The sequence below is a fragment of the Pinus tabuliformis genome, chromosome 8 (assembly GCF_031772625.1).
Source record: "Pinus tabuliformis cultivar Carrire ecotype Pingquan chromosome 8, CPIR1, whole genome shotgun sequence".
NCBI lineage: Eukaryota > Viridiplantae > Streptophyta > Pinopsida > Pinales > Pinaceae > Pinus > Pinus tabuliformis.
Genome location: NC_142294.1, coordinates 1,628,677,314 through 1,628,965,671, shown reverse-complemented (window position 1 = coordinate 1,628,965,671; position 288,358 = coordinate 1,628,677,314). Strand labels below are relative to the sequence as shown.

Below are 288,358 nucleotides of genomic sequence, written 5' to 3'. Positions count from 1 at the left end.
CAAATTTGAGTCAAATGTTGAGTGGTTTCTTAAAAGAAAATGATATTTAGGGGCCAACAATTATTTCAATGAAGAAATGGTTTGTTCATTTTTCCTCAAGGTGGGAGACTCTACTCACATAGTATGGGATAAATTATTAGGTCTACACCTATAATTGTAATATGGCCACCCTAGATCCATCTTAACTTTGGATCTATCAAGCGCCAAGAGGGATTAAATGTCTCGAGGTGCGAACTTCTTTTTTGAGTGCAAAACTGTAGGAAAGGTTTGCACCTCGAGGGATTTGATCCCTCTCGAATTTTGATAGATCCAGATTTAAGAGGGATCTAGGTTGGGATTTTTTTTTTGTAAGTTGAGTTCTTCTATTAACTAAAAAGGTTAAATTTTTCAAATTACATCTCCAAAATTATTCCAGCCTCACTTGGATTAGATTTATTTTCCAACAGATAAAGACCCATATACTTAGACAAAATAAAATAAAAAAACATAAGAGGACCAAAGACTTATAGGCCAAAATACATGCAAAGTAAGAAAAACTCCCACAATCATCACTAATCGAATAAGTTAACTAGAGCAAGGCTATCCAGACCTACCCCCAGAGATGGGGGTGGTTTAAAATCACAGTGAACATGGCCCTCCATGTGATCCAACCTTGCTTCTAGTCTCTCTATTTTTTCTAGAGTGCAACACTGTTCACATTAGAAACTCACCATCTAGTAATGTAATTGCCGTTGGTTATGCTAGATATGACTAAGGACCTTCATGAATTCTACACGATCCTCCTGGCGAGTTCAATTCAATCTATCCAATTTTGGAAGTAGGGATTGAACCAACATATCCGAAGTAATATGAGATTGGGAATCACCCAAAACACTTGACGCTAGTTGAGGTGAGGATGGGACAGAAGGTCCCCTTCGTCTCCTGGAACCCTGATGAGAGGATACCCTTCTCCCTCCTTGTCCTCTTGATTCGTGTCATCCACCACGTCTAGGAGGCATGGTATCACAAGAGCCACAATTGAAACAAAAGACACTCCTGACACCACATAAAACAATGCGTCAAACCACTGCACCACCCCAAGGCAAAAATAGAAGGGCAGAGAATACATTTCCCATAGAGCCACAAACTTCCAAGTCCTACATACAAACCACCCATGACAATCTAGGCTCAAGGATCCAACAGGAGCAAAAACTGAGAAGTGAGCCAACCGCCCAGAAACACAACAAAGCTAATAAAAGGATTCCCCGACAACACACAAACCAGAGTGACCAAAACAACATACCACAAGAAGCCAGAGCACAAACACAAGAAGCATGGGGCCTCCCACACACCAATTAAGCCACGGGAAAAGAGGAGCCACTACAATTAAGAGCGAAGACCCACTCTTGACCTCGAAATTCCAAAGAAGCAAAATTATGCATACATGAGAGACCCAAGCACCACCAGGGAGCCACCCAAGCTTAAATTTAACATGAATAACCCATAAAAGAAGCCAAATAACACTAGGAGGCAAAATGAAAATAGAAATACCTTTCAACATGCTTTGAAATGACTCAGCCTATTGAAACAATGCATAGGAGAATCCACAAGGCGTCACATTCACAGAGACCCCCCACATATAGATGTTAGAGACCAATGGACCTACTACCAAGCATATCTCAAACAATTATCCCAGGGTCACCTCTTCCCCTTATTTGCACACCAAACATACCTCCATTTCTCATTGAGCAGAGCATGAGGCTCCAAATCCAAAAATAAAGAGAACAAACCTCGTCAACCTCCATATCATTAACCATAGAAACAACTTGAATGGAGTGCAGTAAATGCTACCTGATGTAAACCATTCGACTCCCACGCTCTGCATGGGTAACCATCACCATAGCATTAAGCTCATGGATAATCCGTATGATCATAAGGGCGACGTACCACCCCACTGTACCCAAGTTCTGGAGGAATTGGCACCCCCATCGAGGAGAATCTAGGCTGGTTTAATTATTAATAATTAATAATTATAATTAATAATTTAATTTTTATTTTTATGTAATTCACAAAGTCAAAATGTTTAGACAACATAACATAAAAAGACATTACAACATCTCTTTCATACTGGGCTAGAGTGTAATAAAATTAAATTAAAAAATATATATTTATAAAATAATTTGATTCTGAAATGAGAGATGGTTTTTGGGCATGTGGTATTGATCAGTCATTGTATTGGCCCATGGTATTGTAACAAGGCCTTTATATGGTAAAATGGATCTTAATTTATAGCTACTATTTATATCTTATAAATTTTAATGTAGTAGAAGGTTGTAACAAGGCCTGTTTACAAGCTAATAATATCCATGGTAATTTTTTTTCTTCTTAGTTTTGAATCCATATATGCAGTAAAAAAACTAGTTTAAACAACTAAAATCTAGATTTGACGAAAAATTATTATTTTAATTTATATGGTAAAATGGATCTTAATTTATAGCTACTATTTATATCTTATATATTTTAATGTAGTAGAAGGTTTATACATATCTCAAAAGTAATTATTTTCAGGCCAAGAGAAATTATTATTTTAATTTATATGGTAAAATGGATCTTAATTTATAGCTACTATTTATATCTTATATATTTTAATGTAGTAGAAGGTTTATATATATCTCAAAAGTAATTATTGTTGGGCGGAGAGGTTCTTTACAACCAGTATATGAGGGAGATGTTGTCACATAAAGTTACATTAAAAAAAAATTTAAAAATATGTCGGTAAATTAATAAAAAGTAAAGAATAATATTGAATGTGTGGACTCAATTAAACTTTTTAACAAAAAACACACACATAGACACATATAATAATACTATTCATCACAAAAGAAAATTAAGCCTGGACAAAATTAAGTAAAATAGAAAGAGTAGAGTATAAGAAGTATTGGTGCAGAAAACTTCAGTTAGGGTATGATTGTTCTTCAAAAATTAAACTGTATAATCTCTAACCTATAACAATGAAATATGTTTATTTTTGTGTAAATTTTGTTTGGCTTCACATTCGAACAACAAACTCACTGGGCTATAGGACTTACCAACACCACGTTCCTCATTCCACTTTTCTTTGATCCCTCACGAGTCAGTATATAGAAAATATTGGATTAGGTTTTATTTGTAATGTAAAAAATCATATAAAATTATTTGCCAAATCTTGAACTGATTAAATATAGGTCAACTCTTATTACGTGTAAAATGTTGCATGAAATTGGAATACTTTTTTCTTCAAGATTAAAAAAATGTTGGTTTATATTAGATATAAAATTAAGTACATTTTTCCAGAAATACCCTGAACTCCATGCAAAATGGAGGGGATCTCATACATCTAAAAATTCATGCACATCTTAGGAAAAGTGTTGGGTCCCTATAATACTAGTGATTACCCCATTACTATTGTAGTTATACCCCTTATTTATATTGTTGTGCCCCTATTACCCCCATATTGTTATTTCTGTGCCCCATAGAATCCCTCTATTGTTATTTTTGTGGCTTTATATTATTATTGTTAGGTCGGCTGGATTATATTGTGACTCCTTAGACTCCTATATATAGAAAGGAGGTTTTGTCATTTGAATCATCCAAGAATTGTTCATTTATGTAATGTAAAGGAGGTTTCCCCCTCGAAGAGGCTGAATTCTAAGGCGTTGATCTATCTTTTCTATCTTTTCTTGAGCTGGTTTCATAACATTTGGTATCAGAGCTTTGGATTCTAGGGTTTCGCTGCTCCAAACAGGTCATCGTGGCATTTTCGCTATAACTTTTTTTTCTGTGACGTTTCAGAAGTCGCAAAAAAAACCCATTTGAGAAGAAATCGCGCTGAACCTTGGGTCTAAATTTCAGAGCTTTTCACGAGATATTTTTGGAGATATGATCTGAGGAAGTTGGTCTTTTTGCAGACTCCTGAATTACATTCAAAACAGGTGACCTGGGGAAAATCGTCATAACTTTCTCTCTGGGAATCAGATTGAAATTTCGTAAGAAGGTACAGAAAGAGGACGGACTTTAGTTTCTTGTATATCTTTTTCAGAACCAAAGGTCGAAAAGTGTACACGTGGCACTTCATACAAGTTCGCTCTACTGAAAGTCTATAATCAGGTCACTTGGGAGATTGTGCATAACTCTTTCTTGGAGAATCCAATTTGGATCAGACTAGTGGCATTGGAAAGAGGACACAAAGAGCTACTACAGGTCACAAATTCAGAACTAGATGATTGGAAAGTACAGAGATACATCAGAGGCAATATCGAGCTCCTACAAAGTGAAAAAAGGTGTGTAGATTTTTTTAAATTTTTGCTTAAGCTTGGTTTGAAAATTTATTTTGAAGGAATTCAAAGGGCATAGTAGAGCATTATTATCGGTAACTGATGCCCCGAGGAAAGAAAATGCAAACACCTAGTAAGGAACCTGAAAGCTCTAGCATGACTCATGAAGAAGAGGAAGAAATGCTACATGATATATCAAAATTACAAGAACAAGTGCAACAAATGTCACGCTCACAAAAGTTAACAGAAGCTAAGATAAATGGCGTGGAAGCTAAGATAAATGGCGTGGAAGCTAAGATGAATGGCATGGAAGCTAAGATGGACAATTTGAAGATAGATTTGAACACAAATTTGAAGACAGGCATGGTAGATTTGAAGACAGATTTGACAAATTTTCTACAAGAAATACTTACTAATGGTGAAAAGGTAGTAAAGGAAACTCATGATGAGAACAAAAGAAATGTTAATCATGATTCCATAGATGCTAATGTTGGATCGAAGAATCACCATATTCCAAAAATCGATATGAGGAAGTTTGATGGCAAGGATCCCGCCACATGGATATTACAGATGGAGCAATTCTTCGATCTCAATAATGTGCAAAACACACAAAAGGTACGTATGGCAACTGTATATTTGGAACCAAATCAGTTTGTATGGTATCAATGGCTTTGTTCTCGTAAACAATTTATCACTTGGGCAATTTTTACGGAAGAATTGATAGCACATTATGAGGATACAAAAAGCAACACTTTTTTTAGCCAATTGATAAGTCTCAAACAAAAGGGTTCAATAATGGAGCACATTGAGGAGTTCCAAAAATTGAACATAAGGGTAAAAGATATTCCAGAGGAGCATAGGATTGATGTGTTCATAGGGTCTTTAAAGGATAATATCCAACATGATGTTCGCCTTTGGGAACCTGATTCATTAGAGAAGGCATTCAGGTTAGCAAGAAAAATGGAAAGCAAAATTATGGCAACTAGGAAGCATACCACTCACAACTATAAAGACGGAAGTGTTGTTGCCCCTAGTCTTCCACAACCTACAAGGTTGACACCACAACAATTGGAAGAAAAAAGAGCAAAAGGGCTTTGTTACAGTTGTGATAGCAAATACACAAAAGGTCATAAGTGTGCTGAGAAGAAATTATTCTACATAGATTGTGAAGAGGAAGAAGAAAAGGAGCAAGAAAGGTCAAAAGAAGAGGATATACTCCAGGAACAAAGCCTAGATGAAGAACAAATAAATCCGACCATATCTTGTAATGCATTGGCGGGAATTACCACTCCTCAAACCATCAAGATAGAAGGACAAATCAAGAAGAAAAAGGTAATAGTGTTGATTGATTCAGGAAGCACCCACAATTTTATTCATTGTAGGGTAGCAAAAGAATTGAATTGCTTCCTATATCCAGCACCAGAGTGTCAAGTGATGATTGCAAATGGAGGAACAATAAATTGCTCTGGAAAGTGCCATAATATCAAGCTATCCATGGGAGAATATGTATTGACTAGCCCAATGCTTTCCATTCCAATGGGAGGTGCTGATGTTGTACTAGGAGTCCAATGGCTACAATCCTTGGGTACAATAGCTTTTAATTTTCAAGAACTTTTCATCAAATTTTCTATGGAAGGAAAGGAAGTTGAATTAAGGGGTATTGCAGGGAAACCAGGAAAGATAATCAGCTCTAATGGCATGACAAAGCTTCTAAAAAAGGAGCAAAGAGGTGTAATTGCACAATTATGTTCGCTAGATGTTTCCACATTGGAATCATCTATTTCTCCAGATCTCCAAAAAGTCCTGGACAATCATTCCAAGGTATTTGAGACTCCCAAAGGTCTCCCACCTATGCGTGATCATGATCATGCTATTCATCTGATTCCAGGAAGTGTTCCTCCAAACATCAGGCCGTACAGATATCCCTATGTCCAAAAAAGTGAAATTGAACGTATGGTTGCAGAAATGCTAGAGGCTGGTATAATTCAACCGAGTCAAAGTTCTTTCTCAGCTCCAGTAGTATTGGTGCACAAGAAGGATGGATCATGGCGCATGTGTCCGGATTATAGGGAGCTCAACAAGCTCACTATTAAAGATAAGTTCCCCATTCCTGTCATTGATGAATTACTGGATGAATTGCATGGATCAATTTACTTCACCAAGTTGGATCTTCGTTCGGGATATCATCAAATCAGAATGAAGATTGAAGACATTCCGAAAACGGCATTTAGAACTCATGAGGGTCATTATGAATTTTTGGTCATGCCTTTTGGCCTTACCAATGCACCTTCAACATTTCAAGGTTTGATGAATTCAATTTTCAAACCATTCCTTAGAAAATTTGTGTTAGTATTTTTTGATGATATACTAATCTACAGCAAGTCTTGGAAGGATCATGTTGAACATGTTGACAGGGTGCTACAACTATTGGAGGAGAAACAATTATATGCAAAAAGATCCAAATGTTTCTTTGGAGTCCAGGAGGTGGAATATTTGGGTCATATTGTATCTCATGAAGGAGTTAAGGTAGACCCTAGCAAAATTAAAGCCATTAAGGAATGGAAAATCCCCACATCCATAAAGCATCTGCGAGGATTTCTTGGGTTGACAGGGTATTATCGCAAGTTTGTTAAGAATTATGGGAGAATAGCAGCACCTCTAACAACATTATTGAAGAAAGATTCATTTTCATGGACTCCGGAAGCAACAAAGGCCTTTGAACATCTTAAAGAGGCAATGTGCCAAGCACCGGTCTTAGCTACACCGGACTTCACAAAAACCTTTATTGTGGAATGTGATGCTTCAGGAAATGGAATTGGTGCTGTTCTAATGCAAGATGAAAGACCCATTGCTTTTGAAAGTCGTCCAATCAAGGGAAAGTTTTTAAGCAAAGCTATTTATGAGAAGGAAATGTTGGCAATACTCCATGCACTTAAGAAATGGCGACCCTACCTAATGGGAAGACACTTCAAGGTAAAAACGGATCATGATAGCCTTAAATACTTTTTAGAACAAAGATTATCCTCTGAAGAGCAACAAAAGTGGGTCACAAAGATGTTGGGTTATGACTTTGAAATCATCTACAAAAAAGGGAAGCAAAATGTGGTGGCAGATGCACTCTCAAGAAAGGATGAGGATGTGGAAGCATTGTTGTGTGCCATTTCTATTATCCAACCAGATTGGATAAACGAAGCAAGGGAGGAATGGAAGAATGACGAAGAAGTGTGGGCACTTATTCGAAAGCTACAACAAGATTCCAGTACTTCTGATACATTTAGCTGGCAAAATGATTCGTTATGGTACAAAGATCGCTTATACCTCTGTAAGAATTCCCAGCTAAAACAAAAGATTCTTATGGAATTGCACACTTCTCCCTTAGGAGGGCACTCAGGATTTTTAAAAACTTACCACAGGGTTAAGAAGGAATTTTTTTGGGATGGCCTTAAATCAGATATTCAAAAGTTTGTGGCGGAATGTTTGGTTTGCCAACAAAATAAAGTTGAAACAATTAAGACACCGGGTCTATTACAACCTTTATCCATTCCAAGCCAACGTTGGGAGGAGGTTTCAATGGATTTTATCACAGGTTTACCCAAGTCTGAGGGAAAGAGTGTCATCATGGTGGTAGTTGACAGACTTACCAAGTATGCACACTTTTGTGCATTATCACATCCATTTAAAGCCAGTACAGTTTCTACTGCATTTATGGAAACAATTCAAAAGCTACATGGAAACCCAAAGATTATTGTAAGTGACAGAGATCCCATTTTCACTGGAAATTTTTGGACAGAATTATTTTCTTGTCTTGGTACTCAGTTAGCTCATAGCTCATCTTATCATCCTCAATCTGATGGGCAAACTGAGATAGTAAACAAATGTTTGGAAGGATATCTTCGTTGCTTTGTATCTGATAAACAGACACAATGGGTCAAATGGTTGCCTCTGGCTGAATGGTGGTATAACACTTCCTTCCATACAGCAACAAAAATGACCCCATTTATGGCACTTTATGGGTATCAACCACCATCCATCACATCATATTTAAGAGAAAATTCTAAGGTTCAGGCAGTGGAACATCACATCGAACATCAACAACAAGTCCTCCAACTCTTAAAGGATAACCTCGTGTTGGCACAAAATAGAATGAAACAACAGGCAGATCAACATCGCAGTGAAAGAAGTTTTGATGTAGGTGATTGGGTATTCCTACGGCTACAACCATATAAGCAAATGTCCCTAAAGCAAGCTAAGAAGGATAATAAATTATCACCAAAGTATTATGGTCCGTACAAGGTGTTGCAAAAGATTGGTACTATGGCATACAAATTGGAGCTTCCTGCAGCTTCTCGATTGCACCCAGTTTTCCATGTTTCATGTTTAAAGAAGGTTATAGGCGACAAGCTCCCAATTCAAACAATATTGCCAGAACTTGACGAGGAAGGAAAAATTATATTGGAACCGGAAGCAGTCACAGAAACAAGAACTCGACAGCTACGAAATCGATCAATTTCAGAGTATCTTATCAAGTGGAAGAACTTATCCGCTGAAGATTCCACATGGGAGGATGAGAATTTTATGCAGAAGTATCCAGAACTACTCAAGCGTTGAGGACAACACTTTTTTGAAGGAGAGGGGCATGTTGGGTCCCTATAATACTAGTGATTACCCCATTACTATTGTAGTTATACCCCTTATTTATATTGTTGTGCCCCTATTACCCCCATATTGTTATTTCTGTGCCCCATAGAATCCCTCTATTGTTATTTTTGTGGCTTTATATTATTATTGTTAGGTCGGCTGGATTATATTGTGACTCCTTAGACTCCTATATATAGAAAGGAGGTTTTGTCATTTGAATCATCCAAGAATTGTTCATTTATGTAATGTAAAGGAGGTTTCCCCCTCGAAGAGGCTGAATTCTAAGGCGTTGATCTATCTTTTCTATCTTTTCTTGAGCTGGTTTCATAACAAAAAGAGTTCCCATCCCCGTAAAAACAAAAACATATATAACTTTATAGTCCCTTAAGTTCAACAAACCATAAAAACTTCATGTATTGGAGATTCAACTAAGATAAAATACAGTCTCAAGAGACAAATGAACAAAAAATGAAAAATATGGTTATAAGTGAGGCAACATACCTTCCTCCTTAGAAGTACCATCCACAATATAGCTATAGCATAGGATGCCTAGAGCAGGATGAATTCTTTATTTCGATAAATCATCTGCTATAGTGTCTGATTCTTGGTATATATGATGAAAGGAAATGGACTCGCACACTAGAGCTCCCAAAATATGTTTAAGGGGACAAACTTATACTTCCCACGACTGGATACCCACCATTTGAGACATAGTTCCAATGTGGTGAACTGTCGGAAAGTGGGAAGTTTTAACACCAACAAAACATGATTCCATAGCTGCAAGGTCAATGAGCACTACAAAAAAATATGAAGGTTTGATTCTAGTGATTTCCTACAAAATGGACACCATCCCGGTCCTTGGAAACCCATTTTGCACAAGTTGTCCCAGGTAAGGACCTTATTATGCCAGACTAACAAGACAAAAATGATGATCTTCAAAGGCACTTTCCATTTCCAAACTTTCTAAAACCAACATGAGTTAGTCAAGGAGTAGTATGAGGATAGGATATACCTGTAGACTTCTAAGACCACCATAAAGCCATGTTGTAATTTCCCATACCATGTAAGTGAATCCCCATTCTCGTTTTGACACATACTAGCTGGCCGTATATTCTGAATGTATTGTTGCCATGTTGTTGTATATTCACCACACAGGCCAATTTCCATCGCATCCTTCCAAATTGGATAATAGCCTCTCCATTGATTGATAACTTGGTCCAGAAAGACAAAAAATATGGCATGAAGAATATCAATTAATCCCTTTGGGAGGTAGTTAGAGGAGCAAAATCCTATCATAGAATCTATACCAATCAGTATTTGGTTCCCTTTTCCAAAGGACAACTGGAGCATATGTAAAAACCATCTTTTGACTTTGTGGAAGCTCAACCAAATGTAAGAGCCTGATCTAACACCAATCCCTCCCCTTCTGAACCATTCCATAATAGTCTTTCGCTTCATGTATTTCACCTTAATAATATTCTTCCATAGTCCCTTGCCATAAAGTGCCCACCAGAGGGATTTAATGAGAAGAGCCCAACCAAAAACCCACAATTCCAATAAACCCCAACCAAAACTCTCCTTATCCTTTGTAATCACTTCCTAATTTACCAGATGAAATTTTTGTATATCACCAGTACCAGACCAAAGGAAGTGCATCACAATAGACTGAATCTTCTTTATAATAAACACCAAAAGCGAAAACAAATGTGTCCAATATACTGATAATTGTTGTAGAACTAACTGAATAAGAGTATATATACCACCCAATGTGATCCACCTGTGAGTCCATCTATTCAATATGTTATGGAATTTATCCAGAAGCCAAGTCCACTAGCAAACTCTGTATTTATTCAACTTCAATCTAAATCCCAGGTAGGTTAACCCATCCTCCAGTTTTTTTTATCTCAACTCCAAGAAGCCCAGATATAAATTCAATATCCTTTATATCGCCATTAGAGTAAAGAAGGGGCAATTTACCACCATTTTTTACCAGACTAGATGATGCTCCATATCTCATTAGTATAGAATGTAATACATTCCATTGTGTTTGTGATACCCGTCCAAAAGTGAGAACATCATCAATGAAGAACATATGTGATATCGAAACTCTATGAGCCAACCTGAGTCCTATAAAGGTATCTAGTGATCTAGCCTCTCCAATATTCAAGCTTAAACCATCCATGACTAGTATGAAGAGAAGTGGCGATAAGGAGAAACTTTGTTGCAGTCCCCTGCCAGCCTTGAAGAAGTTCGACAGAAAACCATTAATCAAAACAACAAAACTTACCGAGGTAACGCAAGCCATGATCCATTCCACATTGTGCACCGAGAGTCCAATTTTAGTAAGAATTAGACGAAGAAAGGTCTAGTCAACATAGTCATAGGCCTTCTGAAGATCTAATTTCATATCCAGGGCCTCCAACTTTTTAGTATAAATCGAATGTATGCACTCCTAGGCAGTGGCAATAACATCATGAATTAGTCAATTTGAAAGGAAACCAAATTGTTCCTGAGAAATATGCTCAGAAAGAGTGGCCTTGATATGACCAACAATGATCTTGGATATCAATTTATAGGTAATATCATAGAGGGAAATCGACTTGTAGTATGTGAGGATGTTGCGCCTTTGGAATGAAAGCTAAAAAAGTGGATTTTATAGCCCCTATTATGCATCCAGTAGTGTGATATTCCTCAACCATATCTAGGAGATCCTGTCCAGTCAACTCAAAGAAATGTAAAAATAACTCCACCATCTAGCCATCTGGACCAGATTTTTTTCATTCACAAAATACTTGAGGACCAGAAAAATTTCATCCATAGTGACAAGGAAAAAAAGGGTAACATTTGTAGAGTCTGTAAACAGTGGGATAATTATCGATCCCCCATAATTATTTCTCAATATTGACACCCTCATGGGCCGAGAACATGCCCCCAAAATATATGACTGCCTCCCTTTGTATCTTTGAACTGGAATGCACTTTGACCCCCGAGGTTGATTCAATATCCCATATATAATTATAGTTCCTTATGCAATTAGCATATTCATGAAAAAAGATTGTGTTTCGATCGCCTTCTTTGATCTAGATTTCCCTACTTTTGAGTTGCCAAGAGGTCTCATGTATGAATAAAATAGTCCTCTTATTTTCGTCCAATTCCTTCAACATCAACAGGTCCAACTATGAGGGAGTCGCAAGGTGCATAGACAATTTTTTTTTTTTTGGTGGTGTTACCAAATTCTGGCAATGCTCTTGAATTTATTGAGTTTCAATGTAATCTGATGCATAGTCAAGGCCTCAGTTGGGATGGTCGTAGTGCTCCATGATGAATACACTATCCTGATAAAGTCTTCATCCTCCAAGAAACTGTATTAAATTTGAAAGGAATCCCCTTTCTCAAATCCTCTTTCCTCCATCGTAAAAACATAAAGAGATGATCCAATAAGTATGTTTGAGCCACCCAATATCTCAAATTTCCCACGATCTCCACTAAATTATGATGCGCTAAAAAAGGGTCAATTCATTTACCAATATGACCACCCACCACCCTAACATTGCTCCAAGTAGGTGTCAGAGGAAACGAGCGTATGTCCACAAGATGATATTCCACAAAGAGGTCATGAAGGTGCATAACCAGTGGATCTTTGTGGATTTGAGCACCCAAACACTCTTCCATTGATATTGTTGCATTAAAATCACCCGCGATGAGTAAAGAACTAATCTTCATAATCTCATAGACCTTCATTCGGTCCCAAAATATATGCTTGTCCTTGCATGGGCATATATATTGAGAAAATGGAGGCAACATGAGATACCTCGAATGTACCCAAACAAAATGATACTTGCAAAAATTTTGTAAGCTCTCAATTTAGCCTATATAAGGTCTCATAGGGCCACCAATCCACTTAATAAACCACATGAATCAACAACCACTAGGTGCCAATTTTGAAAAATTGACAGGAAATACTCAATGGCCTTTGTCTTAGTCGACATCATCTCTTGTATGAAAATTATGAAAGGATGAACAAAAAGGATAAGGTTTTTAACGGAGATTCTTTTGATGTTGTCCTTTAGGCCACAATGATTGAGTGAAAGAATAACCATCGATTAACCCAGTGGTGGACACACCATCTCGAAGGGCCCGTGAATAAGAAGTAGAGATAATAGGAACGTCTCTGAGATCCAAATCTTTGCCATAAGTTAAGGCCTTGGCAGACAAATTTTCCCAAAAATATCAACTTCCCTTCCCTGCCCTATGACGAACAATAATAGTCAAGGCCGAGTCAAGGTTGATGCTCGAAATTGTGTGGGAGCCCCCAACCTTGTGAATGGAGAGAGGCGATAAGTCCATGGTTGGGTTCTACATCAAAAAATCGATGTCACTTCTCACAGAGTATTGGGTAATTTAATTGATGGTTAAATTACTTCATTAATTGTCAACCAAGGTTCGTGTACTTATGAAGTGCATGTGCATAATATATGCTAGGAGTTCTATTTTTTATTTTAAAAAAATGAAATTGAGATAAATGTAAATGGAACTAGATTAAATAACATTCCTACACACATATTATTTCCATCAAAATTACTCTTTCAAAAGCAAACTAAACTTCAAGGTGAAATCAATTGAAAATTCTAACTATCAAACTGAATTGAAACTTAATCTACTGCAAAAGGAATTAAAATTTACTCTATTTGAACCGAATTGAAATATCTATTCTAATGGGCAGATTTGAAATTTAATTCTACTTGCAAAAAATTGAAATATTATTTTAAATTTTCTTGGAAATCAAAATATCTATTCTATTCAACATAAGAGAAAATTTTAATCTAATTACTTCTGGAAAATGACAATCCAAAATATAACTCTGAAGGATTACAGATGTGTGCAGTTGTGATTATAATTGCTCTGTCCATTACTCATGAAATCGAAACAAAAATAACTGAATGAAGTAAACTATAAAAGGGAAATATTTTTGTCTTTTATGAGCACTCAGCCTATTCAAACTACTGAATGTTAAAATAGAGATTGATGAACAAAATACCAATCGAGAACATTAACTAATTGCAATGAGAAAGAGACTATTCATGAAATAAGTTAACAACTAACATAACCAAATACTAAACTAACTTACAACTCTTCAGGGGGGCCTCCTGTTGAGCGTAAGCATGAGATCAATTATCAAACTATTCACCCACACATTGATCACCAAAGGAACATAGTAACTTGTATTAAATGTTGAAGTCTTCAATAGCAAATGATTACAAACTTAAAAAGAGTAATGATGTCTATTGCTTCTCTCTAGGGCTTTTTATAATCCTCTATTAAATAACAACCTTAAGAGTTATAAGTTGAGAAACAAGTTTTCACTTGAAAACTAAGAGATTAAATTGAAATCAGAATCCTTCTTCTCATGATTTTCTACTGGAAGAGAAAATCATGAGAATATTTTGATTTGACATATTGTAACTTTGATTCCAAATTCTTCTCATCCAATTCCATGCTTGCTTGATGATTCCACAATCTATAGCTAGAGCTGACTTCTTATTTGACCTTCAGATCTCTCAAACCGTGTGAGTTGTCAAATCAATGTGATAGGTGGATGTGCACATGTTGAACATTTTCCATCTACCTATATCTTATATTCCTCCTCAAGTGCGCTAGAACCTATCTAACCATGGATGTAGCTGTAAAATCTTTGGTTAGCTGCAGAATGAGTGCAATTTGGTAGTTATAGGAATGTTTTGATTAAATTTCACAAAGAAACAATAGATTATAAACCATGAATGAATGATACCTTTTATGATGTTTGAGCATATTTGAAGTGAACTTTCAACTTGAAAATGTAGCAAAACTATCATGAAAAGGATGGAAAGGAAAGTAAAAGGGTTATAAAAAAGAAGACAATTCAGGACTTCAATATTCCCCCACACGGAGGGTTTTGCATGTCCTCATGCATCAAAACTTCAAACTTTGACTAGTCTTTTATTTACTATACTATCTCTGAAGCTTGGATTAGGACATCCAAACTAGTGCCTCCTTTTTTATTCTTAACATTGAATACTAGTCTTGTTTTATTCATTAAATTCTTGCTCGACAACCCTTTGAATTTGTTCTAAAAGAATCTATTATTGGCCTTGAATTTCTCGTTTTTCTTATACCAATGGAACAAATGCAAAAGTATATTATGTCCTCAAAATTTCATTTTGTACTTTTATTGCCCCATGTTCTTGTTTGAGATGCTTTTTCAATATCTCTAACTCATAAATATCTTGTTTTAAAGCATCTCCAATCTTATATTCTTTTTGAGGAATGTCATTAGTCAAAGGGACCTCTTCATCAAAAGCATCTTCATGTTCACTTGTAGAGGGGAATTTACCTTTTGGTGTGCTCTTTCCTCCAGTGATTCCACATAATCATAGATCTATTGTTGGAATAGATCAATTTCAGGTGTCTTCCTGGTTGGACTTGGAGTCCAATAAAATGGTGATGCTCTGGCATCTTCATTCATGCTATGATCCTCCTCCTCGAGGTTGACTATCTTAGGTGAATATATGCTTAAATGCTTAGAAACGTGTTTTCTCCTTCTCAACTTTACTTCTGGTTCCTCTATCTTTTGGATGCTTTATTCTCTTGCTCCTTTTCCTCTATCCCTTGTCCACTAGTTTTGCTTCTTTTGTTTCTTCAGGCTGCTTGACACTTATGTTGGCTTTCTTCCTTGTAACATCTTATTTTTCATATCTTTTGTTTAATCTTCTCCAAGAACTAAAGAATAGGGGTGTCGTCTTCAGGGACTTCTCATGAAGTGTCCATTTGTTCCACTTCGTTGATATTCAAACCCTCTACTTCATTAATGGACTCAGGGTTAGGGTTTGAAACTGTTATGCACTGACTCCTAGTTTTTGTAAACCTTTATTCCTCCTGAGCTTCTATGAAATGATTGTAGACCAAAAATATTTACCAGTTATCTCCCTTGGCCTTCAAATGTGCTTCAATGAGAATTTTAATTAACCCATGGTGATACAAGGAACTGTCGAGGGTTTTTGACTCTTGTTGTATATTACAAGCCATTTTTTTGAGACTACAGAGTAGGAAGTACAATAAATTCAATTAATTTCCATCAATGAAGTGCATTAAGAGTTGAACATGGTAGAAAAACATGGTGCCATATCTTCCCTCACAAGTTAAAATTATCATAATTTAGGTTTTTATGATCCATATCTTACTTGCAATAAATTTTTTGAATAAGATCACATCATATTTTTTGAATGACTAGCAACAAATTTCTCCACTTAGTTTTCAATGGAGTCATTGGTATCCCCTATTTGAAAATAAAAGTATCCATACCTGGGTCTCGGAGGAAGACTTCCCATTCTTTTTCTTTAATTTTCCTATTTTTGAACAAGCTCTCTCTGTTTTTGGGTAAGCTTGTTGCCTCTGCCGATATGGATTATGTAATTATGATAATGTGGCCAATATCTGCTTCTACTCCATCAAATGCCTATGAAAATGCTTTTGTAATCTATGTCTCGTGCCCATAAAAATTCTCAAAGAAATTGAGCTAGCCCACCTTCTACAACTAATCCTTAACCTATGGATATGCTGGAAGGAATTATACTTCATTGGGTTCTGATTTGACAATGACACCCATGGTGAGGGAGGAGTTTCGATCTTGAATTGTTTCTCTCGACAAGGGTGGTGGAGGTGATGGAAGGATGGTCGATAAGGTTGGATGGTTTGATGGTGTCAAGCGAAGGTGAAATAGGTCACTTATGGTGATGTTCAATTCATAGTTTAATTTCTCCTTTTATGTCAATGATTGCCACAATCCTTAGATCCAATTTTATAGGATCATTAGAATTTAGGCAATTTTGAAGAGATTTTGATGTGACAACTCGAGATATGATGACAATGTAAGGTTACAACGGATATGATTGTAGAGATATAATGGTAAGAGGTGTTACAAGGTCTAGGATTTGCTCAATTTTAGAGTTTATGTATCATGATAATTAAATGAGTTTAAAAATCTAATTTTCTTGAATGAAATATAATCTAACATCATACTTACATACCTATTGATGCCTCTAAAATCGTAGCACCAACATTGGGGGATAAGCACCCGGTCCGGACCTTAGTGCAGCTCCTTATCCGTTTAGTATGGTGGCTCCGACTGGTTATTATGGGACCAGTTTCCCAATAAAGTGTGATTTGATGAATGGGTTTTTAAATGTATAAAAATATGGTAGGTGGTTTAATCTATAATGTAGGTTTTAACCCTGTACAAAATTACCTGCATACGAATTCTAAAACACAGAAAATAAACAATGCGAGAACATAACACATAAAACACATATACACAGAGATTTCCCCTAGATCCCAAAACCATGACTACTAGCTTGATTTTTTATTATGTTCCTTTCAATGTTATAATACATATTTATACATGCTGAAGCATCCACTACCATGGACCGAAAACCATCGCGTCCAAAAAACATGTGCGAAAATCATGCACAAAACCATAGGTGGGTCTGCCCAACTTAACATAGGGTCCAAAACCAAAATTTTTAGGGGCGCTGCCCCGGACCCCATAAAGTGGGGTTACGAGTACACCTTAAAACCCCCCCCCCCCCCCCCCCCCCCCCCCCCTCCCCCCCCCTCTAATCCCCTCTAACCCCCCAGTTAACTACGTGGGCTAGTCGTGGAAAGAATATAACACAACCCAACATTCTCCCACTTGTTGTTTTCTTTCCACAGGGGGCCACAAGAGAGCTTAGCCATTGTTTTAGCCCTGAAACGCCCATTGTCTCTCTACACCAAGAGAAATTCTAAGAGCTCACAGATTTTGTCAATGCATCTGCAGTATTCTTCAAAGTGTCCACCTTTACCAGCAACACCTTTTTGTCTTCTATCACATCCCTCACAAAGTGATACTGAACATCAATGTGCTTTGTATTTAAATGATATGCGGGGTTCTTTGCCAAGAAAATTGCACTTTGGCTGTCACAGTCTATCCTTATAGCTCCCTGTACTAACCCCATACTTGAACACAATCTCTACAACCAAACTGATTCCTTGCTTGCATGAGTGGCTGCCATGTATTCTGCCTCTGTAGTTGATAGTGCCACAACAAATTGTTTCCTACTCATTCAACTGTCTACACCTACAAATTGGTTAAACACATACCCACTTGTAGATCTTCTCTAATCCAGATCTCCAGCCTACTCTGCATCAACAAAGCCATGATTATCCAACATTCTGTCCAATCCCGGTCTTCCTTGGTAGCACAAACCATAATCACTAGTGCCACGCAAATACCTGAAAACTCGCTTCACTGCTGTCCAATGCTCCTTCCTTGGTTTTGACATAAACTTGCTCAATACTCCCATTGCATGTGCAATGTTTAGTCTAGTACAGACCATTGCATACATCAGGCTACCAACTACACTTGCATATGGAACACACGACATGTCCTCTTCCTCTTCTTGTGTCTTGGGACACTGTTCAGCAGATAACCTCACATCTACAGGAATAGGAACCTTCACCAGTTTATTATCCTTCATATTAAACCTCTGCAATATTGTCTCGACATACTTCCTCTGGTTTAACCAGAGCTTCCTCTTTGTCCTATCTCTTTTAATTTCCATGCCCAAAATATAGTTTGCAGCACCAAGATCTTTCATGTCGAATTTGGAGGACAATTGGGTCTTCAAATCCTGGATAATTTCTTTGTCATTTCCAACCAGCAACATATCATCCACATACAAGACCAGATAAATAACACGGTCACCAATTAATTTAAAATACACACAATGATCTGCTTTGCTTCTGGTGAAGCCAAGTCCCCGTATAAATGTATCAAATTTCTGATACCACATCCTTGGTGACTGTTTTAACCCATACAGAGACTTCTTTAACTTACATACCAGTTCTTTATTACCCTTCACCGCAAAGCCTTCAGGTTGCTTCATGTAGATCTCCTCTTCCAGATCCCCGTGAAGAAATGTTATCTTCACATCCATCTATTCTACCTCAAAATAAAAAGCAGCAACGACAGATAAAAGTAATCTAATAGAAGTTACCTTGGCAACAGGAGAAAAAATATCACCAAAACCAATTCCCGGCACCTGGGAGTAACCTTTTCATACCAACCGAGCTTTGTATTTCTCCACCTTTCCTTCTACATTTGTCTTCTTCTTGAACACCCATTTGCTGCCAATGGGTTTCCTTCCAGCCGGCAACTCCACCAGATCCCAAGCCTCATTTTTGTGCAAAGATGCCATTTCATCAACCATGGCCTCTTTCCAGAGTTTTCCATCCTCTAAATCCACTGCTTCCTTCATAGTTATGGGATCATCATCATTAACAGACAAAGAAAAATTTGAACAGAAAGAAGATGGACTATACCTTTCTGGCTGCCTTCTTTCTTGAACTGATCTTCTCACAGCCAGAGTTTGTGGCTCTTCATCTTCTAATTCCTCCTCTGCTATAGAGTCTGATTCTTCCTCCTTTAGCTCAAACTCTATCTTCTCAGGTTCCTTTGGTTGGACTTCATGTTTAATAACATCTTTCACCTCTCTAAACACCACATCTCGACTGTACACAACCTTCCTTGTTATTGGGTTCCAAAGCTTATAACCCTTTAAACCATCCTTATACCCAATAAATATGCACTTTTCAGATTTACTATCCAACTTGGTTCGTTTCTCCTTTGGAACATGTACATATGCATCACATCCAAATACCCTCAAATGTGAAAGAGAGGGTTTCTTACCAGTCCATACCTCTTGTGGAGTTTTATCCTCCAATTCTGATGAAGGTGAGCTGTTGACCAGGTAACATGTTGTCTCCACCGCCTCTGCCCAGAATTCCTGTCCTAACCCGGCACCACTGAGCATGCTTCTTGCCCTTTCCATCAACGTCTTGTTCATTCTTTCTACAAATCCATTTTGCTGAGGTGTATATGGAGTAGTTTTCTATCGTGCTATACCACACTTCTTGCAGAATTCTTCAAATTCCTTACTACAAAACTCTCCACCGTTATCTGGCCTCAGCACCTTTATCTTCTTCTCTGTCTAGTTTTCCACCAGAGCCTTAAATTCTTTAAACCTGTCAAAGACTTCAAATTTCTTATTAAGGAAATATATCCATGTATTCCTTAAGAAGTCATCTATAAATGATACATAGTACACAAACTTACCCAGTGATGGAAGCTTCATAGGTCCAAACACATCACTGTGCACAAGTTCTAATATCTGTTTCACCCTCTTACTACCAGAGGGGAAACTCACCCGATTCTGCTTCCCATATACACAATTTTCACAGAATTCAAAATCCAGAGAGCTATTACTCATACCTTCTACCATACCTTTACCATGAAGTATTTGAAGGCCCTTCTTTCCAATATCTCCAAGCCTTTGATGCCATAGCATGGTCTTCTCTCCAGAGACCACTAGATTTTCTGCTCCACTTTCAGGAACCACGAGATTGTTGCACCCATCAACAACCGTGCTACCTTGTGGCTTGTACAGAGTTCCAATCCGAACTCCTCGCATCAATACCAGTGCTCCCTAAACCATCTTGCAGGTATCCTTCTCGAACACTATTTTTGTACCTGCATCATCCAGCTTGCTAAAAGAAATTAGATTTCTGGCTAATGCAGGAATATGCAGAACACCCGGAAGTGTTCTAACCCTTCCACCTTGCAGCTTCAACTTTACTTTTCCACGACCAATGATTCTAGCCTTCTTGTCATCCCCCAGGAAGACATCACCACCATCATATTTCTCATACTCACAAAACCACTCTCTATGGGGAGTGAACTGAAAGGATGCACCTGAGTCAATCAACCACGCCTCATGATCTAGATGTGTACTTGAAGAAGCCAAGTACACATCCCCACCTTCATTTGAGGTGGTTTTCACCTCTGTAGAAGGATCATCATCAGATCCCTTTCCTTTATCACGAGCTTTAGATTTGCAGTCCCTTTTGTAGTGCCCTTCCTTTGTGCATTTCCAACACACCACCTTTACATGTTTTCCTAGAGATTTAGATCTCCCTCTAGATTTAGATCTCCCACTCGATGAATTATTTTTGTTTCTATTATGGGACCGTCCTCCTACAGACAAGGCATCACCATTCTAGCTCTCCATATTTTTCCGTCTCATCACCTCCATCAGCAAGGATGAGACTATTCCATCAAACTGCAAGGCAGTTGCATTACTAGCTATTGAAATAACCAGACTATCCCACGAATCTGGTAGAGAACACAACAAACTGATGCACTTATCTTCATCTGAAATTTTAATATCAACAGATGCTAACTGACTTACCACAGTATTAAATGCATTCAGATGCTCTGTCACCGAGTCTCCATCTTTCATCCTCAGGTCATATATCTTTTTCCACAGGAACAGTTTATTCACCAGAGACTTAGATTGGTACAAAGTCCCTAACTTGTCCCACAAAGCCTTCGCTGTAGCTTCACTTAATACATTTAGCAATACTGAATCTGAGACACACAATCGTATTGTGCTCTTTTCCTTCCAATCCAACTTCTTCCATTCTTCATCAGACACTCCTATTGGTTTCGTACTTGGATCTACCACGATCCATTGATCTTTATCCACCAACAGATCCTCCATCTTGAGTTTCCACAACTCAAAACTCTGACCATTAAATTTCTCGATCTCTATCTTTCCACTACTCGCCATCTTCTTTCACCACCAGAATCGATCTCGCAGATCTCCCATTGAACAAGGTCTACCACAGGCCCGAGCGAAACCCCTCAGCAACAAAGGCGTCCTCTTGAAGCCAAAATTGCTCTGATATCAAATGTAGGTTTTAACCCCATACAGAAATTACCTGCATACGAATTCTAAAACATAGAAAATAAACAATGCGAGAGCATAACACATAAAACACATATACACAGAGATTTCCCCTTGATCCCAAAACTAGGACTACCAACTTGATTTTTTATTATGTTCCTTTCAATGTTATAATACATATTTATACATGCCGAAGCATCCAATACCATGGACCGAAAACCATCACGTCCAATACCATGGACCGAAAACCATGGCGTCCAAAAAACATGTGCGAAAATCATGCATAAAACCATAAGTGGGTCTGCCCAACCTAACATAAGGTTCAAAACCAAAATTTTCAGGGGTGCTACCCCGGAGCCCATAAAGTAGGGTTATGGGTACACCTCAAACCCCTTGTGACCCGCCCCGCTACACAATCGATACGACGAAGGGGGGCTCCATCCCCCCTCTAACCCCCCGGTTAACTACGTGGGCTAGTCGTGGAAAGAATATAACACAACCCAACATATAAGCTCTAAAATATCTATATATCTATATATATATATATATATATATATAACTCAGGTGATCTCATAATAATGCGATTCTTGATGATTCCTAGCAGACAAATAATAATATAGATTATTTACTTATCCACAGAAATATGCATTTAAATAATGATTACTTTGTTTAAGAAATTAAACAAAGTAATGTGAAAACATATCGCATAACATACTAATATTTATCGCTGACATATATATACAATATAACAATTCTAAATCATTCAGAAGTGAAATAATACAGAGTTGTTTGAAACATGTGAATACATCAACAATAACAAATCAATGGAATGCTAATTACATAAAACAAGACAAAAGAACAGTGATAGAAGTACCAAATGCATTTGAGTCTCGTTATGCAAGTAACACTCTGGTTCAATCTTCTTATTCTGGAAACTCCAAGGAGATACAAAAATGCAAGTCTTTATGAAGCTCTTTCACAACAAGTCTGAACCTTGATCCACGACTTATAAAAAAATAAATTAAGAAGTGCAGAAGTGCAAACTTCTCAAGTCTAGTTTTATACAAATTGAGGACCCCTTCTAAAATCACATGAAAGGGTCTTTATAGTAAACTTAAAACAAACTGTCCATAAAAATTGTTGAGAGTTGTTGGAACTGCCTTCATAAAAATATGGGATTTAAATTTCATAAATAGAATTATGATAATCTTTGAAGAGATTCATCGCATCTAGGCTTTCTCTTGCATCTTCAAACAACAAATTGAGAGCATGTTTTGGATCTCTGGAGGATAACTCATCTTGGAGTGTAACTATCTTGCGTATGTGGCATTTAAGATCTTGGGCATCATGCGGTCAATGACATCAACAAGGCACTTGATAGTCATCTGTTGGTTGTGTGGCTCGACCAAAAAGGACCAATGCAAATCCCAGTTAAGACTTTGTACTCTGTTGAGTTGTTCCTCCTTGGTGTCCAAGTCTTGCTTCCGTTGCTTCTCTAAAACTTTCGCCTTTGGAAGTTTTCCTGGGGAACAATCAAAAATTAAATTGGCACCATATAAGTTATCATTCACCAACTCAATAACAATATTCATTATAGCCCTGACCCTGGAGGTAGCTCTTTCTGTTTTATGAACCGTGTTTCCCATTCTGAAAACAATATCTCTTTATGAGACTCTTCAATTTTAGGTAAGTTAGAAGCTCTTCCATCTTCTGTGCTTTGCCAGGAGAGATAATTTGTGACTTTATCATCCGCATCTTCAAATTCTAACCTGGTATTAACTACTTGGTCAATCAGTGATGTCGTTATGATGCATAATGGATCAATAAAAGATATTTTCTGGCAGAGTAGATTCAGCTGTTGAGATAAAGCCTTATTTGCCTCTAAGGCTTCCTTTTTGAACTCTTCAACCTTGGGATAATCTTTGAATTGTCCCAAGGAGAATTGTAGCTGTGTGATTTTCTCTTCTTTAGATTAATCTCTTGCTGATGCGTAAATTTAAGCTGCTCGAGCTCTTGAGACAACTGTTGTTGTCTCTAAATGGCCTACTGGTCAATTTTCTGCTTTTCTAGGTTTAATTGTTCTTCGAGCTGCTCATTCTTCTGTTTCTCTATTGTTAACTGTTCCTCAAGTCGATTAACCTTTTGCTGCTCTGCTACCAACTGTTCTTCAAGATGATTAATCTTTTGATCCTTTTATTTGATCAATTGATTCACTTCAGTTGCTTGATCAATTGTAGCAGCTGTATATGCACCTGCAAATTGAGATAACTTAGTCAAATCCTCAGAAGGATTGACCTCTAAATATTTCCATATGACATTCATAAATTCAGATTAAGGAGTTGTGTATGATGTTTGATCTATTTTCCTCTTTTTCCTCTACTTCTTGACTAGAACCTTGTGTTTTGGGCTGTAAAACACATCCAAGGGCGGAATATCCTCAATATTCAATAGAATCTTCCTGAAGGATTTTCAGGGATTATTTATATCTCTTTTCTAGTTGTTTCTTTGCTGGGTGTCTCTTTAATCACAATATCAGGAATAATGGGCCGTTGTATTTTAGGAGGCGTAGATGTGATTATGTTTTGAGGATCATTCTAACTTTTGATTTGTTGATCAAATTGCTCCCATTCTTTAATTAATATGGGATCAATGTGAACAACAGTGTTTAGTTGTTCACTGGCCTTATCACTTGTCTCAACTTCTCCAGAAACCTTCTCAATTACCTACTCTCCACTATGTTCTGCCTGCTGAATGATTGGTGTAGTACTTAACAAATCCAGAGGTACTGTCAGTAACCTCTGTGTCTTGTATTCAATGAATTTTCCCATTTTCTCAGCACTCAATTTATTTTTTTCCAGATGACTTACTGTTGAGAATAATTCTGCTGAAGCAAATAAGTCATCAAACTCATCTTCCTCATGTAAGAATTTATTAACTTTCATCTAAGTGGTGAAATTGAAAGCAACTTTCTTTGGGTCATATTGTCTTTTAGGGATAACGACTAGACTCAGATCCTTTGTCTTGTTTGCTTCTTTCTCGACATGTTTAAAATCATGTAATAAGTAAGTGCCGCAGCGAAGAGGAAAGGCAGGCCACATCTGTTTCTTGGAGTCTTTAAGATTTCTAGCCATCCCTTTTTCTACTATTTGGTAGGCTACCTCCCTGGCTAAAAGCTTATATGGAATGTAAAGTGGAAAGACATGAGAATCTGTAATAATGCCAAAAACCCTAACATAGGTAAACGTCTCTTCGTCGAACCAACTGCCGATTGAGATTAAATCAATGCTAACCTAGTTAGATAGCCGAGGAGCAGGTTTATTAAAGATAGCTTGATGGACGGGTAAGATGAAACCATGGCAAATCCTATATTAATGATTCTTGTATTCAAACTTCCATAAATATTTGTGGTAAATATGAATGGGGTTTGGGTCTTGAACAGTCCATTTCCAACCTAGTATAGGAAAGTCAGAGTTAAAACAAATTGTGTCAACTATGTAAGCACTCATATGGAATGGGGGCATAACTCGGGTAGTGACAAATCTGTTCTTTCTGTAATCCAATATTTGACTAGCCATTTTGTTCGATAGGATAGTGGTCCACTCCATGAAAAATGAGTTTATCGTTGCTTCTATCAATGGAACCATCTCAATAGAAAATCTAGCAGAATCAGGGCTTCCAAAGAGTCTACACATCATAGCAGCAACATAACAATATGGAGATGCCAAGGAGTCCATGGAATACATACCAGATGATTCATGTTTGTGCTTGTTAGGAAAGTGTCTCCATTGCTTGATAGGGTCTGATTCAATGTCATTCTCCTTGGCGAAAGCTTCCAGGAATGCTTTGTTGTAGTGTCATTGGGGATCTGGCAGGTGATACATTCTCTTGACATCTTCCGGTTTGAAGGATCCAAACATCCTTCCATCAGTTGTGAAGAAAGCTTTATCCGCTATGTTAATGCTCTTGATTACCCATCTTACCATATCATTATATGGTAAAATATTTGCACGGGCCGCTATTCGATGGATGAAAGAGCTGGCTAAATCATTGAGCGCGTTTTCTGATTTACTAGTTCCATCAACTGTTGCTTCTTCCTTTATCTCCTTTAGATCTTCATTTTCAAGCAAAGTATATATGCCTTCCCACGAGGTCTTTCCAAAGCCTAGACAGGTGGTATCTGAGATTAACACCAATTTTCCTTGTCCTTCTTCCACTGTAAGGGGAGCCTTTGCCTTTCAAGTTCTCTTAGACATCTTAACTGCCTGCGTGATTTTGGATTTACACTGCAAAATGAGAAAGAGGAGCGTGATAAGCGAAAAACTCTAAGAGGAGCCAATACAACTAATTACAGACTAAAAGCAATTATGCACATCAAAAGATCTCATATAGTACATAGTCACAAAGGATGAAATCCTTAAAGGATTGTAACCATAACTGCCTCTAAATGCATTACCGTATCCTCATAGTGTGAACTTTAATGCTGAATTAATATATGTTGCATCGCAAGTTTTCCAATGGTCCTTTTAGAACATGTGTCAAAACTCTGCGATTTTGCGATTAGTGATTGTATTATTTTAATACGTGTAGAGCCATCGCATATTGCAAATCAGGAGTTACAAGGGCTATGTCTGAAAGAGTTCCTTGTATTATTGCGATTGCGATGAGTAATGAGCTGGCATGTAGAGTTGGCGGGTTAGTTTCAAACTTGGAAAATCATGTTTTTCTTTATACTTGATTTAGCATTATATCGCGAGTGCTCATAGTATATGGTACTTATTTCTATTGGGAGCACGGTATGCGATATGCGATTGCGATAGTCACATTGCATCACAAAGTTGCAACAGAATCATTTCAACATTTTCCTATCGATTGGCACAATGCGATATGCGATAGCCTTATCGCATCACAAGGTTTCAATGGAATGCCCTAACTTATTCCTCAGAATTACAGATATGCGATATGCGATAGTTATATCACATCACATGTTTATAAATGGATTTTTCAATTTAAAACTTTGCGATGAGGCATTTGTGATGACTTTGATCGCATCGAAACTTTTCAAACGGATGTTCATTGGTCTTAAGCAATTGTGATTTGCGATGAGCGATTCCAAAGACTCATAAAGCAACTTTTATATGAAAAGTATGGAAAATCTATTTCACTCAAAAGGTTTTATTTCTTTTTATATCCTAAAGGGGACCTATTTCTTATTTAGCATCTTTATACTAAGATTAAAAATTTGAAATTGGGGGGGTTGTTATATAATACAACAATTGGCGATTCACTGGAAGAACCAGTTATCTCTGAATAAAATAATGAAATCTCTCACACTTTCTTAAGTAGAATCAATTGTGGAAAAGGGAACTATCTTGGAATTGTTTAGATAAAATTTTTACTCTGAATAAAACAAAGAGATCAATTTTGCAATTTCTTTTACAAACCCTTATCATAAATAAAAACATTTTTTGGTTTCTTCAAGCTTTGATTGGTTGTTAAAGATAAAGTAGGGGGCTCCTCCAACTTAGCTTTTAAATTTACTCTTTTGTCACAGGTAGTGCCACTGCTACCAACAAACATCTATAGTCTCGACAGGGTTACCTTTTAACCATTAATTATTCATTGTCCCATCCATCTAAGAGTATAATCTTTTAAGGATAAATTCAGAAAGATATATCTACATATATATATATATATATATATTTTTTTTTTTTTTTTTTTTTTTTTTTTTCATATTTTGTTTTATTATTTTATTTGATTGAAAGCCATTGCCCTGGTTTGGTAGCTAGAAGATGACATTGCCATTCACTGGTTGTTACTAAACTGAACAAGTTGGCTCGTGATGAGACCCCTTGTATTTTGATTTAAGCCATTAGCCTGTTTTGGTATGCAATATTGGTAATGTCAGTTTAAATAACTCCCTATGATCATGGTAAGCAGGCTCGTAATGAGACCTCTTATCATTTAAATCGGATATATTTTAGAATTACACTCTAAGAAATCATAAACCTAGCGGATGGGGTGAATGTTTGACTCCTTAAGAGTTTATGGATGACAATTAAAGAGTTGTAGATGCTTAGTTGGAGAAAGTCTTTACCTTTTTATAAGTAACCTTTCTCGACTGATAAAACTCAAAATGATTTACTGTGTTTTTAAGGTTTGAAAGATTTCACAAATTTTAAGAGGATTTTAGAGTTTTCTGTTTTTTAATCTAATTTCCAAAACTGTAATCATTTCCTTGAAAGTTTCTATTCTTAAAAGCAAGTAGTCACAATATTCTTTCAAAGAGCTTTTCAATAGTAGAAAGCCAATGGTAGACTATTTACAACCTTATTTCTAAAAGAAACCAAGATTTGCATAAAGAATATGTACAGGTAAGAAGGGGTTACCTCCTTAGGATAAGGATTTCTTTAAGATAAGCCCATTCACAAGAAGAGAATCTTTATTTCATGATTGTTCTTGCAGTAGAAATGTTGATGAGCCTATCTTTTCAACGATCTGAAATGGTCCAAGCCACTTCTTCTGAAATTTGGTATGCTTACCTTTGTCTTCATGTGCTTTGTCCCATTTCAAAACGAGATCACCAATTTGTAACGTTTTTGAGCCGGCTGAACTTGCATCAAAAGAATATTTAACGACTTGCTGATGTTTAGCATGAGTAATTTTGGCCTTTTCTCTTTCCTCATCCAATTTAATAATTTGATCAAACCTTAATTGAATAGAGGAAGAAGGAGTTTCTTCAATGAATTGTACTAGGGCTAGAGATGGGAGGGCTAAATTTGGTGGAATTACAACTTCTTTCCCATACACTAAGTTAAAAGGAGAAGTACCTATTGAGGCCTTCTGAGTTATACGATCTTCCCATAATGCAAATATTAAATATTTATGCCAATTCTTTTGGTTTTGATCAATAGTTCTTTTAATAATCCTAATGAGATTTTTGTTAGTTGACTCTGCTAAGCCATTTCCTTGAGGATAGTAATTTGCAGAGTATTTTAACTTAAAACCTCTCTTAAGAGCAAATTCAACTATATTATTTCTAGAAAAATAAGATGCATTATCAAAGATAAGCGCGTTAGGTAAACCAAACCTTGTAATGATGAACTGATCAATAAATTCGATAATCGCATCAGAATTGGCTACCTTTAGTGGAATTGCTTCTACCCACTTTGTGAAGTAGTCCATGGCTATGAGGATGTATTTGTGTTGCTTGGAAGAATGTGGAATGATCTCTCCTATAATATCAAGCCCCCACTGTTCAAATGGTTGCTCAATGTTAAGTGGTTGTAAAGGAAAGGCTGGTTTCCTTTGTCTCCCGCTAGCATTTTGTCATATCTTACATTTCCTCATGTAGTCATGGGAATTTTTGAACAAAGTCGGCCAATAATATCCAGCATGTAGTATTTTGTGGGATGTAGTGTCTCCTCCAAAATGTCCACATGTTGGGCCATCATGTTGTTCTTGCAAAACCTTTTGCGCTTCAAATTTTTCAAGGCATCTTAATAGAACATAATCATAATTTTTCCTAAATAGCACATCATCAATGATTTCATAGTGTTTGGATTTTAACCTTAAGGCACATTTGTTTTTGTAGTTGAATTCAAGGGGAGCATATCCATTTTTTAAGTAAAAGATTAGATCAACATATTGAGATTCAGAGTCAATGATACTTATCTCGTTTACTTGTGCGGTACTATCTGAATCTTCATGATCTGGTATATTGGAAGCTCCTACTAATAACCTACAAAAACCTTGCCCTCTAACAATTTTTGCTGGTTTAATATCAATATCATACTCTTGTAAGGCTGTTACCTAGTTAGCTCTTTTCTCTCCTACTTCTCTTTGAACTAGCAATTGTCTCACTACAGAGAATGGGACTATTACTTTAGTGTGTGTTTTTAGGAGGAATGGTCTAAAATGTTTAACAGACTTAAACACAACGAATGCTTGTTTTTCAACTTCGGAATAATTAAGCTCAGCACCCTGCAAATTAGAACTAAAGAAGGATATGGGTGCTTCTACTTGTTGATCATTGATTTGTGTTAAAACAACAGCATAAGATGTTTCAGTGGCCATAGTATACAAAATAAAATGACTAGAAAAATTTGGAGTACTCAATGCAGGAGCATTAATGATTGCTTGTTTGATCGAGTCAAAAGCCTCTTTTTCATTATGTCCCCATTTGAAGACTGAATTTTTCTTAATCATGGATTGCAAGGGTAAAACAATATGAGAAAAATCAGGAACAAACCTTTTTACAAAATTTATCTATCCCAAGAATGATTGTATATATTTCTTATTATGTGGCAAAGGGATATCATAAATTTCTTTTATTCTGTCAGGATCAATGTATATGCCATTTTTGGATACAATAAACCCTAAAAGTTTACCTTCATTAAGAGCAAAGAATGATTTCTTGGGATTTAAGGAAATCCCATATTTTTTGCAAAGTTCAAATATCTGCTTTAAATCATGCATATGATTGCTCTTTTACTTAGAATAGACAGTTATGTCATCTAAGTAAACGATGATAGTCCTATTGATTAAACCTTTGAAAGCTATGTCCATAGCTCTTTGGAAAGTAGCTCCAACATTTATTAAACCAAAAGGAATTTTCTGATTAGCATGTGTTCCTCATTTGGTTCTGAATGTTGTCTTTAATCTATCATCTAGATGTACCAAGATCTGATTGTATCCTGAAAAACCATCAAGAAAAGACATTAACTATGAGCCAGCTACTGATTTAAGTATCTGCTCCATTGTTGGTAATGGGAAATTATCTTTCTGACATGCTTTGTTGAAATTCCTAAAATCTATGCAAATCCTAATATCACCATTCTTTTTCCTCACAGGTACTAATTTTGAGGCCCATTTAGGATGTCTGACAGGAAATATTATTTTGGCTTTAAGGAGTTTATTCAACTCTGCTTTGATTTGGCTTTCAAGATTTGGGTGAATTTTCCTTAGTTTCTGTTGTACAGGTTTCTCATCAGAGATCATTGGAATTGTGTGTTGAATGATAGAGGTATCATAAGTTTTCAGATCTTCATAATTCCAAGAAAAAACATTTTTGTATTTCTTCAATAAACTGATGAAAGCAAATCTTTCAGGTGATGAAAGTCCAAGTCCAAGATTGACATTTTGTGGTTTGGCATCAGTGCCAAGATTTACTAATTCAAACCTTAAAGTTGAACTTTGAAGTTTTGCATTAGTGACCTTTTTGAATCTATCCTTAATATCATAAATATCTTTTAGCTTGACCACAGATTTAGGAATAGGATTTTCATTGAGTCTCTGCTTTAATTGAAGATCATGATCGCTTTCATCGATAATTTGATCGTCATAAGATCCTTCAGATGTCAAGAAATTTAAGATATCCTCATCATGATTGAACACACGACAATTGGTAACATTATTTGGGACAAATGGTCGAAAAATTAATTCAATAGAAAATCTATCTGGACTATAATCCTCGGATGGAAGGAGTTTAGAAGCAACATTAGCCAGGAGATCTGCTGTTGCATTCTGTGATCTAGGAATAGGAGAAATGTCAAATGCCAGAAAATGAGTTATGAGATCTTGAACAAGCGACTGATAATGTTTAAGATGCCCCGAAATAAAATGGATAGTATTTCTCACTTGTTTAATGACAATTTAAGAATCATCAAATACTTTTAGATATTGGATATTCAGGCCTATTTCTTTATAGAGACCTTGAATCAATGCTTCATATTTTGCAGTATTGTTGGTACATTCAAATTCTAATCTACATGATAGCATTGTTTTTCTCCTTTACCACTGACTAAAATACATCCTGCTCCTACACCGTCATTAGATTTAGATCCATTAAAATACAAAGACAAAAAAAGGCTTATTTACAGGATTATCTACAAGTTCATTTGCAACAATAACACACTTCGAAGTATCGGTACTGGAGAAATTTTTGACTTGTGATATGACACTATTAACAGGAAACAAAGATTGCTGAGCATTGAAATTCCCAAAAAATGATTCAGCTGAATAGTTTCCAAGAATGTTATTATTGAAGGCTATAGGTTGATTTTCTTCTTCAAACTCAGTTACTGTGTGAGTCAAATGTTTTTCGCAATCAATTCTAATTTGATTTGGTTTCCAATTATAGGGAAGCCACATGTGAGACCAATCAGTTGAAATATAACCATGAAGTTTTCCAAATCAATCTCTGCTAAGGATCAAACCATAAAACTCAGGGATGTCAGCAATTAATATAGCAATTCTTTGGACAACCCTGGGATCAACAGATAATCTGATAGTAACTGAATTTATTTCTCCTAAAACTTGAACCTTAATTCGATCTAATTGGACAATATGAAATGTAGACTTCAAGGGTTCAATATTTAACTTGGAGCAAACTGATGCTGGCATTATGTTTGATGAAGCCCCTGAATCAATCAAGAAGTTATGAAAATTTCTATTATAAATCTCATAAGTCAAGAGAAAGGAGGAGTATGAGAATTTGACCTATCCCCAATCAAATGACATCGGTGGCATCCACCTTATCAGATGGTGGCTTACTTGATCCTCTAGCAGCCTTTGATAATACACTAGTTGGAAGAGGAGAAGAAGGTACTGCATTTAATTCTTTAATCATCAACTTTAATTGATGTTTGAGCTTGCTAAGTTCATGCAAAGAAATATTTTCTCGAGTCTTCTTCATATCTTCCACAATGTTATAATCCATGGAATCTTAAACTACTAGCGTTTTAGATGATGAGGGAGGATTGGAGGATGATGGTTGATTGTGGAGAGACACAACTGGAGCTTTTTTTGTGGGAACTTTCTCTTTAGTAACAAGATTTGAGTTTTTCTTCTTTTGATTTGCTTGATTAGGCTCTACTATACTTTTGCTTCTGGTATTTACTGGGAGAGCTTCTTGTTCACTTTGATTATCAAATTTGGGTAAGATAAAGTCCCACATTGCATGACATTCAACTATTTCATCTTCTGCCATTTCTTTAGCTGATAAAACCGTATCTTCTTCTTCATCATCATCCAAGTCAGATTCTGCATTAGATATAGCATTGGGTGGTTTAGGATCAGTAGGCTGATTTCTTTTAAAGTTCCTAAATGGTCTTTTCGTAGAAGTTTCAGCTACCTGCTTTTTTATTTCAACCATTTCATTAGACATATTTTTAAGAAATTTTTGTAAGCCTTCCATATCATATGGATCCTTGGTTTCCTTCTTCTTTGAATCATCTCTAAAGGTAACTTTCTTGGATTTCCTTTCTTCTAGAGTGTTTTTCTTTTCCAAAGCAAGGATGCGTTTTTCAACAGCTATTGCTTCCTTCATATTTTCTACTAATGTTGGTTTGGCAGCCCTATCAACGAAGATGGCTATGTTTGAAGGAAGAGCAGAAATGTACCATTCATTTTGGACCTCTTCACTAGGCTTGGATGCTGCATGTATTTTATTCAACAACTTATTGAAGCATGAGTTGAAGTCCTTAATGGGCTCTTTTGATTCGACTTTTAGGTTGGAGAGGTCATTAATCAAAGTTGCTGTAGACCTATCATCTCCAAACTTAGTTAGAAATTTCTCTTGGAAAGCATCCCAACTATTGATAGAACTTGGTGGTAATGAAAAGTACCATGATCCTGCTGCTCCTTGTAGAGTGTATGGAAATAGTCTAACAACAACATCTTCTTCCATTACTCCATTCAAGTTAATTGATAACATGAAATTTTTTATGTGTTCTTTCGCTAATAGGCCATTGTCAGGATTAAATTTAGGTAGCCATTTTTCAGGATGTGTTGGCAATTGGGTCAAAGGTGCAGACATTCTGACAGCTCCTGGGTTGGTCCATGGCCTTGGTTGAGGTTGATTATGTGCCACTGTTGAGCTAAGGGTGACAAAGCAGTTGAAGGTGATTGGGTAGAGGATGTTGAAGCTCCTGTACCTATTTGGACTATGATATGAAGTTGGGAAATAGATGGATGAACTTGCAATGGTATGGATGGAATGGACGATGAGGAGGACAAAGTCTCACTGTGAGATTCTGATGGTATCTTTCTAGCACTTTTTCGACTTGGTAAAGAGAATTCAACTGGTGGAATGCTAAGATTTTCACTCTTTGCCCTAGTTAGCGGCTGTAATGGGATATATTGGGAAGTAACACTACGTTGGGATAACTCAGATTATTATTTGGATATTGAAATCCCCTGGAGTTTATGAATCAAAGATTGTACTTCAGGAGGTTCAGGAGAAGAGTTGTCTGGCGTGTTTAGGATTTCAGTAGTGGGTTTTGTATTTTTCTTTTCAACTTCTCGCTTAGGAATAGGAGATTTAGAATGCGAAGGAGAAGTTGGAGGTGATGGTGAGGGGGAATTACTCTTAGAATGGCCTGTAGATTTAGATTTACTTGCCATTCACAGTCTGACCCTCCTTCTAGTGCCAAAAATGTTGATGCCTCTAAAATCGTAGCACCAACATTGGGGGATAACCACCCGGTCTGGACCTTAGTGCAACTCCTTATCCGTTTGGTATGGTGGCTCCGACTAGATATTATGGGACCAATTTCCCAATAAAGTATGATTTGATGAATGGGTGTTTTAAATGTATAAAAAGATGATAGGTGGTTTAATCTATAAGCTCTAAAATATACAGATATATCTATATAACCCGGGTGATCTCATAATAATGCGATTCTTGATGATTCCTAGCAGACAAATAATAATATAGATTATTTACTTATCCACAAAAATATGCATTTAAATAATGATTACTTTGTTTAAGAAATTAAACAAAGTAATGTGAAAACATATCGCATAACATACTAATATTTATCGCTAACATATGTATACAATATAACAATTCTAAATCATTCAGAAGTGAAATAATATAGAGTTATTTGAAACATGTGAATACGTCAACAATAACAAATCAATGGAATGCTAATTACATAAAACAAGACAAAAGAACAGTTATAGAAGTACCAAATTCATTTGAGTCTCATTATGCAAGTAACACTTTGGTTCAATCTTCTTATTCTAGAAACTCCAAGGAGATACAAAAATGCAAGTCTTTATGAAGCTCTTTCACAACAAGTCTGAACTTTGATCCACGACTTATAAAAAAATAAACTAAGAAGTGCAGAAGTGCAAACTTCTTAAGTCTAGTTTTATACAAATTGAGGACCCCTTCTAAAATCACATGAAAGGGTCTTTATAGTAAACTTAAAACAAATTGTCCATAAAAATTGCTGTGAGTTGTTGGAACTTCCTTCATCAAAATATGGGATTTGAATTTCAAAAATAGAATTGCGATAAGCTTTGAAGAGATTCATCTCATCTAGGATTTCTCTTGCATCTTCAAACGACAAATTTAGAGCATGTTTTGGATCTCTGGAGGGTGACTCATCCTAGAGTGTAACTATCCTGCATATGTGGCATCTGAGAGCTCAGGCATCATGCAGTCAATGGCATTCAACAAGGCGCTTGTTAGTCATCTGTTGGTTGTGTGGCTTGACCAAAAAGGACCAATGCACATCCCAGTTAAGACTTTGTACTCTGTTGAGTTGTTCCTCCTTAGTGTCCAAATCTTGCTTCCATTGCTTCTCTAAAACTTTCACCTTTGGAAGTTTTCATGGGGAACAATCAGAAATTAAATTGGCACCATATAAGTTATCATTCACCAACTCAATAGCATTATTCATTATAGCCCTGGCCCTGGAGGTAGCTCTTTCTGATTTTATCAATTGTGTTTCCCATTCCGAAAACAATATCTCTTTATGGGACTCTTCAATTTTAGGTTAGTTAGCAACTCTTCCATCTTCTGTGCTTTACGAGGAGAGATAATTTGTGACTTTATCATCTGCATCTTCAAATTCTAACCTGGTATTAACTGCTTGGTCAATCAGTGATGTCATTATGATACATAATGGATCAATAAAAAAATATTTTCTGGGAAAGCAGATTCAGCTGTTGAGATAAAGCCTTATTTTCCTCTAAGGCTTCCTTTTTGAACTCTTCAACCTTGGGATAATCTTTGAATTGTCCCAAGGAGAATTGTAGCTGTGTGGTTTGCTCTTCTTTAGATTTAATCTCTTGATGATGCATAGGTTTAAGTTGCTCAAGCTCTTGAGACAGTTGTTGTTGTCTCTGAATGGCCTGCTGGTCAATTTCATGCTTTTCTAGGTTTAATTGTTCTTCGAGCTACTCATTCTTCTCTTTCTCTACTGTTAAATGTTCCTCAAGTTGATTAACCTTTTGCTGCTCTGCTGCCAACCATTCTTCAAGCTGATTAATCTTTTGATCCTTTTCTTTGATCAATTGATTCACTTCAGTTTCCTTATCAATTGTAACGGTTGTGTATGCGCCTGCAAATTGAGATAACTTAGTCAAATGCTCAGAAGGATTGACTTTTGAATCTTTCCATATGACATTCATAAATTTAGGTTGAGGAGATGTGGATGATGTTTTTCTATTTTTCTCTTTTTCCTTTGCCTCTTGACTACAACCCTGTGTTTTGGGTTGTAAAACACATCCAAGGGTGGAATCTCCTCAATATTCAATATAATCTCCCTTGAAGGATTTTCAGGGATTATTTCTATCTCTTTTCTAGTTGTTTCTTTGCTGGGTGTCTCTTTAATCATAATATCAGGAATAATGGGCCGTTGTATTTCAGGAGGCGCAGATGTGATAATGTATTGAGGATCATTCTAACTTTTTTATTTGTTGATCAAATTTCTCCCATTCGTTAATCAATATGGGATCAATGTGAACATTAGTGTTTAGTTGTTCACTGGCCTTATCGCTTGTCTCAACTTCTCCAACAACCTTCTCAATTACCTGCCCTCCGCTATGTTCTGCTTGCTGAATTATTGGTGTAGTACTTAACAAATCCAGAGGTACTGTCAGTAATCTCTGTGTCCTATATTCAGTGAATTTGCCCATTTTCTTAGCACTCAATTTAAATTTTTCCAGATGACTTACTGTTGAGAATAATTCTGCTGAAGAAAATAAGTCATCAAAGTCATCTTCCTCATGCAATAATTTATTAACTTTCATCTAAGTAGTGAAATTGAAAGCAACCTTCTTTGGGTCATATTGTCTTTTAGGGATAACAGCTAGACTTAGATCCTTTGTCTTGTTTGCTTCTTTATCGACATGTTTAAAATCATGTAACGAGTAAGTGTCGTAGTGAAGAGGAAAGGCAAGCCACAACTGTTTCTTGGAGTCTTTAATATTTCTGGTCATCCCTTTTTCTAATATCTAGTAGGCTACCTCCCTGGCTAAAATCTTATCTGGAATGTAAAGTGGAAGGACATGAGGACTGTAATACTATAGGTAAATGTCTCTTCCTCGAACCAACTGTCGATTAAGGTTAAATCAATGCTAGCCTCGTTAAACAACCAAGGAGCACATTTATTAAAGATAGCTTGATGGATGGGTAAGATGAAACCATGGAAAATCCTATATAAATGATTCTTGTATTCAGAATTCCATAAATATTTGTGGTAAATATGAATGGGGTTTGGGTCCTGAACAATCCATTTCCAACCTAGTATAGGAAAGTCAGAATTAAAAGAAATTGTGTCAACTATGTAAGCACTCATATGGAATGGGGGCACAACTCGGGTAGTGACAAATATGTTCTTTCTGTAATCCAATATTTGACTAGCCATTTTGTCCGATAGGATAGTGGCCCAGTCCATGACAAAGGATTTTATCGCTGCTTCTATCAATGAAACCATCTCAATAAAAAATATAGCAGAATCGGGGCTTCGAAAGAGTCTACACATCATAACAACAACATAACAGTATGGAGATGCCAAGGAGTCCACAGAATACATACCAGATGATTCATGTTTGTGTTTGTTAGGAAAGTGTCTCCATTGCTTGATAGGGTCTGATTCAATGTCATTCTCCTTGGCGAAATCTTCCAGGAATGATTTGTTGTAGTGTCGCTGGGGATCTGGCAGGTGATACATTCTCTTGACATCTTCTGGTTTGAAGGATCCAAACATCCTTCCATCAGTTGTGAAGAAAGCTCTATCTGTTATGTTAATGCTCTCAATTACCCATCTTACCATATCATTATATGGTAAAATCTTTGCACAGGCCGCTATTCGATGGAGGAAAGAGCTGGCTAAATCATTGAGCGTGTTTTCTGATTTATCAGTTCCATCAGTTGTTGCTTCTTCCTCTATCTCCTTTAGATCTTCATTTTCAAGCAAAGTATATATGCCTTCCCACGAGGTCTTGCCAAAGCCTAGACAGGTGGTATCTGAGATTAACGCCAATTTTCCTTGTCCTTCTTCCACTGTAAGGGGAGCCTTTGCCTTTCGAGTTCTCTTAGACATCTTAACTACCTGCATGATTTTGGATTTACACTGCAAAATGAGAAAGAAGAGTGTGATAGGCGAAAAACTCTGAGAGGAGCCAATACAACTAATTACAACGTAAAAGTAGTTATGCGCATCAAAGATCTCATATAGTACATAGTCACAAAGGATGAAATCCTTAAAGGATTGTAACCATAACTGCCTCTAAATGCATTACCATATCCTCATAGCGTGAACTTTAATGCCGAATTAATATATGTCGCATCATATGTTTTCCAATGGTCCTTTTAGAACAGTTGTCAAAACTCTGCGATTTTGTGATTAACGATTGTATTATTTTAATACGTTTAGAGCCATCGCATATCGCAAATCAGGAGTTACAAGGGCTATGTCTAAAAGAGTTCCTTGTATTGTTACGATTGCGATGAGTAATGAGCTGGCATGTAGAGTTGGCGGGTTAGTTTCAAACTTGGCAAATCATGTTTTTCTTTATACTTGATTTAGCATTATATCGCTTGTGCTCATAGTATATGGTACTTATTTCTATTGGGAGCGCGGTATGCGATATGCAATTGCAATAGTCACATCACATCGCAAAGTTTCAACGGAATCATTTCAATGTTTTCCTATGGATTGGCGTGATGTAATATGCGATAGCCTTATCACATCGCAAGGTTTCAACGAAATGCCCTAACTTATTCCTCAGAATTATCGATATGCGAAATGCGATAGTTATATCACATCACATGTTTATAAATGGATTTTTCAATTTAAAACTTTGCGATGACTTTGATTGCATCACAACTTTTCAAATGGATGTTCATTGGTCTTAAGCAATTGCGATTTGTGATGATCGATTCCAAACATTCATAAAGCAACTTTTATATGAAAAGTATGGAAATTGTATTTTACTCAAAAGGTTTTATTGCTTTTTATATCCTAAAGGGGACCTATTTCTTATTTAACATCTTTATACTAAGATTAAAAATTTTAAATGGGGGAGGGTTGTTGTATAGCACAACAATACCTTAGCACATACCTCTTTGAAATTTGATATATTTTCCTTTACTGCAGATCTAGAGTATGCTAACGCTTCTTTTAATGTTGGTTGATCTAGGTTGCAAAATTTGAAGTTGGCTGCAGAATGCCACTGATTCAATAGTTATTCTTTTTTACAATTTTATGTTGTTGATGAAGTGGGATTTTATTGTTGTTGCTTCTTGATGAAACTTTGAAGAAAAATATGCCTCAAAAGTGTTGCTTTAGACCTGTAAATTTATTAGAAGAAAATAGGGGTAACAAAAAAGTGGGAAAAAGAAAAGGAATGTGAAAATATAAATTGCCAAGAATTTTTGGTTTTCAGTTAAGATTTTTTGTATAGACATGCCAACAATGTTGTTTTTCATGTCTATACTTATTATTTTTTTTGTTTTTGTTTTGCTTTGACTTTGTTTTTTTGTTTATTTGTTTGTTGTTATTTTTTTTGGGAAAAAAAAAATTACAATTGGGTTGGAGAATGAGGAGAAAAATCTCCTTTCTCAACCAACTTGAAATCAGAATTATCTTGCAAATATTTGACAAATTCTTCTTTTGTTAATGGTTTATGATATAACCTTAATCTATGACCATTAACAAGGAAGGTGATTTTTTCTTCATCAATAGTTTTGATTCTAACTGCTCCATTATCAAAGACAATATCTATTTCATAAGGACCAAGCTAGCAAGTCTAAAATTTTCCTTGAAAATCTTTGAATTTAGAGTAAAAAATAAGAGTCCAATACCTTGCCTTGAATTTCTTAGCTTTGATGAATTTGTCATGCCATCTATATCTTTGCTACTAGACTATGCTAGTTCTTTCCATAACATCTTATTGAATTTCATCTAACTCATTCAATTGTGCTAACCTTTGTTTTTTATCTTCAGATAGATCAAGGCCCAATTTTGTTGTTATTCTGGAGGTGTCCACTTGTAACTCAATTGGAAGAAAAACTTGCTTCCCATAGACAAGCTCATAGGGAATATGTCGAGTTGTATTTCTCAATGTGGTACGGTACGCCCAAAGTACCTCTAGAAGCCTTCCTTCCCAATCCCTCCCATGCAAGTGTATAGTCTTGGTCAGGATTGCTTCAAGTACCTTATTGGTATATTCCACTTTCCTAATGGCTTGTGGATGATACGGAGTAGACTTCCGATGTTTGATTTTGTATTGCTCCATTATTTCCTACACAAACTTGGATGTGAATTGAGTACCTTGATCTAACACAATTTCCCTTGGGACACCAAAACAAGTAAAACTATCCTTGAAAAAAAATGTAACTACAACACTTTCAGTAGCAAAAGGAAGTGGTTTAGCTTCTACCCATTTTGTAACATAATTTGTACAAACAAGTATATACCTTTTCTATTTATATGGAGGATTAATTGGACCAACGAAATCTAGAGCCCATTTTTCAAAAGGCTCTACAAGTACCTGAGGTTGCAGAAGCATCTCATCTCATGGAATGGGTTTTCCAATTCTTTGGCAGCTATCACATCTCTTGACATATTCCTTGGCATCTTTAAAAAGAGAATCCAAATAAAACCCCAAAAGGAGGACTTTGTAAGAAGTTCTTCTATCAACAAAGTGTCATCCACATGGTTCATCATGAAATACTTTCAATATTTATGGTACTTCATCTTCTTGAACACATTCGAATGATTGAATCAGGTTCAATTTGATATAATTATCCCTCTATCCAGAGTAAGGTGCACTGGATTTGATAAATTTATGTTTCTCTTTGGCTGATAATTGTGGGGGTAACTTTCTTGTAGCCAAACAGTTAGCAATATCCATAAACCAAGGAGTTTCAATAGATGCTGCAAAAAGATACTCGTCAGGAAAATTATATTTTACAAGAACATCATTATTATCATTCTGCATTCTAGAAAGGAAATTGACAACTGTGTTTTCTTTTCTTGGTATGTCAAGAATATTAATATTGAGTTCTTGTAACAATAACAACCATCTAGTAATTCTACCATTAGTGATTTGTTTGCTCATTAAATATCTAATAGAAAAATGATATTTATGAATGAAAGTTTCATATCCAATGATATAACATTGAAACTTATTAATGGCATGCACAACAACTAAAAACTCATTTTCCGTTACAGAATAATTTAAGTCCGCAAGAGTAAAATTTTGGCTTGTGTAATAAATAACATAGGAGTTAGATATTTATATCCCAACACAACTCCTAGATTTGTATCTAAAGCATCAGTTGAAATATGAAAACTAAGAGACTAATTAGGTCTTCTTAAAATTGGTGCTTCAATGATTTTCTACTTCAATAATTCGAATGCTTTCTGGCAGTACGAATTCCAAACAAAATCACAATCTTTTGTAAGAAGTTTAAAAAGTGGAGAGACTATTTTTGTAAAATTTTCTATGAATCTTCTATAATATCCAGTAAAACCAAGAAAACTTCTAACATCTCTTTGACAAGTAGGAATTGAAATTTTAGAAATTACTTCTACCTTAGATGTATCCACCTTAATTCCATCACTTGAAATATGGTGGCCTAAAACAATTCCCTCATTAAACATCATAAAACATTTCTCATGAATTAATGAAAGATTTTCTTCTTTACACCTAATGAGAACTTTTTCTATTTTTTCAAGAGCTTCTTCAAAAGTATTTCCATAGACAGTAAAATCATCCATGTAAACTTCCACACAATCATGAATTAGATCAAAAAAGATACCCAAAATTGCTCTTTGAAATGTTGCAGGTGCATTACATAACCCAAAAGGAAGTACTCTATAGGCATATGTACCCCATGGGCATGTAAAGGTTGTTTTGTCTTGATCTTCTGGTGCCAATTGGATTTGGTTATATCCACTGAAACCATCGAGAAATGAAAAATATTTCTTCCTTACTAAGGTATCTAGCACTTGATCTATAAAACCTAATGGAAAATGATCTTTCAAAGTAGCTTTATTCAATTCCCTATAATCAATGCACACTCTCCATTTTCCATTCTTCTTTGGAACAATTACCAAAGGTGAGACCCATTGACTATCTGATATCGTATAAATGAAATACACATTAAGTAGCTTTTGTAATTCCTCCTTAACAATTTCTCTCAGAGGGGTTCATCCATCTCTGAGGTTGTCTAACTGGTTTGGAATTTTATTGACTATAAATATGATGCATACATGTTTTAAGATCAATCCCCTTCATATTAGTGTATTCCCATGCATATGTAGAAGAATGTTTTTGTACCATCTTGATCAATTTTCTCTTTTGAAATTCTTCCAGGTTATTATTAATGTTTAATGTTTTACCCATAAATATTTCTACTAAAGAATTGCCAAGATTTTCAATAGAATGTAAATCCATTTGACGAGATGATAAATATTCAATATTACATTGTCCTTGAAAACTTTGATCTTGTTCACAATATGAAGAAAAATCATTATTGTTGATCTTCCTCATCTATTTGTGAAAGAGTAAATACTAGTTGAATATCATCAAAGTCTTCATTATCATCATGTATCAAAATTCACTTTCTACTTCAAATATTGTTTTTGTAGGTGGGTACAATGTGAATTTATTAATAGAGATACCATTAGAGATAGACATATCACCATATTTACAACTTATGAATGCATCAACTGTAGCTAACCAAGGTCTACCAAGGATCAATGGATGGCCTCCTAAATTATTCTTGGGAGTTAAAATCATAAAATCAATAGGATACTCCCATGAATCCCATCATAACTTATTTTTATCTTGTCACATTTTCCAATTTATTTTTATGTTGAAAAAATAGAAAAATATAAAAAATATTGAAAATAAAAGAAATGCAAAAGAAAAATAAATAAGAAAAAAAAATAGAAAAATTAATTGGGATTTAAAATATATATATATGTGTGTGTGTGTGTGTGTGTGAAAAACTGAAAAAATACCAAAAATCCCAAAGAAATTGACGCACTCGTTCAAATGTTGTCATAAGTTAGATTAATTAAGTTAATCCTTTACATAAGTGAAGGATTAATTAATTAAATTTACTGTAATAAATCGTTATTGATATGACGTGCATTTGTTAATGGTCGAGATCACCCCACCTCGATCAACGGCGGGGGATGCATTTCAGACCCCCCCTCACTTTCGATGTTTAACTGGGGGGTAGGTGTGGGTGTCTGAAAAGAGGTCTAAATAAATACAGTTAGGGAGTATGTGTCTACATCAAGGCATTTCAGAACCGCACCCCCCCTCCCTTCGAAACTACTTACTGCCTACCCCCCGAAAACCACCTTTCCACTACTCCGTTCCTGCCATCACTTCCACACACCTCGCCACATGTACCTCACTCATTCGCCCACCTATGATATCGCTATCCCTCCATCCAATGACCAATTAACCATCGTATTTTCCTACCAACGTCTAATTGCATTAATTAGATGCATTGAAACAATAATCTTGCTCAAATAAGCTATAAATCGTTCCACCACCATTCAAATTCTTTTCCTCTCGTCCTTTTGAACAACGTAGCTAATTTGTTTTTCATCGAGCTCTAGTCAGTCACCATATTAGCAAATGATAAATTTCCTAGTAATTCAGTACACCCGTCCTCAATTCAACATGTCTTCTTCAAAGGGAAAGTCTAAAATAGTAATTGAGAGTCCAGTATTGCCCCTTGTAATGAATTTAGATGATCTTCCTTTAGTAGACAAGCAATACAAAATCTGTGAAACCTAGTGTGAGTTTGATCTCTATGAACTCCACAATTGGGCGAAGTAGAAATATCTTGATGTCAATGATGAATTGAGTATGTGGGACTCCTTCCTGCCTCAATTCATTTTTCCTCAAACCCATTTCTTTCCAGAGTTTGTTACCTGGTGTAATTTCAGGTACCTCCCAAGTCAAAGGGATGTTATTGCCCAAAATAATGAATTTTTGTTCACTGTCACCCCTGAGTCGATTTCCCAAATCCTTCAGGTCAATCCTACAGTCCCCTTGCACCCATTTTCTGTAGATTCTCTTATGGAGATCTATCAGAAACTCACATTCCCTCAGAGAGCTAAAATATTTGAAACCTTTTTACCTAAAAATTCTGAATTACCAAAAACGAATCCACCTTACTCCTCTTCCATATTTCTAGAGATGTCTAGGTAGGTTATCTCCATGGTTTCGTGTCTGTTAGGCTATCCAAGTGACCAGTGGGTCGATGAAGTAATTTTAGGGTTTTTATCAGTATTTTCAACAGGAGAAAAACCATCTTATATTTTCAATTACAGTGAGTTTCTGGCAGAATGTATTCATGATCAATTTCTCAAGTTTTCTACTGAAAATGCCTTCAAGCATCAGTTTGTCCTTGTATATTTTCTCATGTTCTTCGTTGGAATTCCTTGGTAAGGAAGAATACAAATAGTTCTCTTTCTCAAACTATGTAAATCAGTTTCTACACATGGCCCTATGTATTTTGAGTAGTGATGTAATTCCAAGGATTTCACCTGAAATTAAAAGAATTCTTCACCTCAACAAGCAAACAAAAATTGGAGACTAGTATCTTTACCATAATTACACAAAGATCAGAGTTTATGGATGTGAGTTACCTCCTTACAGGTTGCCTAAATTTGTACCAGTCAGGATTTTTGCACTAGAATATATAAGACAAATGATGAATATGGATGATCTACACTTTGTTTCTAGTAAGAAGAAGTCTCAGTTCAAATTGAAAGCACAGATAGGACCATTCATTGTCAACACTAGAGAAACAACAAAGGAGGCAGATTCTATGTTAAAGCAAATGAAATTCAAATTGAGTTTCACCTGGTCTTATGACCCCTTGGGAATTATTTCTAAATTAAGAGTTGAACAAAAGACAACTCCTTATGCACATACACCAAGGCCAGAAATAGAACAATATGTCAATCAAGAAGAGTGGCAGGAGAATACATTGCAAGAGGAAGAGGAACAAGTTGTTACTTCAACAGCTTCACAAACTCTAGTTCCATAGGAGAAAGAAACCAAGAGGCCAAGAGAAATTTTATCTCCTTCAGTTTCAGAAATTCAAGAGACAAACTTTCAGGTGTTTAAAAGAAGAAAGAAAAATAATACTCAGGGAGAGCCTTTTCAAGTAACAAGTTCACAAGAGCAGCAAACAATGGTACTAACAGGTTTACATACTGCAACATTTCCAAGGATTGAGGAGATATCCACAGATTCTCCTATGTCATCAATTTCCTAGGGTACAGAGCAACAAAATATTTTTGCTAGGTATAAAGAAATCAAAAGAAAGAATGAGGCACTCAAGGCCACTACATACTCTGAGTTTTGGAAACAAACCTCATCCACTCAGCACATATTTCTTTTTGTGTTAGACACAGAGAAGGGACAATTTCAGCTAACTTTCTTGGAACCCAAAATTCTGTAGAAATTTTGAATAATTTAACACATATTCACAGAGATTATCCTGATCATACAATTATAAGTGGAACATGTATAATACATAATCTCCTCTACGTTGATCATCAATTTACAGAAGCAGAAACATTCATAGGCACACATAGAAGCATCAATCAAACTCATTAACACAGTATGTATCCCGGGGAAAGCATCTCGCTAAAAACCCCACACTATCTGTATATTATATTGATTGAATCATGTAACATTACAAAGTACAATGCTTATCACAAGCAATCCAGTACCAGCTCCACCTGTTACACACAATACAACTAAGATCTGATCTCCAAATCTATTCCACTGCTTGCCTGCCTCCATAGCTCAATACCTGCTCGAGAACTGATGAGAATGGCTTACCAAACTCGTATTTGACCTGCAAATAATCACTCACGCTCTGTTGGACGTGAGCACAGGCTACAATTCTTGATATTGGCCAATTCATTGGCATACTCAATCCCTCTGATTGTGCAAATCATCATGCACAACTATAGTCACAACTGATAGCAATCTGATCCTCTAACACTTGTCCCTGCTGAACTGAACATGCACTGACATGCAACTGAGTTAACTAATGTATTCTATAGTTGCATTATGAGTTAATAACTTGTGAATTAATTAATAACTAATTCACCCAACTCATCTCTAGTCTATTGATCAGTTAGACTAAATACAACTAGTTTAACAAAGCTAAACTGAACACAACTCCATCAACTGCACCTCCAGTCCACTAAACTCAACTCACTTGAGTTCTAACTGAAGTCCTGCATGCAAATATTAGTCATCCCATAGGTAACCACGTATTTCCCTCTGGGATCTGCATGTACCACATCCGTAGCTCATCCTGAAGTGCTCCAAGAGAATAAGATCAAGTTTATAGTCCAAATATTATTATGAGACAATAATATTTGACTTTTCTATTTTTGACAGCCAGTCTAAAAATATACTTTGATCACTCACACTGTGATCACTCACACTGTGGTCACCCACACTGTGATCACTCATACTGTGATCACCCACACTGTGATCATCCACACTGTGATCATCCACACTGTGATCAAAAATAGAACTTGCGCCATAATTTTCCTGTGGGCCCACTTAGTGAAGGCGACTCTTTTCACTAAGCTCCATCATCTTGTTGCATTCTCAACAAGCATTTCTTGTTGCACACTTTTCAACACTCCCTCTCAACAAAAAAGGCTTCCTCTCAAACCCGATCCTGTAACTCTGGAATGTTCTCCATGCAACACATCTGGCCGGTCCACTTGCTCTGTCATCAAAGTCTATGACTGCTATTGCCTCTGTCGACTGAAACTCTGCATCTCTGTGCTCTTCAGTATCTGACTGCTCTAGCCTCTGTCACTTTGATCTCTGACTGCATCCGTGCTGTTGCTGGTTGTATCTCCCAACATTGCATCCGCACTGCACCTCCCAACTGACCTCCCTGTTGGGATAGAAACACCCTCTGATGCTGAAGCTCTACCTGCTGCTGACAAGTGCTCCCTCTCTGACATCTGCGCTACTGCAACATCTCCATGCATCTCGCACCATTGCACACCTCTCTGTGCCACCTAGCACTGTGCAAAACACTTGTGCCTCTCGCATTGCTGCAGCCTGCTAGCTATGCGCTGTCCTGGGATTCCCTGCACTGTCGCTCTCTCTGCCGCTCCATCCGCATCTGTCTCTACCCAATCAGTCAGTTCCTGCTACTACACATCTGGGGCTCCCGTAGCAAGGTCTCATCCAAGAGGTTGGGTACCTCAAGGATCTTGCCCCTCCTCCTTGGGACGATCAATCCACATCACCCCACCTCCTACCTGGAGGTATGGCTGCATGCGATCCCTCAGCCCACCTGGCTCGAAGTTTCCCCCTACTGGAGGTCTCTGCATGAGTAGATGTCTCTACTCGATCTCCTCTCAGCTTCCCTTATTGTGGCTACTCCACAACCTCCTGAAGCTGCTGCACCAATCGTGGCTCCTCCACAATCGTCTGAGACTTCTTCTGGCTCTGCATGTTGAGAGGTAATATGCACTCCCTCTCAACCACCAAGTCTCCATCAGTTGCCTTGCTTCTCAAGGCTTCGCATGCATCTTGAACCTCAAGAGCATACAGGTTCCTGACCCATGAACCAATCTCATGACAACAAAAGCATTGCACCTTCGACTTGTCAACTTTCTTCCCATCACTGGAAGAACAAGATTCGAAAAGAGAAACCTTCTCCTTCCCCTTCTTCGCCTTACTCGCTAAGGCACAGTTCTCCTCATCATGCATAGATGAAGAACTGTCTCTGGTGCTCCATCTAATCTCCTCCTGCATCAAATCCGACCATAGTCATTCCCAATTTGGTAGTTTCTCCCTTCCATTCATCGAGTCTTGGTAGCTATGCCAACTCTTAGGAAGGTCAAGGAGTGCTAGACTCACCATGTCCTCATCCGACAATCACCCCCACACTTCCCAGCTCATCCCGGCATTGGGTGAACTTCGTGAGATACTGGGGCATACTGTCTCCATTCTCAAACTTAATGTTTCTGAGTTTTATCTCTTGCTTTGGAATTAAATTCGAATTCCACCAGCACAAAAACTCAACCGCTTTCGATCTAGAATTCGTGAGAACAAAGTATTTCTTGTACAGAGATCTACTGTATGGGCATTCACCGGATATCTCACCTTCCAAAAGAAGGATGAATCCAGAGGCTACCTGGCCCGATTACAGACTCTGCCTGAAGAAATAAATTGTAAACACTTTCTGAATAGTAGATCTGATGATCAATCCCCGCTTCGATATCCTGTAGAACTTTTCCTACAAATCAAAGGGCTCCGATACCATGTAGAAATTTTGAATAATTTAACACATATTCATAGAGATTATACTAATCATACAATTATAAGCGGAACATGTATAATACATAATCTCCTCTACGTTGATCATCAATTTACAGAAGCAGAAACATTCACAGGCACACATAGAAGCATCAATCAAACTCATTAACACAGTATGTATCCCGGGGAAAGCATCTCGCTAAAAACCCCACACTATCTGTATATTATATTGATTGAATCATGTAACATTACAAAGTAAAATGCTTATCACAAGCAATCCAGTACCAGCTCCACCTGTTACACACAATACAGCTAAAATCTGATCTCCAAATCTATTCCACTGCTTGCCTGCCTCCACAGCTCAATACCTGCTCGAGAACTGATGAGAATGGCTTACCAAACTCGTATTTGACCTGCAAATAATCACTCACACTCTGTTGGATGTGAGCACAGGCTACAATACTTGATATTGGCCAATTCATTGGCATACTCAATCCCTATGATTGTGCAAATCATCATGCACAACTATAGTCACAACTGATAGCAATCTGATCCTCTAACACCTGTCCCTGCTGAACTGAACATGCACTGACATGCAACTGAGTTAACTAATGTATTCTATAGTTGCATTATGAGTTAATAACTTGTGAATTAATTAATAACTAATTCACCCAACTCATCTCTAGTCTATTGATCAGTTAGACTAAATACAACTAGTTTAACAAAGCTAAACTGAACACAACTCCATCAACTGCACCTCCAGTCCACTAAACTCAACTCACTTGAGTTCTAACTGAAGTCTTGCATGCAAATATTAGTCATCCCATAGGTAACCACGTATTTCCCTCTGGGATCTGTATGTACCACATTCGTAGCTCATCCTGAAGTGCTCCAAGAGAATAAGATCAAGTTTATAGTCCAAATATTATTATGAGACAATAATATTTGACTTTTCTATTTTTGACAGCCAGTCTAAAAATAGACTTTGATCACTCACACTGTGATCACTCACACTATGGTCACCCACACTGTGATCACTCATACTGTGATCACCCACACTGTGATCATCCACACTGTGATCATCCACACTGTGATAAAAAATAGAACTTGCGCCATAATTTGCCTGCAGGCCCACTTAGTGAAGGCGACTCTTTTCACTAAGCTCCATCATCTTGTTGCATTCTCAACAAGCATTTCTTGTTGCACACTTTTCAATAAATTCCATCCCCTAGAAGTGCAGAGGGTTATAAGACATCAATTTTTTCTTTTGATATCAAACATATTCGTGCTATTAACCAAATTGATTTGCACAAACAGGCAGGTGAAATGATTTATTCCACTTTAACCAGTTCAACCATGGCAGCATCAAAACTACAAACCTCACTGAACAATATTCATTCATAGTTAAAGATGGAGAAGATGTCTTCTCTGGCCAAATATACCAGGATAAAATCATTGGAGGATCTTGTAGTAAAATCAGGATATAATCTTGTGATGTCAAAGTAGCATAGGAAATGATAAAAAGTAAGAACTATGATATCCATGTTGGGTTGTGTTATATTCTTTCCACGACTAGCCTACCTAGTTAATTGGGGGGTTAAAGGGGGGAGAGAGCCCCCCCTTCGTTGCGTTGATTGCACAACGGGGGGGTCAGAGGGGGTTTGAGGGGGGCGGGTAGCCCCCCTCTACGGGGTCTGGGGTAGCGCCCCGGGAAAAAATATTTTTGGACCCTATATTAGGTTGGGCAGACCTACATATGGTTTTGTGCATGGTTTTCGCACATGGTTTTGGACACGATGGTTTTCAATCCATGGTTTTGGACACGATGGTTTTCAATCCATGGTTTTGGACACGATGGTTTTCGGTCCATGGTATTGGATGCTTCAACATGTATAAATATGTATTGTAACATTGAAAGGAACATAATGAAAAATCAATCTCGTAGTCCCGGTTTTGGGATCCAGGGGAAAATCTCTGTGTATTTGTGTTTTATGTGTTATGCTCTCACATTATTTATTTTTGTGTTTTAGAATTCTTAGGAAGGTAATTTCTGTATGGGATTAAAAACTACATTTGGTATCAAATCTATTTTGGCTTCAAGGGGACACCTTTGTTGCTGTTGTTATAGACATTTTTGTGCCTCGCAGCATGGAGCATGAAATGTCGATAATTACAGGGATCCTCAGTCCCTAAACATGTTGTTCTTACCCCTAGAAGAACAAGGTCAGCAAACCACAGCACTTCCTATCAGTTCTCCACCTGAAAACACTCAAAAACAGGCTATTTTTGGATCATGTCAGCTGCTCCACTGAGCATCTGCGCTGAATGTCAACTGCTCCTCCTTGTACCTGCACTGAAAGTCAAAACCAATGAAGGCTACCTGCGCTGGGCGAGATTGGCCAAGTGGCACAGTCATTCTGCAAGGTGTCAACTGCCCAGGAAGCTTCCAAACTGACACTTGGTTCAAGGAATTCGCCCTATGATGAGTAAGAGGTACTTGATCTCCATGTGGAAGCAAGGATCTCCAAGTGGACTCAAGAACTGAAGTTTAACTGAAGAGGGAGAGGACACAAGGCAGCTTTATGTCAGTCTCAAGCTGACTCATCTTTTCTCCTTCTACCCTATATATAGAGCTCTTCTATGAGGTCTAGGGAGGCTGGAATTTTGTGCAAAGTAAGGAAGTGCTGTTGGTTTATAGTTAGAGTTATTGGGTGATTGCTTTTATAGAGGAGAAGAGGAGATTTCTTGCTGCTGGGGAGGTGCTGCTGGATTGGAGCCATTTATGGTTGTAACCTTCTCAGAACCTTTTTCTTCTATCAATAAAGCTTTTGATGTTCTCCTATATACTTGTATTGCAATGATGTATTGTTTTTATCTGTATATTTGATCCATTCTAATCCATGCATCAGTTATGAGTACATGTTTCTTGTAGTTTCCTTCTCTTGTTTTTGCAGGATCTTTGTGTAGCTGGGCCGGCAAAGGGAGCAAGGAGCTGGGAACAAGAGGCAAAGAGAGAAGACAGGATCGACAAAAGCGAAAGACATCGGTTGGTCAATCTTTTCTTCCTTCTCTGTACTTTCATAAAAGAAAAATATCAAAGCTTTACTTTCAGTTGTTGCTAAGGAACTATCACCCTTAGAGTAGGGATAGGGTCATTCCGAGTCGGATACTTTTCCCCACAACAGCTGTGGGGTTTCGCTCGAGCCTGTGGTAGACCCTGTTTAGTGGGAGATCTGCGGGATTGATTTTGGTGGTGAAAGAAGATGGAAAACAGTGGAAAGATAGAGATTGAGAAATTTAATGGTCAGAGTTTTGAGTTATGGAAACTCAATATGGAGGATCTATTGGTGGATAAAGATCAATGGATCGCGGTAGATCCAGGTACTAAACCAATGGGAGTGTTCGATGAAGAATGGAAGAAGTTGGATTGGAAGGCTAAGAGCACAATACGATTATGTGTCTCAAATTCAGTATTGCTGAATGTATCAGGGGAAGCTATATCAAAGGCTTTGTGGAACAAGTTAGGGACTTTGTACTAATCTAAGTCTTTGGTGAATAAACTGTTCCTATGGAAAAAGCTGTATAACATGAGGATAAAAGATGGAGACTCAGTGACAGAGCATCTGAATGCATTTAATATTGTGGTTAGTTAGTTATTATTTGTTAATATTAAAATTTCAGATGAAGATAAGTGCATCAGTTTGTTGTGTTCTCTAACAGATTCATGGGATAGTTTGGTTATTGCAATAGGTAGCAATGCAACTGCCTTATAGTTTGATGAAATAGTCTCATCCTTGCTGACGAAGGAGATGAGACATAAAAATATGGAGAGCCAGAATGGTGATGCCTTGTCTGTACGAGGACGGTCCCAGAACATAAACAAAAATAAGTCATCGAGTGGGAGATCTAAATCTAGAGGGAGATCTAAATCTCCACGAAAACCTGTAAAGGTGGTTTGTTGGAAATGCGGAAAGGAAGGGCACTACAAAAGGGACTGTAAATCTAAAGCTCCTGAAAAAGGAAATGGATCTGATGATGCTCCTTCTGAAGAGGTGAAAACCACCTCAGATGAAGGTGGGGATGTGTACTTGGCTTCTTCAAGTACACATGTAGATCATGAGGCATGGTTGATTGACTCAGGTGCATCCTTTCACTTCACTCCCCATAGAGAATGGTTCTGTGAGTATGAGAAATATGATGGTGGTGATTTCTTCTTGGGGGATCACAGGAAGGATAGAATCATTGGTCACGGAAAAGTAAAGTTGAAGTTGCAAGGTGGAAGGGTTAGAACACTTCTATGTATTCTGCATATTCCTACATTAGCCAGAAATCCGATTTCTGTAAGCAATTTATATGATGTAGATGTAAAAACAATGTTCGAGAAGGATACTTGCAAGATGGTTCATGAGCATTGGTCTTGATGCGGGGAATTCAAATTGGAACACTGTACAAGCTTCAAGGTAGCACTGTTGTTGATGGGTTCAACAATTCTGTGGTTCTTGAAAGTGGAGCAGAAAACCTAGTGGTCTCTGGAGAGAAGACCATGCTATGGCATCAAAGGCTTGGACATATTGGAGAGAAGGGCCTTCGAATACTTCATGGTAAAGGTATGGTAGAAGGTATGAGTAACAACTCTATGGATTTTGATTTCTGTGAAAATTGTGTATATGGGAAGTAGAATCGGGTGAGTTTCCCTTTTAGACCTTCCATCATTGGGTAAGTTTATGTACTATGTTTCATTTATAGATGACTTCTCAAGGAATACATGGATATATTTACTTAAGAAGAAACTTGAAGTCTTTGACATGTTTAAAGAATTTAAGGCTCTGGTGGAAAACCAGACAGAGAAAAAGATAAAGGTGTTGAGGTTAGATAACGATGGAGAGTTTTGCAGCATGGAATTTGAAGAATTATGTAAGAAGTGTGCTATAGCACGACAAAAGACTACTCCATACACACTTGAGCAAAATGAAGTTGCAGAAAGAATGAACAAGACGTTGATGGAAAGGGCAAGAAGCATGCTCAGTGGTGCTGGGTTAGGACAGGAATTCTAGGCAGAGGCGGTGGAGACAACATGTTACCTGGTCAACAAATCACCTTCATTAGCGTTGGCGAATAAGACTCCACAAGAGGTATGGACTGGTAAGAAACCCTCTCTTTCACATCTGATGATATTTAGATGTGATGCATACGTACATGTTCCAAAGGATAAAAGAACCAAGTTGGATAGTAAATTTGAAAAGTGCATCTTTATTGGGTATAAGGATGGTTTAAAGGGTTATAAGCTTTGGAACCCAATAACAAGGAAGGTTGTGTACAACCGAGATGTGGTGTTCAAAGAGGTGAAAGATGTTATTAAACATGAAGTCCCATCAAAGGAACCTAAGAAGATAGAGTTTGAGCTAAAGGAGGAAGAATCAAACTCTACAACAGAGAAGGAATCAGAAGATGAAGAGCCACAAACTCTGGGTGTGAGAATATCAGTTCGAGAAAGAAGGCAGCTAGAAAGGTATAGTCCATCTGCTTTCTGTTCAAATTTTGCTTTATCTATTACTGATGATGATCCAAGAACTATGAAGGAAGCAATAGATTTAGAGGATGGAAAACTCTAGAAAGAGGCCATGGTTGATGAAATGGAATCTTTGCACAAAAATGAGGCTTGGGATCTGGAAGAATTGCCGGCTGGAAGGAAACCCATTGGCAGCAAATGGGTGTTCAAGAAGAAGACAAATGCAGAAGGAAAGGTGGAGAAATACAAAGCTTGGTTGGTAGCAAAAAGTTATTCCTAGGTGTCGGGAATTGATTTTGGTGATATTTTTTCTCCTGTTGCCAAGGTAGCTTCTATTAGATTACTTCTATCTATTGTTGCTGCTTTTGATTTTGAGGTAGAACAAATGGATGTGAAGACAACATTTCTTCATGGGGATCTAGAAGAGGAGATCTACATGAAGCAAACTGAAGGCTTTGTGGTGAAGGGTAAGAAAGAACTGGTATGAAAGTTAAAGAAGTCTATGTATGGGTTAAAATAGTCACCAAGGATGCAGTATTAGAAATTTGATACATTTATACGGGGACTTGGCTTCACCATAAGAAAAGCAGATCACTGTGTGCATTTTTAATTAATTGGTGACCATGTTATTTGTCTGGTCTTGTATGTGGATGATATGTTGCTGGTTGGAAATGACAAAGAAATTATCCAATATTTGAAGATCCAATTGTCCTCCAAATTTGACATGAAAGATCTTGGTGCTGAAAACTATATTTTGGGCATGGAAATTAAAAGAGATTGGGAAAAGATGAAGCTCTGGTTAAACCAGAGGAAGTATGTCAAGACAGTATTGCAGAGGTTTAATATGCATGATAGTAAACCGGTGAAGGTTCCTTTTTCTGTAGGTGTAAAGTTATCTGTTGAACAGTGTCCCAAGACACAAGAAGAGGAAGAGGACATGTCCTTTGTTCCATATGCAAGTGAAGTCAATAGCCTGATGTACGCGATGGTCTGTGCTAGACTAGACATTGCACGTGCAATGGGAGTATTGAGTAGGTGTTATGCTCTTAACCTGCAAAATAATACCCAGATACAGAATATGCGAAGAAAAGATACCCAGAACACAGAATATGCGAAGAAAAGATACCCAGAACACGGAATAGCAATGATTTTATTATTCAAAGAGCAATGTTCACATGCCTCTTCGAGGGGGCAACCTCCAATAGAGCAGAGCTCGATTACAAAATAAGACACGATGCTCCTCGCAGGGAGTCTCTATCCTTTATATATGACTCATACATGCAATACCACGGGCCAATACCGTGGGTTTTATTAATACCATTTATCTAATACTACGGCCCATTTGCAACTAACTGTGGTCTCGCCATTAATTGCGGGTTAACCAATTACAAATATTAATATGGGCTTTATTGACTCTTGACTATGACGTGATCCCATGACATAAATAAGGGGGTTAGGCTGGGACCCTAACATGCCCTCCCCCTTAAGACTAGCCTTGTCCTCAAGGCTGAAGCTGCGGAAACTGCTGAAGAATAGTGGCTGGTTCCCAAGTTGCATCTTCCGGAGAGGTGTCTTTCCATTTGACGAGGACTTCCTTAATCATGCGGCCGCGCAGGTGCTTGTCTCGTGTGTCTAGAACCTGTTCGAGTTGAAGCCAGATTGACCCTTCTTCGTCCAATTCAGGTAGACTGGTTTGAACTCGGCAATTGTTCCCAATCACTTTCTTGAGGCACGATACATGGAAAACGGGATGGATTTTTTCCGTAGGTGGCAAAGCCAACTTGTAAGCCACTTCTCCAATGCGCTGAAGTACTTGGTATGGTACGCAGAATTTTGGAGAGAGCTTTTGACAACCCTTGTCTTTGAGTGATGTTTGCTTATATGGTTGCAGCCTCAAAAAGACCTGATCCCCTTCTTGAAATTGGCGCTCTGAGCGATGTTGGTCAGCCTGTTGCTTCATGCGGTTCTGAGCTTGATGAAGATTCTCGCGAAGATGGGCGAGCATGGTTGCGCGGTGTTGTAGGAGTTGATCCACTGCTTGTACTTTGGAGCACCCCTTGAGATAAGAAGTAGGGGAAGGCGGAAGTTGACCATAGACTGCTTCATAGGGAGTCATTTTGGTGGTGGCATGATAGTTGGTGTTATACCACCATTCAGCTAGAGGTAACCACTGTGCCCAAAGGTGTTGCTTTTCTGAAGTGAAACACCTAAGGTAGGTTTCTAGACATTTGTTGACGGCTTCGGTTTGACCATCTGTTTGCGGATGATATGAAGTACTGAGTTTGAGTTGAGTGCCTTGTATTCTGAAAAGTTCCTGTCAAAAATTGCTGGTGAAGAACGGGTCGCGGTCGGACACTATAGAAGTGGGCATGCCATGTAATTTGAAGATCTGATCCATGAAAGATTGAGCAACCAAAGTTGGCGTAAACGGGTGGGGTAGGGCGCAGAAATGAGCATACTTCGACAGTCGGTCCACAACCACCATGATGACTGACTTGTTCCCTGACTTTGGAAGACCTGTAATGAAATCCATAGAAACCTCCGTCCAAATTGATGCCGGAATGGGCAATGGTTGTAATGTGCCTGGTGTGTTGACGGTTTCCCCTTTGTGGCGTTGACAAACCTCACATTCTGCTACGAAAGTAAGGATGTCCTTTTTCATGCCTGTCCAAAAGAATGATCTTCTGGTGCAAGCATACGTCTTCTAAAAGCCCGAATGTCCTGCAATGGGAGATGAGTGCAATTCTGCCAAAATGCGACTTTTGAGGGTGGATGTTGGTGATATTACGACTCTGTCCTTGTAGCGAAGAATATCATTCTGCCACGAGTAGCCCTTGCTGGAATTAGGATCTACCTGCAATTGAGAAATGAGTTGGGAGATCCCTGGGTGTGAAAACCATTCCCTGCGAGCCTCTTCAATCCAGTCTGGAATGGGAAGGGAAATTGCGAGCAGAGTACTTTCCTCCTCAAATTGGTGCGATAATGCATCTGCTACACTGTTGTCTTTCCCTTTCTTGTAAATGATCTCATAATCATATCCCAACATTTTGGCTAACCATTTATTTTGTTGTGGGGAGGATAGGCGTTGCTCCAAAAAATATTTAAGACTGTGATGATCTGTGCGGATTTGGAAATGTCGCCCCAATAAGTAAGGTCGCCAGGTCTCGACTACATGTAAGATGACCATCATTTCCTTCTCGTAGGTAGATTGGCCCAGATTCCTCCCACTGAGTTGTTGGCTTGTGAAGGCCAATGGTCGCCCTTCCTGCATTAAGACCGCCCCAATACCTGTACCCGAAGCATCACATTCAATGACAAAGGATTTGGTGAAGTCAGGTAGTGCTAAGACTGGAGTGGAACACATGGCGTTTTTGAGAGCGGTAAATGCCTGTTGTGCTTCCTCGTTCTAGAAGAAGGAATTTTTCTTTAGGAGTTGAGTGAGGGGCTTCGCTATGCGGCCATAGTTGCGGAAAAATTTACGATAATAGCCTGTGAGACCCAAAAATTCTCTCAAGCTCTTCAAGGTTTTAGGTTGAGGCCATGCTTGCATTGCCTGGATCTTTTTGGGGTCCACCTTGACACCTTCACGCCCCACAATGTGGCCCAAATACTCAACTTCTTCCATGCCAAATGAACACTTAGACATCTTGACAAATAATTTATGCTTGCGGAGCAGTTGCAAGAGTAGATCTACATGCTGAAGATGTGCCGCCCAAGTGCCACTATAGATGAGAATGTCATCGAAGAAGACAAGGACAAATTTTCTGAGATATGGTTTGAGGATGTGATTCATAAGACTCTGAAAAGTAGAAGGGGCATTACAGAGACCAAATGGCATGACCAGGAACTCATAATGGCCTTCATGAGTTCTGAAAGCCGTCTTGGGAATGTCGACTTCCTTCATGCGAATTTGGTGGTAGCCGGAGTGAAGATCCAACTTAGTGAAGAATTGAGCCCCATTGAGTTCGTCCAGCAAATCGTCAACCACCGGGATAGGAAATTTATCTTTGACTGTCAACTTGCTGAGGGCCCTGAAGTTGGGACACATCCGCCACTCCCCATCTTTCTTGAGGACCATGACCACTGGGGATGAATAAGGACTAATGCTGGGACGAATGACACCTGCTTCCAACAATTCCTTGATGATTTTTTCTATTTCATTCTTTTGGGTGAACGGATATCTGTATGGCCGCACATTTGGGGGTTGGGCCCCTGGAACCAAGGTGATGCTATGATCATGTTCCCCTCGCGAGGGTGGAAGCTCATGAGGCTTGTCAAAGACCGTCTGATGGTTATTTAAAAACTGCTGCATCTCAGGATGAATTGGCAGAGACATGGTTTCGATTACCTGGATGGCATTAAATTGAGCTACCACTCCATGATGGCCCTTTTTTAACAATTTTTCCATCCTATGCAAGCTGATGATAGAGGGGGCTCCCGCCTGGAGTCCACGGAGGGTATGTGTGGAGTTGTTCTGCTTAAAACTCATATATAACTCCTGGAAATCCATTGTGATTGGCCCAAGAGTGCGGAGCCATTCAGCGCCTAGGACAATGTCGCAACCCCCCATGTGTATGGCAAACATGTGGGTTTTCAACTGATAATCCCCCATTTGAAGTTTGACATTTTCACAACGGCCTTCACATTTCATTGTGCCCCCATCTGCAATTTGGACTTGGAAGTTAGAAACTGCCCGTACAAAACAATGCGCTGCTTCGGCGATTTTTTGATGGATGAAATTATGGGTACTTCCACTATCAATCAAGACTACTACTGGGCGATGTTTAAGAAAACCCCTGATTTTGAGAGTTTGAGGGGAAGAAATTCCTGCCAACGTATTTAGCGAAAAAACTGGTTCGTCAAATACAATCTCCTTTTGGTTGTCTTCTTCGATCGCCTCTGTTTCCTCAAGTGTGGATCTTCCTTGGTGGAGCTGTAGTCAGTGGCATCTATTTGAAAAAACTTGGGCTCCTTGCATTTATGACCCTGGGAATATTTTTCATCACAGTAGTAACATAGTCCTTGCTTCCTTCTTTCGGCCATTTCCGCTGGTGACACCTTTTGAACCTTAAGTGTCTGAGTCGTGTTGGGAGCCTGTGGGGGACGACCTTTAGCAGGGAAGTTGGGGCGGCTGGATTGGGCTGTTAATGCACGTTCCACCTTACGAGCTACCTGGCAAGCCTCTGTCCACGTGGGAGGGTGGTGGAGTAGAACTTGAGCTTTGATGGCTTCTTTAAGACCGCTGATAAAACATTCCATGTAGAACTCATCTGTGAGACCCTTAGTGCGGAAGGCTAAGGCTTCAAAAGCGGTAATATATTCATCCACTGTACCCGTCTGTCGGAGCTTAGTGAGACGCCCCAAAAAAGAGTCTTCCTGTTCAAAGCGATTTCGAAGAGCTTTGGTAAATTGGGCCCAATTCTGAAAAGCTCCATTGCAACGCTGATGCCATTCCCCCCATTGCCATCGTTCATTGTCCAAGTACATGGTCCCCACCATAAGCTTAGTCCCCTCATCTAGGATATGATTCAATTGGAAATACTGCTCCATTTGTGCTAGCCATGCGGACGCGTGAGAACCGTCAAATTTATGCATATCCAACTTGGGAGGTCGCTGACTGGGTGGTGGATGGGTGTGCCAGACGTGAGGAGAGTGGCTAGACTCACCCTCATGGTATTCATGGCCCTTATACGTCGCCTCGTGGGCGGGCTCCTTGCCCTTCGAGAGTGCTAGCTGTACCTGGAGACTTATTCCGCGAATCTCAGCTTCAATGTTGTCCATCTTAGTTTGGATGGAGGTCACAGTGTCTTCAATTTTGTCCATCCTTTCATTGGCCATCTCTTGAGCGCGAGTTTCTACCATACACCAACCTGATGAAAAATTGGGACCGCCTAAAATTTTTTTTACTAATAAATTGAATGGTACCACCTTGCTCAGCTCGTCGTCCTGATTCTGATGGGCTAGATCAAAAATAAGCGCCCCGGAAGATCTCAGACTTTTTTTTTTTTTTTTGGAAAACTCCTATTGGAGTTTTACTCCTTCTTGATCAATACTGCAGCCGCCAAATCCTCAAAATGTCAATGCTGCCAAAAGTCCTGCGAAAAGTATTCCCCAGTATAGGAACCCTGCACAACAACTCCGATCTGGTGGATCTGAGAGATCTCAATGGTGGAATTACTGCTGCTACGGATCTGATGGAGCTGCGGGACTGATGTCTACTGCTGCAACACGTCTTTGCACACACGGATCTGATGTGTGATCCCTGATAGAAAAAGGAACTATGGTCTAGAGGAGTGTCAGGTGCTACAGATCGCAATATACATAAGGGTCTGACAGTAGTACTCGGCCCAATGTTTCAGGGCTCTAACTAAGGAGGATCGACCATACCCTTAGCCGTACAACCCGACTACCCTATCGTACGGGCGAGTAATCTCTCCGAGTGCTGTTCTCGGTGTACTGTAGCCACAAGACGGCCGAACGTTTATCTATGGCAAGGTTTCAAGGGAGCCTAGGGGCCTTCCTATATACCCAGAGGGTACGTGGAAGACAGTCCATGCGCGGTTCTGTCTAATGCGCTACTACTCGAAGGGGTACCCAAAGGGGTTACAAGGGAGTCCAATAGACGTACCACCTCTTGTATTTCCTGCATGCATGCCTCCCCAAATCCGCAGGTTTATGCGCTTAACGACAGATCCCGTGGTTTAAAGACGCCGAAACACGTCTCTAGCCAAATTTTTTTTTTGCTAAAAATTGGAGATCCCACCGAGCCCTGGAAAGTGCTCTGATACCACTTGTTATGCTCTTAACCTGCAAAATAATACCCAGATACAGAATATGCGAAGAAAAGGTACCCAGAACACAGAATATGCGAAGAAAAGATACCCAGAACACGGAATAGCAATGATTTTATTATTCAAAGAGCAATGTTCACATGCCTCTTCGAGGGGGCAACCTCCAATAGAGCAGAGCTCGATTACAAAATAAGACACGATGCTCCTCGCAGGGAGTCTCTATCCTTTATATATGAGTCATACATGCAATACCACGGGCCAATACCGTGGGTTTTATTAATACCATCTATCTAATACTACGACCCATTTGCAACTAACTGTGGTCCCGTCATTAATTGCGGGTTAACCACTTACAAATATTAATATGGGCTTTATTGACTCTTGACTATTACGTGATCCCATGACATAAATAAGGGGGTTAGGGTGGGACCCTAACAGTAGGTTTATGTCAAAACCACGGAAGGAGCACTGGACAACAATGAAGCGGGTTTTCAAGTATTTATGTGGCACTAGTGATTATGGCTTGTGCTACCAAGGAAGACCAGGATTGGACAGAGTGTTGGATATTCGTGGATTTGTTGATGTAGAATGGGCTGGAGATCTGGATCAGAGAAGATCTACAAGTGGGTATGTGTTTGACCTATTTGGAGGTGCAGTCAGTTGGATGAGTAAGAAACAATCTATAGTGGCACTATCAACTATAGAGGCAGAATACATGGCAGCCACTCATGCAAGCAAGGAAGCAGTTTGGTTGCAGAGATTGTGTTCAAGTATGGGGTTAGTAGAGGGATCTATAAGGATAGACTGTGACAGCCAAAGTGCAATTTTCTTGGCAAAGAACTCTGCCTATCATTCAAAGACAAAGCACATTGATGTTCAATATCACTTTGTGAGGGATATGATAGAAGACAAAAAGGTGTTGCTAGTAAAGGTGGAAACTTTGAAGAATACTGCAGATGCATTGACAAAATCTATGTGCTTTGAGAAGTTCTCTTGGTGTAGAGAAACAATGGGTGTTGTAGGGCTGGATAAATGACTAAGCTCTCCTGTAGCCCCTTGTGGAAAGAAAACAACAAGGGGGAGAATGTTAGGTTGTGTTATATTCTTTCCACGACTAGCCTACGTAGTTAACCGGGGGGTGTGATATAGGCAATGTTCCCTCTATGGACAGAGGCAACCCCTCTAGCCCTAGAGTGGGTCTAGTCACAACAAGACAAAACAATAGCTAATTTCCTTAAGCAACCATTGTTGAAAGATCCTACCTCAAACGGTGTTTGATGGAGCTTTCGTTGCACTGCTTCAGCTATCGTTTCATTTTCCTCGATGAGCTATTCACCTGAAACAACACAATAGAACAACAGAACACATAATAGAGTAAAACAATGAACTATTTGTTATCAGGAAAACTAGTGTCCATTCAGAGCTGCTAGTCCCACTAAGACGGGTAGCTATCTTAGAAACAAACAGATTAAAGTTACTTGGGTTTTCCTTTATGAGAGATAGATGAGAGAGAAGCAGAGAGTACCAACCTCAGTCTTTCGCTAGTCTCCTTGCTCGTTTCCTCTCTCCTTTGATAGAGCTTTTGCCACTCCCTTCTCACTTGTCCCGCTTCAAAGAACACCTGTAGAGTCAAGGCAGCAAAATACCATCAAAGCATAGAGATCTATAACCATAAACAATGTAGGATCAGATGTACATTAACCATATAAATGCATATATAAACACAAGATTCAAAGATATACAAGCATATGGAGGAAAACTCAAATAGCTTTATTGATAGAAGTGGTAGAAGAGAGGATTACAGAGAGGATTACAACCAAGCTGTTTGATCCAGCATCATCCTCCCAGCATGAAAGCCCTCTTCACCTCATACAAAGCAAGATCACCCAACAATGTCTTCAAAGAGAAACCAACAACACTTCCTTGCAAATTACAAAATTCCAGCCCTTGGATCTCTAGGATGAGGGATCCATATATAGATGTTTGCAGGAGAGTGAGTCAGCTTCTGGGATTTTGATTAGTGTCATTTCACTGATAGTTCTTGGTTCCACTTGGATATTTCTTTGATCTCTTACTCATCCTTGGGTGAATTCAGAGAGGCAAGTGTCATATGAGAAGTTTCTGGAAGATTCCATAATCATCCACTTAGCAAATTGTCTCTGCCACTTGTCCTTTCTCACTCATTGCACCCTATAGAAGGCCTTTTCAGTATGCATCGCCCGTGTGTACAAGGTGAGATGCATCACACCCTGGCCATGGAGCAAGTGATATGGTCCAGTTTTGACCAGTTCTGAGCAGTTTTTAAGGGAGAACTTCTGGGAAATGATGTAATCAGTTGACCTTGATCCTTTAGGGTATGAAACAACACTTTTAGGGGTTTGATAGCCCTTGGTTTATTGACATATGTGATTGGGGTTACAGTGCCCATATATGTCTATAACACTATTCACTTACAGAGTCAAGGAACCATAAGCTATCAAATATATTCTACACATGACATAGGAAATCGCCATTGATTGTATTAAAATGAATAAAAGCAAAGCTTACAATTAAGCCTTGATGTCGCAAGCTTCCTCGAAGGGTCCAACCAGTATGTTTCTTCAAGCATTCACTCTCAAAAGGGTCTCCCAAGAGGTTGATAACTCTCTCTCTCATTCAAAAGCACTAGTACAAGGCTAAGGAAATCCACAACCAATTGCTAGACTATCAATTATTCACACTGGAAACTATCAATCTCACACCAAAACTAGCTAATTTGCTCCAAACCAAAAACTAGCTGATCATAGCAATGGGGAATGCTTTTAAAAGAGGAGGAGCCTCCATAAATGAGAGAGAGGGATCTTATCCTCAAGGGAGGTTTCTCAAAAGGCAGAACCACCATCCTAGAGGAGGAAAGGCGAACTTCCTTGACCCAAAAACCAGTTCCAGAACCACCCAGAAGCATTCTATTTGAACTAATTCGCCATATCTGGATCGTCGTGAGTCAAACACTGGGACTCAGAGATGACATTGTGGGGAAACAATGTATTTAGAGCTATCGTCGCAAGAAAGATATTGAGGACTTGCGACGAGCCCTAAAATCCAACTGTCGCAGAGAACAGATGTACCCCTGCGACGACGTTGCGACGTTCTAGTTCATTACAACGAAGAATGAGGTTTACTTGTGACAATCTTGAAACATGGGTAAAAAAGGTCAATCTCTAGGATTAAAGAGCATTTGTTAATCTTCTTTGAATGATTGGGAAGATGTGGACACATTTGTTTGAGGTACGACATAGAGAAGATGTCGCTCAGGGACTGAATTTATCCGAGATTAGGGGATACAAGGTCAATGACAAATTATTGTGTAACAGATGCCCCCTAAATCATGAAGGCTGAGAGAGTGGGAGGGGTGAAATGCTTTATGAAACCATAACCGAACCGGAACACCATCACTAAGAACCTGCAGACGCAAGTACAACTGATATCTCCGATAGTGAAAGAAATACATGTAGTCTAGGCATGGGCGCAGCCATCCAAAAGATAGATAGAATTGGTCAGTGGTATGGACGCAACCATCTAGTCGATAAGACCATATAAAAATAGAGGCATGGTTGCAGCCATCCAGAAAGACTCAGGCATGGTCGCAACCATCCAATCAAAGAGTCATGTATGCAATCACGAACCAATCCATGCAACCCGAACTTATGTAATGTTAGTCCGAGGTCTTGAATCCCAACCGATCATAGTACAATTTCTAATATGCGAATAGATGTGCTGAAGTTGAGCATCCTAGAAAATCACTTGATTGCCGGCCAATGATGTAAACCATTAAAAAGCGCGAGAGAGACCACTAGTAATGTCAATGGTTCTCAAGGTACTGTCAGTACAATCCACAAAGTGTGAAAAATGATCTAAAGTCGAACACTTATGGAATCACCCGATCGAAGACCAATAATGCAAGCGTATCGTCGAGTGCAAAAAACTTGCCATTGAGACATGCAAGCTCCAAGGTACCTGAAAGGAATCTCTAGATCAACTTCCTGGATAATGAGTTGATGTTGACAGGAAGTGACCTATCGCAGGAGGGCCATAATGTTTCCCACATCAATGACACGAGACAAGGAACAAGAGGAAGATGGATGAGACAGAGAATCAGAGGAGGGTGTAAGGGTGCAAACTGCAGAAGGATTAAACTCTTGAACATATCGGCAACACGACTCTAGAACGTGCTAGATTTTGGTACCAAGGGATCGAAGGTCTAGTGGAGATGACAAGGATCAAGTGGAATGAGGCAAAATGACAAACCCAAACCCCGGAAGGCCAATGATGATGTGAGGATATCCCAAACCCGGCGAGAGGCAAAAGTGTCGATGTTCAAGAGTGACTAGCTACCGTAGGTAACCAATTGAATATTTCCAAATTTCCCCCCCACAATGTTGGCAAGTACCATAATTATTTTTGAAAAACAAGCTTGAAGGGGATAGCATATTCTTGCGATATAAGTCATCCTTTGGACAAATCCAACATAGTGAAATTTTAACGAGCACTAGGGAGGAGAAGCTCGAGTCTCATTATGGTGACGAGTCTAATGTCGTCAGGGTTTAATGAGTCTGACATAGGAAAAACTAGGAGTATTTTTCATGTTTAGAGAGTTTGAAAAAGACATGGAAAAGAAAACTCCAGGGGGGCCCTTTTCGTATGTTTGTGTCCCTCAAGCCCGAAAAGGTAGAAAACAATACTCGAGAGAATCGCTTGACCATTTCGGTCAAGGAGTACTTTTTGTAAATAATGTTTCCAGTCCAAAAAAGTAGAAAACTTACTGGAGACATGTTGTTTTGTAACCAAGAATGAACTCGAAACAAGAAGGGCTCGATCGTCTTTCATTTTTAAACGGTCGGAAAAGAGCTGAAAGCAGACCTCCATTTTTATTCTCTTTAACGAGTCAAAAAGGGAAAAATACTCAACAATCTTTTCATCTTTTACGAGTTAAAAAAGAGCTTAAAGAGGACTCGTGAGAAATTTTCATGGTTTTTACCAAGCTTATATTGACTAGTACCCACATTTGACACACCTGTTCCTGCACAGAGAAACCCAAGCATAAGACCCATTCCACAAGGATACACGATTAATGTTCGAAAACCTAAGTCAAAAACCCTAAAACCATAGCCAAAACCCTAAAAACTATAGTAAAAACCCATAAACTATAGTAAAAGCCCTAAATTTAAAAAAAAGGCTATAACAAGGCATATGGTAAAAACATAATTCACTTTGTTTTATTTTTAACTGTGGTAAAACTCCAAACAACACGTACCTTGCGAAATTGGGTGTCGATTTCCAAAGCTATGGTGGTTCATTGCATTCCAAACTTTCTCCAAGTAAGTATTCTGCCTTTCCCTTTGTGTTTTGAGTGCATTGTAACCGTAATTTCAATGTCTTGGCTAAGTTTGGGAAGAATTTTTGTTTCGAAAAATTCATTTCGGTCGTCACAGATTTTTCCCTCAGGGTTGCGACGACAGCGAATTCCAAACCGGCCAAAATCAACATCGTCGTAGGAAAGTGATGTACCCTACGATGATCCGTGAAATTGTAAACTATTCAAATCAGAGTGTCGCAACTGTTTTATAAACAGCGGCGACGAGCATGGAAAACACAAAAAAAATATTTTTACACCATTGTGGCATATGAAAATGGATCAAACAGTTCTAATAAGAGAATGTTTGTATGTGCAGGGTGCAAAATGACATTTTCGTGGCAAGAACACACACATGATGTAGATGACGAGAGAGGGGCAATTGATCTTCAATGCTTGCAGGTCCTCCGGAACTCCGGATTGCTAAAATTATTCCTAACGTTGCTATTGAGAGTGCAATTAGACCTCCTAGAATTCTTAATTCTATCATGGAACCCAACAGAAGCTAAATTCATCATCTGATGGCAGGAGGATGAATTTGACACCATAGATATATATTTTCTTACTATTTTATCACAACGAGGGGAGAGACCCCACATGGGCAACATGCAGATCATCGGAGATTCCTTAGACATGCTGATTGCACGAGCGTGCCCAAGCGCATGAAAATCATCCACCAGCGGTAAGTTACCGATTCTAATCGTGAATGATCTGTCACTATGTGTGTTGTTGTTCACGATCACGAGAGCAGCTGGTTCTCAGGCTCAACATGAGGCAACTAAAACATAATTGCGGTTGGCTTTAGATTGCTTCAATCCTACTATGTTTGACTGGGCAGAGGCAGTGTCTTTGAACATGAAGAGGCAACTGACCAAATGCCAGAGAGGTGAGACAAAGAAGTTCGGGTACGGTTTGATTCTGATACCACTCATGCTAGAGCGGGTACCCATACTTCAGCTACAGGACATGCGAGTAGGGTGGCCCAGACCACGAGAGACCCGAATCACTCGGTGGGCGCATGTGATGCTGCGAAGAGGCAGCGGCCAGCCAGTATCATGGGGTCCTGACTTCATGGACTGGCTACATCGTCAGCAAGTGGTGGTTGAGGATTGGCCTTACGCAGGGACAAATTTCAGGGAGACCCGAACATGCTACTTCCGCCTGGAGAGCAGTGGGACGAGAGAGCTAACATGCTTGGGTTGACCGCCAAAATTTTATATTTTAGTTTTTTATTGTTTTTTTATTTTAAACGTATATTCCCTAATAATTATACTTAACTTTTGCAGATATCGGACCTGAGAGACTGGTGAGTCTCGCTCCTATGGCTCGAAGGGAGAACAGAAAGCTCACCTTGCTACCTCCAGGTGGAGATGCGGAGGAGGAGATAGCCCGAAACTTGGAGGGCTTGACTGAGGGGATCCCTGATTACAGAGGGTTCGAGGAGATCCCAATATAGTACCAACGACACACCGCGGGTGTGTTGAACATGATTCATTGATTGCTCAGACGAGTAGTTCGAGTACTGGTCTGCTATAGAGAGCAGCACCCACAGTAGTCTCCTAGGTTTCCTTTTTTAGAGTTTTGAGAGACATGTGTTTCGAATTGTAACCTGAACATGTACATTATTTTTTGGACATATACATTATTTTTTGAGTGCCTTGGTGCACAACACATGAGATACATCTATTTATGTTTTATGGTCTCTGCTTGTTATGTCTGAATGTTTGTCTATGATTTATAATTTGTGCAAATATCCACTTAATACATAATTTACTAATGCATCAACTAATATTCATAACATCTGCATAAAAAACAAAAGACACAATAAGCAAGAAATCACTTGACGCACCAAACCAGCAAGGGTACATCGGCGCACGGGTTCATTTTTACACAAGCTTGAACCATAGGGAACTATGCTTGGATTCGGTTTCATTGTTTACACAAGCTTGAAATGAGAAACTATGCTTAAATAAGTTTCACATACCCCCAACATGATAAGCCAATCGAGGAGCATGCCCCTCAAGCTTCATTGCATTCAACGAGGTGGATGTAATGAAGGTTCAAATTACGAGATCTAAGAAAGACTCGATTGACAAAAGGGAATTGTTTCATTTTTTAACGAGGTTGACACAGTGGAAGAACTATCCTCGAACCCTTGTTTCATTTTTTAAACAAGGTTGACACATGACTAAGAAGTCTCCTCAAGACCCTTGTTTCATTTTTTAAAGAGCTTGACACAAGACAAAAACTATGCTCACCACCCCTTGCTTCATTTTTTAGTGAGGTTGACATAGGAACAAACTATCCTCGGACTCCTTTTCATGGGCCATACGAGAACATGACTCCCAAGAGGTCTTCACTGGAAGGAAGAACCATGCTCTGGGAGGAACGCATGTCATTGGGCGCCAACGACAGATCGGGTTCCAATGCCCCCAGTACATGATGTACAAGGCCATCTGCATGAATTGACCTGTGGCAGGGAAGGTACTGCTTGCAAACAAGAACCGAGAGGGGATGATGGTTGTACAAGAGGTATCTGGTGACCAAAGAACGACAATTGATCTATAGTCACAATTATTCTGTCATGAGGAAAACAAACCACACAGAAAAGTGAAGAAACAAGAGCCCCCATGAAATAAATATAGTCACGGCCAAGGAGAAGACTGAAATCCAAGGCACCTTGGATGACCATCATGTCTATGCAGATGGTTTTGCCTCCCAAAGTAACCGGGAACTTTGGAAGGATCCCCAAAGGTTGACTAGTTCCTCCATCGAAAGCCAACAGATTCTGGGTGACAGGCACAAGCTATGGGGAGCCCAAAGCTTGCCAAGTAGTGGAAGGCATGAGGCTAACCGACGCACCTTCATCCAAGAGAGTGCCAGGTACTACCTTATTATAGGCAAAAGATGGAAGGCAGAAAGCAGTCAAGTGACTCCAGTCAAAGGAAATGACTGAACTACTTGGTGGGGGTATCATATGATTGCCCCCATGCTCTACAGGAACCGAAGAAGGACTCTCTTGATCAGCAGGGACAGGAGGGTCGTTCTTTGACTCAAGAGAATCTGACAAGATGAGAAGAACATGAGCAATATGATCATAATGCTCTTATGGAATAGAGTGAACAACTGGTGGTGAAACCGAGTTGACACTCTTTCCGACCAATGGTTGGTCAGAAACGGACACAACATAGCTAAGCTCGGGAAGAGCAGGATGGACAAGAGATGAATCCAAGTCAATCTCTTTGTCAACTTGGAGAGGGTCTGAAGAGAGCCTTTGATAACCAACTGAAGTTGGGGTGAAGAAGCTGTAAGACTTTCCAAACGACGAAAGCTTTATCCATGAGTGGACAAAGGTGAAGGAGATGGTTGCCTTCACATAACCCACAGGGGAATCTAATCTTCCTTTTTCTCTTACCAGTGCCAGTTGAGGGTGAAGGATCAACATGAGCATCAAAAGGCGATGAGGGACGAGGCAGATCGTGAGACCATACTTCCAAGATCCTAGAAATACTAGGACAATCACAAACAAGATGGTCACCCTTGCACAATTTACAAGGAAATTTAACCTTTTGTTGAGGATTAGAAGGTGGTTCCACTGGAGGCGTACTTGGAGTAATAGTTGCACAGGTGGCCTGTCGCTTATCTAACTTCTTCTTCTTCGTCTTCTTCTTCTTCTTCTTAGCCTCCTGGTTACTGGAGTTGGAACTTTCACCAGGCGAAGTAGGAGAGGAGGATGAAGAAACAGGGGAAGATGGTGAAGGCTCTTAGAATCATCAGGTCGTGATTCAAACAAAGGAGATGGTGGAACAAGAGTCATGACGCTCGGGACCACTGAGGTTGAAAACAACCAAACGGGCAAACCGATGGTTAACCCAGGCAAAGACAACATTGCCATATATGGAGCACTAGCATTTCCAAAAGAAGGAAAAGGACCAGGACTCCCATTTGGGGGAAGACCTTGGCTGGTGGACTCTGGAAATGTTGCCATCAGGATCAACCTTGAAAGGAACTCTAACTGTAACCAAGAATATTTCGTGGGCAGTTAATTTTATGACATTGAAACAAAACCGTGTCTTTTCATATTTTAAGAGTCGAGAAAAGGACGAAAAGGTGACTCTATCTCTTTCGAGGTTTAATGAGCCTGAAAGGACAAGTGCTCAGATGATCCTTTTACTTTTAAGGAGTCGAAAAGGAACGAAAGTGACTGCTCTGGAGTACTAGACAAGAGGTTTACCAAACAAATCACAAAACTGCATATACACCTTGGTGATCAAATGAAAGAGAAATGACCAAGGACTTTCCGTACGGAAATCAATCTTCCCGAATGCTGTGTTCAATGCATTACGATTTGTAAGGCGGCAGACTCAGCTTCCTATGCATAATAGGCTGATAACCTAGTGGGGTCTCCTAATATATACTCGACGGTATGGGGAGCACAAATCTGTGCTAGTACCTATTGGATCACAGAAGGAGGAATCACCCAACCTTAGTGAAAACAATAGTAACTAGGTTTAACGACGCCGGAGCATGTCTCTAGCCTAGACCTCTAGATAAGTGTGTGTTAGGTTCCAATGCGTTTTTAGGTTCATTCAATAGATTTTAAGAGTTAATCTTGGATTAAGTTTCGGTTTTCAGGCCCTATAGAATGTATTTCAACAATTTCTAGGATGCAACTACAATGAGTAAAACACCATTTCTTTCGATGAACAACTACCTAAATGAGGGTAAGGAGTTCATTTCCAAGCGAACGCAAACCAAGACAAGAAAATGCAAGAACAATAGTGCATGCAAGCAATCCAATCACTAAGAAACACAATGCATCAATGCACTTATCCCGTAACTACTAATGAAAGATTTGAAATTTGCTTCTAATTTCTCAATCATGAAAATTCAGTAATGCAAATGCGCTTTCACTTTCGTATGCTGTATGAATGCAATATTTTTTATTTTTGGAATTTTAATGACAAACAAGCAAGTGCAAGCCTGACTGATCCAAACAAATGTAATCTATGTTTGATAGTGTGGAAATCAAATCAATATGAGAAACTGGTTCAACAATTAAACACTAGAGACCAATCAGAAAGAAGACAAGCAGTAGAAAAACCTCAAACAAATCAATTAGAATGGTTGTGGACAAATCTTGGACAGATGAGTAACCTAAAAAAATGACTTCTTGACGAAACCTTGAAAAGATTTAGGTCACACAGTCTTAAAGCACAAGACTCAGATAAATGAAACCAAGGAGAAAGTGCCTTAACCAATACAGTCAACACAAGGGTGATAAGAGACAAGAGACAATAGGGGACAAGCAGTGCTGGCTAATCTAGGAGGTAAGGCTGTGAAAAACAACCTTACAGGAATCATTGTAGGGGTTGAACTAGCAACCTGAGATGAGAACCAAATCGTGGCAAGCACAAAGCTAGCAACTGAGCGACATTGTCGCAAGTGTACACTTGTCTTTGATGATGGTCCGATTTTAGGAATCGTCGCAGTTGTATGATGGGATATCCGCGACATACAACCTGACCAAAGAGGACAGGCGCAACTCGTCGCAGTTGTATGACGGGATATCCGCGACGTACAACTTGACCAAAGAGGATAGGCGCAACTCGTCGCACTTGTTAAGATATAAACAATGACAATCTCAATTAAGAGAAAAAAACAAAGCAAAAACACCTGAAGGACACCAAACTTATCTCTCAGACAGTGAGAGGGACTACCAGATTGACTCAAGTAACCTATAACACTGATGGCTTAACCCCAAAACCAAGAGACACTATGTAATTCAATCAAAAACAAATCAAGAGAAAAACAAGAGACAACACACAAAGGACTCCCTAGTGGAGTCACCAACTTGTGATGTAGGTAATGTTCCCTCTGCGGACAGAGGCAACCCCTCTAACCCTAGAGTGGGTCTAGTCATAGCAAGAAAAAATAATAGCTAATTTCATTAAACAGTCATTGTTGAAAGAGCCTACCTCAAACTGGTGTTCGATGGAGCTTTTGTTGCACTGCTTCAGCTATCATTTCCTTTTCCTCGATGAGCGATTCACCAGAAACAACACAAGAGAACGACATAACACATAATACAGTACAACAATGAAATATTCACTTACAGAGTCAAGGAATCATAAGCTGTCAAATATATTCTACACATGATATAGGAAATCCCCATTGATTGTATTAAAATGAATAAAAGCAAAGCTCACAGCCAAGCCTTGACGTCGCAAGCTTCCTCGAAGGGTCCAGCCAATATGTTTCTTCTAGCATTCACTCTCAAAAGGGTCTCCCAAGAGGTTGATAACTCTCTCTCTCACTCAAAAGCACTAGTACAAGGCTAAGGCAATCCACAACCAATTGCTAGACTATCAATAATTCACACTGCAAACTATCAATCTCACACCAAAACTAGGTAATTTTCTCCAAACCAAAAACTAGCTAATCATAGCAATGGAGAATGCTTTTATAAGAGGAGGAGCCTCCATAAATGAGGGAGAGGGAGCTTATCCTCAAGGGAGGTTTCTCAAAAGGCGGAACCACCATCCCAGAGGAGGAAGGCAAACTTCCTTGACCCAACAACCAGTTCCAGAACCACCCAGAAGCATTCTATTTGAACTAATTAGCCATATTTGGATCATTGCGAGTCAAACACTAGGACTCAAAGACGACGTTGCGGGGCAACAGTGTATTCAGAGCTATCGTCGCAAGAAATATATTGAAGACTTGCGACAAGCCCTAAAATCCGACCGTCGCAGAGAACAGATGTACCCCTGCGACGACGTCGCGACATTCTAGTTCATTTGTTAATCTTCTTTGAATGCTTGGGAAGATGTGGACACATTTGTTTGAGGTATGATAGAGAGAAGATGTCGCTCAGGGACTAACTTTATCCGATATTAGGGGATACAGGGTCAGTGACAAATTACTGTGTAACAGGGGGTTAGAGTGGGGGAAAGAGCCCCCCCTTCATTGTGTGGTGGGGGGGTCACAGGGGATTTAAAGGGACAGGAAGCCCCCCTCTGCTGGGTCCGAGGCAGCGCCCCAGGAAATTTTCTTTTTGGACCCTATATTAGGTTGGGCGGACCTACCTATGTTTTTGTGCATGGTTTTGGACGCGTTGGTTTTCAGTCCATGGTTTTGGACGCGATGGTTTTTGGTCCATGGTATTGGATGCTTCGGCATGTATAAATATGTATTGTAACATTGAAAGGAACGTAATGAAAATTCAATCTGGTAACCCCGGTTTTGGGATCCAGGGGAAAATCTCTGTGTATGTGAGTTTTATGTGTTATGCTCTCGCATTGTTTATTTTTTGTGTTTTAGAATTCGTATGCAGGTGTACGGGGTTAAAACCTACAATCCAAGCACTAAGGAAGCAGTTGAAGCTTCCAACTACAGAACACCCACAGGCCAAAGAAGTTGGACAGTTGGAGCTCGATAAGGAAAACATGTTCAAAATGATAATTAAACAAAATATATAGATATAAAAGATGGAGGCTAAGATGGAGACACTGTTAAAGGAAAAAGAACAACAACTAGAAGTTTCAATAGTTATCCCCATAGCAACACCTATTGCAGGGACATCAACAACAGGTACTTCTACAACAACAACTGTTACAGTGGACACACAATCCACTGATGCAACAATGGATTTGTCTAAAGCCATGGGAGATTTGACACTGAAAGATCGGGAGATTAAGAATTTGAAAACCCAACTTCAGAAGCATCAAGAACAAAAGGTTAAAATTGATAATGCATACTTGGCCGAGTTGCAAAGTTGACTCAACAAATAGAAATTGATGAAAATTAAGTTGTAATTGCTCAGACTATTGGTAAGGCGAAAGAAAATATTTGGTTGAATATTAATGAATCAGTTACTGAACTATGGCCTTCAATTGAGATTATTTTTTAGCAGGAAGAGTTGTTTCAAAAATCACAGAAAGCAGTGGCAAAAGTAGAGGAAAACCTGGAACACAAACTAGGGGAGGCTACAATAATAATCAAGGTTCTCAAATCCAAAACAAAAGAAGAAATCGAAGAATATGGTATTGAAGACAGAACTGAAGTTGTCTTGGAAGTGAGAAGGGTACATGCTAAGAGAAATCTGATGTTGCAGTTGGAAAATAAATGCCACAATTTAGATGCCCAAATAAAAAAGTTCCACAGAAAATTTAATTAATTGCATATGAAAGGACTTCCAGGCTTGCATGGTACAAGCAATAAGTTAATTCCACAGGAAGAATATTAGTGATGATTGCATGATATAGTAGTAGATAAAGTTAAATTTGCTAAAATCAAAGGAACCATCACTGGAAAGGCTTTCATGGAAGGTCTTAGTTATGATTTATTAATTCAGCATGAGATCAAGATTTGTTCATAACTAAGTCTACTTTTGAAAAATACCCTGAAGTAGATGAATCAAACAAAAAATTATTAAAGTTTTCTATTCATGATGAGAAAAGATGGGACAAATTGTGTGAACTCATCGAATGATAGACAACAAATTTTCAACAACAGGATGCGGGTTTTCAGTAGTAGAGAACAAATTTCCAGGAAATAACAAACAAAACATCAACTTTATAGCTCCAAGTCACCAACATTAGTCCTCGAATTCTGTGCCAAATGTTAAAACAATTCAAATTCCCTCTTTTTCAGTTTTATTTTTGTAATAAATCCAAATCAATTTGGAAAATATATTTTGTAATAAATTTTGTCTTTAAGTCTAGATATTTTTAGAAGAGACTCTATAAATCTCTTGTAATTCGAAGTATGAAGGGTTGAACCCTTGTGATAAGCTATTGAGCATGATTGTAATTCTCTGAACTATTTCTGAAATTAATAGAAGGATTCTGGACTCATTTTGAAGCAACTTGTGTTCTACTGTGAGTTTTTCTAAGTTTCTTATTATGTTTCCATCTTTATTTGTTTCTACACATGCTTAAAGTTGATAGGAAATCTGGGTAAGATAAGATTGAATATCAATCTTTCTGAAATCCCCTGCAAATTTATAATCAATTACAAAGATTAATTAACTCAAACTATTTGTTTAAGTTGATTCCTCTACATAATTTAATTGTTGCTTCATGTTATCTTTAGATATGTTATGTTTGGTTGTAAAAGGTTTTTACACGCATCATCTATATATGACAAGTTAAATATTCTATTTGAATGTTTAAGGAATCATATATATCATCTTAAATTCTACCTTTCATAAATAATTTAAAGCTTAATTATGTTAAAGGTGAAGAATCAACCCTTTTATTATAAAATAAATAATTAGGATCTACATATGTTTAACAATTTAAAACATTGGTCATCCAAATAGAATTAGAGCTACAAGTATAAATATTCATGAAGTGAAAGGGAAAAAGAGCTCTTATTAACATATGCAAAATCCAACCAAGTTAGGGACTTCCACATGCCACCCGTCCATAAATTGGGCTGAACCAAATCTTTCTTTCAACCAATCACCCCTGTCCCATATTCCAAGCATGAATGTGGCACTCACAACAAAATAACCAAGGCTTCCGCAAGATTTATAATGTATCTCATCATTACCGGCCAAAGGATTTCAGGGCTCGAAACCCTCACCTATACAAACAGGCCTCACCATAATCCTACCATTGTCCGTCAAAGGATTCCTAGGCCAAGCAAAGAAACATACATTACCACGCTTACCATAATCCCGCCAAAACCAGTCAAAGGATCACTAGGCCTTAAACAAGCTTGGATGCCTCTGGATTTATTCACCAATACCTTGAGGATTTTTCTCATCTCCACCCTCAGGCTTTACCTTGTATCTCACCATTAATAGTCAAGGGATTTATAGGCCCTTGGGAATTTTCCTAAGACCACCTCACCTAGTTCCAAAACCATCTAGTAATCCAACTCAACCAAATGAAAGAACCCAATCACACCATGGCTATCTGGAAATGGAAAGGAAAAGTTGAAACCATTGTCAAACTTGGAAAATCCCCTGCCAATGACAACAAGAGAACCAAATACACACGTGCATATACCATGCATGCCAAAACTAGCAAGGAAATCATACATGCAACTCGGTACCCACAAGTAATCCCATTGTAGCCACTTGATCCAACTCTTCCTTGCTTGATCTTTGCTTCCCTTTGATTTCTTTTCCTTCATTTTCCTTCCTTTCTCCAATGCTAGAGGGCTCCAAGAATTCTCTAAGTGTGCAAGAGTATGAGAGAATAGATAGAAAAGAGAGAGAGCTCCAAAACTGAACTGACAAAAGTCTAATTGACAAAAGTTGTGAATTGATCCTTAGAAGCCATTTTATCATTAAGGCCTTTATTTTCTTCAATTTCCATTTTTTTCCTTCATTTTCTCCCTCGCATGCAACCTGTGACCTTTGACCTTCCTTGTCTCCTATTTTCCATTATTTTTCCTTCATTTTCCTCCTCACATGCAACATGTGACCTTTGACCTTCCTTTTCTCCTATTTTCCATTATTTTCATAAATAAAATGCTAAATAATGCCTCTTTGCCTTTTCAATGCCTTTGCCAATTTCCTCTTAGCCATAATAAACCAAATGAACACCCACTAGGATGTTTTGCCCAACATTCAGCTTGGAATAAGTGTCCCATGACCTTGGTCTTATTTTTTCCTTTATTAAATTTATTACATGAACTTTTAACCTTGGGTTGTTACATAAGCTGTCAAAATCACCCGTGGATCGCACTAGGCCTAGACCACACTAGCCCTTAACATGGATGGATTTTTTCCCATGTAATTTTGAACCAGTGACCTTCACATCACAGAGTGATTGTTATTAAGCCTTCTTGTTGATTCTCTGATGAAACTAAGGATATAGTGAACATATATGAATTCACGACTTGTAGGTGTTTTGTTTACCAAGTGTTTGTAGAAATGATCATCATGTATTTTCCAAGTTTGGAGTAAGAGTAGAGCCTGAAATTAAGTATACAGACACACAGACCTTGTTGACAGATTTCTGGAAGGTTTTGGGAGATTTGGGTAGTTGGCCTAAAGACTAGCCCAAAATCCGAAACAAGGCTTATGATCACACTCTCTTAACTGGAGAATTTCAGCTATAGCCGCATGGAGGGAATCTTATGAGTGTGGTTGGAGCCTTCTGGCCACATGCACTAGCTTGCATTAGTGTGACTAGAAAGCAAAGTGGGTGAAAAAGATGGTTTTAGCTCAGGGAATGGTCACTAGTGAAATTTGTCTGATGTTTGGGTGATCATGTGTCCCTGGAAGGTTGCAATAAGTTTCAGGATAGTAGACTCCACTTCCATAAATGTAACTTGGATGTTAGGTCACATATAGTAACTCTCAACTCATGTTTACCCTGGTGAGTTTGTAAAAGCAGGTAAATGTAGGGTGGGGTGTTATAGATAACAACATTTCCATTAAGCACCTGAGCTACATCTAATTAATACTTTACCTTAAATATTATCTCTCCTTTCCAGAATACATAATGGGATAACTACATATTAATTTTTGCTCCTTTGTCTGGCTGCTTTGTAAATCAATATTATATTTAGTTAAAATTCAAATCATTTTTTATTCAGACTTCTATTTAAGTTTACCACTATCTCAAAATTGTCCCAACCTTGTCATATTTACAATAGTTATGTAGGCCTTAATCTTTCGACTTACTTTTTGGGGCTTTCCCATGTAATTTGACAATGTTGATGGCTAAGACATCTATTATGGATAGGAAATCCAAACACATAAATATTAAAATAATATTTGTAAACGTCTAGAGAATGCCCAAAACAAAGTTTATATGTCTAGTTATGGCCTCAATAGGTTGGCGTACAATTTAGGCTCCTAAGTGTGCACATTCCTTTTTCCACTTTAGTTTCTAGGGTAAGGGATTTTCGAAATTTAAGGTTTTTGACACTATGATAAAATGTAGTTGTAGTTCCTTGTTATGGTAATTTTGCAAATAGGCATAACAATTACATTTCTTCTCAAAATAAGTTACCACCACTGTAGCCACTTTGTATTGTTATGTACATTGCAATGTTTTTCACCATTTGATTCATTAATGGATTTTGGATTTTGTTGTAATATCATGCTTTCAATAATATATCTTTTGTTCTCTCTACAATAATGTGCTCTTTCATTTCATTCTCAATCCAATACAAATCACCAGTATCATAGTGATATGTTCTTTATTTTTATTTATTTTTATGTATGCCCCTTATGAGGTCTAGGTATATGGATATGGGGCTTTAACTAACTAATCATAGTGAACACTTTCCTTGTCAACTCAAGTAACCAACCCTAGGGGACAAATTTAAAAAGGTGATGGAGTAGGAGATACTAGCACATTGTTGCTACACCAAGCCATGAAGTGATAAGGAAATGAGATGATGGACCCATTCACCTAGATTCTTTGACAACACCTAATAATGGACTTTTGGGACATCAAGTTTAAGAAAAAAAATTCAACAAAATTGTAAAAGAGGTTTGTGGTTGGAAATCAACCACAAAAAAAGGTAAAGGCTACACTAATTATCAAATGATTGTTAGAGTAAGTATAAATGTAGGGTTGATAGGTATTGGGTTGAGGGGGGTTTTGTGGGGGGGGGGGGGGGGGGGGTGTGTTCTCTTTAGCCTTGAAGGAAAACTAGAATTGAAATACTCATGGATCCTAGGCATAACCTATAAAGACTAGTCTAAATTTTATGCTCTCTTCTAAGGTATCATCCTATTTCAATCTTTACCAATTAGATCTTTAATTAGAATAGGTGATTCTAATAACTACATTCACTTGGATTCCTCGCATTCAAATCAAGCATGTTTTAAAAGACTTGAACAAGAGAGCAGACAATTTGAAAAATTAATCCTTATCATACCCTCTTGCAACTTTTAGGGTCAACGGAACCTTGTAGGAAGAAATTCTACCTTAAAAATATGATGATGAATTTAAATATATATATATATATATATATATGCAACAAGAAGACACTCAAGGAAATGAGCACAAAATATCTTCTGCAAAATCAGCCCAATTTTCCCCAGTTGAACTGCCTGATCTTAATTGGGTAGTTGTTGATCAAAATTTGATCATTATAGATGACTAGGAGTTAATCCTTATTATATTTTGATACTAGTCAAATGTTACTATTCTAATGGAATTTTCTATAGATTGTATCCATATTGATTTTTTTGGAAATTAGTATTAAGATCGAGGTGCAACTAGTTTGACTATACATGTGTAGTCTTAACACCCTTTGCAATATTTTCTCTCGGGAGCTTATGGATGTATCTCATATGTGCTTCAACACATTTTTTGTTAATATAATCTACCATATTATTGTTAAAAAAATAGGATAAATTTCCCCAAAACAACCACTCAAATTCACACACAAATAAGAAGGACAAGATGTTTAAGGACTTGAAAATGTTGTGTGGCCACCACAAAATTCCTTAGCACAACAATAATGAATGTCATGCTAAAGATTGGACAAGCCAAAATCCTCAACCTCGACTTCAACATTGATCCCACAAGATTCCATTGATATGGGAAAACCAACCATTGATGAAAAATCTAATGTTATTATCATCATTGCAAAGGTGCAACCAAATGAGATCAAGGAAGGTGGGCACCTCTTCCACTCATATATATGGGTGAAAGGGACATCATTCATTTCATTGTTGAAATAAACAAACAAAATAACTTGATCTTAACAGAGGTCACCAAGAAGATGATGCTACTAACAAAACCACACCCCCAACCATATACCATCAATTATCTACTTTGGGAATGATACATTTACATTTGCCAAAAGTCACGTACAATACAACATCAAATTTGTTAAATTTTAGGTACTAAGTGACATTGCCTTACTTGAAGTTTGTGATGTTCTTTGACGATGACCATATGATGTCTGTATGTGTGTGTGCATGTGCATGCACCCTTGTGCACGTGGAAGTGTCATGTTATTTACGATTTATACCTTGTAGTGTCATTATCGCCCTGTGATCTGGATCTTGGAGGGCCAAGATAAAAGAGATTTGATAATCAAGAGGTAGAAGTGAAAACAAACAATATGCATTAAAAAGAAACCATTTATTAAATAAGAAACAATGTTACAACAACGTTTTGTTAACCAATCTATCATTTTACAAAGTGAGGCTCATTATTTAATCCTTCTTGAGTTACAATACCATGGGTGTGTTAGTTACAGTCTTCGCAACCTGTCACCAGGGATCAACATGAGCTCTTACTAGGTTTGGTTTGGTTAGATGTTTTGCACATAATATTCAGCACAATTCATGTCACAAGTGTTTCCACCAGGAGAAGCTTGGAAAGAGCTTTCCAACGGTATATCACACTCCCATAACCGGCTCCCAGATTAGAAGATATGATCGAAATGAATGATTGATTCTTGGTTATGCATGTTTTGAGGTCAGTTGCTGCACAGAAGGAAAAGTTTACAACAAAATCAGTTTGGACAGGAATTTTACAAAAGTGGAAGAGGTTTTTGTCCATCACATACCAAATAACAAAAACCTTCTTCAGTTTATGCACAGGCATTACTATGTGGGAGATATGCAGTGATATTTGGAGCCTACATTAAAACAAAGAAAATTTTTCATTTATTTTACTGTTTTAGTCATTTTAGTGCGGTGCCATTTTACAACATATGGAAAGTAATTTTGAAAAACCCAAGGAGGTTTTTGTTAAACACAAGCCATATAACAAAAATCTCTTTCAGTTTATTCACAGGTGTCGTGAATTGGCATACGTGACTAGATATTTATAGCTCATTTTCACATATTTAAATTTTTAATGATTTTCTGTTTTGGAGATGATTTTGTGGCACATATTTCGAGCAACTGGAAACGAATTTCCAAAATTTGGGAGAGGTTTTTCTCCAACATGATCTTATCTACAAAAAAATCTTTCATTTTTGTAACGGGTGCTATGGTTTAGGAGATACGAGTTCATCTTCAACACCTATTTTCAGAAATTCGGTCCAAGTTTAATGTAACTGATTCTATTTTGAAGAAGATGGTTGAGCTCAATTCCCTTAATACAGGGATGAGAAAATGTATATATTTTATGAATTTCATAGTGTAGAGGTTCGATTTTGGCAGCAGAGAGGTTGCTTGGCATTCTGTAAAATTTTATTGAATATCATTTTAATAAAAGCAATTTTTGCCCTTTAGGCCTAGGATTCATCACGGTGCTTAAATGTTCAGTATGTTTTTTCTCATAGATTCATTTACACATTATGTTTTTTCTGCCTTGTTACAACATTATCTAAGTGATATGTTAGGAATTCATCCGTAATGATGCTCCTTTCATGATGATTTTTCTATTAGTTGTAATGGTTGTCTTAGTAGAATTCATCCTTGGCTAGATGCTCTGTTGAGCAATCTCGTGATTCTCTTTCATCTAAATTTGATGTTGCAGATTCATCCTTTGTCTGATGCTTGTAGGGCAGCAGGCTTTCTCCCTTATACTTCTCACATTTACAATCTTCACTTGGCTGAACATGGAACTTAATTTGCCCCAGATTTTCCGGCAGAAACTGACATCGATTCCATAGTCCAAATCATCCTTTCGCTTGCTGTTTAGACCCAAAACAAATCCAATCAAATCCTCTTAGCTACTATACCTAGCCTAAAATCCATATTTGATTCAGTCGTCTTGACTGAAATTCACAAGGAGAGAGTCCTCTCCTGACCTGGTAGGGCTAGCAACCAGGTTAAGCTTGGTTTGTGGTTATCCTAGGATTGCCTCCCTTCAGCCTAAGGTCGATCTAGGCTCTAACATAGTATCTCTGGTTTTGCAGACCAGTGAATGGTCGGCTTCTGAAATGGTACTATTTCTAAGGAAATTTCTGTTATCATATTCATCATTGTACATACCATTTTATTCATTTTATTGCAAAAGTTCGTACTGTCACCATTCATTTAGCTTGGGGCCCGAAGTGAAGGCTATAAGGCTGAATGTCTAGTTTCATTGTTTGAGTGTCTAGTGTCAGTTGTTTGAGTTAGTTTCAATCATTAGTCAGTTCAGCTATGAGTCTTGAGTCACAGTTTCATAGTGTCGGTTTTTGGGTGTTTTGAAGTTATTGACTCCATATTGCCCAATGGATGAGGCACTGGTCTGCTTTTCCAAAGATCTGTGGTTCTTGGCACCTCCAAGGAGCTACCATCCCCATTGGAGCCAATGTTAGTGTCAGTATCTTCACACTGCCATCAGCGATCAAAATTGCTCTTTCTCGCATGCATGTTAGGTGTCTCATTCAATCAGCTGCATTCCATTAGGTCATGGATCAACTGATGGTAGTGGTTTCATTTCAGTTTCCCTCATGTCATATACTTGCTGGCTTGTTCAAACCTCTTTTCAATCATTTATAGTCATTTCAGTTCATTTCATTTATAAAAACCAATTTTAGGGTTTAGTTTCACTAGGTCTTAGGGTTTGTCATCATGGTCATCCAAGATTGAATAAAAGGGTCAGCAGACACATGAGGAGAGCCCTACTGAAGGGCAAGACAGAGAGTTTACTTTGATTGAGGAGGATGTCACTGACTTGGGCTCTCAAGGCTCAAGAATCAAGGACATGATTATCAAAGAGAAGGAGGCTGAAATACAAGCCTTATCACTTAACCTTGAGAGGGCCAAATGGATCATTAACTATCTTGAGCAGGAAAACAAACAATTGACAGATAAGCAAGCTATTATGGAGCTGCAGATGATTAGGGAAGATAAGCAAGAGGCAAAGAAAACAAAGATCGAGATGACCTCCCTTGAGCAAGAAACTGAGAATGACAGAGAGACATGGTTAGAAAGGGTGAAAATTCACCTTGAGAAGTTTCTTGAGAAAGCCAACAAAGAGAAGAAAATGCTGCGCCATATGGCCTATCATTACTTAACTCGGAACAAGATTTGCAAAACAAGGGTAAAGAGGCTAAAAGCCAAGCTAAGAAGAGTTTTGAGGAACAAGAAAGAGCATGATAAACTCAAGATCTTGGTTGAAGCATCATTGGCCCAGCAAAGCACCTAACAAGGATCACTCATGCCAAATTTCAAGAAATTTGGAGCAATTTTTGTCATTTTTGAAATTTTTAATGTAAAAAGCAGGTTTTTCCAATAGGTGCGTAGCACCACTGGCGCTACACTTTTGATGGAGGCATCTTCTTGCAAAATGGCTTACATATCTGGAATCAGCATGGAAAAATATGTAAACCCAGAAATAGTGAGAAATTTTGGACAAGGTCTTGGTCACCAAAAGGGAAAAAAACACCCAAAAAGTGCCCTCTCTGCCACTTTTTTGCTACACAGGAAGCAGTCTTGGGAGAATCAAATTTTGGAGGGGAAAATGAGCTCCAAATCAGAAAAATCAAATTGTTCCAGAAACTAGACAGGCAAGGATTTCTAACAAGCCAACTTGCACCTGATTTGGACACCGGGAAGGCCTCCAAAACTGGCCTTGAAATGGCACTACACATTAAAATTTTGGCGCTGCACATTAAACTAATTTTGCCAGTTTTGCCTTAATTTCCAATTTTTTCCTAGTTTTCTTGGAAAACGACTTTTTCTTCATTCCTTGGTAAAATTTATGCATGGTAAATGATGAATTTTATGTAAATATGGATGAAAAATACCTCATAGGGTAGATACATCAAGTCAAAGGTGGTTTTGAATTGAATGAATTGGTTTCCTAAGTTTTAGAGGCAAGCTGTTCCACTGCATACTTTTGTGTTCCTAGTTTAGATATGGTTGAAACTACTCCTCTTCTCATGGTTTCGACCCCTGATAGCTAGCTTGAGTAGTTTCCTTGCCTATATCATGTACTTTTTTATTCATTTGTAAAGGTTGGACTTTGGTGGAAGTGGTGGCACTCATTGAACATTTGTATTAGCAGTTTGGCAAGGAATAAAACCAGGTTTCATAGCTATTTTTGTGGGATTCTTGTGATAGTGAGTTTATGTATTGTTTCTTCTTTGTAATGAGTTTTTCTTATGTTTTATATGTATCCAAATCTATCTTTCTCTTCTAAAACTAAATGAATCAAGGTGAATGGACAAAATACACTGTTGTGCTTTGTCTTGGGAATGCATTTGGTTTTCAATGTTTTCAACTGTTTGAAGAGGATTCATAGTTTCTTTATGCCCTCCTCAACTCCTCAGTTGTCTTAATCTACCATCTCAATCCATTTCGAGTACATAAACCCTTGTCTACCTCGCCCCACAGAACATGACTGTATCCCTGAGTTGATTTCCCAGACCCATCTGCCTTCTCCAATTGATCCAGCAACCAAAACCTAAAAATCAAATCAGAAACCCTAATCTACTATACCTAGCCTAAAATCAGCATTCATTTCAGTCATCTCAAGACATAATTGCAACCATCCTCACTGAGATTGACAAGGAGAGAGCCCTCTCCCGACCTGGTAGGGCTAGCTACCAGGTTAAGCGTGGTTTGTAGTTACCCTAGGATTGGCTCCCATCAGCCTAAGGTCGATCTAGGCTCTAACAGCTGGAAAACCCTTTATCAAAACTTTTTCTTTTCTTTTACAATGTAATCTATCTAAGTATAACCTTATTACATCCAAGGGCTCAGATTAAATAGTTGAGCTTTTTTTATTTACTCTATCTGTCTACTTATCTGTCAAGATTAAATAGTTTGGTAAAATTTTACTTTTTATCTCTAAGCATAAAATTGAAAACATGAAATAGCCAAGTTTAAACATTTTGACCATCCATGGATTGTGGCAAAGGTAACAAGCTGCACACAATCTTTTATTCTACATCAAAAGTAAATAGTAGTGGCATTTTGACTTGCATACTTTCATGGTCTTTTTTCTTTCTTGGGGTTCATTTTTTAATCTTTTTTTTACCTTTTTTATTCTTTTTGTCCTTTGATTTTTCTTTTAGGACATACCCTCTTTACATTTTTTAATTTTTATAATATGGAAAACATTTGCAGAAAGAAAGGTATGTACATATTACAGGTTTAATCTCAGTCATTCAAAAATTATGACTCCTATTGGTATAGGAACCTAACAGAAGGAAAACACCATTACTACATTCCATAATTTCATCTACTCTTGTCTTGACCCATGTGCTATTTGTTAGAGAATCTAGGGAAAATTAGTGTTGAGATGATTCTCGAAGACTTGATAACAATTTGTGAAGTCTTTTTACTTTTATTAGTTAGCTTATACTTCTTCTTCTTCTTAGTAGTGCATATGTGTGTGCTTCATCAAACTACTACCAAAACAAAATAACAAGAACACAAAATTTGGCTTTCTGTCAGGGACAAATCCTCTCCACTCTTGAGAGGAAAACCCTTTGTAATTTTTCTATTATTGAAGCTTCTTATTTGAACAACTACCAAACCCTAGACCCTTGACTAATTTCTCTTCCAAGCATGAGTCAAATCCTTCCTATTTATGGACTATCACTTCTGGCACTTTGTCTTCCATCACTTTGTCCTCTAGGTTAGGAAACCCTAGAATATTAGGGCTTCTTCTACTTTGCTATAAGGAGGACCTTCTTGCTGATCTTGGGGACCTTGTAGACCTTTTCCTACATCCAAATGATATCCCTCAATATGTTTCCTTTAGACTGTTGTCAATCTACAACTATACCTCGCACATGTGATTGTTTCTAGCCCTAGAAACAATCCCTTTCTTTCTCGGCTTCCTTCGTTTGTGAGTGTTTCTCCTTCGCTCTAGAGGGAGGTCTTATAGACCTTAAATTTAACCCCAACTAATGATCATACTTGACCTGAAGTATCACTGCAGTTAGGGTTGTAGAGTGACCTTCTTACTTTGCACGTGTGGTTGTGTTAGCTTCAGAAAAGTCTTCCTTCACTTCATTTGTGAGGATCTCTTCAATGTTAGAGTGGAGGGTATTTGTAGGCCTAATTACTAGCCCAAACAATGATAAATTTGAGACTGATATATTGTTGTTGTTGTGACCGCAAAGATGGCCCTGTTCTTCGCACGTGTGACTAGTTTTTCACCTTAGAGACAATCCTTTGACTACGGCTGCAACTTCTCCTTGCTTCGCAGCCCTAACAGACCCTTTTTCTCCTCTTTTCTTTGTCTTACTTCTTCCTCCTTGCTTGCAGATTTTAGAGATGAGTTAGTGTGTCCAAATGAGGAGTGGACAACCTCAATTTATAAAGGTCTTTCCCTCCTCCTTGAAGCTGACATGATTGTCCCTAAAGCTGACTTGCAATTTGTGCGAAAATTTAACTTTTATTCATCATTTTTGCTGCTTGTAGTCTTCATTGCTACCAGGAGAGGATTTGACATGCCTTGGAGGTGTTCACATGAACTTGTATGACATCATAGATGATGTAACATTCCCTCAAAGCGTCTCATTAGATGTACATTTTTGACTTTGACTCCCTAGAAGCACTTCAAAATGTGCTTGACCTATTTTCAATGAGCAAGAAACTTATTGACAAATAATATCAAAATAAATTCTCTTTTCTTGAATAAGTACAAATATCAATATTACATATATGAAGACCGGACCTAGTTACATCTTCTCCAACACTCCCTCTTAATGGGGGAGGTATTCATACAACATTACAAGGTGTTTGGAAATTGTCAATCTTGAATAATTCACATAAGAGAAACCGGATTAGCAATCCATTTGTTATAACATCATATCCATCAGCATTGTCATAGTGCAAGGCCTTGACTAACAACTCCATCTCTTCACGAGACCAATGATTTATAGACACCTTCATCATTGTCTCTCAAGGTACATACCCACCCAGTTGTTCTCAATTATGACCTCCTAAGACTATTCTTATCGAGGGTTCCCAACACTCAAATAATATCTATCCTCTTGCCTACTCTTTTCTTGGATTCCCTACACATCCTAAAAGAGCATCGAATGCCAGAAGATTACCTAATCCTCCCATTCTTTCTTCCCAAGTGAAGACAAGAATGTTGTGTATATCTTGTGTTCACATTTCCATTAATGACCTTCATCTAGACTTACGACTGCAAGGCCCATGAAAAGGAAAACACAGTTGTCACTCCCTTGTAATCAGGGGTGATTCAAAACTCCCTCTTTATCAGGGACCTGGGGACTCTTTCCTTCATCAACATCTTCTTCTTCGTGCGTTCTTCAGCTGCATGATCTCCTTCCTTTCTTGATGTCATGAAGTCTTCAATTGAACTTCTTCTTGGTAGGGCACCATCCATCAATCGCTTTTCTTCTTGGTTTGTCATGTCATTGCTTCGTGGAAAGTGACTATTAGGTTCTTCTTGTCATCTTGGCTACTCCTTTGACATCTTGTCCATAGGTTCAGAATGCTCTCCTCATGGATGCTCCATCGTACTTGCTAGGTTATATGCTTCGACCTAGTAGCCCATCATAACTTCATCCTGATATTTCTTCAACATTTCTTTTCCTTATATTGGATGGCTTCTTCATCACGACACCTTCATAGAGTATAATTAGTTATCCACACTTTTTATATCTCCAAGGCCTTCATAGGTGTCAAGGGTCATTTCTTCCTTCATCAGAGCTATCCTGCCTTATTTCAGGAGATATATTTTAAGGCATTTTTTCAAATAGTGATTCTCGATGATCATGGTGTTCTTTACATGTTTGATCTCTTTCTTCATTTGCTTCTTCTCAGATGGATCGGTCAACCACCTAATGCTTCTTGTGGATTCATTCCTTCATCCCTTTATTTAAGTTCTTGTCAGCATTTCTTCATGCTTCTTAGTCAGCAACCTTATGCTCCTTATGTGAGAATGTTCCTTTTCTTGACCTTCATTGCATCATGGTACATGCCTTCAAGCATGTTCTTGGTGAAAGAGATCCTTTCATGCTTGGTCATGTTATAGAACTATACCCATGACTCAATAATATACAAATGATGACCTGACTTAAATTTTGATGCATAAATACCTCTTCTTGATCCTCCTTGATCATTCTTTGGTGTAGCCCTTCTTGCTTCATCTTAGCCTGCCTGCATATCATCCCTTTTCTTGAATCCCGTGAGTGGGATTCCCAATGAGACATTTGCTTTAGTTCACGAACCTTCTCTTGAAGATTCCATCATAGAATCTTAATGATCCTCGCCTTGCAAATGTTTCCTACCTTTGATGATTTAGGTTTTATAATATTCTTAGCATGATTAATTTTTCTTCCATCATATATGAGGTCCTATTCTAGGTATGCTCCTTCTACATGAATATCTTCGAGCTATATTTTTCATGCTCCTATATTCTAGAAGATATTCCTACTTATGCATTCTTGTTCTTCTCATAAATGCTACATCGACATGAGTATCTAGAACTCCATGTGCATCATGCTGCTAGAACCTAGAGGGTGATTCTAGCCATGCAATTTAGTTTATTCCTACATGCTCCTATTCTACTCAAAACTTTGAAAGAAGTCTAGAAGGAAACAGTTTGACTTAGTCATAGTAGAGATCTCGTGGATCTTCCTTCTTTTGCTTCATTCCTTCCTCTTCCACTTCTTGAGTTATGATCTTATTCTCTCTTTCTCTTGTTGTTGCTGTCCTTATTAATCTTGGGACAATTCCTTTTGTAGTTTCCATATTCTCGGCATCCAAAACATTGGATCTTGGACATGTATTTATTTTTTGTTCTTCGTGGACCAATCTTGCCAAATTTACCCTTTCTTTTGGCCATGGTAGCAAATCCTTGCTCCTTTGATCCCATGTCTTCTTTCACCTTAAGTCTAGTCTCCTTTGTTCTGCATAGAGACCACATATCATTGAGAGTGGTTGATTCCTTATTGGCATAAATGCTTGATGTGAAGTTTCCCCACTCCTCAGGTAGAGCATTGAGTACAACAATTGTCATCTCTCTGTCAAACATGACTTTCCCAAGCTCTTGAAGTTTATCTCTCATCTCAGAGATTTTCATGAAGTAGGGAGTTATTCCTTTATTTGTTATCTTCATCTTGTATAATCCATTCCTCATAGATAATACTTCTTGGTGGTGGATACTGTGAATAGATCTACTAGCTTATCATAAATTTATTTCGATGTCTCAAACTTGGAGACATAGGGAATGAGAGAATCCTTGATTGATTCTATTAGAATCCTTTGAACTCTTGTCTCATACTTATTGTACTTGGATAAGGCTTGAGTTTGTTCCTTAGCAGGGACAGTGATGTTCCTCTTGACATATTCTAGGATCTCATTCTCCTTGAGAAGTAGATCAATCCTCTTCTTCCATGCAAGAAAGTTATTGGTGCCTACCAATTTATTTCTTTCCTTGTAAAAAGATATTGATGTATATTCAAAAGGGGACATGCACTTACTTGATAGATTTTGAGATTTCATGGATTTGCTTCCTCCTTGAAATCTTGATGGCTTGTCTTCCCTAGATCTTGATGTCCTTAAAGTTGTCTTCTCCAAGTGGATTTTCTTGGTGATGAGGTGTGCTTTAAGACTTGTACCTTGATGTTACATTCTCTTCTTTGTAGGTGCCTTTATATAAGGCTCTCCTTCTAGCGTTGTAGCCCTCCTTGATGAATGATGGATTGTAGACCCTTCTTTTCCTTGAGGTGGTTGAGACTTCTAGGCTTGATGCTTCAACTTTGTACGTGCTTGAGTGTTCTTGAGTTGCCCTTTCCTTGATGTGTCAACCCCATCTGATACCATGTTAAAGTATCCTATCGACTACCACTAGTTTCAAACCTTAGCCACCTTAGAAAATGAAACCCTTAAAATCCAATTGCACTAGCATGATTTAACTTGATTTTACATATATTATATAACTAGAAATTACCAATATATTATATATCTTATTTTTTCCAATTAATAACAAAAAACACACTCTACAAATCTTCATAGTGCATTACAAAAAAGTGGGACTAATATCCTCAAGATAATATACCATGTCATAGTCACCAAGGTCACCAAAAATATAGGGTTGTGCATTCTCATTATCAACTAAAACCATCAATATTCTACATACAAAGATAAGTTCATAAATTGACATATGATAGCTTCCAAGAATTAAACCAACACATCTATTATAAATTTTTAAATATATTATCAAATATAAACTCAAAGGTCTACCATCTAGATATTCTTCTAGAATTAACTAACCAACATGTGTAAGTTTCCCTACCAACAATGGTGCTTCAGCCAATGAATTTAACTATTAGTACACATGAGTAAAAGTAATGTGATCAAAATAATATTTTTTTTCTTTGAGCTGTATAGAAAATGGAAGTAAAAGGTCCTAGGTCTAGAGCCCGAGAGATAACCAATTTCGAATCCCCAAAAACCTCCAACTAAGTCGAACCCTTTTTCAAAGCTATCTTTAGCAAAATTTTGATTGCCATAAATTTTCCAAAGTTGGTAGTACCCTTGCAAAGATTAGCTTTGAACTAGAAATTGTTATAATATGAAAGAAATAAAATACCACCTAGACTACATGTTACCTCAGGACCCTGATAAGCCCCATCAAAAAGGCCCCAACCTTTTGTTCTATTAATAAATGCTTCACCCACATGTCAGTGGGTCACAATTCTTTGAGGAACTAACAAAGTTGAAATATAGCAGCGACTTGTGCCAATATTTGGAAGGTAAGTATTGTTTTGTCCTACAAAAGAAGTGAATTTATCGCAATCCATAAGCCCTATAACATTTAAAAACGAATGGTCTCAGAATTTTGAGCTCATTTATACTATACCAAATATTCATATAATCTTTTATAGTTTCAACATTCCAAAGATCATGGTTCCCCAACCAAACTTCCATGTCCTTCTAGACTTGTTTAGCAAAATTACACTCAATAAAGAGATAAATACATGTTTATGCTCCCTTTATGCACATTAATCATATATTTGGACTAGCATTGCTTTTTTCTATAACATTTCCCAAATGAGGACTTTGTTATGCAAAAGTAGATACATTAAAAAAAAAAATTGTATAGAGATTTATTATTTCATATTCTAGAGCACCTCCATTTTATTTCTTGGTTTTCATCTCCCTAAAGAATAATATAACCCAATTTTGTTGAATAAGTACCTCCTGCCTTGTTTTTGACCCATACTAGTTCATTGTCAACCTCTCTAAACCTATTATATACTATGAATAATTCCAGTAAATAACTTTCACGGGCAAGGGTAAAATCCATAGCTAATGTTAATCTTGTGTTGACTTCCACTTTTGATTCCAAGTAGTAGTAGTGAGGGGATTCCCAATTTGATTCATACTACACCTACCAGTGTCTTATAAATACTAAATTAATCTTCTTAGAAGGAAAACACCATTACCACATTCCATAATTTCATCTACTCTTGTCTTGACCCATGTGCTATTTGTTAGAGAATCTAGGGAAAATTAGTGTTGAGATGATTCTCTGAGACTTGATAACAATTTGTGAAGTCTTTTTACTTTTCTTAGTTAGCTTATACTTCTTCTTCTTCTTATTAGTGCATATGCGTGTGCTTCATCAAACTACTACCAAAAAAAAAACAAGAACACAAAATTTGGCTCTCTGCTAGGGACAAACCCTCTCCACTCTTGAGAGGGAAACCCTTTGAAATTTATCTCTTATTTAAGCTTCTCATTTATAAAACTGCCAAACGCTAGACCCTTGACTAAGATCTCCTCCAAGCATGAGTCAAATCCTTCCTCTTTTTGTACTGTCACTTCCGGCACTTTTTCTTCCAACACTTTGTCCTCTAGGTTAGGAAACCCTAGAATATTAGGGCTTATTCTACTTCTCTATAAGGAGGTGTTACACATTAATTTGTCACCATTTGTCACCGTCCCTGTTACCCCTTTCTCGCACTTTGGAGGACTCATTCTGGGACCTGTGAGAAGTGACATAACTTGAAAACACTTGCATTATGTTCCCCTAAGTATGGACTTCATATGCCTTGAAGACATCTCCTGTAGAATATCCTTAAAAAGTCCCATTTTTCCATTAGCGCGGATCCACAGTGTATCACCCGCTCCAATGGGGGAAATTCTCCAAAGAGGGCGCGCCCGTTGACGCTCTGTCTCAGAGTCTTACCCGCGCCAACCAAGTTTGGGAAAGCTTTTTAACAAACGCACACCCGAAAGTTTTTTCCTTTTGACTCATGAGGCTTTTCAAGGATAATGCCAATCTCATGGATGTCGAGATTCATCGTATCTCTATCCATAATAGCTTTTCGAGGATAATGCTAATCACATGGATTTCTGGATTCATTGTATCTCTTCCTCCTCCTCCATCTATAAAAGCTTGTTCTGTTGCATTTGACAAGCTAGTTTTGAGCATAGGGAGAATTATACTGTCAGAAGTCTGAGAGATTGCTATAAGAGTCTTCTTTGCATTCATAATCAACGAGAGAGAGGCTTGTTCCCAATCCCGGCAAGCTTTGCAAGACATATGTAGCTGATCACCCAGCCAAAGGAGGATTTGACGTCAGAACTATGGTTTTATACTCTGTTGATTATCAATAATAGATGACTATCATTATGGTTCCATTCTTGTTGTTCATTGTGATGATGTTCGAGTTATATCTTTTCTGATTGATATATAATTGCATCTATTGGATTTTATGCTTGTATTCGTGTCGCTCTTTGCATGTGCAGGTGTCCATTCACGGAGATCGTGAGGATCGTGACCGGCCGGAGCAAAGGAACGGGAGTGTCAACTCTTCTACAACACTAACGTTGGAATCCAAGTAGGTTCTCATAATCCACCTTTAATTTGCAATTAGGAACTTGCGTGATAGAATTGTTTGATTGTTGCTAGACCCATTTTGGGCTAGTAGGGATCGCCTCTGTCCGCAGAGGGGATTTACCTCTCCAACAATTTGGTGACTTCACTGGGGAAGCTATTTGTTGTTTGATTCGTAAACTTTGGACGGAGCCTGAAGTACAGCCAGGTAGCCTTCGAAACGCTATTGCTCTGCATTAGCGAAGTAGATCAATGCCACTTCAGTCAATCTCCAGTTTGGTTTACGAACCGAACAGCTTGGAGTTTGTCTTGCACTTTGGTTTTCTCTTGTTTTTCTTGCTTAGATAAGCTTTCTGGGTTGAATTTTTAAGTTGTCTCTTGCTGCCTGGTCTGTCTGGATACTGTTGATCAAGCCGTAGACTGCTTGTTTTTATTTTTAAGCTAGCAAACTTGATTAGCGCGACTTTTTCCCTGACAGTCGCGCCAGTGGGCGCATGTTGCACAAAAGAAACTCGCGCTAATCCCTTAAAAGCGCGAGTTACAGCCTGACAGTCGCGCCAGGCCTGTGAACTTTTCCAGTTTGCTTGTTTGGAAGGCTTTTGAGCTTGGATTTCTGTCTTGTCACATTTTTTTCAACTACTGGAGTGTGTCAGAGCTTTGTTTGACTGGCTTTTGACCTTCATCCTTCGGGTGTTTGCCTCTTTCCATCGATTTCATATTCCAGCCCTAGAGCATCTAGTGGCTTTGTATATCGAGCCTTCCGTGGGAGTTTTTGGTTCTTTGATTGTCCAGTCGACTTTTTTCATTTGTCTAGTGGTTGTCAAAACTTTTATTGTGTTCTTCGAACAATCTACCTCTTTTTCGTTTGGATTTCACTTGGCTTCGTTTGGGCTTAGATCACCTAGCTCATTGGGGTCTTTGTGATTTTTCTTGATTTGAAAGATTGTCTTGGTGTTTCAGACTTGATTGTGTTTTCATTGAGTGAAATTTGCCTTTTTACTCTTTGTTATTATCTCTCAAAATTTGTTTAGTGCATTTTGCCATCGAAAAGAAAACAAACAATCTCTTTTGAATTGCATTAGTTAATGGAAATTAGAGTTCTTCGTTGTTATTAGCGATTAGTCACTTAAAAAAAAAAAAAATCGTTTATTGCCATTAGCTGCATTAGAGTCATTGTTGATTGTTTTATGATCATTTTGTTTGATTGAAAGATCTCAACTCTCCCGTAGTTAGCATTCATCGAATGAAATGATATATTTTGGCATATAGCTTTCATTTAGGAAATTGTGAGAGATTACATACGGTAGGACCTAGAAACTGAAACCTAATCAAAGATCAACTGTAAAATGAACTGAATGAATCTAAAAACGCATTGGAACTTAACGCATACATCTAGAGGTCTAGGCTAGAGACGTGTTCCGACGTCGTTAAACCTAGTCACTGTTGTTTCACATTATGGTTGGGTGATTCCTCCTTTTGTGACTCGATAGTGGTCTAGCACGGATTTGTGCTCCCACGTACCGTCGAGTATATGTGGAGACCCCACTAGGTTATCATCCTTTATCCACAGGAATCCGTGTCTGCCGCCTTACAAGCCGTAATGCACTGAACACAACATTCGGGAAGATTGACTTCCGTATGGGAAGTCCTTGGTTTTCATATGATTGCCAAGGTATATATGCAGTTTTACGAATTGTTTGGTAAACCCTTTGCCCAGTTCTCCAGAGTAGTCACTTTTGATCCTTTTCAGACTCCCTAAAAGAAAAGGCTCACCTGAGCATTTGTCACTTCAAGCTCACTAAACATTCGAAGGAGACTAGAGTCATCTTTTTGTCCTTTTCTCGACTCTTAAAACATGAAAAGGTCAAGTTCAGTTCCTTTGTCTTAAAATTTATTCGGTCGCGATTCACATTTACCCAGTTAGATCTTGTTTGCGTTAGTTTGAGTAGGGTCATTTCTCGTTAGCTCCCCTAGGATTTTGTGATTCATCCTGGCGGAATTACCAATTTCGTCTTCATCCTTTGCCGAGATACCGGTTGTGAGTGATACTCTTCCTGTTATTCCGAGTATACAACCGATTAATTCTCGTGCTCCAGGCGACGAGACTTACGAATTTCATTGGAACCCCGTTTGGGAACCTTCTGAGGACGGTATCCCTTTTTGGGAATACACTTCCCCTCGTGTTTCAGCCCCACTATTTTCTTCCGATATGGAGGAAGTATCCCCTACTTCGACTGAAGAATCCGTTGCGACGAGCGGTGAAATTCCCACCGCAACGGAACCTATACTTGTTAGTAGCACCCCTACTACTAGGAGACTACCTCCAGGATATAAAGCATTAAAGGATGTTATGTCTTCTAGGACTCCCTCCACGAGTTCTATTTGGTCACAACTCGTTTTTCCCACCACGAAGCCTTTTACTCCACAAAGTCACAGTACGTCTGTTACCTCAATCCCAACCATTCCAACAGTATGTGTAGCTTCTTCGACTCCTGTTTTCAGTGGTCCTTCGGCCTCTATATTCGGAGTCTTTGACCCTACGTCAAATGTCCCAGCAGAGGGGCCATACGACCAGTATTTACGAAATCTTGGTAGGCCTTTGTCGTCTCAACCGACTGTTGAGATTTCAAGCTCGTTGTCAATTGATTGGGGCCCCACCTCTTATCATGGTGGCCAAGTATCGTCTGCACAATCCCAAGGACCACCTAATCAAGACCAACAGTCTTACACAGGGCATCCTGGGAACCAACAAGGACAACCCTTCCAGGGACAACCTTTGGCCTCTGGTGGTCCGTCTTTCACCTCTTATACTCAACCTTCTGGTAACTCAGGTCAATCTTCTATTCAACAAGGCCAACCTGGTATCCAGCAAGGTTATCCTACTGGACAAATTGGTCAATCGTATGTTCACCCAAACCAACCTAATGTCCAGTATGGTCCAGCATCTGGACAAGCTGGTCAACCCACCGTCCAGTATAGTCAAGCACCTGGGCAAGTCGGCCAGCCTCAAATCCAATTAGGCCAACCAACTGCCCAGCCCACTCGGCCATCTGGTCCGTCAGGACAACCCTCAGTTGTGCAACAACAACTCCACCCCCAGCAAATACAACCTTCTGGGCAGGTGGGCCAACCTCAATATCAACTAGGTCATCCTTCCGGCCAGATAGCCCAACCTACAGGACATCCTTCTGGCACTGCTCAACCCGGTTTTTTGCCCCAGGCTGGACCCCAGGCCCCATCCAATCTTCAAATGCAAGTTGGAATTCAATCCCAACCAGTCTATCAAACTCAGCCTGTTTCTCAAACTCAGTTTGGAGTCCAGCCACCTTATGGTTACCAGCAACCCCAAGGGCAATCTTCATTTGCCCCATATCAAAATTATCAACAACTGCAGGAAAATCCTTATCAGAATTATCTGCAACCGTATGGTGCTCCTGCAGGACAGTTTGGTAATCCATGGAACGCTGGGGGGCAGAACCAAAATCCCTACGGACAAAACCCTATGGGGCCAAATCCGTCCGGACAAAGCCCATGGGGGCAACCGCCAGTTGGTTGGAACCCTGGTGCTCCATCCTACCCGCAGCCCCAGATGTCCTTCAATCCTCAGTTACCTTTCTTAGCAACCTTAGAATTACCGGATGTGTCCAAACTGACCAATGATCCCATTCTCCATAATCCGTATTGGCCTCCGGTTCCGACGAAAATTCCCGGTGATTGTCCCAAATTCGATGGTAAAGCTAATGAAGATCCTCAAGCTCATGTCATGACCTATCACTTGTGGTGTTCATCCAATTCGTGGCTTGATGATTCGATTCGGCTTCGCCTTTTTCAAAGGACTCTCACTGGCTCTGCAGCTAAGTGGTATATTGAGCTCACTCGCGGATCCTTTCAGGATTTTAACTCGTTGGCTATGGCATTTCTCACTCATTTTCAGTTGCCTATTCGATACAAAACAGGTACACACCTCCTGACATCCTTAAGACAGACAACGACTACGCATATCTCTGATCATATCCATGAATGGAGACGACATCGATGTATGATCAAGTTTTGGATTCCTGACTAACTTCTTACCGACTGGTTTACGACTTCGTTCGTTCCTCCACTAGCACGGGACATTGCCATGGGGGCATGTGTCACTAAAGAGCAAGCTATCGCGCGCGCTCAGTACCGTGACTTGGTTTATTCTCAGTCTGGTACATTGTATGATTATTTGCCTGATGCCCCGATACCAGGAACATCCAAAGCCCCGTCAACACCAACTGTTGACAGTATTATTGGTTCCCTTAACTCATCCTCGAAGAAAAATTCCGCGAACCCTGGGAAGCAAAAATCAAATGCTTCGAATGAACACACTTCTCAGGCTACACCCAATTCGAATATTACTTCCGAGGTCAATGCCGTCCAGTCCACCACGGCAGACAAAGCCTCGAAAGGAAAAAAGAAAGGAAAAGGGAAGAATAAGCCAGATCAACCTAAACAGGACTCCCCTAAACCTCCGCCCAAGGAAGGTGCCAAGCGCAAACCCAAGTATCCTTGTCTTATCTGTGATGAAGATCACTATACCAAAGACTGCCCTAGGTGGTCCGAAATTAGTCGTTTGTTGAAAGGCGCCCCTGGGACTCCTGCGGTGCTCAAAGAACCCTTTCCCTCGCAACAAACTCAAATGGTGGCTGACCCCTCTCAACCTCCATCTTCCTTTGGTTCTCAAGTATTTATGGCTGGAACGATACCTATCCACATCAGTACTCGAACAAAAGAATATCCGTTATCTGCCGGGAAAGAGCCTGAGGTCCCCTCTAGTGCTCCTCCGTCTAGTTCAGGCCCGCTCCACATCGAGAGACCTAGCACTGAGACGCCTATTCGACCCCCTCCAAAAGGAGTACTCCGAAAATCTTCTTACAACCCAAATGCTCGTGCTACACAACACTACAATATTGTTGAGGACTTAGCTCAGACTCCGTCGGTTGTGTCCGCTTTAGAAGTTCTCCAGCGCTACCCTTCTCAGAGGAAGTCCTTACTATCGGCTATTGGTGGCATAGACCCGACTGACTCAGATCTAATTACTTTTGACTTGGAAAGCCATACGCTGAGACTGCCTCACCAAATCACATTCCTCACACAGGTTATTATTAATTCCAAAACGATTCATCATACAATCATTGATGAAGGTGCTTCAACTTGCATCATGTCTGTTGCCTGTTGGAAAGCTATTGGTTCTCCGACGCTGAGCCAGTCTCCCACAACCTTGGAAGCTTTTGATGGAAGAGCATCCCGTCCCTATGGTATACTCCAACGTTTGCCCATCTCTTTGGAAGGGAAGATGGTCGAGATGGAAGTTGAAGTTGTTGATGCTAATCTTACCTACAACCTCCTTCTCGGACGTAGCTGGACATACGCGATGCAAGCTGTAGCTTCATCTTTGTTTCGTATCATCTGTTTCCCTCATCAAGGGAAGATTGTTACCGTAGACCAGCTGTCATTCTTCGCTTCCTCTTCTGAAGGCAACATCCCTTTTGTGGAGCATACCTCCAAATCATATGAGAGTCTAGGAGCCAGGCTTTTTAAAGATCCCGCCCTCATGGGTGTTTTTCCGCTCCCACCTCCTAACGTCGCTTCCGTCAATATGATTACTGTTCGTTCTGATCCGTGGATCCTCCCTCCCACTGATCAAGTAGAATCTTGGGGCGATGAGATGCCGTTGAGTCCTGCCGAGCTCAACTATGTCGAAATCATTGCTACATCGGCTCCCTCTCCTGAACCTACTCCTTCGAGCAAGGTTCCCGACTCGTTCGCTCCATCCTCATGGCTTGGAGATGAGACTTCTTCGGACCCTTTAAAAGAAATATTCCCTTCTGACGAAGCCATTATCGAGACTATGTCTCCCGAGGAACCTCCTTGGCATGATTCTCACCATCGTTCCTCGTTTCTCCCTGCCCATCAGGATATGCTTACTTGTCTCGAGCGGTTTGCTCCTTGTCTCCCATTTCAAACCCTTCAAACACCTATCCAAGTTTATCAAGTGTCCTCTGAAGGAAATATGGAAAACATCACGCAAACCCAGCCTATCGACATCTCTGCAAAACCAGGGATTGTTGAACATCTTCACATCGGAGTCACTTGTACTCCGGAGGAGATTCAACTCTATACCAATCTTTTTCGTGAATTTCGTGATGTCTTTGCATGGTCCTACGAAGAAATGCCCGGCATTGATCCTAGCATAGTGGTGCATGAGATACTCACGTATCCAGGTGCTAAGCCTGTTCGTCAACGTTTACGCCCCGTACACCCCCGCAAGGCTGCAGCTATTAAGGTGGAAGTGGAAAAGCTTCTTAAAGCTGGTTTTATTTACCCTATCCCACTCACATATTGGGTCTCCAACATCGCGCCTGTGAATAAAAAACAGGGTACCATCCGTGTTTGTGTCGATTATCGTGATATTAATCGGGCCTATCCTAAAGATAATTTCCCCACACCATTCATTGATCAAATTATTGACGAGTGTGCCGGAAGCGAAATGTACTCTTTTATGGATGGTTTTTCTGGTTATAACCAGATCAATATTGCTCCCGCTGATCAACACAAGACCGCTTTTATCTGTCCATGGGGCACTTTTGCCTATAAGAAGCTCCCTTTCGGTCTCAAAAATGCCGGTGCTACCTTCCAATGTGCAATGTCTTACGCTTTTCATGACATTCGCCACATTGTACAGCCACACCTGGATGATCTACCAGCTCATTCAACCAAACGTCAGGACCACCCTACTCACCTTCGCAATATCTTTCTTCGCTGTCGACACTACCGTATCAGACTTAATCCTCACAAATGTGTCTTCTGCGTTGAATCCGGCCGACTTCTCGGGTTCATCGTCTCCCGAGAGGGCATCCGTTTGGATCCCCTTAAAGTCGAGGCTATTGTGAATCTTCCTCCCCCTGCTTCTTTACAACAATTGCAAAGCTTGCAGGGTAAAGCAAACTTTCTGAGACGATTCGTTCCAAACTATGCCGAGGTGGCTAAAGGTTTCACACGGTTGCTAAAGCGAGACATCCCTTTCCATTGGGATACCGTCACTCAGGAATCTTTTGAGCGTCTCAAGGGTCTCCTTGTTTCCGCTCCACTGTTGCGTCCTCCGAACTATCATCGCGACTACACTTTGTATTTGGTCGCCGCCGACACCACTATCGGCATGGTTCTCGTTCAAACTGACGATGATGACACTGAGCATGTTGTATATTATCTCAGCCACAACCTTTTAGACACGGAAACTCGATATGCTTAGGTCGAGAAGTTAGCCTTCGCCGTCGTTTGTGCTGTCCAACGCTTCTGTCACTACATTTTGCTGCGCACTACCACCGTGATTTCTGATTACAACCCCATGACGTACATTTTGTCACACCAGTTGCTGGGGGGAAAGTACTCAAAGTGGATTGTTATCCTCCAAGAATTCGACTTGGAATTTACCACTACCAAGTCCAAGAAATACCTTGTATTCGTTGAGTTACTTTGCTCTTTGCCATCTTCTTCCCCGCCCTCTCACACAGAGGATCATATTCCGGATGAGACTTTGTTTCTCATTAGCACCCTCGATCCCTGGTACGGGGATATCATCATATATCTGCAAACATCCTCCTTTCGCACCGGCGTGTCCAAAGACGCTCGACGAAGGATTCGTCACCAGTCTCAACCATACTGTATCATTGGGGATACACTATACCGCCTCGGCGCCGACTCTGTTCTCTACCGATGTCTAACTCTCGAGGAAGCTGAGTGTGTTTTGAATGACTGCCACTCTGGCATGGTGGTCACATGTCCGGATATGCCACTGCCCAAAAAATCCTCCGTGCTGGCTACTTTTGGCCCTCTATCTTTAAGGATTGCATTCTTGCCGTCCGCTCTTGTCATGAGTGCCAGATATACCAGCGGAAGATGCGAGTGCCTCCCGCTCCATTGCACCCTGTTGTCACTGTCGGACCTTTTGCAAAATGGGGCGTTGATTATACGACCTGTAACCCTCGCTCGGCCGGGGGGCATGGGTTTATTATCGTTGTCGTCGATTACTTCACTAAATGGGCCGAGGCGATGCCCACATTAACTGAAGACGGTCACACAGCGGCGCAATTCTTGTTCAACCATGTTATCTCGCGATTCGGTGTCCCTCAAGCCATCGTCACTGATCACAGGAAGCATTTCCGTAATCATATGATGACAGAACTAACAACCCAGCTGGGCTTACAACACGATAGTTCGACTCCTTACTACCCTCAGGCTAATGGCCAAGTTGAAGCTATCAACAAGATTTTGGTTACAATGCTTCAGCGTACCGTTGGCATGCATAAGTCTAACTGGAATTTGATGTTGTTCCCTGCCTTGTGGGCCTACCGAACCTCCATGAAGGATGCCACCGGTTTCACTCCATTTCAACTAGTTTATGGACTGGAGGCTATGTTGTGGGGGGAAAGTATCCAACTCGGAATGACCCTAACCCACTCTAAGGGTGACAGTTCCTTAGCAACAGCTGAAAGCAAAGCTATCTAAAGTTACTTCTTTATGACATGCAAGAGATAGAAGGAAGATATCCACTTACCGATGTCTTGCGTAAATGGTCGATCCAATCTCCTCTATTCGCCGCTTGCTCCCAGCTCCAAGTCTTTTCACGGGCCCAGCTACACGAGATCCTGCAAACAAGACAAAGAAAGGAAACTACAAGAAGCATGCATTCATAACTGATTCAAGGATTAGCATAAATCAAATACGCAAGTAAGACAATACATCATTGAAACACATGCGAATAGAAGAACCTCAAATGCTTTATTAATATATGGAAGTAAGGTTCAGGCGGTGATACAACCATGAGAGGTCCAATCCAGCATCACCTTCCCGACGGAGAGAAATCTCTTCTTCACCTCCCTCAAGCAATCAATGCTCACAACTGTAAACCAACAACAATTCTTTGCACTAAATTCCACCCTCCAGATCCCATGGGATGAGATCCTTATATAGAGTTTTGGAGTGAAGATAAGTCAGCTTGATGTGTGACTTGTTGTCCTCTTCAATTCCAGTTGTTCTTCAGTTCTTCACTCGGAGTTTCTACCTTCCACTTGGAGTTTTAGAAGCTCTTAACTCATCATTAGGCGAATCTTATGATCAAGTGTCTTTTTGGAAGCTTCCTGGGCACTGGCACATTGGGAAAAAGATTCCTCCACATGTCAAAGTACGCCCAGCGCAGGTAGCCTTTGTTGCACTTGCTATGCAGCGCAGGTACACCATAGAGCTTTTGACATTCAGCGCAAATGCTTAGTGGAGCAGCTGCTTTGATCCAAAACTGACCTGTTTTTGAGTGTTTTTCAGTGGAGAACTGATTTGCAGTGCTGTGGTTTGCTGACCTTGTTCCTCTAAGGGTAAGAACAACATGTTTAGGGACTTTGGATCCCTTAGATTATTGACATTTCATGCTCTATGCTGTAAGGCACAAAAATGTCTATAACAGTTGCCCCCTAAAGTATGAGGTCGTTTATCGGGTGAAATGCTTTATTAGGAGGATCCGAAGTTCATTCAATCGTCGGGAGGTGACCTGTAACAAAATACAATACAATACATTATCTTTTCATACTTTCTTTTCATGATCTAGCTGATGCGGGCATTTCCCATGCTCAGCTTTATAAATACATTTGCTGTACATAAACAGACGATCGTCTGATAATAGACTGATAATTCTCTGCTTTTAATTATCATCCTTTTTAGTAGGATGATCATCTGCTGCACATGTCTATGTTTTTATCTCCTGAATATATATCGCAGCCCGGATGGATGAAACTAGATCCGGGGTCTTCAAACTTGTCCGATCTTCACTCTAGTACAAGTCGATCCATGTGAGAATTTCTTGAAGTCGAACATGGAAAGACATCGCTTGATTACCAGTCAATAATGAAAACTGTTAACAAGCGCGAGAGGAATCACCGATAATGATGATGACCCTCAAGGTACTGCAGCACAATTCACGTGGTGTGAATATAGGATCTGACGTCAAACACCACGCAAAGTCTCCTGGTCGAAGGTCATTAATGTATACCTATCGCCGGGAGTGAGAAACTTGCCATTGAGGCATGCAAGCTTCAAAGTACTGAGGGGGTGTTCCTAGATCAACTTCTTGGATAATGAGCTGATGTCGACAAGAAGTGATCCGTCAAAGGAGGGCCTTAATGAATCCCACATCAGTGACACGGAACGGAGCTAGTGATGATGGCGAAAACGATCTGTGAAATATGATTCAGGGTGGCGGTCATGGAAGGATGAAAGATGATGTACGGTAGTGGATGGGACCCGGTTGACACTTTCTGAATGACATCTCTTGAACATATAACGACACTGATGTGATGGATCGGTAGCATTACCCCATGTATGGATGGTATGGCGAGACCATGGTGAAGGGACCGGTGAATGATAATAACCCAACCCGATATTTATGGAGGCAAAAGTGTCATGTTCAAGTGCGACTTGCTACCATTAAGCCTTGAGGTTCTCCCAATTTTTCCCCAGTCATTTCTGACCAGTACCTCTTTATTTTTGTCAAGCTTGAGGAGGATAACATATGCTTGTTCTATAACCTGCCCTTCGGGCAAGCCCATCGCTATGTTTTAACGAGCCTAGCAATAGGGAAACTCGTTCTCGTCTAAAGACAAGTTTGTCGCTATCTAATATTTTTAACGAGCCCAGCGACAAAGACAACTCGGTCCTTTTCATTTTTAGAGAGTCTGAAAAGTGTACATAAAGTAGACTCCAGGGGTCCTTTTTCGTCATCTAATCCCTTAAGTCCGAAAAAGTATAAAACAATACAGAAGGGATGAATGTTCGATATCTTTATCGAGCCGAACTAGACAAGCGCTCGATCTTTTTGTGCAATAATCCCTCAGGTCCAAAAAGATTAAAATCTAGAGGAGGGATAGCTCTTCCAGTCCTTTTAACGAGCTGGAAGGCCAAAACTCGGCAAACTTTTCATTTTTTACGAGTCAGTGAAAAGAGCTCAAAGAAGACTCGTATTTTGAGGAACGAGTGATAAACAGGGATAGCAGCAGATTCCAGGTACAGGTTGGAATTTTCCAATCACGGCAGTATTACAAGGATGGCTAGGTGGGATCACTCTTCGCAGCTGTTCCTCAAAAAAGGTAAACAATCAAGTGGATGTGAATGATCGGCCAAATGAAAAGTGGAGGTGATGGTACACAAACACGACCAAGGCTTTTATGGCTGATGAATTTACGGTCTCAAATGGTTATTTACCGGTTCATTTTTTCTGAATGAGCTTGAACTCTGGGGGAAGCTTGCTCACTAGCTTATGTTTATTTTTTAACGAGCATGAATTTCCGCATCAAAACTGCTCGGATCTTGCGTTTATTTTTTAACGAGCATGAACTTTGCCAAAACTGCTCGTTTTTACCAGTCATAAAGTAGGAAGGTCTCCTGGAAGATTCCTATTTTTTAAGGAGCTTCATCTCCCTACGCTTTGCTCCATATCCTCTCTTTATGCAAGCTGGGTATCGGCCTATCCTACGGGTTAGAGGGGTTAGTCCTACCTAAAACTAAAAAGCCGCCCGTGCTTGCATTCCAAGAGGTTTGCATGCCCCCAGGTGTAAGTCTAATTTCAAGGCTGCCCCTACTTTTCCGTCAAAACCTTTGTTTTCAACAGGTGAGGCTTACCTCTTTCAGGTTACCCAAAGATTGTTCTGCTAATTCTTTCAAACAGAAACTTTCTTCGGCGATATCTATCATTAGGTTACACAAAGATGGTTACAATTTGTTGCAGCAATTGAATCCCTTTCTTTGGAGGCTGCCCCTACTTATCCTCTAAAACATTTGTTTTAATGGGTGAGGCTTGCCTCTTATCCAAAGATGGTTACTACTTGCTGCCGCAAACGGATCCCCTTCTTTGGCAGAGCCCACTTTTCTAGACAAAGGTGAATGACGACGCTCCGCCACACACTTAACTTTAACAAAAGAATCTTTTTCCAGAACAACCCCATTCCTAACAGCCCCTTCTTCCGCATGAGAGCTCTTGCCGGCTCTTCTGTTTTACGAAGAAGAAGGAGGGGACGGGGTACGGACTAGTCATATTCTCCCGCGGAAATTCTACTTTACACCCAAGGTTTTTTCTGCCTCCAGAGCAGACCAGGATGCATGCCCCCTGGGTTCCGGCCTTCCTTTCCCGAATTACTCGCATTCATCAGGAAGAAGAACCGGAGGTAGAGACCTTTCTTGATCAAATAGACCATTCAGGATAGGTATGTGACTATTTGCGATGCGTGATCCCGGAAGTGAAAGTTGGTCTACAAGCTTGAACATTCTTCCTTCGTATGGAAAACACATTATTCGAAAGAGTGAGGACACTATTGCTTCCATGCAATATATGTAGTCTCGTCCAAGGAGTAGGTTATAATCCAAGGGTCCTTGGACGACCATCAAGTTCATCTTGACGGCCTTCCCTTTCAAGGTAATAGGCACATTAGGTAGAATCCCTAATGGTCGACTGGTTCCTTTGTCAAAACCCGAGAGATTTCTTGTCTCAGGCAAAAGCGCCGGGCAACCCAGTGCTTTCCAAGCAATAGAGGACAGGATACTCACAGACGCCCCCTCATCAATGATAGTTCCAGCCATCACCATTTTGTATATTTGGACTATAATTCTAAATGGTATACTGGCTGGTAACCGGGGTCTGCCTAGTTGGTTCCAATCAAAGGACACAACTAGGTTGCTTGGTGGTGGGACCGAATATATGGCCGGATATGATCCTGACGACGCTCCTTCCTACGATAAAGGAGTGGGCACATTGCCCTGATGTTCATCAGAATCGGTGTTGATGAAAAGAATCTGGACGGTGTCATCCTTACTCTCTTCGGTAGGGGTGTCAGCTGAAGATGAATCTTCAGTGACTGTGGTATTTGAAGATGAAACTTCTGAAGGGAGAACCGGGTCAACTGCCGTTTCGACCTTTGGACTTTCGTCCGGTCCGGATTCAGTAGGTTCACTTTCAGTGACTGACACTTCAGCTGGCCCTATGCACAGGGCAGCTGTATTTTCAACCAACGAAGGACTTGGCGCGAGTTTTTGATATCCAGGAGGAAGTAGCAACGGTGCAATCGGTTGATCTTCCAAAACTCTCTTTGCTTCGTCTAAAAAGGGACAACGGCGAAGGGTGTGATTTCCTTCACACAGTTCGCAGGGGAATCTCATTCCCCTTCGTCGTCTAGAACCTTCACTTTCGCTGGTCGACGGTAAGCATTCAACCTGGTTGTCAGAGGTTGACGCTTCCGAACTGTGCAAACGAGGGGACCAGTCCCTTAGTATCCGGGGAATACTGGGACAATCACGGTGGAGGTGGTCTCCTCTACATATGACACATGGCGATTTGGGCCCGGTCCGTGCTGTGTGTGGGTTTTCGTTAGATACCTTTTGCTTGCCCCCAGGCGCCTTTGGCTCCTTCTGCTTCTTTTATTTCTTCTTCTTTTCCTTCTTCTTTTCTATGGGAGCTCCTCTTTCGGCGGCTTGACCTTTCGAAGAAGAAGGATCGGAGGAAGGTTTATAAGAAGTGGAAGGCTGGAGGGTAGCTCTAGATTGGTCTAACTGTTGACTCGACTATTCAGGAACCGTGGTGGTCTGAACTACAGCGGTTGAGAATAGCCAAACTGGCAAGCCAATTGTCAGTCCTGGAAGCGACAGTGTGGCCATGTGGGGCGCACCAAATTCTCCCCAAGAGGAGAAAGGGCTAGGGGTCCCATCATGTGGAATCCCTTGGTTGGTGCGTTCCATGTTCTCAACCTAAAGATCAACGTAGGAATAAGAGGTGATTATGTTCCGCTTAGAATGAATTTTATATGACGACGCTTTTAGACACAACTTGCTTTTTCACTTTTTAAGAGTCGAGAAAAAGCTAAAGATGACTCTAGTCTCCTTCGATGTATTAACGAGCCCGAAGTGACAAATGCTCGGATGGACTTTTTCAGTTATAGAGTTTGAAAAAGGCCAAAAGAAACTACTCTGGAGTTCTAGGCAGAGGGTGTGCCAAACCTTTCGCGAAACCACAGAATACGTTTTACGGTACGAGTGGTCGATCTTCGTGAATGCTGTGTTCACTGCATCGCGATCAGTAGGGCGGCCGACACGGCTTCCTATGGATAAAGGCTTTGTTCCTATAGGGGTCCCCCAATATACGCGACGGTACGCGGGGGCACAAGTCCGTATTAGTGCTATCGTCCCTCAGGAGGAATCACCCACCTTCGTAGAGATCGACAGTCACTATGTTTAAAGACGCCGGTTCACGTCTCTACCTAGACCTCTACTGTGTTTCGTTATGTTTCAAAGCGTTGTTAGATAAATTCAGTTCTTTTTAGGTTGATCTTGCTTAGCAGTTTGCCTTTATGGATCACCACGTGATGTATGATACAACTCCTAAATGCAGTCTAAGAATGATAAGCAAGCTTTTTCAATTCTTTCAACTTATGAAAACCTTAACTACTGAAGGAAAAGAAAGACATCATCTTTTCAAACAAATCATAGAGCACACACTGATGCACTTTTCCTAAATCGACATGCAAACTGTCAAAATGCACATGCACAATGCAAGTATTTCTTTTCTTCTTCCTTAATGTTGATGTATTACAAAAAGAAAGCTGTTGTATAATTTCGAATTCAATTTCAAGCGAAAGCAAACAAGTGTTTGTCCAATAATCAAAAGAACACCTTAAGATTCACTCGTTTCAACACAAGAAATACTAAAATTCGAACCATATAACGAAAGCAAATACTCAAGCAGCTATGAACAACAATAAACTAGCTCTTAGAATCACAACGACACTTTCTCATAGGTCTAGATCCAAGAGGTCATAGCAAGACTAGTTCACTTTCGCTATGGGAAACTGTGAATGACAGCAAGAAATACAATAAGAACAATCACGGTTTCTTCATACAACTGAGGCGGAATGAAGGCAAAGAGAAGTGGTTTCAGCTGGGTATACAGGTTGACAACAGGCTGCAAAACAATACTGAAAACTGGGCAACAGACAGTGGGGAACCCCAGTTGCACAAGGAAAAACTGGATCAGCGCAGGTGCTACACTGTCAATCTGAGATGCAGCGCAGGTAGCCCCTTCGGGACCTGTGTTGCAGTGCAGGTAGCCTTTGTTGCAGCTGCACTGATGAGACAACTCTCGTCTCTCTCAGATTCCGGGTCACGATTTGCTCAAAAATCAATGGTTTTTGGCCAAATCAGAGGCTATCAGTCAAGTATACACTAGAGGATGATTAAAGGAAGATGAACACTATCACAAAGAGCTAAAAAGTGTCCTTGTGGATCAGCTCTTCAGATCATAAACATGCCCAGCACTGGGCTAGAGTAGCTGCCCTCTACTTTGCATTCGAAGGACTCGAATGCAATTCGATTCGGTACTCCCTTTGTTTAAGAAATGAATAGCAAGAAAACACAAGCTACCAACAAGACACGATCCCCAGTGGAGTCGCCAGTCTGTTGTGGGGGGAAAGTATCCAACTCGGAATGACCCTAACCCACTCTAAGGGTGACAGTTCCTTAGCAACAGCTGAAAGCAAAGCTATCTAAAGTTACTTCTTTATGACATGCAAGAGATAGAAGGAAGAGATCCACTTATCGATGTCTTGCGTAAATGGTCGATCCAATCTCCTCTATTCGCCGCTTGCTCCCAGCTCCAAGTCTTTTCACGGGCCCAGCTACACGAGATCCTGCAAACAAGACAAAGAAAGGAAACTACAAGAAGCATGCATTCATAACTGATTCAAGGATTAGCATAAATCAAATACGCAAGTAAGACAATACATCATTGAAACACATGCGAATAGAAGAACCTCAAATGCTTTATTAATATATGGAAGTAAGGTTCAGGCGGTGATACAACCATGAGAGGTCCAATCCAGCATCACCTTCCCGACGGAGAGAAATCTCTTCTTCACCTCCCTCAAGCAATCACCCAATGCTCACAACTGTAAACCAACAGCAATTCTTTGCACTAAATTCCGCCCTCCAGATCCCATGGGATGAGATCCTTATATAGAGTTTTGGAGTGAAGATAAGTCAGCTTGATGTGTGACTTGTTGTCCTCTTCAATTCCAGTTGTTCTTCAGTTCTTCACTCGGAGTTTCTACCTTCCACTTGGAGTTTTAGAAGCTCTTAACTCATCATTAGGCGAATCTTATGATCAAGTGTCTTTTTGGAAGCTTCATGGGCACTGGCACATTGGGAAAAAGATTCCTCCACATGTCAAAGTACGCCCAGCGCAGGTAGCCTTTGTTGCACTTGCTATGCAGCGCAGGTACACCATAGAGCTTTTGACATTCAGCGCAGATGCTTAGTGGAGCAGCTGCTTTGATCCAAAACTGACCTGTTTTTGAGTGTTTTTCAGTGGAGAACTGATTTGCAGTGCTGTGGTTTGCTGACCTTGTTCCTCTAAGGGTAAGAACAACATGTTTAGGGACTTTGGATCCCTTAGATTATTGACATTTCATGCTCTATGCTGTAAGGCACAAAAATGTCTATAACAGGCTACCCTTCCAATCGAGTGCGAAATCCCTTCATTAAAATTGGTCGTCGAACTACTTCCCAACACTACTCCGCTAGAAGAACACCTTCTTTACCTGGAACGGCTAGATGAGACTCGTCGCCTAGCCTCTTTGGCCATTGAAGCACAAAAGAAGTGAGTCAAGACTCACTTCGATCAGACTGTCCATCCACGTTCGTTTGTTGAGGGAGATTTAGTCTTGCTATATGATCAGGCAAACGATAAGCTGGGAGCAGGAAAACTCGAGCCTATGTGGCTAGGTCCTTACATTGTCAAGAAAGTTTTGCAAAAAGGGGCCTACGAGCTAATTGACTATGAAGGGAACCCTCTCGGGAAGCCCCGAAACGGGTTGTACTTGAAAAAGTACTATGCGTGATGCCTGTAAACTTTGTTTTGTACATACATGTACTTTAGCAGGTGTGTTGTGTGTGTGTGTTTTAGTTTTGAAGGCGTGACTGCCGCTTATTGTGTCTTTCGCTTCTTGTGCAGATGTCTGATGCACCTTATGTTGGTTTCGCTGATGGTGCCTGCCGCAGTACTCGCAACTTGTCCTCTGCGGCGTGGGTGATCTATGATCCTCATGGCAAGTTTAAAGATCTTCAAGGTGTGTGTTTGGGCCGTACCACTAACAATGTCACCGAATATTGTGCTGTAATTGAACTACTTGCTGAAGCAATTAATCTCGGCATTCATACATTGGTAGTGAACCTAGACTCTCAACTTGTCGTCCACCAGCTCAACGGGCGATATTCCATCAGAGACCATCGTATTCTAAGGTTGTATTTACGTGTGAGATTGTTAGAAAGGAACTTTGATTTCATCACATATCAGCATATTCCAAGACAATTAAACACGTTAACTGATGCATTGGCTAACCATGTATTAGATAGACATTTGCGTAATATGTAAAACATCATACAAGAAAGCATATAAAGCGCAATAATAAAACCATAGAAATAGGCATATGTATATATATATGTGTGTCGCAATGTTTGCACCACGTGCATCATATAGTTCAAAAAATAATACATGTTCCTCTCAAATACATCCGGAGACGACATGTCTCTCAAAAAATATGCAGGAAAAGGAAACCTAAGAGTCTAGTCCTGGTGGTGCTCATGATAGCACAACACCGCACGCACCAAGCGTCTCAACAGACGATGGACACGATTAGGCACCCCCACTGTGTGCCTCTGATATGCTAGTGGCATATCTCCCAGTCTAGCGTAATCAGGAATCCCTCGGGCAAGTCCCTCGAGATTCTGAATCAGTTCATCCCCCTCGGCACCCTCTTCCTGAGGGTCGGCTGCGGGCTAGTTCCTCCGAGCGATGGGAGACATGCCAGCTGGTCACTCTAGGCCAACATCTGCATGTATATACAATTGTTGTTAGGACAAACATGTATTAACAAAAAAAAAACATATAAAACATCAAAAACAAAAAGAGATCTTACCCAGCTCTTCGTCCCACTCCTCTCCCTCGGGCAATGGGAGATCTGGGTCTCTGGTGAAGTCAGTCCCTGCATAGGGCCAATCCTCCACCACAATCAGCTGACGGCGGAGCCATATGAAGAACTCGGGCCTCCAGGACATCTGCTGGCCCCCTCCTCCCCTGGGCATCAGTGCTGCCCAGCGAGCCATCCTAGGCTCTCGTGGCAAAGGATCAACCACTATAGCTCCCTGTCCCTGAAAAATTGGTAATCGTTCCAAGAAGAATGATACCACGATCGAGCCATACCCAAACTGCTTTACCTTTCCTCGCTTGCACTTTGTAAGCTGCCTCTTGATGTTAGTAGTCACTGCGGTGGCCCAGTCAAAGATGGTAGGATTTAGGCATTCTGTGGCCAACAGAAGATGGTTCTTGCTTGCCTCATGGGGCACCTGCACTCCTGCAGCTCGAGTAATGGTGAACAGTATCACCCTGAGAATCAAGTCCGGAACGGTGGGAATATCCACCTTTGCACTGTTCTTTCCAAATTGCGCCCCTGGGCACACTCGGTCTCGAACTTCAGTCATCTTCTCCCCGGAAGGTCTACTCCCGGTCAAAATAGGCCTCACCCCTCTCCGTGATAACCCCGTGATGAAGTAGACATCGGACACATCGAGCCCCAGCACTTGGTCCCGTAAACGGAACACTTGGTCATCAACATCCCACAGATCAATTATGAATTGTAGTAGCTCGGGCTGAGCGCGCAAGTAAGGCATAAGAAAGAATTTCTTAAGCCCGCAGTCCCTTAGGGCATTCATGCACCCTTCATCCTCAAGGGCCAAAGCATCCTCGGCATCATGTTCTCGTTCCTTCCATTCTACTACCATTTTGCCTGCTTCTCTGCATCCACAAGAACATATAAATCACGATTAGATCACTGGTAAGCTTACAATCCAATCAGATTTAAAATGCGTTGAGAAATCTTAAGCGGAAAATTGAGTTGCGCGGTTGGCGCGACTGTTTCTAAAACAGTTGCGCGGTTGGCGCGACTGTTTCTAAAACAGTCGCGCCAATGAGCGCGACCCTTTTAGAAAAATCGCCCCATTAGCGCGGGTCCGTGCCGGATACCCGCGCTAATGGGCGAAGCCCTAAATTTTTTAATTCCCCCTTGCAGAGGTCAATCAGGAAGCAAAATGCATAAAAAATGTATGGAAATGGAGCTAAGGGAAGCGCCTCTTACCTGGAACCGACGAAATCCCGAATGGTTGCACGGATTGGCTGTAATCACCGTCTGAAGTTCACTCCCCAAACAGACCACAGCTAGTATTCAGAGAGGTAAAAAGTAAAAGTGATTATATTTTTACCATTTTCACCATATTTATAATTTTTTGACTTATACTTAGGTTTAAAAAGTTACCTTTTGAATATTTTAATATATTTTTGGTCAAAAATGGATTTTACGCTTGCTTTTTGTGCAGCGACAGGTCTTTTACGCAACTTCGATGGTGAAACGAGTTGTATTTTATACTTTTTCGAACCCGGTAAATACACGAAAAAGTCACTATGGAGTCATATTTCAGCGCTTTTTTGACTCGCTAAACATGAAAAGATCACCGAGTTATCCCTCTTGACTCGTTAAACGTAAATAAGAGGCGGTCATCTTTAAACTCTTTTCCGACCGTGTAAAAATGAAAAGATCGTCGGACCCTTGTCGTTTCAAGTTCGTTAACGGTTACGAAGCGACATGGTTTCGATCACTTTTTTACTTTTTCAGGTCGAAATCACTACTCATGAAAAGTACTCCTCAATCGTAATGGTCGGGCGGTTCTTTCGAGCATTGTTTTATACTTTTTCGGGCTCGAGAGACACAACTTTACGAAAAAGGACACCCTTGGAGTTTTCTTTTCTGCTGTCTTTTCAAACTCTCTAAACATGAAAAGACGCTGAGTTCTTCCTCTGTCAGACTCGTTAAAACTTGATGACATTGGAGTCCGTCGAGATGACATTACAAGCATATGCTATCCCCGTCAAGCTTGTTAATAAAAATAACTGGGGTACTCGCCAGAAATGGTGGGGGAAAATGGAACCATAATTATTGTCGTGTCGGCAGTATGTCGCTCTTGAACATGGCACTTGTCTGCTTTTGTGTCTGGGTGGGGACTTCTCATCTCGTTTTTCACTTGCCTCCGTGGATTTGGGTGATCCTGTTTGACCTCTCATCTGCTCATTACCTCGTCACCATGACCTTTGATCCATTGATGTCAAATATTTCCAAGTCCACTGTCGTGTCGCCGATATGTTCAAGAGAAGTTGACCTCTGTAGAATAACAACCTCCCTCTGATAGCTCACATAATTCTGATCCACCACAACATTCTTTCTCTGTCTCATGTCGATGATGTGGGAAACACTATGGCCCACCTTCGATCAAGATCACTTCATGTCAACTTCAGCTCATTATCCAGGAAGCTGATCTAGAGACTCCCTTCCAGTGCCTTGGAGCCTGCATGCTTCAATGGCAGGTTCTTCGTGTTCGATGTGAGGTTTTCATCATTGGCCTCCGATCGAATGATTCTATGGGTGTTCAACGCTAGCTCACTAATTCACACGCCGTAGATTGTACCTGTAGTACCTTGAGGGACATTGTCATTATTGGTGGTACCTCTCGCGTCTGTTAACAATTTTCATTATTGACTGGTAATCAGACGATGTTCATGCATGTTCGACTTCAACTCATATATTCGCATGCTTGAACTTGTACTTTTGTTCGGGTCGAGATGGAGCGCAAGACACTGGATTTTGTCTGTTGGAATCCAAGCTGCGATTTTGTGGATTATTGTTACATGACTCATTCACTGGATGGCTGCGACCATGCCTAAGTCTATTCATCGATCCTCACCGGATGGCTGCGCCCATACCATGGATCTAGATTATTATGTACTCTGTTATGGATGGTTGCGCCCATACCACATATATCATGTACTTGAGCTATCAGTTGTATCTCTCTATGCAGATTCTCCGGCGGCAGCTGCATGTGTTCTTGTAAAGCATTTCACCCCTCTCTCTCTCGGGCCTTGTTATAGACATTTTTTTGCCTAACAGCATGAAGCATGAAATGTCAATAATCTGAGGGATCCAAAGTCCCTAAACATGTTGTTCCTACCCCTAGAGGAACAAGGTCAGCAAACCACAGCACTGAAAATCAGTTCTCCACCTGAAAACACTCAAAAACAAGCTATTTCTGGATCATGTCAGCTGCTCCACTGAGCATCTGCGCTGAATGTCAACTGCTCCACTCTGTACCTGCGCTGAATGTCAAAAGCAATGAAGGCTACCTGCGCTGGGCAAGATTGGCCAAGTGGCACAGTCATTCTGCAAGGTGTCAAATGCCCAGGAAGCTTCCAAAATGACACTTGGATCAAGGAATTCGCCTTGTGATGAGTAAGAGGATCTAGATCTCCAAGTGGAAGCAAGAGACTCCAAGTGGACTCAAGAACTAAAGAATAACTGAAGTGGGAGAGGACACTAGTCAGCTTCATGTCAGTCTCAAGCTGACTCATCTTTTCTCCAAAACTTCTATATATAGAGCTCTCTCATGAGGTCTATGGAGGCTGGAATTTTGTGCAAGTAAGGAAGTGCTGTTGGTTTGAGTATAGAACTATTGGGTGATTTGCTTGAAGGAGGTGAAGAGGAGATTTCTTTCTGCTGGGAGGTGTTGCTGGATTGGGCCTATTATGGTTGTAACACTCTCAGAACTTTACTTCTTCCATTAATAAAGTATTTGAGGTTCTTCTATATGCATGTGTCTCAATGGTGAATTGATGCTTGTATATTTGATTTATTCTAATCCCTGAATCGATTATGGATGTATGCTTCTTGTAGTTTCCTTTTCTTGTGCTTTTATAGGATCTTTGTGTAGCTGGGCCGGTGAAAGAACAAGGAGCTAGGAGCAAGGAGAAAAGAGGGAAGAATTGGATCAACCATTAGCGGAAGATAACGGTTAGTGGATCCCCTTTCTCTTCTCTCTCTCATCTCATAAAGAAGTAATCTTGAATAGCTTTGCATTCAGTTGTTGCTGAGATACTATGACCCTTAGAGTGGGATAGGGTCATTCCGTATTGGATACTTTTCCCAACAACAAATTGGCGACTCCACTGGGGATCGTATCTTGTTGGTTGTTTGTGTTTTTTGCTATTCATTTCATAAACAAAGGGAGTACCGAATCGAACTGTATTTGGATCTTTCAAATACAAAGTAGAGGGCAGCTACTCTAGCTCAGTTTCTGGGCAAGTTTATGATTTGAAGAGCTGATCCACAAGGACTCTAATAAGCTCTTAGTGATAGCTTTTCATCCTCCTTTTCATCCCTTAGTGTGTCCTTGACTGATAGCTTCTGATTTGAGCAAAAACTGTGAATTTTTGAGCAATCTGTGACCCGGAAACCAAGAGAAACGAAAGTTTCGTTCTTCAGTGCAACTGCTGTGAAGGCTGTCTGCATTTCAGCGCAGTTCCCGAAGGGGCTACCTGCGCTGAAGGTCAAACTACCTGTGTACCACCTGCGCTGGACCAGTTTTGCCTAGTGCTACTGGGGTTTCCTGCTGTTTCTTGCCCTGTTTTCACTCTTGTTTTTCTGCCTGTTACCAGTCAATGTGCCTATCAGAAACCAACTTTCCTTGTCACTATTCCGCCTCGGTTGTATAAAGAAACTGTGTTTGTTCTTTGTGTATTTCTTGTGCATTTACAGTTTCCCATAACGAAAAGTGAACTAGTCTTGCTGTGGCCTCTTAGATCTAGACCTGTGATAAAGTGTCGTTTTGATCTTAAGAGTTAGTTTGTTTGCTGTTCATAGCTGATTGAGCTTTCGCTTTCGTCATATGGTTTGAATTTATATATTTCTAGTGTCGAAACAAGTAAATCTTAAGGTATCTTTCGATTTTGGACAAGCTTGTTTGCTTTCACTTGAAATTGAATTCGAAATTATACAACAACTTTCTTTTTGTATCGCATAAACATTAAGAAAGAGAAAAGAAATACCTGCATTTTTGCATTTTGCATATAAGTTTGTATGTTGATTTAGGGAAAAAGTGCATTAGCGAGTGCTCTTTGATCTGTGCGAAAATATTTTGTCTCTCTTTTCCCTCAGTAGTTAAGATTTTCATAAGTCTAAAAGATTGAAAAAGCTTGCTTCTCATCTTAGACCTCATTTAGGAATTTGTATCAATACATCTCGTGGTGAACCTTTAAAGGCAAACTTTAAAAAGATCAACTTAAAATATATTGAATGAACCTAACAACGCTTTGAAACATAACGCAAACATCTAGAGGTCTAAGCTAGAGACGTGTTCCGGCGTCGTTAAACGTAGTGACTGTCGATCTCGACGAAGGTGGGTGATTCCTCCTGAGAGTCGGTGGCACTAATACGGACTTGTGCTCCCACGTACCATCACGTATATATTGGGAGACCCATATAGGAACAAAGCCTTTATCCATAGGAAGCCGTGTCGGCCACCCTACTGATCGCAATGCAGTGAACACAGCATTCACGAAGATCGACCACTCGTACCGTAAAACGTATTCTGTGGTTTTGTGAAAGGTTTGGCACACCCTCTGCCTAGATCTCCAGAGCAGTTTCTTTTGGCCTTTTTCAAACTCTATAACTGAAAAAGTCCAACCGAGCATTTGTCACTTCGGGCTCGTTAATACATCGAAGGAGACTAGAGTCATCTTTAGCTTTTTCTCGACTCTTAAAAAGTGAAAAAGCAAGTTATGTCTAAAAGCGTCTAATAAAATTCATTCAATTCGGAAACACATTCCCTTTTAAATATTTTAGTTGATCGAGTAATCTGCAATCGTGGAAGAAAGTCAATTGAAACCCCGTCGTTCGCGGAGACTTACGAGTCAACCGTCTTTGTCCCCGGAATCAAAAACAATACGGGCAAAGCGAACTCGTTTAACCGGTTCAAAATCTCCTTTGAAAGTTAGAACAAGTGTTCCAACTACATCTGAGGTTCCGGTTACTCCTAACATTTCTGGGAACCCTGCCTCTATAGAAGAAGTTCAATGGCCACAGAAGGACAGTAATACTGATCCTAGTTTGGGGGCAAATACTAGTGTAACTGAACCAGTTCCATCTGTAACCGGTCCAGAAAGCTTTGTTCCCCAAACAACTGTCACTGTCGAAGCAACCACTTCTTCGGCACCAGAAATATTTTATGGACCTGACGGTCTTCCTCTTCCACCGGGTTTGATTGCGATAGAGGAAATTGCAGAGGATCCGCAAGCAAGTACTCCAACTCATTTTGGAGTCGGGGTCACTCTTTTTCCCTCATCAGAAGTTAATCCACCACGAGTGGAAGTCCCTGTAGAATCGCTAGGCAATCTATTGGATAGACTTAAAATGTCTGAACAACCGTCATCATCTAGGACTGTGTCAAATGACACAGCGACAGCAGAAGCCCCTGCCGTCACTCCGACGATGTTTGCCGGCATACCAGCTGTCCCAACTAGCTCTCAACCGCTAGAAGGAGTCCACCAAGGGACTATTTCGACAGTATGGTCTGTTCCAGTTTGTTCATCCGGAGTAATGCCCGGTAACTCTTATGTTGAAACTCGCCAAATTGATCCATTTGGAGGTCAATCTGGGCCATCAATCCCTTTTAGTTCCGGATTGCTACCGTATGGGGGGCAATATGCCCTTTCATTACCCCCTCCGGGAGGGTACCCATACGTGAGTTCACAACAATGTTCAGGTTATACTGGAATTGCATCAAGTAGTTGGGTACCTATGCTACCCCAACAACCAAGGATTGTATATTCTATGCAACAGTGTGTACCTGTGACGAATATCCCAACCACACCGGCTATTGTAACTGTGTCGCAAGTTCAAGCGATACCTGTTACATGTCAACCTCAGATCTCTCAGGTTGTAATGCAACAGTCACTTGACCATGGGTCACAACCACAATCGCCAACTGGTGGGACGACACAAGTGCAAACGGGTACAATTACCCCACACCTTGGTCCAATGGTTAGCATGGCGCAACAGAACATGGCGTCACAACCATGGCTTGTACAATACCAACAACCGCAATTCCAGCAAGTATACCAAGGTTCTGAGCAGCAGATCTTTGCGAATAGTGGACAACCGTATATCCAAAACGGTCAAAACCAACCACTTTACAGTGGTCAAGTCCACCAACCATATCAGTCATACCAACATCAATTACATTATGCTGGTATGCAAAGACCCACTGCTCAAGCGATTCCATCGTACCCTGGTTACGCTTCGCCTAACCTGAATCAACGGTTACCATTCGTGGCAACTTTAGAGTTACCTGATTTACATCGGTTAATGAACGATCCGATTGCTTATGCCCCTTGGTGGCCAGCGATTCCTCATAAACTTCCATCTGACATTCCTAAATTCAATGGAAATCCAGGTGAAGACCCGTCGAATCACGTGATGACTTTTCATCTGTGGTGTTCGTCGAACACCCTTAACGACGATTCGATAAGACTTCACCTTTTTCAGAGGACATTGACAGGTCCAGCGGCTAAATGGTATATTGAATTGCCAAGAGCCTCTTTTGACAATTTTAGTTCCCTAGCCACGACCTTTTTAACCCATTTTCAATTACCAATAAGGTATGAAACGGGAACAGAAATATTAACCAACTTCAAACAGACAACTGCTACCCATATATCTGATCATATACATGAGTGGCGTCGTCGTCGTAGGATGGTGAAAACATATGTTCCCGATCAGCTATTAGCTGAATGGTTTATAAAGTCGTTACTTCCGGCAATTACGGAAGATGTGGCCAAGGGGGGAGTCGTAACAGAGGAGCAAGTCATTGCTCGTGCGCAATATTTGGACTTAGTTTATACCCAGTCCGGCACGCTCTATGACAAAATACCTGACGCCCCTAGACCGGAATTTTCAATTCCTCCCCCTCCTAAATCAAATAGTGACTCTCATGCCGGTGATGGCGTGATTGGCACCGCAAACACGAAATCGATAAAGGCTTCCGCAAAGAAAGCCCGTAAGAATTCGGATCAAAATGCAAAAGAAGAAATTCTTGCTTCGGAAGTAAATGCCGTATCGGAAGATAAGGGCAAAGAAACCAATCAACCAGGAAGCAAGAAGAAGCAAAACAAAGGGAAGAAGAAGAAACAGGGTGAATCATCCCCTGGAAAAAATTCTTCAAACCCTCCTGGAAAAGGGAAACCAAACAATCCATGTATGATATGTGACGAAGATCACTGGACAAGGGATTGTCCCTACAAAGCTGAGCTTAAAAGGTTCTTTAAAAGTTCCCAAACCTCTACTGTGTTGACTGATCCGTTTTCCAACCCAGGTCAAAATCTGGTTGATAGTGGAAATGCTTCCCCGTCACAAGTACTTATGTTGTCGGTTTCGAAACAGCAGAATGATGCTTTGATTTGGACAAGGAACAAAGATTACGGGAATCCTCAGCTGTCGAACGAAAAAGGTAAAGATCAACCAAGTAGTTCGACAACAACTTCGACAGAAGTTGTAACACCCACCATCCCTGAATTAACAATAAAACCGCCAAAGGGTGTAGTACACAAGTCGACATTTAATCCTCGCGCCAGAGCGGCGCAGCATTATAACATAGTGGAAGATTTGGCCCAATCGTCATCCGCTATGTCGACTATTGAAGTGCTACAAAATTGTCCAACCCAAAGGCAGGCGTTGTTATCGGCAATTGGTGGGGTTGATCCTAAGGATTCCAATCTTGTATCCTTCGATCACAAGGGATATGATCCTCAGTTACCAGCTCAGCTAGCTTTCCTTGTTCAAGTGAAAGCACTCAACAAAACTGTTCACAGAACAATAATTGATGAGGGAGCCTCGACATGTATTATGTCAATGAGTTGCTGGAAAACTTTAGGATCTCCAACCTTGTCGCGATCTTCGACGACATTAAAAGCTTTCGACGGAAGGACTTATACCCCTTACGGTATCCTTAATAACTTGAAAGTTGAACTAGGAGGAAAGACAGTAGAAATTGATGTAGAGGTCATTGATGGAAATCTTGACTATAACATCCTACTGGGTAGACCATGGATTTATGCCATGGCAGCTGTCGTGTCGACTTATTTTAGGAAGATCGCATTCCCGTTTGAAGGAGGGATTACGATCGTCGACCAACAGAATTTCCTCCCTAATGGTTCGCAAGTTATAGGAAGCATTCCCATGATCCATGAAAGTAACCATTCAATTCAAGATATCGGAGTAGGATTATTGAAAGACCCCACATTGATGGGAACTTTCGCGCTACCACCTCCTATTTATACAGGAAATGTACCGTTTGTAGCAACCTGCAACATGATATCTTCCGCGAAGGTCAAAATGGATCATGCAATGGTGTTGTCCCCAAGCCCTTTGGAAGTATTGTAGCAATCAATGTTTCAGGCATGGGAGGCGAGCCCAAATCAATGCTCATCAAGCGTTTGGGTAGATAGGTCTAGAGAATATGGAACCCCATTAGATCCTTGGTCGAAAGTACATGGGACTGACGAAGGAATCTTACAATCAATGATGATTGAGGGGGAACCATGGAATGATCACCACCATCGTTCCCTTCTTCCGAAATATGAAGAAAATACTCAAAGTGACCTTTATCACCCTTCAGTATTTGAATTCCTAACGAATACTGTAAATACGGTGGATTCCGAGCGAAACCTATCCAATATTGAAGAAACTACAGCCATAAATATCTTGACCAAGATAGGTGTTGTAGAAAATATTTATGTCGGCAAAGGTTGTTCCCCTTCAAAACTGGAAATATATAATGCTCTTTTTCGTGAATTTAGAGATGTCTTTGCTTGGTCATATGATGAAATGCCAGGCATTGACTCGAGTATCGTTGAACATGAAATTAAAATGTATCCTGATGTCAAACCAGTAAGACAACGGCTTCGGAAAGTGCACCCGAAGAAAGCCGCTGCCATTAAGGCAGAAGTTGAAAAACTTCTCCATGCTGGGTTCATCTACCCGGTTCCTCTAACCAATTGGGTATCGAATATTGTCCCTGTTATGAAAAAACAAGGGACGATTAGAGTGTGTGTTGATTATAGGGATGTAAACCAAGCTTGTCCGAAGGACAACTACCCTACACCCTTCATCGACCAGATAATTGATGAATGCGCCGGATGTGAAATCTTTTCATTTATGGATGGATTTTCCAGGTATAATCAAATAAATATCCGCCCACAGGACCAGTCAAAGACTGCATTCATTTGTCCGTGGGGCACATTCGCTTATCGAAAATTACCCTTTGGTTTAAAGAACGCAGGGGCGACGTTTCAGAGGGCGATGAATTATGCCTTCCATGACATCAAGAACATTGTTCAACCTTATCTCGACGATCTTCCGGCTCATTCGCGAAAGCGGACTGATCATCCGCAGCATTTAAGAGCGATATTTCTACATTGCCGACACTAGAAGATAAGACTCAATCCGCACAAATGTGTGTTTTGCGTCGGTTCTGGTCGTTTACTTGGCTTTGTAGTCTCTAAGGATGGGATTCGTCTCGATCCCTGCAAGGTTCAGGCAATCATTAATTTGCCTCCACCTTCAAATTTGCTTCAGATTCAGAAACTCCAAGGGAAAGCAAACTTTCTGAGGAGGTTCATTCCAAATTACGCAGAACTTGCTAAGGGTTATACTCGTCTTTTGAAAAAGGATGTACCTTTTGTCTGGGACCAGGTGGCGCAAGCTTCCTTTAATGCTCTGAAAGATTGCCTAGTAAAAGCATCATTAATATACGCCCCAGACTATCAAAGAGATTTTAACCTGTATCTAGCTGCAGCAGATACAACCATTGCGATGGATTTAGTTCAAGAAGTCGATGGAATTGAACATCCTATCTATTATTTAAGTAAAAACTTAAACGATACAGAAAGTAAATATTCTTATGTGGAAAAACTAGCGCTTGCAGCTGTTCAGGCGATTCAAAGGTTTCGACATTATGTCCTCTTTCGGAAAACTACCATCTTGTCAGATTGCAACCCCATGACTTATATACTGTCGCGACAGTTGCTGGGGGGCAAGTATTCAAAATGGATAGCGATCCTTCAAGAGTTTGATCTGGAATTTGTGAAATCCAAATCAAAGAAAGCTCTAGTTTTCGCAGAATTATTATGCGATCTCCCATCATCGTCCAACGATGAAACATCGGAAGAGTCAATCGTGGATGAAAGTTTGTTTCTGATATCTGTAAGTGATGAGTGGTATGGAGATATCATAGTTTATCTCCAAACCCAAAAATTCAGGTCTAATACCTCTCGCTCCGAACAAAAACGTATACGATACCAAGCAAAAGACTACATGATCGTCGGTGATACACTTTACCGTCGTGGTGTCGATACAGTTCTGAGGAGGTACCTTACCCATGAGGAGGCCGAAAAAGCCTTGAACGATTGTCATTCAGGCGCGTGTGGGGGGCATCAGTCTGGATATGCAACAGCACAAAGAATCTTACGAGCAGGATACTTCTGGCCAACAATGTTCAAAGATTGCATAACAGCAGTCAGAAGTTGCCATGCTTGTCAAATCTTTGATAGCAAAACCAGACGACCACCCGCACCTTTACAGCCAATAGTTGCTGTTGGGCCCTTCGCCAAGTGGGGCATCGATTTCATGCAATGTAACCCCACCTCAACCGGGGGGCATGGGTATATTATAGTCGTTGTTGACTATTTTACCAAATGGGCCGAGGCGATGCCTACATTGGATAACACTGGTGAAACAGTTGCCCTTTTCTTTTTCAATCATGTAGTCGCCAGGTTCGGCGTACCACAGGCTGTAGTTACAGATCATGGATCGCATTTTCGCAATCACATGATGGTCGAATTAGCCACCAACCTAGGGCTATCTCACGACAGCTCTACCCCATATTATCCGCAAGCCAACGGACAAGTTGAGGCAATCAACAAGGTCCTGAAGCGTATGTTGCAAAGGATGATCGGGGTTCATAAAAGAAGATGGCACCTAATCCTGTACTCAGCTTTGTGGGCTTACCGAACCTCGGTAAAGAACGCAACCGGGTTCACACCTTTTCAACTGGTGTATGGCCTGGAAGTAGTCTTGCCAATCCAGTGCGAAATTTCGTCGCTTAAACTCGCAATCGACCTCCTCCCCGGAACTTCAGAGGAAGAGGCTCGTTTCTTGGAATTAATCCAGTTGGATGAAACCCGTCGTGACGCCGCTTTGGCTAACGAGGCCCATAAGAAACGAGTCAAGGCTCAGTTCGACAAAAATGTCAAACCCCGTGTCTTCTCAGAAGGTGATTTGGTCTTGCTTTATGACCAAGAATCCGATAAATTGGGAGCAGGAAAATTCAAGTCCTTATGGATGGGCCCCTATATTGTTAAAAGGGTGTTAGCAAAAGGAGCCTACGAGTTAATGGATTACGATGGAATTCCACTGGCGCAGCCCCGCAAAGGGTTGTATCTCAAGCGTTACTATGCTTAAATAGTAACCTGCATGCTGTTGTTGTATTTTGTTTTCGCTAAAGTGTTTGTTCTGGTCGAGTGATCCACCTTTTTCCGTTGCAGATGTCGAACCTTCTGGAGACATGTGTTGGATATGCCGACGAAGCGAGTCGTAGTTCGCGGAACCTGTCCTCCGCAGCCTGGGCCATTTTTTATCGAAGCGGCGAGTTAGTAAGTTTCAGAGGTGTATGTATTGGGCAATCAACGAATAACATCGCTGAGTATAGCGCGTTGATAGAACTACTCTCTGATGCCATCACACGTGGCATACGCCGACTAATTGTCAGGCTAGACTCACAGCTCGTAATACTACAACTCAATGGTATATATTCTGTTCGCAATCCAGCTATTTATCGCATGTTCCTAAGGGTTAAGATCTTGGAAAGACGATTTGATTCAATTCAATATCAACATATTTCAAGAAACTTAAACACATTAACTGACTCATTAGCAAGCTATGTGTTAGATAGACATTTGCAACATTTATAAAAAGGACACATCATCAAAGATTGTACATATGGATCACATAAATCAACCAGAATAAAACCCGAAAATCAAAATATATAAGCTGTTTATATAAGTTCATACATAATGTTCTGTAACCAAGACAAAATTGGTCATATGACCTAAAAACTCGAAAAGAGGCTAGGGGGGCACCCTAGCCTAGTGGTGCTCATGATAGTACGTCACGGCCTGTGCGATCATGCGCAAGAGACGAGTCCATCGTCTAGGCACACCAATGGTATGCCGCTGCAGCTGTAAAGGTAACTCGTCAATCTGTACATCCGGATGGCCACGAGTAAGGCTCTCAACCTGCTCCTGCACAGCTGTAAGGGTCTCAGTGTCGTCAAGACCGCGAATAACAACTCTCCTAGCAGGCTCCCCTGCCGGGGCAGCAGCTGGCGATCTCGGACGAACTGCTGGACGAACAGGACCAATATCTCCATGCACCCAAGAGTACAATTAAAAGTCTTGATAGAATAAAGCACAACAACATCATGAGTAAGAACAATAAACAGTAATATGGTCAAAGAGTTTACCAATGGCACCCCAATGCTCGCCATCCGGTAGCACCAAATTCGGATCACCTCGGAAATCCATACCCACATATGGATACTCAGAAAACGCCATCTCCTGGCGCTCGAACCACCTAAAGAATGCCTCAGTAAAAGTAATCTGAGGTTGACCTGCATGCCTAGACATGTGGTCAACCCACCTCTGCATGTGTGGCTCGGTCGGAGAAGGCAAGTCAAGTATGATGTACTGAGGCTGCATCAGTGGGATTTTCTCCAAGGCGAAGGCAGTCAGAATAGAACCAAATCCAAAGTTCTTCAGCTTCCCGTCCTTTACCTTGGTCAATTGACTTTTCATCTGAACAAGTACTGCATCACACCAGTTGAATACTTTCGGTTGGAGACACTCCAAGGCGTGCTGCATATAAGACCTGTTGGCAACATGTAGAGCTGCGCTGCTGGCCATCCTACCAATAGTGAACAGAATGGACCTGAGAGCCCGATCAGTAATCTCACGGATAACAATCTTGCCGTCTCTGCTCGGCTGAGAACCTTCCCTGCAATACTGGCGGACATAATCTCTGGTGGAATCAGTCCCCCGGGCCGTACCTGATAAGGAAACGGGGGCACCTCGTCTTGACAATCCAGTCAAGAAGTACATGTCCTCTATGGTCAAGGGGATGGTCTTCCCCCTAATCTGGAATACTTGGTTAACAGGATCCCAAGCATCAAGCATATACTGCAGTAAAGAAATCTGTGCTCTCATGCTAGAGATACGGAAGAACTTCAGCAGGCCACAGTTCCGCAGCGCGTTCACCGTGACCGGGTCATGGAGGGCAATCATGTCCTCCTCTTCATGTTCTCGTTCTCGCCATGTAAGGGACATTTTGTTCAAGGTTCCCTGCAAAGCAAACAAGAGAAAGAGTGAATTCCTATTTTGATGAAAAACTGGCGAAAAAATCATCAAAAATGACCTTGAAACTCAGTCCTTTTGAGCCCAGCGCAGGCAGAAGGTCCCCCACCTGCGCTGAGGGTCAGACTGCCTTAAGGCAGATTGACCTTCAGCGCAGGTTTCGAATGGGGAACCTGCGCTGAACCTAGGGCGCCCTGGCAAAACCCCAGGGGCTCAGAAAGACCGGAAAATAGGCAAAAAACAGGGAAATGAAACCATGAAAAGAAAGAGCTAGGGTTTAGCTCCTACCTGGTCCAGACGGCGCCGAAAATCGTCCGCAGAATCTCCCGGAATCAGCTGGTGAAAATCAAGGAGGAAGAGGCACCTCCAGAGCTCCAACAAACCAAATGCAAATGAAATGGTAAATGAGAGGTAAAAACTCCTTTTAATGGCTTTTTACGTAGTACAAAGTGAAATATTAGGGTTATAATCTCATTTTCATGCAAATATTATTCATTTCTAACAAAGTTTGTTGCAGCAATTGAAAATGCAGTACTATATTTGAAAAGAGAAAAGCTAGTAATGGTAAAAAATCAAAATTTGACCATATAATCGAGCAGTTTTAGCATAAAGTTCATGCTCGTTAAAAAATAAACGCAAGATCCGAGCAGTTTTAACGCGGAATTCATGCTCGTTAAAAAATAAACATAAGCATTGAGCAGTGTTTTGGCGCATTCAAGCTCATTAAAAAATGAACCCATCTCAGTAAATAACCACTGTGATCGTAAATTTATTAGCCATAAAAAGCCTTGGTCGTGTTTACACCCGCCACCTCCATTTCATTTGGCCAATCGTTCACCTCCATATGATTGTTTAGCCATTTTGAGGAACAGCTGCGAAGAGTGATTTCACTTAGCCATCCTTGTGACACTGCCGTGATTGGAAAAGTCCAACCTGTACCTGGAATCTGCTGCTATCCCTGTTTATCACTCGTTCCTCAAAAGACGAGTCTTCTTTGAGCTCTTTTCATCTGACTCGTAAAATATGAAAAGTTTGCCGATTTTTGGCCTTCCAGCTCGTTAAAAGGACCGGAAGAGCTATCCCTCCTCTAGATTTTAATCTTTTTGTACCTGAGGGATTATTGCACAAAAAGGTCGAGCGCTTGTTTTATTCGGCTCGTTAACGTTATCGAAAACTCATCCCTTCTGTATTGTTTTATACTTTTTCGGACTTAAGGGATTAGATGACGAAAAAGGAATTTTGGAGTTAACTTTCTGTACCTTTTCAGACTCTCTAAAAATGAAAAGGACCGAGTTGTCTTTGTCGCGAGACTCGTTAAAATGATTAAATAGCGACAAACTTGTCTTTAGACGAGAACGAGTTTCCCTATCGCTAGGCTCGTTAAAACATAGCGATGGGCTTGCCCGAAGGGCAGGTTATAGAACAAGCATATGTTATCCTCCTCAAGCTTGACAAAAATAAAGAGGTACTGGTCAGAAATGACTGGGGAAAAATTGGGAGAACCTCAAAGCTTTAATGGTAGCAAGTCGCTCTTGAACATGACACTTTGTCCTCCGTATCACATCGGGTTGGGTTGTTTCATTCACCGGTCTCATCACCATGGTCTTCGCCAAACCATCCGTATTTGGGGTAATGCTACCGATCCATCACATCAGTGTCGTTATATGTTCAAGAGATGTTGTTCAGAAAGAGTCAACCGTGTCCCATCCACTGCCATACATTATCCTTCATCCACCCATGATCGCCACCCTGAATCATATCTCACAGATTGTTTTCACCTCCACTAAAATCATTAGCTCTGTTCCGTGTCACTGATGTGGGATTCATTAAGGCCCTCCTTTGACGGATCGCTTCTTGTCGACTTCAGCTCATTATCCAAGAAGTTGATCTAGGAACACCCCCCCCAGTACTTTGAAGCTTGCATGCCTCAATGGCAAGTTTCTCACTTCCGGCGACAGGTATACATCAATGACCTTCGACCAGAAGACTTTGCGTGGTGTTCGACGCCAAGTCCTTTATTCACACCACGTGAATTGTACTGCAGTACCTTGAGGGTCATTGTCATTATTGGTGATTCCTCTCGCGCTTGTTAACGGTTTACATTATTGACCGGTAATCAAGCGATGTCTTTCCATGTTCGACTTCAGTGCAATTCTCACATGGATCGACTTGTACTTAGAGTGAAGATCGAACGAGTTTGAAGACCCCGGATCTAGTTTCATCCATCCGGGCTGCGATATATATTCAGAAAATATAAAAACATTTGATATGTACATTATTGCAGCAGATGATCATCCTACTCAAAGGATGATAATTTCAGCAGAGAATTATTAGTCTATCATCAGACGATCGTCTATTATATGTACCAAAATGAATTTATAAAGCTGAGCATGGGAATGCCCACCTCAGCTAGATCATGAAAGCAGAATGAAAAATAATGTATTGTATTGTATTTTATTACAGGGCACCTCTCAGCGATTGAATGAACTTCGGATCCTCCTGATAAAGCATTTCACCCGATAAACGACCTCATACTTTAGGGGGCAACTGTTATAGACATTTTTGTGCCTAACAGCATGAAGCATGAAATGTCAATAATCTGAGGGATCCAAAGTCCCTAAATATGTTGTTCCTACCCCTAGAGGAACAAGGTCAGCAAACCACAGCACTGAAAATCAGTTCTCCACCTGAAAACACTCAAAAACAAGCTATTTCTGGATCATGTCAGCTGCTCCACTGAGCATCTGCGCTGAATGTCAACTGCTCCACTCTGTACCTGCGCTGAATGTCAAAAGCAATGAAGGCTACCTGCGCTGGGCAAGATTGGCCAAGTGGCACGGTCATTCTGCAAGGTGTCAAATGCCCAGGAAGCTTCCAAAATGACACTTGGATCAAGGAATTCGCCTTGTGATGAGTAAGAGGATCTAGATCTCCAAGTGGAAGCAAGAGACTCCAAGTGGACTCAAGAGCTGAAGAATAACTGAAGTGGGAGAGGACACTAGTCAACTTCATGTCAGTCTCAAGCTGACTCATCTTTTCTCCAAAACTTCTATATATAGAGCTCTCTCATGAGGTCTATGGAGACTGGAATTTTGTGCAAGTAAGGAAGTGCTGTTGGTTTGAGTATAGAACTATTGGGTGATTTGCTTGAAGGAGGTGAAGAGGAGATTTCTTTCTGCTGGGAGGTGTTGCTGGATTGGGCCTATTATGGTTGTAACACTCTCAGAACTTTACTTCTTCCATTAATAAAGTATTTGAGGTTCTTCTATATGCATGTGTCTCAATGGTGAATTGATGCTTGTATATTTGATTTATTCTAATCCCTGAATCGATTATGGATGTATGCTTCTTGTAGTTTCCTTTTCTTGTGCTTTTACAGGATCTTTGTGTAGCTGGGCCGGTGAAAGAACAAGGAGCTAGGAGCAAGGAGCAAAGAGGGAAGAATTGGATCAACCATTAGCGGAAGATAACAGTTAGTGGATCCCCTTTCTCTTCTCTCTCTCATCTCATAAAGAAGTAATCTTGAATAGCTTTGCATTCAGTTGTTGCTGAGGTACTATCACCCTTAGAGTGGGATAGGGTCATTCCGTATTGGATACTTTTCCCAACAACAGGCCTCATGCTTTAGGGGGCATCTGTTACACAGTAATTTGTCACCATTTATCACCGTCCCTGTTACCCCTTTCCCGCACGTTGGAGGACTCATTCCGGGACCTGTGAGAAGTGACATAACTTGAAAACACTTGCATTATGTTCCCCTAAGTATGGACTTCATATGCCTTGAAGACATCTCCTGGAGAATATCCTTTAAAAGTCCCCTTTTTCCATTAGCACAGATCCACAGTGTATCACCCACGCCAATGGGGGAAATTCTCCAAAGAGGGCACACCCGTTGGCACTCTGTCTCAGAGTCTTACCCGCGCCAACCAAGTTTGGGAAAGCTTTTTAACAAACGCACACCCGAAAGTTTTTTCCTTTCGACTCATGAGGCTTTTCAAGGATAATGCCAATCTCATGGATGTCGAGATTCATCGTATCTCTATCCATAATAGCTTTTCGAGGATAATGCTAATCACATGGATTTCTGGATTCATTGTATCTCTTCCTCCTCCTCCATCTATAAAAGCTTGTTCTGTTGCATTTGACAAGCTAGTTTTGAGCATAGGGAGAATTATATTGTCAGAAGTCTGAGAGATTGCTGTAAGAGTCTTCTTTGCATTCATAATCAAAGAGAGAGAGGCTTGTTCCCAATCCCGGAAAGCTTTGCAAGACATATGTAGCTGATCACCCAGCCAAAGGAGGATTTGACGTCAGAACTATCGTTGTATACTCCTTTGTTGATTATCAATAATAGATGACTATCATTATGGTTCCATTCTTGTTGTTCATTGTGATGATGTTCAAGTTATATCTTTTCTGACTGATATATAATTGCATCTATTGGATTTTATGCTTGTATTCGTGTCGCTCTTTGCATGTGCAGGTGTCCATTCACGGAAATCGTGAGGATCGTGACTGGCCGGAGCAAAGGAACGGGAGTGTCAACTCTTCTACAACACTAGCGTTGGAATCCAAGTAGGTTCTCATAATCCACCTTTAATTTGCAATTAGGAACTTGTGTGATAGCATTGTTTGATTGTTGCTAGACCCATTTTGGGCTAGTAGGGATCGCCTCTGTCCGCAGAGGGGATTTACCTCTCCAACAGGAGGACCTTCTTTTTTATCTTGAGGACCTTGTAGACATTTTCCTACATCCAAATGATGTCCCTCAGTATGCTTCCTTTAGACCATTATCAATCTGCAACTGTACCTTACACGTGTGACTGTTTCTAGCCCTAGAAACAGTCCCTTTCTTCCTCAACTTCCTTCGTTTGTGAGTATTTCTCCTTCGCTCTAGAGGGAGGTCTTATAGACCTTAAATTTCACCCCAACCAATGATTATACCTGACCTGAATATTAGGGCTACAGACTGGCCTTCTTACTTCGCACATGTGGTTGTGTTAGCTTCAGAAAAGTCTTCATTCACTTTGTTTGTGAGGCTCTCTTCAATGCTAGAGTGGAGGGTCTTTTTAGGCCTAATTACTAGCCCAAACAATGATAAATTTGAGACTGGTACATGGTTGTTGTTGTGACCACAAAGATGGCCCTGTTCTTCACACGTGTGACTATTTTTTCACCTTAGAGACAGTCCTTTGACTGTGGAGACAAATTCTCCTTGCTTCACTACCCTAACAGACCCTTTTTCTCCTCTTTTTTTCATCTTACTTCGTCCTCCATTCTTGCGGATTTCAGAGATGAGTTAGTGTGTCCAAATGAGGAATGGACAACCTCTATTTATAGAGGTTTGTCCCTCCTCCTTGAAGCTGACTTGTAGTTTGTGCTAAAATTTAACGTTTCTTCATCATTTTGGTTGCTTGTAGTATTCGTTGCTGCTAGGAGAGGATTTGACTTGCATTGGAGGTGTTCCCATGACCTTGTATGACATCATACATGATGTAACATGCCCTCAAAGGGTCTCATCATAATTACATTTTTGACTTTGACTCCCTAGAAGCCCTTCAAAATATGCTTGACCTTTTTTTAATGAGCAAGAAACTCATTGACAAATAATATCAAAATAAATTCTGTTTTCTTGAATAAGTACAAATATCAAAATTACATATATGAAGATAAAACCTAGTTACATCTTCTCCAATACTATTACAAATCTTCCAATTAAAGGAAAAGCCAAAGCCAACACTTCCCAATGCTTTGAAACATTGTGTATGCTTTTTATTTCACACCTAATCCAATCTTGAAGTTTCTCTAGAGCTATATATATTTTTGCTTAACAATTCTCTTGCACAAGATTTCTTCGAAGATCAAATTCCAAAGTGATATTGTTGTAGTGAAAGACCAAAAGTCTAGAAGTTATTTAGTACCAACCTCCTTTATCCTTACACTTAGTAATAGACTTCCTCTTGTATAGTTTAGTACAAAATTTATCATTATTGCCCCTCTAGAGGAAATTTTGAATAGGTCCTATTTTTTTGCAAGATGCCTTTAGGGATGTGGGTCAATTTGTGTGAATACATAGGTATGGCCTCCAATTGTGATTTCATCAAATCCATAATGATCCATCTAGAAAGCCACATATTACACCAAAATGAAATTTTCTTTTCCATCTTTGCTAATGGCCACAACCAATACTATTTACCATAACCAGTAGGTTTGATTTTGAACCTTAGATATTTTATTTTTCCATGAAAACTTGAATACATGTAAGGAAACAACTCCTTCAAAGTATTGATCAGCTCCTCATCAAGTTCATTAGTAATCAATGCAGGCTTTTGATCTCCTTTTCTATATTATAATTATATAGAAATAAGATCTGCTTGAAGCACATACCTTCTTCAAAATTATTATAATAGAATAATAAAAAACCATCCACATGTTGTAAATGTTATAGGGTTTCAACCATACTTTTAATCATTTTTCCCATCAAAGGAAAATAACCAACATTGAGAGAAAATTTTGCAGGGAACAAGAAAGACTCTCCTCATGTTTATAGAGGTGGTACCCATCTCTTGATCGATGGAAGATTCTTCTTCTATCTTGACATAAATGTAATGGTAGAGTACTAAAGCGCAAACCCCAATAAATATTCCAATAAATATCTCATGTAGTAGATTTACTTGTAAAGTACACCATCTCATTCATAGAAAGAAAAGGGAGTGATATGATTGCAAAAGATTTTATCTACAAGATTTGCATGTAAAAACTAAAAGGATTCTTCTCATGGAAATGTATTCACAATGATATTCATATCATAATGTTCACATCATAAGACTTTTAAAGAGTAAGGTAAATATTGTGAGAGGATTGGCTTCCATCATAGCAGTAAGGAAAACACACCATGTTAATGAGCAAGGAAAAAAGAAATAGACCATATTTACAATGAACTTAACATGATATTTCCACTAAACTCATAGAGATGAAAGGAGTTACACACCTACAATCTTAAGTTTAAAACTCAAAGTCAAAATATAACAACTAGCTATGAACTCCCGAGAATTCTCTATGGAACCTCAAATACAAATATTTAAAAGGAGTTCAAAGTATAGAAAATTAAAATGCAATTTGTCCAAAATGGATTACAATTGGCTCCCATGGACCATGTAAATGAAAAGAACTGGAAGAGAAAAAAGAGAACAATAAAAAAATTTATCTTGTTATTCAAAATGAATTTGAAATGAAAAGCTAGATGATTACCAACCAAGAAGAATATATCAGAAAACTTAACTAGTAGGTTTTTTTACTTACTATGCTAGAAGGAGGCTATGATCTCTTGTTTTGAATGTTCTTCTAATGTTTTATAATAATAATGTCTTTATCTTATTGGAATTGTTTCAACTTTAGGTTTTGTCCTCCTTTTTGCTAACTGAATTAAGTTCCTTTGGTAAATATAAACTTTAATATCCATTCCCTAAGGAAAATTCTACTTTAAACATCTGAATCTTCATTTTAATCAATCATTTTTTAAAAATTAAAATGTTGGCAAGTCATAAATAGTCATGATTGTAATTTAATTTTTTTAGGAATGCTAGATGATATTTAAACCATGGAAAACATCTTCCGTCGTTCATCACATCATTATCTTTCCAATGAACTCTCGTTGTCTCAATTTAGACATTGGGAACTCAAGTTATGGATTTTGGAAGTTAGTGACTCAATAGCCATTGATCTGCTCCACATAAATCTCAACCTTTGATTTATAAATCTGCCCTATTTTTCCCACATGCATTTTAGGAGGAATTTATAACAATTTATAAGGAAATAAAATCCCCATATTATTTGTTTATGAAGTAGAAAGAGCCATGGATCCTTGCATAGCTTGTATGTACTATAAACTAGAGTAAATTATCATGCCAAGTCATTTGTGTCCAACCAGTACCTTCCAAGTGTCACCTATAGATATTTCCATGTGTCATTGGGAGGTATCCCAAAGAAAAAATGGGGAAAACATAGGATATGATAATGCATGAAACTAAACTAAGTCTCGAGCATAATAAAGAGAGGGTAACATTAAAAAGTAAAAATAAGAAAAATGGTTATCATGCCAAGTTACTTGTGTCCAACCAATACCTTCCAAGTGTCACCTATAGATATTTCCATGTGTCATTGGGAGGTATCCCAAAGAAAAAATGGGGAAAACTTAGGATATGATAGTGCATGAAAATAAACTAAGTCTCGAGCATAAAAAAGAGAGGGTAACATTGAAAAGTAAAAATAAGAAAAATGGTTAACTATAGGTAGGATTTGTCGGCTTGCGGGGAGCTAAAGTGAAGTGATGGAGTGGAGTGAGGTAAAAATGATAGTATAAAATGGAGTGAGGTGAGGTATGTAGGCTTGTGGGTGCGTAAGGTAAACTGATGAAATGAACCTGGAACTCGCATTCAATGAAGGAATCGATAGTGAAGGTCAAAATCAAAGTGAAAAATGACTAAGTAAATAAAAACAATCTAGGAGGAAATCGTCCAAGAGGAATTCAACCCACATAGAAGTAAAATGGATAAGTATAAAGAAGTAATGTAGGTGTGGGATGAACCGAGTGAAGAGAGCAACCCACAACCCACAACTTGCATCTAAGTGTAGGGATGTAGGAAACAAGTGGGTGAAACTATTCACATGATTAATAAAAATTGGGCAAGTTATCTTCATGTGTTCTTGGACCAAATTGACAATATCTCAAGAATATGACAATTTTTTATTTTTGTAACGTGTTGGGTGAAGCTCACACATAAGGGTACCCAATGGTGGGAAGATTACAACAAATTTCCTTCTTTTTTAGTATCCTTTTAAAAGGAGAAATCATCCCCATTCACCTTGTGTGAGGAAACATTGTGACATTGAAAATAACTTTGAATTATTAAGGACTTGTTGGGTCTTCATTATCAACAAGTGAAGGTCATTTGTCACTTTCAATATTTCAAAATTAAGTCTCCATCTAGAAGGATATGTGTTCAAGTATGAACTGAAATAACTCTAGCTTATGTATGAATGAAAACACATCGACACTTACCAAACTAAATTACTTAACATCTTTCTCTCTTTTCTAGGTATTCTCTTACTTAGACCCTCAGCTACACACAGGCAAAAATAAGGAGACGAAGGACATCCCTATCTTAGGCCTCTAGAAATATTAATAATCTAAAAATAAACCATTAATTAACCCAACAAAGTTTGCAATAGTCACACATTCCATAATCCAAATAACATTAGAGAAAGTAAATTCAATATGAATAAGAAATAATATCAAGTGCAACTAACAAAACCTATCATAACTGTTGCATAGGCCTAATTTTTTACTTTTTACAGTTTGCAATAGACACACATTCCATAATCCAAACAAGAGGAGTTGCGAGGCAGCTAGTCCCTACCTAGGGCTTGACCAAAACTATCAGACTAGTGTCACCATAATCCAAAGCGGGTTTTGAAAAAACCTAGAGACCAATATCATGATTTTCCTAGCAGGACAATTAGGAGCTTCTTAGTGAAATTGTAACTTTGCATGGCACTTGGCAAGTAGGAAGGAAAATCTGTAGGTAATGTAGCTAGTGCTATTTTTCCTTTCTTTTTTTTCTATTACCTCCTGGACCAATCTCTAGTCTCTAGATGGACCGCTCCATGTGCTTAGGTGTCAATGTGAATTCTAGTGTCTCGACATCTACCCTCTTGATTCACTGTCATCCAGTTACCATTGTCTCATGATGCAAAAATGTCTACTCACCGAAAACTTAGACTGTTAACCATGTGCATCAATAATGGCTGATAGAAACTTGGTGGTCTGCATGATTATATAAAACATGGCCTATTAAGAAATTTGAAACACATTTTTTATCTCAACCTACATCACATGTCTATTGAACAGGATAGTGTGTAATGATTGGCCACCACAAACTTGACCTCATGATCCCATTGCCAAAGTTCAACACCTGCCAGCTATGCCCTGTGTGAGAACACAAACCACAATAAGACAATATCATAGTGAAAGACTTGACTTGTCACATGCAGCTTACATGTGTTTCACGTGTCCCTCGAGTTCTCCATTAGTCACCACACTGTACCAACCTTACCTTTCCTTCAGGTACCCTGCTTTATTTGATCGATTGAACTTGTTGCTTGCTGAATAAGTAGTTCTCTTGCTGGATTTTGCTAGCCTTGGAGATGAAGAACTTGGTTTGCTTGCTTGCTCATTTCCCGCCAATACTATGCACGAACCAGTACAATCAAACAGGCAGAGTTGCCAGAGCGGGAGGTGGGAAGCTTTGATTATGAAACAGGATGGATGGGCAGGAATAAAGCACAGGCGAGCGATACCTGAAAAAGCAAAGCTTTTGCACCAGCAGCCCGCAGTCTATCCATGCAGGAAGCACGCACGTAAGTAAGCCCTTTTTTTCGCCCGTCGTTGTGTTTGTTTATTGTCCCACCAGCCTATGTCATCGTTGTTTCTCGGACCAGCCTAGTCGGGTTCGACCAACTCTCTCCGTCAAGCCTGGGGTGATAGTGTTTACCTTCCTGGGGTTCTCTCTCTTGTGGATATAAGAGTCATTGCTACTTCTTGTGTAATATCTGGTGTGATTCGATATAGGTCCCAATTCTGATAGTGACCGATTTTTAATATTATTTTGTTCAATCGCACAATCTGCTTGATTATGTTCTTAATCTGTTTCAATATGCATTGGGCCTCTAAGAGCCCAACTGGCACATGCGAATCAAACCAGTGATCAATGTAAGGTAAACAACAAATCCAGCCTACTATAGTTAGGGATTTAAATGGATTTTAAGATATTCTTACCATGGGAGGCTAGTGAAATGATGGAATCCTTCAATGAAAGCAATGGCACCGTCTACAGGAGTATACCATCCTGTTACGTTGATTTCTCCTCCTCCTCCTTCTCTTGTAACCTCTGCACTGTAAAACGAGGACCCTCAGTCTTTCACGTTTGTTGGATATTATGAAACACTCCCACAATCAGACTGCTCTATCTGTTCTTCGTTCGAATGAGGTTTTCTGCCATTCCCCCACCAGGAGAAGCTCCACTTTGAAATTGAAAAAGGTGCCTGTGTTCTCCCACTGAAAAATGCGAAAGCGAGAGCAGGAATGTAAGGCAGTATTTCATATTTTTGTTTGCGTTCATCTGGATGTGTGTGTTGAATAGGAGAAAATGTATATAAATGATGTGGTAGATCAACATAAGCATAAGTAGAAGAAGCAGATCCAGTCGTTGATCGATTTTCTTATCCACCGGCAGCAAAGCAAGCAAGGGCATATACAACAGTTTACGAGGTTGATCTAGCAACACTGGTAATTGAAGCACTACCAACATCAATAGATCCAACCGAATAAGCAACTTAAGATCCAGCAGCATGGGCATCAGAGGCATCATAAGCAGAGGTAGCAGCAGATAATCATCTGCATAAGCTGGTAGCTATTTGCATAAGATGGTAGCTATTGCTAGTAGCTTGGTAGTTGTTGCATGCTGGCCACTCCTGCCACGATAGTCTCGCCACGCGCAGGCAACCTGTCTGAAATAAGACAACAATATATCATTTGTCTCCACAAAATGATATGAGATATCAATGAACATTATCCCAAACATTAAATGTCTGGGAATTAATGTTAGCATTAAGCTAACATTGTGCTTGTCGCATTTGTCTAACTGTGATAAAAAAAAAACTAATAAATAATTATAACGTAATGTTTTTGCCTCCCCGCCTCGGGAAGAGGCCAAATAAGACGGTAAATGACTATATGCCTGAAAACTTTGATTATACCAAATTAACCGACCCTAATAAACAACTCAACTAATAGTAACCACCTCGTTTCCGATTACTATAGTCCCATGTCATTGCTAGATGGCACAGACTAATAACAATAAGGAAAGTCAAGTTAATATGAATACTATAGTCCCATGTCATTGCTAGATGGCACGGACTAATAACAATAAGGAAAGTCAAGTTAATATGAATAAGCAATAATCTCAAGTACAACCAACAAAACCTATCATAATTATTGTTGCATAGGCCTAATTTTTTACTTTTTACATTACTTCATTACGTATATTATTAAAGTTTAAAACGACATTAGTGTTAAACCACCATTGTCATATTTAAGTTTTAATTATAGTAATTTTAAAATTTATTTGGATTAAACTAAAATGAAAAATAAAAACTATTCATATATTTTAGTTTAAAAATATTTAAAATATTATTTTAATTTTTTTATAAATATCTCTTACATAAAATAATAATATTTCATAAAAATAAATAAAAACTCTTAAAATAAATATAATTTTTATTATTACAATATGTACAATGTCAAATGGGTTTATCTTAAGTTGTTGGGAGGAATGTTATCATCTTCCCAACCCAAGTTTATTTCTTACAAAATGATATGTTGAACTCATAATAAGTATATTGTTGTCATGGTTGTGAGCTTTTAAGTAAGTTGGGTTTAGCTTGGGTGGTTGGGAGAAATGTTATTGGCGCTCTCTAGCCCCGTATGGTAGAGATATTGTAATGTTTAAAATTTTGATTAGCTTAAAATAAAATAAAATGGTTTTTCTCATGGTATTTTTAACTCATGATTTTTCATATGGTATTATTCTTTAATGTAGTCTATTTTTCCCATGGTATTCTTCTCTAATGTAACCTATTTAAAGGCTAATAATTAAACTGAACTAGATCCATCTTAACTCTATATCTACAAGTGTGGAGAGGGATCAAATCTCTTTTGAGTCTAAAAGAAGTTTGCACCTCACGAGATTTGATTCCTCTCTACGCTTGGTATATCTAGAGTTGAGATGGATCTAAGTTGGTTATCCTCCCCATTTGGGTTCAAATCTTATATGTAACATGTACAGCTCATAATTAAAATTTCTTGTAATGGCTTTGAGCCTTGTTTTCTTGTTTTCTTAGTAGTCCCTCCAGGACTAAATGCATTCCTCATATGAAATATGAATCTATTTCTCACAAAATGAATATATGTGTGTTCATAATTTGCCATGTATATATATATATATAAATTACAAGATTTATCTCTTCATTATTTCTTCAATCTAAGTCAATATGATTTTATAATATTAAAAAATAAATTCCAACACGTGGGAAAGTTTAAAATGCCATACTTCCAAGAATAGAAAATACAAGTAGGGAGTACATACGTTACAATGATTTCATGAAGTGATTTTTATTACTAGTCAATCACAAAAGTCACCTACTTAAAATGGTAAAAAATAATCTTTACTTAAAATGGTAAATATAAAACATTTGATCAAATCCGAAGATGTTTAACCAATGAGTTGGAGATATTTTACAGCATATGTCAATTTAGAGGCACCAACCCTTTTCCTTCACCACGGTGTTAAAAGGGCATTTGCATTACGACTCAGGTTATTTTTCAGCACGAAAAAAACTATATAATTGTATTCATTAGGAGGAAACAAAATACAAGTGCATTATCTCAGATATATTGTCGGAGAAATATGACTGATGGGGATTTGGCACATTCTATACAGATGACTAAAAATATGGACCATATGCAACCTATATTGGGATAGTTACATTGGGTATGGAATCAATAGGACTAGCAAAATAACAAAAACTTGATGAGCGCATACCTTAACAGAGAGTTAACCTGTTGTGTGAAATTAAGAAAAAACATACCAGAAATTGACTGTATTGAGAATCATATATCCTGAAAACAAAAATCTTGAACCTGGAAGCAATGGCTGTCTATTCTAATCTGCATCCGCCATATGCCTTGGGGAGCTGAAAGACCCCTTTTCGATAGTGAATCGGCTTCATTATTTTGGTCCTTGTCAATGTGGGAGATGGAATAGTCCCGCCTGCTATTCCACATCATTGCAATCCGTCCAAACCAAGGGAGTTGTAAAGAGATATAATTGAAGCGACCACCGAATCATTTCTATCCTTCTTTGACCTGAATATTCTACCGTTGCGCCACTTCCAAATAGCCCAAATGACCGATAAGGGAATGGCTCTTCGTTCCTTATTCATATTGCTCCATTTCTTGAAAGCTTCAGAAACCAAAGAGAAGGAATATAGGGCAAAACCGTATTGAGTTGTGATGTTCTGCCATATGGGAAGCACCTGGGGGCAGGTGAGGAAAATATGTAGGTTATATTCCGAGTTTTCCATGCACAGAGGGCAGATTGCAGGCCCATGCCAATTCTGTTTTTGCAGATTATCCCATGTGAGGTTCCTGTTGTTGAAAACCAACCATGCAAAGATGATGATCTTTGTGGGGCATCCGGATTTCCAAAAAATAGGGGGGAATATCTCTCGAGAATTGTCCTCCTCGGAATTCTTGAACTGCAGATATATATGTTTTACCTTCGCCATCGCAGATCCGTCCATACCCTTCCATATAAGATAATCTTTAACCGCAGAGCGATAAATACCATGACCTCGCAGCTCTGTTATGATGTTATTCCATTGTTCCGCCATTTCCTGTTGGAGCTGGAGTTCGTATGCAGTTTTCCATACGGGGATGGCTCCATCCCAGGTTTTTATGGCGCTGGCCCAGAAAAAGATGCCCCGGCTATGTAACGCTCTCATCAGGTCTGGGGAGATCTGTATTTTACCTGCCCCACTAGCAAATTCATCCCTGCCGATCATAATTTTAGCTCCCGTTTGAAATCTCCAAATAAGGTTCTATCTAAAGAATGGCTCTAGTTTCCTAAATCCTCTCCAAATGGAAGAACCATATGGGGACCCAATGGTGTTTTCCCTGATCCAAAACGATATATCCATGTTGCTCATATATTTTTCACGGATGGCCGAACTCCATAATGAATCCCCCATAATTTCCCTCCACATAGATTTGCATAGAAGTGCTTTACTGAATTGGGCAATGTCAAGAATGCCCCATCCTCCCATTTGCTTAGGCCGCGTCAGCGCTGATATTTTTGTTAGATGGAATTTGTGTTGATCCTTGTCACATCCCCATATAAAATTAGCGATCATCCTGTTCAGGTTCTTTATAATAGTGGATGGAATGATGAACAGGTGTGCCCAATAAACCATTGTCTGGACAAGAACTGATTGTGTCAGGGTCATGCGTCCACCTTTTGTTAAACACAGATGCTCCCATGCTGTTATTTTCTTGTAGAATCGGTCATCAATCCAGGTCCAATCCATAACCCAGTACCCCACAGCTTTCAAATTGAAACCTAAATACTTTATACCGTGCCTGAGAGGGATGGCTTGGATGTTAAACATACGAGAGAGGAATTGGATCAAATTTCCATTTATATCCTCCACATGGAAGGAGGATTTCCCTTCATTAACTGTCATACCAGAAGCAGCTTGAAATCTGACCAGGATATAATGTAAGCACAACCAAGTTGCTCTGCACAGGATAGCCGCAATAAGGATGTCGTCGACAAAAAAATTGTGGGATATGTTTATCCCTTTGCATATAGGAAGAGGCCGACAGGTATTTGTATGAACCGCCTTCTTGATATGTAGGCTAAGAGAATCCATAATTAGAATGAAAAGGAGAGGAGACAAGGAGCAGCCTTGTCTAAGGCCCCTTGCAGCTTTAAAAAAAGTGGTGGGGAAGCCATTAATCAAAACAACATAATTTACCTCCTCCACACACGCCATAATCCACCTTTAACACCTGTGGTTGAGTCCAATCTTGGCAAGAAGACAATAACCCCAGTCCACGTTATCCTACGCCCTTTTTAAATCTATTTTTAATAAGGCAGCTTCCAGATTCTTTGAATGCATTGAGTGCAAAGCTTCTTGGGTAAGGGCCACAGCGTCCATGATGTTCTGGTCCTTTAGAAAGCCATGTTTTTTAGGGGAGAGATGCATGGATAACACATTCCTAATCTGAATGACAATAATTTTAGAGATTGTCTTGTATAGAACATTGCATAAAGATATAGGTCGGTATTCAGAGAAGCATGCCGAGTGAGATTTTTTGGAATCAGAGCAATGCAAGTGGATGTGATGCGGTGGTTAATGTATCCATTAAGTCTGGATTCTTCAACCATATTTAGGATGTCGTCCTTGAACAAGTCGAAGAAATGGATGAAGAAATCCACAGTCCACCTGTTCGGCCCTGGGCATTTATCCTTCTGAAAGGATTTCAATGTCGCCAGCAATTCCTCCTCCGTGACTTCTGAAAAGAGGGCTTCATTTTGACTTTCTTCGAACATGGTGGGGTACAACTCAATGCCCCATTGAATGTCTTCAATATGACTACCCATCTCTCTGTTGTATGCCCTGCAAAAAATTAACTGCTTCTCGCGATATGTCCTCTTGAGAGAAAAAAGATCTTCCGGCTTCATCTTTAATTTCCCAGATCATGTTTTTTTGTCTCCTCTTATTGGCGAACCTGTTGAAAAACTTGGTGTTTTTATCACCCTCCTTGACCCAAATGGCTCGGCTCTTCAGTCGCCACGTAGATTCCTCCTCTATCAGAATTTTCTGTTTCCTTTTTTTAAGATCCCAAATCTGTCTACGAGTTTGTGAGGGAAAGGCATCCCTTTTAAAACGGGAGGACAAGAGTTGCAGATATTTATCAATATCTTTCAGGTCCTTTCTGTTGCGTTCTATTTTTTCCCGTTGCCACAATTTAACCTTGTTACGCAGTTTAGCCATGCGGGAAACAAAATATGATGAATTTCGCCGAATCGATCCAGCTTGTGGCTGCCACGACTCTTTTACAAAGTGATTAAAATGCTCATCAGATAACCACGTTCGGTTGAATTTGAATGGGTATCCCAGTTTTATTACCTCATTGTTCCATTGAATATATATCGGGCGGTGATCAGAGATGTGTGAAGGGATGATTTTCATTTGCGGCAGACCGAATCTATCAATCAATTTTTCATGGAGGATATATCTGTCCAGTATTTTAGCCAAGTAATCATCATTGGACCGCCCATTATCCCAAGTGGGCCCTTTACAATCCAGTTGTATGTCTACAAAATTGTTTTGGATCATGGCATTACGAATCATCCTTCCAATCGGATCCATTCTCCTTCCATTTCCCCAAATCTCATCGCTGCATAAGGTACTGTTAAAATCACCACCAATCAGCAGGGAGTCCATATCAAAATGTTCAGATGCTAGAAGTTTTTCCCATAATGGAAAGCGTTGTCTATGTGGAGCATATATATTTAAAATGTGCACAAGATCTAAACAATTACGGAAATAGGCTAATATAAGAGTGCCTGCAAAACATTGGAACGCAACTGCTTTGACCCAAGTGGGATCCCATAGAACAACCAGCCCCCCAGACAAACCTACAACATCAGTGGCCACCATATTCCAAGTAGGGAACATTCTTCTAAAATAAGAAATGGTCTGGGAACAATCATGCATTGTTTCCTGAATCAAAAGCAATCTGGACTTTGTAGATCTAAAGAGGTCCTTTAAAGCCAAAAAATTTAGGGTCTGCTCCTAGGCCCGGATATTCATAGACAAGATGTTATTCATTTCGTCCTTTAGATGGCCGACTAGCTCTAAGAGGCCCTTTTGTAGTGAAATCATCTGAAGCAATTTTTGACACCGGAATATCAATGAGATTGAGGTCCCTGGAAGTCAAATCCTTTTTCCCCATTCTCCCTCCAAAGTGTCTACTTCCCCGCTTATCTTTGCGACGAATAGTAATGTTACCGGAGGATTTTGGACTAATGACCAGGGAAGGAGAACGATCAGGTTTATGTATGATGAGGGGCTTTAAGTTTAATGAGGCCCGTTTCATGAGCAGATCAATATCACAATCGATAGAGTTTTTTTCAGAGGAAGATGGCAGGTAAAAAGGAGAATTAGATTCCAGAATAGCCTTTCCTTTAGGATCTTCTTGATGAACAAGAGAAGGTTCCTTTACGTGGAGGGAAGGGGATGCAGTAGGGGACAAAGGAGAGGAAGAGACATATAGAACGGAATGTGATGGTCACGCCAAGGAAGATTTTTCAATCGGGGGAGGGAGGGGAATGGCTATGTCCAGAGAGGGTTTAGGAGGATGATGGGGCAAAGAGAAGCATTGATGAGACGTGAGCGGATCAAGGAGAGGCCGCAGAGGGAGCTTGGGCGAGGAAGCATCTCGTGGACAACAAGCATCGGACCCACTATCCCGACCATGTGGTCCAACTGATAATGAGCGGGGGCGCAAGGGACCAGAGGGTCTATCCCTAGGCGAGCCTTTACTTGGAGAGGACCGGGATTTTAGATTGAGCAAGCCCCGAAAAGGATCGACACTAAGAGGCAGAGTTGGATGTGCACTTATTGTTGAAATATCAGCATTCCTCTTCGACATATTCTTATGACTGTGTTTATGAGGATGTCTACGCGGACATAGTGAATGAAGGTGGCCGGTCCTATGACACATAAAGCACCTAAATGGAACTCCCCAATAATCTAGCTGCTGATGGACTTTTAACGAATCCCAGTTAAGTTCAATCGATTCAGGGAAGCCACCTCTAAAACCCCTCTCAATGAGGACCCATGCAACACATTTGTCCTTTACGCCTATGCATCTGGGATCCACATATATGAATCTTCCAACAGCGTTGCCAATTTTTTCAATCGATTCTTTGTTCCATAGCTCTATGGGAAGACCAGGTATTTTGATCCAGATGTAATTGTTGAGAGGGGTGCTCCTGAGCGGATTAATCCTAAGTACCACCTGTAGAGAACCAGAAAGCTTCGGTCCCGGACCCAAGGCTTAGTGAAGATAATCTCAAGATCCCACTCCTGGAGGAAATGGAAGTTGAACCAGTCATTCGTGAGCCTGACAATGGTGGGGGAGTAGCCAAGCAGAGGAGCCCATTTTTCCACTATCCAGGTTCGAAATTGTGACTCATCCATCACCGGGAAATGCCATCGTCCCACTAAGGCTCGCTTCTGCAAACTAGAAATCCTGTCAAGTAGCAGTGTCCCATCCAAGTTGATGGCTTCAGGTGGAGGGGAAGATTTAATCGGCCGATTATGTTTACGTTTCGGGAGAGAAGCAGAGTCATCGCCTTTGGGAGACAGGTCCTTCTGAGAAGCAGGAAAAATATCCGAGTACAGCGAGGTAGCCCATTCAGCGTTGGAATTTTGGCTGACGTGGGTTTTCTCTGCCTCCAGGGTGGCGCACCAGTGTAGAAGCCACAGAGTTGTCAGACGAAAAATCCATTTCAAAGGACTGCAACTGAGATACCAAGGACCAAAACAAGATTTCCCAGGATAGACCAATTAGACAAAGTACAACAAGGCTTATTCAATAAGTGGGAAAAAGCCAGATAAATCAATGGAGAGAGTACTTCCGCATCTAGAAAAGGATGGAATTGGATAGAGCATTTAAGAATATAGACGTCGGTGATGGATTCACATACCCCTAGGTGTACCCCTTCTAACAGAGAGATATAAATGAGTCGACTATGTTCTATAGGAAAATGAGGAATGACGGTGAACATAATCCACAAAAAGATCGAGAAGAGGATCCCTAAATAAATGCAGACATCCGGGCATCAGCAACCGGAAAATTCAAATTATCCGGCACCGGAAAAGACAGGGGGATGAAACCAGTGTAGAAGAGAACCTCAGGAGTTTGGACAGGCGATGCAGCAACAGTAAATCTCATATATGCACCAGCAAGGACCAATCCTTAGACGAAAATCCGAGCAAGGTTTGGAGATGATGAAAAATTTCTTAATGAACTTTAAAATGGTCCCCCACCACCCAAGAAATTCAGACCCCGACATGTAGGAGAACCAAATTGTTGTTAAAATGGAAGAGTCTGACCCTCAAGCGTTACCAAGCAGACAACACCATGGCCGGAAGAGTCCACATACCATCTTCACAGAAAAACCGCAGAAAGAGTCCCCTCTCTCGTCCAAGAGTAGATAGCAGAGCCTCGTTTGGATATTGGCAAAAGCCAAACGACGACTGAATAATGGCTGGAATAGCCACGTCCAGGGAGAGCATGCAAGTGTTTGTCACCAGAAGTTCCTAGAGGAGAGTCGAAATAGGATGAGGCGCAGCCTTCCATCCACCAATGGAAGTGCAATGGCTCCCCATGCCTCCATCTGTCGAGAGAAAAGGAGCTATACCATATCGCGAGGGGAAAATGACACAGGGAAACAGAAAAAATTACCTGGGGATGTTCAACCAAGACCCACTATGCTGCCTCTTCAATGCTTGACCCTACGTCCAAGCTACTTCAACTTTGCTGACAGATGTTTCTGATCTTGGTTATTTGTAAAATCTCATGAGCTTATTCTTAACAAATCTGATGTTTGTGACTACTCCCAATACTTATGGTCCTGCAAAGAGTCCCATCCAGGAAGGTTTTGCGCCCAAGTTCCAGACTCGAAAGCATTCAACGTTACTTATTATTTCACATTGAGAGCCAGAGTTATCTTTAATCTAATTTTTTAGAAAAAAAATTGCTGAGTTTTTCCAAACTCTTTGAAAATATGACTAGGTCACATCACAATAACACCACCATAAATTACTGATCTCATTCGTTCAGTTACTGCACTGCACTGCACTAGATGGACAAAACTTGGGGCAGAAGCTTAGTGGAAGCAACCTCTACGTTAATGGTAGTGACTAGTATCAAATCCTCATGCTATGACTCTCAATGTGGTTTTTCAATTTGCTTTAGTTTGCAATGGCGTAATTAAGGTCATCACTGATATGTGTTACTTTTCAATTCGTTTTAGTTTAAAGTTTGATATGGCGTAATTGAGGTCATGAATGTTTGTGTCGCTTTTCAATCAATTTGTTTTAGTTAAAATTTCATTGAGGCAGAATTAATGTCAGTGTCAATTATTTTAATTAATTACGATGTAATCAGTAGCAACATCCATTAAATCAGTGTATTTTTTCAATTAGTTTTAATTAAAGTTATTTAAAGGATAATTAATGTCAGTGTAGCTTTCCAATTTCCTTTTAATTAAAATTATCGTTTCTCTTTTTATTTCAATTGTTTTAGGAAAAGCTAGTTATGGTGTAATGTTAGTGTGATTTTTAATTTTGATTTAGCTAAAGTTAATTATGCATGATTAGCAATATTGTTAGGTCCCTATAATACTAGTGTATCCCCTTTATTGTTATTGTCAGTGTATCCCCCTATTATTAATGTTGTGCCCATGTATCCCCCATGTTGTTATTATTATGCCCCATAGAAGCCCACTATTGTTATTATTGTGCCCTTATATTATTACTTTTATGCAAGGTTTAATTATATTGTGACCCCTTAGACTCCTATATATACCAAGGAGGTCTTATCATTTGTACCATCCAAGAATTGTTGATTTATGTGATGTAAAGGAGGTTTCCCCCTCGAAAATGCTATTTCTCAAGTCGTTGATCTATCTTTTCTTCTATTTTGTGAGCTGTTTGCATAACATTTGGTATCAGAGCTTAAGATTATAGGGTTTCACTACTACAAACAGGCCATATTGGCATTTTCGCTATAACTTTTTTCCTATGAAAGTTTAAAAGCTAAAGTTGAGACCACGTGGATATGAAATCTTGATGAACTTCCTATAAAAATTTCAGATCTTGGTTCTCTATATTTTCTAAGATATGGTCCAAAGAATTTAGGGTTTTTTCATGCTCCAGAATTCAGTCTCAAACAGTGAACCTTGGGGAAATCATCATAACTTCCTCTATGAGCATAAGAATTGATTTTCGTAAAAAGTGATTGAAATTTCATGTACTATAGTTTTTTGTGTATCATTTTTAGGGCCGAAGCTTGAAACAGTGACACGTGGCATTCCTTACAACTTCACTCTATTGAACCAATCCATAATCAAGACATTGTGGGATATTGGACATAAAATTATCTTGAAGAATATAATTTTGGTCTAACTTTTGGCGTTGGAAAGAAGACTCAGAGGGCTAACATAGGATGGAATTTCAAACCTTGGAAATCTGATATTACATAGGTATAATAGTTTCAATATATAGCTCCTAAAAAGCAAAAAAAAGTGTGTATTTTTTTTAATTTTGCATAACTTTTGTTTGGAAAATCAGTTTGAAGTAATTCAAAGGGCATAGTGAAGAATAGATATCATTGTTTGATTCAAAAATTCCTCAAAACAAAAAATGGACACACCTAGTAAGCAACCAGAAAGCTCTTCTATGATGCATGAAGAGGAAGAAATGCAACATGATATATCAAAATTACAGGACCAACTGCAACAAATTTCACTCTCACAAAGAGCAACCAAAAAAGAATTGGATGGTTTAAAAACAAACATGGAATTTTTAAAGGATGGTTTAAAATCATACATGAGAGTTTTTAAAGTACACATGGACGTGATGAATGTCAAGTTGGAAGGGTTGACAAAGTTGTTGCAAGAAAGGCTTCCCAGTGGTGACAAGATAATCCATGAAAATCATGATGAGGACAAAAGGAATATGAATTATGATTTTAGAGACTCCAACGTTGGGTTTGAAACCTACCACATTCCAAATATTGATATAAGGAAGTTTGATGGCAAGGATCTGGTAACATGGATACTACAGATGGAGCAATATTTGATCTCCATGATGTGTAACACACACAAAAGGTAATTGAATATTTATATTTAGAACCCAATTAGTTTGTGTGGTATCGATGGCTTTGTTCTTGTAAACCACTTGTCACTTGGTCAATTTTTACAGAGGAAATAATAGCACATTATGAGGATACAAAGAGAAACACCTTCTTTAGCCAATCGATAAATCTCAAACAGAAGTGATCCAGGATGTTTTTGCTTATATATGTATAGAAAAGAATTACATGTAAAATTGAAGCTTAACACACCAATGTGCACATGATGAAAGAAGAAGTAAACACATACATTGCACAAAAAGAAGACACCAAGGCTTGATAACGGAGTTCATCCAATTCGGACTACGTCTCCGGGCCCAGCTCAACAATGGGGAGGCCTTTCTTATTAAATGGCATGAAAAAAGAGAATTACAATCATCAACTGTCCACAAGAGGATTTTACCTACATTCTGAATGATATCTGTGAAATGGAGACCTCAGATGGAGAAGTGGGCAGCATCAAAGTGTCCATGGCACTAAAAGGGGCTAAAAACATCTGAAGCTTGTCCCAAACAGACAAATGCACTATCGGCCTCCTGCAAAACGAGACAGCGTGCTGCCAAATCTTCCCTCCCTACTTTTCCCAACTATCGGGCTTTTATAATGGGTTTTCGGACAGAATTCCCTTTTAAGTCGGGGCTGCCTAGTTAACAATGGAGGCTAGTGTCGTGGAAGGATTGGCGAGTGCAACCACCTCTTAAAATGGCCTTTTTATTTTTGAGGTGATAAAACCTTAAAATCCAGAAAATACACTAAAATCCCATAAAAAACCGTTTACCCGGACTTCAAAAACATTAAAATCGGGCGTATTTTCTTATCGGGTCTGAGCCCGATATCGCAATCGGCCTATTGGGGAGTGCATGTACTATTAATCGAGGATGCCCGCCCACCGATCACCGATATCGGCGTCGTCCGATCACGTCGGCGTTCCGCTCATATATCGCCCCGACATCCCGATAACGATCCCACTGATGGTATAATCGTCGATCTCTCTGCCTGTTCGTTGATATATATATATATATATATATATATATATATATATGACCTCCGATCGCTGATGCCAATTACTCCAAATCGTCGATAGCACTTTCGCCGACCCGATTGCCCTCTGATCACCGATCCGATTTTATCGGATATCGACAATCGGGGATTCCAATGTTTTTTCTTAAGTCTACCTTTTGAAATACTCTGATTGCTATTTTGCCTCTTAAGGTTAAAAACCCATTTTTTAAGGGAAAATGCCTCATTTCCTTAAGGAACAAAGCCACCTTCTCTTCACGATAACTTCATCATCCGAACTCGGATTAAAGTGTCGTTCACGTCATTGGAATCAAGATGAAAAGATCTACACTCTGGTCCCGAATTGACTTCATTTGGAGCACTTTGATTTCTGAGATTTTCCATGCCATAGTATCTAAAGATCCACCTGGATCAATCCTCCCCACTAAAAAGCTTTTGGACTCCAAAAGCATTAGCACGCTATCTTGATCCACACTTTTAATCACCTACCCATGAAACTGGTACATCCTTCGCACACCACACATGACTCAACAACCCCTCCTTGCCAAGAGTTCATAGCACACTCATTGGCCAAGGATTACATAAAAGTAATTAATGCCTCAAATACTAATAAGGAAAGGCCAAAATACCATTGTTGCATCTTCAAAATGATGGGAAACACATCATCATTTTTACATTTACTTGCAACGTATGATTTACAATGGTGGCCCTAACAAGTTGCTACTCTTTAAAAAACCAAGTTAATAGAGCAGACCACCATGAATGGGGTGGAGTGATATATTGAACATGTTCACCTGTGGGCTCCTCTAGCGATGTTTTCAGAGCGTGGAGTATCGAACACAAGGTTTGTTGGTGCCCCTCCTGGTTGCAATGACTACAATGGTTCTTTCTCCTCTAGACTTTTGGGACTACCTTGGGGCGTTTTCTCCTGGTGTTCCTTCGATAAGTATTCATGGAGCCTTCACTATCGCTAGACTGTGAGGGGGGAGTCTCGTTGTCTATTGTTGGCTGGTGGCTTACTATATTGGAGCTTTCCCCCAACTCCTTTGTGGTGTATCCGAGCCCTGCATGGCGCGGCAACTCCTTGACTTTAATGGGGTTTATGATGCCTTGTCCTTTGATGCCAAGGCCTTTTCCTTAATACCCCATTTTCTTCAATAGCTTGGAGCCAATCCCTGTAGTATGCTTTTCAAAAGCAGCGAACTCATCATCATGAAAATCTTGTGAATTTGGAGAAGCACCTCTTATCTCCAAATAGCTATGTTGTGGCTTTTCCAAGACCTTGTCCTTGGCCTACAACTGGCGTAATAATATTTGTTTCTCTTCCCTTGCCTCCTGTAAAAGCCTCCTTAGCTCTGCATTTTCTGCTTGGAGGCGGTGGTTGATCTCCTTAAGTTCTAGGAGTCCTGCTATGGTGAGTGCCCCTCTTGTTATGTTGGTGGAAATCTGTGATTCAGTGCCAGAATCAGACCCCAAATCCATGGGTCCTTCTGCCGCGATCCCAAGGGCTGCAAACTTCGTCTCATCGCCGGAATCAGACCCCAAGTCAATGGGCCTACTCCATGCAAATCCTGTAGCTATGACCTTCTCGTCTTCCTCTGACTCAGAATCTTGGCTTTGCTGCACGGTGGCGATGGCCTTCTGCTTTCCCTTTCTGTCATTCCTCTCAGGTCTTAGCTCAGGGTGCAGCTTCCAGCAATTCTCCTCGTCATGGCCCTCTTTCTCACAATGTGTGCAATAGGGCTTTGCTCCCCTTCTTTTGGCTGTCGCGGTTCTCTTTGAGTGGTCATCTCTCTCATTTTTGCCCCTGTTCTCAATATGGATTGCCTTTACGCTGGTCGAATCAATAGTGGTTGGTTCAAACAACAACAATGAATGTCTAATATAACTATGCAGTGAGCCAATGTACTTAGTTACAACTTCTAGTGTATCTAGTGCAATACCCAGATTCAGTGCTTGCTTTCTAAATTCTTTTGTAAAACTCTGAACATCTTGCCCTTTGCCTTGTCTTAAATATTTCCAATTCATCAAAGCTTTTTGTTTGTATCCTAAGGGATAAAACTGTTCCTTTAACGCAGAAGTAAAATCAGACCATGAGGAAAAGAGCTTACCCACATTTTTACTGCTCTGCAATTTTCTCTCCCACCAAACGAGAGTTGTGTTGCCCAGCCGTAGAGAGGCCAGCTAGATTTTCACCTCATCCTCTATGATTTGTTGAATCCTGTAGTAAACCTCAATCTGCCTGATCCAATTGTTAAGCTTTTCTGTGTTACTTTCACCATTAAACACAAGAAGATAAAATTTAACATCTAATTTAAAAAAGGTTTCTTAGATGCATCCTTTGGAACTCTCTGATTATGGTGGTGAGGGGAAGAAGAACCTTCACCACTAGAAGGAGAAGGAGGGGGTTCTTCTCCATCATTCCCATGTGCTAAACCTTGTCCTTCTGGGTTCCTCTCTTCTACTTTTTCCAGTCTTATAACCAGCTGACTGATATTCTCTGCCATTGAATAGAAAGTCTTTCTGGAATTGTGTTCCTCTTCAATACAAGCTTCCTCTCCAGCCATGTTTCTTCTCCGAGGTGCACGTCCTACCTCTGGATCGAAAGGTTCTAAATTCCCTTCTCCTCTTTGAAGCCTACCTCTTGTTAGCATACAAACATGCAATTCACATCTAAAAATCCATGCTTTGATACCACTTGATCCAAGATGTTTTCGCTTATAGATGTATAGAAAAGAATTACATGTAAAATTGCAGCTTAACACACCAATGTGCACATGATAAAGGAAGAAGTAAACACATACAAGGCACAAAAAGAAGACACCAAGGCTTGATAACGGAGTTCGTCCAATTCGAACTACGTCTCCAGGTCCAGCTCAACAATGGGGAGGCCTTTCTTATTAAATGGCATGAAAGAAGAGAATTACAATCATAAATTGTCCATAGGAGGATTATACCTCCATTCTAAATGATAGTTGTGAAATGGAGACCTTAGATGGAGAAGTGGGCAGCATCAAAACGTCTGTGGCACTGAAAGGGGCTGAAAACATCTGAAGCTTGTCCCAAGCAGACAAATGCACTATCGGCCTCCTGCCAAATGAGACAGCGTGCTGCGAAATCCTCCCTCCCTACTTTTCCCAACTATCGAGCTCTTATAATGTGTTTTCAGACAGAATCCCCTTTTAAATCGTAGCTTCCTAGTTAACAATGGAGGCTAGTGTCATGAAAGTATCGGTGGGTGCAACCACCTCTTAAAATGGCCTTTTTATCGTTGAGGTGATAAAACCTTAAAATCCAGAAAATACACTAAAATCCCGCAAAAAACCGTTTACCCGGACTTCAAAAACATTAAAATCGGGCATATTTTCTTATCGAGTCCAGGCCCGATATCGCAATCGACCTATCGAGGAGCGCATGGTACTGTTAATCGGGGATGCCCGACTGCCGATCGTCAATCTCCGATATCGGCATCAACCGATCGCGTCGGCATTCCGCTCATATATCGCCTTGACGTCCCAATAACGATCCCGCCGATGGTATAATCATCGATTACTCTGAGTGTTCGCTAATATATATATATATATATATATATATATATATATATATATATATATATATATATATATATATATATATATATATATATGAATGACCTCCGATCGCCGATGCCGTTTGCTCCAAATCGCCGATAGCACTTTCGCCTACCCGATTGCCCTCTGATCGCCAATCCGATTTTATCAAAGATCGGCAATCGGGGGTTCCAATGTTTTTTCTTAAGTCCACCTTTTGAAATCCTCTGATTGCGATATTGCTTCATAAGGCTAAAAATCCATTTTGTAAGGGAAAATGCCTCATTTCCTTAAGGAACAAAGCCACCTTCTCTTCACAATAACTTCATCATCCAAACTCGGATTGAAGTGTCATTCGCACCATTGGAATCAAGATGACGAGATCTACACTCTGGTCCTAAGTTGACTTCATTTGGATCACTTTGATTTCTGAGCTTTTCCATGCCATAGTATCTGAAGATCCACCTGGATCAAGAAGGGTTCAATGGCAGAGCATATTGAGGAATTACAAAAATTAAATATCATGGTAACTGATATTCCAGAGGAGCATAGGGTTGATGTATTCATAAGGACTTTAAAGGATAACATACAACATGAGTTTCATCTTTAGGAACTTGATTCATTGGAGAAGGCATTCAAAGTGGCAAGAAAAGTTTAAAGAAAAAGTATGGCAACAAAGAAGTCTACCACTCACAACTATAAAGATGGAAGTGTTGTTGTTCCTAGCCTTCCACAACCTACAAGGTTGACACCAAAAGAATTGGATTAAAAAGGAGAAAAAGGTATTTTTTATAGTTGTGACAGCAAGTACACTAAAGGTCATAAGTGTGTTGAGAGGAAATTATTCTACATAGATTGGGAAGAGGAGGAAGAAATGAACAAGAATCATCAAAATAGGTGGATATACACCAAGAACCAACCTCGTAAAAACAAGAAATGAATCCGACGATATCTTGTAATGCATTGGCAGGAATTTCCACTCCTCAAACTCTCAAGATAGAAGGATATATCAAGAATAAAAAGGTAATAGTGTTGATTAATTCAGGTAGTAACCTTAATTTTATTCATTGTAAGATAGCCAAGGAATTGAGTTGCTTCCTATATCCAACACCAGAGTGTCAAGTGATGGTTGCAAATGGAGGAACTATAAACTACTCTAGAAAGTGCCATAATATCAAGCTAACTATGGGGAATATGTATTGAATAGTCCAATGTTTTCCATTCCAATGGGTGGTGTTGATATTGTACTAGGAGTCCAATGGTTACAATCTTTGGGGACGATAGTTTTTAATTTTCAAGAACTTTTCTTGAATTTTTTTTGGGTAGGAAAGGAAGTTGAATTAAAGGGTATTGCAGGGAAACCAAGAAAGACAATCAACTCTAATGATATGACAAATATTTTGAAAAAATAAAAACGGGGCATAATTGCACAATTATGCTTACTAAAGGTTTAAACATCAAAATCATATATTTGTCCAGATCTCCAAAAAGTCTTGGACAATCATTCCAAGGTATTTGAGACTTCCAAAATCCTCCCACATATTTGTGATCATGATCATGTTATTCATTTGATTCCAGGAAGTTTTCCTCTAAACAAAATACCTTACATATATCCCTATGCCCAAAAGAGTGAAATTGAACATATGGTTGCATAAATTCTAGAGGCTGGTATAATTCAACATAGTCAAAGTTATTTCTCTGCTCCAGTAGTATTGGTGCACAAGAAGGATGGATCATGGCATTTTTGTTCAAATTACAGGGAGCTCAAAAAGCTCACTACTAAAGATAAATTTCCCATTCCTGTCATTGATGAATTGTTGGATGAATTACATGGAGCAATTTACTTCACCAATCTAGATCTTCGTTCGGGATAATCAAATTATAATGAAGATTCAAGACATTTCCAAAACAAAATTCAGAACTCATGAGAGTCATCATAATTTTTTTGTCGTGACTTTTGGCCTTACTAATGCACCTTCCACATTTCAAGGTTTGATTAATTCCATTTTCAAACTTTTCCTTAGAAAATTTTTGTTAGTATCTATTGATGATATAATAATCTACAGCAAGTCTTGGAAGGATCATGTTCAACATGTTGACAAGGTGCTCAAACTATTGGAGGAGAAACAATTATATGCAAAAACTTCCAAATGTTTCTTTAGATTACAAGAGGTGGAATATTTGGGTCAAACTATATCTCATGAGGGTATTAAGGTAGACCCTAACAAAATTAAATCCATTAAGGAATGGAAAATCCCCACAACCATAAAGAATCTTTGAGGATTTCTCGAGTTGACAGGGTATTATCGCAAGTTTTTTAAGAATTATGGGAGAATAGAAGCACCTCTAACAACATTACTGAAGAAAAATGTATTTTCTTGGCCTCTAAAAGCAACTAAGGCCTTTTAACATATTAAAGAGGCAATGTGCCAAGCATCAGTCTTAGCTACACTAGACTTCACAAACACCTGTATTGTGGAATGTGATGCCTCAATAAATGGAATTGGTGTTGTTTTAATGCAAATAGGAAGATCTCTTGCTTTTGAAAGTTGTCCAATCAAGGGAAAGTATTTTCACAAACCTATTTATGAGAAGGAAATGTTGGAAATTCTACATGCACTCAAGAAACCCTTACCTAATGGGAAGACACTTCAAGATAAAAATAAATCATGATAGTCTTAAATACTTTTTGGAACAGAGATTATCTTCAGAAAAGCAGAAAAAATGGGTCACAATGGTGTTGGGTTATGACTTTGAAATTATCTATAAAAAATGGAAGCAAAATGGTGTTGCATGTGTACTCTCAAGAAAGGATGAGGATGTGGAAGCATTGATTTGTGTCATTTATACTATCCAACTTGATTAGATAATCTAAGGGGTGAATAGAAGAATGACAAAGAGGTGTGGACACTCATTCAAAAGTTGCAGCAAGATCCTAGTACATATGATACATTTAGCTAGAAAATTGATTCATTTTGGTACAAAGATCGCTTATACCTTTGTAATAATTCCCAACTCAAACAAAAGATTTTTTTGGAATTGCACACCTCCCCCTTAGGAGGGCACTCATGATTTTTAAAAACTTACCACAGGGTCAAGAAGGATTTTTTTGGGATGGCCTTAAATCTGATATTCAGAAGTTTATGGCAGAATGTTTGTTTTGCCAACAAAATAAAGTTGAGACAATTAAGACCATGGGTTTGTTATAACCTTTAGCCATTCCAAGTCAGCATTGGGAGGAGGTCTCAATGGATTTTATCACAGGTTTACCCAAGTTTGAAGGAAATAGTGTCATCATGGTGGTAGTTGATAGACTTACAAAGTATGCACACTTTTGTGCATTATCTCATCCTTTTAAATCCAATACAGTCATTACTACATTTATGGAAACAATTCAAAAGCTACACAGAAACCCAAATACTATTGTAGTGAGAGAGATCCCATTTTCACTGGAAATTTTTGGACGGAATTATTTTCTTATCTTCGTAATTAATTACCTCATAGCTCATCTTATCATCCTCAATCTGATGGGCAAACTGAGATAGTGAAAAAATGTTTAGAAGGATATCTTCGTTGCTTTGTATTTGACAAACAAACACAATGGGTCAAGTGGTTTCCTCTAGCTGAATGGTGGTATAACACTTCATTCCATACGGCAGCAAAAATGACCCCATTTATGGCACTTTATGGATATCATCCACCATCCATCACATCATCTTTAAGATAAAATTTTAAGTTTCAAGTAGTGGAAAATCACATTGAGCATAAAAAAAAAGCTCTCCAACTCTTAAAGGATAACCTCACTCAGGCGCAAAATTGAATGAAACAACAGGCAGATCAGCATCGCAGTGAAAGAAGTTTTGATGTGGGGGGCTGAGTATTTTTATGGCAACAACCATGCAAACAAATGTCCCTCGATCAAGCTAAGAAGGATAATAAATTATCACCCAAGTACTATGGTCATTACAAGGTGTTGCAAAAGATTTGTATTATGGCATACAAATTGGAGTTGCATGCATCTTCCCAAGTACATCCAGTTTTCCATGTTTCATGCTTAAATAAGGTTATCAATGACAAGCTCCCAGTTCAAACAGTGTTTCCAGAACTTGGTGAAGAAGGAAAAATAATATTTGAGCCTAAATCAATCACGAAAACAAGAACCCTACAGCTACGAAATTGATTAATTTCAAAGTATCTCATTAAGTGGAAGAACTTGCCTGTTGAAGATTCCACATGGGAGGATGAGAATTTTATACAAAAGCATTTGACACTACTCAAGCGTTGAGGACAACACTTCTTTGAAGGAGAGGGGCATGTTAGGCCCCTATAATATTATTGTACCCCCCTTGTTTTTATTGTTATAATTGTTAATGTAGCCCCCTATTATTGTTGTTGTGCTCATGTATCCCTCATGTTGTTATTGTTATGCCCCATAGAAGCCCACTATTATTGTTGTAGTGCTTTCTTCTCAAAGATGTACGAAAAGAACCCACTTAAGATTGTGGATGACAAACAATCTCAACAATATAAATGGCTACTAAACATTGTAGATCTGCAGCAACTGATAGAAACAAAGCATGCCAAATTTCAGATCTATGCCACAATCATAGTTAAATAGCAAAAAGAAAGAGCAATAACTCCAATCATCCAATGGAAACCATATATGTAAAGAATAATTTTATTATAACACCTGTGGAGAGAACATATAAATGTTATTAGTCCCCCTCTATAGGATGGGTTCTTGGTTATCCTCAAACGTCTTCAGCTTCTGTAGAGTCTCTCTCCTCTATAATGCATAAACCTAGCAAAAATATGGTGTGCAACAATGAAATAATCAGAGTTACAATAGTCAGTGCAATAATGAAAATAATCAAAAGTGAATAATGAATGGAAAACCCTTCTATTTATAACAAAATATTGAGTTATCCTCGAATAATGAGCAATAATAAAACATTATTGATCCCATTCTTGGAATAACCACCTGAAATATTTTATTATATTTGGTTAGGAGGGAAAAAGTATTTAAACTTTTATTTAGAAATAATGATAAATATATGATTTATTTATCATCTCAAGGAATTAGTTAAGGAATAATAAACAAATAAGGATTTATTTAATTATTCCTAAGGGATTTAGTCAAATTTAACAAAGAATAATAATTAATTAGTGATTGATTAATTATTCTTAGAGAAAAATAAGATAAATAATGATTTATCTATTTATTTTTTATGATTGGTTCAAGTTTGACAAGGAATAATAATAAAACAATGGTTTAATTGATTATTCCTAGAAGAAAATCAAATAAATAGTGATTTATTTAATTATTCTTCGTGGGTTTAACTATAAATCACTTAACAAATGTGGTTTATTAAGTAATTTCTCACAGTGAAAGCAATTTTACTATGGTAAAATTGGCTTTACATGGTGTACTTCAATCCATCTAGTAAATTAGACTAGATGATCAATTTTTTGGTGATAACAATTTTTATTGTTGTGCCATTACATTATTATTTTTATGTAAGATCTAATTATATTTTAACCCTTTAGACTCCTATATATACCAAGGAGGTATTATCATTTGTATCATCTAAGAATTGTTCATTTATGAGAAGTAAAGGAGGTTGTCCCCTCGAAGAGGCTATTTCTCAAGTCGTTAATTTATCTTTTCTTCTATTTTGTGAGTTGGTTACATAACAAATATCCATTGTTTCCACTCGTAGTTTGAATAGAAAACATTCTTTAAATGGAATATTGATTCATGAACCTAGAGGGGAAATCAAATTTCCTTTTGAATATTTGATAATAAAAAAACTTCACTTAATAAGTTGTCTTTCGAAGAGAATGCAGTCACAAACACTTTGAGAGCTTACTCAATAAATATGAATTGTAAATAAGAATATATTTTGGATGAAGAAATGTGGCTCATAAACCTACCCGGAGAGCACTTGACCACGATACCTTATGAGGATTAAAATACGAATCGTTATAAGTTACATGTTATTTATCTCACTCACCATGACTTGCATATCACCTCAGATCTTCTCGTCCTAACCTCTCCTGATCCCAGGATTTTGCATTGATATTTTGAGATAAAGAAATGAAGAATTTCCAAAGAGTTGGTGGTAGGAGATATAATTCAGTGGGGATGGCATATGGTGCGTGTAAGAGCTTGAGATGCCAACCTTCCATGAAATTGTAACAATCAAAAGCATATTAATATTTTTTTGGAAAAGGAAATGTACCAATGATCTAGTTTTTCATTTAATTCTATAATTTTAAACAAAGAACAATACTTTTTGCAGGGTGGCCAACTATATGCATTTTGGATATATTTGATCATACATGTGCTCGTTGAAAAATTATATTTTGGAGAATGCCAACACTAACGGAAGTATTGCTTGGTTTGAGTATAGGGTGATTACTAATTCTGTCCTTGTAATACCAGTTGTGACATGGAACATCCCCTGTTCTGCAAGATTCTAGGGCCACGGAGGTAGCCTCCAGACCCACGAATTCCAACCCAATAGCAAATTAGTCAAAATCGTTGATGCATAGATGGGCCTCATGGTTATGCTAATGATTATTGGTAATGAACTAAGAAACCTGAAACATTAATACATTGTGCAGAATACGGAGGTGCGGAGGAGCCCCACTCCCCACGCCCTTGTTTCTTCCTCTACACTTTCACACTCTACAAATGTATCAACATTATGGAGATTTGTTTTGCCCCCCTCCCCCCCTTCCAATGTAAAGGACCTACAACTGCGTCATTTCTGGAAACATTGGGCAAAGGAGTAGCATAATCGTGTTAGTGCCAGAGCACTCATCGATAAAATGGCCACTCACAAAATTAGTTTTCTTTTTATTTTAAAATGAATTGTCAGGAACTGACAAATACGGAAAATAAAACGCCCTCCACTAGGGGAATTATGTTCCATCAAAGCTCACTCAGCCAATCAAAAATTAGAAATAAGATTTCCAGAAAATTAGAAAAATATTTTTGAATTTATGGAAAATAGAAATATTAAGCATTTTCCCAAAACTTTGGTTAAAATTGTAAAAACACAGCAAAATAATGCAATGTCAACGCACTTTGACCGGGAGGCAGATGTAATAGTCCCTGGCAAGATAGAGACTAATAATTCGAAAAAAATGTATGAATTTTTCTATTGTTCTTAAGAAGGCTAAGCCTCCCAAAAGAAACCTTAACAGAGATGAGCTTCTTGCCCTTAAATCCCTGAGGGAAAACCCTGACATTGTCATCCTAAAAGCTGACAAAGGTGGGGTCGTCGTCATTTTGGATAAGTCTGACTATGTCAACAAAATGATTGACCATCTCTCTAATAGTGGTTGTTACGTCAAGCTTAAAAATAATCCCATTAAGTCTGTTTCTAAGGATGTAGCAACAACCATTAAGTCAAATCTGTCTCTTAATCCTCTTTCTAGAAATCTCATTGAGAGAAATCCCCTCACCCCTAGAATTTATGGCCTTCCCAAGATTCATAAATCTAGGGCCCCCTTGAGACCTATTGTTAACACAATAGGTGGGCCTACTTATCTTCTTGCTAAATTCTTAGCTCTTAAGCTCAAACCTCTTGTGGGTCGAACTGATTCCTATGTTAAGGACTTTGCATCCTTTGTTAAGGAATGGAAAGATGTAAGGTTGGACCCAGGGGATCTGCTTGTTAGTTTCGACGTTGTTTCCTTTTATACCAAAATCCCCATTCAAGAGGCCATTGATGTCATAAGTCGGATCACTGACCAAGACACTGCCAAATTGGTTGGCCTCTGCCTCACCTCGACTTTTTTCAGTTTCCAAGGTGAATTCTATGAGAAAACCTGTGGTGTTTTGATGGGTTCCCCTCTGTCTCCTATTGTTGTTAACCTTTTTATGGAAGATTTTGAGACCAAGGCCTTAGCCTCAACTCAATTTCACCCTAAGAAGTGGAAGAGGTTTGTTGACGGCACTTGTTGTTAGGATATTTTGACGCATAGGAAATAGTTAAGTATAACTTGGTCTAGTGTAGAGTTAGGTAAAGTGTGTTTCTTTACTATGTACTTTTGTAACTTACAATCTGACAGTCACGATATGTTCTAGACATGAAGTGATATGCCGGTTCATTCTCTCCTCGGTATTACCTACACTCGATCTGTGGCTTAACACCCGATTAGTCCATGATCTCTATTTAAAGAGCGTGGAGGGTCATTTTTAAGGTGACCATTCATGAGAGAAGCTTACGTAAATTTTCTTTCTTTTATTAATAAATTGCCTAAATTGGCTGTGTTGGCTTAGGTCGTGGATTGTTTCCCTCTTTAAGGGTTTTAACCACATCAAGAATACTGGTGTATTGATCTATCATCTATTTGTGAGCAGTGTCCTTTGGTGTTCTATCTGAGGAACTTACCATGTAAATTCCTACATGGTATCAAAGCTATTTGACGGCCGCATTTGTTGGTGATCCAAATCTGAAGCTAGTACAACTGCATCCGACTGTCGTTTCCTAGATCTACTGTTTCTGACTGCTTTCGCACCGAGAGGACTGCTCTATTGTGTTAAGAGCATCTTTTACAGTGATGAACCCCTTTTGTTTCATGCGAAAAGGTTTTCGGTAGCCCTAGCTACGTCATTTTTAAGATCTGGAGGTGTAAAGTCTTTATTCGCAGTTTTAGTTATTCATCACTGTTTATTTTGATTTATTTAGCTCTCTGTTTTTATTACCATATTTATACATTTCATTTCTATGTATGCTCTTCGCCCTGCGACTCTATGCGATCTGAGAAAATCAGAAATATAAAAGGAGGATTTTTCTCATGCGTATGCTTTTTTCCACCGCGCCTTAGTGTGATCTCGGAAAATTAGAAACATTGAGTAAAATATTTAGTTTCTGGCGAAAGTTAACTTCAAGCCATAAGGTTTGGTTTTTTTTTGCATGTCCATGTTGGGTTGTGCATTTTTTATTTTGTAGGAAAAAAAGGGTTTTTTCAAGTAAGCACGCACTCCAAAGCTTCTATGACTCAAAAAAAAAAAACAAATCCTTCCTCTTTTCCAAAAATTATTAACCTTTTAATATAGCTCACTTGGTCCAAAGTTACTTTATGAGAATAGAGGTCTTGGTTTCAAGTCTTTCTTTATGTTGAATTACTTTTTCAAAAAACATATGTAATTTATGTTTTAAAGTTACTTTATGTAAAAGTTTTTTCACCCATTATAAAAAGTGAGTCACTTATAATTCTAAACTCTCTTTATCTTTTATTTAAGTTACAATTTAGTGGTTAACTCATAAAGTACCATTGTAAAAGTGACTTTCACTAATTTATAAAAGTGGGTCACATAAATTTTCTTTAAAAGTGAATTAATTAGATTGACTTTGGAAAGAGGGGGTTTTTTTTTTTAAATCTAACATTATCATTCACTTCCGCACATTCACATACTTCGTAGGCATCTTCAACAACTTTTCTTCAAAAAGCCATAACTTCTTCATCCAGAAGTCGTTTTCAGAGTCGTTTTTTTTAATCGACCTAATTTTTCAAGATATTTCCATTAGAACACTTAGTTTTAGCATCTACAGCTTTAGTTTCTATTAAAATAGAAATTCCATGCCAAGTTATTCTTGACAGCACCAACTACTTCCAATGGGTATCCTACATGGAAGATTTACTTGGAAGTAAAACTATTTATAGAATAACCTCAGGTCAAGAGTCTAAACCTAAAGATGAAGATAAGGTAGTCAAATGGGAAAATAAGAAATGTCAAGCACGTGGGTTGATAGGGATGTCTATTTCTCCATACCTTAGATTCCATATCGCAAAACTTGATACCCCTAATGAAGCAATGAAACAACTCAATAAAGTTTTTGGAATTAAAAATGAAATTAGAGCCCATCAACTCAAAAATGAATTGCTTACGTTGGACCCTAATAATTTTTCTTCCATTGAAGATTTTTGTCCAAGTTCAAGACCCTTAGAATTCTCTTGGAAGGTGTTAAGGTTAAGAAAGAAGATGGTAGCCTTATCTATTCCATTTTTACTAAGTTAGGACCAGCCTACTCTGTATTTGTTTCCACCTTCCATTCTACTAGAGAAGCATTTATTTCTCAAGGACAAGCCTATAAGTCCCCCTCTTTTGATGCCTTTGGTGATTCTTTAATAAGAGAACAAGAAAAACTCTTACATCTTGGTCCTCTTAATCTTGGAAACTCTTCTAAAAAATCCTTAGCCGCTCAGCAGCAACCAAGTTCAACGAATCCTAAGAAGCAGCATCCTAACAATAATAGTCCTAAACCAACCAAGGGTCCTAAGCACTTTCATTCTCAAAATGAAAAATCAATTCAACAAAATAATAAAGCAAATAAAAATTAAGGGAAGAATATTGATAGACATTGCAACTTTTGTAATCGAGATGGCTACTTAGAATCCAAATGTTTTAAGAATATGGAAGCCTTGGAAGTAGCAACGAAGAAGCATAACATCCATTTGGAGCACTCTTCAACTTCAACTTCATCTTCAGGAATAACACTTTCTGCATGCAGTTGTCAAGCATCTCGGTCTAGTTAAGCACTAAATGTATCTTCTTCTTCTCATTCTCATGAGTGGCTCATTGATTCTGGAGATTCTTATCACATGGCCAAAAACAAAGCCATGTTTTCTTCTTTAAATGATTGTAACACCAAAAATATATATGTTGGTGATGATAGATCTCTTAGTGTAGTAGGGACTAGAATTATTCATCTAGACAATGGTCAATTTAATGATGTATTATGTGTTCCAACCTTATCTTGCAACCTTCTATCTGTATATCAGATAACTCATTCAGGTGAAGGTAAAATCATTGAATTTTCACCTCATGATGTTGTAATTAAGGACCTAAGAGATCCTAGACAGATTTTAGCTGCTGGCATTGTTGATGATTCTACAAGGTTGTATAAGTTTAACAACTTTGGTTCATCAACTCTTCCCTCGGTATTTTTTGCTCATAATGATGAAGTGAGCAAAATTTGGTATGAGAGCTTTGGTCACTTAAATTATCGCTCCGTTCAAAATCTATGTAAAGAAAATATGGTGACAAGTCTTCCTATGGTATCTTACAGAGATGGTGTTTTTTCTAGATGTGTACTCAGAAAACATCATCGGGATAGTTTTGAAAAACATGCCTCTTAGCATGCCTCAACCTCTTTACAGCTTGTGCATAGTGATTTATGTGGTCCACTTCCAGTTGTTTCATTCTCTGGCTACAAGTATTTATTAACTTTCATTGATGATTTCTCCAGACACACTTGAGTATACTTCTTAAAACTCAAAAGTGAAGTATTTAACATGTTCTTGGACTTTAAGGCCTTTGTTGAGAAACAATCTGGACATCAAATTCTTAAGCTAAGATCTGATAATGGCGGAGAATATGTTAACAACAAATTCATCAAATTTTTCACTGAGCATGGAATTCAAATGCAAAATAATGTTCCATATACTCCACAACAAAATGGTGTAGCTGAAAGGAAGAATCGCACTTTAAAGGAAATGGCTAATTGTATGCTTCAATTTAAAGGACATAGTCTTAATTTTGGGCAGAAGCAATTAACTGTGCAAATTACATAGTAAATCGCACTCCTACTAAGGTCTTAAATAATATCACTCCAGAAGAAACATGGAGCTCAATTAAACCAGATGTAAGTCACTTTCGTGTTTTTGGAAGTGAAGCATGGGCCCATATCCCCGATAAGAAACATAAAGCCTTAGAACCTAAGAGTGAAAAATGTATTTTTGTTGGATATTCTAAAGATGTCAAAGGATATAGACTTCTTTCACCTAAATCCAAAAATTTTATTAGTAAAAGAGATGTAAAGTTTGCTGAAAATATATTGGCCTACGAGCCTAGTTCGACGGATGTGCCACCTCTCTATATCCCTTCTACTTCAGAAAATTTTTCTTCTTCAGATGATGACAACAAGGGTGACAATCCTCACCCACCTTCTTAGGATCCTCCTTCAGCTCCTCAACTTCCAAAATGGGTATGTGCTACTCAGGATGCAGCAGGTTCTCTTGCAGGTGATCCTACAGATCATTGAGGTACACGTTCTAAGTTTGATAGAGCCTCTTCTTTACTGGCTCAAGTTTCAAAAAATTATGATCCTGACACCTTTGTAGAAGCTTTAGGCCACCTTATTGGGACACAACTATGAATGAAGAATATCATTAATTATTGGCAAATGATACATGGGATCTTGTTCCTCTTCCAAAGGGAAGAAAACTTGTTAGATGTAAATGGGTTTACAGAACCAAGTTTGGACCAAATGGAAAATTTGATAAACATAAAGCCCATCTTGTTGCTAAGGGATTTTCACAAGTTGAAGGCATTAACTATACTAAAACCTTCTCCCATGTTGCCAAAATGAACTCTATACACCTTGTTCTTTCCCTTGCTGCCTCTTTCAAATGGTAAGCCCATCATATGGATGTTAAATCTACCTTCTTACATGGGGACTTGCATGAATAAATCTATATGGAACAACCTCCTAGCTTTATACTAATAGACTCCAGCCTTGTATGTCGGCTTAAGAAATCCCTTTATGGTCTTAAGCAAGCCCCTCGGGCTTGGTATGCCAAAATGCATAGCTTTCTTTTAGATATTGGCTTTTCTAGGTGTCATTCTAACAATACTATCTACACCAAGAAAGTGGGTAAGTCTCTTATCATTCTTGTTTTTTATGTTGATGATCTTATCCTTACTGGTAGTGATCCCAACCTTATAAACCATGTGAATTCCAGCCTTAAAAAGTAGTTTGAAATGACAGACTTAGGGAACTTGCATTATTTTCTTGGTCTTCAAGTCTTGCAATCCAAGGAAGGTATTTCCCTTTCCCAATCCAAGTTTGCATGTGATATTCTACGCCACTTTCACATGGAAGACTGTAAGCCGTCCCCTTCTCCCTTTGAGTCTTGAGCCAAAGTTTCAGTCACTTGTACTTCCCCTGAAGTTGATGCTACCTTATATTGTCAGCTTGCAGGAAAACTTTTGTATCTGACCCATACCCATCCTAACCTTTCCTTAGTTGTTGGCCTTATTGCTCGATTTATGAAAAACCCACATGAAATTCATTGGAAAGAAGCTAAAATAATACTTCATTATGTTAAAGGTACAATTCAATTTTGGATTCATTACAATGCAGAAGCATCTCCTATATTGGTTGGTTTCACTGATTCCGATTGGGCTGGTGACCCTGATGATCGGAAGTCTACTGCAGGTTATGTCTTCACCCTTGGTTTTGGACCTAATACATGGGCTTGCAAGAAACAAAGTGTCATTTCTCTTTCTTCAGCAGAAGCAGAGTATTGTGGCGTCATAGAAGCTAGTAAGGAAGCACTATGGCTTCATGAGATCCTGTCAGAGTTTGGCTTTCAGCAGCAACATCCAACTACACTTTGGTGTGATAATCAAAGTGCCATTCAACTATGCAAAGATTCAGTCCAACATCATCGTAAAAAACACATTGAACTACACATGAACTTCATCATAAATCTCATTCATGACCATGTTCTTGAAGTGCAATATTGTTCAACTGATGATCAAGTTGCAGACATCTTTACAAAGTCTCTCACAAAGGCGAAGTTTACTAAACTTCGATTTATGGTTGGAATTCAGGAAGTTGTCATTAAGAGGGGATAGGCTCTAATGCCTCCTTCCTTCTCCTATTGTGTCATATTTGTACATCCTTTAATTCTATCCCAATTTGTTCTTAAGGGGGGATGTTAGGATATTCCGACACATAGGAAATAGTTAAGTATAACTTGGTCTAGTGTAGAGTTAGGTAAAGTGTGTTTCTTTACTATGTACTTTTGTAACTTACAATTTGACGGTCATGATATGTTCTAGACATGAAGTGATCCAACGGTTCATTCTCTCCTCGGTATTAACGACACTTGATCCATGGCTTAACACTCGATTGGTCCATGATCTCTAAATAAAGAGCATGGAGGGTCATTTATAAGGTGACCGTTCATGAGAGAAGCTTATGTAAATTTTCTTTTTTTATTAATAAATTCCCTGAAGTGGCTGCGTTGGCTAAGGTCGTGGACTGTTTCCCTCTTTGAGGGTTTTAACCAAATCAATCATACTGGTGTATTGATTTGTGATCTATTTGTGAGCAGTGTCCTTTGGTGTTCTATCTGAGGAACTTACCCTGTAAATTCCTACACTTGCGTCATTTGGCCCCATGGTCATGAGAAGTTGGATTTGTTTCTGTACCACCTTAACCCTTAATCTAAATCCATCAAGTTCACAATGGAAGTAGAGGTGGATGGATGCCTTCCTTTCCTTGACATTCTCCTCTCTATAATGGATGATGGTTCTGTTTCTCACCAAGTTTTTTGCTAAAATACTCACACGGAACAATATCTTCATACTAGTTCTCATCATTTTCCTACTCAAAAATTTGGTGTTCTCAGCACCCTTGTTGCCCGTGCTTTGAGAATGTCTGATGAAAACCACCTAGAGCAGGAGAAATCTCATCTCCTTGAAGTTTTTAAAAATAATGGGTACAACAGAACTCAGAGCCTCAAGGCCTTTCAAAGAGCCTATAAAGAATCTAGAGTTAAAACTGCTCATGTTGATCCTATCTCCAAGGTTCATCTCCCGTTTATTCAAGGGACCACAGATAGGATTGCCCATATCCTTAGACGAAATAATGTTTCCTCTTCGTTCAAACCTCTAAGGACCATTAGAAATTCTCTTGGTTCGGTTAAAGACCCTATCGACCTGAAGGACATGAAAGGCATTTACCTGATTCCATGTTCCTGTGGTACTCCATATATTGGAGAAATGGGTCGATCGATTAACCAGAGGATCCATGAGCACGTTGCAGACATAAGGCACAATCATTGCCGCTCATCAGCTCCAGCTGAGCATTCAGAGAAATCCAAGTACCATGTCTATATTGAGGATTCTAGAGTCATTTCTAGGGTTGATCGTTTCCACCATAAGAAGCTTAGGGAGGCTATTGAGATTGAAAGGCATGCTAGGAATCTCAACAGAGATGATGGTTGTAAATTGAGTAAGAGTTGGATTCTAACCCTCTCCTTATGATCCTCTTGTCTCTTTTCCCTTTATGTTTTTTCTCTTTTTTTTTATATATGTATATCATATTATTTGTAACGTAATTATAATAAATGCTCAAGCTCCTAAATACCGATGAGAAGATTGAGATGGGAGCAACGACAAAATGTGCAAGATGAATCTTTTCAAACATTTTACCTCAATTATTGTCTGTATATTTTAAAATAGTTAAGATTTTAGTTGTATTTTATAAGTTTTACACCTATCAACATAATCTTTATAATACAAACTGAGAACTATAAAGATTTAGATAATTATGGAAATCATATGGTTTTTCTCTTGTACTTAGTTGTTGAGTCACATTTTATTTGTATTTCCTATTGTAAATTTTTCGCAATTCCTTTATGCTATATGATCATTATCCTAGTTTAAAAGGGAAAAGAAGAAAATAAAGGGAAAAAAGAACAAGGAAAAAAATGTTTAGGATTTGAAGTTAAGTTTCATTAATTTGTTTTTGTCAAATTGGTTTTAAAAAAATTAATAATTTAACAAAATTGATTTATAGAAAAGATGAGTAGAATTTAAAGATGTAAAATTAAATTAAATTTATTTATTTTGTATAAATTTTTTTCTTCGTAAATACTAATTCTATTAAAAGGGAAAAAAGATATATACAATGAGGTCAAGACCTCAGAGGAGGCCGAGGCCATTCCTCAACCAGAAACTCAGAGATATTATAGTTCAGGCTTACTGCCAAATTCACAGTACAGACTTCAAAATTTTGTATTTGGGCCCTGACACACTGAAAGATTTTACCAGGGCTAATTCCATCATGCCCCCCATTGACCAAAAAAGCACAAAAGTAACTAGCATAGCCATAGTTATAACAAAAAACAGAACCCATATTGGCAGTTGCCACGTCCTGTAGCAAGATCATGAACCAGACAGAGACACATAAACTCAGAAACAACGACACGAAATCAAAATTGCACAGCATATAGGCAAGAAGGCCACCCGGCAGTGAAGAGACAGGTTTAGTCTGCATGCTGCGGTGAATCCGGTGTGTCCCTCTCCACCTGGCTGGAAGAGGCTACCCAGGTAACGAAGCCGCTTTCATCTTGTCCCTCTGCTCCGCCTTCAGGAGTGGTCACCAGATTTAGAATGCAACCGGCACGCTGAGACGGTCCACAGGCCAAAATGTCGCTCTGAGTCGGATCGACGGGCTGCTGAGGCACTTCAGAAACAGGGGTGTCCTCCTGCATATTGTCCGCATGGAATACCATCCCTGTCATATCCCCTTGCAGAACACTGTCTTCCTGAGAGTGGGAGGAGGTGGTTGGAGCCGAGCTGACATGATTATTCTCCTCCTCCGCGAGAATGATGGTGATGCTTGCTGTCAATACAGGCCTGTTGAGCCTGCTTTGAAAAGTAAACCTGGAGGTCTGGAATGAATTATTCGGGAGAGACCTAGCTTGACCCAGGGGCGGAGAAGAAGGGGAGGCTGAGGCTATGGGGACAACATTCTGTGGAGCAGGACGAGAAGGGCGACCTCTGTTCCCGGTATGGCTACCTCTGCGCGGGATACCTCGGCGTCGAGGCATACTCAGAAGTGCTGATGGACCGAGAGAGGGATTGAGGCAAAGCAAGCCGATTACAGTAGGAGCGCAGAAGATTCCAGAGAGTTTCCAAACCCAGGCGAGCAACCAAATTCGAAAGACCAAGCAGGGGTGCGGAAGCGGTTCTGCTCCACAATAAAAAGAACCAGTAGCTGAGACATGCGCAATGAGCGGATCCATACCAATAAACCAACCTGTTTGCACATAAACCAGGCGCGCATTAATGCCTGACTGCAAGACCAACATTCGAGACTGCTCTGTATTAATTTCACCTGCCCTTAAATCAATTTGCCAGCCCAAGACGCATGTCGTAAGGACCGTCCGCCCGCCATCTGCCAGGCCAGCTGCCTGTATTGTGCGGCTCTTCATTTATAACTTTGAATGCCACCCGCATCCGGGTTTATTTTGTATAAATTTAATAATGTATTATAAATTCAATTAAAGTAATTTTTTGATAATTTATTTAATAAAAATTAGAATTTAAATTAATATATAAAAAATAAATAAACAAATAAATTATTAATTTATTTGAAATTATTTTTTTATAAAATAAATCAATAAAATCATTACCATAATTAATGAAATTGAGTTTCAAACCGTGGTAATATAGTTTTGATATTTGTTTTAGTTAAGCTATATATTTAATAAGATATTTATATTCCTTATATGGGGTGAATTTTGAGGCGAGCGTATTGGGTTGACACCACCTCAGTGGACTAATAGGTCAAGGGATGTGGCACTGCACCCTCGGCAAGTGTAACTGAAGTGCAATGTGTTAGGATAACATAGCATTGAGAAAAGTGGTGGTGTCTAAAGACACCGTTGTTTGGTCTCAATGGCCGACAAGACAAATAATCAAGGAGTTTTTTCGGCCTATAAATTGGCTACATTTCACATTAATACCATGGGAAAAACCATCGGTATCATATACCCGGAGTCCGAAAACAACTGGTAACTTGACCATGTCAAATTTACCTGATCCACCCTAACAATCACCCCCTGAAACTTGACTCTGGGAGATTGACCTGGTCCCATTCATCAACCATCTCATCTGAGTTTTCACATCCCCCCCCCACCAAGCCAGGATACCAGTACACCTACCACCTTGGTACCTCTCCAAGTGGTTCATTCCACAGCTTGATGACTCCATGCACCATTGCACTGCATGTATGCCTGAGCAAGCTCTTAAGGCCTTACAACTATGCATGCTCCCGTGCAACATGTCTATCTAAACATCAAGTCTTACAACTTCCTAGGGGAATAGAATTGCCTATGACAAGATTTCACAACTTGGACCAAAACCCTTAAGGTGTTCACTCATTATATATTGGCTCCTTCATTAACCTTCAACACTATTGACTTAATCTCCATTCCTTGCTTTCTTTATTTTATTTTCTTTTTCAAATTCCAACTACTTCTATTAGAAAATCTCCAACACTTTGATATTTGCCAGACTTTAATATTTACCACTTTGGTTCTAATATTCACCAAGCTCTAATACTTACCACTTTGGCTTTGATACGATGTTAGGATCACAAAGCACTGAGAGAAGTGGTGGTGTCTAAAGACACTGACTTTTTATCTCACTGGAGCTTTTTTGACATATAAACAAGCTACATCTAACATTAATACCATGGGAAAAACCATGTGTGTCATATACCTGGAGCCCGAAAAAAATTGGTAACTCTATCGAGTCAAGTTTACCTGATCCACCCTAACATAGTGGGTATTAACCTCTCCCTTGATTGGGAAAATGAGAAGATGTCAAGGTGGTTATATCAACAACACAAAGCGCGCAGTGAGGATGGTGGTCATAATTATATGCATGTATGTGTTAATTTGCTTGTACGGCTCAACGGTTCAGAAAGACCGAGAGAAAGTCTCATTTGTGATGTAATACCCTTAGACTGAAGTTATATATGAGGACACAAGAAGCTGGGGGGCATGTAGCCAAGAGAAAATTTGTAGAGTGAAGGGTCTCTCAACACCGTGATCTACTAAGCAATGGGAGGATTACTTGGGTTATCAACCAGGGATTGTAATTTTGGCAAGTTTTAATTCAAGCTAGCAGTTTGAATACATGAATTGTCACTTTCCATGGTTGGAGTGTAGACCTCCAAACTGTCGAATGTTGAAGATGGAATTAATACTACATTTTGCTACTCAACTGAGGCACCTAAGGTGGAACTTCTTTATTTTATCTTCAGGTAATATCTATTCCTGTGTCTGAAATCCTCCTTCTGGTTATGTTTATTTCCTATTATGTCTATAAGTAATTACGGGTACCTCGTCCCTTATCAATTGGACTCTAGTGGTGAGTGACATCTTTAATTTTTATTTTCATCTCATGTCAATTGGACGTGGAGAGGCTTGTGGAGGCTAAGGGGACCCTCGCCCTGTGTTAGTTAGGTGAGGGGTGTTTGGTCAGGGTATGATTATTGTCATATATGTCATGAAGTTTATCTAGGTTATTTATCTCTTGGTTTTCTATGCTTCCCTATTTGTATTGTTAATATAATTGAGACTCGAGGATGTCAGTTATGTTTTGTTAGTCTCCTTGGTAGATGGTGGTATCTACTCTTTCAAGGCTCACTAGACTTTGTTTGGACCATTAGCTCTCAAGATTAAATGCAGGATAGGTTGAAGTTGTATGTTTTATCTCTGATCCCCAATATGGTGGCAACCAAGATTAATTGGTGGCTTTGTGAACTCGTTGTTTCTAAGTATCGGGGAGATGGTAGGAATTGGAATATTGTAATTAAGTCAATGGTGAATGGCTAGCTAGAAAGGGTGTTATGCCAATGGAATATCAATTCGTTCATCTAGAAGTTTTTGGTCATTTTAGGGTGACGTAGCTATTGGTGGGAGAAGTTCATTTTGTCTAGCGTAGATTGTGTTTTGAAGCCCATGCTCTAGGTGTCACACCCGCCATGCCTAGACCGAGAGAAAGAGTAAGAAGAGGGGATGCTTATTATGAGGAGCATGCCCATAGAGGAAATACATGTCTACATCACCGTGTAGAAGGTTTCACATCCAAATATAAAGAGTAGACCCCGGTTCATGTGCAAGGGGAATTGGCCCAGTTTGAGGGGGAAGGCTCTTCCCACAAAACTTCCCTCTTTGCTACTGAAGTTCTAGCAGAGTGGACAGATCGGATCCATGATACGGAAAATATGTGAGGAAGAATTAATAAATATATACAAACAATAGAGTTATATTAGCAATTGAAATCCCTACTGGGACATACTTTGTTGGATCATCATCAGTCTCATATGGACCTGCTTCAATCATTGGATCACATGCATGGCAACCAGAAGGATTATGATAACAGTTTGAAGAGGATTGGCCGCCTATTGTTAAGGATATAACACCATCTTAGCATCCCACCGACAACTGATAGACATCTAGAAGATCTAACAACTCCTATCCCAGTGGCAGGCTCTGATTATGATCCCCTTACTTGACTATGTTATGGTTCCATTTGTATTTTTTTTGTTCAAGGCTAGATATGCCACTATCTAGATTTAGGCTTGGGTTATGTTGGCTCTGTTAGTTTCTAGCTATCTCACTCATCTCTACAAAGAGTCCATTTTTAGTTATTTGTCTGGTCTCCCCTGTGATAGATCGGTGTAACTTATTGCAATCCTTGATGTAATCTCTTGTTTTGATAGTTAATAGAATTCACTCAAAAAAAAATATTTGTATTTATAAAAAGTTCGTTCATAAAAATTATTTTTTCATTTAATTATATATTTTATTTTTGAAATTTAAACTTGACTTAAAAGAAAAAAAAAATGTATAATAGCTTATGGGGGTAGCTTAGTTTGTGATCATTGTGTTATGAAATATTATGTAAACAAAGAGATTCAAAGTTCAAATCCCTTATTGATCAAGTCAACAACAAAAAACAAAAACAAAAAAAATTATATATATATATATATATCTATATCTATATCTATATCTATATCTATATCTATATCTATCTATATATATATATATATATATATATATATATATATATATATATATATATATATATATATATATATATATATATATATAAATGTTTTCTTCTTCTTCTTTCCGAAGAAAAATTCATAAATTTTACTAGGAAAATAAAAATTATATTTTGTATGTGCATGGTGCACTTAAAGTAGGCATAGATTTTCCAATGTCCAAAACTACGTAATTGTTTGGCTATACCAAAAACATACCAAAAGACCAGAAACTAAAAGTCTAATAGACTTTGATCATAATAAATGTGTAACAGAATTATAGCCTTATCGTATTCATCAAAATAGAGAGCCATAAAGAGTTGAACCTACAAAAACACAAGAGTTACAAAACCATCAACCATAAATCACGACTAAGGAATGTCTATCTGAAGCCCTTCAATGAAGGGTCTATGAAAAGATTCAATGGAGAATCCATTCAGCTGCTCGTAGACCTTCCATACTCCCAAATACTTTGCAGAACCAGCCTTAGAGAGTGCATTTGTGACTTGGTTCCACTCCCTATAAATATGGTGACAAGAAACCAAGTCAAAAAAAAGTTCGAGTTGTAAACCTCCTCAAAACTAGGACTCAGTGTGTGAATGTGACAACGTTGAAGCTCATTAAACTAATTAATAATGATCATTGAATCATCAAAAATATGCAGAGAATGACAACTCTTTTCAAGTGTAAAAAGGAGAAGGAATTTGAGATTGAGTAGAACTACATAGTTTTTTGTCCCCTTCCCATGCCATGTTGTGGTTTATAAAAATGAATTTCATGGATGTATAGAACTTCCCCATAATCTCCATTTTTTTGTAGTTTCTCCATTAAAAAATGCCGAGGGTTGAGATCTGTCCACATCCTCAACAACAATGTCCCTCAAGAGCATGAGAGAGTTCATCAGCTAAGATAAGTTCATAATTCGAAACCACTTTAGTTGCCACCTAATCTAGAATAGAGGATTCATCTTTAAATATGGCTATATTCTTCATATTCCATATGCCGACATATAAATCTTTTCTTTTAAGAATACAATAATGGCAATATAATTTTTTTATAAAAATATTTTATCTTAAAAAATAAGAAGATAGATGATATCCTTTTAATTTAAAAGTATCTAAGAATTATCCATACAAAATATGGTAGTACCAATCTCACCTTTTTTATAAAGGTTAAGTTTAAAGAATATTTTTATCAATATTATTGTGAAATCTGACTATGTTTGAATAAAATGTAAAAATATTAATGATGTTGGTATGAACATGTTGATGTTTGAGGGTAAATTTAAAATAGGTTTTATTAAAAAAATAAATGATTTTTTTATTTATATATTAATAATTTGATTAATTATTATCATATTTTAAAAATAAAACAAGTTGAATTAAGAAAAAAATAAAAATAAAAGAAATGAGTAATAATTAGAAATTAAAAAGTTATTATTTGGGATACAAATCAAAACTATAATATTAAAAAGTTATTATTAGGGATACAAACCAAAATTATAATAATAAATATGAATTTGGGACATTTCTAATCTTTTGTTGGATTGTCGTGGCTTGGCACAAAGATCCTGTGTTAAATTGGATCACGAGTGAAATTGATATTATTTTTCTAGTTGAAACATAGGAGCATGATGAGTTTAAGGACCCTAACATGGGAGTATTTGTCTTGTGATCAGCATACAACATGAAATCCTATCATAGAGGATCAGAGGCATAGCTTATTCTATAAAAATTATTCTTTCTCCTCACGTTTAGCTTCATAAGATAAACCCTCTTGATTAATACATTTGGATAGAAATCTTAAACACCAATGGTAAGAGGATTTATATAACAATTTGTCATGTTGCACCTATTAATTCTACTTCTTAAAAGAAAATTAATTTAGATAAAAATTGTCCCTATAACACCCTAGAATAACATATCCATAGTTTAAGGAATGAAGGTAATATCCTACTACTAAGAGACTTTAATGCTATAAATACAACTAACTAAGCTATTCTTTTAAGCAATGATTCTAACCTTAATCCTCTATGGCTAGATGATGACCTCATTTTAGCTAGTAGAAATAAAGAAACTTTGAATACCTTATCGAGAATTTGTTTGGTATCAAGTTATTCAAGCTTTATAGTTATCAAGGCCTAATAAGTTGTGAAGATGTAATCAAGTGGTCAAACTCTAACCAAATGACTTGTATTCATTGGCTCAACAACATTGTCATGGATTATGTGATATTATATATCCTTATATCCAACCAAATAGTATATTTTGGCCTTTTAAATGAGCATGAACCTAAATCTTATCATAGATCATTAACCCTAACTATAAAGTTTTCCATGAACCAAAGTCGCATGGAAGAAAATTTTGATAATCACAAGCACCTACTTTTTGATAAATGTAAAGTTGGTGAAGGAGGATCGGTTGAGGTTGTGTGGCAAGATTGGTGTCAGCAGCCAAAACCCATAAAATTGTGGAACTTATCGTGTCTCATATGTTGGGCAATATGGATAACGAGGAACAAAATGATTTTCAAGGAGCAGGTGTACTTTCCAGAAAAGCTTGGGGCCAATTTTCTCTGTATATATGAGCTCATCCCTAATGATCTACCCTCTGCTCCAACTCAGATAATCCCAGTTGAGGTCATCGACCAATCAAACCATGGGATTTCTTTGATGGTTACGCCAATTCAAACAACAGTTGTGGCGGTGCTATTTTGTACTTTAATGCAACTCAGTTTTTCAAAATGATCTATGGATTTGGGATAGGATTTTCTGAATTAATGAGCTTGAAACTTTTCCTGTTATTTGCACTTGAGAAGGGATGTAAAAAATTGCAAGTATTTGGAGACTCAAAATTAGTCATTGATTGGTTCAATCGGACATCCCATTGTCACACACACACCCTATATAATATTCTAGAGGAGGCACATCTGCTTAGAAATCAATTTGATGATATCGTATGTTCACACATTTACAGGGAGAGGAATACCATTTCTAATCAGTTATCCAAGGAAGGGTGCAGCAGATTCCGGGCACATGGATGATTCACGAGCATAGTGGGGCAGATTACTATCAGTACTACCATCATCCTTTTGTAGATTATCTAGCACAGGCAGCACAATAGTACACAATTTGTTTTATGCTTATATGTGGATACAGGGAATCTGAACATGACTATTATGACGAACTATATTTTTTGTATATTTTTTGGTTTTTAATTTTGGACAGTATAACTCTACGTCACATCATCTAACAGAAACATTGTTTTTTTTCATATTATGACAAATATCATATTTACATCTGGTTCTCCGTAGACAAATATGCATGTTGATTCATATGCTACATGTGATTTTCATATTTACTTTAATGGAAATTACGATTTTTCCTTGGGAAAAAAGATAAATGTAAAGTTGGTGGTATCTTCTTAAAGGATTTAAATAGTGATTTAAACCTCCTAACTATCATAATTTTACAACTATCATTTCTACTTCTATTAACAAGTTATGTATCGAGGGTTCATGTAAAAAGAATAATAGAAGAACCAACCCTTAGTATGATAATGCATGTAAATTTTTTAGGAAAACCATTCATAATGCTTCTAATGAATCCTTAAAACTTGATAAGATAAATGCATACAAAACCTTATTAAAATAAAGAAATGGTATTATATAAATATAAAGAAAAAACGGCTTTTGGATCTATATAAATTGGATCCTAGGAAGTTTTGGAGGTAAATTCTAATATGTAAATCTAAATAATAAAAAATAGTATTCCCTTAAAGGATCGGAATCTTATCTTAAAAATATTATGAATCTCTTGATGCCAAGGAAACGGTTCTGAACATTCGTACAGAGGAATAATATTTTCTCTCAAAGACATAGACTTCAAGTTTAAGTGGCTCACAAATGGGAGAGTTAAGGACAATTAAGACTACCAAGCTTGAATTTTTGAAATCAAAGGGTCTATCCTTGTCCGTCACATACACAAGCTCTTCAATTTAGGATTTTTGAAAACCCTAGATGCAAAGCTTTAATGTACCTATTTTTAAAGGTGGCAATAAAATCATTCCCTCTAATTATAGGACCATTACAATTAGCTCCATTTTAGTTAAGTTGTATGGAATTGTTTTGGAAAAGAAGAATAGCCTATGGCTAGAAAGCCATAGAAAAAGAGCTAAAGGCCAAGCTTGGTTTAGGAGATGTCATTCAATTGTAGACCACTATGTTACTCTTAGGATTAGTGTAGAGGAGTACCACAATAATAAAATTGGTATCTTGTGCTATTTCATTGACTTATGGTACTCATGACAAACCTTTGCAATACGTTGGAAGAGCTAAATGTTCCTTTTGAGCTGAGGGTCACTATGACTAGGTCATATTATTTCCAAGTTTAGGAATAGTTGAATATCATAGAAAGAAATTTTTTCCCTTATCCCCTAGCCTTTTTGGCATATACATTGACAATTTACAAGATTATTTGGAAGAAGTAGATTGTGTTTTCCAAAGTCTCATTGGTATAATCATTGTTCTTCTTCTTTTCATTAATGATATTGTTCTTATGATGAGGAGTCCCTACAATCTTGGTAAGGAATGAAGAATCCTCCAGGATTATGCTCTGATATCAGTATTACTATTAAAACTCACAAAATTAAAGTCATGACAGTTAAATCCCAAAATATCAATATGATACTTTTGTGCATGACAACAACAACTTGGAGGAAGTGCCTTCGTACAAATATCTCATAATTGATATCCATCACAAGCTCAATGAAAATTATAAAATTGAGAAAAGGATCAATGGAGGGTGGGAAGCTTATTATGGGCTTGAAAAATAATTGTATTAGTGGATATTTAGATATGGGATTAAGAAAAAGAGGCTTCTCTTTGATACTCTTGTTACCCCTTTTATTTTATATGGATGTGAGGTTTGGGGATATAGTACCTTTAAAGAATCACGGAGAAATATATAACATATCCAAAAGCATTTTACAACATATAATCTTAGTATTAAAGGAAATAAACCCTATCATTTCCTCCTAATTGAAGCGAGCCTTACCGACATTAAGAGCATGGCTATGACCAAGTACCCAATGTATATGAACAAGTTAAACAATATGGAAGACAAAAGGCTTCATAAAATTGCTTCATACTCTAGCTGAAACCACATTCAGCTCAAGCGAGAATGGCGTAAGGATGCCCAAACTTGGGTAACAATTTGGGAATAAATGAATAGATCATATTATAGAATAGGGATAATAGCATAAATATAATTACATCAAAGGAGAAATTGTGGTGTGATAAAGAGTTAGAGGGAAAAAAAGAAATTAAGATATTATAAGCAAGTGATCAACCATAATCTTGGAAATCAAAAGAATTTGTCTGTTTTGACTAGTGTAAAGAAGAAAATAAGCATTGCTAAGATAAGAACAAATTCTCATGAGCTCCATGGTGAAACTAGGTATTGGTCATCTTTTAAAACATCATGAAAGGAAGAGTTTTTCACCTTTGTGACACTAAGAGGGTTGAAGATGAAAACACTATTATTTAGCATATACCTAGATTAGGTCTCAATTTCAAAATATTTGTTGCACTACAAACCTCCATAACATTTTAACTCAACAAAACATATATGGTGATATTGGAAAATTTGTCTTAATGCTTTTCAAGCACAAAAATAAAATTCTAAAGGATTGCAAGTAATCTCTTGACTTCTTAAGATCACATAGACCAAATTCAATCTTAGTAGACATTAAACAACACCATCATCATTACTATCATCATATAAATAGTGATATTTGGATCACTATATTTTTAGGTTTTTAAATCAAAATTGAATTATTTTGAGTTCATGGTAATTGTTCTTCTCATGTAGATAATTATGACTATGCTCTTTATATTTTTTATACGTGGATGAAAAGTTGTTCAAAAAATAGTGATGTTGACTATTACCACATTATAATTATCTTTTACACAGTGGGAAAACCTATCATAACTCAGTTGTCAAACCAGTAGTGAGGATAGTCATCACTAGTTGTTGTATGCAAATGCAGGTTAACTCATCGTTGTTATTCAAGGAAAACCATGCCACCTGGAATAACCCACCGGTGGTCTGTAAGGGGGCATGATTTCACTCTTGCCAAAGGTCTCTTGGTCTTGGGTCGTTAACCTATTGCCTTGCTTTCACCCTTGCCAAATGTCTCTTGGTCTTGGGTCGTTAACCTATTTCCTTACATCCAAGGAAGACAAGCTCTTAGCCAAACAGAAATAGTTTTAAAGCATACTCTAGGCCCATACTACATTAATTATACATTTAAAAAAAAACAAATAAACAAACAAACAACAAACGACAACATTGTTGTTATTGTATCAACATAATTTTTAATCTCAGAAGAAAAAAGAGTTATATTAGCACTACAAAAAAAATTGGTATTGATTTATGTAAGTTTTAAGCCAATTATGGCTTTTTAAGTTCATAGTTTCAAATTCATTATAATCTTAACCATAATAATAATAATAATAATGCCACTGGTAACACTAATTCTCTTTCTGGGACATGGTTTTAAAGTTTTTAAAGAAAATAAAAGGTATTTAATTCTAAAATTCTTATTTTGAGGTAACGTACTCATAAAGTAGATTGTTGTGTGATGAGTGATCTATGTCAAAAACATTGAATCCTCACATCATCACTTTGAATTAATCACAATATTCAAAATTTTGGTATAACTTTAGTAGTGAAAAAATATCAAATAATCAATCAAATATAAAACAAAGATATAATGGGAACTCATATCGCATAACTATTTATGAAAAAAAGTAAACCCCCTTATTTGATGAGCTTCTAAAGCCTTTTCAACCAGAGGCAATGGTAGACACAATAGAGGTGGTTGATGGGGTATGAACTAGTTATGAGTCGCAACCTTTAACATTTACAGTAATAATAATAATGCGAGAAGGAGGCTCGCTTGTTTATTTACCCCTTTTTTCTAGATATGAATCAAGTGAAATTTGATAATATTTTTTCACCTTTAGAAAACAAGAAAACTAATCTACCTGCCATCTCTCCTCACCAAACATTTGCATCCATCAAAAGGTATTTTTATTTACCTGTAAACATGGTGCATATGCCATTAGTATCACAATAAGTAGTGAGTCTAATGACAACTTTAACAACATAAGAGACTTAAAGAGGTGGCTCCTCAAATGAACTATTTTAACATGTAACAAGGTCTTTTTATTTACCTCTAAACATGGAGCATATACCATTAGTATCACAATAAGTAGTGAGTCTAATGACAACTTTAGCAACATAAGAGACTTAAAGAGGCGGCTCCTCAAATGAACTATTTTAACATGTAACATGGTCTTTTTATTTACATCTAAACATGGAGCATATGTCATTAGTATCACACTAAGTAGTGAGTCTAATAACAACTTTAACAACATAAGAGACTTAAAGAGGCGACTCCTCAAATGAACTATTTTAACATGTAACATGAGATGCATAGATGTGCTAACCACTTACCAGCTTTATTCACTTTCTTGATATATCGATACATTATTAGATGGAATTAATTGCTTATATAATATCAAGTTTCTTAAAGTACATATACATTTTATATATCTTATATATGTCATTGACAAATATTAATTTTCAAATTAATATAATTTTTATTTTTATTTTTTAATTTGGGTTTTTGTGATCCATATTATGAATGTTGAGAGATCTTTCGATAAAAATCAAGTAAAGATTTTTATTATTGTTATTATAATATAATATTGAATTATTCTTTTCTATTTTAAGTAACACATATAAAATTAAATAAATCCAGTGAGATAGCACAACTAATTTTCTATTATTAAATAAATAAATCTAACTAGACAACACAACTAAATTTAATATATATATATATATATATATATATATCACTTTTAAATAAGAAATTTTCTATTTCTTTTTAAAAAATATTTCTCTTCAGTAGTCTATTCAAACAAATATTTTTAAAATATTAGCTATTATTTAAAAATAAATAAATAATATAATATAATTTAACATACTTGAAACTAGATAACACAATTAAGTTTTCTATTTCTTTTTTAAGTTTTAATTAAGTAAAATATTTTCTATCTATTTTTTAGAATTTATTTAAACAAAAGAAAATTTCTTTAATAATATATATATATATATATATATATATATATATATATATATTAAATTATAAATGTTGACATTGTATTTAAAATAAAAATTATTCTGAGTGTCTAGCATATTATTTACATTATGATAAAAAAGAATTTTTGGAAGACTTTTTGGGTATATTTTTCCATCAAAGTTATTCAAAATCTAGTGTTGGAATCACTAGTTTGATCTGTAAACTCTACATACTTCGAGTGCACCAGGGGTTTTTTAAGGCATTAAATCTATTTATGCATTTAAAACCAAATTTTAATGACAAAACACACAATCTAACCAAAAATTGTTTCAATAGATTTTGGCCAAGAACTCCAAAACATAAAATAGTTGTTAACACTCTTACCTTTGCTTTTGTCCTTAATATTGTTTATTTTACGAGAGAAATCGATAACTAGGTCAATCTTGTACTCCCAAGAACTCCAAAACATAAAATAGTTGTTAACACTCTTACCTTTGCTTTTGTCCTTAATATTGTTTTTTTTACGAGAGAAATCGATAACTAGGTCAATCTTGTACTCGCTAACACAGGGTTGATTCCAACCACTACCACTATAAACTCTAGACACTTACATAAACTCATTTTCACATACACAAGATGAATCAAAAATATATAAACACCTAATTTTCTCACGCCAATACTTCATTTACATAACCATCACTAATAAAACTGCCCCAAAAACTTTCTTAATATATTATATTTTACTTGCTAATTTTTTTTTACAAAATTTCAATCACTCACTCCAATGAAATTTATCACATGGAAAATAAAGAATTCATGAAATTGGTTTTAACATTTTGATACTACACACTTAACTCCAACGTTTACTCTCAAAAGATTAATAGCCCAAGATCATTATAGAGTTTTCCATTATTTTATATCTTTTAATTCACACTCACTTAGCTATCTTGCACTATTGTTTTATAGTAACGTGAGATTATTAAATGTTGGTAAACAATTTTAAATATATTACATTGGTTCCTATACACTCCAAACCATTGCTTAACCATCGGAAGACTCCATGTAACATGTTCAATTTTAAATTAATAAATTTGGATATTGACAACTAAGTCACTTATATATTTATAATTAATTTTATGATTTAACCTTATTTCACTATTATGGGAAAGAAATGTGGATTAAAAAAAAGTTGTTCTTATAGGACTTTCATTTAAGTTATAATGGCATAAATTTATAATTACTAATGCATGGATATGTTTAAAATTAAAATTTGTTTTTCTTTTATTTTATTGTCATTTTGTGAATTTACAATATTGTTATTTTGTGAATTTACAATTTACTTTAAATGTATTGGTTTTATTTTCCAATTTATTATTTTTTCCTAATAATTTTAGAGGGGCTTTATCTAAATTATATATTTTTATATTATAATTCATATTATAGTTTATCTCATTTAATTGTCATGTGAAATTAATGAGTTTTAGTGGAAACACATTTAATGTGTTAAGTTTTAATTTATTAAACATTTTTGTTTAATTTTTAGAAGATTTTGTTTTTGTTTCTTTAGTGTAATAGGTAATTGAAGTAATCTTGTACTCTCGTGACACAAGGTCAATTTCTTTCACTACCACTACAACTACTAAATACCTGACACCTCCCCTCACATAAACACATATTAATTAAGAAATTAAATCAAAAACTTATAATATTTTACATAATATATTATATTATATTTATCCTCAAATAAACTACCCAATCATTTAGAAAACCTTATTCTAATTTATTACTCAATTTTAAATTGTTATACTATGTAATAATCCATAATCAATTATGGTTTGTTTCATTTTATATCCTATTAAGAGTCAATGTTTATTAATGGAGAATCCAACTCAACAAGGTATGAATTATAGATTTTTGTAAAAATGGTCTCACTAAAGCGCTACATGTCATTCCACTTAGAGAAGATTGTGCTCAAGGGTATTTGTGGAAATAATAAAAATTTCTTACTTTTCTATCCAATCAAAAGAAAATGGTCTCCTTAAAGCATTACACATCATTCCACTTGGAGAAGGGTGTAATAAGGGTTATTTGTACAAATAATAATAACTTCCAACTTTTTTAACCAATCAAAAGAAAATGGTCTCATTAAAGCATTATACATCATTCCACTTGGAGAAGGGTGTGTTCAAGGTTACTTGTGCAAATTATAAGAATTTCCTATAACCAATCAAAAGAAAATGGTCTCCCTAAAGCATTACACATCATTCCACTTAGTAGAAGGGTGTGGTTAAGGCTATTTGTGCAAATAATAAAAATTTCCTACTTTTATAACCAATTCAAAAGAAAATGGTTTCACTAAAGCATTACACATCATTCCACTTGAAAAAAGGTGTGCTTAAGGTTATTTTTGCAAATAATAAGAATTTCCTACTTTTCTAACCAATCAAAAGAAAATAGTCTTCCTAAAACATTACACATCATTCCACTTGAAGAAGGGTGTACTCAAGGTTACTTTTGCAAATAATAAAAATTTCCTACTTTTATAACTAATCAAAAGAAAATGGTCTCATTACACATCATTCCATTTAGAGAAGGGTGTGTTAAGGTTATGGGTGCAAATAATAAAAAAAGTTTTAATTTATTAAACATTTTTGTTTAATTTTTAGAAGATTTTGTTTTTGTTTCTTTAGTGTAATAGATAATTGAATCAATCTTGTACTCTCGTGACACAAGGTCAATTTCTTTCATTACCACTACAATTACTAAATACCCGACACCTCCCATCACATAAACACATATTAATTAAGAAATTAAATCAAAAACTTATAATATTTTACATAAATATTATATTATATTTATCCTCAAATAAGCTATCCAATCATTTAGAAAACCTTATTCTAATTTATTACTCAATTTTAAATTGTTATACTATGTAATAATCCATAATCAATTATTGTTTGTTTCATTTTATATCATATTAAGAATCAATGTTTATTAATGGAGAATCCAACTCAACAATGTATGAATTATAGATTTTTGTAAAAATGGTCTCACTAAAGTGCTACATGTCATTCCACTTAGAGAAGATTGTGCTCAAGGGTATTTGTGGAAATAATAAAAATTTCCTACTTTTCTATCCAATCAAAAGAAAATTGTCTCCTTAAAGCATTACACATCATTCCACTTGGAGAAGGGTGTAATAAGGGTTATTTGTACAAATAATAATAACTTCCTACTTTTTTAACCAATCAAAAGAAAATGGTCTCATTAAAACATTATACATCATTCCACTTGGAAAAGGGTGTGCTCAAGGTTACTTGTGCAAAATATAAGAATTTTCTATAACCAATCAAAAGAAAATGGTCTCCCTAAAGCATTACACATCATTCCACTTAGGAGAAGGGTGTGGTTAAGGTTATTTGTGCAAATAATAAAAATTTCCTACTTTTATAACCAATCAAATGAAAATGGTCTCACTAAAACATTACACATTATTCCATTTGGAAAAAAGTGTGCTTAAGGTTATTTGTGCAAATAATAAGAATTTCCTACTTTTCTAACCAATCAAAAGAAAATGGTCTCCCTAAAACATTACACATCATTCCACTTGAAGAAGGGTGTACTCAAGGTTATTTTTGTAAATAATAAAATTTCCTACTTTTAGTTTTTGTAAATAATAAAATTTCCTACTTTTATAACTAATCAAAAGAAAATGGTCTCATTACACATCATTCCATGTAGAGAAGGGTGTGTTAAGGTGAAAATGGTCTCATTACACATCATTCCAGGTAGAGAAGGGTGTGTTAAGGTTATGGGTGCAAATAATAAAAAAATCTTACTTTTCTAAACAATCAAAAATAAATAAAGGCTTGGAGATGAAAGCTTATACATTGCTAAATGTGTAGATACATAAATATTATTTAATTCATTTATTGGATATTTTTTTATTTGTCATATTGTGAAGTTATAAGAAAAAATTATGTAGGATTGTAAAGAGATATTTTAATTAGATCATATATTTGTTAATTTTGTTGGATATTTTTTTATTTGTCATATTGTGAAGTTATAAGAAAAAATTATGTATGATTGTAAAGAGATATTTTAATTAGATTATATATTTGTTAATTTTGTTTTCATAAATTTGATTGGTTATTACTTTTTCATATTTGGTTTTTTAATTAAGAATTTAAAGATAATAATAATAATAATAGATTTTTTATTAAAAATTTAAAAATAATAATAATAATAATAATTTTAAAACGTGTTTAGTATTTATATAGTTAATTAAATTCTAAATTATGTTTTTTTGAGTTATTATAGATGTCACGCATGTATAATGTATTAGTTTTGCCATTAATTGTACATTAATTAACGTTGACTAATTATTTTTTTATATACTTTTACCATAGTTTAACTTTAATTGTTTTTATTTTTTATTATTTAAATATATTTCTCTGGCATCTAATTGGTTGATATTATTTACTTCTTATTGCCGATGATAGTCCTGCTGCCTGCAATGAGACGGTACTGCCAGATGTATTAATGGTTTGCTAATGAAAAGTACTTACACTTATTAACAGTTTATTTCGTGAGATTTTTTAGTTTATTTACTGAGTAATCTATATTGCTTTTTATATATATGATTTTACTTATGACTTTATTTGTGAGAAAGAATCTCTATTCTCACATATTTTCCCTTTATTTTAGGTGTTTTTTTGGGTTCTTCTTGAATATATTTCCTTTCCATAAAATTTTAAAATTACTTTGACTGAAAACTACTATCTCACAAGTCAACTTTCAACTATTTCATTTTATTTTGTTTACTCTCTTTTTTTTAATTATTTAGTTTTAAAAATTAAAGTTTATTTTTTATTTATTATTCTCAACCTCGGCATAGTATTATGCATTCTATTTTTCTTTTGATTAAGTATTACTTTACTTTGTTTTTGACAACAACAAAAAATTGCTTCTCCATAATTTAACATTATGGATTAAATTCTATTATTTTTTATTAATATTTAAAATTATTTATTTGCAATATGATTGGTTGAGGTCTTATTTTGTAATCATTGTTACTGCAACCTTTGAACAAAACAATGTCATGTGGATAACTACTTTAGATTTTTTCTGCTATAATTTTTAGATGTAGTTACAATATTTATGCCATGATTCTTAGATACTTTTAGATTTTTCATTGTTAAGCTTCATAGGAAAACATCAAAAATTAAAATCCTTGAAATTAGCTCATACTCACGTTCGAGCAAGAACAACCGTCCACTCAAATATATCTATCTGTTTGTCCTTTAAAACCTTATAGAGAATAACAAAATAACTCAATTTACCAATCGATAAAACATGAATTGACTATATTCTAAACCTTAACACTAACTTGAATTCAATATTTTTACTTTAATTCAGCTATATTTAAACTAAGCGGTAGGTACTAACTACTATGTAGCACTTGTTTAAAATAGATAAAAGTTTTCTCGGTGGTGGTGATTTTCCAAGGCAACAATGACGTGGGGGATCATGCTCGCCTCCCAGTTGAAATGACAAGGAGTTATGAAGGGGGTGGCATGACCACCCCCATGCATGCTTGAGCATGCAAGATCTTAAGTTCGACATGGATCTAGGCACTGGGAGAGGGAAAGTATTGTACAAAATTCAGGATAGGCAAAGCTCCGGGAGGAAATAGCCTATCACCCTTAGAGTAGAGGCTTTTCCTATGTTGAAGGCTTTCTGAGTGCATGACTGTAAACTTTGGTATGTTGTGTGGTGGGATTTGAATTGGTGGTTAGGTTTGGGAGTGTTGGAATCTTTGTGCATCCCCAACCTAAGACATAATTCGAGGAGGTTGCTTCGTAAGTAGCATGGTTTTCACTGTGAGTTGGGAGGCAGCAAGTCGGTTGGTGGGACAAACTAGCAAGGAGTTCCAGACTTTCATAGTGCAGAGAGCACATGTTTCATGGTTCCACTGTGATCAAGTGCTCAAAATTATTCTCAAAAATCGAAGTATCGGAATTTTGTTCAACTCATCTTCAAATCGAAGAGCTCGTCATTCTGAATCCAACGGTGTGAACGGTACTCAAATCTGAGCTCATATCTAGAAGTTAGAGCAATTCAAAGTTCAGGTTTAACTTGCTTACATGATAGGATTGGATGATGTGATAAGGTCCTTCAGCAAACGAGGAGGCGCCTAGTCACAGGTTTCCATTGGGTTCTGCATACCACATATCGTGGAAAAAAACACGGTCGTGTCTTAAGAATCGACCCCGGCAAAACCATGTTGCGATTGCGATTTGCGATATCGCAATCGCACATCGCAGAATGTTAAGGAAATCAGCCCCAAGCAGGGAAGGGTTGCGATGCGATAAGGCAATCAAAAATCGCAATCGCAATCAGTGAAGGGGAAGGTGTTGCAGAATCGCCCCCGGCAGGGTTGGGTTGCGATGCGATATCACAATCACATATTGCATACAGATTCCCGCATAAAGATTATCGTCGATTCACCGTGCCGAATTGTGATTAAGCGATAAGATCCTTGACGCAAGGTGTTTATGAATTCCAGATTATAGTGCCGTCAGGTCCGCCGATATCGCAATCACAAATCACCCGTTTATTTCACAGACCATAAGCCCGCAACACTTGCTGATTGCGATTTGTGATTCGGCCAATAGAATATGGCCCACTGTGCGATGAAATTTTTGCCCAATTAGCGGATTTTGGGGCTAATTTGATGGTTAGTGGCCGGAAAAGGGGAATTTGTTGAGAAAATTATGGGAGAACTAGGAGAGGTCATAACTTCTTCAGTTCTTATCCAAATTAGGTGCAAAAAGAGTCTTGGCTAGCAATTTTTGCTATTCTGAACTCATTGAGATAGGTTTCATAGGCATTTGAGCATTGCAAACACACCTTTGTTGTAATTTTGAGCATAATAGAGAGGCCCAAGCTTTGGAAGCTAGACCAAGGAGACGTAGCCCAGGAGGGGTGAACTCCTCATCAAATCTTTGTGTTGTCTGTTGTATTTTGATGTTCTTTGTTTTTATTTTGCTATTGTTCAGCATATGTTTTATGTTAAATTGTTTATAACATTTACATAAGAAACTCTCATGGGAATCAACTAATTAAGCAAAAATGGTGAATCCTTAAGCACTTTTTTTTTCCCGTAGAAAAAGTCATAATTTTATTCATATGAAAAAAATTACATTTTGTAGATGCTTAAAGCATATGCAGATGAGTTGTTCCTGAAAACAGGAAACAAAAGAATACAAAAAAAGAAAGAAAAAAGATCCAGCTAGCCTATACTTTTCTACCCTTCTTCTTCTCCACTCTACGCCAACCTCCAGTGTTGGGAGTGGGTGCAATAATGGCAAGTTGGTTTTCCATTGTGTTCATTGGATGCTCTTTGTCAGATTCTGATCCTTCGGATCCATGAGTTCGTTTGATGCCACTTACTTCCAGTTGAGATTCTTGTTGTTGTTTCATATTGTATGGCCCCAAGTTAGTCACCTGGGTATTCTCTTCCTGTGTATTTTCCTATCCCATTTGCGTGCCTGTAGGTTCTGTCTTCAATTCCTCTTCTTCCAGCGGTTTTGTATGCTGCCAGCCTTTGGGTTTTTTTTGTTGTTTCTTATTCCCTTTAGGCTCCTTCCTAGCCAGTGGACAAGCATATTGGAGGTGCCCTGTTTGCAAGCATCCGCGGCATCTGAATGTTATGTTCTCGTAGTCAAGCGGTTGTGTCCACAGAGAATTATTAAAATTCAATGTGATGTGATCAGGTAGCCCTTGACTCAGGTCCGCTTCTACACATATTCTGGCAAATGTGAAAATTCCCCGAATAGCTCTGTATTCATCCATTTTTAGGAATTTCCCTAAGGAATTACCAATGGCTATTAAAACTTTGTGATGCCAAAAATGTAGAGGGAGGTTATATAACCTGACCCACACTGGCATTGTTGAGACTATCATGGTATTGGCATCAAAATCAGGGAACCAGGGGGTGATGAAGAGGCCAGCATTGCCCCAAAACCAAGGCCCCTGATTGATAATGTTATCTCGTTCTTGTTCTGTGTTGAATCTAACTATAAAAAACCCTTTTGGGCATAGATAAATTTCACAGTTTGGTGACCATGTGGAGAAGATCCATTGATGCAGTGGATCAGATTTTGGCCAGAAACCATTAAATCTACAAATAACAGCGTTTTGGGCTAGATCTGTGTATAGATGAGTTACCTCCGGCAAAGATACTGTCAGCATTGGCGATTCCGATTTTTGTTCCACGATGTAGGGGCCTGGTAACTCTGATTTTGGTGCTGGATTGTTTTGCATTTTTCCCTTTCCTTTGACTGCGTCACGAAAGGAACCTGTATTTTTAGAGCTGGCTCCATTGCATCTGCCTCGCAGTCTCAGATTAAGAAAGATAGTTGAATCTTTGTTGATGCCATAGTCCTGAAGTGTACGGTTGTCCTGTAGACTATGTCCTGTATATATCAGATTTTGGTATTTTATTGGGGTTCCAAGCTGTATCTAGATTTCCTTCTTTAATTCTTGGATACTCGTCCCCTTGCTGAGCTGCATGCAATAATGTCTGCCCCCTATCGATTTGATGAAGATTTGTATCAGATCTTCCTCCACACTTAATGGAACAACCTTAAGGCCTCGATCTGTTGGATCGGGCTTTTTCTCCGTAAGCCCAAGAGCACCACAGAGCTTTGGAATCTATCTACATTGCCCCCAGATCTGAACCTTTTGTGGGCTTTTCAGTCTTCTAAAATCCTGGTCTATTAGATCCTTACCAAGACTGAGAATATTGTTGCCTTCCATGGCATGCATTATCACCCCTGATCTATTCAATGTCCATACAAAAATTGCAATACCGAACTCGGGGTTATAGAAAAGGTTTATGAAAGGCGTTTTGTCCCTTACCCGTGGGTTTGTGACTTGTAGGCTCATGTACGCTCTAGTTCTACGCCCTTTGTTTGTTAGCTCGTTCAGATTTCTATCTCTACTGCCCATTGTTGCTTCCCTTATAGTAGTGAGGTTTATCAGATCTAGGGTGCTATGTTTGATCCCTTTGAAGATTCCCATATCCAGCATCCTGGAGCCGCTCCCCTGACAGCCCCTCCCCTAACAGATCCTCCCTTGATCATCGATCTGTGATGCAACAATGAGAACGGGGAAGTCCTCAGAGGCAGACAGACTATACGTGGCGCCCAAATTGGATCCGGGTTTGACCTCCAGCAGAGGCGTGGTAGCGTTGCATAGGAGCCATCCGTGAGGGGAGGCGAAACTCGTTCCAGTTCTGATTGTAGGGCGGGTTATAGAAACAGAGATGGGTGTAGAGGGCTTGGCTTGTGGTCTTGTCACGGTGATGCGGTTGAGTGTTGTGGCGACTATGCTTGCGGCTGCCATGTTCTCCTGCCGAGGGCTAGGGTTTTTTTCGTAGAGCTCCCTCCCAAAACCTTAAGCACTTGATAAGCAAATGATAAGAATATTGGGTTTTATTCTGAATGGGGAATCAGCATAGCATTACTAATATGCTCCATTTCAGATCATGTTGGTATCAGAGCACTGGTTTTTTGCTTACTAGATTTGCTTGTGCAAAGGAGGATTTAATTGTTTGCAAGTTTATGTCATGATTACAAGGTTAAAACTCAAAAGAGGTGAAGGAAAGCTAGTTGGAAGCCCTGAAGTTGGGTCAAGTGGAAGAAGAGAAAGGTTGCCAAAGTCTTCTACACTAGTACATCCTCAAGTTGCAAAAGTTGCAGTTGAGTCTTCAGAGACAATGTCTCATGGAGGAGAACCTACTATGACTGATGATGAAAGAGCATTCAGAAAGGATTTTTTTGATATGATTGAGATGGTTAAGGTCCTCTATGAAGAGAGGAATAGCAGATTGCAAGGAGAAAGTTCTAAACCTCCTAATGGAGAAGGTTCTTCAAGAGAAGGTAATGGAAAAAGAGGTAATGGAAAAGGAGGTAATGGGAATGGAGACAAACCTCCACCCTCTCCACCATATTCTTCATCTTCTTCTTCACAATCGTCTTCACACTCTTCCACTAATACAACCCTTACTCATGCTCATCATCATTCTTTAAAAGGAAACTAGTAAATCACCTTTTCTAAAACTAGATGTTAAATTCGAGTTGCCCATGTATAATGGTGAAGTGAATACAGAGAAGCTTGATAATTAGATTCGTCAGTTAGAGGTATATTGCAGGATTCAGAACCTTCAAGAGGATGATATCAAAATTTAGTTGGCTTCATTGATAATGGAGGGTGCATCACTCATTTGGTGGGAAGCAAGGACTCAAGACGAGATCAAAAAACATGGTAAGATCTCTATTACTTGATCTGATTTCATTGCTGCTATAAAAATACAATTCTACCCTTTAGCTCATATGCAAAAGATATCATGAATTGGCAAAATTTCAGACAGTTAAAAGGTCAAAATGTGCAAGAGTATACTCAGGAGTTTAGGAGAAGAGCTCTTATGCTAGGAGTAGACTTGCAGTCACAAGATACTTTGTTGAAATACATAGGAGGTTTACATAGCTATCTTCGACACACCATTCTTATGTTTAATCCCACGAATCTTGATGAGGTATGTGTTCAACCTACACACCTTGAAGCAAGAGGGGAAAATGTACAAGAAGAAGGTAAGAAGAAGCCATTCCAGAGTGGTGAAAAAGGAAATAAATCTAAAGGAAAGAAGAAGAAAAATGCTTATGTTAAGAAAGAAGCAGAGAAACCCGTGTGCAAGAATTGTTCCAAAGAGGGCCATGATGAAGCGCAATGCTGGAAGCTTCATCCTGAATTAAGACCAAAGAAATTTAATAATAAATGGAAATAAAAGACAAACGTTGTTGTACAACAAGACTTGGGTTCCTAATCAGGTGATGAAACAAAGATTGCAGCCAAAGTCACTAAAGTAAAAGCCATGGCAAAAATAAGAAAAGAGGAAGTCGTGGCAAGTACCAACGCAGCAAATAACTCCAACAACGCTTCAAATGAAGAAAACATAATTGAGTTGTTCCATATCAGAGTTATTTCCAAACACACAAGATTGATACATTGCTTGACAGTGGATCCCAATCAAATTTAATTTCTACAGACTTGGTCAAGAAGTTGAATCTGGAAACCGTGCCTCATCATAAACCGTATCCGTTGGGTTGGATAACCAAGGATGCAAATATTCAGGTCACAAGGAAATGCATTTTCTGGAATTGTGTTGGGAATCCCGTATCTGCAAGACTAGAAAGTCATTTTCCATAGTTTTGAGAACAAATATCATTTGTTCAAATATGGATTGCAGTATATTGTGAGAGCCCATCGTAGAAAGCTTAATCTATCTTTAGCAAGCGTAAGGCAAATGAAGCAATTGGTCAATTCCAGCAAGAATCTTATGCTCCTTATGAACAAACAGAAAAATGACATGGAGTGTGAATCCTTTACAGGTTGTGACGTGAAGCTGAAAGCCAAATTAGTTGATGTGGTCAATCAATGTGGAGATGTATTTCAAGAACCAAAGGGATTGCCACCAAAAAGGGGAATTCAGCTACAGAGAGACTGTCCACTCCCAAATATCGGTATGTATTGAATGTCAATTCTGGAAAGTTTAGAAATTAAGAAACAAGTCCAGGAATTGCTAGATAAAGGTGTAATTCATCCTTCTACTTCGCCATGTGGTTTACCAATTGTTTTGGTAACCAAGAAAGATGGAACCTGGTGCATGTGTGTAGATTATCGATTTTTGAATAAAATTACCATAAAGAATCGATACCCACTACCCAGAATAGATGATTTGCTAAATCAGTTGAGAGTGCAAAATATTTCACTAAATTAGACTTGATAAGACTTGGATATCATCAAGTTAGAATAACTGAGGAGGATATTTGGAAGACTGCTTTTAAAACCAAACATGGATTGTTTGAGTGGTCGGCTATACCTTTCGGTCTTTGCAATGCTCTAGCTACATTCATGAGAGTTATGAATGATGTTTTAAGATCCTTCCTTGATGAGTTTGTAATTTTCTATTTAGATAATATTTTGATATTCAGCAAATCACGAGAAGAGCATGTCAAGCATGTGAGGAAAGTGTTGGATGTCTTGAAAAATAACAGTTATTTCTGAAGATGTCTAAATGTGAATTCGGGAAAACTTCCTTAGTGTATTTGGGCCACATAGTTGGAGGAGGTGAGCTGAAGATTGACCCCTCTAAAGTTTCGGTCATTGTGAATTGGCCAATACCCAAATCAGTCACAGAAGTAAGGAGTTTTCTGGGAGCAACGCAGTACTGGAGGAAGTTCATTGCCAATTTCTCTTCCATAGCAGCTCCACTACATGCTTTGACCAACGTGAAGGTTGTCTTCCAGTGGGGAGGAAAATAGAAAAAAGCATTCGATGCTTTAAAACAAAAGATCATTTCAGCCCCAGTTTTAGCATTGCCGGATTTGAAACAACCATTTGAAATACAAACAGATGCAAGTGACTACGACATGGGTGCAGTTCTTTTACAGCATGGTAAGCCCATTTCATTTCATTCTGAGATTTTTAATGTTGTTGTTATTAACTATCCTACATATGATAAAGAGCTTTATGCATTGGTGCAAAGTGTGAAGAAATGGAAGCATTACTTAATGGGAAAAGAAACCATTATTCACACCGATCATCAACCTTTGCAATATCTGTAATCTCAAACAAAATTTCAGCAATCAAGGCACTTTCATTGGATGGGATTCTTACAGCAATTCCACTTGATAGTCGGGTACAAGAAAGGTATTTATAATAGAGTTGTTGATATGCTTTCTAGACTGGTTGTTAATATAGCCATTTTACTCAAGAATCATTATGGTTTGCCTGAAAGTTATGTTGAACAATTTGCACATGATGTTGACTTTCAAGAGGTATATTCAAACTTGAGTCAAGGCTGCCAAGTTGAGGAATTAGACTACCATGTACATGATAATATGTTGTATCATTTGCGAAAACTTTGTGTTCCACAGGGAGAGAGAGTAAATGTCACAAGGGAAGCGCACACTTCTCTTATTGATGGACATTACGGTGTAAGTAAAACAATGGAAAATCTTCAGAGGTATTTTTACTAACCTCACGTTTTATCAGAGGTTGTTCATTGTGTGCAGTCAGTAAGCCTAGTCATAGGAAACTAGGATTGTACACACTGCTTCCAGTGTCTTCACATCCATGGGAGAGTGTTTCTATGGATTTTGTAGGAGGTCTTCCTTTATCAAGAAAAAGTCATGATTATTTGTATGTATTTGTCGATAGGTTCAACAAGATGTGCATATTAATTCCTTGTAAAAAACAAATTATAGCTGAACAAACAACTCAACTTTTCTTTCAAAATATATGGGTTCATTTTGGATTACCTACTTCTATTGTCAGTGATCGTGATTCTCGATTTGTTGGGAATTTTTCGTCAAATTTATGGAACTTGATGGACACCAAGTTGAAGAAAAGTACAGCCTTCCATCCACAAAATAGATGGTCAAACTAAAGTGATTAACATGAGTTATTCATTTGCTAAGAGGATATTGCAGCGAACATCCTGAGTTGTGGGATGAACAGTTGCATTATATTCAACATGCTTACAATCGAGCAAAACACTCTTCTAATCTAACTTCGCATTTTGAGGCATGTCTTGGTTATTTTCCTAAATCACCTTTGGATTTCATATTTGAGGAAGATGTAGCTATAGATGGACATAGCGACAGAGACAGAGTAAATAAATTCATTGAGCAAATTCAGTTGATTCACAAAACAGTTCAAGAACAACTAGAAAAGAGCCAACGAAAGTATAAGGCAAGGCAAGACAAGCATTGTGTGGATCATCAGTTTCAAGTAGGTGATGAATTTTGGCTTTACAATAGCAAGAAGAGGCTTCAAGGTGAAGGTAAAATGTTGAAACCAGTATGTTATCGTCCATTTAAAATTCTGGAAAAGATTGGTAATAATGCTTTCAAGCTTGATTTGCCTTCATATATGCAAATTTATTCCGTTGTTAATGTTGAAAATTTGAGATTGTATGAGCCTCCTTTGATTGAATATCAAGGAGAAAGTGTACATATTCCATCAATTAAATATTTTTCTGTAGAATTTTTTGATGAGCTTCAGCAAGACACCATACTTGATAGAAGAACGAGGTCAACAAAGAGGGGAAATGTTGATTATCTTCGAGTGGGTCTCAAAGGTACAAATCCATTGAAGTCCAAATGGATTGAAGAGGGGAAGGTGAGGGAATTATACCCTCACCTGCTAAACAATTGAGTGGGGAGGAGTGATTAGGCGCTCAAAAACCAAAATTTCATAATTTTGTTAAACTCAGCTTCAAATTGAAGAGCTCGTCATTCTGAATCCAATGGTGCACAAAGCACTCAAATCTGATCTCATATGCAGAAGTTAGAGCAAGTCAAAGTTCAGGTTTGACTTGCTTACATGGCAGGATTGGATGATGTGGCAAGGTCCTTCAGCGAATGAGGAGGCACCAAGTGCCAAGTTTCAATTGGGTCCCGCATATCGAATGTCAGGGAAAAAAATAGGGTCACGGCATAAGAATTGGCCCTGGAAAAACCATGTTGCGATTGCAATTTGCGATATCGCAATCGCACATCACAGAATGTTAAGAAAATTGGCCCCAAACAAGGAAGGGTTGTGATCCGATAAGGCAATCGCAAATCGCAATCGTAATCGGTGAAGGGGAAGGTGTTACAGAATCGATCCTCGGTAGGGTTGGGTTGCGATGCGATATCACAATCGCATATTGATAACAGAGTCCCGCACAAAGATTACCATCGATTCATCACGTTGAATTGAGATTAAGCGATAAGATCCCGGACACGAGGTGTTTATGAATTCCAGTTTATAGTGTCGTCGAGTTCGCTGATATCACAATCGCAAATCGCCCGTTTATTTCACAGACCATAAGCCCGCAGCACTTGCTAATTGCGATTTACGATTCGGCCGACATAATATGGCCCACCACGCGGCAAAATTTTTGCCCATATAACGGATTTTGGGGCTAATTTGATGGTTAGTGTCCGGAAAAGGGGAATTTGTTGAGAAAATTGTGTGAGAACTAGGAGAGGTCATAACTTCTTCAGTTCTTATCCAAATTAGGTGCAAAAAGAGTCTTGGCTAGTAGTTTTTGCTATTCTGAACTCATTGAGACAGGTTTCAGAGGCATTTGAGCATTGTAAACACACTTTTGTTGTAATTTGGAGCATAATAGAGAGGCCCAAGCATTAGAAACTGGACCAAGGAGACGTAGCCTAAGAGGGGTGAAATCCTCATCAAATCTATGTGTTGTGTATTGTATTTTGATGTTCTTTGTTGTTATTTTGTTGTTGTTCAGCATATGTTTTATGTTAAATTGTTTATAACATTTACATAAGAAACTCTCATGGGAATCAGTTAATTAAGAAAAAATGGTGAATCCTTAAGCACTTGATAAGAAAATGATAAGCATCTTGGGTTTTATTCTGAATGGGGAATTAGCACAGAATTACTAATCTACTCCATTTCATATCACACTGGCTGGTACATTTGTGGGTCACCCCATCTCTGGAAGGTTTGCAACTATTTGGTAATCTTGAATGCCCTTCGCATCTTTTATTTAAATAAATTCATTGTATTGGATGCTCAGTGTCAATTTTATAAATCTCTGCTTGGCTGGGATATTGTTTACAGGGCTCTGGTCTTTACTGGGTGTTATTATCCTTGCACGCACTGCAAATGGAGAGACCTATCTTAGCTCTGGTGAGAATTTTGGTGGCTTGGGTTATATATTGTTTTTTGGTGGCCGCATTGTTGGTTGGGTTGTCAATTCCTTTTGTTTAAGACTCGTGGTCCACAGAAGGATAAATCATGGGTTGTGTTTTTCTTGTGTGGTTTTATTGTATACCTTCTTGACCACTCTTACTCATCCCCTAGGCCACAGTTCTGAGTTTAGGAGCTTTGGCATGTCTATCATGATGTAAAGGTAGCATATGGAGAGTAGACACAGGGGAGGACGTGATCCTCAAGGATGAAATAGAGCCCAATAGCAAGTTGAGGAGTTTGTTGTAACTTTCCAAATTGTTGCAACCCCTAGAACTCGTGAAGAAATCTGCCATATGGAAACCTCCACAGTAAGAGAGAGGTTGGCTTTTTCTCACTCAAATAATTTTTATGCTCTAGAACAATGGGTCACTAGTAACACAAGGGGTAGAAAAAAATAGTATTTCAATTCCCTCTCTTTTTATTGGCACATGGAAACCTTGTTGGGCAAGGTATTGGCTGATAAACAAATGGAGAATTACAATATATCAGTCAGATCGGAGGAAGATATAATGGTGCAGTGCAACTAGCAGTTTAGTTTGGAACAACAACATTAGACCGTATTGAGCGTCACATACCATGCATTATTGTTACTATAGCCCTGTCATGTTTGAGTGCCAAGGACCCCAACCCGGTCACCTCTTAAGTCTTGAATTTTATCATGTTAGTTTTGTTTATGAAGTTTTGGGACCTATTTGCTGTTAGTAGTATCTTTCTTCTTTTACTAAAGATGTTTAAATTTTGGAACACTTATTTGATAGGGAGGTGACTAAAAAAACTTGGTTTCCTATCGGGCAGGTTGAGGTCAGCCTCTACAGTTCGAGTTTATGATGACAACTTGAATGATGTAATTGTTTCAAAGCGTATGTGAGGTAATACAAATTAATTCTCAAAAATAAAATAAAATAAATAGATAAAAGTTGAATAATAATTAATTATCTTAATAAAAATATGTTTTCTCATTTTTTTCTTCATTATATTAAATATACATGTTTTGAACTTGGCATAAAGTTTTAGGCCTCATTTTACCTATACTTGTTTTTTCCTTCTTATCTTTTCCCCGAAATACAAAAAACCCTTGATCTTTATGTTTCCATTTTTCATCAATGTAAACATAACTACATGATACATTGTTTTAAATGATATTATGCCCTAGTATCTTAGTTGAAATTATATTATTTTAGTTGAATTTTTTATGTTAGTTGTGCACATTATATATGGACGTTTATTGCTTTTGTGGTGTCACCATCAATAGTCTCCCAAATACGGAAAGTACCCAACTGTAGCTCTAAAGCTTCCTTTGATAACCTATCTACCTCTTCATTATGTTATTTTCGTATGTGCTTGAAGGACAAATAATCAAAGAGTTGTAAGGACTCCTCTATGATTTGAAGAAGAGGGGATAACCGAAGATTTTCCATAGAAATTTTCTTGTTGGCCAATTTTATGACCAAAAGAGAGTTTCCAAACACCTACAACTTGTTGAGGCCTTTGTCCTTCGCTACCTCTAGAAGTGACTACAAACCCAAGAACTCAGTCGTGTTATTTGTACCTCTTCTGTGTGTATACCTAACACGGACAATGTGGTTTTGTGCCAAGAAGAGCACCATTCTGATGCCACACATAGGTGGATCTCCCTGGCAAGCCCCATCAAAGAAGCCCAAGGGATGTCTTTGTCGATAGTTAGTTGTACCAAGACACTTGGATTTTTCAATTTCTGAATGGTCTTGTGTTCCTTAATCATCTAGATGATAAATATAATAGATATCTCTATAGGGATCTCCACTCCTCATAAGATAATAGAATTTATAGTGCATCATATGTGAAAGATGAAAATGCATGGAAAACCATCAAAGCAAGAGTAGTTGAATTAGAAAACCAGACCTGAAAACCTTCTTGCAAAGGAGGCTTGTTCCATCTAATAATGACCTCCCAACTCTTATTTAAGTATAGAAAATGTAGGTTTTAACCCCGTACAAAAATTACCTGCATACGAATTCTAATAACAGAAAATAAACAAAATGCGAGAGCATAACACATAAAACAAATATACACAAAGATTTTCCCCTGGATTCCAAAATCGGGACTACCAGGTTGATTTTTCATTATGTTCCTTTCAATGTTACAATACATATATATACATGTCGAAGCATCCATAAACCCTAATCCATTAACCCTGGATTAGAACATAACCGTAGTTCCCTTGACCGGATCTACATAATACCATGGACCGAAAAACCATCACGCCCAAAACCAATTGCGAAATCCATGCACAAAACCATAGGTAATATAGGGTCACAGGGGAGACCCCTGCATACCCCTTGACAGGGGGGCTGCCGACCCCCCTGTGACCCCCTCGCTAGTCATGGAAAGAATATAACACAACCCAACAAAAAACACCATTTGTGAATGAGGACAAGCAATGAGCGGGTGCACATAGGATTGACATTTGGATTTACAAAGAGAACATAGACTCGGCCCGCTCCATCCTCTCTTTTCGCAGTCATTCCACATAAGAAGTTTATTATTTTTTGCTAACCAAAAATATACCTTACACATTAAATGTGCATCGGCCTTCCACAATGGCTTCCACTGCCATTCAATATCCCCAAAATATGACTCTTCACACCACACTTTGTATATGAGTTTTGTTTTGTATTCCCTTGAAGCCGATTTTTTAGACCAAACTAAGGAGTCCTTCACTTCATGTCATAGAATGATAAAACATGAGACTAGACTATTAGTAAAGGCCTTCCATTCCTATGTTAATCTTCCTTCTAGTTCCAACAACTGAGCAAATTGCCAATTATACGAGCCTAAAGGCCAAGGACACTGAGATTTAACATATGTTAGTACCAAGATGTTAGCCTTGTTCAAAATGTCTCTAATATCTCTAGATAACATGTAGCCATCTTCCATGCCAATCCATGGATCTTCATCTGTTTGAATATTTGAACCATTTCCAATTCTCTATGATACTCAATTAGTAATCAAAGCTGAGAAATACAACACCAGAGCTTTCCATTCAATGGACCCTACCATACATTTGTTAGGAGGTTGAAACCAGTCAATCATGGAAAGATTCCAAAGTTATTTAGACTTCATGAGACAACCCCACATGGCTTTATTTAGTGCTAACCTCTACTATATTTTTTCAACCTAAGCCTTGCCAAAACGAAAAATATTTTTGAAGCCCTATGCAATTTTATATCATCTAGCAAGGGGAATAACAAAGCCATTCATATTGTTCCACATGAAAAGTAAACTAATTTCTTGATCTACCTCAAGATGGTTCCTCTCTTCTCTATTTCTCACAATTTTTATTCCCAGAATTGGTGCTCCCTTCAACAGTTTCGAGATTAAATCCCTTTAAAAGTTGTATGCAGATCTATTAACAATGGGAGGAGTCGAAAGGTAGGCCAACTCTATGTGAGTATGAACAAGAATTATTTTAAATTTTGGCTTTGTAGCAAGACCTCTGCGGTCCACCTTAAACCTTAGGATCGGGCCTACGCGGCTCCATCCTACTCTACTATACTCTTGTTCCGCTTTACTTCCAAACTCCGACTATACACTTTCAATAATGGCTTCACTACAATCGATGTTCAATCGATGCCACGTAAGCCTAGCTCAAAGAGTCGACGCTATGTGAAAGATAATTTGCAAGGACCATTGGGGTAATCCCTTTGGGCGGGGTCCACTTAATCTCTCTTCACTCTATGGGCCGCCCTATACATATCTCGACACAAATAGAGAATGTGTTCACGAAGAGCCGACAAGTGGATACCTTCGGGTGGGGTCCAAAGTTGGCACATCTGGGTCGCTTTGTATAACCCGATGTAATGAAAAAGGCACTCATGAAGAGCCGTCGAGTGGAAACCTCTAGGCGGAACCCATAGATAAAGCTTCGGGCCATCGATACAAATCTCAGTGAAATGGAAAAAAGGTGCTATACAAATCTGTCGGGGTGAGTCTTCCGGGCGAGTCCACCCGCTCTCCATAACCCAACGCCTTTAACTTTGACACTTAATAATATCGTCGGGGTAACAACCATCAATGGATCCCTTCAATTGACACTTTTTTCAATTATCGATTCATCTAATGACAGATCCCTGCTGTGAATGAAAACATGAAGTCTTTTGCTTGGCTCCTCTATGGGCTTGCCTTTGTGCACTCTAGCGCCACTCTCTTGGGTAACTCTTCTCCCTTATTTTCCCTTCTTTATTATGAGATACAGTCGTATGTGCTTTAACAGAAGCGGATTAAGTATGGTGTGTTTCTAAGGTTCTATAGTATTGTTCCATCATATAAGATTGAGGGATTGGTGTGTTGATTGGCATGGTTAAATAGAGTTGCAGCTTAAAGAACTCAGTTATTACTTATTTCAACTGCTGTTCCATTTACCTGCTGTTCCATTTATTTGTTGTTCCATTTCTTTGTTGTTCCATTTATTTGCTGTTCCATTTCAATTTGCTGTTCTATTTCCAGATTGCTAATTTGTTGTTGTTTTTAGGACGGACTTAGGCTGTAGAGGACCCCAGCATCTGCTACTTGGTCCCCAGACCTCTGATCTGCTCCCGTCAGCTATGAAAGGGATGTGTTATTGCTACCAAGCCCTTGGCTGACGTGCTGTTCCATTTCATTATCACTTCTTTTATCTGTTGTTTCATTTCTAATCATTAAGAACGATCCTAGGCTGTAGCGAGCTCAGCATCTGCTATTTGGCTCCCAGACCTCTGATCTATTCTCATCAGTTATGAAAAGGATGGGTTATTGCTACCGAACCTTTGGCTGATGCAATACTTGGTGCGATTTAGTCCTTTGAAATAGTTAAGTTGTAGACTTGCATTAGTTTACTTTCATAGTTGTAAATAGTTGTACTACAAGCATTACTCGGGCAAATGCTAGCCTCAGACTGAGACACCCTTTGAAATAACCAGACGATCCCGGATTGACATATTAATGTGAGGTAACTAGAGGTGAAAGAGACCCTTTTTATAGCTCTACATTTTGGCGCCGTTGCCGGGGAAGGAGTGTAGCTATTTGTCTTTTCAGAGTAGTGTACGAACCTGCTAGGGAAGAATTGGGTTTTGAAAATGGAAGGTAAGAACCTACGTACAGAGCATGTAAAAGCCCTGCTCCTTTGCCCGCTTTCCTGCAGATTTGCTGTTATCTGCTTAAAATTTAGTAGTTAAATTGAGTGCATGACTAAGCAGAAAAAGCTAGAGAAAAATCCCAAACCGTTAGCAAAACCAGAAAAAGCTAAGGGACCGGTGACCCTTGGTCGATCGACATACATAGACGAAATCTATAAGAAAGCCGAATCTCAGCCTTCAGTAGGACCCAGGAAAGTTATTTCCAAACAACCTACTAGTTCCCTTCAGGCCTCAGGCTCACCATCTGAAGCCTTTGCTGAGGTGCATAGTCAGACTGATGAACAGGACTTTCAAGAAATTGAAAATTCTATTCCAGAACGACTGCAGGAAGGGAATCTAAGCAATCTTTGTGAAGGAGAAGGGGAAACAGGGGAAGTTGGGGAGCCAAGATCTCCTCCTAGGATAATTCAGCCATTAAATAGCCCAGATAAGGGGAGCACGGTAAAAATTATTATTGAAGACACCCCATTTCCTCAGACAGAAATTCCAGATAGGGGAAGTGCTATTAAAACTGTTCCTGTTAAAAATATTCCTCCTCAACCTAGGAATACCCTCTTAGATCTTTCGGAAGGTTATTGGCATATATTTGACCTAATGGCTCAAAATCCGCCAAACACCCAAACTTCTACATTACAATACCCCATAGTGGATTCCGCAACAAATAATCCTATGAAAGCAATCCCCCTTCAACACATTCCTACATTTCACGGACTTACATCAGAGGACCCCGATGCATTTTTATTTGAATTTGATGTGCTATGTAGGGGATATGATTACACCACTGACCCCCAGAAATTAAAATTGTTCCCCTCCACTTTGAAAGGGGCGGCTTTAAGATGGTTTATGGGTTTAGGTGGTGGAGTTATAAATAACTGGGAACAAATGAAAGAATCTTTCCTAAGTAAATATCAAGATTACTGTAGGTCTAGAGAACTAAAAGATGAAATATTTCAGATGATAACTAGACCAAATGAAACATTAGAAGAATACGTGGAACGTTTCCAGTATAATCTGCAAAGATCCCCTTATGCATCGTTGCCCTTGCCTGATAACGTGTTGAAAACAGCATTAATAAGGGGCATGAAAGAACAATGGATTGAAACATTAAACATTATGGGAAAAGGGGATATATATCAGGAAAGTTTTGTTGACATAATTGATTTATGTATCAGGAGTTCGAGAGGCAGTACACGAATCAAACCAGCAGAACATGATCGATTTGCACGGGAAAATAAAATTTCATCACAAGTAGTAACACGTGTGGAAATTGGGAATTTACTTGAAAATTTTAAAACTGATATACTAGGAACACTGACTACACAATTGGACGTTTTGCAGGCTAAGCAGAAACAAATGGAGGCAGAACAGAATTTAGCAATTTTCTGCCCCAGATGTAGGAAGAAGCATAGCCACAAGGAATGCCCACTAGATACAGTTCAGACATGCGCTATTTGCACAAGGGATCACTCTACAGAAAATTGTCCCTCATTACCTGGACTGAAAGGGGTATATAAGGAAGCGGAAGAAGAACCAGAAGCAGTGTATCTACTTAACCAGCGTCGACAGTGGCAGCCGCAACAAACTAGTATGTTTTCAGACCCAGCTTCTTCTTTTCAGTATCCGCAATACAATACTCAACAGTATAATACGTGGCAAAGTCAGTTTCAACCCCCATTTCCAAATTGGTCATCACAGTCATACCCTTCTCCAAACCCGTGGCTAAATCAGACAAGCCAATCTGGCTGGTCGAATCCTCCTTATCCCCCACCATACTGGCAAAACAACCCTTATCCACCGCAATGGACTCCCCCCACTTCACAAAGTTCAAGCTGGCAGAATAACTGGCAGAGACCAACACAGTAGCCAATAGGAAACATTCCTTTCCATCAACCTACACTACCAGCTTTACAGCAAAACCCCCAATCTAATCTCAGACCCCAACTCCCAGCCCAACCCAATCCCAATCCAAATAACAGACCAGTCCAAGCACTCCAAATTTTAGAAACACCAGAAGAAGGACCCGATCTGAGGGAGTGCAATGATCTGCAGTTAAGATCTGGGCGTATCATTCAAACAGAGGGAAACAAAACAGTTCAGATTGAAGATCAGTTACCTAGAGAACAGTTGTCACAAGAAGAGGATGAAAACAGGCAACAAACTCAGAATCAAGTAACTACATCCTCTCCCCCGTTCCCAGAACGTTTAGTCATACCTCGACCTATACAGCAACCTAATTTTGACATTCTGGGAGAATTACAAAATTTGTACATAAAAATCCCATTCCTTCAGGCCATTCAGGACATCCCAATATACGCTAAAACTATTAAGGAACTGTGCATAAAAAGACCAAGAAGGAATGTCATAGATAATCCAAGGGTTCAAGTAGTCGGCGCTTTATCTGACCTATTATCAGGAAAGGAAACACCTATTAAGTATGAAGACCCAGGAAACCCAATAGTAACTGTTCAAATTTATGGTCAAACCTTAACCAATGCCTTAGTTGATCTTGGAGCTGCAATCAATATATTGACCACCTCCACTTGTCAAAATTTAGGAATCACATCTGCAGAACCTACTTCAACTTTGCTGGAATTGGCTGATCGATTTGTGGTCAGGCCAGAAGGCATATTGCATGATTTTATGGTCTCAGTTGACTCCTGGGAATACCCAACTGATTTTCTGATAATAAATCCTAAAACCCGACTAGATGGACATCCATTGATCTTAGGAAGGCCTTGGCTCGCTACCGCTGATGCCTACATCGGCTGTCGACAAGGAAACATGATCATAACTAAGGGGGCAGATATTAAGAACTTAGTACTATATCCCCCAGCGCAGCCAAGCATCACAATAGTCAAAACTAATAGGCACCCTGTATCATATCTTACTGACAACATTAGATCTCCATTAACTATACAAGAAGCACTAGAGTTCAAAAATCAAACAGAAGATGATGCCATTAGTAATTTTATTAGTCAAACTAAACTCACATCTTGTACCCAGTGTCATATGATAAAAGCAGCATTTGATAACGAAGTAGAGGAGGAACCTCTCAAAGACGTGCATGACCATACAATCCCTGTCACGTCTGTTGCACATAGTAAAATAGTGGAAATCGAACCTGGGAAGACCTTAAACATTAACGCCAACCTTACACCGGAACAAGAAACAAAACTCATCCATGTTTTAACAAAATATAAAAATGCATTTGCATGGGATTACCCCGATATGAACGGAATTGATCCTCAATTATGTACACACCACATCTACATAGAGAATGATGCAAAACCTATTAGACAACCTCAGAGAAGATTAAATCCTCATATAAAAGAAGTAGTAAAAGTTGAGCTCCAAAAACTTTTAGATGTTAACTTTATCTACCCTATCTCTGATAGTAAGTGGGTCTCCCCACTTGTGGTGGTACCGAAAAAGAATGGGAAGTGGAGAATCTGCGTGGACTATAGAGAACTAAATAAGGCAACGCAGAAAGATCACTTTCCGCTCCCATTCATTGATCAAGTATTGGACACTTTGGCAGGCAAGAAATTCTTTTCTTTCCTTGATGGCTTCAGTGGGTATAACCAAATACAGATTGCCCCCGAAGATCAGGATAAAACTACTTTTACTTGTCCTTGGGGAACATTTGCCTACCGAGTTTTACCTTTTGATTTATGTAATGCCCCTGCCACATTCCAAAGGGCTATTCTTAGCATATTTGCAGATCTAATAAATGAAGGATTGGAAGTATATATGGATGATTTCACTCCATATGGAGAAGAGTTTGATCCAGCATTGGAAACACTAGAAAAAGTCCTACAACGCTGTATAGCTACCAGGGTTTGTCTAAGCCATGAAAAGTGCTACATGATGATGACAGAAGGACTTATTCTAGGGCACTATATTTCAACAGCCGGAATACAGGTAGACCCAGCCAAAATCCAAATACTTTTGCTTATTCCTACTCCTACTACTCAAACAAAGGTACGTAGCTTTCTTGGATTCTCTGGTTATTACAGAAGATTTATAGAACATTATTCACGTATTGCTGCACCATTGTATGCACTAACTGGTAATGTTGATTTCCTTTGGACAGAGAAATGTGAACATGCTTTCAATGACCTGAAAAAGCTTGTATCTACAGCTCCAGTCCTTCGCGGACCAAACTGGGATTTTCCATTTCAGATATCATCCGATGCCTCAGATACAGCCATTGGAGCGATCCTTGGCCAGGAGGAGGATAGAAAACCATACGCCATTTATTACATTAGCAAAAATCTAACCCCTGCTGAATTAAATTATACTGTAACTGAAAATGAATTTCTAGTTGTTATACATGCTATCAATAAATTCAGACATTACATCACTGGATATCCCGTTATCTTGTACACAGATCATTCTGCTATAAAGTATCTAGCGAATAAACCTGTCACAAACGGCAGAATAACCAGATGGTTGATTTTATTGCAGGAGTTTCACATTACAATCAAGGATCGACCTGGCAAAGAAAACCCGGTAGCTGATTTCCTCTCAAGAATGCCAAAACCAGTCGATGCAGCAGCAGTTGAAGATCAGTTTCCAGATGAGCATCTCTTTGTTGTTGCTGTACAAACACCCTGGTATGCTGATGTCGCCAATTACCTAGCAGTAGGTAAGTTACCAAAACATTTAACCCCTAATGAACGAAAACAGATTGTCCAGCAAAGTACCAGATTTTCCTGGATTGGAGGCTATCTGTTTCACACAGGGGCAGACATGCAAATCAGGAGGTGCGTTCGACAAGATGAAATCTTTGATATATTGAAAGCATGCCATGACCAACCATGCGGTGGAAATTTTGCTGATCGCATGACTGCACATAAAGCATTACATACAAGGTATTATTGGCCCACGATTTTTAAGGATGCAAAGAAATTTGTCCAAGCATGTGATAGTTGCCAGAGGACGGGACGCCCTAGTCACTCAGATGAGATGCCCTTGAAACCACAGCTAGTCATTGAACCATTTGAGCGATGGGCCTGTTAGCACTTGAAATTTCACCTCAGGCTGAGAAGGCAAATCTCAAAGCTACATCAAACCATTTCACCTCGTAGCTAGCCCTACGGGGTATGAGAAGGCTCTCTCCGGTCTATCTCAGTAAATTTTCAATGGGATGAGATGACCAATCAAGGTAACACAGATATTAGGCTAGTAAACTGATAAGGAGGGTTGATTTAGGGGTTTTTGGTGGCAATTGGAGGGAGTGCAATTCAGGGTGCGAGGATTGAGCTCAGGTTTTGCAGGTGGGTCTTGGGGCAAGGTAGGAGTTTGTGCTGATGCCTTTAGCTGAGATGGATGATCAAGGAAGAAAAAAGAGAAGCTAAAGAGGGCAAACAATGACTTTGAATCCTCTCTAGACAGTGGAAAACATAAACATTAAACAAATTTGAAAGCTGAGCATGGCAAGCATGAATTCAAACTTTATCACTTCATTTGTTTAATAAGCTGCAGTAAAGAAAGAGATGGAACACATAAACACACTTACAATTACAATAAGAGAACACACCATCAACACAAGAGTCCACAAGAATCCCAATGATGTCTGCAAAAACCCTGGTCTTCCTTTTCCTCAAATTGCAGAGATACAAGTAAAATATATAATAGGAGCTTCTCCCTCAAGAGTCCAACCATGAAAATGAGCAAGAGAAGGCATAATATAGATGATCTAACTCCTTTCCCCACCTCTAGGGGTCGTGCTCAGCTTCCTAGGAGCTGTTTCAACTAATTCTAAACTGAGCACTAGATAATAGGCAGTCAAAACAACTTGCCTCTAAAACTTAGGAAACCTATCCATGCATTAAATATTTACCATTTACATCAAAGAATCTTCTAGAAGTGATGAAGGAGAGTAAAAGTATCTAAGTGCCATGAAAATTACACAAAAATCCATCATTTACATGCCTCAAAAGTCAACCAAGATGAAAACAGTGTTTTGCTGGCCGAACTGGTCAAAACAGGCAAATTTCCCTGACAGGTCGCGCACATCACTCTGACAGGTCGCGCACATTCATAGCTCCGTTTGAGGGCCTTCCCGGTATCCAAATCAGGTGCAAGATAGCTCGTTGGAAAGGTCTACGAGTCTACTTTCCAACCCCACCGGAATTGTTGAATTTGGAGTTGATTTGACCCCTCAAAAGTCATTTCTCCCAAGACAGCTTTCTGCAACTCAAAATAGGGGCAGAAAGTCAAAATTTGCATGTATTTTGAGCTTTTGGAAGCCCAAATCTCCATAAAATCTGAAACCCATCCATAGGCAAGTGTATTTTTGCATGAAAATTCCAAAAATGCAAAGTTTTCCCCGTTCTGAGTTGCCCCCATGTAGGGTCGCGCACGGGGTGAGACCCGTCAAATGGCCAAAACCTGTAAAATTCCCAAAAATGCCAAAAATGCTTCAAAACTCTCAAAATTTCTTGGGTTTGCTGCTAGGAGGATGCTAATGAGTATCATGGTGAGTGAGAGAGGCCTCAGCCAAGATACGGAGCGGGTTGGTCTTCTTTTTCCGTTTTTGTGCCTTGGCCAAACTCCTTGGATCCGGCGACTGTAATTTTGGCATTGCTCTAAAACCATGACACCTGTGCAAAAAGTGAAGGAGGTTTTTCTTCTTTGGCATGTTATGGACAAAAACCTCTCTCAGTTTTCCAAAATTCATCTTTTATTGCTCTGAAACATCATTTGAGTGCAACTTTTCCCGATGTGTGAAACAAGGGATTTTGTCGAAATGGAGCGAAATGAAGGGGATAGAGGGCTTCTAAATTCTTGGGGAAATTTTTGGGAGTGGGGAGGGATGTTAGGAAGCAGGGGAAAGTGGAATCTCAGAGATTGAGTGAGGGGAAGGGGTCGAAAAGGGCAAAACACAGGCCAAACCTAGAAAATTGCCAGGTTGTAGCTAGAAACTAGGGTTTGTGCAAAAATGAGGATTTTGGGGGATCTGAGTGTTGGGAAGTGTTTTATAAGGTACTTTAAGGATAGGGGAAGGTGTATGAACATCAGGATATGAGTTTTGCTGATTATTTAGCCGCCCAAGAGAAATTGCCTTCAAAACCCTAGGAGAGGGAAATGACCTTGCCTAGGCACAACTGAAGCATGAACAAGGTGTGAAATGACTCATTAGACACTGACATGATAATGACAACCCTATGAATGATGATAAACTCAGCTGAATGGTGACATGGACTGACATTTGGGCAAACCCTAGACCTAATGCCCAGTGACCAAATTTTGCTTGAAGACTCACTGAAATGACAAAATTTGACCTTGACACTTCAAAATCACTTTGTAAGAGCATATTTGATCACTGGAGGAAGGCTAGAAAGACTGACACTAACAAGGCCCTTGATTTCATGGGGCCAATCAAGCCACCATCAAACCAGAAAACATACATTCTAGTGGCAACAGAATATGTCACTAAATGGGTTGAAGCGGAAGCCTTGCCCAGGGCTACAAAAGAATCTGTTATACAGTTCCTGCTCCATCTATTTGTTCGCTATGGCCTCCCTAGAGAGATAATCACAAATGGAGGGCCACAATTTGCTGGAAACAGGATAGCGGAAACACTTAACAATTATCATGTTCAGCATAAAATGACCACCCCATATCACCCACAGGCAAATGGGCAAGTAGAAAGCAGCAACAAGATAATAGAAACAATTCTAACCAAAACAGTTGCATCACATAGACGCGATTGGGCTGCTAGACTACCAGAAGCACTGTGGGCTTATAGAACAACATGGAGAAGCACCACTGGCCACTCACCGTACCAGATTATGTTTGGAAAACAACCTATCTTTCCTATAGAATTTGAAATCCAGACATTACGAACAGCACAAGAAGTAGGGTTAGATTTAACCGAGGCGCAAACTAATCGATTGCAACAGATTAATGAGCTGGATGAAATTAGACTCTCTGCACTTCAACATACTGCCCTGATACAACAGCAAAGAGCTAAGTGGCATGATGCTCTCATCAAAAACAAAGTCTTCCATGAAGGAGACTGGGCTCTTTTATATGACTCTAGATTTCAGAACTTCCTCGGGAAACTCCAGACTCGTTGGTTGCGACCATATGAAATTCAGAAAGTGCATGACAATGGTACCCTCACACTAATTACTATTGATGGTTCTGGGTATACCTTTAAAGCAAACGGCCATCGAGTCCGTCTCTATCGCAAACCACTTACTCGGGAGTCCTTTTGCCAGCAATTACGCCAAGATTCAGATATGGAGATCTTACGGGAGGAAGACAAGTCTCCTCCACCTGTAACTCGCTAAGAAGTTTATTTTTCTTTCCAATTTGTACATAATTCTTTGAATTATTTTTGTACATATTTTTTTACAGCATGTTGTGATTTTTGTTGTTCCTTTTCCAAAAGGAACAGCACTTGCGATTTTTGTTGTCCCTTTTCCAAAAGGAACAGCACTTGCGATTTTTGTTGTTCCTTTTCCAAAAGGAACAACACTTGCGATTTTTGTTGTTCCTTTTCCAAAAGGAACAGCACTTGCGATTTTTGTTGTTCCTTTTCCAAAAGGAACAGCACTTGCGATTTTTGTTGTTCCTTTTCCAAAAGGAACAGCACTTGCGATTGAAAAGGAACAGCACTTGTGATTTTTGCTGTACCTTTTCCAAAAGGAACAGCACTTGTGATTTTTGTTGTTCCTTTTCCAAAAGGAACAGCACTTGTGATTTTTGCTACAGCACTTGTGATTTTTGCTGTTCCTTTTCCAAAAGGGACAGCACTTGCGATTTTTGTTGTTCCTTTTCTAAAAATGAACAACACTTGAGTGTTTTTGCTGTTCCTTTCTCAAAAAGAACAGCATTTGTGTGTTTTTGCTGTCTCTGCAAGAAACAGCACGGTTTGATTTCCGCCGGTCTTTTCCAAAGGAACGGCATTTGTTTGATTTTATTGAACTGCACCATTGATTTCCACTGCTCCTTTCTCTAAACAAACAACCGTTGTATCTTTCCTTGAAACTGCACTACAGCTTGTCCCTTCTCAAGGATGCAGAATCCTAATGGTCTTTAGAATACAACTATCTACTTATGTGATGGAAACAAAAGCACAGTATACGGGAATCGGTAAATCATAAATCGCTATCCTTATAAGCAACTACCCTGAATTGATGAAAGGATGTAGGGAAAAGATATGTTTACTTATCACCTTTTGTTGCCATTGTTCTACTAACTCTGTTCTGATTGGTAATCTTTATCATGCTGATTTTTTTTTATCTATTTTAATTATCATTCGCCAATAAGATCAAAGAGTTTATATCTTCCTATTGGGATTTTAAGACTCCTTCCACCATTCCTACTCTTAAGGAGTGCGGAATCACCCTTTGTGTATAAACAGGAAATGTTCTCTATTAAAACCAAAAAAAAAAAAGGAAAAAAGAAGTAAGCAAAGCAGTTTTGTCAAATTGCAGGATAGGGAGTCTCATTACGAGCTGGCCTACCATGATCATCAGGATGGAATCGAAGTGTCATTCCCATTAGGGCCACCACACCCGGGAAATGGTCCAAAAGGTATATCAAAATAAATAAATAACCCTTGGAACAGGAGGTCTCATCACGAGTCGGTATGCCCACTATTCGCTCCTTCCTCATGAATGGCACTATGACTAACTGGTTACCAAGCCTGCATAGTGGCCTACAGTTTTGACATCACATAACACCTCCTCGCATACACAAAGAACTATGGTTCCCGGGGTGAAATAAACAACTCTGCCAAGGTTATGGACACCTGTTGGCAGCAGAGCTCTGTTAATGGTATTGAAGTCGTAACCTTTATACCAATGGGTAAGGAAATTATAACCTTTGTATCTTATAACGTGATAATTTAATTACCCGGCCATATCCCGCATGACTATTTATTACCGCCAATCATTACGGAGCTAGTGACAGTGACCGCATGGGGCTCGCTAATTATGGCAAATGTCTATTCCCGATCTGCCATCAACTCACCGCAGTCGCTTATGTATTAAAAGCGATTCAACTTTTCACCTCGATCCCCGTATTACGTTGTTTTTGCGGACATGGCATATTTTCATAAGCTGCTCCATAAAGGCCTCGCGGACGAAGCAGACACTGCTCCTTATTTGACGACTGGAACAGCCTATCATATTGCGGGGGGGAGTAACCTCATTATTCCCCAAAATACGTGTCAACCCGTTATTCAAAAAGATCTTGTACTTGAGCACTGCACGGCTCAACGGTATGATCATTTGCCATTTTTGTTTCTTCTGCATGAATCGCTGTTTGAAGTTATTTCCATTAAACTTGAACGAAAAACTCGCCACCAGCTTCTCTGCGTCTTAACGAACAGTTGTTGTTCCTTTGAGAATCTGCAAGTGAAGCCATGGGTGGAAGGTCAGTCCGCAGAGAACCACAGACATTGACTGCTTCAGCTGCAGCCCGAAGAATTCTGAAGAAAGCAGGATGGTTGACCTACCTCAAACGCCTGAAGGAGTCTAATGAAACTGTGGCGAAGGAATTTTTACAAAACTTGCGGGAAGAACATTCCACAATCAGAGGAAAACGAATAGAGGTCACGGATGATATAATAGCAAAAGTCACTGGACTACCGGCCACAGGGCCTGTGTGGACAACAAAGAAGGAAAGGCTGCAGAAGATTGTGGAAATCTTTCAGGACGAGGGCCAGAGCTTAACAGTTCGAGGAAAAGGGGTGCTGCCAGCAACGCTAGGAGAGCCATGGGCGGAATTGGCAAAAATTGTCCAGAGCTACATTACTTGCGAAGGCAGAAAAGACGTGGTAAGACCACGACATCTAAAACTCCTAGCTGTCTTAAAACAAAAATGTTCTGTGAATTTACCTGCATTGCTTAATTCGCTATTGCATGATGTGGCACGAAGCATGAAAACGGCACAGCACAAAGAATCTGTGGTTAGCCACCACGGATTAATTCGTTTGATAGTAAACCATAGTCTTACCCAGCAGCAGAGCAGCTGGGAAGAATTAATTGATATCATTAATAAAGGGACGGCCACGTCTGGATGCCCAGAAAAACGAAAACAAATTGATAGCACACCCCAACGCCCAGAGAAGCGAAAGAAGGACGCTTGCACAGAAGTGCAAGCTGAAAGACAAGCCAAGAAACAAGCAGAAAAGCAACTTGAGAAACAACCCGACTCTGGTACATCTGAGCAACCAGCAAAACGTAGAAAGTCGGCACGGCTTGCAGGGTTACAAGCAGAGCTGAAGAAACCCCGGGCTCGCACGAGCCAAGCAATAGAAATTATAGATGAGCAATCGGCAGAGACAGATACAGAAGAAGAAAGTAATGAGGAAGTAGAACAGTCCACAGGGACAGAGGCGGAAGAAGAAAATAGCAGAGAAACAGAGCAGTCCGCAGAGGCAGAAACAGAAGAGGAAGACGAAGAACAGTCAGCGGAAACAGAAACAGGAGAAGAAGGACAGGATGAAGAAGAAGAAGAAAACGAGAAAGAAGAAGTTGAGCGGCTCGAGCAGGAGGAAGAAATGGAACAACAGGGAAGAAGCCCAGAACAAAACCCGATGGGGGAAGATGAATTGGCCAATATTCTGGCCAATATGGGCGAGTATGGCCAGCCCCTGAGTCCATCCAACCTCCAGGCCGAAGAAGAAACCCAGGAAAAAGATGCACCCAAGGAAGTGCATACGGAAGAAGCAGAAGTAGAAATTTCACCCGTCCATGATGAGAAGGAAACAGAAAATATCAGGCAGGAACGACCTATTCCCAGTCAGAAGGCACCAGAGGAGAATCCGGAGGAAATAAGGGCAGAGGAAGAATTGGCCCAAGAAACAACAGAGCCAAGAGAGGTTCTTACCCCGGATCAGCCACCTCAAGAAGAAAATCCGAAAATTAGTCACACTCCAACCCACGGCAAACAGTCAGCTATTCTTTCTGAGAAGTTGATGAAAATAAGGGAATTGCAAAAGGAAAAAGGGACACTGTTAAACGTGATAGTCAGACTTCGCCAGCAGATTAGGCTTCTAAAAGCAAGACAAAGGGGGGTAAGGACCTCAACAAGAAAAAATTCGGCCATGCCAATGAGACCCCGTAAGAATAAAAGGCGAAGAACTGGGAGCCGTTCCACTACTCAAAATCCTGACGGAAGCCAAACTGTTGTCCCTAATGAAGCAGAAAGACAAACTGTTGTTCCAATTAAAACAGAAGGACAGACTGTTGTTCCATTTCAAAAGGAACAGCAGTGGGCTGGAGTTCGTGTCAAAATTGAAAAAGATGATAAGGAGGTTCCGACAGAGGCACCACCTTCGGGAGTAATAAGGGTTATGAATTTAAAGCAGCATAATAAGAAACTCCAAGTAAAGCTCCCAGCCTCCACAGATGCATGGAAAAAGGACCCAAAAACAAGAACCCTCCACCATCAATTGAAGCAGGCTCAGCAAGAAGCAGAAAAGCTCAGGGAACAAACGGTCCCCCGTGAAAAATATGAGGAATTACAGCAGCAGTTAAGGAACGTCAACCTGTCAGAAAGCCAAGCCTTCGAAGGATGGCAAAGGGAGCAAGAGAAAGTTGCCAAGGTAACCCGTAGATTAGATGTAGTCATTAAACAAATCGATACCTTGTGTGCTCTGTACAATGATGCCCTAGCATGTAGAGCTCCTGCCAAAAATTATGCCCTGTTTCTAATGGAAAGATACTTACAATTGAAAATTAAAGCCGTTAGGGCAGGTGCTCCCATAGAAATTAACACTATAGACGATTTTATAAACTGCTGTAAGCATTATGGAGTAAAGGTACAAAGGTTATTGTGTGAATTTTACCTGCATAACCTTGTACTAGAACAGGAGACCGAACTAAACCCTTGCCCTTTTGTTGGAGATATTCAATTACAAGCATTCATTTCATTTGCAGTTCATCAGATTAAATGGCTCAAATCCTACAATTCATTTCAGAGACAATAAAATGGATTACACCTATGGGTAAGAGCTGAGCCTAAAGACCCGGAACAGTTATGGAAAAGTCATAGAAATCTCATGAGGACTCCATGCGTGATTGAAGCATTAGGACCCATGCATGAAGCAATCATTCGGCAAGGGCTTGAATTCTTTTTTTCTATTAAAGACCATGCCATTGAAGCAACTAAATTTCGATATCAGGTATCTAATCCAAATATTCAGCTCCGAAAGCCGTTTAAGTATGAAAATTTTAAGCTTGCTGCTAACCGATTCCCCCTCTATGGTGAAATTGTTTTGAGGGCAGGGCCATCCTGGTTAGGATATAGGTTCCGGAGTCCAATCATTTGGCATCCTGCACCCGGATACCAAGCCCTGTATGAAATGCCCGAGGGCCAGACAAGCCATTTCTTTGATCATCTAGTTTCGCATCATGGGTGTAAGCCCCCACACAAAATTCCATCTCCAGCCTACTCCCTCACTACTCTGCATGTCAACTACAATGTTTTCATGAGGCCATGAAAAAAGGTAAGCTGGGGGGTGTGTGGAGTACCTAGGAAGGTATGTTTCGATGGTCATTTTGGTATCATTTCATTAGAACTCAAAAGCCTTTTGCATGAGAAATCTAGATAATGATAAGAATTTATAACGAAACACGAGAGATTAATGAAAAGCATTGATAGTCGTCATTTATGTGTGCAGGAGGGAGGAAATAAGGGAAGTGGCCATTCCAAAAGTAAAGACAAAGCTGAGCTAACTGCTCTCCCTTTGATGGAAGACCGGAAACGAACCAGATCACAATGAATCAACTCAAGAAAGGACGCGGAGATACCAGCACGAAACAGAAAAAGAAAGAAGTAACGCAGTATTAATGATTCTGCGAATCCCTCAGGATCTGAGATCCTGAGGGATCGCTATTTTGCCTATTTTCTGTACCTAGATATCTCCGCCATTTTCCCTATAAAAGGGGTAGCACTGTTGGCTTCAGGGAGGATCTTTTGGGAGTGTAATTTCTTTTAAGGAAGATCAGGACTATGATCTTTATGTTCGGTTGAAGACTTGAGTTCCTGTAATTTTATTGCATGCTTTAATACAGACTTGTTCACCCTTTTATCTTTGAGCCTGGATCTATCTTAAGCGGTGTACCCCTGGAGGCTAAGGGCCCGGCCCTGGAGGACACTTGCTCTTGTATCATTACGCGTGGTTTCTGTGTGGTTTGTTCATAGACGTATTCTGGTAATCTGCTGTGTTTTGAGAATATTCTATTACATGCTCTGTTGTGATTAAGTCATTTCGTGTTCTTGAACTTTATATTAATGCTATGTTGTTTTACCAATTCTTTAAGCATTGATTAATCCCTACAGGACATTGTTACTTTATTACAGAGTTCTTCACGATTGTGTTATAACAAGTCATCTGGAAAGATCTGTTTTACATGGGTATCGAATGTGACTATTCTTTATTATGAGATACAGTCGTATGTGCTTTAACAGAAGCGGATTAAGTATGGTGTGTTTCTAAGGTTCTATAGTATTGTTCCATCATACAAGATTGAGGGATTGGTGTGTTGATTGGCATGGTTAAATAGAGTTGCAGCTTAAAGAACTCAGTTATTACTTATTTCAACTGTTGTTCCATTTACCTACTGTTCCATTTATTTGATGTTCCATTTATTTGCTGTTCCATTTATTTTCTGTTCCATTTCAATTTGTTGTTCTATTTCCAGATTGCTAATTTGTTGTTTTTTTTAGGACGGACTTAGGCTGTAGAGGACCCCAGCATCTGCTACTTGGTCCCCAGACCTCTGATCTGCTCCCGTCAGCTATGAAAGGGATGTGTTATTGCTACCAAGCCCTTGGCTGACATGCTGTTCCATTTCATTATCACTTCTTTTATCTGCTGTTTCATTTCTAATCATTAAGAACGATCCTAGGCTGTAGCGAGCTCAGCATCTGCTATTTGGCCCCCAGACCTCTGATCTATTCTCATCAGTTATGAAAAGGATGGGTTATTGCTACCGAACCTTTGGCTGATGCAATACTTGGTGTGATTTAGTCCTTTGAAATAGTTAAGTTGTAGACTTGCATTAGTTTACTTTCATAGTTGTAAATAGTTGTACTACAAGCATTACTCGGGCAAATGCTAGCCTCAGACTGAGACACCCTTTGAAATAACCAGACGATCCCGGATTGACATATTAATGTGAGGTAACTAGAGGTGAAAGAGACCCTTTTTATAGCTCTACAGTACTAAAAATCCTTTGCAACCTAGGTCATCAGGTATGGTGCGACACCCTTGCTCCTTTTTTAATTCTTGGTCTAGTATGTGTAAAACCCCCAACAATTAGAATATTCAATAGCTCCATGGCAACCTCTCAACACTCCTTTAGTTCAACACCCTACGCCCTGGCCACTGTGGCCTGTCCCTTCATGGCCTCAACCATGGTGAGGGCATGTTCCCCTTAACCGGATGCATGTACAAATCTTGATGCAACAATAGCATGTACAATTTCCTTCTCATATACCCATGAGTAGCCCTTCATTGTGTCCTCAAATACATGTACAACCCGACCCTAACCCTAATAATAAGGTGGTGCATCAGGTTTAAACTCCTGTTCTCCCTACCTACTACATCTCACTTATGGAATGTAATGAGATTCAATTACGATCGGGAAGGGTAGTGACCCCCACTATTTCTCCTGTTATAATAGAGAATGAGGAAGACATATTATGTTGGGTCCTTCGTTTTGGAAACAAAGATGTGTCATGTTTTGATTGTTGACCACATTTTGAAAAAAATTGATCGGTGGGAAGTCATGGAGAAGGTAGTCGAGGAAGGAGAAAGAATCTGTAGAATTCTGGTATTTGCGGAAGATCGACTACGGAACTTAGGGAATATGCAATCATAGTCGAGTTGGAATGTCCATTGATAGCCAAGGAAGCAGTCATAAGCAAGCAATAGAGGCAACTGAAAAGGAAAGGGTGGAGCATCTGAGGGAGAAGTAGCAGTCCAATCAAGCGAAGTGTTTAAAATGGCCAAAGGAAAAGCCAAGAGAGGAAGAGAGAGAGAGAAGTGTACTAAAATGTTATCGTGGAGCCTCTTAACCCTGCTCGATTTTGTATTATCTTGTCCATGTATATTTCTAATATTTGTTCTATCGATGAGGTCTCTTAGCCGAATGTATTGATGTAATGTTGTCGAAACTAATGAAAGAAGAAGTTGCAGGGATGTTTAAGAGTCCTCTTGTGTGAATTTATGTGTCCCCTTATAAAAAAATTATTATGGATTCCTATGCATAGCACATGTCCTATTGAATGTGTAAGTTGTTATGATTGTATATTCGATGACCTGGTACTATGTTTAATGAGTATTGGTATCCTTCCTATGATCTCTCATGATGCCTAGTTCCAACCCCTCAACTAGTTAGGTCACGACACGCCTCGGGTGGGACGCTTTACTCTTTTGGAGTAAGGTGAAAATGTTGTCATTATACTAGACTACGACACACCCTTTATTGGCCCCCGTGTCTGAACCCAAGGTCTCAACATGTTCACCATTTTTCGCCAACAAATGGTTTCGTTGTTGAGACTTGAAAACTTCCAAAGGGATTTGGAATATGGTGTCAAGGATATTTAAGAGGGATCTACAGGATTGGTGGCATGAACAATTACAGTGGTTTGCCTTTCAACAAGCGCAACTTTGTCACCGAAGTCCGAAGCGATTAAAGGAATAAATTCGGGAGCCTACAAGAGATCAGTACGAGATCTTCTATTGCAAGTTCTCGAAGGAGCTCTACAATTGGTTGCAGATATTGTAGATAAACGAAAATACCAGCCACCAAAGTCGATCTCCTTATACATGAACATGATTTGATCTTGTTTCATTGAATCGGCTCGACATGGACTTGACTCAAGCTGTTGACTTATAGGTGCAAACCACTCTAGAGAAGTATTTATTGAGTTTGTTGCAGAGGATCATCACTCTTTCTCTAAGGCTGAGGACGTATTCAAATTAGGGTTATGAGGGAGATTGTTGAAGGAAATCCTATTGTGGATTAAAGTTCTAATGGTATAAAAAAAACTTGGTGGTGTTCCATTAGCCACTTATGCCAACTTAAAGCCCTGGTACTGGGGAAAGGCTTAAAACGATGAGAATGCTACCTTGATGGAAGTTATGAAAATATTGGAGAGATGGATGTGGATGATTTCTGGAAGGCTAGAGATCTGTGAGCACAAAGGAGAGCACATATAACTAAAGAATGGTTGGAGAAAGATTTTCAGGAGATGTATATACGGCAAAAGAAGCTACACCAAGTAGGAGTGGTGTTGAGCAGTCCAAAGGCGCAAGGAGGAGAGATAAGTCAATTTAAGTTGTGAAGCAATGCATATGACACTAGGGTGACACATAGCCCAATAAGAGAGGTCGAGACTGTCACATTGACATAGGTTCAGAGAAGCAATAGAGATTTTACCTTGCCAGCAGATATGGGAATGCGAGATAGATCGGGCTCTACAAACTCTGAGGAGAGCCCAAATGATGACATACACTTCCCTATGAGAAGATTATTTTCTTAGAATAATGCATTTCCTGCGAGTAGAGATTCGTTGCCCAGCAGCTCAAGTAGTACCTCCCCCGACCTTCCCCTGGTACTTTATAACAACCCTGGTCAATTTTTTCTAAGCTAGTTAAAGTTATTAAGGTTCATAGTGTACACTCTACCTACAAGGTTGATCCCTCTATTGGTATAAATAGTACTCGCAGTTAGGGTCCCCAAGGATCGTCACAACTAGGTTCCCAAGGATTCATACTCATTCTATCAGTTCAGCCGTTTATGGTTGGTAACATGGTGGGATCCTTTACTAGGTATCATGATTTCTTTGCAAAAGGGAATGAAGATGTCGAACAACATTGGTATCTATGCGAGGCCATTTGGAGAGCTCACCAGACTCTAGATTCCATGAAGCTTATTGAATTAAAAACCACTCTTTGAGATGGAGCCCTGAGATGGTTCATCAAGTGGTCTGCACTACAACAAAATCCAATGATATATGAGGTCTAATAGTAGTTTGTTCAAGAGCTTAAACTCCCTCAGACTAACCCGCAAGGGCTATGAGAACTATGGTAAATTAAGCAGAGGGAGGGTGAAACCACCTGGGAGATGATGCAAAGATATAAGGATGTTATTTGCAAGCTAAGTTACCCTATTGACCCCAACCATCAATGAGATTGGTTTATCAAGGTGCTACTACCACTCACCCACACACCGTTGACTCAATAGAAGACTGATACTCTACAAGATTCCCTAGAACATGCGACACAAATTGAGGCCATGGAAGGATACCTAAATGAACATAGAGGAGGAGTGGTTACCCATGACCCTACTCTCATAGAATTACAACATCAAATCGCTGATCTGATAGAGAAGTTAAGGGACATGCATCTGGTGCGACCATCACGACTGCACATTTGGTGTACCAACTGCCATGTCGAGGGGAAAGATACCACAGAGTTCCCAAGATTGAGAATCCCTAGCACTCCCTCTGTATCGGCAAGGCCCTCCACAACTTTACCCATCATCGAATTTGTACAGGTTAGTATGCAAGGGTTATATGCAGGGTGCACGCAGTTCCACACTTTTCCTAACTAGCAAAGTGTAGCTCCAACCAAATATTGTGAAATTTGCAAGACCTACGGGCATCTCCCTCACTTCTATACAATATTACAAAAGTATTCAAATGTCCCAAACAATGTTTTCTATGTTATGTGGTTCACCTACTCACTACACTTATTAGTGTAGGGAATTAGATGCCTTAACTGATCGATTGAATCATTATGCTTACAAGATCAATGAATCTCCTCGACAACAAGGAGGTGGAGGAACAAGGGGGGAAGAACAGGAGGCAGAGGTTTGATCCATTGTTACAATTGTAACCAATAGGGGAATGTTGTAAGATATTGTTCGTTTCCCATATGACCTTGGTGCTCTCAGTGCAGGGTCAACAAACATGTAATGAAATATTGCCTAGAGTTGATTGTGAGATGGGAAGAGCACAACCGCCAAAGGGGAGAAAATCTAATTAATATCGAACTAAGGGGACCCGAGACAACTCCCCTTTCAAACATTAATATAGCCACCCAGGGAGGAAAGAAAACCGAAGCTGACTTGGGAAACACTAAGCAGCCAAGAATTATAAATCCAACCTCATCAAAGCACTCGTATGACTCCAACGAGCAGAGGTAGTATTACAAATAAGCCGCAGAAATTTTTAACAAATTGGCTTTGACTATTGAGCTCCAAGGAGAACAACCAGAGCCTTCAAAAGCCAGAAGCCGAAACCTCTTAGAACATAACTCCCAACCTATATTTGAATGGTTCAGGTTGTTTCTACATATTGTGAATGATGAACAAATGCTCAGGTAGTTGCAGCGGAAAAAAACACGACACGACTTTGTTTCCAAAATGAAGGACCCAACAAATTATTAGGGGAAGAAAAATTAGTTCAAGGATCTTTATAAAAGCAACAGGTTATAACAATAAATGTTACCATTGGTGCTAAAACAGTTGATGAAGCTATAACAACTAGCTATATTTCCAATATTATTGTAACAACGAGTACTATTGTAAAAATATATATTACTTCGGTTGTGAATCCTCTAACAATTACTAGAAATGAGACTTCCTTGCACCCTCTGTTGGAAATAATATTGAGAGGGGGGGTGAATCAGTATTATCAGATCAATAATTTTTCATTTCCCAAACAGATTCATATACGCTACTTCTATGAAGTGAACTAGCATGTACATGCTATTGTTATTAGTGAAACCAGCGTATACAAAGAGAACTTGTGATTTAGTCAATTTATCATGTATTGTTCTTTAACTATTGCATCAGTAACTTATTAAACAGTGGAGTAAAAATAGAATAAACCATCATACATAAGCAACACACATGAACACCAAGATTTAAGGTGGAAACCCAATGTGGGTGAAAACCACCTGCTGTTGTCGTCTCTGTCTTCTTTTAATAATAAGAAAATTTGTTTACAATCTTGTACTGGTGCAAACTCATACCAGTACACAGGCACCCACCTACAGAAGGCTACAACCTTCTCTCGTTTTCCAGCTTCTACTAGAAGGGAGCTACAACCCCCTAGCTCTTGTACTAGCCAATGTGTTTACTAGTATGTAAGCGCCGGCCTACAGAAGGCTACGACCTTCTCTCTTCCTCCAGGGACCACGTTTCATAAATTTTCAGACTAGATGCTCCTGGTACACAACAATACACATGAAGGCCTCATTTCATCAAATTTTCATACTGGACCCATCAAAACTTTCAAACTGCATCAACCAATAATCAGTTAATCTGAATAGTCAGATCACTATCACCAGAACACTGTGTTGAACCCAGAATCATGCATTATCATTCAGAATTAGTTGCAACCTTAAAAGTCATGCATCAGAACATATACGCTACTTTCCTGAACCCAACTTGCCCATATACGCTACTTCCTTTAATCAAACCTATGTATACCTTCAAAACTACTGAAACATAAAACTTCTGAATCAAGTCTGTACCAACCAGCAATATACTGAACATCTATTATCAATTTATAGAGCTTTACACAGGCAGTAGCATAGATCACCATTCTCACTTATACAATCAATCAATCAGATATCAAACTCCTTATGCATTCAGTTTTACATTCAGATCTAAGAAGACTTCATTGACAGATAATAGTAAAATAACAAAATTGATCAGATAGATCAGTCAATACCTGAAGAAAGGGTTTTTCCTTTGTATATGCTACTTGGAAGAGTAGAACCTGCATGTACATGCGCTTTTACCGAGATGAACTAGCATACAGATCTGCAAATATTAACTCATAACTTCGTTGCTATTTTGGACTTCAGACAAATCGAGATCGTGACATTTAAAGAATAAAATTGGTGTACACAATCAAATCTGGCCCAACCAATATCAGATCATTCAATGGTAATTCATTTCAGGTCTCCTGATCCTGATCCAACATTGAATTCAATGTGCACACAATATTTCAGATCAAATCACCAACATAGCCCCTGCAATATAAATATACTTCAGATAGAAGTATTCCTTAAAAAACCCATTTCACTTGCACACCTTGGCCTTATGATCTTCTCCGCCTTATATAGTTTTAGGCATTTCTCAATACCTCAGACCAAAACCACTTAGGACCTGTGGTATTCTTGGATGGGATTAAATAGTCGTTACTCCGCTCAATATTATGGGCTAATACCATGGTATTGGCCCATGGTATTGACCCTTGGTATTGTCTCCTCTTGAATTTCCTTGATTTTCCAACATATACACGCTTTTTTTCTTGTGAAAGTGCGTGTATACGTATATGCTCTTTTTGTTCTGTGAACCAGCGTGTATACGTTTTTTTGACTAAGTGGACCTACGTATACATCTTAAACTACTTTTCACCATCCTTTACCTTCAACTTCTTCATTCTAATTAGTAGACTTTAGTTCCATCTTCATGTTCTCCTATATAAATGCCCTATTACATCTTAATGGACCTATTATACTGCGGGTTGCCTTTCATCAAAACTGAACTGAACTGTGAGTGAGTGTAGAGCCTCTACTTTACACTTGATTATCCACCATTACCTACAGTTTTCCCTCATTCATCTCTCACTTTTGCCTCATTTTCCTTGCAAACCAACCCAGATCATTACATTATATGACTTTAAGCATGATTAAGGAATTTTGCTAATGTGTGACTGTTTTGTTTAGATTTTGACATATTTACAGGCATTCCGCAGCCATCTGCTGATTCCGCAGCCATCTGCTGATTCCGCAGCCATCTGATGATCCCGCAGCCTTTTTGTTAATCTCAAGGTTCCACGTGTCATTTTGCCAAATGAGCCACATGGGCACTTAGGAATCAAGGTGCTCGAGGTTCCTGTGCTATTTGTTCAGCCATCCACGTCATCTATACCTCCGGTCAATGAGGGTCAAGTTACGGTCAACAAAGGCAGCTTAACGGTGATGCGTAAGCTGTTGGGTCACGTCAGTTCAAACGGTGACTTGTCCGTGTTACGCGGGTTGTGGGGGACATAATCCAACTCTGGATTCAATGCCCATAACGACCAGAACCTCTAGCTCATCCACGCAGGCTTATGACGTGTTATTGAACCTTAATTACGCATGACAGTTAGTTTATTTTTCAGTTTTAGTTGTACGCATTAGGCCATCTTTCAGATGCCTATAAAAACTTGCGTCTGCATACGCTTATGTTACTTTTTAATTGTTGTGTTTTATGAACTCGTTATCATTTTAGTGCATTCCAAAACTCTGTTTTAATAGTGTTGTTCTAGCACTCTTGACTGTAATTTTCTGCACATGGAGTAATAGAAGCAGTGTTGTTCTGAAGTTTTCAATACCTTGAGTCTTCTTTGGGTTATATGAATGGAGGGCCCCTGTTCATGTTAGCCTTGTATAGTATTTTATGTTCAGCATTTCCTTATTTCCATTCAGCATTTCCTTTTCTTGACACATGTACAGCATAATTTACTTTCATGTTATTTCATTTCCAGCCTTTATTTTAAGCTGATCAGCATTGTTCTTTTGCAGGTTTTTAACCCGGGATTGCTTGTGTGTTTGTGTATTTGCTTTATATCTAGTGGTAGTTTCAGTTGACAGATTCAAAGTTGCTGCCTTTACTTTATTTTCATAGCTGATTTTTAGTTTTATTTCTCAAATCTGTCTGCTAACATATGAATGGTCTCTTTATTATAAATTATCTATCTTTTAGAGATCAGAATACTAATAACTTGCAGCTGGCTTTGGGTACTTTTTAGACTAATCTTTAACTACTTTCTAATCGTGCTTTACACAGTACTATGTGTTAGAGGCAGAGAGTTAGAAAGAGCAAAACATTATAACTAGTCTTTAAAGTAGATTTTTCTCATTTTTTATCATTTCTTAGACTTATCTTTAGCTACTTCCTAATCGTGTCTTACACAGTACTATGTGTTAGAGGCAGAGAGTTAGGAAGAGATAAACGTTATCATTGGTCTTTTAAGTGATTTTCTTACCTTTTATTTGCAGCAGCATGAATGGTGTCTAATGCCATTAGAAAGTGGTTCTTTGCTTTCAGTTCATTTTAATTTATTTATTTCCTTCAAGCTTTTCCTTTTCAGAAAGTAGTTAGAAACCACTAATCACACACCTTCACTCATCTAGAATTCACCTTACACACACCATCACTCATCTGTTTATAAATACATCACTCCATCTTAGGAAGATAAATTAACCACAAACAACACCCCAAACGACAAAAAAGCCCTAAGAGGTTGCTTAAGTACATATAGTACACATTCACTTCATCAGCTTACGAGCCCCGGGTTGACAATTAATGACATCAATTTAGGAACACTAAATTGACTAAACATTTTGGCGCCGTTGCCGGGGAAGTGAAATTAAGTAGCCATATTCTTAGAAAAAAAAAACATAAAAATTTCAAGGAAAGAAGTTGATAACCTATCAAAGTATGCTCTCCTCTTGCACTGCAAGGTGATCTGGAGGATCAGAAAAGAGAAAGTTATTAACTCGGTAGTTTCTTGAGTATGCTCTCTTCTTGCACCTAGAGTGAACTGGAAGATCAGAAAAAGAACTATTAACTTGACTTGAAGAAAAAATAATAAAAAAATGACATGCATAGAGCTAGAGATTCTAGAGGAAGGTTTTTAGCTAGAGCTCGAAGTTCAATTTTTACAAGTCCATCTGCTTCAAGGGATAGACAAGAGACACCCCCCTTATCTCCAACCGAAACTCCTAGTCCTAGAATTCCTGGAATCCAAGAGCCAAGAGTTGACTCTCCTACACCTTCTATTGAGTTTGAACCAGGAAGAGACTCTTCTCTTTCTCCTACAGAAAGACCAATTGTAATTGAGGAATTGGAATCATCTAAAGAAGAAGGAGAAATCTCTTCTCATTCACCTTTTGTAGAGGAACCAGAAGATTTTGAAATCCCTAGGAGAATCATCATGGCAGAGGAAGAAGGAGGAGGTAGAGGTAGAGGTAGAGGAGGAGGAGGAAACAACAATAACAATAATGGAGGAAGAGGTCCCCTTGGAGGAGGAAATAGAAATGGGGATAATTCATTTGGGTTTCCCATTGTTAATGAGGATTCCCGAGCCACTATGAAAAACATATCACCATCTGTCCTCCCTAACTTCCATGGGTTAAGGACTGAGGACCCTGAAACATTCTTATTTGAGTTTGAAGTGGTATGTCGAACTTATGACTACCTGGATGACTCTCAGAAACTCAAGTTGTTCCCTTCAACATTGAAGGATCAAGCCTTGAAATGGTTCATGGGGTTACTCACTCAATCCATTAGGACTTGGGATGAAACGAAACAGACATTTTTGGATAGGTATTTGGACTATTGTATGCCTACTAATCACAAGGACGAGGTTTTTAAAATGATACAAAAAGAAGATGAGAGCTTAGAAGATTTACTTGAAAGATTTCAATATAACTTGAAGAGAGCAAAAATGAGTACCTTGGATGAAGAGACCTTAAAAGCCCTCTTATTAAAAGCCATTAGGGATGAATGGATAGACATCTTAAACATGATGGGGAAAGGGGATATTTCTCAACTTTCTCTCAATGATATAGCAGAACTTTGTATCCATCTCTCAAGGGGCAAATCAAAAACTCAAAAAGGGCCTAGAGATCCTTCTCTCCTTAGGGCAAATAAATCTGCAACAGGATCAGTGAGTAGGGCTGAAATCGGCAGTATGCTTGATGAATTTAAAACTGACATCTTAGGGAGTCTTAGTGAACAACTTGATACCCTTAAGATTCACAATAAACAAAAAGCAGAAGCTGAGGCTTTGGCTATCTTTTTCCCGAAGTGTAGAAAGAAACATGCTTTAAGGGAATGTCCCTTAGATGCACACGTTGTAGAAACATGTGTAATTTGCTCAGAAACTCATGAGACCAAGGATTGTCCTTCAATTCCTGGCCTCAAAGCAGTCTTTCAAGAGGATCCAGATACACTTGAATCTCTCTGTTTTATTGCAAGGAGACCTTGGCAAGGACAACAGAATCAAGGGTTTAACAACTCTATGAATTCTCAATCCCAACCAAATTGGAATCCTTGGCAACAACCTTGGCCTCAACCTCAAAATGCTTTTCAAGCATGGATGCAAAGCATGCAAAATCCTTATGGGAGATTTGCTCAATTCTATCAATATCCTCCATCATTTCAGAATCAGCAAGCTCCACAACTTCCAAACCAAGGTCAACAACTATCATTGCCATACCCTCAACAACAACAACCTCCTCCACAAAATCAAAATTCTCAACTATCGCTTCAATCCCAGCAGAAATCAAATCAACTTCCCTCTCAGCCATTACCAAATCCAAATAATAGGAACCCTCAAAATGCTTACATGATGGAAGGTCAACCATTCCCTACCTATATGGTTGTTCCTCTCAATGAAGTACAACTCAGATCAGGTAGAATCTTAGATCAACCTTCCACAAGTGTTCAACAACCAAGCATTTATGAGGAAGAATCTCTCAAAGTCAATAAAGGTTCTGAAGTATCACTTCAAAACCAAAATATCCAAAAAGAAAAAGAAAAAGAATCAACCTCTACAACTCCCATAGTTGAGCAACCTACACCTGTAGCTACACCTCCTTTTCCTGAAAGATTGCAAATTGACAAAGGAGTGGAAAAACAGATATGGGTGCCTGACTATAGTTTCCTAGATGAATTGAAGAATGTCTGTATCAAGATCCCCTTGTTACAAGCCATTAAAGAAATTCCCATTCTAGCAAAGACAATAAAGGAGTTGAGTTTGAAGAAAACAGGAAAAAGAACCAGAGATACTAAAAGGATACATCTAGTTGGAAAAATTGCAGACATAATGATGGGTAAGATTACCATGCAAAAATATGTAGATCCTGGTAGCCCTATTGTCAAAACTCATATTAATGGGGTTGAAATCCCAAATACTTTGATTGACTTAGGAGCCGCGATCAACATCATGAGTAGACAGACCATGGATCAGTTAAAGCTTCCTAACCTTCTCTTTACACCTACTTTGCTGCAGCTTGCAGATAGATCAATCATTAAACCTGATGGTGTATTGGAAGATATTCCAGTCTCTCTAGATTCTTGGGAATATCCAGTTGATTTTATGATTTTAACTCCCAAGAACAATCTAGGAGGACATCCTCTTATTTTAGGAAGACCTTGGCTGGCCACAGCTGATGCTTTCATAAGTTGTAGGTCTGGGGACATGTATATATCCGATGGTAATTCCACCAAGAAATTCAACTTGTATCCTCCAGCAAAGGCAATAACAGAAATAGGAGAAGAGGAATGGGTAGAGGATGAAGATACTATTCAACCTGTTCTAACCATCTCTGAGATCAGTGAGGATAGTCAAATTCTAAATACATTAGAAAATTTTGAAATACCTTTAGAATATGACTCTACACAGTTTCAGTTAGATGCAGACATTGAATATCTCTCCTCTAGATAGATGTCTCTCTTCTCAATGGAAGAGTTTGGTAGTTCTATAGTTGAAATCCTTCCAGGAAGAACATTGAACATTAACAAAAACTTGGGAAGACCACAACAAGAAGAATTAACTAAACTGTTGCAAAAACATTCCACTGCCTTTGCATGGGAATACACTGACATGAAAGGAATCGATCCTAAGACTTGTATTCATCACATCTATATTGAAGAAAATAGCCGACCTATTAGGCAACCACAAAGAAGGATGAATCCAAACCTTAGGGAAATCGTGAAAGAAGAACTCCAGAAATTGCTCAAGGTAAACTTCATTTACCCCATTTCAGATAGCCAATGGGTTTCTCCCTTGGTTATAGTGCCCAAAAAGAATGGTAAATGGAGAGTTTGCATTGATTATCGAGAATTGAACAAGGCAACCTTAAAGGATCATTTCCCTCTACCTTTTATTGATCAGGTATTAGACACTTTAGCAGGTAAAAAGTATTTCTCATTCTTGGATGGTTTTAGTGGGTATAATCAAATTCAGGTAGCACCTGAAGATCAAGACAAAACCACATTTACTTGTCCTTGGGGAACTTTTGCCTACCGAGTACTCCCTTTTGGATTGTGCAATGCACCCGCTACATTTCAAAGGGCTGTATTAGGAATCTTTTCAGATCTGATTCATGATTGTGTAGAGGTATACATGGACGATTTCACAGTTTATGGTAATACATTTGAAGAAGCTTTAGAAAATTTGGAAAAAGTACTGGTAAGATGTAAGGAAACAAATCTTTCTTTAAGTCATGAAAAGTGTTTTATGATGTTTACTGAAGGGATTGTTTTAGGACATCATATTTCAGGAGATGGGATTAAGGTTGATAGATCCAAAGTTGAAGTCATCTCTAAGTTACCTGTTCCAAATTGCCAGAAGGATGTTAGAAGTTTTCTTGGGTTTACTGGGTATTACAGAAGATTTATTGAAAACTTCACTAAGATAGCATCCCCTCTTTTCAAATTGCTTACCAAGGACTGTGAGTTCAAATGGGATCCTGAGTGTCAATCTGCCTTTGAAGCTTTAAAGACTAGAATATCTGAAGCACCCATCTTAAGGGGGCCAAATTGGAAACTCCCTTTCCACATTTCTACTGATGCTTCAGATACAGCTCTAGGAGCTGTTTTGGGACAAAAGGATTTGATCCCTTATGCCATTTATTACACAAGTAAGAATTTGACTCCCACTGAGTTAAATTATACTGTTACAGAAAAAGAGTTCTTAGCTATGGTACATGCAATCAACAAGTTTAGACACTACATAACCGGCTATGAAACCTTTGTCCATACTGATCACTCTGCCATAAGATATTTAATGAACAAACCTGTCACTAATGGTAGAGTTACAAGATGGCTTTTGCTTTTACAAGAATTCAACATTACTGTGTTAGATAGACCTGGAAAACAAAACACAGTAGCTGATTTCTTGTCTAGAATCCAAAACACTAATGAAGATTCTCCAGTAGAAGATAAGTTTCCAGATGAATACTTATTTGCAGTGACTACCAAGACTCCTTGGTATGCAGATATGGCTAATTATCTTGTTACAGGGAAGCTTCCTCTACACTTATTTCCTAATGAGAAAAGGAAAATCATTCAGGAGAGTGCACATTATTCTTGGATTTCTAATGAATTGTTCAAAACAGGGCCAGATTGTATAATCAGAAGGTGTGTTCGGGAAGATGAAATGCCTGACATCCTTAAGGCATGTCATGATGAACCATGCGGCGGGCACTTTGCTGACAAGAGGACAGCCTATAAAATCCTTTCTCTAGGATATTATTGGCCTTCTCTCTTTAAAGATGCAAAGCAGTATGTTAAAAGGTGTGACAGCTACCAAAGAGTTGGGAAACCAACTCCTTCAAATGAAATGCCTCTACAGCCTCAGGTATGCATCGAACCCTTTGAGAAATGGGCTCTAGATTTCGTTGGACCAATTAATCCTCCATCAAAGCAAAAGAAGTATATACTGGTTTGTACTGATTATGTTACTAAGTGGGTAGAAGCAAAAGCATTGCCTTCTGCCACTGAAAATTCAGTTGTTCAATTTCTTTTTGAGGATATTTTCACTCGTTTTGGTGTCCCAAGGGAAATTGTGACAGATCAGGGCAGCCAGTTTACATCTAAATTAATGGAGAAGCTGATGGAGGAATATAAGATCAAGCACAGAACATCTACTCCATACCATCCACAGTCAAATGGCCAAGTGGAATCTACCAATAAAGTTCTTGAAGGCATTATCACCAAGACTGTTCATCTTCATAGAAGAGATTGGGCGGAAAGGCTCCCTGAAGCCTTATGGGCCTATAGGACTACATGGAAGAACACAACAGGACATTCTCCCTATGAACTTGTTTATGGGAAGGAAGTCCTGCTCCCCATTGAGTTCCAAATCAAGACCTTCAAGATGGCAGTCCAATTGGGAATGAGCCTCTCAGAAGCTCAAAGACACAGAATGGACCAGCTGAATGAGCTAGATGAAATAAGACAAGATGCAATTCTAAGGACCGATCTAGTTCAGCACCAAAGATCTAAATGGCATGATCGTCATATCAAAGAAAGAAAGTTTTAGAAAGGAGATTGGGCTCTATTGTTTGATTCAAAGTTCAAAGACTTCAAAGGAAAGTTTCAAACTCATTGGCTTGGGCCATATGAGATTGATGAAGTCTTTAGCAATGGAGCAGTTAGAGTGAAAACTATTGATGAATTTCATACTCCTCTTATTGTGAATGGCCATCGCTTGAAAATCTACCAAAAGCCATTCTCAAAAGAAGAGTTTGTCAAGTTGTTTAAAGAAGATTCTGCAATCAGGTTGGTGGAGAAGGATTCTTCTCCTCCATCAGCCTAATCTTTGGTTTTTGAAAAAAAAAAAGAGAAAAAAAAAAAAAAAATGTATGAGCCTGAAAACCAATCTCTGATTGGCAGTCTCATGCAGAAAACCTGAGGTGAAAATCAGGGTCACCTGACACCTCATGTTTTCCAAAAAAAAATCTCTCTCTCTCTTCCATCTCATTTCGCCATTTCATCCACCTCATTCACCATCTCATTCATTTAATCACTTTCACTTCACCTCATTTCTTTTCATCCATCCATCCATTCATTACATTTCATTCCATCAATAAAGTTATTTTTTTTAGACAACTAAAGTTATTTTGTGCAGCCGAAGGGTACCACTGCAGATTCCGCAGCCATCTGGAGATTCTGCAGCCATCTAACGATTCCGCAGCTCTCTGCACCTGCATAAAAAAAAACACAGTCTGTTTGAAAAGAAATTTACAGTTCAGAAGTCATCAACAATAAATGGAAAAGAGTCATGCAACAGCAATAAAACAATGAAGGGTTAGTGGAAAATGATCAAAGGCAATCCAAGCGCGAATCTGAGGTATGATCTAAATCTTAAACTTACGGTTATCTCATTTTGCAAAGTTTCTGGGGTTATGTTTCTTGCCATTTAATGTAATGATTACCAGTTTTCCCATCATACGACCAAAAATCCACGTATCCCCCACACTTATCGGTCATGATCCTCACGATTTTGAAACTCAACTGCGGCTGCTCCTCCATTAAGATTTTCGTACCTAAGTGACGTAGACTACTGTACTACGTCTCTCTAAGTCATAATCCCGCAGCCAAGTGTGAACCTATGACCGAAACCTAAGGACCTAACCGTTTCTACCCATCATTTCATAACCCTCATACTCTCGTATCATTCCATTCACGCTGTTTCATTTCCGCAGTTCCCTTATTCCGCTGTGCTCACTACGCTGCTACCTTAGCCATACTCTGTTTTACGTTTTCCTCTCTGCTAATTCTGGTTATCAGTGAACGTATGTTACGGCTGTTACAGTAGAGCCGTAAATTTACTGTGTTAGGGCCACTGTTGAAGCCATGTAACCTTTTTTCCAAAAGTCTTAGAACAGAGCCGTAGAGCCAATGGGTAAACTCTTGAGAGCAGAACCCGAGGGTTCAAAATTTCTGGAGGGATATCCTCAAGTTAAAGAGGCTTTGCAGAAAAAAAACTGGCTCCAATGCATCCAGAAATTCAGAGGTTACCACAGAGAGGTTACAAAGGCCTTTGCACGTTCCTTCAGAGACAAAGATAATCAAGTGGAGATAGGGGACCTGAAGTTTACAGTCACTGAGAGCAGTATAGCACAAGCCACTTCACTCCCACAAACTGAAGAAAGATGGTTTAAAAACCGATCAGTACAAGACCAACAGTGGAAGCAAATCTTAAAGAACCCAGGTATGGATACCAGCATTTTTACAAAAGGGATTCCTGTTACTTATGTCAAGGAAGAATGGACAACTTTACTGTTATTAGTGCAAAAATTCTTTACTTGTGAGGGAAGGTTTGGAGTTTTATATGTTTACCATGCCAAAGTCATGATGCATTTCTTAGGAGATGATATTAACCTTCCATATTTTCTACTCTCAAGTCTTAGAAAAATGTGTTCAATTGCCCAAAGGAACCCAAGAAACATTGAACCACATCTGTATCATCATGGTCTTGTTAAGATGCTAGTTGAGGAACAGTTGAAAGCAAAAAGAGATACCTGGGAGAAATTTCTTGTGAGAAACCATTTTGAAGAAGCAGGAGAAACCTCTGTGCCTAGAAAGAGTAGAAGGAAAAGAGAAGAGGCTACCCCTGAAATTGTTGTCCAAGATGAAACTGTTGTCCAAGAGGAAACTGTCCAAGAACAGATTGAAGAAGAAACTGATGTACATCATTCTGAACATGAAATTGATCCTGAGCCTGCTGTGGACACTGATCAAACAGCTCAAGGAATCATCACAGAAACCCTTTCAGAACTTGCCCAAGAAGTTGCTCAAAAGAGAAAAGAGAGTAGGATGAAACAAAAGAAAGATAAAGGCAAAGCTGTAGCTCAAGAAACTTACGCTACTCCTGAGAACTCTAGTGAAGAAGATACTCAGCCCTTAGCACAAAGAATGGCCAAACTCCATGAAACTGCCCTTTCCAAGAAGGTGGAAAAACAAAAACAAAAGGCACAAAAAGGAAAACAGAGCACTACCACCGTAAGAAGGAGCAGCAGATTACAAAGCAAAAAGAGGGCCACAGATAACAAAAAGTCATTCTTTATTGACTTGAGCACACCTCAAAAAGGTGCTACAAGTCCTGACTTTGAGAAAAGCTCTCCACATGTTGAGCAGGTTGAGACTAGTCCTCCACGTGAGGAAAGTCCTTTTGAGCATGAGCCTGAATTTGAGCATGAGCCTGAATTTGAACATGGATCCGAATTTCAGTATGAGCCTAGCCCAAAGCGGTCACCAGAGGTTGACCCTGATCAGCAGAAAGTTTATAATTACCTGGAGACGCTAGAACAAGCAGTTGTTGGGCCAAGTACTGCTCAACCTTTGGAGCAGCAAGTCCAATCACTGAAGCAGGAAATATTTGAGCTAGAGGTACTAAATCGCCACATCAAACAAGAAAATGAAAAACTGAAGATACAGAGCAATGTGGACAAGATGGTTCAAGATAACACCATGCTTCATATGGGCCTGTGGCAGAAGGAAAACAAAAAGCTCAAGAAGAGATGCAGGAAATTAAACAGAGCTTTGATCAATCTGAAATTCAGGTGTTTGATGAAAAGACCAAGAGTCAATGTGGCCACACAGAGAAAGAAGAGAAGGTTGGATGTCTTGGCAGAGGCATCCCAGCAGGTGGACTGAACAATGTTTTTGATTGCATGAGGACATGCAATGCCCTCGTAGTGGGGGTATGTAGAGCCTCTACTTTACACTTGATTATCCACCATTACCTACAGTTTTCCCTCATTCATCTCTCACTTTTGCCTCATTTTCCTTGCAAACCAACCCAGATCATTACATTATATGACTTTAAGCATGATTAAGGAATTTTGCTAATGTGTGACTGTTTTTTTTAGATTTTGACATATTTACAGGCATTCCGCAGCCATCTGCTGATTCCGCAGCCATCTGATGATCCCGCAGCCTTTTTGTTAATCTCAAGGTTCCACGTGTCATTTTGCCAAATGAGCCACATGGGCACTTAGGAATCAAGGTGCTCGAGGTTCCTGTGCTATTTGTTCAGCCATCCACGTCATCTGTACCTCCGGTCAACGAGGGTCAAGTTACGGTCAACAAAGGCAGCTTAACGGTGATGCGTAAGCTGTTGGGTCACGTCAGTTCAAACGGTGACTTGTCCGTGTTACGCGGGTTGTGGGGGACATAATCCAACTCTGGATTCAATGCCCATAATGACCAGAACCTCCAGCTCATCCACGCAGGCTTATGACGTGTTATTGAACCTTAATTACGCATGACAGTTAGTTTATTTTTCAGTTTTAGCTGTACGCATTAGGCCATCTTTCAGATGCCTATAAAAACTTGCGTCTGCGTACGCTTATGTTACTTTTTAATTGTTGTGTTTTATGAACTCGTTATCATTTTAGTGCATTCCAAAACTCTGTTTTAATAGTGTTGTTCTAGCACTCTTGACTGTAATTTTCTGCACATGGAGTAATAGAAGCAGTGTTGTTCTGAAGTTTTCAATACCTTGAGTCTTCTTTGGGTTATATGAATGGAGGGCCCCTGTTCATGTTAGCCTTGTATAGTATTTTATGTTCAACATTTCCTTATTTCCATTCAGCATTTCCTTTTCTTGACACATGTACAGCGTAATTTACTTTCATGTTATTTCATTTCCAGCCTTTATTTTAAGCTGATCAGCATTGTTCTTTTGCAGGTTTTTAACCCGGGATTGCTTGTGTGTTTGTGTATTTGCTTTATATCTAGTGGTAGTTTCAGTTGACAGATTCAAAGTTGCTGCCTTTACTTTATTTTCATAGCTGATTTTTAGTTTTATTTCTCAAATCTGTCTGCTAACATATGAATGGTCTCTTTATTATAAATTATCTATCTTTTAGAGATCAGAATACTAATAACTTGCAGCTGGCTTTGGGTACTTTTTAGACTAATCTTTAACTACTTTCTAATCGTGCTTTACACAGTACTATGTGTTAGAGGCAGAGAGTTAGAAAGAGCAAAACATTATAACTAGTCTTTAAAGTAGATTTTTCTCATTTTTTATCATTTCTTAGACTTATCTTTAGCTACTTCCTAATCGTGTCTTACACAGTACTATGTGTTAGAGGCAGAGAGTTAGGAAGAGATAAACATTATCATTGGTCTTTTAAGTGATTTTCTTACCTTTTATTTGCAGCAGCATGAATGGTGTCTAATGCCATTAGAAAGTGGTTCTTTGCTTTCAGTTCATTTTAATTTATTTATTTCCTTCAAGCTTTTCCTTTTCAGAAAGTAGTTAGAAACCACTAATCACACACCTTCACTCATCTAGAATTCACCTTACACACACCATCACTCATCTGTTTATAAATACATCACTCCATCTTAGGAAGATAAATTAACCACAAACAACACCCCAAACGACAAAAAAGCCCTAAGAGGTTGCTTAAGTACATATAGTACACCTTCACTTCATCAGCTTACGAGCCCCGGGTTGACAATTAATGACATCAATTTAGGAACACTAAATTGACTAAACAGTGAGTTTCCATCAAGGGCAACACTTGTCTCATAATGCTAACAATCTCCCTCTTTGGACTTGATGGCAACCATGTTGGTGTTGATTACTACAAGCTGTAGAAATTGTTAGAGATAACAAGCAACAACTGTAGAAACTGTTAGAGATAACAAGCAACACCAAATACTCTCCCCCTTTGACATCAAGGGCAAAGGGCGGACCAAGCTATTCTCCCCCTTTGAAATACATTATGTTGTCCATGCTCCCCCTAAGTACATGCCGAGTCTGCAGAGATATTTTTCAAGAGAATAACATGACTCTATAACTCAACTAAGTGAGTTTGACCTCCCTATGACCAATGACTCATTCATACATCAATCACCCAACCAAGTGAGGATACACCATATTTGACTCATCCACCCAACTAAGTGGGGATATACCAATTGTTTATACATGACAGAAATACATCAATTATTACATCATCCATCCCATGCAAAGTGGGGATACAAATTACATCATATGTCCAATAGGACTCATTCAAACATAGACTATGACATAAGAAGTCATATCACACCCTAGATCTTTACATGACTTATGCAACAAATGATATAAGTATATGAAGCCATAGTTGAACTCAGCAACCATGATGCCAACAATGTTGAATGTGTGTGAAGGCTAATGGTCCCCCTGAACTTGTGCTACCTGTCCATTGTCAACAAGTCATTCATCAAGGCATATTTGCCAGTTAGATAAAAATCAATGAACAAAGAATATTGTCATACTGTAATCATCAATATCAGATAGAGCACCCATATCAGAGTCTGGCCCACTGTTTTTCTATCAGAAAAACATATACACTCCTTCAGTCAGAGAAACCCGTGTGTATACATGACTATACTTCATGAAACCTACGTATAATAACCTTCCTCTAAAAACTGGATTTAACAGCAAGATGATGCAACAACTACTCCCCGCTTTTGTCTAAGATATTCAAATGTTTCTCTAGGAAGCAGTTTAGTGTATATATCAGCAGCATGTTCTTTGGAGGGAACACACTCCAATTTAACCTTTGTTCAAGCACTTGTTCTCATAGAAAATGGTACTTAAAGGGTATGTGCTTGATCTTGGAGTGCATGGCAGGATTTTTCGAAATACTGATGGCACTTCTATTATAACATATAATGGAGATGGGTGGAGTACATGTGATCTGAATGTCTTGCAATGTTTGCATCATCCAAAGTAGTTGTGTGCAGCAAGATGCAGCAGCCACATATTCTGCTTCAGCTGTAGATAAGGCAATCGAACTTTGTTTCTTGTTGAACCATGAAACTAACCGAGAACCCATATAGAATGCACCTCCACTAGTGCTCTTTCGGTCATCAACATTTCCTGCCCAATCTACATATATATATGCATGAAGAGTATGGTATATATCTTTAGGATACCGCAGTCCAAAGTCCTGAGTTCCTTGAAGATATTTGAAAATTATTTTGACTGCCTGGAGATGTGATTCCTCTGGATTTTCTTGGAACCTTCCAACAATTCCTACTGCATGCATGATATCAGGTCTGGTACCTGTTAGATAAAGCAAACTCTCAATCATAGATCTGTAAGTTGGTTGGTTTACTACTGGTGATTCATCGTTAGAACTGAGACTGCATCATGTTACCATTGGATTACATACTGGTTTAGAATCTTCCATTCCATATTTCTTCAAGATCTGCTTGAGATATTTGGTTTGTGAAAGAAAGATACCATATTTTGTTTATTGTACTTGTAGACCACGAAAATAAGTAAGTTCACCAAGTAAGGACATTTCAAATTCTTGCTGCATTACTGAAGCAAAGTTTTGACTCATGGATTCTTCATTGCTACCGAAGATGATATCATCAACATAAACAACAATAATTAGTAGTTTATCATTTTCAATCTTTGTGTATAAATTGTTATCTGCAGAACCTTTTGTGAAACCTTGTTGTTGTAGATATTTGTCAAGGCGGTAATACCAGGCCCTTGGAGCCTGTTTTAGACCATAGAGCACCTTTTTGCGCTTGCATATGAGTTTTGCATCATTTCCAAGAATGAATCCTTCTTGTTGTTCAATATAAACTTCTTCTTCTAAATCTCCATTAAGAAAGGATGACTTTACATCCATTTGATATACTTTGAATTTTCAAAAACTAGAGAGAGCAAGAAACATCCTTATGGCTTCAAGTCTAGCAACAGGTGCAAAAGTTTCTTCAAAATATATACCTTCTTTTTTAGCATACCCTTTACAAACAAGTCTTTCCTTGTTTCTAATAACTTCTCCATTTTCATTCAGCTTATTCTTAAATATCCATTTTGTTCCTATAAAATTTTTATCATGAGGTCTAGGAACTAATTCCCAAGTATCATTCTTTTCAATTTGGTCCAGTTCTTCATCCATGGCCTTGACCCAACATTCATCTTTGTAGGCTTCATTTACATTCTGAGGTTCGGTGGAGGATAGTAATGCTAGATAACTTGAGGTCCCTGTAAGAGTTCTTCTTGTTTGTACACCAGCCCCTTTTTCTCCTATAATTTGAGATTCTGGATGATTCTTCTGAACATACCTGGATGGAGTCTTTTCCATGTCTGTTGTATCTTCTTATGGTGCTTCATTGGTTTCTTCTTCTATATCATTTTTATTTGATGCGGGAAATCATTCCCCATCTTCCTCATTGTCATATTCCTCTGTTGATTTCATTTGTTCCGGATTTCTACATGCTTCATCAATTACAACATCAATGCTTTCAACAATTTTCCGAAGTCTTTTGTTATAGCATTTGTATCCTTTACTTCTGGATGAATAACCAAGAAGAATTCCTTCGTCTGCTCTAGGTTCAAACTTACCAAGTTTTTCATCAGTCCTTTTGATGAAACATTTGCTTCCAAAAACTCTAAAGTGTTTTACAGTAGGAGGCTTACCATACCAAAGTTCATATGGAGTTTGATTGCTATTTACTCGAACATTTGCTTTGTTGAGAATAGTCACGACAGAAAATGCAACTTCACCCTAGAATGTTGCAGGAGTTCCAGATTCATCAAGCATCACTCAAGCCATTTGTTGAATTGTTCTATTCATTCTTTCCACCATGCCATTTTGCTGAGGAGTTATTGCAACAGAGAATTGGCTTTTTATTCCATGTTGTTCACAAAAATCAAAGAATTCATATGATATGAATTCTCCCCCTCGATCAAATCTGAGACATTTGATTTTTCGATCTGATTCATTTTCTACTAAAGCTTTGAAGGCTTTAATTTTTCGAATGCTTCATCTTTATTCTTTAGTAGTCATATCCAACACATCCTAGAAAAATCATCAATAAATAAAATAAAGTATTCTTCTCCACGAGGTGACTTTTTCCTTCTTGGACCACATAAATCCGTATGGATGAGTTCAAGAGGCTTACTTGTTGATCCTTCGTTTTCATTGAATTGAACGATGGTTTTCTTACCAACTTGACATGGTTTTCATATGGTATTTTCTAGGATGCTGATATCTGGAAGATCATGAATTGCCTTGAGCCTACATGCTTTTCTTATTTGAGAAAAGCTTAGATGTCCCAATCTTCTATGCCATAGCCAATTTTCATCTGTTTTGCTTAGATAGCATTGTTGTTGTCCTCCTTTGAGTATGTATAAGTTGTTTGGAGTTCTTTTTCCTTTGATCACGGTCTTTCCTGTATCAAGCTCACGAACCACACATCTATTTGATCGAAACACAACTTCATTTCCTTGATCACATATTTGACTGACACTCAACAAGTTATGCTTTAAACCATCTACATACATGACATTTCCAGCTTTAACCTTTTCTTTCAAGAAGACAAAACCTTTACCTTTAATGACAGCTGGAGTGTCATTTCCAAATGAGACATTATTTTCCTTTTCTAAAGCATTATATGAATGAAGTTTCTCTTTATCACCTGTCATGTTTTTGGAGCATCCGTTGTCGATGTACCACTAATTTTCTTGTCCTTCTGTATACAGAGTTATGCCACATCTTTCCGATTGAGATTCCTTCTTTCTCCATATCTTGGGATTTAATGATGTTTGCTCCTTTTGAAGTGATGGTCGAAATTTGCTCCTACATTCAGATTCTTCATGACCAAAGTTGTTACAAAGCGAACATTCTACTTCATTTTCAAGAGGAGAAAAGTTATTATAGGATTTTTTCTTGATTCCTGTTCCACCCCTTTGATTTCATGTTTCTTTGGTCATGATGGTTTTGTAAGAAACACATTGAGCAGCCTTATGCCCAAAGTTATGACATGAAAAACATTGCCCATTAAAGAAGTTTCTGCAATCATAGAATCTTTTGGCATTGTTTACCTATTGGTTGAAGCTTCTACTGGTATTCATCCTTGGAGTAAATTCGGTACAATTTACCTAATGATTAATTTTAGGCCTTTGCTGATGATTGACATACTATTCACTGGTCTTTGTTGCATCAAGATAGCTTTTGGTGGAGGCTGGCGGATTCTGTGATTGAGATGATTCTTCAGTATATACAAGACCTGTCTTTAGCAGAGGAGAACACTGAACATTGATGATTTCATTTAAAGTTTCAAATCCTTTAGCAAATCTAAGATTAAGAAATTTTGTCTTCTCAAGTTCTTTTCTTAGACCCACAATTTCACATTGTAGATTTTCATTGTGTTTTTCTCTTTCAGTGAGTTGGTGTGTCAACGTATCTATGATCATATTCTTTTCTTCTAAACATGTTTTTAGTTTAATGATTTCTTCAAGGAAGTCCTCCTCTTCTAAGGCATCCAAAAAAACATCATTGTTATAAGCCATGAGTAGTCTATAATCTTGTTCAGTTTCATCTTCATCACTATTGGATAAGCCATCACTACCTTCATGTGTATAGTAACTCCTTCTATTCACAACTTGTTTTCTATTTCCTTTTGAATATTCCTTTCTTTTTTCATATTTATCTTTATGAGGACATTTGGAAGCATAATGGCCGACTCTACCACAAGCAAAACATTTGAAAGGTAGCTTACCTCTGAATCTTTCGGAACCCCGTTGAAGCTTCTTGACAAAATTTACCTCATCTTCTTCTTCTGAAATATGTTCTAATTCATTGTGCTCTTCCTTTTCTTTTCCTTTTGCTGACGCTTTAAAAGCGGCTTCTGTCATATCTGATGGACTTCCTTTTCTCATTTCAAAGGAATTTAGGATTCCATGGAGTTGAGTCACAATAATAGTTTGAAGATCCTGTTTTTCTTCTATGGCAGACACTTTTGACTCAAATTTAGAAGACAAAGATCTCAAAATTTTCTCAACTAAAGTAGCTTCCTTTATCTCTTCACCCAGATTCTTCATACAATTAACAATCTCAGCTATACGTAAAAAGTAACTAGCAACACTCTCATCACTATGAATATTAAGAGTTTCATACTGAATCCTAAGAGTTTGAAGCTTAGCATGTTTTACCTAAGAGTCTCCTTCGTAGCTCTGAATGATTTTGTCCCATATCTCTTTGGTTGCTTTGAGTTGCATGAATTTGACAAATTATGATTCTGACAGACTTCCCAATAACATATTGACAGCTTTGGAATTGGTTTCGTATAACTTCTTACCTGTAGAGTCTGTAGGAATTGTTACTGGAGATTGATATCCTCCTTCCACAAGTTCCCAAACATCGGCTCCAAGCAATTGTAAATAGGCTCTAGTTCTTATTTTCCAATATACTAAGTTGCTCCCATTGAATATTGGTTGTCTGATGGATCCCATGCCTTCGTGGTTATTCATCTTGAAATATCTTCCTTCAAGCGATCAAGCTTCTTCTAAAGGACCTACTCCAATACCAATTGTTGGAAATAATACTGAGAGGGGGAGTGAATCAGTATTATCATATCAATAATTTTTCATTTCCCAAGCATATTCATATACGCTACTTCTGTGAATTGAACTAATGTGTACACGATATTGTTATTAGCGAAACCAGCGTATGCCCAGAGAACTTGTGATGTAGTCAATTTATCATGTGTTGTTCTTTAACTAGTGCATCAGTAACTTATCAAACAGTGCAGTAAAAACAGAATAAACCATCACACATAAGCAACACACATGAACACCAAGATTTAAGGTGGAAACCCAATGTGGGTGAAAACCACCTACTGCTGTCGTCTCTGTCTTCTTTTAATAATAAGAAAATCTATTTACAATCTTGTACTGGTGCAGACTCATACCAGTATGCAGGCACATGCTTACAGAAGGCTACAACCTTCTCTCATTTTCCAGCTTCTACTAGAAGGGAGCTACAACCCCCTAGCTCTTGTACTAGCCAATGTGTTTACTAGTACGTAGGCGCCGACCTACAGAAGGCTATGACCTTCTCTCTTCCTCCAGGGACCACGTTTCATAAATTTTTAGACTGGATGCTCCTGGTACACAACAATACACATGAAGGCCTCGTTTCATCAAATTTTCATACTGGACCCATTAGAACTTTCAAACTGCATCAACCAATAATTAGTTAATCTGAATTGTCATATCACTGTCACCATAACACTGTGTTGAACCCGGAATCCTGCATTATCATTCAGAACCAGCTGCAACCTTAAAAATCATGCATCAAAACATATACGCTACTTTCCTAAACCCAACCTGTGTGTATACGTTACTTCCTTTAATCAAACCTGTGTATACCTTCAAAACTACTAAAACATAAAACTTATGAATCAAGTCTATACCAACCAGCAATATACTGAACATCTACTATCAATTTACAGAGCTTTACACAGGCAGTAGCATAGATCACCCTTCTCACTTATATAATCAATCAATCAGATATCAAACTCCTTATGCATTTATTTTTACATTCAGATCTAAGAAGACTTCATTGGCAGACAATGATAAAACAACAAAACTGATCAGAGAGATCAGGCAGACCTGAAGAAAGGGATTTTCATTTGTATACGCTACTTGGAAGAGTAGAACCTGCGTGTACATGCGCTTTTACCGAGATGAACCAGCTTACAGATTTGCAAATATTAACTCATAACTTCATTGCTATTCCAGACTTTAGACAAACCTAGATCATGACATTTAAAGAATAAAACCGATGTACACGATCAGATCTGGCCCAACCAATATCAGATCATTTAATGATAAGTCATTTCAGGTCTCATGATCCTAATCCAACATTGAATTCAAGGTGAACACAATATTTCATATCAAATCGCCAACATAGCCCCCACAATATAAAATATACCTCAGATAAAAGTATTCCTTAAAAAACCCTTTTCACTTGCACACCTTGGCCTTATGATCTTCTCCTCCTTATATAGTTTTAGGCCTTTCTCAATACCTCAGACCAAAACCACTTAGGACCCGTGGTATTCTTGGACGAGATCAAATAGTCATTACTCTATTCAATATTGTGGGCTAATACCATGGTATTGACCCCTATTTTTGTCTTTTCTTGAATTTCCTTGATTTTCCAACATATACGCGCTTTTCTTCTTGTGAAAGTGCGTGTATACGTAGACGCTCTTTTTGTTCTGTGAACCAGCGTGTATACTTTGTTTTGACTAAGTGGACCTGTGTATACATCTTAAACTGCTTTTCACCATCCTTTACCTTCAACTTCTTCATTATGATTAGTAGACTTTAGTTCCATCTTCATGTTCTTTTGTACTAATGCCCTGTTACATCTGAATGGACCTGTTATACTTTGGGTTGCCTTTCATCAAAATTGAACTGACCTATGAGTGAGTTGCCATCAAGGACAACACTTGTCTCATAATGCCAACACCCTCCTTACCTTGAAATATTAATCGAGGTCAAGGATACCCCTCAAGTCGAGTCTGACTTCCTCATGGAATTAAAGAACTTACATGTTCGTATATATTTACTCCAAACAATATGATATGTTCCAATTTATGCCAAAACAGTTAAGTAACTATGTGTTAAAATGGCAAGCAAGAAACGTCGGAATCCCCCTATTGTATTTGTAATTGGGAAATTATCAGAACTAATATCGGGGAACAATGTACCTACTAAATATGAATATCATGGGAATCGAACTGCATTTTTTCACGTTGGTGGAACAACTCTCTCGAATACCTTGACTGGTTTAGGAGCAGTAATCAACATAATAATCAAGGAAACTATAGAACTACTTGGGATTACCAATTTTAGATGAACCCTTATTGTTTTAGAATTGGCAGATAGGTCTAGGATCCGACCTAAAAGAATATTGGGATATGTTATTATTTCGATAGATTCCTGGAAATACCTAGTATATTTTATGGTGCTTGAGCCCAAGACATGCCTAGGAGGACATCCTTTAATCCTAGGCAAATCGTGGTTGACTACAGAAAATTCTTTATCGGATGTAGGTCGGGTTGTATGATTACCTCTAATGGACACACTACCAAGAACCTTATTAGTTACCCTCCAGTTAAACCAAGTTTTGAATTTGAGAATCCTCCATGCTTTGAGTTTGACTTGGAAGAAGTTGATGCATATCTAGTACTCACCATAGGAAAAGCATTACACTTCAAAAATGAGACTGAAGATGATATAATTAGAAATTTTATCAATGAATCCAAATCTTGATTGCTAAGTTTTGTGATTGACAAACCCGATGAGAAATAAAATCTCGATGATCATGTTACACAAGAAATATCTAGTACCTCTAGCCTTAAGGGTGTACCAGTAGAAATTAAGCCTAGGAAAACCCTAAACATGAACTTAATTTATCCCCTGAGTAAACAACGAAATTAGTGTTGTTACTTAGAAAGAATAAGGAAGCCTTCGCATGGGATTATAAGGACATGAAGGGAATCCATCCTACTTTACGAAATCATCACATCTATTTAAAGGAAGGATCTCGACTTACCCCACAACCTCAACAAATAATGAATCTAGAATTAAAAGGCGATGTTAAGGAAGATCTTCAAAAAATCTTAAACGCAAATTTCATGTATCCTATTTATGATAGTCATTGGGTATCTCCACTTTTTATTGTTTCCAATAAAAATGGAAAGTGGAAAATTTGTGTGGATTATAGGGAGCTAAACAAAGCCACTTAAAAATATCATTTCCCATTACCATTTATTGATCAGGTCCTAGACACTTTGTCTAGTAAGAAATTATTCTGTTTCTTGGATGGATTTAGTGGCTATAATTAGATACATATTGCTCCTAAAGTCCAAGACAAAACTACTTTAACTTGTCCTTGAGTACATTTGCTTATAGGTTTCTACCTTTTGGACTTTGTAATGCACATGCAACATTCCAACGAGCAGTGTTGGGAATTTTTGCTGACATGGTCAATGATTGTCTGGAAATATTTATGCATGGTTTCATAGCCTATGGGAAAGAGTTTAATGAAGCCTAGCGTAGCCTTGAAAAAGTACTTAAGATTTGTGTACAAACCCACCTTTGTATCAACATTGTAAAAAATGTCACATGATGATGCATGAAGGCATTGTTTTAGGTTACTATCTCTCTGTTGCATGTATTCAGGTTGATCCAACAAAGGTAGAGGTAATTCTGAAAATTCCTACTCCTAAAATGCAGAAAGAGGTATGTAGCTCTTTGTGGAAAGCAGATTATTATAGGTTCTTTATAGAAAATTTTGCCAAATTGCATTTCCATTGTTTTCCCTACTAACAAAGGAGTCCAAATGTACTGACAAGTGTAATATCGTTTTGGCAGAATTAAAAAGAAGTGTAACAACAACACCTATTTTAAGAGGACCTAACTAGAGTATGTCATTCCAAATCTCTACCGATGCTTCTGATATAACCATTGGATTTGTGCTTGGATAACAAGAGGAAAACAACCCATATGACATCTATCACATCAACAAGAATTTGGCTCATGTGGAGTTAAATTATATAGTAACAGAAAAAGAGTTTCTTGTTGTTATTCATGCTATCAATAAATTTTGGCACTACATCACTAGTTATAGAACTTTCATGCATACTGACCATTTTGTTATCTGATTTTCAATGAATAAGCCAATTACAAATGTTATGGTTACTAAATGGTTGCTGCTACTCCAAGATTTTGATATTACTATTTAGATAAACATGGGAAGGATAATGTTCTTGCAAATTTTCTTTCTAGATTGCCTCATGTTACTGATGATCTACTTGTTGAGGATTATTTTCCATATGAGAATATTTTTATAGTATCCACTTATTCACCCTGGTATGGAGACATTGGAAACTTCCTTACTACATGAAAGCTTCTGCATCACCTTTCTCCTAGGGAAAATAGAAAAAATTTCTAGCAAAGTGCCCAATATTTCTGGTTGGATGGGAACCTTTTTCACACTAGTTTTGATCAACAGATTAGAAGACGTGTGACGGAGGGTGATGTTCATCACATTCTTAAAGCTTGTCATGATGGACCTTGTGGGGGATATTTTTTAGATGGGAGAACAAGTTGCAAGGTGCTGCAGATGGGTTATTTTTTGCCAACTGTGTTCCGAGATGCAAGGAAATATGTGCAAGGATGTGATAGTTATCAGAGGATGGGTCAACCAACTCAACTAGATGAGATGTCGTTACAACCTCAACTGGTGCTGAAACCTTTTGAGAGATGGGCTTTAGATTTTGGGGGACCAATTAATCCCCCATATCAACAAAAGACCTATATTCTAGTATGCACAGACTATGTCACCAAGTGGGTAGAAGCGAGAGCACTCACTAGGGAAATTGAGCGTGTTGTTTTATACTTAGTTTGGAGAATTTTTTTCTCGGTATAAAGTGCCAAAAGATATAGTTACAGATGGAGGAGCACATTTTACCTCTCCATTGATACATGAACTTGTAAAAAATTATAGTATTCATCATATAGTCACTTCACCTTACCATCCCTATGAGAATGAGCAAGTGGAGAGAATCGATAAGGTACTTGAAGATATTCTCACAAAGATTATGGCAGGACATCGAAGAGATTGGGTGGAGATACTTCCTAAAGTATTATGGGCTTACAAGACTACTTGGAGAAATATTGCATGATTCTCTCCTAATGAATTGGTCTTTGGTAAGAATATTATCTTTCTCATTGAATTGGAAATCAAAACACTCATAACTGCCTTGGAAGTGGATTTAAAATTGACTACAACTCAGAGACATCGACTAGACCAACTAAATGAATTGGATGAGAAGCGCTTGGCTCTTGTGGAACGAACAAATATCATTCAACAACAATGTGCCAAGTGGCATGACAATTTTATGAAGAATAAGTTGTTTCGAAAAGGTGATTAGGTCTTATTATATGATTTCATATTTAAATATTTCAAGGGAAAGTTGTGGACCAGGTGGCTAGGTCCTTATCAGGTAGATGCAGTCTTTGACAATGGGACTATAAAATTGATAACCATTTATGGCTCCCAGACATATTTTCTTGTCAATGGACACTGTCTTAGGTTGTATCATAAGCCTACCTCTAAGGATTCATTTGTTAACATTGCCAATTGCAAATTCAGATCTTGAAGTTTTTAGGGAAAGGGAAACTTTTCATGTGCTGCTAGTCACATAGTTTCATTAATAAAATAAATAATTAATAATAACAATAACAATAAAAAGTTTAAAAAAGTAGTAAAATAACCAATGGTGAAAACCCTTTTAGGGCACCATTGGATGGAATAAATAAATGAATAACAAATGTATAATGGTGAAAAACCCTTTGGGGCACTATGGGATGCTTGTGGTGACTGAAAACCAACTTGTTGGTGATAAACACACTCTTTTGTTTCCTCTGTAACAACACTCTAATATCTCTTTCCTGTTTGAAAATGATTTACTATATAAATCTTTTGTTGTTACAAAATTCATTTTGAGACTCATCATAAGATTCCATGTATCAAATTTGACTGTTATAGTTCCTCAAAATCTTGTTGATGTAGCTGAATTCATGAGCAAGTCATCTCTATACTTTCATATCACTAATTCTTATACATATTAAATATATTCTTATTTGTTTGACATCACAACCTTATAGACATGTTTCTATACCCTCATATTTGACAGCATAGTCTTGAAGTTGATACACTAGATCCTATTATCAACGAAGTTTTCTTTCACCAACTAACATGTGCCACACATGAGACATTATACATCATTGATCAAATCACTTCACTTGTATATCCCTACATCATCACAATGGTAAGCAAACAATGGGTATGTTTGATTCTCATTTACTTGTAAGATTTGGATTTAAAGGATGACATGAAATTTCTGCTACACACATCGAGGACGACTGTTATAATTCAGTTGGGGGGAGGAGTGTACTGTATCTATCATACGATACACTATGCTTGCACCCCAATTAGTTAATTACCACGTCATTGACGTATGATACACATTATCCTAATTTAATAATTATTGGTTGTTGTCATTACTCTTGTTATCATTTTTTAAAACTGATGTGACTACCTAGAATCATTCCTATTAGTTTTCTTTTATGACTGAAATCATGAATTCAATAAAAAGGGTAACCATAACCATTTCCAAATTATATATGATTAATATTATCTAACCTATAAATTATTTGCATGTACCGAATGCAACCCTATAATAGTTTCTAAGAAGCTACAACCTAAGCAGAAAGAATTCTAGAGCAGCCATGGGGGAAGTGACAATGCAGCATGAATTTGATTCCATTGATGCACTGTTACACCATTTGGAAGCTCTAGAAATATTTCATAATGTAGGGTGGTTAACCTACTTTGAGAGGCTGCAAGGTTTTAGTGAACAAATTGCTTTAGAATTTGCACAGGCTCTGAAGGAACAATATTTAGAGGTTAGAGGGTTTAGAATTATTGTTAAGGTGACAGGGTTACCTCAAAAAGGGACCCATTGGTTTTCTAGGAAAATAGTAGTCCTAATAGCCAAAGCAACATTTATGTAGCCACGAAAGGAAGTAAGGAACAAGGGAAGAGGTATTAATAGAACATCCCTTCCTCATCCTTGGGATTATGTGGCTTTCTTTATCCAAAAATTCATCACCTATGAGGGACGCTTTGGGACATTATTTCATTATCATTTTCATCTATTGGCACATCTTTGTAATGGACAATTAATAAATTTTCCCTACTATCTACTGAAGTCTTAACAAAATATGGCAAAGGCGGTGCATGTGGAAAAACATCCAAAGACTTGTTTAACCAACCATGCACTAATTAAGTTGATTATAATTCATTAACTACTACAATCGAGAAGTACATGGATTAGTTTGCTAGCAGGATCACATGTAATAGCTCCTGAGACAAAGGAAAGTGGAGGTGAAGAGCAGGAGGAAAGTGTTGAGAGAACACCAGAAAATAGAGTAGTTCAAACCAAAGCAGTTGTAGGTTTTAATCCTGTACAGAAATTACCTATAAATGAATTCTTAAAACAAAAAAATAAACAATGGCGAGAACAAAAAACAAATATACACAAATATTTTCCCCTGAATCCCAAAACCGAGACTACCAAATTGATTTTTTCATTATTTCCCTTTTAATGTTACAATACATATATATTCATGTCAAATCATTCATAAACCCCAATCCATTAACCATGTATTAGAACATAATCGTAGCTCCCTTGACCAGATCTACAAAATACCATGGGAATAAAACCATCATGCCCAAAGCCATGTATAAAACCCATGCACAAAACCATGGGTAGGGTCGCCCAACATATTTGGGTTTGCCCCCCATCCTTTGGTCCACCCAACTATTATTGGGTCCACATAAGAAAATTAGTTATGGAAAGAATATAACACACACCCAGCAATAGTTACACCTCCTAGACAAAGCAAAATGGATACACCTCCTATACCTCGTCGCAAAAACCCTAAAAGATGGAATTCCATAAGAACGATTTTTGGTACATATATTGGAGGAAAAGGGCATTCATTGAAGAACCTATGGACGTATCTAGTAGAGAGTCTGAGAGTACAAATTATGGATTCCCTATTGAAGAAGAAGGGCCTGAAGCAAAGACCACTAAAACAAGGGCACCAGCATTAGCGTTAGTTGAAGCAGGGGTTCCTAAAACAGAAATTCGCTATTGAATAAGAAGGTCCTAAAGCAAAGATTGCTCAAATAAGGGAACCTGGATGAGTGTCAGCTCAAGCAAGGGTTCATGAAACAAAAATGTCTCGGAAATTCAAGCAATCATCTAAAAAATCTACTCCTTTGCAAGCAGGGGTGAAAAAGAGGCCATTGAACAAGTCGTTGGGTGGAAAGAATCCTAAGAAGAGAGTGTGGGTAAATGTTGCACCATTAATACATGAAGAGTGTGTTGTCACAACATAACCAAAGGGGTTTGAGGGACAACAAAATGAACAAAAAGAAGAAAAAATTGTAAAATAATGTACCCTGACACCAGAGGTCCATGCTGCTTCACCAAAATTGAAGGAACCCGAGGAACAAAAGAAAAATGAAGAGCTCACAAAGGAACAAGAAGGTGTCAGCAAGTAAGCTTAAAAATGACCCTCTTATCCAATCGTTGTAGCGGCTACAACCACCCTCCAAAAATTTTCCTTAGCTTCGTTTTGGAGCCTCCCTTCCAACCTTCACAGCAGATTGTCTTACTTCATCAGGTTCATAAGCTTCAGTGTTTTTCTTGCACAAAGGCAGCATATCGATCACATCTTGATGCATTCCCCTCACAGGTTGTTCACCCGGACTTGGTCCAACTACAAGCTGAGTAGCTTCCCCAAGAAAATTGCGCATTTTTAAAGGGCAAACAACCTTCTCTCCAAAAATTGTGCAATCATGTCTAGCAGCCTACTCAGCTCCAAGATTGCGCAATTCTGCTAGTCAACACCCCCAACAAGAATTGCGCAATTTTCCCCAACAAAGCTGCTCAGCCCAGAATTTGCACAAATCTAGGCAGCAATTAGCTACTCTACCTAGAAATTGCACAAATCTCCTGGGCAGCGAACCCAGCTCCTAGCCAGAAATGCGCATTTTCTCCCAGCAGTCGAGTAGTCTCTTGTATGTGCAGTTGAGTTGACCGGTTCCCTCCGATACCGAGCAAAACTAACTTGCATGCATGGGTTGCTTCTCCCAAGAAAGCATGCAAAGGCATCCCTTGTTTCAGGGATCTTTTTCTAGCAGTTGGGGGTTACATGCAAGGATTATTTCAAAAACCTCCCACCAAGTGTTGCTTTCCCTAGATTTGTGGCATGCACGTCACAACCTCAATGCTATTAAAATTAATCAACCAGATGCTGCAGAGCTCATTCCTCACATCAATCTTGCAGCTCTCACATCCCACATCACATCTAGGAGCTGTCAGCACATTCAGCTCAATTGTTTTGGGGTAAGCTTGCTTCCCATGCCTTGTGTTGCATTTCTATCGCTTTTTGTGTTTCCGCTTGTGTGAGTAATGTTTGCCTAATTTAAGTGAGCGCTTGTTGTTGTTTACATGTATATTAGTTTGTCCCAGCACTGTTTCAGTTTTCATCGCTATCTCACTGTTGTCGCATGAATGAAACTGTTTTTCAAGAACGGTCGTCGATTCGGCAACTCGGCTCACCCACATGCATGTTGTTCCATTTTTTGAATCAGTCATTCGCCATTTGCATGCATGATCGTTCACGTATGCTTACACTCATTATCCCCATGCATTTGCATTCACATTCATTTTCAGTTGCCTGTTGACGAGTTTGGGCAACCTTGGCCCGGACTCTGCCTCACCAAAAGCCTCACCAAGATAGCATTGTGCAATCCTGAGAGGGAAGGCTCTGTCTTCCTCTCAGGAATGCGCATTTCTGCCCAGTGACTGTCCCCTAGGATTGTTTTGCACATTTCTGAGGGACAGTGACTACTCGCCCAGAAAATTGCGCAATGCAGTCACTGAGCCTGCAGCCATTGCCAGCTGAGATTGTGCATTGCGCAATTCTAACAGTTAGCAGCCAGACTGGACTATGCATTGTGTAGTTCCAGTAGTCAGTCAGTCTCCCAGCAGCCCAGACTATGCCTTGCGCAGTCTTAGCAGTCAGTCTCCCAACCTCCCGGCCGAAATTGCGCAACCTTCATGATCAGTCACACAGGTATGTTGCAAGTCGGTTCTCAAGTTCATTTTGGTTTTCGACTGACAGATTGCTTGCCATGAGTGTTTCCATGTCTCCAAGTATTGCAGATGTTCAACTGCCTCTCAACAGTGCAGGTGCAATGGTTTCCAAGAGGGCAGAGTTGAAGACACCGCTCAGAGCACACTTGGAGATGCAGTCGATCGAATGTCTATGAGGTTTCCTACTCACGAAGACATCAAGTTGTTTGTATACAAGAACATCAAGATAACACAGCAAGCATCATCATGAACAACAGCTGAAGGTAGCATACTGAATGCAGTGAACACAATGAATGCAATGAATGCAAGAGGAAGGTTGTTGACAACACAAAGGCAGAACAAAGTTCCAAGATCAAGCAGATCCACTGATGATGAAAGCAACTTGGGAGACTCAGGCTATGAGGTGATGACGTGACATGAAGATCGCGCAAAGACAAAGAATGGAACAAAGAAAGAGTTGCATGTGTTGAAGTAGCAACTCAAGGAAGAACATGAAGCTACACAAACAAACGAATGAGTTGCAGCAGGAATATGAACAGCAGTGGGCGCAACATGCACTCACAGATGAAAATGCGCCTGTACAAGTTAAATATCCATCCAATCAGCGGGCATGGACCAAACATGGTGGAGCAGTGTTGTTGATCGTATGCAAGGGATTTAGCATCTTGCATGTCATTATGCGCATGCATGCAATCCAACCCATTCAGCACACTCACCAAGGCGAAGATAAGAGGGAATTCCAACTAGAGCTGAACATGTACTTCGACAAGTTGATGTGCATGACCACCAGCACACACTTGAAGATCAGCATGGACACTATGCATCAGTGTGTGCCGATTCAGCTGCACCCAAGAAGACCATGCACATGTTAGCAGACAAGTTGGATGAAGGAACCGAACCAATGCACCGGATACAACAGAGGCAAGAGTTCGCTTCAACAAGATGTCACCATGGGGTGTATGCACACCATCACGAACGACCAAGTGTGGCATCAGCTTACCACCTTTACCATCACAAGCATGTCAAAGAGTTGGTCTCATCACAACAGACCGAGTGTCAGTGATGTCTTGCATGGCTTTCTCAAGCCATTTTGTCTCACATGAGTACATGTGCATTGTAATGTTGATTCATGTCAAGTGTAAGTCAAGTGTCAATAGTTGGATGTAACAGTCATAGAGTAGGTGAAGAGTCATGAGGGTAGTTGAACTGTCACAAAGGGGAATGTCAAGGGTCACCCCACCCTTTGTTATAAATAGTCCCTCATAACTCATTATAAGGGCTTTTGGTCAGCCAAGCTTCCGTTAAGACTATCTTGAAGAAATCTTGGACAGTATTGTAATGCGCCTTGGCTTCTTCATTGCACGAAGCTAGTTCATCTCTTTGGAGGAGTAGGCGGATGTGGCTGTAATGTTTCACTGTTAGGGCTAGCAAGTTTACATGCATGTATTGTATGATTGGAACTTACACTTATTTATATAATAAGAGCCAACACATTTACACACAGGTATTGTATCTGTTGTAAGACTGATCTTTAACACTTGCAATGCATGTTGCTTTAACCTATGTTCTACATCTGAATTGTTTCATTTGTTTTAATCCATAATCTATTAATGGAAATGTGTTGTATATGTTGTTAATGATGTCCCATCCGTGTCGACTTCTCTGCCAGACATCAAATAGACCTTTCATATGAAGCTCGTTGTAACAACCGTTGCACTCGTTCGAACTGATCCATGAGTGATGTACGTGTTATCTTACCTTATATGTTGTGACTTTCGCATCCATGTGGACTGCTCCACCGGAAGTTGTGTATGTCTTGTGTGTTGTGTGTTCCTAGCTGAGTTGGGACTGATTCCTTTCAACCTGGAAGTCACCTTCACCCTCATCTCAACCCACCTGTGTTAGAACCTCTCATACACCTTCCTTGACTCACTGCAACGGTCACACCCTTGCTACTGACATAGTTATCTTACTTGCCTCTGTGCGACATCACAGTCAAGGCATTACCATACAACCCACTACAAGGACTCCTACACCAAACGGTCTGAGCTTTGATTAGGACTTCTTACCGGAGAGATCCCCTCACATGTTGGTGGGTCCGGCACTGTCAACATTTTGGCGCTAGAAGGAGGGCCAGATGACAAGCTGAGTCCTCACATCTGTTTTGAATCTCTACACATCTATCATGACTAACTACTGAGTTGTTGTTCTGGAATGTATGTCTCGTGGAAATAATATCATCATCCCGAAAAAGCTCTCGGATAACTTGTCTCATAAAACATTTGATGGTGGAGGCTACGTAGCCTTGGTAAGGCACACGGTTGACATTGTAGGCTCATGCGAAAGACATGGATTCTTTGAAGAATACATGAGTTGCGTGTTATTCATATACACGCTTCGAGGGCAGCTAATGCACTCGTGTGCCACGCTGCCTGAAAAATCCATTCATTCTCTTGCTCGCCTGGTCGCAGAGATAGACCATGCTTTCAATCACTTCGACCGTCAAGCACTCAACAAAGAAATTATGAAATTACGAAAAGCACCTAATGAATCCGTTGAACAATTTTAAACGTGCTTTTGTAATCTTACACACCAATTCCCGAAAGATGATATTGATTTGGAATTTCTTGATGGAAGATTTGAGTATCTTCTTCACGTATTCGAACCCCGCTCAGCACACTTCGGTGATGGAGCTGCGCAATCACAAGAAAGCATAGTTGCTGTCACAAGTGACTGTCCACCTTCACCTCATCAAATAGCTCCACCACCGTGGAGTGATGTGGGAGATCATGCACACACCTCGGTTGAACTGTCACATCCTCCCACCCTACCTGCTCTTGATATTTGCGCAGGTTTGGCTTGCAAGCCTGCTAGTTGTCTCATGGACTCATTCCCTCAACCTCCATCCTTGCATTTTGTTGATCCTCCGGATTGTATTATCTTGTGTTCTTCCATTCCAGACTCCTCACCTGCTATGAAATAGGATCAAGTTGTCGACGAAGCTGGTGTTATGCAGCCAACCTACACCATCATTCATGATGAGTGTATGCTAGAATCTAAAGAAGAGCCTGCGGTGAAGGGTGAATCCCTTCCGGTCGCGCCTCATTCGCTTCATCCTAACATCCCTTGTGATTCTGCCACTGCTGATTTTCCCTAGGAAAACTCATTTCCAGATGCTTCTACTTTCGATCATTCACAGGACACCTTGAATGTCAGTCTGTCATTATAGTGCGGAGAGGACACATCTTCCTCGGAAAATACGTTCAATTTGTAATTTATCTTTCTTGAAAACACTGAGGGTGAACATCTTTGCTTCTCATCTACCCCTCTGCCTAATTCATCAAATCATGAGGATACAGACAAACATCCTGAATTTTTTGATCTTGGTTGTCGTGATCTATTCACTTCCTCATATGCTCACGATGTTGATTCAACTGTTGTTAATCTATCCAAGACACTAGTCTACGATGATCAATCTGTCGATGAGGTCGAAACCCCGTGACTGTCGAGCTACTTCAGCCCAAGATGATGGTTATGTCAGGCCCTTGTTGTCCTGACGTTGGTCTTACTTCCGATCAGGGAATTGTTTAAACACTCAAGGCTCCTCATCGCTCTCTTCTTTGCACTAAAGATCAACCAAACACCTAGATTTCACTTCCTCCACTCGAACTACATGATCCCATCGCTCATGCATTGGAGGAATCTTACACAGCAAGCACACATGCACAACACAAGTGGTCTACCTTTCTCACGTTTGCTTGCATGTCACAGTCAAGAGAATGCATACACTCAACATATGCACGCAGTGTAGCACAACATCATGGAAGCACCACAGAATGCATGTCATGCACTATCACTCATCTTTGTTCTGTGGTCACTTGTAAGCTCGGAGTGTGTTTGTCTTCACTGTTACATCTTTCTTGTTTGTTGGTTCGCACAACTGTCTTGTTCACGAACCTTGCCTTCACCAACATGGGTCAACCAATGCACCGGTGGCTACATTGGAAGTATCACTTCATGTGAGATGACCCATGCATTGTTAGCTTAGGAGTAGGAGTAGTGTTTTCTTTTGAGTTTTTTGCTTTCATGCTTGTTTGCTTACTTGCTTTGTTTGTTTGTTTGTTTGCTTGCTTGTTTGCTTACTTTCTTTGCTTTCGCTTTTTCTTCTGCTTTTGCTTTTCTTTGTTGTTTGTTAGTTTGCTTGTTTCGTTTCATAGGATAGTTTCGCATGAAACCATGTATGACTCTTGAAGCAAGCTAGGTAAAGTACAAGAGGTCGTGGCTGCTATCACTACTTGGTCATATGTCATCCTCCCTCTGTATGAAGAACTTGTTACTTTCAGTCCGTGATACGTCGATGGAAAATACGTACTATTCGAAGTGAACCTTGGTGAAAACACAATGCTTGCGCGCTAACTAGTGTCACCTACTCTAGTCGGTTGTTTTTGAGTTAACCCTTATCAGCTTAGCCAAGTAGAGTAAGGTGAGGGGGGAAACCTTAACGAGCACGTCATAGGTATAATAAACTACTTCTCTGCAGGAACAAACTCTTCTACTCTCAATAATTCGACATCCCTCTTCCGCCTCTAAAATGAATAAGTGTTATGCACAATTATGAAGATGAAAATGATAAAGTGACACATGAATCAATTGTTTTGAGATTTCTCAACAATCGGCCCCCATGTTTGTTATCTCCTTTATAGTCCAACTCTTCGCTACACTGCTCTGATCATATTTTCTTTGTAAAATCCCGAACACTGGTATTTTCTCTTTTTAATAGAGTTCGCTGAGCGATACACCATAGATCACCTCACCTTTAATCCGACAGCCCAGTTTATATCGCAATCGAATATCACTATGGGCAAGCGCTTAGGTCTCGGCACACACATATAGAATGTTATGATACAATGGACTGCAATTGCACGTCGCAATGTTTCACAACCAAAGGTCCTACCATACACCAATGCTTTGTTGCGATGCGATATTTTGGAGACCGCAAATCGCAATTCTTCAAGGCCTGAGGTCCGCCCCTTTGGAACCAAATATTGTGATGCGATAAGGGATAATCCAATAGTCAACAAGGTTTCACACTGTTGGTTGGAACTTAGATCAGTCGTTGGGATTTAAGCGAGCTTCAACACAATTAATAATACTAAGGGCTGCGATTCTATTGAACTCTGAGTTTTATATCATAAATCATAAAAACAGAGAAATATTCGACTCTATCCTGAATACAAATAATCAGAAATGAAACGAGAGTTTCCACAGCGTCATTATATAAACACACACATGACATCAATTATTCATTATAAATAAATGGTTACAGAGTCTTGCCTTTGGCTCTATTACAGCAATTAAAAGACCTTTGTTTCAATCTGGAAATCCACGCTCTATTACTTGACTCTCGCTTCACTCAATCCTCTCTCTCTCTGCCCATCCGTCTACATTACATTTTTCCTCTTTTTATCAATCCAATCCTGCCTAACAACTCAATCTCTATTTTTTAACCATTCTAACAGTCAATCTCTATTTTCAAGCTCTATCACACACCTATGCTAACAACTTATCTTTGAATCTAAAATAAGACAATTTCTACTTATTACAATAAATGAAATACAACTCATTTCTTGAGAGATCCAACCCTCTCGGTAAAAACTAACTTCTGACCACTCAGGTCAGTGAAATTCAACTTGCTTAGCCACAACATGTGAACAAAATTTCACATTGCTAGCTAAGTCTAGATGTTCCTACATCAAAAAGTGAAAAAAGTTTGAAAAAAAAATTATGAAAATGAATAAGGCGAAAGAAGAGAAAGGCTTCATGCACGGAGAGGTGATGCAAGTAACTCCGTCAGGGTACTGACTAGGCTCGCTAGCAGTACAGCCATGCTTGTGTTCCTATGTGACTCCATTGGGGTACTTTCCAGGCCTGCTGGCAGCAGAGCAACACCAGAGATGAAACCAAGACTCTGACGACTATATTGCTTATGCATCAATATACCTCTCAGTCCCAATCGAAACAATTGTGTTGAATTGGCTTGGAATGTGTGTCAATTGACCAAGAGTTTGGCAGATGCTACATCTTACAATCAAACTAGTGTGAAACTAAGAGGAGTTGAGAACTGAGCAATACTTTTGTAGGTATTAGACTTGCTCTTCACGAACAAGATCCATTAGGAGATTTGGAGTTCTACCAGTGTGTTACCAAGTGTTGTAGCGGCTACAACCACCCTCCAAATTTTTTCCTTAGCTTCGTTTTGGAGCCTCCCTTCCAACCTTCACAGCAGCTTGTCTTGCTTCATCAAGTTCACAAGCTTCAGTGTTTTTCTTGCACAAAGGCAACCTGTCGATCATATCTTGATGCATTCTCCTCATAGGTTGTCCACCCGGATTTGGTCCAGCTGCAAGTTGAGCAACTTCCCCAAGAAAATTGCACATTTATGGAGGGGAACCAACCTTCCCTCCAGAAATTGCGCAATCATGTCTGGCAGCCTGCTAGGCTCCAAGATTGTGCAATTCTGTCAGTCAACACTCCCAGCAGGAATTGCGCAATTTTTCCTAGCAGGGCTGCTCATCCTAGAATTTGCGCAAATCTGGGCAGCAATCAGCTACTCTGTCCAGAAATTGCGCAAATCTCCTGGGCAGCCAGCCCAGCTCCCAGCAGAAATGCGCATTTTCTCCCAGCAGTTAAGCACTCTCTTGCATGTGCAGCTAAGTTGATCGGTTCCCTCCGAGACTGAGAAAAACTGACTTGCATGCATGGTCTACTTCTCCCAAGATAGCATGCAAAGGCATCCCTTATTTCAGGGATCTTTTTCTAGCAGTTGGAGGTTACATGCAAGGATCATTTCAAAAACCTCCCACAAAGTGTCGCTTTCCCTAGATTTGTGGCATGTGCGTCACAACCTCGATGTTTTCAAAACTCATCAACCAGACATTGTAGTGCTCATTCCTCACATCAACCTTGTAGCTCTAAAATCCCACATCACATCGAGGAGTTGTCGGCACATTCAGCTTAGTTGTTTTGGGGTAAGCTCGCTTCCCATGCCTTGTGTTGAATTTTTGTCGCCTTTTGTGTTTTCGCTTATGTGGGTATTTTTTCCTGATTTCAGTGAGCACTTGTTGCCGTTTACATGTATATTATCTTGTCCCAGCATTTTTTTAGTTTTCGTCGCTATCTCATTGTTGTCGCATGCATGAAACGGTTTTTCACGAATGGTTGTCAATTCGACGACTCTCCTCACCCACATGCATGTTGTTTCTGTTTTCTGAATCGGTCATTCGTCGTTTGCATGCATGATCATTCACTTATGATTTTACTCAATATCACCATGCATTTGCACTCACATTCACTTTCAGTTGCTCATCGACGAGTCTGGGCAGCCTTGGCCTGCACTCTGCCTCACCAAGACAGCATTGCACAATCCTGAGACGAAGGCTTTGTCTTCCTCTCAAGAAATGCACATTTCTGCCCAGTGACTATCCCCTAGGACTGTTTTGCGCATTTCTAAGGGACAGTGACTGATCGCCGGAAAATTGCACAATGCAGTCACTGAGCCTGCAGCCATTGCCAGCTGAGATTGCACATTACGTAATTCCAGCAATCAGTAGCAGACTAGACTATGCATTGCGCAATTCTAGCAGTTAGTCAGTCTCCCAGTAGCCTAGACTGTGCCTTGCGCAGTCTTTGCAATCAATGTCCCGACCTCCCAGCCGAAATTGCGTAACCTTCATGATCAGTCACACAGGTATCTTGCAAGTCGGATCTCAAGTTCATTTTGGTTTTCGACTGACATATTGCTTGCCATGAGTGTTGCCATGTCTCCAGGTATTGCATGTGTTCAACTACCTCTCAACAGTGCAGGTGCAATGGTTTCCAAGAGGGCAGAGTTGAAGACACCGCTCAGAGCACACCTGGAGATGCAGTCGATCAAATGTCTATGAGCTTTCCTACTCACGAAGACATCAAGTTGTTCGTAGACAAGAACATCAAGATATCACAGAAAGCAACATCATGATCAACAGCTGAAGGTAGCATACCAAATGCAGCGAGCGCAACGAACGTAACGACTGTAGCAAACACAACAAATGTAGCAAATGCAAAAACACAACGAATGCAATGAATGCAAGAGGAAGGTTGTTGACAACACAGAGGCGAAAAAAAGTTGCAAGATCAAGCAGATCCACTGATGATGAAAGCAACTTGAGAGACTCAGGCTATGAGGTGATGGCGCGACATGAAGATCGCGCGAAGACAGAGAATGGAACAAAGAAAGAGTTGCATGTGCTAAAGCAGCAACTCAAGGAAGAACATGAAGCTGCACAGACAAACGAATGAGTTGCAGTAGGAACAAGAACAACAGTGGGCGCAACTTGCACTCACGGATGAAACTGCGCCTGTACAAGTTAAAGATCCATCCCAATAGCTGGCACGGACCAGACATGGTGAGCAGTGTTGTTGATCTCATGCAAGGGATTCAACAGGATGCATGTCATTGTGCGCAATCATGCAACCCAAACCATTCAGCACACTCACTGCTGGCTTGGTTGGCCTGACCCAGGTTTAATGTTAATTAGCCAAACAAATCCCTACGCTACTGGCTGTTTCGGCATCAATCCATGGAGCACGGAATGAAGTCTCACCCGAAGCAATATGGGGGGATGTAGGAACCGATTTTTGCACCCAACGATGGTAGAGATGTCATTTTATACCTTAACTCTGCCTTCGCGCAAACCGATAAGCCTTTTAGCGCTTATCTATATACCTTTCTTATTCGGTTTCTAGACCTTCACGAAGGTCTATGATCATCTTTCGCAGACCCTAAACAGGTGATTTATCTACTTACGTGCTTCTGTAATTACCCTTACCTCTGTATTTACACAGATTGGCTTAGTATCTAATAACTTCAACATGCATTGAGATATTATTCGCATAAACATATATTATTATTTGCGGATAGATAACAATGTAAACATATATATTCGTGCATCAATATAGCATTAAATCATAAACCCATTATTCAGCATCACATGATCGCATTCATTCATAACATAAGTAAATAGATCAAAACACAGATAATCCTAAAATAATCTTCTTTATTAATGCTTGAGATCTTCTTATAGACTCTAACTACCCTGCGCACTCAGCTACAGGGCTTTGCACACTCAACTGCGGACTTCTACCCTAGGCCTCTGCGCACACAGTTACAGAGCCTCTCTTCTACTCTAAGACTCTTTGCTCTTTTGGCTAATGACCCATTACATTCATCATCTCTTCCTCTGAATCTCTACCTTAGACTCTTCTAAGACTCTCTTTTTTATACAATTCCATGGTCCGCAGACCATGGGTAGGTCTTCTAAAGCCGACACAATGTACATAACAGCAGGGCGGAAACACTTTATGACACTTTACATTTTCGCGCTCTGCGACCACAAAATGCCAAGAATTTACACTTTACATACAAAAACTTGGGCTTTCTGCCCCAAAACTTGGGCTTTTAACCCCAAAATCGACCTTAGGGGACTGTTCCCAACAAGCCCCCAACACAAATATGGTGACTCGCCCCCAAGTCACGCTGCTGGTGTGGAGATCTTGCTGCGAAGACCTCCCAACTCCACTTGCACCACTGAAACTTCAACGATACACTATGTCGCTGCATGCTTAACCTGCTCTACCAGCTGCTTCGTTGTTGGTCTTGCGCTATCTGCCTGGATCTTCTGTTGTGTTTTCTACAGGCTAGTCAACTTTTCCTCAATAGTGGCGGTGAGCACATAAGCCTCATCCAGCTAAGGCTCCAATCTGGCCTTGAGTACTGCCTCTCTTCGTTGTGCTACATTCGCCTATTCTTTCAATTCCTTCGCTTCCTATAGCTTGGCCAATTTATGCGTGATAGTGACGGTACGCGCTGCCGCTCTTGCCTTGTCATACAACTGTTGCAATTCCCTCACCTTAGTTTCTAACCTCTGTAGGTTTGGATCTTCCTGCAGACTAGTAAGTACCTCCAGCGATTTCTCAAAGAGCGTAGTGTAATCTACCACCGCGGTATCTACTGCAGCAACTACATTCTTGACAACTGCCTCATGATGTTCTTTGACCTCTGGTGGAGTTGATGGTTGTGCCCTTAAATCAAGCTCTATAATTTTAAGGTTCAGCTAAAATTGAACCTTGGCCATCTCAGTCCGAGCATCGTGCACACCTACGGCCAACTTCTAAATCTTCGCCTCCACGGGTGCTTCTTCGGGGATATGTAGTTCCAGAACAGTTTTGCATGCCTCTGCTACCACTGTTGTTGTGTGCTCGTTCTTCTCCTAGACCTTCTTCCAGGTTTCTATCGTGGATGTTTTATCAACGAACAAGTTTTCGTTGTTAACCTTCTGCTCGCTGATCACACTCAACGTGCACTGCTCTCGGGCCCTTAGTTCTATGATCACACCTGCTTGCAACGTGTGAAGGAATTCTCTTAGGAGCGCGGCGAAGTTGAGACCAATGTTCCTCAAAGCATCCATGTTAGCCTTTGTCTCCGCGCTTAGGGCTCCATCAGGTAGCATGACAGCCTGGGGATCCAAGGAGCGAACCATCTCCGCTGCTCTAGTGGTCCCCAGTGCCAAAATAGTCACCGCCGCGCTGCCCTGCCCTACACCAGCCTGCAGTTAAGTAGTTTGGATCTGCAGCTCGCACAGACCCATTTGAATAGCCACCAAGGGTTGCTTCTACTATTGCAGCAGTTCTACGGTTGCGTTCTTGACCTTATCCCCAATGTCATCTAAGTCACCTTCTATTAAGTTGATCGAGTTGAGCGACGACATAGTACTCTCGTTCTTCTTTCGCGGCCCTTCTTTCTCCTGCTCCTGATTCTGGTTCACCCGAAAGGGGGTTCTCTCCTAGTCTCCACCACCCTGTTCAGATTGCTCTTCTTCCTTCGTCTGTGGCGAAGGAGACTTTTGACTTCTGTCAGAGTCACGCTCTTCCTCCTGTTCCTTCACAGTGTGCTCCGCTTCTGCTCTTTCTTTTTCCTCAGCCTCCTTTTTCTGTTTGTCAGCCAACTGCTGCATTTTCGATTGGGCCTCTTCCTTCTTCTACTTTCCTATGGACTTACTAGACTCGGCTGATAAATCTAAGGTTTTGCACCACTTGGCTAGCCAATGATCGAGGACCACTGCTATGGCATCATCCGTTGCAAGGTGTGGGAGATCATACCATTTCTATTTTGGGTCCTTCTGTGCCTAGAAGGAGATAAAGTGGAAGTCCGATTTGAACTTTGTGTATCCCGACAACTGCTTAGAGACAGTTGGTGACAATATTGGCTTGCATTTGATGGCCATATTGATTCTCATCTCCATCAAAACCCAGAAGACCTTGCTCTCGCGAACCCGCTTAGCATCCTTCATGGCCCATAGCGAAGCAAACTTCGCTGCTTCTGGCAAATCTGTCGCGATCGGAGGAAACTGACTGTCCTCTGGCAACTACCACACGACCAACACAATTAATAACAACAACCATGCGTAATGGAACATCTTGTTGTGATCATGCGCTTCTTTGTAGTTCGAGAGGAACTCGATGCAGAGGTAGTGCACCCAATTAAATTGTACACCCTCAGTGCACTAGGATGCTAATGAAACTACTGGTGTCGGCACCTCATCTGCGTGACACTTTCACATTATCTTCCCAGCCAAGATCTAGGTGGCTACCTTAGCCGCGAGGTCGGTTATGCTTGAAATTGAGTATCTGCATGACTTCTTAACAAGCTTAAACTTGTCCTTCATTCGCTCGACAAGGTCGCGCTCACCCACCTTTCCTCCAAATGCCTTGGCCGGATTTAGTGCTGAATGGGGTAGTCAGGTGATCCTATGGATCATCATATCAGTTATAGGGATTAGCTCCTCCAACTAAAGGCACCCGTCGTGCACCAGGAACAACAACTCTTTGATAACTATCAAGTTTATGGGCGCGCGATGGTAATGTAGGACCCATTGCAGGTTCAGCGATCCTGCCTTCTCCACCCCGCGAATCCACTTCACCGGCTCTAGTGCGGTGACACTCGAGTCCTTGTAAAATACTCTTTGCATGAAATTATCAGTAGCTATGTGGGGGAACTATTCTGTGTCCGCCAAGTCCCAATATTCAAGCTTTAGATGGGGGACACGCGCCAGGCACGGTCCTTCAAACGTGATTTTCTCTGGCAGCAGAGGTGTGTTAAGCATAAATTTTCCCTCATATGGATCCTTTGGGACCTTCACCTTACCCTGGCATGGAGGGATGTATTCTGGTAGCTTTGAGATAGGGTCTACACCCTCAATGTCTATGTCCTCTGCGCCCATTCCAGTTTCTTCGGCGCCCTCGTCAAATTCTAGGTTGACCACCTTGCCTTTCTCCTGCGCAGTGGGCTTCTCTTTCCTCTGGTGCTTCTTTGGCGACTCGCGCACTGCTCTATCACTTTATGTTTGTCCTTCTTCATCTTGGAAGCCTCTCTTGCCGATGTAGGCTTTGACCTAAGCGACTTCAGTGATTTTGGCACTGCGACAGGAATCTCCACACTTATGACCTCATGGGCAGCTTCCTCAGAGGCCATCGATCCTCCAGAGCTTGTAGTTTCCACGTGCACCGACGTCAAGTTATTAAGGAGCTCCTGGGTTTCCATAGGCAACCTGTCAAACACTGAACTGGCCACCGAAGCCTCAAAACTCACAGGGTTCATGCGTAATTGATAGCTCGACACCTTAACTCTCAAAATGCAAAGTGTTTTTCGTTGGGTGGCCATCTGTAATTTATAGGAAAATTCGAATTCAAATCCGACCGTTCCCCCCAAAATCCATTCATAAATGCTAGATTGGCGGCAGATTTTCAAAGATCTCGCATTTAAATTCCGCCTTCAATGTCGCCCCCCCCTTCCCCCCTGCTCCTATAGCTGTTTTCTCACTGTTAAATCATGAAAAGTGACCGTCACAGTCACTTTCCGGCTACCCTGCGCGGTCTCTCCTCCTATAGCACAGCTCCCTTCATGCTTCTGATACTGTGACATTCTTGCATCCCGCGTAGTCCCCAAGTCGCGCAGCAGTACAACCCAGGCAATGTAGTTTATAGTCCCGGACCTCCTTTCAGCTGCCTGGAACGTTAAGACTGTGCTTCCATCATATAGTCATCTGATCAAATCCCTAGTGTATGGCTTCAATCAGCTGCCATTTACCTTTATGGGAAATGGATCTCCATTTAATTTAACCAGTTGGACTGCTCCACCATCGGTAATCTCTTTGATGACATATGGCACTAGCCAATGCATCTGAAATTTTCCTGGAAATTTATCAAACTTGTTGTCATATAATAAAACAAATTGTTTACCTTGAAGGTGCGCATTTTGATGTACCGATCGTGCCATGCCTTTTCACACTCCTTAACTTGCTGATGGAATCCAGCCAAAAACCTATCTTCTTCAAGCTTTGTCAGCTGCATGAGCCTCTCTTCGAGGGCTCCGTGATCCACCATTCTTGTGAACACCGTTATGCATATCCTTATTTCATCCTTCTGCTTCTTTTCCTAAACTACTATTGGGCTCACCCAATCAGATTCTTCGATTAGTTCAATAATACATGCCGTAAGCATTTTATCCAATTCTAAGCGGACCCTTTCTTTAAAACTTTGGATTGAGGCAGTAGGGCCTTTGCTTTATCAGCTTTGCGTTCGGTTTCAACGTAATTTTCATAACTCCCAAGTCCCCTATTATCCCTTTTAAGTCTGAGAACTTTGTAGGGAACAAGTCCTGGTATTTGCGAAGCAACTCAATGACATTGCTACCGTAGCATCATCCCAGGAGTCCCCTATCTTCGCAAACTTTGGCTCTGCCTCTGTCCTGATGTTCACTTGTCTTGTTTTCAGCGGAATGGTGATATCTGGTTTTCTATTTGCAGCCCCTCAACTTCGCGGTGTCCTTCTATTTCCGGGATATTGATGTTCTGTGAATCCTCATCTTCTTCTTCAAAAATCACATTGTATCACTCCAGCGCATGGCGCAGCTGGGTGGTCCAATCCGATTGAATCAAATCCAAGGGATCCTGCAGTATTCTAAAGATTGTTTCTTTGACCTCCTGCAACACTTCATCAGTGCACTCAAATCCATCTTCAAAGTTGAATGTCATAAAGAATCCTTGTCTCAAAATACCCCATTCGTCTGTGCCATGGTGGAGCTCTGTCTCCAAGTACCAATTCATAGGTATTACATCCAAGGTGTGATAGAACAGATGCACCCACTCCGGTTGCGGTTATGTTCCATAAGCATCGATCCATTTGGCTAAGTGATCGCGCAGATCACTCCTTCCATTGTATTTCTCTGTCAACCATACCTTTGGGCAACCAAACTGCACCCTCATCATTCTTCTATATTCGCACCATCCATCAAAGTTGTCTTTATGCGTACCCCACCATCTTGCAGGCGTAGCGCGCAGCACCAAGTCCAAGGCTTGGAAGCGATGCTTCTCCGACACTTCCCTTTCAAATGCATCCAGAAATTTATCAATGTCAGTTAAACCATCATAGTAAGGCAGACTTCTTACCTCCAATGATACGCAACACAATGATTTGGTCATCATGTTACATCGTAGCGTAGATACTTCGTGCAATCTATTCTTCCAGTGTTCCAATTCCTCATCTGAGTCTGATGTGCAGGAACTTTCGTGGTCCCATGCAAGACGTCCATTAGTTGTCAGATTCACCCAATCTTGATCTCGCATCGTTATATTATAAATCTGGCCCAAATCGTCATCACTTTCATAATCGTGGACTAGTTTAGTGTAGTGTGGTCCTTCTGCAGGGTCCAACAGTACTACTACACGGAGCGATTTTCTTTCAAATGACATCGTCCACTTCTTCAAATTAATCACCTCGTTCATGTCGATAGCCCAGTCGATCCCAAGGAGCGTAGGGTAGGGATTGTTGTCATCCACAATCTCTATCACTTCAAAATCGGCCAACGCGCTCATGCCTTCGATATCAATTGTCACTCCCTGTAATCTTCCCATGGGGATAATCTTTTTTTGATTCGCCATCCTCAATTGAATAGGAGACCACTGCAACATAGGTCTCCCCATTCTCTCCCATGTCTGTTTAGGCAAAACATTCACGTCGGACCCTAGATCCAGAATGACTTGGTCCATTTCATATTCTGTTATCTGCACGGTGAGTCCATTTCCGCCCTATTCTTGCCTTATGCTTACCAATATTCCTGACTACGCGCCATTCTTCAGAAACATTTTCTTTCCCAGCACACTTATTTATTAGCTCCTGTAATCCTTTCACAGCCTTGCTATCATCCAACAATTTCATATAGGTCTCCAAGAAAGTAGTGAGCATAGAAGGGTCGATCTCTTCAGTTGACTTATCCTGACTTCCTGAGGTAGAGGCCTCAACGAAGATTTTCTTTGCTTCCATGAAGGTTTCCTTTGCACGCTCCAAATCAAAGTCAACTTCCTTTTCTGGAGCTTTGTGGACCCATTCACCTTCTTCAGGCTTCTTTCCCTTGTCTTCATCAATCGTCATTCCACTTTGCAGCACGATGTTCACAATAGGATCCTCTTCGTGGGGTTCAGCCCTCATCATCTGCAAATTCTGGGTAGGCTGCTGAGGCTGTGCCCCTTTTTTGCGTATCTTAGCTAGTAATACAGGGCAGTCTTCTGTCGCGTGGTCAAACTGAGTGCAATATCTATATGACAGGCGCGTCGGGTTCGTGCATTCTCGCACGTAGTATCCTAGTCCCCCAAAGTTGTAGCAAATTACCTGTCCTCAACCTCTACCAGGTCCTCCTCCACCTCGGCCTCGCCCGCGCCCTTAAAATCCTCCTCGCACTCCCCCAGCACCTTGATCTGGAGGTCGAGCTTCTACTTGCACTCTATATGTAGGCATTCTATCCATCATTAGCTCATAGCTACGATAGTTACATTCATCATGACCCACCGATTGACAGAAATTATAGAAGAGTTGTTGTAAATTTCTGTACTTAGCCCTGCTTGAGCTTCCAACCTCAGAGGCATCGCCGCTCCTGCTACAACATAATTCGCAAAGACTGGGCAGTGATCTTTGTCATGCCCCTGGCTTTTGCATTTCAGGCACCAAACTTCTTCACGCACCTCTGGCCGAACTAATTTATCCTTCTTCAGACTTTGAAACTCTAGGCAAAGGTTCTGAAATTGCGCATGAATCTGCTGAAATCCTTAGTTCTTGCATCGGTGTCTCATGTCTCATTGCAATCTCCAGGGCTTCCGCCTGGGTCCCAATCTTTTGTTGTGATAAAGCAACCCTCAGAAGAGGCAAGAGTGAAGCCACAAACCATTTGCGGTGCTACCCATCCATAATATTCATGCTAGCTTTGCAGATCGTGCACTTCAATCTCTGATCCAAATCCCAAGGTGTCTCGCCAGCTTCATCATGATCTCCTTGAATCCCGCAATTGATTGAGCTTCAAAATTAGGCCTACCGAACTCCTTCTTCAGCGCGGTCTGAATATTTGCTAATGAAGCCATTAGGTTATTAGTGCAGTACTTAACGTACCATGTCAGCACGCGTTCCTATAAAGCAGTGACCAATGTTTCTTTCTTCATCTGATCATTTGTTATACCTTAAGCCTCCCATACGGCCTTCGCGACGAACCAAAACTGGTTCGGGTCCTTTGTTCCTGAACCCTTGAAAACGAGCAACTTTACTGCATTCACCATATTGAACGATGGAGAAGGTGGTGGTGGTGTGGGCGAAGGTGTATGTTATGGAGGTGAATATGGAGGTGGTGTGGGTGGATGGGGTATTCGTGGGAACCCTTGTCTTATCAATTGAACAGCGCTCTGCAGAGAACCCTCTGCTGCTTCCTCGTCGTCACTCAGAGGAGGTCCAATCAACGGGCTATATTCAAGGCCTATTTTCTCTCTGTCCCTGAAGATCTTTCCACTTCGTGTAGCTGCAAACATCAAGGTAACTGCATAACCTGCTTTTCACACAAGAGCATCTTAATCCAAGTATTTAAAGACCTTAAATACTTACATCGTGGTCCCTTGAAAAGTGGCACTATGCTTCGCTATAACTAGCTGAAGTATCGACCACGAACTCTATCATGAATCCTCCTATAATACGATCGAGCCAGTGATCGAAAATGCGTGCGATCTTATCTTTCAAAGCTTCCAATCTCCACACTAACTCCGAGGTCCACACTATCGGACCGTCAATTCTCCACCTTCCTTGGTCGTCTGCCAATTTAGCGATCCACTCGTATAATTCAACCGGGAAGGAACATAAAAAGATTTCGTGTATCTCTGTGTAAAGATATCTGTCCAACCACTATTCTTTCGTCAATCACGGATTTTTGTTTTCTTGTGTCACGAATTTGTGGATCTTTCTATCCAACCAGTCTTCAATTTCTTTCTTAGTTGGATTTTAGTGATGCGACATCACACATCCCTTTATGCAGATCTTGGTCCTGGCAACGGAATCATTTGTTAGCTTAGTGGGCCCTGACCCAGGTTCAACATTAAGTAGCCAAACAAATCCCTACACTACTGGCCAACCACTATTTCAGTTGGAATCCAAGTTAAAGAGAAAGATGAAGAATTCCAAACTATTATTCCACAAGAACTTGTTGAATATGTTGTTGTTACACAAGAACCATCAGTTGAAGCAGAGCGGGATGGAGAAAAATAATATGCTACTCCACAAGAACTTGTTTTTGATGCTACTGTTACATGAGAACTAGTAGTTGGAACAGAGAAAACTGAAATAAAATTGGTTGTTGCTCCATAAAAACCTATCGACGATGCTACTGTTACACAAGAACCAATAATTGCGATAACGCAGTAGGAGGAGAAAGGGAATGAAGAGATGTTTATGAAAGTTGTTGAATTCGTTACTATAACAGTAAAAGGAACAACTCATTCAAAATATGAAGAGTTGTTGAACTCAACATTTTTGCTTGGAGAATTAGAGAAATGGAAGACGTTAGAAATTTAGTTGAAGAATGAAGTTCTTCCTATGAAACAACATAAGGATATTATTGATGATCTTAAGAGGACGTGGGTTGAAAATATGAAGGTTTGGGACTTGGTTAAATTTTAGAAATAAGGGAAGCAAACATTGTTACAAGTATAAGAACTGTGAGTGGAAGCACAATTGTTACAGTAGGAAAAGGAGTCAATGTAAGAAATTTTTGACAACATATTAAGTTTCATATCTCCTTCTCCATCCTATCCCCTATATTTGTAAGAAAAATGCTTCTTTTTTCACTTAACAACCCTTAAGGAGAAACAATCATATGAGATGAAGGAGGTTCAATACTTTATGAAAACTTTCCAAAAGGCCGCTTTCCTGGAGCAATATTTACTGTGTGAATTATACTTGCATGATTGTGCCTGTTTTGGAGCTAGAACCTTTAATATTACACCATATGTTGGGGATGTTCAGTTGAGAGACTTTGTGTCCTTCATACAAAAATCAAGTCAGTTGGAAGGTTGTGTGCAATACTGTAACAACTAATGAAGGAAAGGTGAAATTGTCTATCTAAGATAAACTTGGATCTATTTAAGAATCTCTATAGTATATAATACTATATGAAGATATCCAAACACCAAAAATATGTTAATGGAATTTAGGAATAGAGTTTTAGAACACTATCTCAGAAGTATAAGAGGGATGAAATGAAATTCATTAGAGGGGAGTAGGCTCAAATGGGATGCATGCAGGAAGGAATTGAGGGATGAGGACCCTTTCTACTTTCTAAATTTTAGACAGGCACACTCCAGGGTTTTTCAGTATGTAGAATGCATCAAGAGAAGTGGGCCTGGTTGGCTTGGACTTAGGTTCAAATTTCCTCTTGTTTGGCTCCTTGCCTATCAGTATCAACATCCATATCATCTCATTGATAAATTATTGGAAATGGAATTGGTTCTTTCTCAAGGCTACAGAGCAAATTTAGAGGACACTGCAAGCATTTAGAATTTTTCATAATTCCACTCCTAACACATTAGAAACCAATTATAAGGGTCTACATGAGGACATGCAGATGCTTATGTTGGGTGGAGATGTTGGGACGTGGAATTGGCATCCTTCTGCATTCATTTTCCCATCCTTTATTTACCCTTTTTTACACTCAAGACCATACTTTATCATTGTAGCAACCACTATCAACCTAAGCATGTATCTTTTTATATGTCATCCTTATGATCTAATTTTGCTTGTAATCTGGCATGATAACTACTTCTTTAGGCTATTTTTATCATAAAACTAATGAATATGTTGTTTCAGAGCATGTGGTATGTTGAAATGTTGTTACAGGATTAAACTTTCCAATTTTGCCTCGCCAAGGACGGGACAAGGACTCATTGAATGTTGTTGATACACATGACATTTAGTTTGGATGCGTTGATCTCCTTTAATAGGTAATGAAGACCAATCTGGTGAAGTATCTAGTCAAATTCAGTTGAATCGTCAAAGGAGTTATTCACGGGTTGTGCAGCTAAAAAAAAAAAAAAGTTAGGATTTTCCATAGATGAATTATGTAATCTGGAAAAGTTGTTACAAATTTTTCCCAACCATGGAAATTATTAGTAGACTGTTAATATGTATTCTTGATTTAGATCACATGAGAATCAAGAGATTCTCGCGATGATCTTATCTTAATAGTATGGAAATTATAAAAAGGTGTGCTCTATGCCCACGGGCAAATATATACAAGACTTATAGACAAACATAGATAGAAGGGGGATAGAACCAACGTTGAAATCATGTATGTTTCATTAATTTAAATCTCAATCATTCATGGCGCCATACCTTTATGCTAATTATCTTGTGAGTTGTATAGTCTACCAGCCCCTACTAGGAAGGAAGGGCCCTCCTTCTTAGCAGGGATCACTGGTTAGGAAGGTATTGTAGCAATTTGATTTATTTTATCTTAGTTATGATTCATGTATGATTGTTGTTACTATTACTGTTAATATTGTTCATGCTTTAATGATTGCATAATTCTAACCTCTATATTGTGTAACAACATAGGTCTTGGACCGATAGCTTTGTTAGTGTGACAGTTATTTAACTCATGTAGCAGTATGATGGTGTGTTTATTTCATTTGAATGTGTGTTTTAACATTACTTGAGTGAATGGTTTCCAAGCGTGTTGTTTCCTTTTGAATAAGAGTGACCGTGTGACAGAGTAGTTTGTTCTGCAAAGTGTGTTTATTTTCTAAAAGTGTGAGCAAGGTTTGAGAGTGCAAAACTAGATTGTTTGATTGTTGAGAGTGTTATTACAATGATTGGGTTTGAGATTCCTTAGCTTTGTCGTTGCATATACTTTTCTTGATAGCCTTGAAATAAAAAGGCATACCTAGATTGGCAATTAATGTGAGAGTCAAATTTGTTTCTCTGAATTAAAAGATCAATTGTTTCACCCGATAGGTTCGAAGGCATAGGAGGTCCTAGTCCTAGCAATAAACGACCAACTATAATTCAAAGCAAGCAGTTTAATCGACCAGGACCAAAAGGAAAATTGGCTTGCATCTAATCCCGAGTCACTTTCACTGCATCACCAGAGGCAACCAACCCCTTCTCAGAGAAAGGCCAATAATCACTCCATGGCTCTGCCAACTTCCCTCCAGATACAGACCCACACTATCATACTGTAAAGAGGATGATCCCACCAGTGACGAGGGAGGGGACCAAGCCGAACATAAATTCTGAAGATTATCAAGAAACTTAACAAGGAAACTATAGGGGGCAGACCATCATAGTAAATGAGATTAAAATTCACATGCTTGATGCATGGGGAGGCATGTCCATGCCACCCCACCCCCCCCATCTTAAATCTAGTGGGAGGCAATAGGGTAGGGAGCGCTCCCCCCAACCTCCATTTCCATGTCTCAATTCACCCTAATTAGGAAACGATAAACTTGTTATTGAAAATTGAAGGCAAGCCCTTAATGCCACCTTTATTTTGTTGGAAGGAATTCTTTAATTCAAACTATCATATAATAATCCTCATCATCGATGTTGAATTACTTGTTGGAAGTTGAATGTGAGAAACATAACATATATATATTATCGTAAAACTCGGTATAGCATTTATATATCAAACTTACACACAAGAATTTGCAATTACTATCAATAGATTATTTTCAAGGAGTTCAACAACAATGGTGACTAATGTCTTATTTCACCCTCTATAGAAAAGCATCCCAAGTGCTAGCTCTCGCTTGTATCACACCATTATAGTTCCATCGTAACCATGGATCTACCAATCACAGAGAGGGATCAAATTTCTTGATATGCAATCTTCTCTCTGAGAGCAAATTTTGAAAAAGGTTTTCACCTCTTTCAAAGAATCCATGTCTTTCGCATGAGCCTACAACGCCGACCGCGTGCCTTACCAAGGCTACGTAGCCTCCACCATCAAATGTTTTATGAGACAAGTTATCCAAGAACTTTTTCGGGATGATGAAATTGTTTCCATAAGACATACATTCTGGAAGAGCAACTCGGTAGTTAGTCCTGATAGATATGTAGAGATACAAAACATATGTGATTTAAAAATACACAATGCCTTAAAAATCTCCTTGGGAATTTTGAATTGTGTAGATTACACAATTTAAATTTGTAATTCCAACAAATCTTTGCTAGATTTTAAACAGAATTGATGAAAAATATATCTGAAGAAAAGATCAAAATGTAAAATACTAAGAATACTTAAATGTCTAAAAACGTTTTAACCATAAGAATGTTTTAATGACATTGTCCATAATAACATGATTTTATGTTATTAATATATTTTTAATATACCTCAATATTAGTTAATCTTGCATAGTGAAATATTTTATTTATGATCGATATTAAATATTTTTATTGTTATTAATATTTTTAAATGCCACATATCAATTTTATATTAAAAATTAAATGAATTACACATATTTTTATATTAAAGTAAATATATATTACATAACATCTCTCTCTCTCTCTCTCTCTCTCTCTCTCTCTCTCTCTCTCTATATATATATATATATATATATATTAGCAAGCAAGCTAATGTTTTTTTTTATATTTTCAAAATTATACATAAAATACAATCATGGATGTATGGGATAGTATGTGTCCCGAGGTTGTTTGCAGACAAAAAAAAAGTATGTGTTGAGGGGAGAATTGGGGAGACCATCTTCCCATGAGAGGGAAACCATATGGTCTCCAAAAGAGTACTGAACCATAATGGTGAATGAGAGAAAACATAACAAAGTAAACATGACTAAAAGTAAGAGGACAAGAGCAAAATTGGGGAGACCAACTGCCCATGAGGGGGAAACCAAATGGTCTCCCAAAGAGTTCTAAGCCATAATCGTAATAGAATGACACTAAAACAAAGTAAACATAACTAAAACATAAATGACATGTAAAATTGAGACTATGAGAATGTCTATCCAGGGAATTTAGCATGCATGTTTGGGTTGTTCCTTGTCCTCGTCAATCTTGGTTTGGGTGAGATGTGCTTGCTCCCTTGGAACTTTTCCTTGCAGATCTTTTTCCTTCCTAGCTTGTTCCCACTGCTCTAGGTAGAGGAATGGGTCGTTGTGTCCTTTAGGAAGCAAAGGGGGGCGCTCCCATTCAATGAAATCTCTCCCAATGTATGATTTTGCCTCCCTTAGTGATGGATCCCCATTGGTTGGACCCTTAGCACCATACCAGCTGGGTAAGTTTGTGACCTGCCTGGCTTGTTTAGGATAGTTGTGGCCGCCAACCACCTTTTGTTTCTTAGCTTGAGGTTTTGGGTGAGCCAGACTAGAAATTCTTTGCCCTTGATGGGAGGATTTCGTTGCTTCAATCCCTGCATTCAAATTGGAGGACGTCGGAGGAAGGGGAGGTGGGGGAAAGGGAATTCCCATTGCTATAGACAAATTTCTTAAGGTTGTGCATGTGTGAACTAGGAAGGTGTTGAGTTCATCAATTCTGCATTCGACTTTCTCCTGGGCTTGTTCCTGGTCCTAGAGTTGTCGCCCAAGCAAATTTCAAACAGCCCAGTGGCCATTTCCTGTGTTTTGTCTCTCTTGAGCCTCCATGTCAGCAACGAGGTGACAAATTTGCATAGCCATGTCCTCATAAAATTATTCTTCGCCCTGACCATGATAGGGATGGAGAGGTTGGTGTCCACAACCTCTACCCCCTCATCTGGATCGACCCCTTCCCCTCACCATGACAACCAGACCTGTATAATCTCTACTTATGACCTGAAACCACCTGAGTTGTGTTGCCTCTCCTGACCCCCAATGACAATCCACTCGCAAAGCAGAGAGGCTGAAGGAAGGAATGTCAGAATCCATAGTGATGACATAATTCATGTCGCGCTCGAAACTTAATTACCTTGTCCTCGCCTAGAATTTCTTTGATTGGCTGCAATGAATGTGTCTTGTGGTGAGTTCAGGGAATGACCGCCACTCATCCATTCCCATAAGACTTCATGAGGATTCAGCATGCGACAAATGCCCATCCTCATTTCTCGTGTGATCACTCGGAACCAGGGGGATATAAAATTGTGTTATTTAACATATACATTGAAATATTTTATTTATGGCTCCAAGAGTGAAAGTGAAATATTTTTACCACATATCCTTTGTATTGAGTTGTAATATTAACAACGAACCAAGTGAGAACCAAGCTAACATAGTGAAAGTGGGATTATTAAAGTTTTACAATGCTTTTAATTAAAACTAACCAAATATGTATATTCATTTATGTTTTGATTATAGTCGACATTGTATTTTTATGTAGAATATATTTTAATTTTATTTTAAAGGAGACATGTGTCAACTTGAGGTTGAGCACGGACGAAATCACACAACACTCTCATACTAGGTTGTAAAATGGGCCTCTCGACACAATAAAAGATTTCTCACAACTCTGTGACAATTATGTACGAAATAAAAAGTAATTTGGTAAGGGTGGTAAGAGTGAAAGTAATAATTTTTGTTAATAAAGACCGTTAAAAAATCCACTTTATACATGTTTCTATGAGTTGTGTTTTTAAAAATTAAAATCAAGCCAAATTAAACCCCAAAAATGCTCAATTCAACTCTTTTAAATTAGTTCACGTAGTTCAAGGAGCCTATTTACTTGGTTCTCACGGTGCTTTAAGAATCTCATTTGTCATTGCTTTAATTTGTTATGGTAATTGTACACTATAATATAATATATTTTAATTTATTATTTGTTATAATAAATGTATTATACTTTAATTTGGCATATCACTTGCTTTTTTCTAATCGTGGGGTACTTTACTAAGATATCATTTTGGTGTCTAAGTTCATTACAGCCCTTTATCTCATTTAGCATAAAATACCTTATAAATAATTTATTTAAATTTGTTATAGTAAATGTATTGTACTCTAATTTGGCATATCATTTTTTATGCTTTGTGGAATCTTATGAGGTGGAGATGATGGGGTCAATCGATGGCATACCTTTACCCTTTACTTCATTTTGCTCGAAGGGTTTAAGGGAGATAATACATCAAGCTATTTACCATGGTTAATTTGATCAACTTCCTTAGGGATCCTAAATGAGGTAAACCTATGAGAGCCACCAACTTCAACTATCACCTATGTGTGATCTATATTAGATCTCACCAACTACTTACTCCACCTTCTCTACGTTACACATATCCCTAGTGTTTACTTTTAAACAAATACTAAATAAAGAATGAAAATTTGCATGTAAAATGATGGAAGCAAGGAGAGGGCATGCTTTCAGCTAGAGCCATCCTATTAGAGCTTATATGAAAATTTGATTCATATTATAAGTCATAACATGATTCAGTTGTTTTTTCCTATTGGTTAATTATGCATTGTCTAAATGACTTATTGCTAGGGCTTCTAATGTGGGTTTCACTTGTGTCTTTGCTCTTGTAACAATACATAGTATCCCTATTATACAATTGACAAACAACTATTTTGCAACTTCAATGCCAAAATGAAAGTCATATACATGCTTATTAAAAGTGCATAGTACTACACACTAACCCTTGTCATGTCTTACCAATTGGGTTTATTTTAGGTGGTTGGGAAGAATGATCGTTATCGTCCCCACCCAAGTTCAATTCCCATAAGTGATATGATGAGCTTTATTGTAATGGCTTTGAGCCTTATTGTTGAGTTTAAGTGGTCCCTCGAGGACCAAAACACGTATATTCATCACATAGAAAATAAATATATTTCTCTTGGAACAACAAACCCTTTTCAATGCCATGCACACTTATTTTCACCTTTCCTTTGAAATTTTGGGTTACACTAATTCATTTATGGTATTAATATCCTTCTAATATGTCTTCTAAATTTGTATAGTGACACATTTTTTTATTTTGTTTGCTAAGTAATGTGAGTCCAAAGATGATTGGCATGCCTAGCTTGGCTTTAATAGCTATCACCCAGAGGCATCAAAGTCGTCAAAATCATCTGGGGATCGCACTTGGTCTAGGAAACACCAGCCTTTAGCGTGGCTGAATTTTTTCCCACAGAGTTCTAAATCGGTGACCTTTTCACCACAAGGTGTCTTAATAGAACACCATGTCATTATCTACTCTACGCCCCGTGGGCGTATAGTGACATATTCTTATATTCAACTTTTGTTTCATAATAATTGTTTATGCTTAGATGCCAATTTTTTTCTTTCCATAATACATTTTCAAATACTATATTTCCATCTTTTATGCTTATATATTGCACTTTAGATTCAATAAGTTTTTTTTGGATATCTTCATATTTTTATGAAATAGTTTGCAACAACTTTGATTACTTATGTCTTGGATTTTGGGACACCTTCATATTTTAATGTAATAATTTGCACGGACTTTGATGTTTCTTCTTAAGGTGATTTCCTATTTTTCCTTAATAAAATATATTTATATTCCATATGAGGAATATACATGTTTTGGTCCTTAAGGGACTCTCAAACAACAAGGCTCAAAGTCATTATAATGATGTACTCGTAATAGCAAACTATAATCATTTTTTTACCAAACGCACCTTGAGATGTCTTCTTCATCTCCTCAAAATTTCATGGTCTGAAATGTCCCTAGAAAAAAGTTATAGTGAAAATACCAAGACGAATCATTTGAAAGAACAAGACCCTAAGGTCATAGCTCTGATACCAAATATTATGAGCCTTGAGCCTTAAAAATGACAAGAAATCAACAATTGCAATCCACTCTAAGGGGAAAACCTCCTTTTACAATGAACACAATATATAAGACATGATTTTATGATCTTAAGACCGGGTCTCCTTCGTGTATATATATAGGAAACAAAAGGTACAATTCTAATGGAATGATATAATGTACGATTCTCATCAACATAACAATATAATAATATAAATGTAATAACTCAATATTTAGGGCTTAATAAGGGCTTTTAGGTTAACATGGGGCTTATTTAGGCCTTAACACAATGTGTCACATGTGGGAATTAAACCTCGGCGGGAGGATATTATTGAATTTTGTAGCTATGGTCGATCTTCATAATATTATTTTGTATTTGTACTAATGAAAAATGAATTATATTTGTAAAAGAAATTATATGAAGCATGTTCTTCGTGCTTGCAAGAAAAAGGATTGTTTTGTATTCAAATTTTTTTTACTATAAGGCTCATTAAAGAGTGGGAAAATGAAATATTTTGAATTTGAATTTTTACCTCCAAAAGGACCAAGTCGGCCCTCCTAAATTTAGGTCAGCTACAGCAAGGGATGCACCCCTTCGACCTAAGGAAAAACTATATAAGGGGCCTATTCATAGCCAAGGACAGCTGCCACTTTTTGCGCACATGAACTAAGCAAAGTTTTGGATGGCATGTGGCTCACATATATATATATATCTTTGTGGCTTGCATATGTATATTTGTGGCTCGCATATGTATCTTTGTGGCTTGCATATATCTCTGTGGCTCGCACATATATATTTGTGGCTTGCACATATATCTTTGTGCTGACACATGTATCTATGTGGCTTGCATGTATCTTTGTGCCTCACATATGTACCTTTGTGGCTGACATGTATCTTTGTGGCTCACACACACACACATATATATATCTTTATGCCTCACACACATACCTTTGTGACTGGCATATGTATCTTTATGGCTCGCATGTATCTTTGTGGCTCTGTTGTGGTATTCAAAAACCCCCCATTTGTTAAAGAAAGGTCACTTGGTTTCCAAGTCTATAGAAATAAAACCCATACAGAATGATATCTACATGCAAATTCTCATCACCACCCTAAACAGAAGATTGGCATCATTAGGACCTTAACCACTAGGGCGGCCAGAATATCTGACTCTAACCATTTAAATGATGACCTCAACCATCTTCACAAAGTGTTTGAATTAAATGGCTATAATAGGAATACCATTAAGAAAGCCATGCACCTATCCCTAAACAAGAATAATAATGATAGCAAAGATAAAAATTTATCAACTCCTAAGGTCTCCCTTCCGTACATAAAAGGCACCATTGATAAAATTACTAAAATTCTTACTAAACACAACATTAATGTAGCCTTCACCCTGCCAACACCATCAGACAATTATTCAACTCAATCAAGGATCCCATAAACCCTAACCTTCAAAAAGGTGTTTATGTTATTCCTTGCTCATGTGGAAAGGAATACATAGGTGAAACAGGTAGGTCTCTTAACATCAGAATTAAAGAACACATTGCCGACTTAAGAAGAGAAAGGACCTAAAAATCAGCCTTAGTAGAACATGTTCACTCTTCCTCTCATTACATCTGCATGGAAGATGTCAAACTAGTTGGAAAAGAAGGCTACTATCTTAAAAGAAAAATCAAAGAAGCCATTGAAATAGAAAAAGGAAGAACAACCTGAACCAAGACAATGGATTAAAACTAAGCAACACCTAGAAACCTTTACTTGAAATCTTAAAGAATCAATAATTAACTCATATCCCTGTTAATAATTTAATCCCTCCTCTCTCATTAAAAAATTAATAAAATATAAATCAAAACAATAAGGTTCCTTAAACAATATAACAAAAACAAATATAATCATATAAATAAATAATTGGTTATTTCATAACTAATCATTTGATAATATTAAAATAAACTTAAATAATTTATTAATTATAATATTATAGTAACATGTGAATTTAAATTAAGCATATAGTCGTAATAACTCAAATTAAAACAAGTAGAAATTAACAATAGGAACTATATATCAAATTATAGGGAGTTAATTAAACAAATTAATTAATTAATTAAACAACTTAATTAATGAATCAAACTAATTGGATAATGATCGACCTTATTTCTTAGATTAATTCTTTCATAACCTATATATATACCCTAAAATATAGCTCATGGATACATAATTAATATCTATTGACGCATCCCCTCATGATGGACTCACTTGGTAGTCCAAAACGTTGGGTTCATAAAACTTTATAATAGGTCATTCCTCCTTTATTTAAAACCCCCCATTTGTTAATGATAGTAGTTAATGCTACATTTATAAATGGGGACCCTTTAAAAAGTTTCATCCAAAAAACAAAACTTAGCATTTAGTCATTTCTTTTATTTTTAATAAAGCAAACATAACAATCAAAACCTTTTTGGGAACTACTAAAGACTTACCTTTTCATATATAGCATGTATAAAACCCACCAAAGGACCTTTCTAAAAAAGCTCCAAAATCAAGTAAAATGATTAAATAAGGGCTCCATAGTCTAAATTATCATAAAACCCGACGAAAAGAGAAGTCCTTAAGCTCTTTAGGCTTAAGCCTCGCATCACATATCACGACTTATAAAGAACTCTTTCTTAAAAATGATATAATGAAATTTGCGAGATGCGAATTACGATGGTGCTTTCACTTTTATCACATCGCATTTCAGGCATTCAAGCAATCGCTTTGCACTTACCACTAGCCAATATTACGAAATGCGATTGGCGCCCGAACCCACACCTTAGAATATTAAAAGTAAATATTTTGAGTCCATCAAGTCTATTGCATAGGATAAACCTAGCGATTAGCTATATGTCAAACAACTAACAGATGACTCGCATCTCGCAGCCACACAGCAGGAGGTAAGAATGCTAAAAGGCACATCTTGCGATATTGCGATCTACGATATTGCTTCGCAAATCGCACAATCGTTATCATCGCAGTACAATGGCTCGCCACCCTAGAAGCTTTCATCCCATTTTACGACGCAAACATTTATGAGCAATAAAGCTAAGGGATAACGAATCATTAGTGGGCATTAGTGGGAAATAACTGCATTTATGTGTGAAAATCCATTTAGCTTGATACGATATCTTGTTATGTGTGTTCATATAATGCTTCTTTTACCACCTTTACAAGTTATCTGCATTATTTCATTTTTACGTTCATCTTTGTGTGTCCGATAGCTATTGTTCTTCATTTCAGGAAAAAATCGCAGATCCGAGCGTTGAGAACAATGGGGAAGAAAGGAAAGGTTGTAGCATCTAAGAAGACAGAGATGACTCCCCTATTCACATATACCATATGCAGCAGAGAGGGAGGAACCTCTACATGGGAGGCTATGTACAACATATTGGAGGAGGAACAACTGAGGATTATGGAAACAAATGTTACAGTTGACGGACGAGATTCCTCAAACGCTTCCATGCTAGAGACGACTTGCTCATTTTTGCACCGCATAGCCGCTTGGCTGAAGATAATCCCTTATACCAACATGGTAAAATGGGTTAGCGATGAAGCTGACATCTTAGACAGAGAATTCAAGGCAATAAGCCAAGGGGTCATCAGATCTTTTACCCCGGACAACCTACAACTTATGTACCACCTACCAGAGCCACAGGTCATCTACAACAGGCAATTTGTAGAGAAGTTTTCTAAGGAGAACAATGACCCAGCAGATTGCACCCGCACCTGGTCGAATAATGAAGAGAAAATCAAGAAAGACAAAATTGGTATGTACACTACTGCATCTATTTGTCCCCCTTATAGTTTTGCAGTGGCTATGTTATGTAGACTGTTTGGCAGACCAGATAGTACTAAGTTCTCCCCAGAGTGGTTGTCGTTAATAGACACAGTCGTTAACGCAACTATAATGAATTGGGCCTAAATCTTGTCAAACAATTTAGCAAAAACAATTATTGAGTATAGAAGGAGAAGAAGTATTGCTTCGAGGGTTTACCCTCCATTTTTTAAGAGCGCCTATGTTATGGATGCTCTTTGTTTTAGTTCAAAGTTGCCATCATGGGAGGGAAATGGATTGTTCGAAATCCACTTCCCATTCACATGTACCACAAGGTCATGTGGGAATCCAATTTTCAACCACATTTTTTCAAGATTTGCCATGGAGTTATGCTCCCTATTCACAAGCGGCTTTATAATCGAGATGCCCCCAGGTTTTCCCAAGAAGTTGAAGTTGACATCCTCTTGGTGGCCAGATGGTTCGGGGAGGAAACATTTACATATATCAGAGTTTTTGGCAGCATCACCTCCCCCCATATCCTCCCATACTATGTTCTAGATAAATTGATGGCTAGGGAGATAGCCTATCAGACAGCTAGTGAGGGAGGAATGAGCCATACACTGAAAGAGTAAAAAAAGGCCATTTGGCCTGCATTCCTTGTACAATGCGAAGCATTTGCACTACACGACCTGGGACATGCGTTCAAAGAAGCAGAGAACATGTTATCTCTGCAATTACCCAAATTCCCTGGACGACAGTATGACTCGTTTGGCATTGTCAAGAATTTCACCACTTTGGTGAAAATAAAAGTATTCACTAATGAGGAGGATGTTTTTGATGATATCTTTTTGTAGAAAAACACCTTTACAGAGGTGAAACATATGGCACAACTACTTTTTGACCATGAAGATCTGGAAAAGTTTTACAGTTACAGAGAAAGAAGGCTGGCAATGGTCCCATTGGACCAATTATTAATTGAACCAATAAGGGAGCCTACTCCCAATGTGACTATAGAAGGTGACTCCAAAGAAAATTCCAAATCCGATTTTGGGATAGATTCTCAAGAGAAATCTATCAGGGAATCGCGATAATCATCACAAAATGGCAGAAGCAGAAGCATCAAGTCAATAAATGATACAGCCCAATCTACACAGAAGATAATTGAAGAATCTTCAGCTAGCAAGTAGGTTGAGATCCCTACTACCTATGCACAACCAATAAAACCCACGGTAATTGACTTAGAGGAAGAGTCAGATAATTTTAATAAAAGTATCAATAGAGAGGAATAGTTGCTAGAGTTGCAAACTCCACAACAGAAAACAGCTCTGGAAATTACAGTGGAAGAAACTGCAAATGAACAAGAAGTAGAGCATATCCCTGTTACCCCCACCTCCAAAATAATTTTGAGAATTGAATAAATACCCCCTCTAGATGTATTTTAGAGCCCACAGCATAAGGTCATGGTGAAAAGGCAAAGAAAGAAAAGAAAATTGGACTTTATAGCTGTTACTACCCTTGAAAATGAACTAATGGATGTTCTATGGAAGGACTCGCCTGTCGATCCATCTGCCAACCTAACTAGACTCTCGCAGTTTGCAGGTGCTTATGCTACAGTGATCATAAACAAAGAAACAGAAGTCCAAATGTTGCTTAGGGAAAAGGAAAATAAAATAATGTTGCTTGAGCAATAATTACAGCAAGTCAAATCCGACTAGCAGGCAAAGATACAGTTGGCCAAGCTTCAACAGGTATTTGAATAGATGCAAATAGAACATCGAACCATCTTAGCCGAGAAAGAAGCATAGGTGCAAGCAATCACTGATCTACATAAAAACAATCCAAAAATTGATCAGTTTATTACCGAAGCACTCAGACTTAATTCTGAGTTAACACATCAAAAAGAATTACTGTGCCAAAATATTTCACACTGGAAATATTATTGCGAAACAAATGATAAACTGACAAGTCAAGTCGTAGAAATGAGACATGAATATGATGAAATATTTAAAAAAGTCTTTGATTTCATCGCCTGGCAAAATATAGAGGAGGGGAGAAAAGCCGACCTGCCCAAGCTAGAAGAATCACATAAGGAAATTATGTTTGCAAGTTGGGATTCTCGGCTTAAAGAAGCAGAAAAGGCAACAGCAGACGCGGCGGCAGCAACAAACATTATCATAGAAAATATCAATGAAAATTTGCATGGTGCCAATCTAGTGGCAGAGTCCATTCAAGGGTTCCTTCAGATGCAAAACAGCTCGAACAATAATGGAAACAAGCAGCGAAAGAAAAAGCAGGAGTGATAAGGCAAACTACCAGGCTAGACTGGGAGGCGTATTGGCAACATTTGGTCAAGCCTCACAACCAATGGATGACCCTGCGATGCCTAACCACTTCTGCAGAGAGAATGGCGCCAGCACTGACTGATGTCGTATTCAATGGACAGTTGAAAGCTTAAGTCACAACCTACACAGCTAAAGCCTATGGTGGATATTTGCGATCTGAAATATCAAATGCAACATAGTTAGTCACCTTGTTTACCTTAATTTTGATTTTATTTTTGCATAAATTGAGGCAGGTCGTTTAAACCTCTTCAACTATTTTTGTAATAATCTATTTTTAGTTTTATAGTTTTAGTATTTAAACCCATCTCATGCATTTAGAGAGGGGTCCATAATTTTATCAGAAACTGTCTTCAAAACATGCACTTTTGTCCCTTTGAGGAAGTTCTGGTGAAATATATGGAACAGGTTTTATTTTTATCTGATTTAGTATATTCTACTGAAATTGCACTACTGTACTCTTAGATGATGTTGAATGGATTGAAGATAAATCAATATTGCTGAAACACATGAGTAGGACGTATTATAAATGGTACTTTTACCTCGTAATCCTTTTTACTTATGTATTAAGCAATCATTTCTTTCCAAATTATTTATGTATGCAAATCTGAATTTTGATTACCATTATTGAACTTCTGTATGATGATGATCTTTATTTTATGTTGAGCATATGAATAACTCTTTATGCGATATATTTCTCACAATCGTTTGGGCTAACTTTTTATACGAAACGATTATTGTTAAAATGAATTCACTTCTAATCGTAATTGAATGATCTTTATTACCAATTGCTTTTAGAAATTATTGTAGATCAAATATATCAAGCTTATCCTGGGTATATTATGATTAGATAGTTTTTAAAATTAGAATTTAAATGCATTTGTGATTGATTAGTTTAGGCTAGATTATTGTTAGCTTAAACCTTACTCTAAAACATCTCACATCACCCCATTTAGCACAAGCATTAAACAGATTGGGAAACTGGTCCCATTATCCCCAGTCAGAGCCACTACTCCAAACGGAAAAGGAGATGCCAACCAAGGTCCGAACCGGGTGGTTTTCCCCAATGTTGAGGCAATGATTTTCGAGGCTTCAACATCTTGGTGCTAGAAGGAGGGCTTGAACTGTGAATGGCAAGTAAATCCAAATTAACAAGCCATTCTAAGAGTAAAACTCCCTCGCCCTCACCTCCAACTTCTCGAAAGTCTTCTAAATCCCTTGATCCTAAGCGAGAAGTTGCACAAGATATTATACAACCCGTTGCTAAAAACCCAATCGATCCAGAGCATTCTTCTCTTACTGAAGCCCCTGAAGTTCAATCTTTGATTCACAAATTACAGGGGATTTCACTATCACAAGAAGAATCTGAGATATCTCATGATAGTGTTACTTCTCAGTTCACTCCATCTCTGCCGTTAACTAGAGCACATAGTGAAAAGTTCGGAATACCTTTGTTTGAATTTCCTCTTCCAAGCCAGAAGAAAGCTAAGAAGACACCATCTGAATCTCACAGCGAGGTTTTATCATCATCTTCATTCATTCCATCTATACCCTCACAAGATCAATCATCCATCCCACCACTCCAGATCGTGATTCACACAGGTACAGGAGCTATATCTTCCTCTACCCAATCACCTTCAAACCCTACTGCAACACCTTCCCCTACCCACATACCAGCAATGGCACAAAATCCCCCACAAAATCCTCCAAGGCCATGGACAAACCCAGGGGCTGTTAGGATGGCTGGTCCTTTACATCAATTACTAGCACATCCAGAAAAATGGTTGCCCAAATTCAATCCTGATAATGGCCTATTGGTTGAGGAACATATAAATAATTTTATGTTGTCCATTAACTTGAATCAAGTAGAGGAGGAAGACGTAGTTGTAAGACTATTCCCATATACTTTGCAAGGAGCAGCAGGATCATGGTACTTTTCATTACCATCAGGTTCTATTAATAGTTGGGATACTTTTCAAGAGCAATTTTTAACAAAGTTTGGAGATGATAGATCTACAACTACCTTAATTAATGATCTCTCCAATTTGAAAGCTGAGCCAAGAGAACCCATCAAGGACTTCAACTCTCGCTTCAATAAACTATTGAATAAAATACCAGCAGCATCTAAGCCTAGCGATGAGGTCCAAAATGAGTGGTACATCTCTGCTCTGCTGTCAAACATAACTATCTTTGTTGATAGAGCTGCCAAACCAACCTTGGCAGAAAATATGAAAGAGGCAATAGCTGTAGAAAAACGCATCCTAGCTGTCGAAAAGAGAAATGCATTAGAAGAACGGAAATCTAAGAAAGTAACCTTCAGAGATGACTCTAAGAAGAAACCACCGAAAGATCCTTTTGATCTTGAAGGGTTACAGAAAGTCCTCAAGACCATGTCTAATGAAATGGTTGATATTAAGAAACAGGTAGCAAAGACTTCCTCTAAAAAACCTTTTAGACCATTCAAAAGGAATTCCCCTGCTGATCCTAAGCCTCCAAATGCCATATCAAATGTCGAGTCAGATGAGGACGAAGTTTCACCTAGCGAAGAACAAATGGATGATGAGGAAGTAGCAGAGTTATAAGGGATGTGGGATTTTATACTTCCCAATGAAGAAACTCAAGAAGCCTTACATGTCGCTACCTGAAATAAAAATCTTGTCGAATTGTCATAAACAAATCCGAAACAGAAGGCTTCAATTCCACCCCCTAGGGATAAAGAAATAAGTAAGAAATCTATACTAAAATCCACTCAGACTACACCTACTCAATTGGATCCTTCTCCTTCATCTAAGACTTGATAGTTTCTGATGAAAAGGAATATAATATTATTGATGATATTAAGAGAAATAGGGAAACATTACATTTCATGAGCTCAACAAATTGAAACATTAGCAGAAGTTACTTCTGAAAGAACTTAAAGCAGTACCTACTGCACCACTTCCTGCTGTCGTAATCTCGCAAGCTGCCCAAGAAATGGGAAGACCCCCTAGTGCTTCTTTGAATAAGATATATCCAACTGATATAGATTTAATTGGAGGAAGATCAAAATCCCACACTTCATCGTTTCTTCTTACTTTTGAAGTCTTTAACAAAAACTTACACAACTGTCTGGTTGATTCTGGAGCTTCATCTAACATCTTGCCCAGAACAGTTTGTGAGAAGTTGAATGTTCAGCCTCAGAAATCTATTGTACGAATAGTTCTTTTAGATCGCTCTCAAGTCGAAGTCATCGGGGAACTTAATCAAGTAACCATCAGACTTTCATCAAACCCCAAAGTTTGCCAAGTCATCGACATACTTGTACCTGACATTCATGAGTTCTATGGTTTAATCCTAAGTAGAGACTAGTCAGAAAAACTTCATGGTTATTTTGCAACTGACTAGTCTCACCTATGGCTTCCCTATAACAGTAAACCAAATCAAATAAGGGTTGACCACGAGAAACATCAGAAGTTCATAATGACAGAATTAGAAGGAGAAAACGAACCAGTTGCGTATAACAACAATATCATTGGAAATTATTCTATAGAAGCATTTCTAGGAAATTTCAATATTCATACTTCACCTTTCTTAGAAAACTTTGTTGTCTCTCAAATTGAAATTTTTTCCCAAACAAACACTTCTAAATGTGTAAATTTTGTAGATAAACATGTAGTTAAAACTTTATTTTGGAAATTATTTTTTGATGGATCTAAATCCAATGATGAAGCAGGAGTAGGTTGCATCTTAGTTAGCCCAGAGGGGGAGAAAACTATGCTAGCATGCAGACTTGAATTTGATTGCACCAACAATATTGTTGAATATGAGGCACTAG

At 38.9% G+C, this 288,358-nt stretch overlaps 1 protein-coding gene across 1 annotated transcript; it reads right to left on the bottom strand.

Annotated features, from left to right (window-relative positions):
• Window positions 1-141,410: 141,410 nt before the first annotated feature.
• LOC149242318 (uncharacterized) lies at window positions 141,411-142,481 on the bottom strand. The gene has a single exon (XM_089370809.1). The coding sequence runs from the start codon at window positions 142,479-142,481 to the stop codon at window positions 141,411-141,413; it is 1,071 nt and encodes a 356-aa protein (XP_089226935.1).
• Between the last annotated feature and the right edge of the window lie 145,877 nt (window positions 142,482-288,358).

Bases quoted from the DNA above. Each gene is read 5' to 3' on its own strand.
- LOC149242318 (XM_089370809.1), bottom strand. From the start codon at position 142,481: ATGGTGGCCACTGATGTTGTAGGTTTGTCTGGGGGGCTGGTTGTTCTA.